Source organism: Castanea sativa, chromosome 4 (genome assembly GCF_040712315.1).
Source record: "Castanea sativa cultivar Marrone di Chiusa Pesio chromosome 4, ASM4071231v1".
Lineage (NCBI taxonomy): Eukaryota > Viridiplantae > Streptophyta > Magnoliopsida > Fagales > Fagaceae > Castanea > Castanea sativa.
Genome location: NC_134016.1, coordinates 3,473,591 through 3,761,948, shown reverse-complemented (window position 1 = coordinate 3,761,948; position 288,358 = coordinate 3,473,591). Strand labels below are relative to the sequence as shown.

General features: G+C 34.5%; 8 protein-coding genes, 6 long non-coding RNA genes, 1 other non-coding gene and 4 pseudogenes across 34 annotated transcripts; 6 read left to right on the top strand and 13 right to left on the bottom strand.

Moving 5' to 3' along the window:
• Window positions 1–11,327: 11,327 nt before the first annotated feature.
• On the top strand, window positions 11,328–32,612 carry LOC142631488 (uncharacterized; annotated as a pseudogene).
• On the bottom strand, window positions 29,338–30,501 carry LOC142631756 (uncharacterized). The gene is made up of 3 exons (XR_012843654.1): window positions 30,311–30,501; window positions 29,869–29,983; window positions 29,338–29,777 (listed from the first exon to the last, which is right to left on the bottom strand). It is a non-coding gene; the product is annotated as an uncharacterized LOC142631756 (long non-coding RNA).
• Window positions 32,613–34,256: 1,644 nt separating the features above from the next.
• LOC142631755 (putative disease resistance protein RGA1) lies at window positions 34,257–43,166 on the bottom strand (annotated as a pseudogene).
• A 7,918-nt stretch (window positions 43,167–51,084) lies between these two features.
• LOC142631753 (putative disease resistance protein RGA1) lies at window positions 51,085–55,459 on the bottom strand. 3 transcript variants are annotated; one of them, XM_075806055.1, is made up of 5 exons: window positions 52,168–55,459; window positions 51,954–52,045; window positions 51,716–51,868; window positions 51,263–51,434; window positions 51,085–51,142 (listed from the first exon to the last, which is right to left on the bottom strand). In XM_075806055.1, exons 1-2 carry the CDS (start codon window positions 55,422–55,424, stop codon window positions 52,039–52,041), a joined length of 3,264 nt encoding a protein of 1,087 aa, XP_075662170.1. In that variant the 5' UTR covers window positions 55,425–55,459; the 3' UTR covers window positions 51,085–51,142; window positions 51,263–51,434; window positions 51,716–51,868; window positions 51,954–52,038. The 3 variants fall into 3 exon arrangements, with proteins under 3 accessions (XP_075662170.1, XP_075662169.1, XP_075662171.1); XM_075806054.1 differs by having other exon boundaries at window positions 51,085–51,434; XM_075806056.1 differs by having other exon boundaries at window positions 51,085–51,434; window positions 51,803–51,868.
• On the bottom strand, window positions 51,085–55,846 carry LOC142631754 (putative disease resistance protein RGA3). Its single transcript, XM_075806057.1, has 2 exons — window positions 55,470–55,846; window positions 51,085–51,428 (listed from the first exon to the last, which is right to left on the bottom strand). Exons 1-2 carry the CDS (start codon window positions 55,782–55,784, stop codon window positions 51,336–51,338), a joined length of 408 nt encoding a protein of 135 aa, XP_075662172.1. The 5' UTR covers window positions 55,785–55,846; the 3' UTR covers window positions 51,085–51,335.
• Window positions 55,847–83,049: 27,203 nt separating this feature from the next.
• LOC142630377 (uncharacterized) lies at window positions 83,050–88,264 on the bottom strand. Its single transcript, XR_012843296.1, has 8 exons — window positions 88,004–88,264; window positions 87,779–87,880; window positions 86,187–86,470; window positions 85,754–85,869; window positions 85,512–85,671; window positions 85,292–85,381; window positions 84,588–84,860; window positions 83,050–84,399 (listed from the first exon to the last, which is right to left on the bottom strand). It is a non-coding gene; the product is annotated as an uncharacterized LOC142630377 (long non-coding RNA).
• Window positions 88,265–89,054: 790 nt separating this feature from the next.
• LOC142631487 (putative disease resistance RPP13-like protein 1) lies at window positions 89,055–92,365 on the bottom strand. The gene is made up of 3 exons (XM_075805658.1): window positions 90,780–92,365; window positions 89,565–89,622; window positions 89,055–89,108 (listed from the first exon to the last, which is right to left on the bottom strand). Exons 1-3 carry the CDS (start codon window positions 92,363–92,365, stop codon window positions 89,055–89,057), a joined length of 1,698 nt encoding a protein of 565 aa, XP_075661773.1.
• An 8,933-nt stretch (window positions 92,366–101,298) lies between these two features.
• LOC142631485 (uncharacterized) lies at window positions 101,299–102,432 on the bottom strand. The gene has a single exon (XM_075805656.1). It carries the CDS (start codon window positions 102,430–102,432, stop codon window positions 101,299–101,301), a length of 1,134 nt encoding a protein of 377 aa, XP_075661771.1.
• A 5,943-nt stretch (window positions 102,433–108,375) lies between these two features.
• On the bottom strand, window positions 108,376–120,652 carry LOC142630817 (disease resistance protein RGA2-like). Of its 5 annotated transcripts, none has more exons than XM_075804870.1 (13): window positions 117,005–120,652; window positions 114,452–114,813; window positions 113,463–114,088; window positions 113,243–113,332; window positions 113,096–113,161; window positions 112,851–112,948; window positions 111,801–111,886; window positions 110,629–111,382; window positions 110,419–110,505; window positions 110,183–110,296; window positions 109,951–110,057; window positions 109,164–109,454; window positions 108,376–108,952 (listed from the first exon to the last, which is right to left on the bottom strand). In XM_075804870.1, exon 1 carries the CDS (start codon window positions 120,620–120,622, stop codon window positions 117,026–117,028), a length of 3,597 nt encoding a protein of 1,198 aa, XP_075660985.1. In that variant the 5' UTR covers window positions 120,623–120,652; the 3' UTR covers window positions 108,376–108,952; window positions 109,164–109,454; window positions 109,951–110,057; window positions 110,183–110,296; window positions 110,419–110,505; window positions 110,629–111,382; window positions 111,801–111,886; window positions 112,851–112,948; window positions 113,096–113,161; window positions 113,243–113,332; window positions 113,463–114,088; window positions 114,452–114,813; window positions 117,005–117,025. The 5 variants fall into 5 exon arrangements, with proteins under 5 accessions (XP_075660985.1, XP_075660986.1, XP_075660984.1 ...); XM_075804871.1 differs by having other exon boundaries at window positions 110,419–111,382; window positions 114,452–114,546; window positions 114,686–114,813; XM_075804869.1 differs by having other exon boundaries at window positions 110,419–111,382.
• On the bottom strand, window positions 112,884–112,955 carry TRNAN-GUU (transfer RNA asparagine (anticodon GUU)). The gene has a single exon. It is a non-coding gene; the product is annotated as a tRNA-Asn (tRNA).
• LOC142630818 (uncharacterized) lies at window positions 114,860–142,142 on the top strand (annotated as a pseudogene).
• Window positions 142,143–144,183: 2,041 nt separating this feature from the next.
• On the top strand, window positions 144,184–145,151 carry LOC142631484 (serine/threonine-protein phosphatase 7 long form homolog). Its single transcript, XM_075805655.1, has 2 exons — window positions 144,184–144,273; window positions 144,381–145,151. The coding sequence occupies exons 1-2, from the start codon at window positions 144,184–144,186 to the stop codon at window positions 145,149–145,151; spliced, it is 861 nt and encodes a 286-aa protein (XP_075661770.1).
• A 13,061-nt stretch (window positions 145,152–158,212) lies between these two features.
• On the bottom strand, window positions 158,213–160,885 carry LOC142630516 (uncharacterized). Its single transcript, XR_012843329.1, has 4 exons — window positions 160,796–160,885; window positions 160,106–160,207; window positions 158,791–159,077; window positions 158,213–158,567 (listed from the first exon to the last, which is right to left on the bottom strand). It is a non-coding gene; the product is annotated as an uncharacterized LOC142630516 (long non-coding RNA).
• Window positions 160,886–164,875: 3,990 nt separating this feature from the next.
• Window positions 164,876–168,647, bottom strand: LOC142630404 (putative disease resistance RPP13-like protein 3; annotated as a pseudogene).
• A 21,748-nt stretch (window positions 168,648–190,395) lies between these two features.
• Window positions 190,396–191,546, bottom strand: LOC142631479 (uncharacterized). The gene is made up of 2 exons (XM_075805648.1): window positions 190,854–191,546; window positions 190,396–190,806 (listed from the first exon to the last, which is right to left on the bottom strand). Exons 1-2 carry the CDS (start codon window positions 191,544–191,546, stop codon window positions 190,396–190,398), a joined length of 1,104 nt encoding a protein of 367 aa, XP_075661763.1.
• Window positions 191,547–242,246: 50,700 nt separating this feature from the next.
• Window positions 242,247–253,617, top strand: LOC142631974 (putative disease resistance protein RGA4). 4 transcript variants are annotated; one of them, XM_075806377.1, is made up of 17 exons: window positions 242,247–245,893; window positions 246,020–246,111; window positions 246,197–246,349; window positions 246,637–246,812; window positions 246,897–247,021; window positions 247,198–247,283; window positions 249,820–250,081; window positions 250,215–250,642; window positions 250,771–250,847; window positions 250,941–251,007; window positions 251,123–251,279; window positions 251,701–252,019; window positions 252,248–252,333; window positions 252,897–253,087; window positions 253,206–253,252; window positions 253,389–253,416; window positions 253,525–253,617. In XM_075806377.1, exons 1-2 carry the CDS (start codon window positions 242,316–242,318, stop codon window positions 246,024–246,026), a joined length of 3,585 nt encoding a protein of 1,194 aa, XP_075662492.1. In that variant the 5' UTR covers window positions 242,247–242,315; the 3' UTR covers window positions 246,027–246,111; window positions 246,197–246,349; window positions 246,637–246,812; window positions 246,897–247,021; window positions 247,198–247,283; window positions 249,820–250,081; window positions 250,215–250,642; window positions 250,771–250,847; window positions 250,941–251,007; window positions 251,123–251,279; window positions 251,701–252,019; window positions 252,248–252,333; window positions 252,897–253,087; window positions 253,206–253,252; window positions 253,389–253,416; window positions 253,525–253,617. The 4 variants fall into 4 exon arrangements, with proteins under 4 accessions (XP_075662492.1, XP_075662493.1, XP_075662491.1 ...); XM_075806378.1 differs by lacking the exons at window positions 250,771–250,847; window positions 250,941–251,007; window positions 251,123–251,279; ... (4 more) ...; window positions 253,389–253,416; window positions 253,525–253,617 and having other exon boundaries at window positions 246,637–246,802; window positions 249,820–250,234; XM_075806376.1 differs by lacking the exons at window positions 250,771–250,847; window positions 250,941–251,007; window positions 251,123–251,279; ... (4 more) ...; window positions 253,389–253,416; window positions 253,525–253,617 and having other exon boundaries at window positions 249,820–250,234.
• Window positions 253,618–253,747: 130 nt separating this feature from the next.
• LOC142631975 (uncharacterized) lies at window positions 253,748–256,338 on the top strand. The gene is made up of 5 exons (XR_012843697.1): window positions 253,748–253,955; window positions 254,038–254,197; window positions 255,003–255,035; window positions 255,121–255,273; window positions 255,464–256,338. It is a non-coding gene; the product is annotated as an uncharacterized LOC142631975 (long non-coding RNA).
• A 984-nt stretch (window positions 256,339–257,322) lies between these two features.
• On the bottom strand, window positions 257,323–266,684 carry LOC142631976 (uncharacterized). Of its 6 annotated transcripts, XR_012843702.1 has the most exons (5): window positions 266,499–266,684; window positions 266,092–266,292; window positions 264,790–265,023; window positions 263,111–263,199; window positions 262,665–262,929 (listed from the first exon to the last, which is right to left on the bottom strand). It is a non-coding gene; the product is annotated as an uncharacterized LOC142631976 (long non-coding RNA). The 6 variants fall into 6 exon arrangements; XR_012843698.1 differs by lacking the exon at window positions 266,499–266,684 and having other exon boundaries at window positions 266,092–266,312; XR_012843703.1 differs by lacking the exons at window positions 263,111–263,199; window positions 266,499–266,684 and having other exon boundaries at window positions 266,092–266,312.
• A 15,758-nt stretch (window positions 266,685–282,442) lies between these two features.
• On the top strand, window positions 282,443–287,130 carry LOC142632134 (uncharacterized). 6 transcript variants are annotated; one of them, XR_012843734.1, is made up of 3 exons: window positions 282,443–282,600; window positions 283,016–283,143; window positions 283,422–283,747. It is a non-coding gene; the product is annotated as an uncharacterized LOC142632134 (long non-coding RNA). The 6 variants fall into 6 exon arrangements; XR_012843733.1 differs by having other exon boundaries at window positions 282,443–282,655; XR_012843735.1 differs by lacking the exon at window positions 282,443–282,600 and adding an exon at window positions 282,654–282,910.
• The last annotated feature ends 1,228 nt before the right edge of the window (window positions 287,131–288,358 follow it).

The window sequence follows — 288,358 nt, the reverse complement described above, 5'->3', positions numbered from 1 at the left end:
GGAGATCTGAGAATTGAAAGAACTTGCACCTTAGTGACAGCAAAAATGGCCAAATACCATATTTGACGGAAATATTTGACAGCAAAATAATTAGGGATCTACCACTTTTTTGAAACTCAATTTTGTGAAACTCGAGTTTGCTGTGTAAGTCGAATTCCAAGAACTCAAGTTCCATAAAAAATAACACAGCAAACTTAAAGGCTATTTTTTCAAGGAACTCGAGTTCTTACACAATAAACTCGAGTTTCAAAAGAGTTTTACATACATATATATTTCAAAACAGTGGTAGATTACCAAATTTTTTGGCCTATAGTGGTATTTGGCCATATTGGCACCTCAGTGACTGTTTTTTCAACCAATAGTTGGCTATTTTAAGTGTCCTCCAAAGACTTTGAAAAGTTTGTATCTCTACTGTAGTTTCTCAAGTTAAATTTTGGAGTAGAAGTTTATCTCTACTGTTTATTGGCAAAGTAGAAGATTATTTTCCATTTTGGAGTATTGGTGCTTCATGTATTTTGGCATCAGCAAATACATCTAGGGTTCTATCATCATCCCCATAGAATAGATGCTGTAAATGTTTGTAATATGTTCACACCACGGCATATGGATACAGTATCGCTACTGCCTTAAATTATTCCTTACATTCAATTTCCAAAAGTTTCTAAAAATACAAATAAGATTGCCTCATTAAAAGAAACCTAAAAAAGCCAAAATTCATATTTGCTTAGTCCGCTGGAAAAATACAGCATCATTTTCGTCTACATATTTAAATTCATCCATCCAGTTGCAAAAATTTCAGGACTAATGTTGGAACATTTTAATATTAAACAATTAAAATGAATAAATTTTATAACATAAATGTAAAGATGTGGGAGTGAATGTGAAAGATGAGGAGTTAGTGAAAATGTTTAATCCCACATTGAAAAGGAGACAGACTATTTTGTTCTTTTTAATTGTGGTGATTAATGGGCTAACATGAATTGTCTCAAATATTGGGTCAGATACGTGTGCAAGGGGGAGGTGAAGGGTGGAGGTCCAGAAGTATTATTCATTTACTCTTCGTGTTATCTCCATTATTATTGTGTTTGCACCATCAATTTTAAGGAGATTCAACACATGGAGTCTACACAAGAGAAACCAAATGAGCCTGTTGGAGATCTCAACAAGCCCTTTCGCTTTAAGGGAGCCCACTTCAAGAGGTGGAAAGGAAAGGTCCTCTTTTACTTGAGCCTTCTCAAAGTTGCCTACATCCTCACTGAGAAGAATCCGTCAAAGGTTCCTACCGATGAGATGAGTGACGAAGAATATATTCTTCATCAAGAAAAAATAGATAAGTATACAAAAGATGAATATAATTGTCGCTCTTATCTATTAAATTGTCTTGTCGATCATTTCTATGATTATTATGATACAACTTACAAGTCTGCTAAAAAAATTTGGAAAGCTTTACAAAGTAAGTATGATACCGAGGAGGCAGGTGCAAAGAAGTATGCTGCTAGTAGATTTTTCTGTTACCAAATGGTGGATGGAAAATCGGTGGTGGATCAAGCACAAGACTTCCAAATGATTGTAGCAGAATTGAGATCCGAAGGCATAAAGATCGGAGACAATTTGGTGGTAGCCGGCATAATTGACAAACTACCACAATCTTGGAGGGAGTTCCAAAAGACTTTGCGGCACAAACAAAAGGAGACATCCTTGGAGACCTTGATCACACGCATCCGTGTGGAGGAGGAAGCTAGAGGACAAGATGCACTCATGACACAAGAGAGCAATGGTAATTCCACCACAAAGGTAAACCTTATTTCATCCAATAATAATATGCCCAAAAATCATTTTCCTAGAAATAGTCAATTGAAGCCAAAAAAGAAAGTCTTTAAAAACAATAATAGATCACCTCAAGGAAGGGGAAACCCGAATAAAAATTACAATAAGAACCAAGGACCCCCTTCACAAGATCAATTTAATAGATCCTGTTTTGTCTGTGGCAAGAGTGGGCATATTGCTCGATTTTGCAAATTTCAGAAACGTGAATCTGTCCCGCAGGCTAACGTAACCGAAGAGCCTTTAGTGGCTATGATTACAGACATCAATATGGTGCAATATATTGAAGGGTGGTGGGCAGATTCTGGTGCTAATAGGCACGTCTACTATGACAAAAATTGGTTCAAATTGTACACTCCTTTTGAAGAAGAAAAAACTGTTATGCTTGGTGACTCTAGCAAAACCAAGGTTTTTGGGAGTGGTGAGGTTGAATTGAAATTCACTTCTGGACGTGTGCTAACATTGAAAGATGTACTTTACACTCTGTCCATGAGGAAGAATTTGATGTCAAGTTTTTTGCTTAACAAGGCTGGCTTCAAGCAAACTATGGAATCTGATAATTATGTAATCACTAAAAAGGGATTATTTGTGGGAAAGGGTTATGCTTGTGATGGAATGTTTAAATTAAATGTTGAGAATAATAAAGTATCTACCAGTTCAGTTTATATGTTTTCTTCTGTTAATTTTTGGCATGCTCGTTTGTGTCATATAAATAGTAGATACGTGGGAATCATGAGTAGTTTAGGATTAATTCCAAGACTGTCAAAAGATTTTGAAAAATGTGAAACTTGTAGTCAAGCTAAGATTACAAAAAGGCCTCATAAAAGTGTTGTAAGAAATACCGAATTGCTCGAGTTAATTCACTCCGATTTATGTGAATTTGAGGGAATTTTAACTCGTGGAGGAAATAGATATATTATCACTTTTATTGATGATTTCTCAAAATATAAAACTATTTATATGTTGAAAAATAAAAGTGATGCTTTTGAAAAATTTCAAGATTTTTTAAAAGAAGTTGAAAATCAATTCGGTAGAAAAATAAAAAGAATAAGAAGTGATAGAAGCCGTGAGTATGAATCAAGTGCATTCAACTCATTTGTTCAGTCTTTGGGAATTATCCATGAAACTACTGCACCATATTCACCTGCTTCTAATGGTGTGGCTGAAAGAAAAATAGAACTTTAATTGAGTTAACAAATGCCCTGTTACTTGAATCTGGTGCACCTTTACATTTTTGGGGTGAAGCTATTTTAACTGCATGTCATGTTTTAAATAGGGTGCCACATAAAAAGTCACACACCACACCTTTTGAGATGTGGAAAGGACATAAGCCAAATTTGGGATATTTGAGAGTATGGGGTTGTCTTGCTTATGTAAGGCTTACTGACCCTAAAATACCTAAATTAGGTATAAGAGCTACTACCTGTGCTTTTCTTAGTTATGCATTTAATAGTGCAGCCTATAGATTTTTTAATCTTGAAAACAAAATAATTTTTGAATCTGGTGATGCAATTTTTCATGAAGAAAAATTTCCTTTTAAATTGAAAAATAGTGGGGGTGAAGAAAATATTTTGTCACAACTTAGTTCTTCTACGTCACATCTACAAAATCAAGAAAATCTTGAAATGGAACCTAGAAGAAGTAAAAGAGGTAGAGTTGAAAAGGATTTTGGTCCTGATTATTATGTTTTTAATATTGAGGAAAATCCCCAAAATTTAAAAGAGGCTTTAACATCACCTGATGCTATATTTTGGAAAGAGGTTGTAAATGATGAGATGGAATCTCTAATTTCTAATAAAACTTGGAAATTAGTAGATCTTCCACCAGGTTGTAAGACCATAGGTTGTAAATGGGTCCTTAGAAAAAAGTTGAAACTGGATGGATCAATAGATAAGTTTAAAGCTAGACTTGTTGCAAAAGGTTTTAAACAAAAAGTTGATCTTGATTTCTTTGATACATTTTCTCCGGTAACAAGAATTACATCTATTAGATTGTTAATTGCTATTGCCGCAATTTTTGATTTGAAAATTCATCAAATGGATGTAAAAAATGCTTTTTTAAATGGGGACCTAGAGGAAGAGATTTATATGGATCAACCCGAAGGCTTTGTAGAGCCTGGACAAGAAAGCAAGGTATGTAAGCTAACTAAATCCTTATATGGCTTAAAACAAGCACCTAAACAGTGGCATGAAAAATTTGATTCCTGCATGATTGAGAATGGTTATAAATCAAATGAATGTGATAAATGTATTTATTCTAAATCATGGAATAATTTACATGTTATTATTAGCCTCTATGTGGATGATATGTTAATTTTTGGCTCAAATATGCATGTTATAAATGAGACAAAAAATATGCTTAAAAGCCATTTTGATATGAAAGATCTTGGTGAGGCTAATTTTATTTTGGGCATGAAAATTACAAAAACATGTGATGGAATATATCTTGATCAATCACATTATGTTGATAAAATATTGAGAAAATATAATTTTCATGATCACAAAAGTGTAGCTACTCCTTTTGATTCTAGTGTTCATTTATTTCCTGTGAATAATGATGATGAGATTTTTAATCAAAAGGATTATGCTAGCATCATTGGTAGTTTGCGTTATGCTACTGATTGTACTAGACCTGACATTGCATATGCAGTAGGAGTGTTAAGCAAATTTACTAGCAAACCTAGTAAAGATCATTGGCTAGCTATTGAGCGAGTCATGAGATATTTAATTTGTACCAAAAGTTATGGCTTGTTTTATAAAAAATACCCTGCTGTGATTGAAGGTTTTAGTGATGCCGATTGGAATACTTTGTCAGGTGATTCTCTCTCTACCACTGGTTATATTTTTACCTTAGGTAGTGGTGCCATTTGTTGGAAATCTAAAAAACAAACAATAATTGCTAATTCAATAATGGAAGCTGAATTAACAGCATTAGCTTCAGCTAGTGAAGAGGCAAATTGGCTTAGAGATTTGTTATATGAAATTCCACTTTGGGAAAAGCCAATTTCACCTATATTAATTCATTGTGATAGCACTGCTGCAATTGGTAGAGTTAAAAACCGTTATTACAATGGTAAATCCAGACCTATAAGAAGAAAGCACAGTACCGTGCGATCTTATTTGAGTAGTGGCATCATAACTGTAGATTATATTAAATCTAATGATAATCTTGCAGATCCATTTACCAAGGTCTTGGCAAAAGATAGAGTCTGGAATACATCGAGGGGGATGGGACTAAAGTCCATAGAATCATGAGTCATATATGAGGATACCCAACCCAAAGACCAGAGATCCAAAGAATTGGGTTCAATGGGAAAAACGAATCATATGATGGTCGTAAGAAATGCACAATTAATTTTGTTAATTATTTATTTTGTAAATAATTTTTTAATTGCTCATCCCTATGATGTAAGTGCATTTATCCTGTAATGTGGAGAGGTTGAGTAAAAAACTCTTAATGAAATTTGTAGCTCGTATGAGTGGGGTGTCAGAATTACAGGAGCACCCTTGACAAAATTTCACCTATGTGAGTGTGGGGGTGGGGCCGCTCCCTATGAGATTTGGACTCAATCTCAAATACACTCATGAAACCGGGATCAGCACATGGCCGTAAAGTGCTAGCTATAAAAACTCATGTCAACACTTGGGTTGTTATGTGTAAGCAGTGACGCTTAATTTCCCTAAAGCAGTCCTAGTTCAAGTCGGAGACCACTACAACTCTGAAGTTAAGATTGATGTTTTACTAAGTGAAGGTTCAATGCAGAGCACACCTTCATGATGCATAGTGACCCATCTTTGCTTGGTAATCTCTCTTTAACTAAAAATTTAATATTAAAATGAGTGGGGGATTGTTGGAACATTTTAATATTAAACAATTAAAATGAATAAATTTTATAACATAAATGTAAAGATGTGGGAGTGAATGTGGAAGATGAGAAGTTAGTGAAAATGTTTAATTCCACATTGAAAAGGAGAGAGACTATTTTGTTCTTTTTAATTGTGGTGATTAATGGGCTAACATGAATTGTCTCAAATATTGGGCCAAATACGTGCGCAAGGGGGAGGTGAAGGGTGGAGGTGCCAAATTTGGAAATGAATCAGCACCTTGGATCCTCCTACTTGACAGCCCATTTAGAGTAATTACCATATCTGTTGGTGAGTAAATGACCCGAATTAATATTCTATTTTTATTATGGAAAATAATGAGCCATTAACCCACTTAATGGACTATCCGTTTGGGCCTTTTCATTATTCAGAAAACTCCTTATCTCACCATTAAATTGTGTAACTCTAGCCCATCAGAATAATATCCAACAATTAATCTTGTAACACCCACTATATCATAATAATGGACCTAATTAATCAGATTTATTTGGGTAGTAATTTCGTGAGGCCCATTGAACCTATAAATAGACCCATTCAGACACAATCCAAGTGACTGCAATATACACTAAAAAAATAGAGAGATTCTTGGCAAGGAAGGGTGTTCTTTCTGGTGGAGATTTGGGTTTGAGCACTTTGTGCAGAGGTTGTTCTAGCCATACGACACTTGTTGGGCTGTTGTATCCTGGGGGAGACAAGTCAGAGACGGTCTGCACCGGTTACAAAGTTTAGCCAACCAAGGGCTTGAATCTCCTTAAAGAGAGCGAGTGCCGCGCCTCAGTCCAAATAGTGTTGTGTAATCTCTTTTTTTAAATTAATAAAAAATCCAGAAGTATTATTCATTTACTCTTCGTGTTATCTCCATTATTATTGTGTTTGCACCATCAACTAACATATTCAAGAACGGCCCCCTCAAACAAAAAAAAAAAAACATATTCAAGAACTGTACAAGCTAATCTATCCCCGTGGGCAGACTCTGAACAATTAAGTTTACCAAGAAGCAGCTATACAAAATGTTTGATTTTTTTGTATACAAAATTTTTCAGGAAGCAACTATACAAACTATACAAATCGTAAATAGTGAGGAGAACTAGGGTTTGACAAATGGTGGCCACTATCCAACCTCTGTACATCCTCTAAACTTAAGAAAAGGAAAACGCAAAGCCTAAGCTGTTTCGTAAGAGGAGAACTAGAAAAAGTCAACTCCAAAACTCAATTTTTTTACATAGCTAAGTCACCATTACAGCTCATCAAAAATTTCTTCTTTCACAAAACTTGTAAAAAAAATTGATTAAGTATATCTAGAGTCTGCTTGACAAGGATTAGTCCCACTCAACCCCCAATGCCACTAAAATCTAGCTTTGTTTGAACAATTCTCTCAAAGATCTGGAACATCAAAAAATAAATAAGATTGTTTCAGATTTGAGAAACAAAGTGAATCAATTCATCTTTATTGAAAAGATGCCAATACATTTCAGATTTGGCCAGTAGTCCCCAATGGTTAACAACTTGCAAGTATACATTCTTATCTAAATCAGCTGAGATTGACTCCCATTGGTAATTAGGTCCAGCCAGAATAGACCCGGCCAGATGGTGATATAATAACACAGACTCCAGCACATACGATTTTCTTGAGAACATAAGGATGTATCCCTCTATGTGATCCTATGTAGTTTAAACCCTGACCAATTGATGGAGCACATCATTCAGAATTGAATGATGGGATCTAGATGGTTATTAGGTTGTAACTAGAATACAAAATACATTGACTAGTGACAGCAAATTGTCTTCCCTTTTGCAGAATTGGTTTGCAGTTAGAAGAAAGCAATCACCTTCGAGGTTAACATGGCTCATTGAAGCCAGCCATATCTCCCTTGCTTTGGCTGTAGGTCCAAAATCTACTTCAGTGCCTAGAGATGGTGGCATAAGGATTAAAAAAATAATGAAGAACTATAAATTATAAAAGGAAGCTCTTGAATATAAAGTAAGGAAATACTGAACAATAACCCACATTAAACTGTAAGAGAAATACTCGATTGTGAGAATGGTGACGGTTATTGATTAGTTATTCTACAGATATAGCAAATCATTTCACAAATAACTATTGTGGGAAAAGACCTCTAGATAGCACTCCGACACAGGATTGATTGTGAATACTAGTAAGAGTTTTAGAACGGTCGCCAAACAAAAAATAGTAATAAAAAAAACAAGAAGAAAGTTAGACAACCACATGAACAAGGATTTACGTGGTTTAGCAATAGCCTACATCCACGGGTGATGGTGAGAAGAAAATTTCACTAACAAAATATGGAGATTAGCACAAAGTCACTCTCACAAAACCCCAAACCCCATATACACCCTAAAAACTCTCTCCCAAATACAAAGTTTAGGGCTTCACCTAAAACAAAGAGAAGTTTTTCTACTCTCTAATTGTTGCACAGCACTGCAGCCCTCTCTTTGGCTGAAAAAACATATATGTAAAAGTTGTCAGTCAGATAGAACTCCTTGTTATATTTAATTTCAAAATCGGGCACTTGATGAATCCCAAGTCTTCAATCAAACCTAGTTTCCAAATATCCTCCTTAATAGCTTCAATCATAGCTATGTATTCAGCCTCATTGGTTGACAATGCAATAGTCGTCTGTAGTGTCAACCTTCAACTCACTGGTGGTCGGCCCCTAGCTTCATAGTAGAATGAAGCTTATCTAGATCACCAACATAGTCAGAATCAAACATATCTAGCTACATGTCTTTCAACAAGTTCATATCTCTTAAACTTCAAACCCAAATCAGCGTTCACAAATATATCTCAAGATCCATTTAACAACTTGCCAATGACCTTTCCCAGAATTTTGCATATAACGACTATCCATATTGACAGCTTGAGCAATGCTGGGCCGAGGTGTAACAATGCACATATGAGTTTGCCAACCAAATTGGTATTAGAGCTTCTTATATCAAAACAATAACAGAACAAGGTACACAAAAACACACAAAAGACATTTCTTTATATTCTACAATGTCAATGGTTAAACTTAATGACAAAAGAAAGGACATTAAATAACACTAGTTATTCTTTTACAAGTAAAATATGACAATGAAAAAACTGTAACAACGACATAAGGTTTACCTTTAGCATCTAAGTCAGGTCTTAGAGAACTTATTCTATTGTCGCAGCAGATGAGGTCACCTACTTTCCAGATTGGAATCTTAAATACATGCAGCAATGATTTCTCAACTGACCACTGCACTTCACATCCAGATGAATCGCCATTAGCTTTTGATGTTTTCCAAGATACCAGCCCAAAGAATTAAACAGAACAAAATTAAAGAGTGAGTATCTACCCCTACAAGTGACACCAGCTTTCAACTACTCTCAGATGCAATTGACTTTAGCTTTCAACAAGTTAAAATTTACCTGAGATTGTAGCAAATCAGTCAACTTCAAGACCTGTATAAACAAATAGTCAACATAAATTTAACCATTGTAAGAATATAATTAAATGTGCTAGAGGGTGTTTTGGGTTACAAGATACAGTAACACAGTTAGCAATAGCAAAGCTTAAAGCTCAAAACTTTGACTAGGCATAAAGTCGTTCAGCCTTGATTAGCAATTAGCAGCTATTTCTGCTTTGTTTTTGGGTAGACTGCAAAATTAGTAATGTAAGCATTTTAGATTTAGCACTCATACTTGTATGTTCTATCTTTCCCCAAGAAAACTGCTACTGTATCTTGTTTCAACTTATCACTCACAGTGAGGCTTTTAACTTAGTCAAGGCTGACTTCCTTCATTGATGGAAGTTTTAAGTCATATTTCTGAGTAATACAATCAATTTCTAAACCAAATGGTACTAATTAAATAATTGCAAATAAAATTCAGCTTACAGGGACAAATGTTCATTGCCTTACCTAGGCAAATAAAACTCAATTGCCCTTATTGTATGGGTGTGAAAATTATGGGGGCAAAATCAGTGTCACCAAAATTTTTCCGTTTAAAAGCATCATATCTTTCTTCGTTTCTTTTTCTTGGCCGGGAGAGGAAAAAAAAAAAAAAACAATGGCTTCAGATTTCTTCAGACTTCTCACCTCCAATCTCGAATGGAGTAGAATTGAAATCTACCTTACAACACTTGATACAAAATTATAATAAAATTAGTTTAATCCTTTCTTGAACTTCCATCTTAATGATATTATAAACTAGTCATAATTTGAATTGTTCTCAAGACTCACCAATCAAATGCTATAAATAAATGAAGAAGATCTAGCATCACATTAAATCTTACCTAATTCATATATTTTTAAAGTATATGATTAGATTTATGAATGGCTAGTGATAAATTTATTAAATATGGAGAATGAAATCATACAATACTTTTAAGGGGGAAAATATTGATATTAATATTACCACTTTATATTTTTCAAATAACCTAAAAAAATCATTTAATATAAAATTCTTCTGAAAATTCATAATCTATTCTCTAAAGTATAGTAAAATTCTCATTGAAATTTATATTTGAGTTAACAATAATTTTAGTAAAAGTTTTTTTTTTTTTTTTTTTTAAATTCGACGGTAGAAATTTGCATTACTTCTCTTGACCAACTGAATTACAATAAGGTTATAACAAAATCACCCTGGAAACATGCTACCAGGTGATACATGCATACCCCTAATGCTAGAGCCGCTCGTAGGGCTCAAGCTGGGGTCAGAACATGAACGTAAACATAAATGTAACTTTGGACCATATAAGTTGTTGGACTCATTGTATGCTAAGCTTCTGTTCTCTGTGCTTCCATAAGCTATGAAGCACGGGTGCGTTTCGGGATTCGGGTGCGGGTGCGGGACTCGGCAATTTTTGAAAAAGTAGGGTGCGAGTGCGGCGGGGTGCGGCGATTAAAAAATTATTAAAAATATTTTTATTTATATTTTTAATATATTGCTAAATATACTATTTTTACATTATATAAATATATACCAAATTTAAGAGCAATAGTAAATAATAACTAGAATACAGAGAATGGGAGAGAGCCTAGCTGAAGAGAAATACTTTTTTTTTTTTTTGAATTTCGGCCAGTATCGGCCAATTTCGGCCAGTATTGGCCGATTTTGCCGGTATCGGTTTGCGCCCGATACGTACCGATTTGGGCCGAATTGGCGCGAATCGGCCCGATTTCTCGCGCGTCGGTCCGAATCGGCGCCGTATCGGCGCGAATCGCGCCGAAAAAAGTATTTTTTTAATGCCCGACGCGGCACGGACGCGCAGGCAGCGGCGTCGCCTGCGCGTCCCCGCGTCAGGCCGCGTCGGACGCGGGTGCGGCGGCCCAAACGCCGCACCTGTGCTTCCCAGTCCATAAGTCTTTGGTATTCTGTCAGCAAAGCTAAAGCCCCATCAGCAATGACCTTCGGCTGTAGCTTTTTTTTTTTTTTTTTCCAAAATAGAACTTGTTGCGAGCATTCCAAAGAGCCCACGCTGTAACAGCCCAGACCTCAATATCTTTTTGTTCAAGTCTCTCCCGAAGCCTCCTAAACAGCAAGAAAAAGTCTGAAGATTCGTTAGGACATTTCTGCAGTCTCCCCCTGACCAAGGCCCAAGTATTACGAGCAAAGGGGCATTCCCAGAGAACATGGCACACTGTCTCGGGGGTGTTGTCTGCAGAATTCGCACCATGGCTCCACCCTCACCTTCCTTCTCTGCAGGTTATCTCTCATTGGTAATATGTTTGAGCACGCTCTCCACACAAAGTTTCGGACTTTTGGGGGTACATTAATTGTCCAGATAGATATGCTTCCATGTTTTACCATTCCACTGAGTACGTGAACTTTCACCCCTAGGCTGCTGAGTAATCCTTAGGGCCACCTGGTACGCCAACTTTACAGAGAATTCTTGAGCTTTATTTTCCTTCCAAACTATCCTATCATCTGATTCCATACGGGTATCGCCAAAATTTCTTGGCGAGTAGATGGGGCAAACAAATGAGTCAATTTCCCACGGTCCCACTGCCTGGTTTGCTGGTTGATGAGGTCTTTCACACACATATTACCAGGTACCATACCAGTTAGGATCGGGGGATGAGATAGCCACTTATGAGTAAAAGTATTTTAAATTAAAAAGGGTTTGAAGTACTTCATAAATATAGTTTAAAATTGAAGAGAAACTCCGGCATAAAATTAGGGTAAAATTGAAGCTTATAAGAAATTTAACACATTAAAAAAAAAAAGAGAAATCCTCGAGTGAACTTTCATAAATAAATATTAATCTAACTGAAATTCTATATTAATTATATTTTAAAATTTAAATTAGTGGCAAATCAGTGGGATGCCAGAGATTTATGGGGAAAAAAAAATAGTGCAATTATTTATTATAGCACATAATCCGAATTTTTATCTAGACTCACCAATCGAATACTAAAACTAAATGGACAAGACCCAAGCATCACGTAGAATCTGAGAGCATCGAATGTTGAAACAGGAAAACAAATCAAGAAAATGACAAAACACTCCTTGTTTGTGAATTCATGTTGTCCTTCTCGGAGAGGGCCACCACTTGTTGTCAGTGGATCTGATAATGGAACTGCCAAACTGTGGGATATGCGTTAGCAGGGTGCCATTCAGACATTTCCAGAAAAATACCAAATCACAGCCGTCGGTTTCTCAATGAGTGTGTTTTCCATTCCAGTGAACCTATTGTTGGATCTTGCCGTAGTGATAAATATTTTTTTTTGGGGGGGGGGGGGGGGGGTCTTACAACTCAGTGACTGTATTTTCAGCTAATTGTTGGCTCTTTAAGTGCCCTTCAAAGACTTTGAAAACGTTGTATTCGTATCTCTTACTATAGTTCCCCAAGTTGAATTTTGGTATCTTTATTGGCAATGTTAGAAGATTATGTTCCATTTTGGAATATTGTTTCTACATGTATTTTGGCATCTGTGAATGCATCTAGGTTCTATGATCACCTCCTGCCAGGGCGGCTTGATGCATTTAAATGCCTAAGGCAAAGATTGATTATTTTAAACACTTGTTGATGCGACAAATTGATAGTGGCAAGTAAACGAGTGATGTTAGTGATAAACTTAGATGAGAACTAGTAAAAGTTTGCTAACTTAACTATTGTGAAAAATGTTGTGAATATTTTTGTGTATTGCTTTTTTTTTTTTTTTTAGAAGTGCTGTATTCACAATATTTTTCACAACAAATCCTAGATGTTAAGTTACTTCTTGTTTTCTTTTTGAATGCATCACTAAAATTATTTTTTTTGCTATTGATAACAGCATGTAACAACTTGCTACTTATGCTTTGTTATAAAAGTATTGTTGATGTAGCATTTCTCTCTCTTTTTTTGCTTGTTTTTCATTTGATAAAAAAATATTATTTTATTTATTGGTTAATATTTGGACTTAATTAATACTATTACAATGAAAAAAAATAATATTATTAGTTAAAATTTGAGGGCCTTTTTTTTGGCTTGGGGGCCTTAGGCACGGCATTAATTGCTTTTAGCATTGAGCCAGCACTGCCTCTCACATTCCTTTAGTCCAATCAAAACCTTATTGAGAGGGATTTTTGTAGAAAATCCTTGCCAATTTTAAGGGGAGTTGTGTCACTCACAAATTAAAGGTCATATTCTCATCATAGGTTTCAGTTAGCTTAACTGGTAAAATCTCTAATGGTCAAATAAAAGATCTAGGGTTCAATTCCGCTTACACCAAAAACTGACTAGTGTCTTGGTCTGATAATAAAGAGTTATTATCAAGAGTAGATGTTATAAATTGAAACTCTAAAAAAAAAAAAAAACCATAATCTCATCCAAAAAAAAAAAAAAAGGTAAAAGATCTTGCTCGGTATTTTTAATAGTTTCTTTCGGTGTATCAATGAAAAGATAGGATATATATATATATATATATATATATATTTTGTAAAGACACAATTTGAACCCGAACCCACAATCAGAATGGGATGGGCCTGAAAGACCTTTTACAATAAAATTTGTAGAGGGTGGGCTTGAACTCTAGGTTCTAGTCGTGTTAGATAACAAAGATGATGGGCTTTTCTCCCTATAATACACATAAGGAACTGTTTATATGAAAGAATCTTCTCATCGGACACAAGCCGATGATGATTTCTATTATTTCTTCTCAAGATAGGTTACAGTTATGGATACTGAGGTATACAGTGTTATTTCTCTGTGTCTCCCGATCCCCTTTGCTGAAGATCCTTTCTTCCTTTTATATCCCCTCCCTCTTCTCATCTTCATCCTCCACGTCAGGGTTAGATTGCTGGTTTAGATACTTGTTCCATCCATCTCTCCTGAAGTCTTTGGAGACAGGAGCCAAGTTTAACTCTGATGCTCATGTCTCACTTCCCCATTAATGCAGCTAGAATAGCAGTTGCAGAGCATTCAATGTGGGGGCGGTAGTAATAGCTTTATCTTAGATATTCCACCGCCCTTCTTCTTATCCTCCACGTTTTCCGTGTTTACCCTTACCTATAGGATTTTCTAGAACATTGTCCGTGGATGTTAACCAGCCATTCTCCTACCTCGAATTTACATAGCCGAGGACAAAATTTTCCTCGGACTATCTTCCTGGACATACTTGCTCAGACATTATCTCTTTATTATTTAGTATTACTTTATGAGTTGACATTCGTACATCCTCGGACCATTAGTGTCCTCGGATTGGGCCTTTAGCCCAAAAAATACTCTTAAGCCACCCCACACGTATTTCTGGGCCCAATGACCCTACAATAGCCCTTCGAGATTCTCATTTGCTATCTCGGGAGGAAAGGAGGATCTCGACATCTGTCATCGTTAGCTTGTGTACACCATACATTTTTGCTGACAGGGATGATGACTTTTGAACTGCCCATAGCGCATTCCTGACGTATCGACTTGCGGAACATCCCCAAATTAAATTCTGACATCTCTCTGTCCCCCACGCTTAGCGACGTGATGTGCATCCAACGGTTGAGGATGACATAGGGACATAGGCGGGAAGTTTCCCGCTTTATGACTTCCACTGATATAAAAACTAACAATTCAAACTATCTTACACACTACAACACTCATACAACGTATTTGCCAACTTTTCGCAATCTACATGCGCCCTCACATTTACCAAGAACTAGGCCGAGGTGACTTTGTCGTTTTTAAAGTAGGTTTTCCCAGACTCCATCTCTCATTATTTCTCTTATTCTCTCTCTCTTTGGTGTTTATTTCTCTGCGGCTCATCTATTTTCTTAGTTCTTCCATCATACCCACACCTTGCTCCCAAAAATGGGTAGATTTGCATCCCTAGTAGATTCAGATGAAAAAATGGAACAATTTAAGGTTAAGTACATAATTCCACTGGGTGTGTCTGTTACATACTGTACAGAAGAGGAGTGGTTAGAAAAAAGACAAACGGGGAAAGGTAGTAATCCCGATGATAGCATTCATCGAAGGGGGGATGAAAATCCCAATGGGGACCATTACCAGGGATTACCTTAGGGCTTTTAGACTAGCTCCTACCCAATGCGCCCCAAACATGTTTAGGATTTTGGGTTCCATAGATGCCCTAAATGAGAAGATGAACCTAGGACTCACCCATCATGATGTGAACTGGGTTTATAACCTCCACTTCCTAAAGAAACAAGGTGGATATTACCTAAAATCTAGGTATCCAGAAGTTAGGTTAATCCAATGCCTCCCTGAATCCAACAAGAGTCTGAAAAATGATATCCTAATCATATCAGGGGATTGGCACGACGGCGTTCCCTGTCTGACGAGGGAGAAGAAACCAGGTGAAGTTCTGGATCTAGTTGAACCATTCATAACCACTCTTTTAAACTTGGGTTTATACAAAAGCATTTACTTATTCTTATCTTGTTTTTCTTCTTAATGATTTGCAGACCCACATGCAACAGATCGTCATCCTTATCTTGTTGATTTCGCAAGATTAGACAAAATACTGCAGGCTGAAGTGTTTGTGCACACTGACGGCCAACTCCGAGCAGCTCACTTAATCCTCGGCTTCGATCTTGTATCCAAAGCTTTCCAGGCGCCGAAGTGCGTGATCAGAGCCAAGGACCCATGTTTACGCTGAATAAGCGTTGTTGTCGAGGGTTTTTTGCTACCTTAGGGAGCTTCTATTCCTCAAGACACATTTATCACACATCCCATACAACCCCTATAACCCATACCAGACGGTATTCCCTTAGTCCCTCTTCCAACTCAACATACATCTGGCGAAGCAACCTCTTCTCAACCCAGTATAAAGGAAGAAGAAGAGATTGTTGAAGTATCTGATTCCAAGGACGAGTTCGAGGTTTTTAATCAACCTCATTCCCCTGAAGACCAAGTTGCTGTCCTCGGCACATCCTCCTCAACCCTACAAGACACCACCCAACAATCTAATATCATGGGCATCCAACGCAAGCCAAAGCAAAGTCTCAAGGATGTACTGGAAGTTCAAGTGGGGACCCAAGAGCTTCCCAAGGTACCTCAAACCAAGACCAAAGATAAAGGTGCCGAGAAAGTCCCTGAATCCAAGCTCCCTCCTCCTCCTCCTGCCCAATCTCAACGCACTAACTAAGCTTATCACAAAAGAAAGAGGGATCAACAGAAAGGGAAAGAAGTGATTGAGGGAGGGAAAGACCCCCTTTCCAGGGAGCTTAAGCTTGAAAAAGGAGGAAAACAGGCCCGCACAGTGCCGACGAGGTCAGATAGATAGACCGAGTCTCACGCGGCTGTACATGCCCCAATCTGGGCTCCTGAGATGACCATGGACAACCATGCAGTCACTGTTGACGCATCCATCAGGAATTCTGATGAGGGAATAGCCGCCCGTGTAGCAGACGCATTGGAGCAAGCTTTACTGTTACTCGAAGACATGGGTGAGCTCAGAAGAATGAGAGATCGGAATGTCTTCATGACTTTGTAGAAGGAACCTGCTATGGTAAAGATCTCATCGAAGCTTTGCTTACCTCCATTTCTGTTACACTTGAAAATTTTAACTTTGCTTTATTACTTTGCTATCTTCTACGCATAGGCTGTTCAGTCTGCTCATAGGGTAGATAGATCATTATTAGTACGTACAAGTCCTTCAAGGCTGAAGAATTAAGGCGCAACAACGCCCAGAAGATCCTTGACCTACAGGAGAAGAAACTACAGGAGGTCTCGGCTAATCTGAGCAAAGCAGAGAGTGAGAAGTCTAGCTTGGATGCTGCTCTAAAAACAGCTGAGAAGCAAACCGAGAACCAAAGACTGCAACTTAGGCAAGCCAACGAGAACTTCGCTGCAGCAAAAAAGCTGATTGAGGATCTTAAGAGAGATTTAAAGGAGTCTGAGAAGGCAAAGGAGGAGGCCATCAAGGCCAAAGAGGAGGCTATCAAGACCAAAGAGGAGGCTGAGAAGGCAAATGATCAAGCTAAACAAGAGGGTTATGAGGTAGGAGTGGCCGAGACAATAGAAACTTTTAAAGCTCAAGTCCCAGAGGTATGTAGGCATTACTGTCTCCAAGTATGGAATGAGGCACTTTCCCAAGCTGGGGTTCATGCCTCTTCCAGACTTTGGAAGACAGAAAATATGTATTATCCTCCAGCCATTCGAGCCTCTGCCCCTCCCCAAACCAAGGATGGTGCTGCTACTCAAGGAGCAGAGGTTAAACAAGGTAATGTAGCTGAAGACCCAGTCTCCACTGAAAGTCAGCTTCAAAAACATGCTGAACCAATAGAAGGGGTGGCACCTGAGGATACATAGTCTCCCAGTGATCCCAAGGAACCTTCCAAGGACAAAAAGACTAACCAAACAATGGAGCTTGTCTTGGTGACAGTTCCAGTAACCTTGAAGGAAGATCTGAAAGGCAAAGGGATAGCTGCTGTCTCCTCGAAGCAACCTCAGCTTCCAAAAGATCCTAAAGGCCCCTTAAAGATAAAGCTGAATCCATGATTGCTCTCTTCTCTTCAGCTTTTCCTTTTACCTTTATCCAATGTAATTTTGACAACTTGCAAGTAATTGTACTTCCAAAGAATTTTGAATCAATGAAAGAGCAAGTTATTTCTTTTATTTGATGCTTGTTTTGTTATCTTGTTCATCTTACTTGATGCTTGTTAGTCACAATAGAACAATAGTCTATTTCCTTTTATAAATTAATTAACAATTCAATATACTTGCAAATGCTTTAAGTAATGCTCGTGAACTTCTATTTATTTATCACTATTTTTGGGAGTCTTCAAGATTTGCAAGCAGAATGGCAAACTTAGGTATGGATCCATGTTAAACATAAACAGAACGAGGATCAAACATAATCAAATTTTAACCAATGCCCAACAAAATATCAACTTACATAAGATATATAGATAACAAGAAGTGTTAATTTCCCTAGAAAGGATGATCCGAGGACCAAATGTAACCAAGGTTTTGTTCAATACTTAATAAAAATATCTATTTATACAAGTCATGTGGTCCAAGGAACCAGGCATGAACAAGTTTCAGTTTGATACTTAGAAAAATGAATTTAAGTGTTAATTTTCCCAAAGTAGATGATTCGAGGACCAGACATAACTAAGGTTCTATTTAACATTTAGTAAAATATCAATTTATACAAGGTATGTGGTCCGAGGATCCAAGCATAGCCAAGTTTCAGTTTGATACTTAGAAAAATGAATTGAAGTGTTAATTTCCCTAAAGTAGATGATCCAAGGACCAGACATAACCAAGGTTCTGTTTAACATTTAATAAAATATCAATTTATACAAGGTATGTGGTCCGAGGATTCAGGCATAACCAAGTTTCAGTTTGATACTTAGAAAAATGAACTGAGATGTTAATTTCCCCAAAGTAGATGATCCGAGGACCAGACATAACTAAGGTTCTGTTTAATATTTAATAAAATATCAATTTATATAAGGTATGTGGTCTGAGGAGTCAGACATGATCAAGTTTCAGTTTGATACTTAGAAAAATGAACTGAAATGTTAATTTTCCCAAAGTAAATGATCCGAGAACCAGACATAACTAAGGTTCTATTTAACATTTAATAAAAATATTAATTTATACAAGGTATGTGGTTTGAGAAACTAGGCATGACCAAGTTTCAGTTTGATACTTAGAAAAATGAATTGAGATGCTAATTTCCCCAAAGTAAATGATCCGAGGACCAGACATAGCTAAGGTTCTGTTTAACATTTAATAAAATATCAATTTATACAAGGTTTGTGGTTTGAGGAACCAGGCATGACCAAGTTTCAGTTTGATACTTAGAAAAATGAACTAAGATGTTAATTTCTCCAAAGTAGATGATCCGAGGACCAGACATAACTAAGGTTCTGTTTAACATTTAATAAAATATCAATTTATACAAGGTATGTGGTCCGAGGAGCCAAGCATGACCAAGTTTTAGTTTGATACTTAGAAAAATGAACTGAAATGTTAATTTCTCTAAAGTAGATGATCTGAGGACTAGACATAACTAAGGTTCTGTTTAACATTTAATAAAATATCAATTTATACAAAGTATGTGGTCCGAGAAGTCAGACATGACCAAGTTTCAGTTTGATATTTAGACAAATAGCGACCAACATAATAGAATGTAAATAGGAATAATATGGCAAAAAAGGTCCTTCCTAGTTAGGCCCCAACTTTCCCCATGCTGGGTTCTTTGCGGTACCCAAAACTTTCCTCAATACTAAATCTCCTGGTGCAAGTGGCTAGCTTCACATAGGAATCATACCCCTGTTTGAGTTTGTGTTAATAGTAAACATAGACATGTTGTTGAAACAGGTCTTGCTCTCCTTTATCAATCACATTTGCCTCTAAACTTCTGGTCCTATGCTTTCATAGCTGCAATCTACCTCATTAACAGGCTTCCTTCTTCTATATTGGGATTTCATTCTCCTTGGGAGAAATTGTTTTCTAAAAATCCTTCTATTCATGCTCTTAAAGCTTTTGGGTGTGCTTGCTACCCTTTCTTGAAACCCTATAACAAAAACAAATTACAACCTAGGTCTACCCCTTGTGTATTTCTTGGTTATCCTCCCATGTCCAAAGGTTATATTTGTCTTGACCCTACTTCAAACAGGATTTATATTGCTTGTCATGTTTGTTTAATGAAACCCTTTTTTTCCTTTTGCTACTAATCCTAATCTTACTAATCCTTATGTTCCTTTTTTTTCTTCCTTGTCTGCTTGGTTGTCTCTTCCTGTGTCTCCTCTTCCTACTTCTGCTCCTTCTCCATCTGTTGTTCCTTCTACCTCTTCTTCTCTTCCATTAGATACTAATTTAGTCTCTTCTTTACTTCCTTCTTTTCTTTCTTCTTCCAGTCCTATTCCTGTTGTTCTTGCTCCTATTGACACCCTTTCCTCAATGTCTCCTACACCTGTGCTTCCAGATTGTGTCCAACCTTCTTTATCCTCTTCCAATCCTATATCCACTAGTCTTGTTCCTTCTTCTGCTAATGCCCATCCTATGATCACAAGGTCTAAGCATGGAATTTATAAGCCTAGAGTTATGTAGGTCCAATGTGACTATACTAAGGCAAAACCTCATTCCTTCAACATTGCTTTCAAGCATCCTCAATGGGTGGCTGCCATGGATGCTGAATTTCACTCATTACAGAAGCAACACACTTGGTTTTTGGTTCCTCTTCCTCCACATAAGAATGTTGTGACTTGCAAATGGGTTTATAAACTTAAGAGGCATAGTGATGGTTCTATTGCAAGATATAAGGCAAGATTGGTGGCTAGGGGCTATCTACAACAGTATGGGTTGGATTATGATGAAACCTTTAGTCCAGTTGTCAAACCTGCTACTGTTAGACTTCTTCTTGCCTTGGCTATGCAACATGGTTGGGAATTGAGACAGTTAGATGTTTCAAATGCATTTCTACATGGTGTTCTTAAAGAGGAGGTCTTTATGGCTCAACCTCAAGGTTATGTTGATCATGCCTTTCCCAACCATGTGTATCTTCTTCACAAAGCTCTTTATGGTCTCAAACAAGCTCCTCGGGCTTGGTTTGAGAGATTTACTTCTCAGCTACTTCATGTGGGTTTCTCTGCTTCAGCTGCTGATGGTAATTTGTTCATCTTGAAGCATAACTCTTTCATTGTGTATATGTTGCTCTATGTAGATGATATTACCATCACTGGTAACAGCTCTTCATTTGTCTCTTCCATCATCAAGCTTTTGGGCATAAAACTTGACCTCAAGGATCTTGGACTGCTTCACTACTTTCTTGGTCTCCAAATTGATTATGCCTCTACTGGTTTGTTTGTGCATCAGTCCAAATATGCTTCTGATCTCCTTCAGAAATTTGGCATGACAGATTCCAAGCCTTGTAAGACTCCATGTTCTCCTAATCATCATCTCCTTCCTAATGACAGCCCACTGTTGTCTAATCCTAAGTCCTATAGGAGTCTGGTTGGGGCTTTACAATACCTCACCTTTACCAGACCAGATCTTTCTTTTGCTGTCCAACAAGCATGTCAACATATGTGTAATCCTACTCAAAATCACCTTCAAGCTGCTAAAAGGATCTTGAGATATCTTCAAGGTTCTCTTCATTTTGGAATTGCATTTACTCCAGGGCCTATTTGTTTATTTGCTTATAGTGATGTCGATTGGGCTGGGGATCTTGAGATATCTTCAAGGTTCTCTTCATTTTGGAATTGCATTTACTCCAGGGCCTATTTGTTTATTTGCTTATAGTGATGTCGATTGGGCTGGGGATCCAATGGACAGACGTTCTATCACTGGCATGGTTGTGTTCCTTGGTAATTCCCCTATTACTTGGTCTGCTAAGAAACAATGCATTGTTTCTCGTTCTTCCACAGAGGCTGAGTATTGAGCCCTAGGCTCCACTGCAGCTGAATTGTATTGGCTTCATATGTTTCTTCGAGATTTTGGTGTTTTTCTTCCTCATCCTCCTCTTCTCTGGTGTGACAATGTTAGTGCTTTGGACATTGCTTCCAATCTAGTTTTCCATGCTCGGACTAAGCACATAGAGGTGGTTTATCATTTTGTTCATGAGAAGGTTCTTAGACATGATTTGTTGATTAAATTCATTTCCACCCATGATCAGCTTGCTGATTTGTTTACCAAGGGTCTTTCTTCCCCTCGGTTTAATTGGCTTACTTCCAAACTCATGTGGAAATTCCCCATTCGTTTGAGGGGGGATGAAAGTGCACATTCGGATTCAAACATTAAAGAAGCAGCAACGGCTAGTTCTCAATCCTCCAAAACGGTGTCGTCTGCTAAAGTGCTCAAGTATAAAGCACGCCTAAAGTGTAACGGCTTTGTTTCTCATTAATACCCAACGGTGTCGTTCTCAGTTATTGGAGGATTGGAGACTCAATTACTTTATGCACATGTGAGAGTCTGTTATGACTCGTGCGAGGTGGTTACAAGTCTATTATACCAGATTCTCTGGGTCTCTCTCATCTTCTTCCTTTGGTGTATATATATATAGATATCTATTCACTTGATGTTTTGTATTGTACTCTCTCATATCAATAATAATAGAATTCTTCAATTCATTTCCCTTGTCTCTGTTTTTTGTTTCTAGTTATAGAGAGATTAGGAGAGGTTTGTTTGAGAGATTAAGAGTATTTTTTCAGATTAAACAAAAGAATTTTGAAAACTATAGAGGTATCAGTATGCTAAAGACTAACATCAATAACTATATAGAAAATGGGAACATCAGAACATCAACTTGTACGTATCTATTTTACACTAAATGGTCAAAGAAGTAATATATAGTACTACAGAAATAGCTGGCCACCATTTGCATTGCATGTGAATTGCGCATCAACATCTCTAACTTCTATATGTAATTTGTCTAAGGGAAACGGGAATGTATGGATTCACATTGTGACAGAATCAATGCTAAATATTCAATCAAGACGGCTGACATATATAATATAGAATAGCATACCACCATCTACCTGTGCATTTCCGCGTCAACATCAATATAACTTTTTTGTTTAATGGCCCATGCACAGATATATATATATATATATATATATATATATATATATATATATATATATATAAAGAGATAATATTGCTCACACAGTCATACACAAATTAACACTATATATATATATATATATATATATATATATATAGAGAGAGAGAGAGAGAGAGAGAGAGATAATATTGCTCACACAGTCATACACAAATTAACAATATATATATATATATATATATATATATATATATCTTTTTAATTTGTTTAATGGCCAAGATTATGCAAGTTGCACAAGATGTCAATTTGCACAACTTAATTAAGTTAGGCGGTTGTTCCCCAAAAAAAAAAAAAAAGTTAGTTGGTTTGTCTCTTTTTATGTACGTAGATGGATATCCTTTTCGAATATGGGCATTGCAGCAGGTATAGACTCATGTTTTCATGAACAAAGTAATATACTATTGAGAAATATATATATATACATATATATATATATGAGATGAGTTTAAGTTACACCTAGTATAACTTTGTAAGAGCTACAAATTTTATAAGCCATTGATTTAAAATAAATCAAACGGTAGAAACACTCTAATTGTCATGTCATCAACCTTCTACAAATAAATGATCTAATAGCGTTAATTATCTCCAACTATGTCCATAAATGTTTTGTACCCTTATAGAAAACTTATTATGGTTGAACGTTGAAGTTTATTATCTTTACTCTAATTTTTCACACCACAATATCCTCATTTTCCTATAATTCATTCTGCAAAAAAGAATCATATATCACCCACCTCACCTGATCTCCATAGCAATTGACAAACACCAAAAATTAGTCAAAAACTTATATGCTGGTATAGCATTCTCCCAAAATCCTAAGCTCTTTCCTAGGTTTTGTATCTTTGTATCTTTGAATCTAAATTCTTAAAAAACTAAGGACATTAGCAGGATTTAAAAAAAAAAAAAAACAATTAAATTGTTTGGTGGATCCCAAATCCTAAGCTCTCACCTGGGTTTGTATTATTTTTTTTTTTGGTAGACTCAGTAGCGGGATTCTATAGTGGGGAGATATATGTATATGTTGGCAAAAAGGGTCAAAATCAATTATACGAAGATATTATAATATAAAAGTTTGCCATAAAATATATCCTCAATTCAGAACAAATTATTCATGGTTTTAGACTTTAGCATCAATTAAAAGAAAAAAAAAACACAATATAAAAAATAGAAAACTTAATTGTTCATTGCATACTAAGAAAACTAATAATACTAATAAGTTAATGCAAATAAGTTACCATTCTACTCTTACAAAAATTCAAAAATTACAAAACTTTAAAAGAAAAAAAAAAGCTTTTTTTCCTATACCAGTCGGTAATGCCTGAAATCAGCCAGTATGGCCGGTACATGACTGGTACAGCCGGTATTTAAACTGGTACAAAATGTTAGCGTTTTGATACCAGTATATGTACCGGTATGGCCGATCCGGTACAGTATCAACCACCTTGAGAAATATGCTAATGATGAGAAACATGTATATATTAGTAGTGGGTCTAGATGAAAACTAATAAGAGATTGGCCACATCAATATTTTGTAAAAATATTATAAAATAGTTTGTAACTGTTTCATTACTCTTTAGCTTTTAATTTGTTCTCAATAACCTATTTGGTTCTACTGAAAGTCTTTTAGTTCAAATCTCTCTCCTCTAGCCATCATAATTATCAAATTTTAAAAAAAAAAAACCTATTTGATCTAGATACTTTGTAGGTATTTATTGCATGGATGTTGTAAAAATTTGAAATATTATTCATATATGTATCCTCAAGCCATATACGGTGATACAATTGCCTTCAATTATTTTTTATTTTCTAGTGGTTTTCATTTGCAAAATAAATTTAAAAAGAAAAAAAGAAAAAGAAAAAAGGAACAAAAGAAAGTGCCTGCAAAGTACAAACGCCCACTGTTGAAGGATGTTAAAGTAACCTCTAAGAGCATCTACAGTAGTGGAGTTAAAAAATTAGCTATTTGATATCACAAAAAGTTACTTTATCTATTTTATCTACACATATGCTGTAGCAGTGGATCTATTTTAACTTTCAATATAATAAAATAATATAAATATCACAATAAAATAAGATATCTACCACAATAAAATAAGATATCTACTACAATAAAATAATATATCCACTATAATAAAATAATACATTCACTGCACACAACCACCACAGCCACACACAACCACACCACCACCACAACCCACAACAAAGAAAAAAAAAATCAACCAAGCCCACACCCACACCCACCACCACAAAACCCACCCGAGCCACCACCACGAACGCACCGATCTACCCACAAACCCACTGATGCTGACGAACCCAGCCATCCACCGACGCCGATCTACCCATACAACCACAACCACCACCACACCACAGCCATAGCAGGAAAAAAAGAAAAAAGCAACCAAGTAAGGGCGAGATGGGTTGGTGGCGTGGATCGACGGAAAAGGAAAAAAGAAGAAAAAAAAAACAAATAAATAATATTTTAATAGGAAGTGAGAATAAAAAAACTATTTTTTTTAGCTCTTAGCTGCAATGCACATCTATTTATAGATGTGCACCGTAGCAATGAAGGTAAAAAATATACCTTTAACTCTATTGCTGCATGGCTGATTTTTATGTTTTGGTGGAGCTATAGCTAAAATAGCTATATAGCTCCACTGCTACAAGTGCTCTAATTAGTTCTAATTATGTTGTATTTTTTTTATGGGACTAATTATGTTGTGTTGCTATATTATCTCCACTATCTTTAAATGTTGCACTTTCAACTCTCTCGCTCTCTCAAATCAGTTCATAGGAAGAAGCCAGTTGCCAGTTGCCACTCCCCTTTTCCTTGGGGGGGGGGGGGGGAGTCAATTACGTGGAATGTACTTACCATTATCAAATTATTTACAAGTTTTAGGGGAGTTATTATGAAATTACATATTTTAGCTTTTTTAGGACTACTATATTATGAGTAATACTAGAAATACAAACTTTTTTACAAATCTTTTTTTTACAAATTGTTAATATGGTGAGTGGTTATTGATAAATAAAAAAGTGATATTAATGTTCGTGACAATTGTTGTTAATTTTATATTATTAATTTTACTTGAAAACTTTACAAATTTTTGTGACAATTAATATGATATGTGAATGTTAATAACCTATTAAATCCATTTTTGAATTACTTTTTGTGATTGGTGATATATCTTTGTAAGCCTCATGTTGTAAAATTTATAATATTCCTAATATCATTCATTTAAATACTTGTTTATTATCTTCTTTAAGTGTCACTAATCACATTAATTTCTACATCATTTGTAAGTTTTTTTTAGTAAAATTTGTTTTGTTCTTAGCATTTTTTCCACAAAAAAAAACATATTATAAAATAAAAATAACGGAATTTTGTTATAAAAATTATGATGTTAAATATTAGTTAAATATTATTTAAGTGATAACATAAATGCCCCATTTAACTATATCGCCTCCAAACTTGTTGGGCTGCACTTGATATACTATGAACATCAAAACTTTTCAAGAAGCAATTCCAACATTTTAATTTTAAATTGTTATTTTAATATTAACTGCCCCCTAATTTCAATTCCGGGCTATGTTCCTGTTGAGACTTGCTACGACACAAAATTATAGATGGAATATGAAAATTTCAATAACAAAATCAGTGTCTTTAGACTTTTCCTGTGAATGAGTAATGGAAATAAGCCATCCCAACGTAGTTTTAAAAGCAATCTTGTTTATGTTTTCTGTCATTATCACGTGATTACTCTCTATGGGTTTATTAGATAGGTTGTTTTTAAAACTTCATTTTATAAGAATAACGTTTTTAAAATTACATTTTGAATGCCACAATTAAACGTTTGGTAATACTTGTAAAAATTGCAATTTGAAAACTCTAAAATTTTTGAAAGCCACAATTAACTGTATTTTTCTAAAAAAGAAAAAAAGAAAAAGAGGCTAAACTTTTTTTTTTTTAAAGAAACAAACACGCACAATAGAAAGGCCAAATGGTCCAAACCGATGTTGTTTTGTGTTTTCTTCTGGAAACACATGTTTGCTTTGCACAAACATTGATCCAAACTGGCTCTATATATGCTAGGATGCAATTAAAATTAATTACAATTATATATGTGCTTGGGTTTCAAAAGTTTCTTCCTAAATGAAGTATTAATTCTGTTCATTTTTAAAAACTTTGCTAACTTTTATAGCAAAACCTTAGAAGGGTATATTAGTATGCAAAATATTTATTTGTAATTATTCCAATTTAATCATTTGGTTGTGATTTGTTGAACTACTAATATATTTAATTTTTAACTTTTTTTTTTCTTGCAATACAATGAATTTTGTTGGGGTTTATTTTTCAAATAAGCTAAAAAAATTATTATAAAAATCTACTGAAAATGCATAAGTATAGTAAAATTTTCATTGAAATTTATATTTGAGTTAACAATGAATTTTAGAAAAAATATTTTAAATTAGTTTGAAAGAGTCAAAGTACTTTTAAATATACTTATGACGATTGAAGAGAAACTCGGTAGAAAATTAGGGTAGAATTAAAGCCTAACTTATGACAATTGACACAAACGAAATTAGAATAAGTTAGCTTAATCCTTGAAGTTTCATGGAGTATTAATTATACTTTAAAATTTAAACTAGTCGCATGGGATGCACGAGAATCACCTATTATTGTACATAAACCCAATTTTATCAAGACCAACCGATCAAAAGCTAAAATAAAATGGACAAGACCCAAGCATCACATAAAATCTGAAGGCATGGGATGTTGAATCAAGAAAACATTTAAACAAATCAAGAAAAGGCAGAACACTCCTCATTGTGAATTCTTGCTGTCCTTCACGGAGAGGGCCACCAACACAATTTTGAGAACTTTTTGAAGTGTAGCTGGTCATCTGATGGAAGCAAAGTCACTGCCGGGAGTTCAGATTGGATGGTTTACATTTGGGATACAACTTGTTGGATCTTGTAGTAGTGATAAACAGATTTATTTGGGTTAGATCTGAGAATTGAAAGAACTTGCACCTTAGTGACTGCTTGTTCAACCAACAGTTGGCTCTTTCTAAGTGTCCTTCAAAGACTTCGAAAATTTTGTATCTCTACTGTAGTTCCCCAAGTTGAATTTTGGTATCTTTATTGGCAATGTAGAAGATTATTTCCCATTTTGGAGTATTGGTTCTCCATGTATTTTGGCATCAGTATGTACATCTAGGGTTCTATCATCACCCCCTCATATTTTTTTCCAATCAAAACCTGAAATTGAGAGGAATTTTGTAGAAAATCCTTGGTATTTACAAGGGGTTTTGTGTCACTCACTAATTAAATGACAGGATATTAGGATGACCATGCTTTTGAACTGAATCTTGAGGGTCTAAGTAACTATAATATCGTTTAAAAATTGGTAAAAAATCTTGCATGGTACATAATGTTTTCCTCCTGTGTGATCGGTGAAAACATAAGATCAATATTTGATGGCCTCATTTTATTTATTTTTATTCTTTGTGGTAGTTGATGCCTGATGGCCTCAGTTGGAGGACTGGAAATATTTCCCTATGTATGATAACTGCATATGGATTGTATTTGCTTTGATAACTATGCTCACTAGTCACACCAAGGCATATGGATACAATATCGTTACTGCCTTCAATTATTCCTTACATTCAAAAATATATTTAACAAGCCTTCAACTATTCTTTACATTCAAAAATATATTTAACAAGAAACTTTACCAGTTAAGTTAACTGGAACCTACATCAAATTCTAATTTAGTTGGGCTAGTTACCAAGGATGAAGAATGTGGTCTCAACTTTCATGTTTCAGCTCCTGCTGCTCTCTCTTTCCCCCTTCTTTTTCCCTCTCACTGAACAAATATAATATCTTCAATCTTAAATAGTGATTTCATAAAGTCGATTGATATTTGTGTCCTTCGATAGGATGTAATAAGGCACCGTATAAGATATTAAGATTGCCTAATTAAAAGAAACCTAAAAAAAGCCAAAATTCATATTTGCTTTGCTTAGTCTGCTGGAGCATCATGTTCATCTACAAGTTTAAGTTCATCCATCCAGTTGCAAAAATTTCAGGACTAACATATTCAGGAACTGTACAAGCCAATCTATCCCCGTGGGCAGACTCTGAAAAATTAAGCTTACCAAGAAGCAACTATACAAAAAGTTTGATTTTTTGTACACAATTTTTCAGGAAGCAACTATACAAACTATACAAATCTTAAATAGTGAGGAGAACTAGGGTTTTACAAATGGTGGCCACTAGCCAACCTCTGTACATCCTCTAAACTTAAGAAATGAAAAATACAAAGCCTAAATTAGTTGTTTCGTAAGAGGAGAACTAGGAAAAGTCAACTCCAGAACTCAATTTTTCTACGTAGCTAAGTCACCATTACAGCTCCTCAAGAACTTCTTCCTTTCACAACATTTGTAAACAAAATTGATTGAGTATATCTAGAGTCTGCATGACAAAGTTTAGTCCCACTTGACCCCCAATGTCACTAAAATCTAGCTTAATTTGCTAAAACAATTCTCTCAAAGATCTAGAATTAAAAAGCAAATAAGATTGTTTCTAATTGGAGAGACAAAGTGCACCAATCCATCTTTATTGAGAAGATGCCAATATATTTCAGATTTGACCAGTTCCCAAAGGTTAACAACTTGCAAGTATAAAATCTTATCTAGATCAGCTGAGATTGACTCCCATTGGTAATTAGGTCCAGCCATAATGGACCTGGCCCGATGGTGATATAATAACACTAACTCCAGCACATATGATTTTATCAAGAACATAAGGATGTATCCCTCTATGTGATCCTATGTAGTTTAAACCTTGACCAATTGATGGAGCACATCATCCAGAATTGAATGATGGGATCTAGATGGTTATTAGTTTGTAACTAGAATACAAAACACATTGACCATAGTGGCAACAAATTGTCTTCCCTTTTGCAGAATTGGTTTGCAGTTAGAACAAAGCAACCACCTTCGAGGTTAACATGGCTCATTGAAGCCTGCCATATCTCCCCTGCTTTGGCTGTAGGTCCAAAATCTACTTCAATGCCTACATATGGTGGCCTAAGGATTAAACAAAATGTTGAAGAACTAAGTAAAATATGACAATGAAAAAACTGTAACAATGACATAAGGTATACCTTTGGTATCTAAGCCAGGTCTTAGAGAACTCATTCTATTGTCGCAGCAGATGAGGTCACCTATTTTCCAGATTGAAGTCTTAAATATATGCACCAATGATTTCTCAACTGACCACTGCAGTTCACATCCAGATTGAAGTTTTAAGTCATATTTCTTAGTAATACAATCAATTTTTAAACCAAATGGTACTAATTGAATAATTGCAAATAAAATTCAGCTTACAGAGACAAATGTTCATTGCCTTACCCAGGCAAATAAAACTCAGTTGCCCTTATTGTATGGGTGTGAAAATTTTGGGGGCAAAATCAGTGTCCCCAAAATTTTTCCGTTTAAAAGCATTATCTCTTTCTTCATTTCTTTTTTCTTGGCCGCGAAAATAAATAAATAAATTAATTAATTAAAAAAAAAACCGATGGCTTCAGATTTCTTCAGACTTCTCACCTCCAATCTCGAAAATTATTGCTTCAGTAAAATCGACAATCCGTCGGGTTGTTTTCGTAATTATGAAACGTTTTGATTTCACTTTTCAATCGGAAGGAAAGAGATTTAGAAGCCAAATTTCTTCTCGACAGCGAGATGAGATGTGGCAAGAGATATGAAACTATTGGGGTTTCCTGCGAGCCAGGGCAAAAGATAGAATAAGAAAGAGTGTGAGATTTTTTAACGCCGTTATATTATTATTATTTGTCACTACACATGATATATTTTAATATAAAAAACTATACTTTGTTGAACTATTTATTTATTTATTTAATTTTTAATATAAAAAAAAGTCATTTATTATGAAAATCTACTGAAAATGCATAATCAATTTTCTAAAGTATTAAAATAATTTCTAATTAAATTTTATATTTGTGTTAACTATAAGTTTTGGAAAAAGAATTTAAATTAGTTTCAAATGAATTGGAAATAATCTTAAATGGTTTTGATGTACTTTTAAATAAACTTAAAATAGTTTTAGATTGAAGAGAAACTCAGCACAAATTTAGAGTAGAATTGAAATCTACCTTCGACACTTAATACAAAATTATAATAAAATTAGTTTAATCCTTTGTTGAACTCTCATCTTAAAAATAATATATATATATATATATATTTAAATTTTATGCTTTGAAATTTTGGAATTTGAATTTTATTTCATAAAGTTGTATTCCACCTATATTAGTAATCGTTTGTCACATCAGCTTGACATGCTCGTTTTGTTTGTTCAATAAAATGTTGCCACATCACTTTTGCAATATATAAAATTAAAAATAATTAAAAATGATATGACATAATAAAAATGACGTGGCATTATTTTATTAGATGAATTAAACATGTGTAACAAGCTTGTGTGACACTTAACGAAAAATATGAATGGAGGAGTTGCTGATGCAGATGAAATAAATTTTTTTTTTAAGGGTAAATTCTAAATTCTAAAATTTTAGGATGTTAAAATCTAAACACCTCAAAATTTTAGAGATATAATTTACAATTTAGCCAAAAAAAAAAATTACATATAGGTATAGTATAATTCGAAACCTATATCTGAGTAAGTTGGATTGAACCCATGTAGATGATACCATATTTTATTATTATTGGAGGTGTCATCATTTGGTGTAATTGGATAATGGACCCAATCCAAGAGCTTAGACTATATAGTATATAATGATTGATTTTTTAATATTATATCAAAACATGAATTAAACCTGGACGATGACTTGTATTCTTTATTCTAAGCATACCATTAAGAATCTCATAAAGTTTTATAGAGATGATACATCACATAGAATCTGAGGCACGATATGTTGAAAATGGCAAAACACTCCTCATTTGTGAATTCATGCTGTCCTTCTAGAAGAGGGCCACCACTTGTTGTCAGTGGATTTGATGATGGAACTGCCAAACTGTTGGATATGTGTCAAAGGGGCGCCATTTAGACATTTTCAGATAAAATACCAAATCACAGCAGTTAGTTTCTAGGATGCATCTGATAAGATCTTCACAGGCGGTATTGACAATGAAGTAAAGGTATGGGACTAGCACAAAGGTGAAGTTACAATGACACTTAAAAGGCCATCAAGATATGATAACAGGCATGCAGTTGAGTCCTGATGGCTCTTATCTCCTTACAAATGGTTTGGATTGTAAACTCTGCATATGGGATATGCGTCCATATGCACCACAAAAGCGGTGTGTAAAGGTAATGGAAGGGCACCAACACAACTTTGAAAAGAACTTGTTGAGGTGTAGCTGGTCACCTGATGGAAGCAAAGTCACTGCCGGGAGTTCAGATCGGATGGTTTACATTTGGGATACTACATCTAGACGCATCTTGTATAAGCTCCCTGGCCACACTGGTTCAATCAATGAGTGTGTCTTCCATCCCAGTGAACCTATTGTTGGATCTTGCAGTAGTGATAAACAGATTTATTTGGGGGAGATCTGGGAATCGCAACTTGAAGAACTTACACCTCAGTGACCGTTATTTCAGCTAATTGTTGGCTCTGTAAGGGCCCTTCAAAGACTTTCGAAAGGTTGTATTCGTATCTCTACTGTAGTTCCCCAAGTTGACTTTTGTTATCTTTATTGGCATTGTTGGAAGATTATGTTCCATTTTGGAAAATTGATTCTACATGTATTTTGGCATCTGTGAATACATCTAGGTTCTATGATCACCTCCCACATTCCTTTAGTCCAATCAAAACCTTATTGAGAGGAATTTTTGTAGAAAATCCTTGGCAATTTTAAGGGGAGTTGTCACTCACAAATTGAAGGCCATGAAAAAAAAAAAAAGCACCTGATAGTGAGGGTCTAACTATAATCTCATCCAAAAAAAGGTAAAAGATCTTGCATGGTACTCTCAATATTATCTTCTAGTGTGATCGGTGAAAAGATTATATTATATATATATATATATATATATAAAATTATTTATTGACAAAGTTTCTCCAAACTTGTTTGGAGCCCTATGCTTTAACCCCTAATAGGAAAATGATGTGTGTTATTGTCGACTTATTTAACAACACTCAATTCAACCAACCAAGTGAGTGTTCTTAAATTCTTTAATAGGGATGATACCACAGCTTGAAAGAATATATTGTGTTCTTGGCATCGTACACAATTTGGCCGGTTCATATTTATTAGTACAAGGCTATATGTAATGTATACAATGTTTTGTCTACATATTTAAGTTCATCACTCCAACTTCAAAAATTACACAATATTTAATTTTTATTGTTTTTATTATTTTTTTGGTTTGATTTCTTGCAATGTTTTTGACAAATTGTGGCCACTATCCGACCTTTGTACATCCTCTAAATTTTAGAAAATAAAATACGAAGCCTAAATTAGCTGTTTAGTAAGAAGACAACTAAGACGAGTAAATTCTAGAATTCAATTTATTTACACAGCTAATTCATCATTACAGCTCATCAAAAACTTGTGTTTTCACTACAATTGTAAACAAAATTGGATTGAGTATATTTAGAGTCTGCTTGACAAAGTTTAGTCCCACTTGATGCCCAATACCACTAAAATCTAGCTTTGCTCATACAATTCTCTTAAAGATCTGGAATATCAAAGAGTGAATAAGATTGTTTCAGTTTTGAGAGTCAACGTGGATCAATCCATCTTTCATGAAAAGATGCCTATACTTTTCAGATTTGGTCAATTCCCAACTGTTAACAATCATGCAAAGTATAAATTCTTACTTGGATAAGCTAAGATGGCCTCTCCTTAGTATTAGGTCTAGCTAGAATGGACATGGTCAGATGCTGATATATTAACACTACCTCCAGTGTATATGATGTTATCAAGAGCATAAAGGATGTACCACATCATTTAGAACTGAATGATGGATCTAGATGGTGATTAGTTTATAATTGAAATATAAAATACATTATAGTGACAATAGATAGTCTTCCCTTCCTATGCAGAATTGGTTTGCAATTAGAACAAAGCAGCCACCTTCGAGGTTAACATAGGTTATTAAAGTTTGCCATATCTCCCTTGCTTTGCCTGTAGGTCCGAAATATATTTCAATGCCAACATATGGTGGCATACTAAAGAACTATAATTATAACTTATAAGGAAGCTCTAGGATATTAAGGTAGGGAATACTATACAATAACCCACATTAGATCGTAGAGAAATTTGGATTGTGAAAATGGTGATAATTGATGATAAATTATTCTATAGATATAGCAAATTATTTTGCAAATAACTATTGTGGGAAACATCCTCTAAATAGCACTTCCATACAAGATCAATTGTGAAAACTAGTTTGGATTTTAGAAAGATCTCCAAACAAATAATAGAAATTAAAAATTTAAAAAAAAAAGACCTAAAAGAAAAATAAACATTCACAGAAACAAGGATTTACGTAGTTCAGCAATAGCATGGGTGATGGTGTGGAGAAAATTTCACTAATCAAATATGGAGATCACAAAATAGGCAAAAAGTCACTTTCACAAAACTCAAACCCCAAATACACACAAAAAACTCTCCAATATACAGGGTTTAAGGATTCAGCTAAAGAGAAGTTTTTCTACTCTGTAATCATTGCACAGCACTGCAGCCCTCTCTTTAGTTAAAGCAACATATATATAAAAGTTGACAAAGTCAAATAGAACTCCTAGCTATGTTGAATTTTCAAGATCATGCTCCAGATGATTCCCAAAGACTTCAATCAAACCGTGTGGCCAAATAACCTCCTAGATAGCTTCAATCATAGCCATGTATTCCACTTCACTGGTTAATAATACAATAGTTGACTGCAGTATCAACCTCCAACTCACTGGAGGTCAACCTCTAGCTTCAGAGTAGAACAAAGATTATCCAGATCTTCTCCAGCATAGTCTGAATCAACATATCCAGCTAAATGTCTTCCAACAGATTCATCTCTCAAACTTCAAACCCAAATCAGCATTCCCAAAATACATCTCAAGATCAATTAACTTGTGAATGACCATTGTCCTAATCTTGCACATAGCAACTAGGTTCGACATTGACAGCTTGAGAAATGTTGGGCCGAGACGATGAGTGCATACTACTGCATATGCAAGGCTGCCAACCAAGCCAACCAAATCTGTATTAGAGTTTCTGCTATCACAACAATAACATCACAAGGTACACAAAAACACACAAAAGACATTTCTTTATGTTCTACAATTCAATGGTTAAACCGAATGACAAAGGATAAGGCATTAAATAACACTAGTTATTCTTTTACAAGTAAAATATGACGTAAAAACAGTAACAATGACAGAAGGTATACCTTTAGTATCTAAGTCAGGTCTTAGAGAACTCATTCTGTTGTTGCGGCAGATGAGATTACCTATTTTTCAGATTGGAGGCTTATATACATGCAGCAACGATTCCTCTACTGACCAATACACTTCAAATTCAGATGCAATTGCCATTAGCTTTTGATGTTTTCCAAGATATCAGCCCAACGAATTGAAAAGCAGAACAGCACTAATGAATGAGTATCAGCAATTGACATCAGCTTTCGACAAGTGAAGTTTAAATTTAGTTGAGATTGTAGCAAATCAGACAACTTTGGGACCTGTATAAACAAATATTCAACATAAATTTAACCAGGAGAAGAATATAATAAAATGTGCTAGTGTATGCTTTGGGTTACAAGATACAGTAACACAGTTATTAATAGCAAAGCTAAAAGCTCAAAATGTTGACTAGGCATAAAGTTGTTCGGTCTTGTTTAGAAATTAGCAGCTATCACAGCTTCATTTTGGGGTAGACTGTAAAATTAGTAATGTAAGACATTTTAGATTTAGCATTCATGCTAGTATGTTCTATCTTTTTCCAAGAAAACTGCATATTGACTTGTAAAAAAAAAAATGAAAACTGTATACTGTATCATGTTTCAACTTATCACTGACAGTGAGGCTTTTAGTGTAGGAGCTACAACTGAAATTGGATTAAAACACAGCAAGATATTTTAGTCATGACTGACTTCATTGATGGAAATTTTAAGTCATATTTCTGAGTAATACAATCAATTCTAAACCTAATGGTACTAATTGAATAATTGCAAATAAGAGTCAGATTACAGAGATATATGTTCATTGCCTTACCCACGCAGTGTAGGCTAGTTATTTTAGAACTTTTGAATGAACTAGATCGCCCAAGCAGCATATCCTCTTAGTTAAGACAGCAAGACCGATGAGAAGAGAAGACTGTAACAGACAAGTGAAACTCAATTAAGAGAAGCTAGTATTATAAAATGTAATATGGCTTACCAAAAGTTGTGTGAACTTGATATCAGACATAAAATTAAATTTGCTAGTGGGTTGTTTAGGCTACAAGATAAAGTAACAGAGTTATTAATAGTAAAGCTTAAGTCTCAATATATTGACCAGCCATAAAGTTGTTCAGCCTTGATTAGCAATTAGCAACTATCACTGCAAAATCATTATGTAAGCAATTTAGATTTAGCTTTCATACATGTATTCTATCTTTTTCCAGGAAAACTACATATGGTATCTTGCTTCAACTATTCATTGACAATAAGGTTTTTAGGGTAGGAACTACAACTTTTTTTTTAAAAAAAAGTAATAAACTTTATTGAGACCAAAATAGAATCACTTGAAGTATACAGTTCGTTATTAAAATTATATAATAGCACAGTAAGATATTTTTGTCATGACTGACTTAATTAATAGAGGTTTTTAGCTCATATTTCTGAGTAATACAATTAATTAATTTTTTTTAAATGGTACTAATTGATTGCAAATAAGGGTCAACTTACAGAAACATATGTTCATTACCATATCCAGTCACTGTAGGCTAGTATCCTTCAAACTCTTGTATGAATTGGAGCACCCAAACAGGTTGGCCACTCAGTTAAGATAACAAGATTGACAAGAACAGAAGGCTGTAACAGACATGTAAAAATTCATAAATGAAGCTAGTATGTTAAATTTCTCTGGCAAAGATATGTAGAAGTGATTTTCTGTGGAACAATTTTGACAATCAATCAAGCTTGCAAGATGGCTAACCATCAAATTCATACCTTAGCAACCATTGAAGTGTTGTAGTCACTAGAACAAAGGGCTCTAAGTGAGGCCATAATAACAGAATAAGATTTGATAGGTAGATGGACTGTTAGGAATCTGTGTAGCTAATTTTGGTTAGCATTGTCCACAATCAATTTCAAGGAATCTAACCAACTTATTCACAAGGAACATAGCTTACCAAAATGCAGAAATTTAAAAAGCTTTTAAGAAGCCACCATAGTCATGAATATGTGTAGCTTCTCAAGTGGCAAGTTCATTGTAATTGTACCAGCCCAATTGAAACAAGAATATGCCATCCTGCCACACTGTTGGAGTATGTCATGGATCTTGCCCTCTTCTAATTGGTTAGGCGAGTCATCAAAATCTTTTGGGAGAGTGGCCATTCACTGTTTTTATATCCATAATCATACATGACTTAGTGTGTAAAACTTTCAGATAATTTCTGAGTAACAAAATGAAATTTTAAAGCACATGGTAATTTTTGAATAATAGCCAATAAAAGTTATATATGTCCATTACCTTATCTGCTTACTATTAAGAACTGTTCTTCCAACACGTTCATGAATTGAAGCATCCAAACTAATTGGCCCTTTTGTTAAGGAAAAGCTTACAAGAAGAGAAGAACAACACTGACATTAATTAAAGCTAGAAAGATATGAAGAAGAAATTATTTGGGCAGATATATACCTTAGAGTGCAGTAAAGTTCAGATTTTGATGAAAAAAGAGGTCCCTAGGTTAACCAACCAAAACCCAGAAAAAAATAAGATTCAATGGGTGGATGACATACTGGAATTCAGTTTATTAGAAAAGATCCACTGCTAAGTACATAGGAGATAGAAGAAACCATGGTGTAAAAGCTGGAAAACTTGGACTCACTTGATATTTTGTTGGTTGACAAAGGTAGTAGTGCTATCATGTATAGTAAACTTGTAAACATTTGCAGATATAGATGCAATATTAGTCCGATTGGCCAGCAACCAGAAATTTCACACAGGTTAAAACGAAGATGGCTTACCAAAAATTTGGAACTTGATATCAGACATAAAATGAAAAGATGCTCTCTTTTGACGTGAATCTCAAGTTGTTCCTCTTTCTTGGGGACATTAAACATGTCATTTACAGACAAGTCAAATGATAGAATTTCACAGCGCTTTGCTCAAATCCTTTGTCAACTGTTTGAAGTTTGAAGGGAATGAAATAGATTGAGAGCCTGTTGATCAAATGTGACCTTTTATTGGAACATTGAAAAATAACTGGCAACTTTAAATTAACGAGGCATTCCACCACAACCAGTGCTGGTAGAAATTCTGGCTTCTTGCAACTGTAAACAAACAGATGATGTATAAATGAAAGGTTCCCCAAATACAGAAGAAAAAAAATTCCATTCTTTCCAATTTGTGGTTATAGCTATTAATTATTATGCTGCTGTGTGTTAAAGTAGATGAGGCAGAGACTTGAGGTAAGCATAAAATCCCTAAGCATTTAGCCTTGTCCAACAGAAATCCTATGTTCATTCCAATGCATAGATGATGCATAAGAAGAAATAAAAATGAGCAGCGTAGAAAAAGATAGATTAATAAAACCTTCAAGAATCCAACTTCAATGACAATCATAACATGTGCAGGGTCCTCAAGCTCTAACTGCCATCAATTTGCCACAAAAATTGAACCTAACAAAGAAGAATGAATTTTAGGTGGGCTATTAGAAGATAAAGTATGGTGCCCGACTTATTAAGTTCAATTATCTTCACAAACAAAGCCATCTTTGGCAGACCTTCCACTTAGCTAACAACAGAGAGCATCTCTATTGACATGGATTGCACTTCTTCCATAATTTGCTCCAAAAATCAGCCATCTCGTTCCCCAAAATTCAGCTCTTCATGAAAGGAAGAGTTGCCCCACAAGTCCAGCAGAGCGTTAAGATCATCCGAATATGATACCTTCACCTAGGAATATTATTAGGTGTCAAAGTTTTAATCAATTTGAATATTATTAGGTCTCTGCAAGAAGAATAGAGAATGCAGAGTACCACCAATGGATATATATATATATACACACACACTACGCTTGCTGCTTTCACAAGGTTTAGCTAGAAAGATGTTGTCTTTAGCTTTCTTTTTCACTCAAAAATTTTTTTAACCGTCGCAGATGTTATAAATCTTGATTTTAAAGATTAGATATCATGTATAGAATGCAATAGAAACAAAGACACAGGAACAGGTTACCTATCAATAACGGTCAAAGCAGATGAATCAAATCTCCCCAAGTAGGATTCGAACCTACAACCAATCTGTTAATGGCGACCACTTTACCTGAACTTGTTTTTCACATTAACGCATTTCAGTTCTCTCCCCAGTTTATTAAAACCACGAAATAACCTACAAGCACATAAATTTATATCTGGTTCGTTAAAAAAAAATGTTTACTAGCAAAGAAGAGGAGATAAGGTTTAGATGGAATTACCCCATTAGTTCTGTATAATTGGAATACGGGCAATGTTGGGCCATTTTTCCTGTGATTAGGGATGCTGAAAACTTTAATCTCTTGATCATAGTCTATCTGGGAAAGTGAAAAGAGGAATAAAGAAATTAGGGTTGACTATGAATAATAATATATATAATTTGTTCATTCAAAGGAGAGTATATGAGAAGAGGATTTGAGGTATCAAAAAACTTACATGCCTATCTTTGGAATGTGGGCAATCTTCAACCACTCTTCCCCGCTCCCCTCTACACTTCTAATTTGATGAGGCATGTTGTGGTTGTGGGCAGATACATCAGGTTATTGCACTTCGAAATATGGAGTTTTTTAAGGGAAGAAAGGTTGCCCAACCACTCAGGTAAAGTTTCTATTCCATCAAAACCTTGGATAACCAGAGTTTCAAGGGCAGTGAATTGTTCAATTTCGCCCGGGAGAGAGTTGAGTTTAGCCCACCCTTTCAATTCTAGATATTGGAGCGTCGTATGAGAGTGTTGGATGAAATTATTGAGACTGGGAAAAACATCCAGCTCCTCACAATACCCACCAATCACCAAACCCTTCAAGCATTTTAATGACCCCTCTGGCAGACGCGTGATGTTGCGGCAATCATGAACTGCTAAAGTTGTAAGAAAGCACAACTCTCCTAGATCTGGAATTGATTTGAGATTATCACACCCGTAGATCACTAATTGTGCAAGAGAATGGAATTCTTGTAGATTTGGAAGTGATTTCAGATCAGGACAACCAACTATATACAATTCTGAGAGAGACGTACATAATTGTAGCTGAGTTCGAACTTCAAAACCACACTGGTATATATGCAAGCAGCGTAGACCTTGTATACGTGGAAAACACCTCAGCTTAGGACAATTAAATATGTTCAGCTCCTCGAGGGAAATGAGGGGTTGCGAGGTGTCCCATATATAACTTAGTTCCCCACAATCAGATATCCGGAGTGATTGGATAGAGGTACAGAAAAGTTGCCCTGGCGCAAAAGTATGTCCTGACACTCCAGAAATATAGGCGGACTTGAGCGTGGTAAGATTGCTGCTAATCCTTTCCAAAGCCGTGTTGTTGACTCTCTCAATATTTAATTTCTGTAGAAATGGAAAATGACATGGGGCACCCTTCATTTGTTCACAATATTCAATGGTCAACTCCTCAAGGCAAGGAAACACTACACGTGCTGATGTCACCTCCAGTGCATCCTTCCACTCCACTAGTTTACTCATACAACTAATTGTGAGTGTTCTTAATGCCGGGAACAATACATTACTGCGCATGCCGTAAAACTCAACTCCAATACATGTCACGTCACCCATTCCCTCTATTTTTAGAGACTTAAGGCAGGGTAGATGCCCGAGGGTGGGAACTTGTTCACATTTGTTGCACCAATTTAAATTTATCTGGATCAAATTGTCAAAAAGCGACATCCATGATGGGAATTTCTTTCCACCAAAGCCAGAAATTGTTATGGATTTCAAATTTTGATGAGGACGGAGGCCTTCCAACACTTCTTCTTCATTATGGTGGTTGGCTTCACTATCTGATCTGTCATTCCAGTGAAATCCTAACCGGTTTATTTTCGCCCTTATTGCTAAATGTGCGCTACTAGCTTCTTCTTGATCTCTCACATTCTCTAGATTATTGATGTCTAATTCTCCACTAAGCTGATTCAAGCGTCCCAATTCCTTGATTTTCTCACCTGCAGCTTTACCCACTCCGAAAAATGACAATGTTCGTAGACATTTCAAATTCCCCATATCTTTTAGTGGTCGGTATTCATTACAACGATCAACCTGCATATGCCTCAAGTTAACCAAATTTTTTAAATCTTTTGGAAGCTCGCTGAGATGATAGCAATCTTCAAGTCTTAAAGTTTGCAAATTGTAGAGCTTGGTGATGGAGTTTGGTAATGCTTTGATGTCAGCCCGTGAGATGTGGAGAAGCCTCAAGTGTACCAAGCAACCAATTGAGTTTGATAACTCTGTTATCTCCCCAGATAATTTTAGAACACGCAAACATTTAAAATTTGATAAAGACATAGAATTATTTGAAAAAAGTGTGCGTATTCTCCAAACATGGTCATTTGAAAGTGGAATTTTTGGCACTATTTCCCCATCATTTTGTATTAATAAACGCCGATTGATGTCATACTGTACATGATTGATAATATCCTATGGATCCTTCTCTAAAGTCAAAGTTTGAAATTTTGAAATTGAGAGGGCAAGATCATGTACCAAATCATGCATCTTACAACTTGTAATATTATCATATACATCCTTTTCCACATCCTGGAATAAGGAATTTGCTAACAAAATATCAAAATGCATGTTACCAATATCCTCCATCACCAAACTACTTCCTTGAGCTGGGTGAAGGAACCCTTCGGCCATCCAAAGCTGAATTAATTCTTCCTTTTTAATCTCATGATCTTTAGGAAAAATTGAACAATATGCAAAACATTGTTTAAGAGATGGTGATGGAAGATGATTGAAGCTCAATTTTAATATTTGTAACAGTTCATTGCTACCATGTGGAGAATTCAAAATTTCATTGTCTAGAAGTGTTAACCATTCACTTTTCTCTTTTTTACGACACATCATCCCTCCTAGGACTTTTGCAGCTAATGGAACCCCTCCACATTTTTTGGCAATATCCCTTCCAATAGTCTCCAAATCTAGAGTTAGTGGAACTCTTTCATTAAAAGATACTTTTTTCTTGATTATGGACCAACATTCATCGTCTAAAAGTTTTTCCAAGTGACATTGAGGAAGTGTCCCCGTGATATTTGCCACATTGTCTTTACGGGTTGTTACAATAATGCTGTTTCCAATATTTGAAGTAATTCCTAACAAACAACTTCTTAAAGTATCCCATTTAATTGACTCTTCATTCCATACATCATCAAGGACTAGAAGATATCTTCCTCCCTCCAACTTTGTTTGAAGTTTTCCAAGTATTGCATCGTTTGTTTCTAATGGACTTGAGTTACCTGTAACTGATTGTAGAATGCCTCCTAAAATTTTTTTTTCATCAAAACCATCGGACACACATACCCATATTTTCTTATCGAAATAACTCTTTACTAGCTCATGATTGTAGACCAGTTTTGCTAAAGTTGTTTTCCCCAAACCCGCCATTCCTACTATGGGAATGACTAAGAGTTTTTCACTAGTTGTATTTGTCACTAAGTCCACTATTTCTGAAACACGGTCTTTCCTTCCTACAACTTCTGAATTATCAATAAAGCTGTTTGTCTCTCGGTTTAGCATAGTATCAAGATTAGCATTTATTGATTCGGCTCTAATAAGTCGAATTTCATTTATTGCTCGATCATAAATCTCTTTTAGTGAATCAGCAATAGTCTTAACTTTGTTGGCCATCTTGAAATTGAATGCAATGGTTTGTGAAGAGAGGCATACCTTTCTCTTCCTTGGGTTTTGGATCTCTACCTTTCGCCGAAGAAGCTCGTAAGCATGCTCATCTAGCACGTCATCAGCATCATAAGCAACATCTTTAAGCCTCTGCATCCAAAGCCTCACGCTCTTTTCTTCCACTTGCCTTTTCTCTGCATCAGCCAGCAAAGCTTGAACCATCTCTACATTCTCGCAAAGCCGTGTCAGCCCATCGTTGAAGTCCCAAGCAAGGCCAATCTGGTCAGTAACCAGTGTTATCAGATTTCCTAGTATTCCCTTAGCAAATTCAGTAACGATAGCCTCAGCCATGTTTTCTTTGGTACTCAGGTAAGTCACAAATATGCTGGAAGTATTTGGGAAGCAGAGAAGAATTGTGACGATAAAGAATAGCAGTAACTATTTACAGAGTATTTATATTTATCCAAAAAGATAAAAAGCAACTACTATTATTTTTAGTGGCAACTTTTTTCTTTCTTATTTTTTAGTGGTGAACTTTTTTTTTTTTTTTTTTTCACACGTCTATCAGGTCCGTGTCTTTTTTCTAAAAGAATCTTTATGGGATGGGATATGACCATGTGCTGGACCTTGTACATCATCCTTGAAGATTGGGTTAAATCTTGACATATACTCATACATTTTTAAAATTATGTATTAAAATTTTTTCAAACTCAAAAGAAATATATATGTATTGAAAACACAAATTTGGGTTAAAATGTGAAATCAAGAAATTTGGGTTCTTGTTCATAAAAAAAAAAAAAAAATCAATAAATTTTAGATAAAATTGTGAAATTATCTTAAATCAAATCTTAAGGACACTTTCAAAAAAGTGAGTATGCAACATGTGCAACAGTAAATATGTGATAATTATTACTGTTAAGATTTGAGATAAATATAGATATTTGATTATATTTAAGTAGACTCAAAAAGGATCTCTAAGCTGGTTTTTGATATATATATAATTAATGGATGTTCTTAGGACATTTATTAATGGACTTTTTTTTTTTAATCCGAATTTGAGATTTATGTCTTAGTTCATTGAGATTTGTGTGTTTATTAATCACCAAAATAGCCAAGCATGAGATAAGACATAATTAAAAGAATGAACAACAAAATAGCATTGAAGTTATTAACCAGTGTGTGGGTGTTGGTTTATTCATTTTTTGGGCTAGGTCTTAGTTTAGCTTTTTTTTTAACCCTTATATTCCTTCATTCTCTCTTTCCAATCAAGAACAATTTGCAAAAAAAATTCTGCATTTGAGGCAATATACATTAATTTTGTGAAAATGCTCCAAAACTTTTTTTATTTTTTTTCCCTTTATCGTCATTTACTACACGAATGTAGAACAGAAATGGATAAACCGGAAGAACAAAGATGCAAATTAACAGTAAACGGATATGTAATTTTGTAAAACCAAAATCCCAGCTGAGCCTAAATAGAAAAAAATAAAATAAAATCCCACAATTGAAGCATTGATAGTGATTAGGGCCTCAAATTTTATATTTTAAGGATAAAAAGGATGATAGCATAAAGAGAACCAATATTGTGTTTGTAGAAAGTGTGATTTTTCTAGATAATGATGATTAACGTTTTGGATAGTTTTAACTTTTAAGAGTGACAAACTACTACAGAAGAGTAATGAAAAAAAAATAAAGAAAAAATTACACATCTTAAAAAATATAGTAAAAAACGAATGATGAGGATGATTTGAAGTGGGAATGTTTTGATTTGGAGGCTTACGTAAATAATGTTGTGACATTTGCTTTATAAAAAACACCTGCAAAATAATTATTTTTGGCTATTTAATATCACTTATTCATGTCTTTCTCTTGGATTTATTTATTAACAATTTAATGTGATTTTGTCTTAAAATAAATGAATTGCCTTTTCTTTTTTTTTCCTTGTAGCAGTAATAATAGAGACTAGGCTAATTGTGTGCATTATATGTGTTTAGAAGCTTTTTTTTGTCAAAAAATTCCATTCATCACAATTTGAAATTATGCCTTAATCCAAATAGTCTAGACTCCATAATGGGAACAGACAGTCCAAAAAATGAATAAATCTACACCCACGCATTGGATAATAACTTCTATTCTATTTTGTTGTCTATTTTTAAAATTATGTCTCATCTTAGGCTTGCCTATTTTGGTTATTAACAAAAACTTAATTCTCATTGAACTAAGGCATAAACCTCAAATTGGGGGTAAAAAAAAAATTTTGACATTAAAATAATAATTCTCTAAGATGGTTTTTGATAAAATCAGTATATATATATATATGTGTGTGTGTGTGTGTGTGTATTTATACGTGAATTTTCAAATTATGATTTCAAAGGAATGAGTAAAGCGAGTGAGTCCAAGTCTTTATCCAAGGGCGAAGTCAGAAATTTTTGTTTGAGGGGGCCGATTTGTGTTGCTAATTTATTAGTCTATACAAACTTTAATATGCATACACAAACACATGCATCTATACACATACACAAAAATTAGTATCTTTCATAATAAATCCTTAAAATTAAATGTTTTATAGAATTAATCTTTTACCGTCTTCCACAGTGAAATCCTTACAATTTTCATTTTCAATATAAGTTACCAAATTGCCTACAATTGTGAGTAAAAAAATTTCAATTGAATTAATGAAGAGTTTAAAGACATGAATGATCCAAAACTTTAAAAAATACGAAAACACATTTTACCATAAAAAATAAATTTGAAAAACAATACGTTCTCTATAACTACTAGACAAATTGGGCAATATATTCAAGAACATTATTGGACCAACTCAAATAATTGGAGGCCAAGTTCATTTTGGAGGGCTAATTATTAAAATATTAAATATTTAGGGGATAGGCCCCACCCTAACATGTAGCTCCGCACTTTATCAAGATCTACCTTTTAGAAAAAAGACACGTACGTGATAAACGTGTGAAAAAAGGTGTTCCCCATTGAAAAAAAGAAAGAAAGAAAATATTTGTTGCTTTTTATCTTTTTTTTTTTATATAAATAATAGTAGGATTTTGCTAATGTGTGCCCTAAAGATACATAATAATTAATTATTTTTTAAAACATTTTATCGGAAATTGAAAAAGTATTGACAATTTTTTTAATTTTCAAAAAAATATTTCTAAAAATCGATAGTTTAATATGTGCTCTAAGAGCATACATTAACCGGACCCATAATAATATAATTAATACTAGTAGTTGCCGCTTGGTAGTATTTCAAGGTAAACATAAATTTTTTTAAATACATTGTTTACAATGTAATATCTATAAATCTCACTTAATTTATCGGTAAGCTTTGAGATTTTATTTTTATTTTATTTATTTATCTCCTTTCATTTTTTTTTTTTACATTTATGCATTTGCACATTCAAATTCTAAACTTATCTCATCCCCTATATATATATGTGTGTGTGTGTGTGTGTGTATTTCTCCCAAAAAAAAAAATCTAAAACTAATCACAATTATTAAAAATTGAAAAGAAAAATTACATCTCACTTGGTCTAAACCATTGTTCACCATTCTTCATCAATGAATCTTCCATGAAATTTCTTGTTTGGCAGGCTCCTCCTCCTGGATGTCATTACTCTAAAGAAATCTAATATTCAAATTCCCTTCCATTATTGTAACAATTAAATTATTAAAATTATCTTCTCATATTTTTATGGTAATTGATTGAATCAATTGATCTAAACAGTTATAAATTGTATTATCTTGTGATTGTTAGACTAATGGTTAAGAGCCTGTTTGAATGAGTGGGTTTTTGGATCATATCACTCAGTTTTTATAACTGAGTTCTCAAAACATGTGGATCTTACAAAAAAATTTGTGTTTGGCTTAGTTTTCAACACTTGTTTCCATGACTCAAAACTCAAAAATTTGAGTTAAAGTGATGAAAACAAGAAACAACAAATAGATGTTTTCAAAAACTGAAAACTGAGTTATGAGTTTTGAAAATTAAGTTATGAAAACTGATATATGAAAACTGAGCTATCTCTAAACCAAACGGATCCTAAGTGATTAAATTTACTATTTCCTAAAAGTTTCAGAGCAAGAGATCCTATATTCGACCCCTGACTTTACTCTACCTCCTATTTAAAATGTTAAATTCTCACTTGTTAGAGCACTCACAGCAGTGGTGGTATATAGGTATATTGCTATTTTTTAACTTCTCAAACACAAAAACTGATGCTCCAGCAGTGGAGCTATAGAAAAAAAAATTTTACTTCCAGCTACAGTGCACATCTAAAGATAGATGTGCACTGTAGCTCAAAGGTTAAAAAAAAAAAAAAAAAAAAAAATTTTATTAAATTTCTCTCTCTCTCTTTCATTTAAAAAATATTTTCTCTTTCTTTCTTTCTTTTTCTCACTCTCTCCGGCTTCTCTTCCTTCTTCGTTTTTCCTTCTGTCTCTCTTTTTTTTTTTTCTTCTTCTTTTTTTTCTCTCCCTCATCTACTCTCTGCTTTGCTGGCCTGTTCTTCGCCGGTCCTCGCCGACCTGTTCTTCAACGGTCTTCGCCGACTTGTTCTTCACCGATCTTCGCCGACCTGTTCTTCGCCGGTCTTCGCCGACTTGTTCTTCGTCGATCTTCGCCGACCTGTTCTTCGCTTGTTCGTCGCCGGTCTTCACCGACCTGTTCTTCGCCGATCTTCGCCGACCTGTTCTTCGCCTGTTCTTCGCCGATCTTCGCTGACTTGTGGTGTTTTTTTGTTTTGTGGGTGTATTATTTTATTGTAATAGAAATATTATTTTATTGTGATATTTATATTATTTTATTGTGTTGAAAGCTAAAATAGATCCACTGCTGCAGCATGTTTTGTAAAATGTATAGGTAAAATAGATAAAGTAACTTTTTGTAGAGCTAAATTGCTAAAATTTTAGCTCCACTGCTGTGGATGCTCTTAAGCCCCTACTTATTAAGGGGAAGTTTAGGACCACAAGTGAGCAGAAGTGTTAGACTAATGGTTAAGTGATTAAATTCATCATTTTTTAAAAGTTTAAATTTTCAGGACAATTGATAATTTAACATTGATATCATATCTTAATTGATATATGGTTTTGTACATGGTTGATAGTTTTGTATTGATGTTCAATACTTGTGTGTATATAATACTAGTAGGAATCGTATTGAATTACTGTGTTAATATGTGTATTGTCTCGTATATCTGGTTTTATGGTAATTTGTTGAATTAATTGATTAAATAATTTGTAATATTTAGATTCATTTGGATACAACTGAAAATACTGTAGTATAATAATTTTTAAATGTATAAATAATACCGTGAGACCTATTTTTAATGAAAAGGTCGCTGAGAAGTGAGATTTGTAGGTCCTATAAATAATGCACAGGAATCTAGTGTGCACTATTCATACAGAAAAATCAAACTAAAAAAACGCAAACGCTGGATGTGGGAAGCGCGTCCAAACGCTTCCTTAGTTTTTTTTTTTAAAAGCTTAGTTTGGATAGTGCGTTTTGTGGCCACGTTTTGAGATTTTGCGTTTTTTTTTTTTTTTTTTCAACGTGCATGAACAGTAACCGGTACTGTTCATGCACGTTATTTTACTGTGCGGGAGACCAATTTCACTGTTCACGCACTGTAGCTGCACTGTTTACGCACTGTTCATGGGACCCACAAGCACTTTATTCAGAAAAAAAATATTAAAAATGGGTCCCACAACACTATTCACACATTAAAAATTATTTTGCTACAGTGTTTTCAGTTTTCAGTAATAAGCTCTATCCAAACGGACCCAAAGACTCCTATAGGTTAACCCGAACTTACTTTGATTTTTCATAGATCTAAAACAAACAGTAAATTCAAATATTTTTTATCCGAAACCGATCAGTTTCTCATGTTCACATTCATGCTTCAATAATTTTCACCTCAATTATTACAAATTTTTATCACTTTTTTCTTTTTAAGTCAAATATTACAAATTCTGATCACTTCTGAACATTTCAGGTTAGGTACTTTACAGTTCACATGCAATTGTCTTCAACCAATTTCAAAATCTCTTTTGATAGTACAAAGTGCATAGTCACTTTCTGCCTTATCTCTTCACATCTTCCGAGAAATCATGTTGTGCTCGTTTGGCGGGACTACTCTGAGTGCCGCTCCCTTGGCAACAATATTTGACCTTTCAACCATTATTATATAATATTAATTAAACCATTAGTTTACCTTCAATGTTTAAGAAAAAAAAACTTATAGGATGATTATTATGGGTGGTAAAATCTCACACAATTTATAAATTTGATATGACTAATTCATTTATAAATTCGTCATGAGTTGATATTAAATGAGTTTGGGCCATATTTGGGTTGACATGGCTAACCCGCTTGACTCATTTGACCCATTTAGCTTATAAAGTTATTAGTTATTTTGATATTATTGCTTAATTTATGATTATTTTTAAATGTTTATTACTATATTTATTGTTATAATTGTATTTTAATTTTTTTTAGAGCCAATTGTATTTTAATTTTACATATATGAGAATTGATACAAATTATATAGAATAGGTATGACCTATTAATCAAATAGATTATTAAACGGGTCATATGTATTGACTTTTACATGACTTGTTAATTAAATGAGTTAAACGTGTCGGGTTAGGTCAACCTGTTTAATAAACAGGTTGTATTCAAGTTGAAGATTTCTAACACGTTTACTAAACCCATATAATTCAACACTCATGGCTCGACATAACACAAACCCAACTCGTGAACTAGAATTGCCATCCTAATTTTGATCTTAACTAAACTCCTGTTTTCATTGTCTAAAAGTAGTTTGATTAGGGTAGATTCAATCCAATCTTGACCCTAATCAATTTTGGGTGAAACCCAAACTCAATCGTGTAGGGGGGAAAAAAAATCAAATCCTACCTGAGGTCTAAATTTTGGTCCTCTTTTTTGAGAATCGGGTCAAATCCAAACTCAGTATTAAAAAAAATAAATAAATAAAATCTCACCCCAAGTCAATTTTTTTTTTGGTTGAGTAACACCCCAAGTCAAATTTTAGTAGCTGCTCTTTGTGTAAGGTCTGGTTGTAGTTTTTTTTTCCTACACTTGGAGTAGTTGTTTTCCTTGGCTAACTGCCTGTAATTAAGCCTGGGATTTATACTTTTCTTTTTTTTGGGTTTCTTTGTTTTTTCTCTTTTGGTTCATTTTTAATGAAAGTTTCTAATCGGTTCTCAAAAAAAAAAAAAATTGGTCATCGTCGCCAACGCACCATCCACTTGAATAATTTTCACCCCTAGGGGTGAAAATTTGGCAACGATGACCAATATTTAGGTTTTTTTTTTTAAAAAAGACTCCAACATGTTCACCCGAACTTTCTTTGATTTTTCGTAGTTTTAAAACAAACAGCAAATTCATATACTTTTGATCCGAAACCGATCAGTTTCTCATGTTCACATTCACGCTTCAATAATTTTCACCTCAATTATTACAAATTCTGATAACTTTTGTCTTTTTAAGTCAATTATTACAAATTCTGATCATTTCTGAACACTTCTGGTTAGGTACCTCACACTTCACATGCAATTGTCTTCCACCAATTTCAAAAGCTCTTTTGATAGTACAAAGTGCATGAGTCACTTTTTGCCTTATCTCCTCACATCTCCCAAGAAATTATATTGTGCTTGTTTGACCATTCTTGCTATTATTCAATCAACCCTTTATACTTTACCTTTTTCTTTTTTTTGAATCAACTATACACTTTACCTTCTTCTTTTGAGGCACTTCACATATACTTGTCTACATTGGTTCTTTCTTTCCTTTTTTTCTTGGGTGTATGTATTGAATTGCTTTTTTTTTTTTTTTTTTTAAGAAACGCTAACTTTAGCCAACAATTTTATAATAAACCAAAATATTATTTTGTTTTCTACATTTTGAGTTATAATTAATTTAGTCTATGTTCATTCCAATGCATAGATGATGCATAAGAAGAAATAAAAATGAGCAGCGTAGAAAAAGATAGATTAATAAAACCTTCAAGAATCCAACTTCAATGACAATCATAACATGTGCAGGGTCCTCAAGCTCTAACTGCCATCAATTTGCCACAAAAATTGAACCTAACAAAGAAGAATGAATTTAAGGTGGGCTATTAGAAGATAAAGTATGGTGCCCGACTTATTAAGTTCAATTATCTTCACAAACAAAGCCATCTTGTTCTATTTCATTTGAATCACAGTTTTTATAAATTCAAGAAATCTAGTAAGCACACAAAATAGAGAAATCTGAAGGTTACCTTTACTTAATACAGACACCTCAGAAGAGAAGAATATGAGATTGGAGGAAACTCACAAATTTTAATTAACTTCAACAAGATAGGAATCAAATTAACATCCTGGCATTTCCAGCTATTTAACCACTCTGGCAGCAAACAGTACGAAATATTCAGCTTTTCTTGTAATGTGAGCATTAGATGGTAGTAAATTCTAATAAATTTCCACCCACTTTGGCAGACCTTCCACTTAACTAACAACAGAGAGCATCTCTATTGGCATGGATTGCACTTCTTCCATAATTTGCTCCAGAAATCAGCCATCTTGTTCCCTAAAATTCAGCTCTTCATGAAACGAAGAGTTGCCCCACGAGTCCAGCAAAGCGTTAAGATCGTCCGAATATGATACCTTCACCTAGGAATATTATTAGGTGTCAAAGTTTTAATCAATTTGAATATTATTAGGTCTCTGCAAGAAGAATAGAGAATGCAAAGTACCACCAATGGATATATATATATATACACACACACACTACGCTTGCTGCTTTCACAAGGTTTAGCTAGAAAGATGTTGTCTTTAGCTTTCTTTTTCACTCACAAATTTTTTTAACCGTCGCAGATGTTATAAATCTTGATTTTAAAGATTAGATATCATGTATAGAATGCAATAGAAGCAAAGACACAGGAACAGGTTACCTATCAATAACGGTCAAAGCAGATGAATCAAATCTCCCCAAGTAGGATTCGAACCTACAACCAATCTGTTAACGGCGACCACTTTACCTGAACTTGTTTCTCACATAAACGCATTTCAGTTCTCTCCCCAGTTTCTTAAAACCACGAAATAACCTACAGGCACATAAATTTATATCTCGTTCGTTAAAAAAACATGTTTACTAGAAAAGAAGAGGAGATAAGGTTTAGATGGAATTACCCCATTAGTTCTGTATAATTGGAATACGGGCAATGTTGGGCCATTTTTTCTGTGATTGGGGATGCTGAAAACTTTAATCTCTTGATCATCGTCTATTTGGGAAAGTGAAAAGAGGAATAAAGAAATTAGGGTTGACTATGAATAATAATATATATAATTTGTTCATTCAAAGGAGAGTATATGAGAAGAGGATTTGAGGTATCAGAAAACTTACATTTCTATCTTTGGAATGTGGGCAATCTTCAACCACTCAGCCCCGCTCCCCTCTACACATCTTTCCTTTAACTTGGAGCAATTCCAAATATATAGTTCTTCTAATTTGATGAGGCGTGTTGTGGTTGTGGGCAGATACATCAGGTTATTGCACTGCCAAATACCGATTGCTTTAAGGGAAGAAAGGTTGCCCAACCACTCAGGTAAAGTTTCTATTCCATCAAAACCTTCGATAAGCAGAGTTTCAAGGGCAGTGAACTGTTGAATTTCGCCCGGGAGAGAGTTGAGTTTAGCCCACCCTTTCAATTCTAGATATTGGAGCGTCGTATGAGAGTGTTGGATGAAATTATTGAGACTGGGAAAAACATCCAGCTCCTCACAATACCCACCAATCTCCAATCTCTTCAAGCATTTAAATGACCCCTCTGGCAGACGCGTGATGTTGCGGCAATTTTGAATTACTAAACGGGTAAGAAAGCACAACTCTCCTAGATCTGGAATTGATTTGAGATTATGACACCCGTCGATCACTAATTGTGCAAGAGAATGGAATTCTTGTAGATCTGGAAGTGATTTCAGATCAGGACAAGCACGTATATACAATTCTGAGAGAGACGTACATAATTGTAGCTGAGTTAGAACTTCAAAACCACACTCGTATATATGCAAGCAGCGTAGACCTTGTATACGTGGAAAACACCTCAGCTTAGGACAATTATATATTTTCAGCTCCTCGGGGGAAATGAGGGGTTGCAAGGTGTCCCATATATAACTCAGTTCCCCACAAGTAGATATGCAGAGTGATTGGATAGAGGTACAGAAAAGTTGCCCTGGCGCAAAAGTATGTCCTGACACTCTATAAATATAGGCGGACTTGAGCGTGGTAAGATTGCTGCTAATCCTTTCCAAAGCCGTGTTGTTGACGTCTATAATATTTAATTTCTGTAGAAATGGAAAATGACATGGGGCACCCTTCAGTTGTCCACAATATTGAATGGTCAACTCCTCAAGGCAAGGAAACACTACACGTGCTGATGTCACCTCCAGTGCATCCTTCCACTCCACTAGTTTCTTCATACCCCGAAAAGTGAGCGTTCTTAATGCCGGAAACAATACATTACTGTGCATGCCGTAAAACTCAACACCAATACATGTCACATCATCCATTCCCTTTATTTTAAGAGCCTTAAGGCAAGGTAGATGGCCGAGGGTGGGAACTTGTTCACAATTTTCGCACTGTTCTAAATTTATCTGGATCAAATAGTCAAAATGCGACGACATCCATGAGGGGAATTTCTTTCCACTAAAACCATCAATTTTTAAGGATTTCAAATTTTGATGAGGACAGAGGCCTTCCAACACTTCTTCGTCATTACAATGGTTGACCTTTCTATCTGCATAAAGACTCCAGTAAAATCTTACCTGGTTCATTTTTGCCTTTGTTGCTAAATTTGCACTTCTAGCTTCTTCTTGATCTCTCACATTCTCTAGACGCCTAATGTCTAATTCTCCACTAAGTTGATTCAAGCATCCCAATTCCTTGATCTGCTCACCTGCATCTTGACCCACAATGAAAAATGACAATGTTCGTAGACATTTCAAATTCCCCATATCTTTTGGTGATTGGTTGATACCACAAAACTTAATATAAATATGCCTCAAGTTAACCAATTTTGTTAGATCTTGTGGAAGCTCTTTGAGATTATCGCAGTCTTCAAGTCTTAAAGTTTGCAAATTGTAGAGCTTGGTGATGGAGTTTAATGCTATGATTTCAGTCTCTGAGATGTGGAGACGCCTCAAGTGTAACAAGCAACCAATTGAGTCTGATAACTCTCTTATCTGATTCCCAAATAATTTTAGAACACGCAAGCATTTAAAATCTGATAATATGTTTCCAGACATAGCATTTTCTGAAACAAGTGTGCGCATTCTCTGAACATGGTCATTTGAAAGTGAAATTTTTGGTACTATTCCCCCATCATATTGGATTGATAAACGGCGTTCATGATTAATGTTATCCTGTACATGATTGATATTATCTTGTGAATCCTTCTTCAAAATCAAAGTATCAAATTTTGAAATTGAGAGGGCAAGATCATGTACCAAATCATGCATCTTACAGCTTTTAACATTATCATAATTATCCTTTTCCACATCTTGGAATAAGGAATTTGTTAACAAGATATTAAAATATCTGTTACCAATATCCTCCATCACCGAACTATTTTCCTGAGATGGTTGAAGGAACCCTTCAGCCATCCAAAGCTGGATCAATTCTTCCTTTTTAATCTTATAATCTTTAGGAAAAATTGAACAATATGCAAAGCATTGTTTAATAGATGGTAATGGAAGATGATAGAAGCTCATTTTTAATATTGATAGCATTTGGCTACCCTCTACAGAATTCCAAATTTCATTTTTTTGAATTTCTATCCATTTACTTTTCTCTTTTTCACAATACATCATCCCTCCAAAGACTTTTGCAACTAATGGAACCCCTCCACATTTTTTGGCAATATCCCTTCCAATAGCCTCTAAATCTGGAGTTAGTGAAACTCCTTCATTAAAAGATACTTTTTTCTTGATTATGGACCAACATTCATCATCTGAAAGTTTTTTCAAATTACACTTGAAAAGTGTTGTCCCCATGAATGCTGCCACCATTTCCACCTTTTCACTACGGGTGGTTACAATAATGTTGTTTCCAATATTTGAAGTAATTCCCAACAAACAACTTCTTAAAGATTCCCATTTAAGTGAATCTTCACTCCATACATCATCAAGGACTAGAAGATATCTTCCACTCTCCAACTGTTCTTTAATTTTTTTAAGCAGTGCCTCATTTTTTTCTGATTGACATGAGTTACCTGTAAGTGATTCTAGAATGCCTCTTAAAATATTTTTTTCATCAAAATCATCGGAGACACATACCCATATTTTCTTATTGAAATGACTCTCTACTAGCTCATGATTGTAGACCAGTTTTGCTAAAGTTGTTTTCCCCAAACCCGCCATTCCTACTATGGGAATCACTGAGAGTTTTTCACTAGTTGAATTTGTCACTAACTCCACTATTTCTGAAACATGGTCTTCCCTTCCTACAACTTCTGAATTATCAATAAAGCTGTTTGTCTCTCGGTTTAGCATAGTATCAAGATTAGCATTTATTGATTCGGCTCTAATAAGTCGAATTTCATTTATTGCTGGATCATAAATCTCTTTTAGTGAATCAGCAATAGTCTTAACTTTGTTGGCCATCTTGAAATTGAATGCAATGGGTTCTGAAAGTGAAGAGAAGCATACCTTTCTCTTCCTTTGGTTTGGGATCTCTACCTTTCGCCGAAGAAGCTCGTAAGCATGCTCATCTAGCACGTCATCAGCATCATAAGCAACATCTTTAAGCCTCTGCAGCCAAAGCCTCACGCTCTCTTCTTCCACTTGCCTTTTCTCTGCATCAGCCAGCAAAGCTTGAACCATCTCTACATTCTCGCGAAGCCGTGTCAGCTCATCGTTGAAGTCCCAAGCAAGGCCAATCTGGTCAGTAACCAGTGTTATCAGATTTCCTAGTATTCCTTTAGCAAATTCAGTAACGATAGCCTCAGCCATGTTTTCTTTCATTCTTTGGTACTCAGGTAAGTCACAAATATGCTGGAAGTATTTGGGAAGTAGAGAAGAATTGTGACGATAAAGAATAGCAGTGAGTATTTATATTTATCCAAAAAGATAAAAAGCAACTACTATTATTTTTAGTGGACAACTTTTTTCTTTCTTATTTTTTAGTAGGGAAAATTTATTTTTTTTTCACACGTCTATCAGGTCCGTGTCTTTTTTCTAAAAGAATCTTTATGGGATGGGATATGACCATGTGCTGGACCTTGTACATCATCCTTAAAGATTGGGTTAAATCTTGACATATACTCATACATTTTTAAAATTATGTATTAAAATTTTCTCAAACTCAAAAGAAATATATACAAAATTGATTTTTACAAAAATGTAAGGACTGCCTTTATAGATATTTTTATAAACTATTGTAATGGTAAATTATTATTAGTTCTCGTTTAGGTCAGTATTAACATTTTTTTTTTTTTTACTTATCAATAATTATTCACTATGTTTGTAGTTTGTAAAATAATTTGTAACTCTAGTACCTTTTTTTTTTAATTTTTAGTAGCTTATTTGCAGAGTGTGAAGGAAAAAATTAGATAAATTAATACCGAGAAAATATATCATACTAACTATTAAACCAATATCAACACTCCACCAAAATATATAAGGAAAAATATCAAATTGTACCAACCTGTAATGTATTTTGAGTGTTTCGGCTGATACAATAAAATTTTTTTAAGAAAAATGTTACAAATTTGATTTTTTTAAAATTAAAAAACATGTTATTTTAAATTAATAAATTGGTTAATGTATTTAGGCTTATAAATATGTGGATTTTAAACTTTTTGTTGATAAACATAAAAAATAAAAAATTCATACTTATATAGATAAATACAAACACACAGTCCTCCACCCGCGTGCACACAAGCATATTAATCCGTATCAAAATATTTTGTTCTCCTAGTGAAACCGGAATGGCCTCTTTTACGAAATTGACTCTCTTGACAAAAATACTTTTGGTTCATTTTCCACTTTGATCCCCATATCTTTTGAGCTCATATTCTGGTCCATAAAATTTGAAGATCGTTTTCAATTTAGTCTTTATAAGATGAAATTTAGTCTTTATCGTCATCTTATCGACAGAAATAGAATATGTAACACACTGAATGCACAGCTAGTATGTTAGATGCTAATAATAATAATAAATGTCACGTCCACATCATTATATAATTAAAAATAATAATTTATCAATTTTTACAAAATAAAAAAATAAATTAAAAAACAAAACACACATGAATTAAGATCTTGGTTCATCTTGAACATCCACACACAAAAACACAAACCCACAAAATTCAACAAGAACCTCCAGAACACAACAAAAACATAACCCCAAAAACACAACAAAAACATAAACCCAAAAACACAACAAGAACCTCCAAAAAACATAATAATACCACCTTAGCATTTAAATGAAAAAGTTCAAATAACAAAAATAAATGAAAATTCAAAATATCATCTTCTTTTTCTTCTCTCACTTTCTGAGCAACCAACTACTAATAAACACAAAGAAAATACGAATACACTACAACAAACATCAACAAAATCCACATCCTGCTCCCATTTTCTATAACGTTTTTGACAACCCACCCCCTCCCTCTTCTATTCTTTATGTTTGTCCCCACTGAAGTGAGTATACAATGTGTACAATAGTAAATACGTGATAATTATTACTGTTAAGATTTGAGATAAATATAGATATTTGATTACATTTAGGTAGACTCAAAAAGAATCTCTAAGCTGGTTTTTGATATATATAATTAATGGATGTTCTTAGGACATTTATTAATGAATTTTTTTTTTTATCCCAATTTGAGAGTTATGTCTTAGTTCATTGAGATTGTGTGTTTGTTAATCACCAAAATAACCAAGCATGGGATAAGACATAATTAAAAAAATGAACAACAAAATTGCATTGATGTTATTAACCGATGTGTGGGTGTGGGTTTATTCATTTTTTGGGCTAGGTCTTAATTTAGTTGTTTTTTAACCCTTAAATTCCTTCATTCTCTCTTTCCAATCAAGAACAATTTGCAAAAATATTTCTGCATTTGAGGCAATATACATTAATTTTGTGAAAATGCTCCAAAACTTCTTCTTTTTTCCCTTTCTCATCGTTTACTACACGAATGTAGAACAAAAATGGATAAACCAAAAGAACAAAGATGCAAATTAAAAGTAAAATGATATGTAATTTTGTAAAACCAAAATCCCAGCTAAGCCTAAATAGAAAAAAAAAATCCCACGATTGCAGCATTGATAGTGATTAGTAGGGCTGTCCACGGGTCGGTCTGGGTCGGGTTTGTGCCCAACCCGAAACCGACCCGCCGAAATCGGGTGGCAAAAAAATGCACCCGTTGCCGACCGCCGGAATGAACGGATCGGGCGGATCAGAGCATCAGATGACGGCGGACGGGTCGGTCGGGGTCGAAAATCCTGAAAACGGAGAAAACCAGTGTGAGAATGGTGAAAAACGGCGTGAAAACGGCGAAAATCCAGCATGAAAATGGTGAAAATCCGGCAAAAATCTTTGAGGTTTCTCCAGATCCGGCCTAATTTAGACCATTTTCGGCAAGATCTTGGCCAGATCCAGTGAAATCTTGCCAAGATCTTGACGAAAATGGTTTAGATCTCACCGGATCTACCAAATATCGCCAGTAATCTCACAAATAGGTCGGATCGGTTTTGATCGGATTCTGGAGAAGGAAAACCGACGTCCGACCCGCCAAACTCGGGTTTTGAAGGAACAAACCCGTTTCCGACCGCCGAAGAAGTCGGATCGGTCAGCGGCGGGTTGGGTTCGGTCGGCGGCGGCGGGTGAGTCGGGTTGGCCGGGTCTCTGGACAGCCCTAGTGATTAGGGCCTCTAATTTTAAGGATAAAAAGGATGATAGCATAAAGAGAACCAATACCGTCTTTGTAGAAAGTGTGATTTTTCTAGATAATGATGATTAACATTTTGAATAGTTTTAACTTTTAAGAGTGACAAACTACTATAGAAGAGTAATGAAAAAAAAAAAACAAAATTACACATCTTAAAAAATTTAATAAAAAATGAAGGATGAGGATGATTTGAAGTGATAATATTTTGCTTTGGAGGCTTACATAAATAATTTTGTGACATTTTCTTTAAACAAAACACTTGCAAAATAATTATCTTTGGCTATTTAATTTTATCATTACGAGGAATATAAAAAAATAAAAGGAAATAAATAAAATAAAATCTCAAAGCTTACCGATAAATTAAGTGTGATTTATAGATAATACATTGTAAAAAATTTATTTTAAAAAAATTGATGTTTACCTTGAAATACTACCAGCAAGGCAGCAACTACTAGTATTAATTATACTATTATTTATCCAAAAAGATAAAAAGCAACAATTTTTTTTTCTTTCTTTCTTTCAATGGGGAACATCTTTTTCACACGTTTATCAAGTCCCTGTCTTTTTTCTTTAAGGAGCCTTATGGGATGGGACATTACCATGTGCTGGAGCTTGTCGTCATTAAGATTTGGTTAGATCTTATAAAGACTTGGAGTCACTCGCTTTACTCATTTCTTTGAAATCATAATTTGAAAATTCACGTATAAATAAATACATGATACATACATACATATATATATATATATATATATATACTGACTTTATCAAAAAGCATCTTAGAGAATTTTTATTTTAATGTCAAAATTTTTTATTTACCCCCAATTTGAGGTTTATGCCTTAGTTCAATGAGACTTATGTGTTTGTTAATAACCAAAATAGCCAAACATAAGATGAGACATAATTTAAAAAATAGACAACAAAATAGCATAGAAGTTATTATCCAATGCGTGGGTGTAGATTTATTCATTTTTTGGACTGTCTAATCCCATTATGGAGTCTAAACTATTTGGATTAAGGCATAATTTCAAATTGTGATGAATGGAATTTTGCAGCTAAAAAAAGCTCCTAAACACATACAGTGCACACAATTAGCTTAGTCTCTATTACTACTACTATAGGGGGGAAAAACAAGGCAATTCATTTATTTTAAGACAAATCACATTAAATTATTAATAAATAAATCCAAGAGAAATGCATAATAAGTGATCTTTTTTTTTAAAATTTTTTTTTTGCATTTGTACATTCAAATTCTAAAACTAATCACAATTATTAAAAATTGAAAAGAAAAGTTACATCTCACTTGGTCTAAACCATTGTTCTCCATTCTTCATCAATGAATTTTCAATCCAAAAAAGGGCCCTTCCTTCTCAAAAGTGAAAAATGCTGACCATAACACACCACTTCTTCTATATGTTCCTTGAGACACCAGGCAAGGCTGATTTAATCAGTAACAAGCAAGATTGTCAAAATCGGGATCCTACGTAGAATCGTGGAAGGTAGGTAGGATCATGAATTGTAAGATCGGATCGTGGATCATAAGATCCTACATATTTTCAGATTTTAAGCAAAAAACCTATTGATAGTGACACTATATGTTATATAATCACTTAAAATATGAATCCATCCATTAAAAAAAATTGCATCATAAAATGTAATTTGAACACACTGCATTGTTCATATGTCATTCTAACGAAATAAAATATATTTAACTTTTGACATAATGTATCTGAAAAGTTCAGTATATGTTTAATTAGCAACTAAGTACCAAAATATTATCTACACATATGTAAAATGTTTTCAAAATTCTAAGTTCCAAATCCAAAATAAGTTAGGCTAGTTAGCATATAAAAACTAGCAAACTACAAATTTACAATATGTAATCCAAAAGAGAATTCTCAATCTAAGGTAAACTAGCTAATTACAAATATGAAATAAGAATAGATTTTTTTTTTATCTTTATTTTAAAAAAAATGATATTGATATTGTGTTTATCCTTATAAGAATTTAAGCATAGATTGAATTTTCATTATTTTTGAAAATTTTTCTTTGATTTCTTTATAATTTATATATTGTGCTAGTTTTAATGAATTTTTTCTCAAGCTTTCAGAGGATGAACTTTAGATAAGATGTTCAACTTTTATATGCCAAGCATTGATTATAAGTCTCATACATGGAACAAATAGAGATAAGAAATTAACAAATGGAAAACTTTTGTGTTCCTACAACAAATGTTTTGGAGAGAAAATTGTTAGCCCCCTCATCCCATTGGGACCCTTCTATTTATACAAAGGAAAAATGGTCCAATATTCTTAAGTGTGACTTAGTTACATGGAATTTTTGTGCAAATGTGTCTAGATTTCTTTTAAAAATTTAGTTATAATTTTAAAGACTAATTTGGTGATTTTTATATGATTTCATATGTTTATAAATAATCTAAATGTTATTTCAGTTTGTGCAAATTATACAACATAGAATCGGTAATTTAGCAACATAGGCATAGAAGAAGGCATGTAGTGATTTAGGAAGAGTAGGCATTTAGTTATAAGGGAAAAGGAGTAGGCATAAACATAAGAAAACCTTAGGATGAAGGAATAAAGAAAACAAAGAGTTTTTGATGATTAACATCCCTCTATCTTATCCATTAGTCTTATTTATTACTAATTAAAATCTGTTGAGATAGTAAATAATTGATATGGCATCTAATAAGTGTAATAAATTAAAAATGATGTATTTTATTTCAAAAAAAAATTCAATTATCTTTTCAAATAGAGTGCCACTTGGCAAAATTTTGTGCTCTCCCACATGAGGTCTCTGCTTTTATATATATATACTCATTCCTTGAACTGAATAATTATAATGGTTATGTGTGTGCAATTTATAACTGTTGTTTCACTACATATTTATAGTCTTCTCAAGGTAAGATTAATTTTTCATCCTAAAAAAAGGTAAGATTAAGTTTTTTAAAAATCATGAAACAAAAAATAAATGCAAAAGAGTAACAGGACTGTGAAAATCAAATAATTTGTGTTGTGTTCACATATTTAATACTATGAAATAAAAGTATGTCCAACTCTCTCACTGTCTTCCACTCATTGATAGTGAAACATTAAAACATGGTGTGGGGTATGTATGTACGTGTCTTATAGATAATTTCAAACCATGGTAGAATATGGCTTTACATTGCGTACCAAATATTCTCTCTACTTATATACCCAAAACAAAAACTATCCAATCAAATTACCCAAACCTAAATCATATTTAATCTCCTAATTTAAAAAGAAAAAAAAATACATGTATAGATTTAAGGTCTCGATGGTGGTGGGAGGCGAATATGACGGAGGCGACGTCCCCTCAGATTTCTCTTTCTCTCTCTTTCAAATGTTTTGTCAGTCTTAGGTCTTTTATAGTGAAACAATGTGTTTTGATTTTATAGTGAAACAATGCGTTTTATTTAACAATCCACAACATTTTTATATCTCTCTATCTCTCTCCAAGGCCTTATTTGGTAAGTTATTACTATTAGTTCTTAACTATTATTTTTTTACTTTTTTAAAAAATATTAAAACGGTGGGGATGCTAAAAGACATGAGAAAGAGAGAAATGTATGATGTAAGCTTAGGCAATTAATGAGGGACTAATGAGATAACAGTAAAATAAATTAATGTAAACTTTTGGGTAATAGTAAAAAATACTTAATGAAAGAGGTAAAAAAAAAATGCTAAATGCAAAATTAGAGCGTTACTTGGCAAGACCTCACGCACTCCCACATGAGATCTCTACTTTTATATATATATTCATGATTATTCCTTTATAATTTCTAATCACTAATCATAATGAGTCTCAAAAAACTTTGTGATAGGACTTTATCATACGTACAAAATAAGTATAGATTTTTTTTTATCTTTATTTTTTTAAAAAAAAAGGATATTGCTATTGTGTTCATCCTTATAAGAATCTAAGCATAGATTAAATTTTTATTATTTTTGACAATTTTTCTTTGATTCCTTTATAATTTATATATTATGTTAGTTTAAATGAATTTTTTCTCAAGCTTTCAGAGGATGGACTTTAGATAAGATATTCAACTTTTATATGTCAAGCATTGACTATAAGTCTTGTACATGGAACAAATAGAGATAAGAAATTAAGAATATGGTCCATTTTGGTCGGCCTTAGCTTGATTTGTCTAGACATCAATTTTCTCTCTTGCCAAAAGTCCAACTTATTTTAGGTGGAAGTTTATTTTATTATTACTTGTATACAAAATTTCAGAAACATTAAATTGGAATAGGTCCCTTACTTACCTAACCAATTAGAATTGAATGAAATTTCTTCCCATTCACACTAAACGTTGTGTACACTCTAAATTTTTTCTGCATCTCATAATGATACGTTGTTGATAGGTATCATCCAAGTCCAACATGATTGAGAGTTGTAATTGAGACTAAGGCCCAGAAGCTTTACTATTCAATACTTTGCGAGAAAAAATTAAACACTCATTTGATGTAATAGGAGACTATGAAATTTGACATTGTATACACTGGAATTTGTTCTTGATGTTGTGAAATTGTTGTAGGTACTAAAAACTCTAGTTTGATTAGTTGGCAATTCATGTTCTTTAATCGTGAAAAGTCTACAATGGAAAACTTTTGTGTTCCTACAACAAATGTTTTGGAGAGATAATTGTTAGCCCCCTCATCCCATTGGGACCCTTCTATTTATACAAAGGAAAAATGGTCCAATATTCCTAAGTGTGACTTAGTTACTTGGAATTTTTTTGCAAATGTGCCTAAATTTCTTTTAAAAATTTAGTTATAATTTTAAACTCTAATTTGGTGATTTTTATATGATTTCATGTGTTTTTAAATAATCTAAATGCTATTTCAGTTTGTGCAAATTATAGAACATAGAATCGGTAATTTAGCAACATAGGCATAGGAGAAGGCATGTAGTGGTTTAGGAAGAGTAGGCATTCAGTTATAAGGGAAGATGAGTAGGCATAAACATAAGAAAACCTTAGGATGGAGGAATAAGGAAAACAAAGAGTTTTTGATGATTAACACCCATCTATCTTATCCATTAGTCTTATTTATTACTAATTAAAATCTGTTGAGTTATTAAATAACTGATGTGGCATCTAATAAGTGTAATAAATTAAAAATGATGTATTTTATTTCAAAAAAAAAAATTATCTTTTCAAAGAGAGTGCCACTTGGTAAAACTTCGTGCTCTCCCACATGAGGCCTCTGCTTTTATATATATATTGATTCTGATCACTTTTGTCTTTTTAAGTCAATTATTTCAAATTCTAATCACTTCTGGTTAGGTACTTCACATTTCACATGCAATTGTCTTCCACCGATTTCAAAGTCTCTTTCAATAATACAAAGTGCATGAGTCACTTTCTGCCTTATCTCTTCACATCTTCCAAGAAATTATATTGTGCTCGTTTGGTGGGACTCCTCTGAGTGCCACTCCTTGGGCAACAATAATTGACCTTTCGACCATATTATATAATATTAATTAAACGATTAGTTTATCTTTAGGTAACGTTTGGATCCACGTTTCTGCGTCCACGTTTGCGCGTTTTCTCCCTTTTTTTTTTTTTTTTCTTAAGCGCTTATGAATAGTAATCGGTACTGTTCATACATGTGATTACACTGTGCGGGAGACAAATTTACTGTTATGCACTGTTCATGGGATCCACAAGCACTTTATTCAGAAAAAATATTGAAAATGGGTCTCACGATACTATTCACACATTTAAAAATTATTTTGCTATAGTATTTTCAGTTTTTAACAATAAGTTTTATCCAGACAGACTCTTAATGTCTAAGGAAAAAAAAAACTTAGAGGTTGAAGTTGATTATACATGGCAAAATTTGACATGAACTGCGAATTTGATATGACTAATTCGTTTATAAATAGGTTAAGGGTTGATGTTAAATGATTTAGATCATATTCGGGTTGACATGGCTAACTCGTTTAATAAACGGGTTGTGTTTGTGTTCAATATGCGAACCTGTCTGACTCATTTAGCTTATAAAGTTATTAGTTATTTTGATATTATTGCTTAATTTATGATTATTTTTTATATGTTTATTACTATATTTATAATTATAATTGTATTTTAATTTTAGATATATGAGAATTGAAAAAAATTATATAGGATAGGTATGAACTATTAATCAAATAGATTATATATATATATATATATATATATATATATATATATATATACAAGATAGAATTTATACTCTTAACCTAATCTAAGTGTATATGTGTGTGAAGCTCCCTCCTAGAGATTTGAACTCCGGTCCTTACCCCCCACACCCCACAAGCATTTATACTTATGAAGTGACCACCGCACCAAGGGTTCACGCAGCGCGGTGGTTCAAATAGATTATTAAATGAGTCATATGTATTGACCTTTATATGACTTGTTAATTAAACGACTTAAATATGTCAGGTTAAGTCTACTTGTTTAATAAACATGTCGTGTTTGGGTTAAGGATTCCTAACAAGTTTACAAAATAGGTCGGGTTCGGGTTAACCCATATAATCGAATACTCATGGTTCGACACAACACGACACTAACCCGACCCACAAACTGGAATTGCCACCCCTAATGTTGATCTTGACTAAACTCCTGTTTCATTGTATAACTCATTGTCAAAAAGTAGTTTGATTAAGGTAGATTCAATCCAATCTTGACCCTAATCAATTTTGGTAAAACCCAAACTCAATCATGTAGGGAGGAAAAAAAAAAATCAAATCTTACCCGAGATTTAAATTTTGGTCCTCTTTTTCAAGAATCGTGTCAAACCCAAACTCAATCACGTTAAAAAAATAAAAAAGAAAATCTTACCCCAAGTCAAATTTTGTTCATGTCGCCAACTCACCATCCACTTGAATAATTTTCACCCCTGTATGATTATTGTAACTTTTGATCATTCTTGTTATTATTCTATCAACCCTTTATACCTTACCTTTTTCTTTTATCTTTTTTTGAATCAACTTTATACTTTTACCTTCTTCTTTTGAGGCACTTCACATATACTTGTCTACATCGGTTCTTTCTTTCTTTTTTTTTGGTGTACGTATTAAATTTTTTAAGTAATGCTAACTTCCGTGAACAATTTTATAATAAGCGAAAATACTATTTTGGTTTCTATATTTTGGAGTTACAGTTAATTTAGTCATTATATTTTTGTAATAATTAATTTGGTCTCTGTTATTTTCAACTTGTATTAATTTGGTCCATATTATTAACTCACATTTTCAACTTGTAATTAATTTGGTCCCTATCATTAATTCACTAATAGAAAATGCCTACGTGACAAATGGTGTGAGTAACTAGCATACCTGAGGCTGACGTGGCATTAGAATAGTAATAAAAGAAAATGCCCTGTCAGCATTTGAATAAACAAAAATTAAATTAACTATTTTAATGAAATAAAAAAAGAAAAAAATTAAAAACCAAAAACATGAACCCAGATGATTTTGAACGTGAACCTAGATTTGGAAATACACATCTCCGTAAACTAAACCCAGATCTTAATTAACCACAAAAAAATAAAAACCAAACTCAAAATATCTCTATTCGTTCCCTCGCAACTTTCGCTTCATTCCACGGAGCCCAAAACCATAGCCACAAAGCCAAAATCCCAAACTCACAATATCCCCGCTCACTTTCTCAATGCTACAGCAAAACTCTTCATCAACTTCAATTCATTACCGAAAATTTCATAAATGAAAAAATGCAAAAAAAAAAAAAAAAATCCCTTGAATATTTTCTATCACTTTCATTTTCATGTTCCTAACTTTGTCCCTGGAATCATTCACACATTGAGAAAAAATCGTACTAGAAAATTTTTGTTGGATTTTGTTTTTCTGTTAGTGATTTCTTTATAAGAAATTTATTCATGGTGCAAAATAATAAAGGGTAAACTATAAGTTCATTCAATATACCCAATTTAGGCATTTAACTGTTATATTAATCATATTCAATAAGGTATTCAGACATTACTTAATTTAGTGCATATGCATATGTATAAAATATATCACATAAATTCAACACATTCAGCTAAAGATTAAAATAAACACTAATAGACTAGTCATTGAAAATGCATGTCTTTTGAAACACAATTTAAAAATCACAATTTAGATGAAATCTCTTCCCTCGCAAATAGGAGAGCAATCAAGTCAGCAAGACTAGAAACAGTAGCATTATAAATATTTTAATGTAAAATTGATGGGTAATGGAGAAGTCAGTAGGTGGTTGGGATAGATAATGAAATGAATTGGACTTTATCACTTGATTTTATTTTGGCTCAAGGCACAAAGCACATCCATACATAATACACGGTTCAAGCGAGGATGAAGTTTGTCCTCTTGAAACAACAATTTTATTATTATTTTTTCAATTTGTATTAAATTTTTTGATATAAAAGTATTAAAAACCTCATAGATTCACTTCAAAAAAAAAAAAAAAAAATTGTTTGGTCACTTGATGTGATACTGATTACAAGTCTCTTGTAGTTTGTACTATAATTGTTGATACATTGTCAATAGCTTATTAGCATTATTTGAACAATAGGGACAAACTGGGATTCTTAAAACATTTTTCCTTCTTTCAATTATTACGCTCTGCATAGATATTAGAAGCATTATTGTCCCATCAAAAAAAAAGAAAAAAAAAAAGAGCAATACTTTGTCAAATGGATCCAAAACATTTTCTTAAAATAACCACAAAAAACAAAAGGGGTACTAACATTTGATTTGGGCTTTTGGGCTCAATTTGGACAATTTTTTAGAAGTGTTACGTTCTCAATATTTTCCCGACACTTTTATAACAAATCCTGGATGGGTAGTTTTTACTAGTTCTAATTTGAACCTACCATAGAATCGCTTTTTGTCCACTAATAACAGCCAGTAACAACTTACTATTTAAGATTTATTTGTGAAACTATTGTAAAAATGTTGTATAAATTGCATTTTTTGAAATTCTTTGGTTTAACCTTCAATGGACCAAAATTTTGGAAAGCTCAAATTTTATTTTGAATGGACTCAAAATTTTTATTTAGGGTATTCAAGTTTTTTTTCGGGGAGGTCAACAACCCATATTAATTTAAAATTAAAAAATTTTAAGGTATTAAAAAAAAAAATCAATTCAAGGTGGTCATCTGACCACCCTGAGTAACATGTAGAGCTGTCATTCTTACCACCTCAATCTATATCTCATATTATACTTTGTACCATCAACTATTTAAATGTATATTTTGCATCATAAATTATGACCCTTATTATACTTTGCATCCTAATGACAAGTTTGCTGTTAATTTGGACGAAAATTCAAAGTTTAGGATATAAAGTATAATTAGGAATATAATTTAGGGTAATAAATATAATTTTTTTTTATTATAAAAGATTGAGAAGAAGGATAATTGAGTTTTTTGCATGGTGTAATTTTTAATTTATTTTTCAACTGTTTTTATAGGAGAGAAAAAATCTTTAAGATATAGGGTATTGTACCTAATGTAATAAACGTAGTATTGGGTGCAATTAAAAGAAGTTAAAACAAATTTCACAAAAAAGCTAGAAAATTAGAATTAAAAAGTAGAAGTAGTAAGGGTCTTTTTAGTATATGTGTTTAAAAATTGAAAATTATTGTTTAAAAATATTTGTAAAAATACAAATAGATAAAAAAATGTATAAACATACATAAAATATTGTTTAAAAACTAAAAATAATTGTTTGAAATTTTTTTTAACAACCAAACACCCCTAAAAGTCTTGAGGGCAAACTGTGCCGGGTGCGATAACCTAGCAATTGCACACTATCCAAATTAGGGGTGTCCACGGGTCGGTCCGGGTCGGGTTTGTGCCCAACCCGAGACCGACCCGATAGAATCGGGTTGAACAAATACTGACCCACCGCCGACCGGCGAGGGAGTCGGATCGGTGTGGTCGGTTTTGCACCGGAAGCACGGTCGGTTCGGTCGGAACCGTCCATGGTGAAAAATCCTGCCATAATTGTTGATTTCAGGCGAAAAAACGTCAAATCTGACGGAGACTCACCGGATCTGGTGAGATCTCGCTAGAGCCAATGAGATCTCACTAGATTTGGACAAAATATCACTCGATCTACTTGATAAGTCATCGAAATATGAAAATCTGGTGCCAAAATCTGAAAATTTGAAGTCGGGATCTGGAAATTTGAGGCCGGAATCTGGAAAATACCACCGGATTCTGGAGAAAGTCACCAGAATCTGGAAATAATTGCCGGAATCTGGAATTTTTTTCTAGAAATACCTAGTACATCGGTCGGATCGGGTTTTTTCGGGTTCTGGAGAGGAAAACCGAGACCGATCCGCCATTATCGGTTTTTGGAACAAAAGACCCGTCGCCGACCGGTGACTTGATCGGGTCGGATGGTTTTCGGGTCGGATCCTTCGGGTGGGTCGGATCTCCGGATTGGATGGACAACCCTAATCCAAATCCAAAAATCTCACCTTCATTATTACAAATTCTGACCACTGTTGGTTTTCAATTTTACACTCCTTTTTAGGTACTTCACAGTTCATTTGCAATTGTATTCCACCGGTTTCAAAGTCTCATTGATGGTACACTGTGCATAAGTCACTTTCTGTTTCTCTTCTCGTCTTCTAGGAAATTGCTTGTTTGGCTAAGTTCTTTGAATACCACTTGGAACAATATTGATCTTTTAAAAATTTGTATATTATATTAATTAAACGATTAATTTATCTTTAATGTTTTAGAGAGGGAAAAAAGGATGTGGCGTAAAAATGCTTAAATATACACCTATGAACAGTAACTGTGTATATATACACGATTATTGTTCATGTGTAAATGATTTTTTTATTCTTTTTTTTTCTCTCCTCTATCAAACTACTTCTCTTCCCAAACTTTTACAACAACCTAGCGCGCCAGAATAAGAAGGAAGAAGAAAATAACCACCAACCACCAAATCTAGCGCCACCACCAAACTCCGCATCCTAGCATAGAAAATTAACCAAAAATCAACAGAAAATTAACCAAAAATCAACGGAAAAGCAATTAGAAAATCCAACTTAAAATCAATCAAAACTCACCGGTAAACCCAACCCAAAAACAGTTCAAACTCACTGGAAAACCTAGCCCAAACCATACTCAACGGAAAACTCACGTGAAATGCCCAACGAAGCTGGATCTGCCGCTCGATCTGCTGCCATTGCTGCTGCTCGATTTGCTGCCGTCGAGTCTTCCATTGCTGCTGCTGGATCTTCCATTGCTGTCATCAATTTGGGGTGGAAGGCGAAGGGTCGGTGGTGGAGGAGAGAGGGAGGGGCAAAGGAAAGAGGGAGGCTGAATGGGTGGAGGGCTAAGCCGGCGAAACGGATAAAGTATTAATAAATAATAATAATAATAATAATAATAATAATAATAATAATAATAATAATAATAATAATAATAATAATAATAAACAATAAATAATATTATTTAATTAGAATAGATGTGTAAAATAGATAAACTGATGTGGGTATTTTGGAATTATGATAGTGTAAAATAGAAAAAATAAGTTTTTAGTGTAAAATAGACGGAAATTTTCAAACGGACTGATGTGGTTGCTCTAATGGGTCGATGATGATCTAAACTAAATTCCTATCATATGTGTCTAAGAGTAATGACTTTTTTGATTAAGGTAATTCAATCCAATCTTGACCCTAATCAATTTTAGGCGGAAACCCAAATTCAATTGTGTAGGGAGAAAAAAAAAATCAAATCTTATCCGAGGTGTAGTTTATTTGCATAATGTGAAATACAAAGTTAAAAGCTAAATATAAAAAATCCAAAAAAAAGAGTTAAAAGCTAACTTATTTTTGAAATACTAAAACTTAAATTATTTGGAATAAAATTTGAGACAAAAAATAGTTTGAGATTTATAAACAATAAATAATTTTAACAAAAACTAGTTTTTAATCAGTTGCCAAATATACACACAATCTACATGGTTCTCATGCAGCTCTATTAATCATATTTTATCATTACCACCTTTAAGTAAAAGCCAACCAAATAATAGGATGTTGTATATTACGCACTCTTATATACAACCATATATACACCATTTTTGCACAAAAATTATGGTTTTTTAAGTTAAAAATAATGACTTCAAGTCATTCGAAAAGTGTATGTGTTAATGTGAGACTATCCTTTAAGTGTATTGATTTGAGGAGTTGTTTCAGTGTATGTTTTTGAGAGTTTGTGAGCATGGGTGTACTGTAATCCTTATAATTGATAATAGACTTTTTTGTGAACTTTGCCTAATGATGCAAGTATAGAGTTTGTTGAACTATACAATTTTCTATTTGGTGTAGCCTAGATTTTATTATTATGCGTGTTTGTCACCAAACTTGAAATAAGGAGTTTGTCACGTTAGGAAAAAAAAAAAAAACGAAAAGAAATAAATAATTGTAACAACCAAAACACATGCTACTAATATCTTTAATAACCAATGTTGGGTCTACAGTTTCCGTTGGCAAACTGTGAACAAATTGTTCAAGATTGAAGCAATATCAAGAATCAAGATCAGGGTGTTGAAGTTGCTTTCCAAAAGATCATAGTGTTACGTACTTAAAAGTTGTGGACAGGAGGAAGTTTGCATGTATCAGATTCCATAGCTGAAGAGTGTATGGATTAAAAGTTACATCGAATGGTTTACATAAATGATACAACTTCTAGACACATCTTGTATAAGCTCCTTGGCCACACTGGATTAGTCAATGAGTGTGTTTTTCATCCTAGTGAACTTAATGTTGGATCTTGCAATTAATAATGATAAACATATTTATTTTGGAGATATTTGAGAATCAAATTTGAAGAAATTACACCTTTAGTCACTACTTTTTTTTTCCCAGCAAATTGCTGGCCCTTCAAGTGCTCTTCAAAGACTTAAAAAAGCTGCATCTCTATTGAAGTTCTTCAAGTGGAATGTTGGCATCTTTACTGGCAGTATAGAAGATTATGTTCCATTTTGGAATATTGTCGTTACGTGTATTTTAGCATTTGTAAATGCATCTAGGGTTATATGCGCCCTCGATCCCCTTCCCAAATTCTCTCTCTATTTCTTTTTCCCAGTCAAATCCTGATATTAAGAGGAATTTTTGTAGAAAATTGTTGGTATCAATGACTGATATTGAGGGGAATTTTTGTAAAAAATTCTTGATATCTATAATGATAAGAGGATGTTAGAGCTTGTTTGGTTGGAGGTATGGAAAAGTGAAGAGGTTGAAGATATTTTAGTTTTTCCTTATGGTGTTTGTTTGGAAGTAGAAAAATGCAGGGATAGAAAACTCTTTTATTTGGTTGAGAAGATAAATATGATGATAGGAAACAAAGTTTGTGTAAATTTACTATTATGTCCTTATTAAATAAAGCAAAAAAGTACTACGTTATATTTTCATTAAAATTTTGTGTATGAAATTCTATGAATGCGCACATCATTTTTTTTGATAAAATTTTATAAAAGAAGAAAACACAAGAAATTCAAGACCCAAAACTGACAAGAAAAGTCACAAATGAGCACAGAAGAAGAGAGAAGAGAAAAAAAAAATGAGACAACATAAGAAAAAGACACAAAAAAGAAGGTAAAGAGTTAAAAAAAAAAAAAAAAAAAAAAAAAAAAAAAAAAAAAAAACCTGCTGGGGGTAATATTGTCAGGAATAACAAAGAGCTTTTGTTCATTGTTTTCCATCCTATTTTCTTTCCAAATTAGAGAGATAGAGTTTAGTTGGGATCGGAGAGAAAATTATTGGACCCCATCATTTTCTTTCTCCTTTTCCTCTCCAACCAAATACACATTTCATTTATTTTCTCTTCTCCATTTTCTATCCCTCCTTCACCCAAACCAAACACATTCTTAGTACCACTCACTAATTAAATGATGGCCATGCTTTCAAACCTGAATACTTAAAAAAAAGGTGAATGATCTTATGTGATCGATGGAAATATGAGGATTATGGTAATATATTATGCTCAATAGTTGATGGCATGAGTTGAGTACTTGAAGTATTGCCCTACGTAACCGAATATGGATTTTATTTCCTTTAATTCTTATGCTCGCTAGAAACAGATCGGTACACCAGTAGCAAATTGGTGCAATGCATGCAAACGTATCAATCTATATGTAAATATAAAGAATTTCTTTTAATTTTTTCTCAATAACCTATTTGGTCCTACCAAAAACCTTGTAGATCAAATCTCTTTCCTCTGTCATAATTATCAAATTATCAAAAAATAACCTATTGATCTAAATACTTTTGTACGTATTTATTGCATGGATGCTATAAAAATTTGAAATGTTATTCAAATATGTATTCTCAAGCCATACGGTGATACAACTGCCTTCAATTATTTCTTATTTTTCACTAGTTTTCAATTTTCATTTGCAAAATAAATTTATAAATAATAAAAAAAAGAAGGAAAGAAAGTGCCTACAAACATCTAGCATCGAATGATATTAAAGTACTTTCAATAACCATTAAACTTCTAATATATTGTATTGCTATATTTTCTTCACTTCCTTTAAAACGCTGCACTCGTAACCAACTATGAAAAATGGAATCACCGATTTTCTAGCTTCCAAAATTCTTAAAAGAATCTCAGCTAAATTAAAATAAATGATTACAAAATGATGCTTCAATTTTTAATTTGGATTGATGGATGTTAGTGGCAAATTTTCGGACAACAAATTCAACCTTAATAAGCCCATCACTCCAGCCCACTAGCCTTGAGAGTAATTAGGGGAAACTGTTTTGTCCGGGCTGACAAATTAACCCCTAAGGCCCATAAATTTTACTAGTTAAAAGAACCCAGGTTTGAGCACATACATATTCAGCCCAGGCTTATTACACCCACTTGTGGGTAAAATGGTTCTAGAAAACCAGCCCATGGAAAGCCACTGACGATGTCACGAGTTAGTTGAAGTGCACAAGAATGTGATAGCTAACATTAAATCCCAAGGAACCAGCTAGCGAGGCCGATGAACTTGGGCTTATTCAGTATACGGGAAAAGCCTCAGACAAGCCCTACGAATACTAAGTGCCAAAGCCCATCCAAATGGGCAGTAGGACCACAGGACACTGCTTAAGAGCCTCTCCAATGGATTAGCCGAAGTAAAAAAATCAGCTCCACTAGATTCTCTAAAAACAAAACTTTTTCAATTGTTTTTTGAAATTGCTACAGTAGTTCTCTTGATATAGAGAATACTGTGGCAACTTCAAACCATTTTTCTCACTTAAAATAATCATTTGGTTGAATTAAAAAAGATTTTTTTCCTCTTTCCTCACTTTCTCTTTCTTCCTCACTCTCTTTCTCTCTTCTTTATCTCAATGGCTACAAAATGCAGAACACAATCCAAACACGAAAACAATTTTTTCTCATAAACCAAATGAAATCAGAACAATGAAAAAAGAAAAAAGAAAAAGAGAGAGACCCATTTGGTTTTTCATATTATGAACTTTGGTCTATGATGATCCGTGGAGTTGTAAAATTATGCAAGAGTGAGAAATTAATTATGTACTGTCAAGAGTAAAAGAAGTAGAAAAACAAGAACAAAAGTGAAGATAAAGAGAGAGAAAGAGCTGGGTGTTCTGGAGTGAGGTAGAAAAACAAAAACATTAGTGAAAAAGGTGAACTTAAAGAGAGGAGTGGGTATACGTGTGCGGAGGAGAAAAGGCAAGAGAAAAAAAGAAAAAGAAATAAAGAAATAAAGAAGAGACGTATGGAAGAAAAAAAATAAAGAGAAAAAGGAAAAATAAAATTAAGAAATAAGAAATTAAAATTAAGAAATGCTGCCACAAAATTTTCGCAATAAATTTTAAGTGAAAAATTGTTATTAGATAATACTGGCAAGTAAAAAATAATTTCAGTGATAAATTCAAATTAAAATTAGTAACAACTTATCACATATGATTTTTTTGTGAAAATATTTAAAAAATGTTGTTAACGTAAAACTTCTTAATAAAATTAGATTAATCTTACAACTCACTTTATCGTTGTAACAACTGCTCAATAATATTTGTTAAAAAAAACATTATTGGAAAATTTAAAAATATTATCGTTGGAAGATTAAAAAATATAAATATTGAGAATTTGAAAAATATAACCATTATGAATGAATGAATGAAGATTAAAAAAAAAAAATAAAGAAATAATGAAGAAATAATATTTTAACAGGATAAAAAAAAGATAGAGAATCTATTTAAAAATGTATTTGTAAAAGTAAGTAAGTAAAAGGTAAAAGTTACTGTTCATTTTCTAAACCGAACAAAAATTTGAAAAATTTGCTGGAAATACTCTAAGACCCACAAACTGCTATTTTTGCAAGATTTCATGGTTGTTGCCCTTTCACCCTCGCTAGTGCTAATCTTTCGAACTTGACCTTTTTGCATGTGCCTCACTCTTCATTTCCACAAAGAGAAAAATACATGTTACTTGCAACCAAGATAAATTTTTATATATCTTACTCTCTTTATATATTATTACTACATATCTTATATAATATTGCTTAATCTCGCTAAATATATTTGTTTATCCTTGATAGGCTATCATTGTAGGCACAACACATTCATTGAAGCACCAATGTTCGAGCCACTTAACTCTTGCCAAATATCATGTGAAGTGATACGAGAACCCTTATCACACCAAGCCACCCCAACATGGTAAGCTCCTAATCAATATATTAATAGAGAAATAGTTAATAATCAATTAATCATGCATGAGATATGTATAACAGATTAACAGTGTATTGTACTACCAAATCTCTATGTTCTCTCTTAAAGTTATAACTTATAAGACTTGTACTCCTACCTACCATCCCCTCTTCTAAAGGAGAAATTATTAGCACCCCCGGAAGCCAGTTGAGTTGGTCCTCCCAAGTAGTCTCAACCAATAATAAAATGAGATCTGTTAAAACAATGCTAACTCAAATTATACTGTTTGAAGTTTAAACACTCAAATTCATTGTATTTTTGCCGCTCTATCCTTCTTCCCTCTTCTAAACCCTTTTTTTTAAAAAAAATTTTGTTTAGAGACCCAGTAACTCCTCTCTACCTTCTCACAATACAAATTCTTCTCAGCGGCATCTTCTAATTTGATCGTTTTGAACTAAAGTTTCACAAATACAAATCATTCTCATCACAAATCATCTCATTACTTGCTTTGTTGGACTGGTTGAGGTGGTTGTCCAGACTCCAAACACTACCATTGCAACTAAGCATGACTCATCAAGGTATGCTACAAAGGCTTTAAAATCTTTTTCTTCTTGTATTTTCTCTCTATCTAGTTATTCGTGTTATGTTTTTTCTCTATCTAGTTTATATGTTGGTGCCCTCTAGCTATTTGATAAAAGTCCATAATGAAAAATTAGTACAAGAAACTCTTAGATATATGTGGATAAAAATCCCAAATGTGAAAACAAAAGTAGAAAATGAAATTAACTCTTAGATAGTTAGATACGGCGTTTTTGCCTTGCCCCAATTGTTAGCTTAGTGTTCTATAACTTTTGTTTAATGCATAGATTGAACCAACAAGAAATTCACCATAATTAAGTGATCAATTAAAAAAGAAGAAGAAAGAGATGATAACCACGTTGTATTGACTGATCAAATTTACTCATAACCTGTTATGTAACTGAGCACCTAGCCAAAACAAAGTTAGAAGAGATGGTGGCCATTTAAAATCTATACAGCAAGAGCATTGAACTTGTGTACCATCTGTCATAGGTATGAGGTTTTTGACATGATAACTTCCAAGAGTAATATGCCATAAATGTTGAGATGGGAGATGATGTTTGAAATTTTAAACTAGTTACGTTCTGATTGCCACTAGCATGGCTACAAATGTTGATTTCTTGGACATGCAATTATATACTGGCTTTCTGAGTAAAGCACTAGCGTGGTATTTGTGGTCAGTTAGTGTAACAAAATCCCATAGCATTATAATAAAAGAGTAAATATATGAATGTTTAACCTTGGGTGTCGTTATGACCATGTTTGTAATGCGCTGTCCTTTGTTAAATTTGATCTTATTAAATCTGTGTCTAATCTCCCTCAAGGACTCGTCATTCTATATCCAATGGTGTATAGATAAGTGGATTGTTGAATCAGTCCTACATATGTAATGCTAGACTTTGGTATATTCTACCCCTTATGTTTTATTGTGTATCTCAAATCCCAAATTGCTATTTACTCTCAATTATTATTTTTTGTATGCATTTCTTCATTATTTTTGTTTGTTTATTTGTATCAATGGTTATTACTTTGTCAATAATAATTGAAAATGTCTTTCTAATTGTGCAGGAATCTAACTCAAATGGTTTTGGACAATTAAATCCTAAGCAAAAGTGATTCGATATCTGAAGATTTTTGAAAAGTATTCAAGTTAGAAGATTACTCAAGCATGGATTGATGATTGCCTTGAAAGTTACAAGGAATATTATTGTATTTGAAGGCAATGAAATGGAAGATTAATCAAGTTTGGATTGATGATTGGAGGAGTGCAAGTATTTTTGTATTTTGAATTGTATTTTGAAGGCAATGAAAATAGGTCTATTTAGAATTTTGTGAAAGGAAATATTAGAATGCATTCATTTTTCCACCTTTTATTTTGTTGTGTTTTCTCATACTCTTATAAGATATTGTATTCTTTGACATTTTTCTCATTCAATTGTATAAAACCAATACTAATGAAAAGTATTTTCTCTTCAAATAATGTTTGTAAACAATTTTTTGTGAACTTGTATTGTGGTAATTAATTGGGTAGGGTAAATTAATTTCTTTCTCGAGTATTTTAATTTGAATCATGCCCATTATATAACAGGTTAGTGAAGTGAGTGTAATATCTGTAATGCCAAATCAATTCACTAGCCTTATTCTTTATGTATGACTTTAATGCTATGGTGTTTTCTTTGCTATAATAGTGTTTTTGTTATAGTTATTTTTTAATATTTAAGATGAATGAGTACCTTATTCCATTGAATCCATCACAATAGGATAATTTACAGGAGCATATTCAGTTACAACACAAACTAGCTTTAATCCCTAGAACCCCTATTCAATACAATCCATTTTGAATATGGCTAAGCATATAACCAGGTACAACAAACTACCCTATTAAAAGCATTTTATAGGCAATACATACCATTGACAAACTTTTTCCTCTTTATTTGGATAAAGGAGAAATTTTATTATTAAAAAAAAAAAATTACAATGACATCCAAATTCCAAACACCAAAACAAAATCAACCCATAAAACACAAATCATTTGCAAATACTAACCTACTAAGTACTAACTTCCACAAATACCACCAACCTTCTGATAAACCAAAAACATTACAATTCCAAATTAAAACAAATATTCCAAACCATAGAACTACATCAAAATATCACATTAGAACCAATGTTCAAAGCTCACAGCAAACCCACAACCAAATATAACAATTAATAATCTTCGATTCAAAACTTTGACATCAATCTTTGCTATTAGACGATAGCTGATTCTACGTGCACATCAGTTAGCAGCCATTTCTTCAAAACCGTTAAAAGTAAATAAATTCAAAAGAAAGTCGGCAGATAAATAATTATTTGAAAAAAAAAAATCTATGGAATCAAATCTTCAAGGAGAAAGTACCCCACCCAACCATTTTGCTCTCAAAGAGTAGTCATTGTATGTGCTTCGTCAAAGAGTTCTGAAATGTAGCAGTGGAGCTTGTGGTGTTTCTCGTTGGAGAGCCTTTGACTCACGGTGTTGCTTCTTTGACATCATCTCGTAGAACATTTGAGACTGAGAAAACTAATCTAGAGTTTTGAGAGAGAACCTCTCTCTGCAGAGACAAATTTGGTCACTAAGCTTTTGGATTTCAAATTTATTTGTATAGGCTATTTAAAGTTTAAGCCTCAAATTTATTTCAAGTTTTGAATCTTGCTGGTTTAAATTTATTTGTGTTTTTCTGCTTAATTCTTTTTATCTAGAGCTAAATTTAGGTGGTTAAATCTAACATGAATTTGGTTTTTACTTTGCCATTTAGGAAGCTGAGTCAGCATTATTTTAAATAGGTGTCCTTTTATTATTGGTTGGGACTACATGGGAGGACTAGCTTAACTGTCCTCTTGGAGGTGCTAATAATTTTTCCTTCTAAAGGTCTTAGGTCCCCGTTCACTTCTTCTTCACATCTACGCTCAATTTTATATTTCTAACTTCCTCAGTGTCTCAGTCATATGCTTCTCAAGGTAATACTTCTATTTATATTTGTTAACGGTAATATAGCTTTGCTTTAATAATGTTTGGTCTTTTTTTCCCCCTCAACTTTTCCTTTCAACTTTCTTCAAGTACAAAGCATGTGATCACTTAATTCTTTGTTTCATCTATAATACGGGCCTGCTTTGAAATCCTTGCATGTCGGCGAGCAGTGGAGTTTGCGTAGGAGTGTGGCTTTAGGGAGATGGTGGTTGAAGGAGACAATCAATCGGTCATGTCCGCATTGGAGCTGAAGAGGAGCTTGTCATCTCGGGTAGGCCATATTATACAAGATGTGCTTTGTTTGCTTAATGGGTTCAGATGGTCACAAGTGCAATTTGCTAAAAGGAGTGCCAATACAGTAGCCCACTTATTAGCTAGGCATGCAAAAAATGAGTCACATGATGTAATCTGGATGGAGGAATATCCTCCACCTGTAGTGCAAGCTTTGTATCTTGATTCTATTTTTATTTAATGAATTATGAGGATGTCTTCCTCTTCAAAAAAAAAAAAAAAGGCCTGCTTTGCACGACCATGCCCAATAACATGAGCACATTAACATTTGGAAGAGCCTGTTACTTCTCTTTAGTTAGTAAAGTCTTATGTTGTAGTACGTGATGTTTATGATCGAATCTATATCTATATATTACTAAAAGCTGAAGCATAGCGTTTAATACTGCTATGCTTACATTGAGCCACGTCAGCGTCCACATCATTATTATTTTTCTTTCCATTTTCTTATAATTATTTTTTATTTCATATTTACACTTCTTCAACCTTTTTACCTCTCTTACCTTTTCATCTCCCCACTACTTTTCCAACTTTTCTCCTTCCCTCACCTTCTCATCTCCTCACTACCCTCTACATTAATATCATTCTTCATCATTCCTTTCATCTTCCTCTATTTTTGTCTCTTCTTATTCAGACCCTCTTACTATAAATTTGTCATTATCTCTTTCATTATATGCAAAGTTTTCCCTTACAAAAAAAAGGTTCTCTCTCTCTCTCACACACACACAAACAATTTTTGGGTAGATTTTTATTTTTTATTTTTCTTGCATCTTCGCTTTATGTTGATTATTTTTATATTCTTTAATCTACTTTAGGTTAATGAGATTCAGTTTTGTTTTTTTTAATTGTTGTGTTTTTTTTTCCCTCTATTTGATTGTTAAATGTTATCCTATTACGTTGTAAAAGATTAAATATAGCATATAAAAATATAATATTATTTTACTACATAGCATGATTTTAAAATTTTAATTTGGTAGTTATTATAATTTGATAGCATGAATTTTATAGTGCTTAATTTATATGTTAAAATATAAGACTTTAATCATTTTTGTTTATTTTTTAATTATTTGTGGTGGACAAAGTATCTTAATAATTGTATTAGAATCTATATCTATATATTACTAAAAGCTGAAGCGTAGCGTTTAATGCTGCTGCGCTTACGTTAAGCCACGTCAGCGTCCACGTTATTATCTTTTTTCTTTCCATTTTCTTATAATTATTTTTATTTCATATTAACACTTTTCTAACCTTTCTCTCTCCCTTACCTTTTCATCTCCCCACTACTTCTCCAACCTTTCTCCTTTCCTCACATTTTTATCTTCCTACTACCCTCTACATTAATATCATTCTTCATCTTTCCCTTCATATTCCTCTATTTTTGTCTCTTCTTATTCACACCATCTTACTATAAATTTGTCACTATCTCTTTCATTCTATGCATAGTTTTCCCTTAATAAAAAAAGGTTCTCTCTCTCTCTCTCTCTCTCTCTCTCTCTCTCACACACACACACACACACACATAATTTTTGGGTGGATTTTTATTTTTTATTTTTCTTACATCTTTGCTTTAGGTTGATAATTTTTATATTCTTTAATCTACTTTAGGTTAATGCGATTCAGTTTTTTTTTTCTTTTTTGATTGTTAAATGTTATCCTATTGCATTATAAAGGATTAAATATAGCATATTAAAATATAATATTATTTTACTACATAGCATGATTGGATAATTTAATTTGGTAGTTATTGTAATTTGATAGCATGATTTTAATAGTGCTCAATTTAAATGTTAAACTATGAGACTTTAATCATTTTTGTTTATTTTTTAATCATTTGTGGTGGACAAATTACTCTTAATAATTGTATTAATTAGAAGTACTCCATAATACCATTTATTTAGAGAAAAGCAAAGGTTGGCTAAACAAAAATTATTGGATGAGAAACAAATTTTATCTTTTGCAATTTTACTTTTATTATTATTATTATTATTATTATTATTATTATTATTTTATAACAATGCATATATAGAAATTTAATTTTTAAATTTTACTAATAATTGTTTATTTGATAATATGTTTAGGGTGGACGAAATTACAATTTCTGCAAAGAAAATAACCTTAGTAGATTATAAACAACAAATTGTTTTCCTAATTGGTCCAATTAATCATACTTTAGTTTTATTAAATTTTTTTAGTTACTTATTTCTTTGTTTTGGATTGTAGGCAGAAAAAATAAGTTTGAGAAAGTTTGTTTAAAACTAAAAGAATAATTTCCAAATTTTATATTCTTTTTAATGATTCACAAAATGTTATAAACAACTTTTATTAAAAAAATAAACATTTTCGTTACCTTGCCTCTTAAATTTCTGAGAAAAATTGTATTTTTTTCATTTTAGTACGACAAAAATTATTAAATTTATGATTTATAATTGTTTCTATATTACATTTATGATTATTCTTATAATAAATAAAAATATAATTATAAAATACATTACTCTTTATTAAATTAGTTTAAATTGTATAAAAAAATTTAATAAAACCACCATAAAAATAATTCTCATGCGCAACGCGTAGGTTCGCGGCTAGTTTTACTTAAACCAAAACATGTGGATGATAGGAAAGCAAATGGCTTCCTTCGATTTTTTCTATAATAGACAGAATCTCAAGCTCATCTTAAAAGGAGTATCCAATCTTCAAGGTAACAAAAGACATTCATAAAGTTACACCTCTTCTCACTACTTAGCTCTATATGATATATAGTTCATATTTAACATGAACATATCCTATAAATTATGAATTCATTAACATGTATCATAGTTTATATTATTTTTTATTTAGTTGTCTTATGATTTTGATGTCATGGATTATTCAAATCACTTCTACTCAAGGGAGAGGAGGGGAGGTTGTTTTAGTTGGTTCATATTTAAATTTAAGTAATGCTACGGTCACAAATAATTCAACAAACTATTTACAAATTGATAATATGGAATGGTAATACACGTATAAAAACTAAAATTTCACTACAGGTTTTATTTAAAAATAAAATAAAATAAACTCTCTCCCTTCATAAAATTTCTTCCAGAAACCAGTTTTCATTTTTATACAGACTTAAGGGATATCAGGTTCAACTTTATACCAATTATTGCAGCACTTCACAGAAACTCCCCAAGCCAAACGAAATCTGTCTCTAAGTTTCAAAGAAAATGGCCTCTAGCCGCCGGATAACTTCTGGGCCCACCGACCCAAAACACCACCGTAGTAGTACGGTCCATAGTCTCACAAACCCAAACCTCAACCTCTCCGAAAAACATGATGATGCTATTAGAAACACAAAAAGCGAACGAAAATTGCTGATGATGGGTTTGGGTGGTTAAGTCAACAAAAAAAAAAAAAAAAAAAATTGTGGAATATTTGATAGGCAGTTGAATTTATAAATTATTTTTATTTTTATTTTACTCGATTTATAACAATCTTTGTTTTCTTTTTCTTAAAAATCTCTTTGGATTTTGGTGGCGTAGCTCTGTGATTCAACGCTAGGATTCACCTTCTTGTAATGAAAGTTGCGAAAACAGACAAGTAAAATCACTTAAAATCTCTTTGGATTTTAGTTCTGTATCTTATGTGTGTTTCATTTTTTTATTTTTAAGCTTTCGTGGAACTTTCCATACCAGCAGATTGTAAAAAGTTTGTAGAATTGTTTGTGGCTGCAGTATTAAAAATGAGGAAATTGTAAACAAAATTGGATTTTTGGTATATTTGGAGTCTGCTTGGCATTCCACTGAAATCTAGCTTAGGTCGAACAATTCTCTAAAACATCTTGAACATCAAAGAGTGTCAAAGAAAAAAAGATTAAAAAAGAGGTGAACAAGATTGTTTAAGATTAGAAAGACAACGAGAGTAAATCCATCTTCATGAAAAGATGCAAGTGTTTTTCAGATTTGGCCAATTTCACATTGTTAATAATCATTTAAGGGCCTTGGTAATTAGGCCGAGCTAGAAAGGTCCTGGCAGACAGCGATATAACAACATTATCTCCAACAAATGATTTTAAGATCATAAAGGATGTGGCCCCCTATGTGATGCCTACTTAGTTCAAACCCTGACCAATTGACGAACCACAACATTCACAACTTAATGATGAGATCAAGATGGTGATTAGGTCACTTGAAATGCAAAATACATTTTGGTGACAACATATAGTCTTCCTTAGAGCAAAATTGGTTTCCAGAGATAGAACAAAGCAGCCATCTTCTAGGGCAATATGGGTATTGAAGCCTGCATATTTCATTGCCTACACATGGTGGGCATAAGGATTAAACAAAAGATTGAGGAACAATATAGTGTGTAAGGAAGCTCTGAAATAAAGGAAGGGAATGTTGAACAATAAATATAAGGACAAACACTTGATTCTGAAATGGTGATGATTGATGGTAAACTATTCTGTAGATATAGAAAATTATTTCACAAATAACTGATGTGGGAAAGGGCATATAGCACTTTCATACAAGATTATTAAAACTGTTATGGGCTTAAAATCTCTGAAAATGTAATAGGAATGAAAAAAACCTAGAAGAAAACTGAACACTGTCGAGTTCGAGCCTTGATGGACTTGAAGCCATGTCCCTATGACACAACAAATCTCTTGATCAAAGCTCACAAACAAAATTTCTTCGTTGTCTCCACCAAAGCCCCTAGTGATTGTTGCAAACTTCACACTAGGATTAAATCAAAGTAGTACTTGAACTTGTGCAAAGGTACTGGCTTAGTCATCATATTAGCTAAATTATCTGCAATCCTAATCTTCTGAAAAAGAATATCTTCCTTATCAACAACATGCTGAGTTCAAGAGTAACGGACTTGGTCTTTTTCTAAATGAATGGAACTTTGCTTATGATGAATTTTCAAGTCTTCAATCAAACCATGTAGCCAAAGACCCCCTTGTTGACTACAATCAAACCCATGTATTCAGCTGTAGTGGTTGCCAATGCAATACCCTACTGCAGTATCAACCTCTAACTCACCAATGCTTTAGCAAATGTAAGTAGCATGTACTAGAATGGTCCTTTATCTAGATCCTTGACATATTCTGAATCAAATATGAGGCTGCCAACCAAACTGGTATTAGAGCTTCAATTATCACAACAATAACAGCACAAGGGACACAAAAACACACAAAAGACATTTCTTTGTTTTCTACAATGTCAATGGTTAAATAGAATGACAAAAGAGAAGACATCAAATAACATGAGTTGTTCTTTTCTAAGAAACTATGACAATGAAAAAAGTAATACCTTTAATATCTAAGTCGGGATTTAGAGAACACATTCTACTATTGCAGCAGATTATGTCACCAATTTTCCACATTGGAGTGTTTTATTTAGGTAGCAATGATTTCTCCACTGACTACCACACTTTACACATCCAGATGCAATTAGCTTTTAATGTCCTGCAAGATACCAGCCTTAGGAATTGAAGAACAGAATGACACTAAAGAGTATCCAACTCTTTCAGCTAGTGAAGTTTACTTTTACCCAAGATTCTAGCAAATTTGTCAACTTCAGGACCTGCACAAACAAATATACAACATATATTTAGCCATGGGAAGAATAAAAGTAAATTTGCTAGTGGGTTGTTTAGGCTACAAGATTAAGTAACAGAGTAATAGTAAAGCTTAAAATACTGACTAGGCATATAATGGTGTACGAACTACCATGGAAAATATAGTTTTTGGTGTACGAACTACAACTTTTTTTTGATAAGTAATAAGCTATTGAGACAAAAATTGAATCACCCAAATTAGACAGAAAGTATACAGATGGGTACTAACATTATATAATGGCACAGTAAGATATCATGACTGAATTAATTAATAGAAGTTTTCAAGTCATATTTCTGAATAATACAATTAATTTAAAAACCAAATGGTACTAATTGAATAATTGCAAATAAAAGTCAACATAAAGAGAGGCATATGTTCATTGCTATATCCACTCACTGTAGGATAGTATCCTTCAAACTTCTTTATGAATTGGAGCACCCAAACTGGTTGGCCTCTTAGGACAACAAGATTGACAAGAGGAGAAGGCTGTAAGAGACATGTAAAAATATATTAACTGAAGCTAGTATTATTAAAGTTCTCTGGCAAAGATATGTTCTGCGAAACTATTTGACAATTAATAACAACTATGCAAGGAGGCTAACCATCAGATTCATACCTTAGCAAGCATTGAACTGTTGAAGTCACTGGAACAAAGGGCTCTAGCCTCTAGGTGAGCCCATGATAGCATATAAGATTTGATAGGTGGATGAACTGTTAGGAGTTCTGTTTAGTAAAAAGGTCCCTTGTTAAGTATATATATTGGGCATGGAAGAAACCTGTGTAGCTAATTTTGGTTAGCATCCTCCACAATCAATGTCAAGAAATCTAACCAACTTATTCACCAGAAATATATCTTACCAAAATGTAGAAATTCAAAAAGCTGCCATACTTGTGAATATATGTAGCTTCTCAAGTGGCAAGTTCATTGTAATTGTCCCTGCCCAATTGAAACAAGAATATGCCATCCTGCCACACTGTTGGATAGAGGAGTCATCAAAATCTCTTGGCAGAGTGGTCATTCACTATTTTTATATCTATAAAAATCATAAATGACTTAATGTGTATAACTTTCAAATCATTTCTATGAGACACAAAATAAAATTCTAAACCAAATGGTGGCTTAGAGCTTCAATTATCACAACAATAACAGCACAAGTTACAAAAAAACGCAGAAAAGACATTTCTTTGTATTCTACATTGTCAATGGTTAAATACAACGACAAAAAAGAAGACATTAAAAAACATGAGTTGTTCTTTTTTAAGTTACTATGACAGTGAAACAAAGGCATACCTTTAATATCTAAGTCGGGACTGAGAGAACACATTCTCTTGTTCCAACAGATGAGGTCACCAATTTTCCAGATTGGAGTCTTTTATGTAGGTAGCAATGATTTCTCCACTGACTACCACACTTCAAATTTAGATGCATTTAGCTTATAATGTTCTGTAAGATACAAGCTCAAGGATATGAAGACCAGAATGGCAATAAAGAGTATCCAACTCTTTCAACCACTCTTATCAGCTAGTGAAGTTTACATTTACCCGAGATTCTAGCAAGTTTGTTAACTTCAGGACCTGTATAAACAAATATTCGACACAAATTTAGCCATGGGAAGAATAAAATTAATTTTGCCAGTGGGTTGTTTAGGCTACAAGATTAAGTAACAGAGTTAGTAATAGTAAAGCTTAAAATATTGACTAGGCATAAAGTTGTTCAGCCTTGATTTGCAATAGGCAACTATCACTGCTACTTTCTGAGTAGACTGCAAAATTAATTTATGTAAACACTTTAGATTTAGCATTCGTACATATATGTTTCTCCCGGAAAACTACGTTAATATGGTTTTAGTGTATGAACTACCACTTTTTTTTTGAAGAGTAGTAAACTTGATTGAGACCAAAATAGAATCACCCAAACTCTAATGCAAGACCAAAATGAATTCAAATTAAATTCAAATTTGAATTTGAATTCAAAATTTATAATTAACTCTCAATAAGTATTGAGAGAAAATTCCAAATCAAAGACCATTGCGTTGCCTATAAATAGAGGCCTCTCATATGAGAAAAAGGGGACGGTGCCAAGATAGAGTCATATCTAAGTTCAAAAAAGTACTTCTTTTCTCATTCAAAACCAAGGCCAATTCCTACTTCTTCAAATCAAAGTAGGGATTTTCCTTCAACTTCCTTTTGATTTAGTTTGGGATTAAGCCAACAACCCTCAACATCAAATCAAATACATCCAATCACACATCCAACTTGGAGACATCAAGATCAAGCTTCATAGCCCTTCGAATCGTAAACCTACTTGGATATCGAATCAGAGGAGTTTATTGTATTCTTTCATTGTAAAGAGTCATACAAAAATTGTATCCATATATGTAAATCAATACAAATTGATCATTCGTTACACTATTTCATGACCATGTGATTTATCTTTACGAAATTTGTGTACAAAGGGTCAAAGTGAAACCCTTTCAAATCAAATCTCCCTGAGTAGAATCCGAAACTAGGACCAGTCAATTAACAGCTAACCACTGTACCACTGAGCTACTGAGGAAAAACAGGAAATTAGAAGCATCATGAATGGGTTCGAGATGGATAAGGGTACAAAGTAATGCTCTTGTTGGACCTGAGAATTCCATAATTGAATGCTAACTCTATGAATGTTAACAAGAGCTCTAAAGCTAGACTTTTAAAAACTTGAATGTTGGTTGAAGCTCTTCAATAATAGAATGCTAATATTAATCTTGTTCCAGTGAATTATTACTTTATTGTGATGCATTAGCATACATAGTTTTATTACCTATTGAGAAAGAATTTCCCTTGCCTTCTGTTATGTTGCAAAAGAAAAAAGAAACATTTTGGGGAGAGAAATTGATGTACCTGAACTTGTTTGCACATTAATGCATTTCAGTTCTTTCATAGCAGGACATGGTTGAATTCAGTATATTCTTTGATGTGCCAAAATTTGAGACTAAGTGGAACCTGTGTTGCTAATTTTGGTGAGCATCCTCAATAATAAATGTCATGGAATCTAACCAATTCATTCACAAGAAACAGAGCAACTAAAATTTACAAATTCAAAAAGCTTCAAGGAAGCCACCATACTCATGAATATTGTGTAGCTTCTCAAGTGGCAAGTTCCTTGTAATTGTAACGGCCCAATTGAAACAAGAATATGCCATCCTGCCACACTGTTGGAGTATGTCATGCATCTTTCCCTCTTCTAATTGGTTAGGGGAGTAATCAAAATCTCTTGGCAGAGTTGCCATTCATACAGTATAAAACTTTCAAATCATATCTATGAATAATAAAACCAAATTTTAAACCAAATGGTAATTTGAATAATAGCCAATAAATATTATATATGTCCACTACCTTATAATAAGGTAGTGCAGAAATTGCAGCATCCAAATCAATTGGCCTTTTTGTTAAAGCAAACCCTAAAAAAAAGAGAAGAATAAAGCTGACATTAAATGAAGCAAGGAAAATATGGAGAAGAACTTATTTCTGAAATTATTTTAACAATCAATCAACATTTAAGATGGCTTTTCACCTGATACACACCTTAGAGTTCAGTAAAGTTCAGATGTTGCTGAAACAAAGAGCTCTAGGTTAGCCAACCATAACAACAACAACAAAAAAGTTAAAGAGATTTAATAGGGGGATGACTGATTAGAATTTGGTTTATTAGAAAAAATCCATTGCTAAGAACATAGGAGATGGAAGAAACCATGATGTAAAAGCTGGAAAACTTAAACTCACCTGCTATTTTGTTGGTCAACAAAGGCAGTGCTACCATGTAGAGTAAACTTGTAAACATTTGCAGATATAGACGCAATATTATTCCAATTGGCCAGCAGCCAGAAATTTCACACAGGTTAAAAAGAAGAAGAAGAAGAAAAAGTAATATGGCTTACCAAAAACTGCGCAAACTTGATATCAGACGTAAAATGAATAGACCTATCTTTTGATTTGAATCTCGAGTTGCTCTTCTTTCTTGGGGACATTATAGACAAGTCAAATGAAGAAATATCAGTTTTTTTTGCTCAAACCCTTTGTTAGCGCTTGATGTTTGAAGGGAATGCAACAGGTTGAGAGCCTGTTGATCAAATGTGACCTTTTATTGGAACATTCAAAAATAACTAGCACCCGTAATTTAATGAGGCACTGCACCATATCCAGTATTGGTAGATATTCCAGCATCTTGCAACTGTTAACAGACAGATGATGTATAAATGAAAGAGTCCCCAACTACAGAAGAAAAAAATTCCATTCTTTCTAATTTTGTGGTTTTAGCAATTAAATATTATGGTGCTGTGTGTTGAAGTAGATGAGGCAGAGGCTTGATGTGTGCATAAAATCCCTATGCATTTAGCCTTGTCCAACAAAAAATGATCTTTGGTCCTAACACACTATGCATTATGCTATAATAGCGATGCTTGGGATTCACTGTCTAATGAAAACAACAATACAACTGCAAATAAACCAAAAGTAGAAATAAAGCATTCATTACAATTTACCAAATATCTATCATTGAGCTCATCTGTAGTCTTAAAGTGTGAAAGAGAAAATCTCAAAGGTGCATAATTTCATTCCAATACATTGAAAATACATAAGAACAAATAAAAGAAATGAGCAGCATAGAAAAAGATAGATTAATACTAACCTTCAAGAATCCAACTTCAATGACAATTATAACATTGCACAGGGTCCTCAACCTCTGACTGCCATCAATTTGCCACTAAATTTGAACCTAACAAAGAAGAATGAATTTAAGGTAGAATATTAGAAGATAAAGGATGGTGCCTGACATGTGAAACCAAGACCTACGACCTCACCTTTTATATTTTAGAAATCATGGAATTCGGTAAAAGAATAAAGAACCACCCTATTGCAGTTTGAGTTTGGTCAGCAGAGCTCTGACAAGCATAATTGTATATTTTTCAACATGATATATTATTCACTAAGATCACCCATTTTATTTTATATTTATTTTTCTTTCACAAAATGTTTGGCAGATGTTATAAATCTTGATTTTTTAGAATCAGATATAATGTGTGTTTTTGGTAAGATATCAATCATGAAGAAGGGGTTCAAGATGGAGCAGACTTTAAAGTACTAGATAATTGCATAATACAATGCTAAGACTGTGAATGTGAACCACGACTCTAAAAGCTAGACTATTAAAAACTTGAATGTTAACTGAAGCGCTTCAACTGCAGAATGCTAACTAATATTAATCTTATAAGTGTGAATTATACTTTTTCACAATGCATAGGCATACATAGTTTTATTTAACTATTGAGAGTGAATTTCCCTTGCATTCCGTTATGTTGGAAACAAAATATAAGAAATGCCTTGGGAGAGGAATTGAAGTACCTAAACTTTTTTGTTCATTAATGCATTTCAGTTCTTTTCCTTCTTGCATAGCACCCACGAGATAACCTTCACGCATAACATTTGTTATATGGTTCCTTAGAAAAAAGAAGAAGAAGGAAATATAGTTTACGGTAAAAGAAGAGGAGGAGATCAGGTTTAGATGGACTTACCGCATAATTTCTGTATAATTGGAATATGGAAAAATCGGCGTTGAATATTAATTGTTTGCAATTATCGAAAGAGATAACTCCATTTTTTTTCTTCTTCTAAAACAAAATAAAGAATAAATTAAAAAATTAAAAAGATTAGGGAAAAGTGAATAGAGGAACATTGAAATTAGGGGTAACATACCGCCCATCTGTCTTGGAATAATTTGCACAGCTACCGTTTGATATATTCATCATCGATAAAGAGACAAATGATGTCGGAAATTTTGGACCACTCTGCACCGCTCCCCTTTGCGCATCTTTCTTTTAATTTGGGGCAATCATTAATGTCTAACCTGAGGCGTTGCATAGCTTGCTTTGTTGGCAGATACACCAAGTTTTTGCAACGGTAAAGTTGCAACCATTGAAGAGAAGAAATGTTGCCCAACCATTCAGGCAAAGTTTCCATTCCATCAAATTCCTTTATGGACAGCTTATAAATAGCAGTGAAGTGTTGAATTTCGTCCGGGATAGAGTCGAGTTGAGTCCATCCATATAAACATAGCCGTTTAAGGGACGCATGGAGGGAAGTCAGGGAACTGAGAATGGAGAAAACATCCAGTTCTTCGCAAAACCCACCTATCGACAAACTATTCAAGCGGCAAGCCCATAACCACTGTGGTAGACGTGTCAACTTTTGGCATTTGAAAATATCTACTTGGGTAAGAGAACGCACTTCTCCTATATCTGGAATAATCTTCAGGTTGGGGCATCCGGAAATTTCTAATTGAGTAAGAGATCGAAACTCTCGTAGATCTGGAATCAATATCAGATTAGGACAATCATTTATGCTCAAATCTTGAACAGACGTACAGAATTGCAACCCAGTTGGGAGAACTTCATCCCCACATGATATCGCCAAGTGTCGAAGAAGGGATGCGGCAGCTTGTATACTTGGAAAAGACATCAACTTAGGACAACCCTTTACCTCCAACGTCTCAAGGGAACTGAGGTTGTGCAAGGCCTCCGGAATTTGACTCAGTTCCCCACATTTTTCTATCTTAAGTGAACGTAGAGAGGTACAAATAATCTGCTTTGGCAGAAAAGCAAGTTCTGACACTGAAGAAATATCAAGGGATGTGCGTGTTGTGAGCTTACTGCAAATCTTTTCAAATATTGTGCTGCAAACTCCACCAATCTTTAATTTATTAAGAGATTGAAAATGGCATGGAGCGCTCATCAGTTGAGGACAGTCTTTAATGGTCAACTCTTCAAGGCAAGGAAACACGACACGCGCTGCTGTCACTTCCATAACATCCTGCCACTCCACTAGGCAGTCCATGTTCTTCAATTTGAGTTTTCTTAATGCCGGCAACAATGCATTTCTGTAACTGTCATCACTGTACATGGTGTAAAACTTAACTCCTATGAAGGTCACTTTATCCATTCCCTCTATAACAAGAAACTTAAGGCAGGGTAGATGTCCGAGGGTGGGAACTTCCTCACATTCTGTGCAACCGGAAAAATTTATTTCAATCAAATTGTCAAAAAGCGACAAAGCATCCTTTGCATCACAACTTCTCAACATCCATGATGGGAATTTCTTTCCACCGAAGTTTCCAATACATAAGGATTTCAAATTTTGATGAGGCTGGAGGCCTTCCAACACGTCTTCTTTATTATGGTAATTGACTTCTTTTCTAGTTCTACTATAATCCCAGTAAAAACCTAACTCGTCTATTTTGGCCTTTTCAGCTAAATTTGCACCTCTAGCTTCTTCTTTATCTCTCACATTCTCTAGATCCATGATGCCCAATACTCCACGAAGTTGATTCAACTGCCCTAATTGTCCGATTCGATGACCTGCATCTTGTTTCACAAAGAAAGATGGAAACGTTTGTAGACATTTCAACAGCCCAATATCTTTCAGTAAACTCCACATGTCAACACAATAATTAACACAAATAGATCTCAAGTTAATCAAATTTTTTAGATCTTTTGGAAGCTCATTGACACTATAGCAATCTCTAATATTTAAAGTTTGCAAATTGTAGAGCTTGGTGATGGACTTTGGCAATGCTTTGATGTTAGGACATGAGATGTGGAGAAACCTCAAGTGTATTAACCAACCAATTGATTATGATAACTCTATTATGCTAAACCATGACAATTTCAGAACACGCAAGCATTTAAAATTTAATAACATGTTGCGAAACACATAAGTAAATTCTTGGTATCATTTCTCCTTCAGATTGGATAGATAAACGTCTGACATGACTAATATCATCTTCCGAATCTCCGTCCACAATCAAGGTTTCAAATTTTGAGACTAAGAGGGCAAGGTCTTGTACCAAATCATGCATCTTATAACTCACAATATTTTTATATGGATCTTTTTCCAAGTCTTTTTCCTCATCCTTAACATGAACATGTCCTATAAATTATGAATTCATTAACATGTATCATAGTTTATAATATTTTTTTATTTAGTAGAGTTTTTTTATCTTGATCTCATAGATTATTCAAATCACTTGTACCCAAGGGAGGGGAGGTTGTTTTAGATGGCTCATATTTAAATTTGAGTAATGCTACGGCCACAAATAATTCAATAAAATAGTAATACACATATCTATAATTATATTTATATATTACTAAAAGCTGAAGCGTAGCGTTTAATGCTGCTGTGCTCACATTGAGCCACGTTAGTGTCCACGTCATTATCTTTTTCTTTTTCTTTTTTTCCATTTTTTTATAGTTATTTTTGATATTTTTTATTTCATATTTACACTTCTCTAACTTTTCTCCCTCCCTTACCTTTTCATCTCCCCACTACTTCTCCAACCTTTCTCCTTCCCTTGCCTTCTCATCTTCCCACTACCCTCTACATTAATATCATTCTTCATCTTTTCCTTCATCTTCCTTTATTTTTGTCTCTTCTTATTCACACCCTCTTACTATAAACTTGCCACTATCTTTTTCATTTTATGCATAGTTTTCTCTTACAAAAAAAAAAGGTTCTCTCTCTTTCTCTCTCACACACACAATTTTTGGGTGGATTTTTATTTTTTATTTTTTATTTTTCTTGCATCTTCGCTTTAGGTTGATAATTTTTTATATTCTTTAATTTATTTTAGGTTAATGCGATTTAGTTTAGTTTTTTTTAATTGTTGTGTTTTTTTTTTTCTCTTTGATTGTTAAATGTTATCCTATATTGCATTATAAATGATTAAATATAAAAATAAAATATTGCGTTTAATGCTACTGCGCTCACGTCGAGCTACGTCAACGTCCACATCATTATTTTTTTTCTTTCCATTTTCTTATAATTATTTTTAATATTTTTTTAATTCATATTTACACTTGTTCAACCTTTCTCCCTCCCTTACTTTTTCATCTCCCCACTACTTCTCTAACCTTTCTCCTTCCCTCACCTTCTCATCTCCCCACTACCCTCTACATTAATATCATTCTTCATATTTTCCTTTATCTTCATTTATTTGTCTCTTTTTATTCATACCCTCTTACTATCAATTTGTCACTATCTCTTTCATTTTCTGCATAGTTTTCCCTTAAAAAAAATTTTCTCCCTCTCTCTCTCTCTCTCTCTCTCTCACACACACACACACGCACAAAATTTTTGGGTGGATTTTTATTTTTTATTTTTCTTGCATCTTCGCTTTAGGTTGATATTTTTTAATTTGCTTTAGGTTAATGCGATTCAATTTTTTTTTTAATTGTTGCGTTTTTTTCCTCTCTTTGATTGTTAAATATTATCTTATGTTGCATTATAAGGAATTAAATATAAAAATATAATATTATTCTACTACGTAGCAAATCATGCTATGCAGTAGAATAATATTATCTCATTCGCTCGCTGCCAAGCAAGCCACATCCACAAACCAGTTTTAAATTTTATAAAGACTAATGGATATCAGGTTCAACTTTATACCAATTGTTGCAACACTGCACAGAAACTCCCAAAGCCAAATGATATGTGTCTCTAAATTTCAAAGAAAATGGCCTCTAGCTGCCGTATAACTTCTGGGCCCACCAACCCAAAACACCACCGTAGCAGTACGGTCCAAAGTCTCACAAACCCAAACCTCAACCTCTCCGAAAAACATGATGATGCTATTAGAAACACAAAAAGCGAACGAAAATTGCCGATGATGGGTTTGGGTGGGTAAGTCACCGGAGATGCAGAGAGAGGGAAGGAGGAAGATGGGTGTGTAAGCCAGCAAAAAAAATTGTGGAATATTTGATAGGTAGTTCAATTTATAAATTATTTTTATTTTTATTTTACTCGATTTATAACAATCTTTGTTTTCTTTTTCTAAAAAATCTGTTTGGATTTTGGTGGCGTAGCTATATGATTCAACGTTAGGATTCACCTTCTTGTAATGAAAGATGCGAAAACAGACAAGTAAAATCACTTAAGAATAAGTTTTGGCTAAAATGATAGCACACAAGCCCAACGAATTCGTGGTGGGTGGGTGTATGGTTTTACAGATTTGATTTAAAAAAAAAAAAAACAGTTTGTGATGGAAATTCCATTTGAGTTTTTTAATATTATAATGTGTATCTCAGTTATCTCAACAACGAGCAAGTCACCGGAGATGCAAAGAAAGATGAGAGGGTGAGGGGGATGGAAGGAAGAGAGATATTTTATTTTATTTTTGAATAAGACTTATAATGAAATTTTTTTTTTTTGACCTCGAGACTTATAATGAAATTCTAGTTCTATCTTTGATGTGTATTTTATTTTTTTAAGCTTTCTTGAAACATTTCACGTCAATAATTTGTAAAAATTTGATAAAATTGTTTGTAACCGTAACATTGTAACATTACAAAGGAGGAAATTGTAAACAAAATTGGATTTTGGTATATCTGGAGTCTGCTTTGCATTCCACTAAGATATTCTTGGGTCGAACAATTCTTGCAAACATATTGAACATCGGAGTGTCAAAGAAAAAAGAAAAAAGGTGAACAAGATTGTTTAAGCGTGTAAGGAAGCTTTGATATAAAGGAAGGGAATGTTGAAAAATAAATATAATGACAAACACTCAGATTATGAAATGGTGATGATTGATGGTAAACTATTTTGTAGATATAGAAACTTATTTCACAAATATCTAATGTGGGAAAGGGCATAAAGCACTTTCATACAAGATTATAAAAACTATTATGGATTTAAAATCTCCGAACATATAATAGGTATGAAAAAAGAGTAAAAAACCTAGAAGAAAAATGAACATTGTTGAGTTCCAAGTCCTTCATGGAGTTGAAGCCATGCCCCTGCGACACAACAAATCTTTTGATCAAAGCTCAAACAAAATTTCCTCGTTGTCTCCACCAAAGCCTCCTAGTGATTGTTTCAAACTGCACACTAGAATTAAATCAAAGTACTACTTGAACTTGGGCAAAGGTACTGGCTTAGTCATCATGTTAGCTAAATTGTCTACGGTCCCAATCTTCCGAAAAAGAATATTTCCCTTATTAACAACATGCTGAGTTCAAGAGTAATGCACTTGGTATTTTTCTAAATGAATGGAACTCTGACTGTCACAAAATAAACAAATGTGCTTATGATGAATTTTCAAGTCTTCAAAGTTCAATCAAACCATGTAGCCAAAGAGCCCCTGATGATGCCGAAAAATCACCAGTAAGCTGCACGCACTCCTAGATCGAAACAACACCTACAGAAAGAAAAGACCTAACAGAGAGCACCGGTGTGGTGCTGGCCAATAACCCTCTGAAGGTCAAGTTAGAGCTTTTCACAACCCTAAAGTACCAGAGTTGAGTCAATTATGCGTACCTTGATTTATGAGGGTTTTTGGGTATTTATATTGGTGTAGGGTTATCATCCATGCCTTAGCCAGGAAACCCTTTCCTTTTAGGATAGCACCTCTTTGATTCTGCATACCTTATAGAGTTCTTTTCCTTATAGGAGTCTTTTGATTATGGTTAAATGTGTAACACAAGAACTCTCCTTATTCACGTTTGTGTGGAGATCAAGAAAAGCCATATCAGACTTATCGCGAGATGCAAGTTGATTTCGGTTAGGAATAATTAAACCTAATCAATACAAACAGAGGCCAGATGTTACAACCGTCCACTACGTGTCCTTGTAACATTGACCCGTCGACAATCCACATGTCAATACCATACTGTCATGCTTCAAGAAGAGAGATCCGTCTCCTATTTTATCCTCTACAGTTGCCCCCTCACTCCTTGAGTCCGTCACTACAAACTAGACGGACCCATGGAGTGGCAGTCTTCCTATCTCATGAAAACCTATCAATACAGACTGGCTAGGATTATTTATGACAAAGGACACGCGGCCTTCATCTATTAGATGTTCACCCTAAGCAAGGCGTCCCTTCGTATTTTGTGCCCTTTGCTCTATAAAAGCTTGTCTTCTCTTTCTTCATTCTCACCTTGTTATAGAAATTTTACAATCGGAGCACCACCGTCGTTTACTTTGTGCACTTGTACCATCCTGCTAATCTCTTCGTCGTTTCATACTGCTTGATTTCAATCTGGTATGTACTTCACTGAACTTTTTCTTTTTTAATCCATGCACTTTCTGTAGATCTGTCAGTTTTTTAGGTTTTACCGTCATATGTAGGTAATGTCTAGTGCGTCGAGTAATCATTCGTTTGTCCGCGACGGGATGGGCTATGATGAGGGATTCCTGTCAGGTCAAAAAGACCTTGACACTTCAAGTGAAGAAAGGAATCCGTCCGCTACTTCTCCTTCCCTAGATGACGAAGGTTTGGAGTTGAATAGTTCAGAGGAGGCTTCAAGTGATGGCCTAGACGACGTCGATCCCCCTGTTCACTCTGTAATTGGTCCTGACGGCCTTAGAGAGTTCGTAATGCTACCCCTGTGGACGGTTAATGATTTTAGGTCTATGGTCAAAGAATCTCATTTCAAAACTATTAGGGCTAAGTACCAAATTCCTGACAACATCCGTCTCCGTCTCCCCTATAAATCCGAGAAATGTTACTATAAGGGTGTTGAAGGTGTTGGGATTTATGAGCAAATGCTAAAGGCAGGGCTCAGATTTCCTCTGAGCTCTCTACACCGTCGACTCCTTCAGTATCTTGGTTTATCTGTCACACAAATCTCCCAAAACGCCTAGAGGGTTTTCATAGGCGTGGAGGTCTTGTACGGGGCCATGTTAGACGGTGCACGAAGGCTGACGGTGGAAGAATTTTTTCACTGTTACCGTCCCACTAAGATCACAAAGTCAAAGGGTATGTATTGTTTCGTAGCTAGGAGCCCATTGTTGAGGCTCGTGCGTGATACACCCGACTTTAATAAGGACTGGAAGAGTAGGTATTTTTTCATGGAAGGGGACGAGTGGATGTGTCATCCAGGGGATAACAAATATATGCCCGTCGACACAACATGGGGCATAATGTCTCCGTCGGGTATGCACTTAGTTTAGTTCCCATGTGTGCTCAAACCTCGCTTTTATTTTTTGTAAGTTACTCTAAACGTCTTCTTTTGCAGCTCGAGACTGTCCGCAAGTTTCATTGGAGCAGTGGAGCTTTTTGGAGAGGATTTTTAATAAGACCAAGCTTGAAGAGAGGATGTGGGCAAAATTAGTCACCTTCGACACACTCCATTGGTATTGTGAAAGCCCCGAACCAACTTCAGCCGCCCGTCGTTACGATAATAGAGTTTGCAAACGTAAGCCCGTCGTTAAACGCTTTCAGTTTCTTTTACTCATACTTTTCTAATGCTACACATCCATCTTTTCTTTGCAGAAATGGATGCTGCCAAAAGAAGAGCCTTCATCAAGCAGCAAGCAACTAAGAAGAAACAAGAGGCCAGTCAACAGATTAAGGGGACGGGTTCATCCATTCTGTCCAAATGGAAGCAATCGAAGAAAATGGACCGTTAATAAAAGAAGCAGAAAACAACCCTTGAGCCCGTCGTAGCGCTGGAAGCCGAGACCAAAAGAACGGTCACTTCAATGGGGCATGGAAAGGGTAAAGGTTTGATGAAAGGTCCGACTCCTGCTGGTGAGAAACCATCCGTCCTCTTGCGAGAAGATTCCGACTATGCCTTAGAAAAACTCTCGTCTATCATGACTGTTGACGATTATGAGGACCTTGGTAACCACGCTACAGAGGCGATGGGAGAGACGGGTCTTTTTACCATTGCTTAGGTATTTTAAACCCGTCCTCAGCCTTGAACCCGTCCTTCCCTATTCTTCATTTTTATCATATTCATTTTGACTTTGCTTTCAGGCCATGTTGATGATGAAGGGGCTGATGGGTCGTTGTATGAATCATGAGATAACCTTGGACCGTCTCAGGAAGAAGAATAAGTTGATGGAGGACGAGCTTTATGATCTGAAGGCCTGGAAGATCAATATGGAGAGAAAGCTCACTTGTTCTGAGCAGGTTAGAGGAGAGCTAGAGAGGCAGACGAAGTAGCTGACACAAATCTTGAAGGATAAAGAAAAGGAGGTGACGGACGTCAGGAATAAGCTCCGTGAAGCCAAAGAGGAGGCGATACGGGAGTATCGTGACTCCGACCTTCTTTTAACAGAACTTGGGAGCTCCTTTGCTGAAGGATTTGATGGTGCCCTCCGTCAGGTTAAGGCCTCATATTCAGATCTAGATGTGTCCCATGTCTCCATAGACGTCCAAGGGCAGACATTAGCCCACTCCGTCCATTCAAAGAGTACAGAAGACTTGTTTGTTGTTAATGCTCCTCTTGTCAACAAAGGCCAGACTCATGCTCAAGATTAACCAGACGACGAACAGAAGCTTGAAAGCACTCCCCACCAGCATCATCAATAGTTTTTTTTTTAAAATGTTAAGGACAGCTTTTAACTGTCGTATTTCGTTTGTGGACATAATTCCTCTTGTAGGATTTAACTAGCTTATTTGCTTGTTTTTATCCGTCGTGCATTTTTTAATTTATGGCTCATACAATAGGTAATCTAATCATGTTGCAGGGGTCCGTCCAAATGTGGACTTGTATATACGATTAAGTCATCGTTTACTTGTGAGGTCCGTCCATCTCACAATTTGACTCATACATTTCATCCTTGAGAGGATGATCCGTCCACTTTTTGGACTCCCATATTCATCCTTGAGAGGATGATCCGTCCATTTTGTGGACCTGTACATTGCGTTCTGAATGGGATGACCCGTCCACTGCGTGGTCTTGATAGGTTTTCATCCCTCTTGGGATGACCTATCCAAATCATGGACTCGATAAATTTTTATCCTTCCTGGGATGATCCGTCTACATCATGGACGTTGTGGACTTTCATCCTTCTAGGTTGTTCCGTCCACTGTGTGGACTTGTTAGATTTTCATCCTCCTTGGATGATCCGTCCACTGTGTGGACTTGGTAGGTTTTCATCTTTCTTGGATGATCCGTCTTTGTGGACTTAGTAGGTTTCATCCTTCTTGGATGATCCGTCCACTTTGTGGACTTCTTAAACTTTCATGTGTGGACTTGGTAGTTTTCATCCTTCTTGGATGATCTGTCCTTGTGGACTTGGTAGGTTTCATCCTTCTTGGATGATCCGTCCACTTTGTGGACTTGGTAGGTTTCATCCTTCTTGGATGATCCGTCCACTTTGTGGACTTCTTAGACTTTCATCCTTCTTGGATGATCCGTCCACTGTGTGGATTTGTTAGATTTTCATCCTTCTTGGACGATTCGTCCACTGTGTGGACTTGTTAAGCAAAATACCTTCCATATGCTCTGAATAAACTCCTCTTATTATAATGGATTGCTAGAATATTGTTCATAAAAAAGAAAAACGCCATTTGGCTCTAAAAGTGCTTGTAGGAAATAAAAACTAAAAGATAAACTGGAAATGAGGTAAATGATGTTGTCGTCTCTGTCCTTCACCTACTGGTAGTATTTTTTCAGGTGCTCCGTGTTCCATGGGTGACTCAGCTTTTTTCCGTCTAGTGTCTCTAAGTAGTACGTTCCCTTCCTATGTCATGAAATGATCTTGTATGGTCCTTCCCAGTTAGGTCCTAGCTTCCCTTGGGAGGCATCTTTTGTAACGACGAGTACTTTTCTCAAGACCAGATCTCCCACTTGGAAGTCCCTATGCCTGACCTTGGAGTTGTAATGTTTTGCCATCAGATCCTGGTATCGCGCTAATCTCTGTTCAGCTGCCGCTCTGACTTTGTCCACAAGGTCGAGCTGTAAACGCAAAGTTTCGTCATTCTTGCTCTTGTCGTAGTTCTCCACACGGTAGCTTGTTAATCCTACCTCTGCCGGTATGAGAGCCTCACTACCATACGCCAATCGAAACAGTGTTTCTCCTGTCGGTGTTCTCGCTGTTGTTCTGTACGCCCATAAAATACTTGGTAATTCGTCCGGCCATACGCCCTTTGCCCCCTCGAGTCGGGTCTTGATAATCTTAAGCAAGGACCGATTCGTGACTTCAACTTGTCCATTGGCCTGCAGGTGAGCAGGCGACGAGTAGTGATTCTTGATCCCAAGCTGGGTACAAAAGTCTTTGAATGTGTCGTTGTCGAATTGTTTCCTGTTGTCTGAAACCAGCACTCTCGAAATTCCATACCTGCAAATAATACTTCTCCATACAAAACTACAGATATTCTTCTCCGTGATAGTGGCCAGAGCCTCTGCTTCCACCCATTTGGTGAAGTAGTCAATACCAACCACTAAGAACTTTAGTTGCCTCACCACTGTCGGAAACAGACCCATGATGTCTAATCCCCATTGTGCAAACGGCCATGGGGCCGTCATAGGGGTAAGTTCTTCCATTGGTTGCCTTATGAAATTGCCAAATCATTGGCACTTGTCGCAAGCCCTAACATATGTGTGGGCATCCTTTTGCATTGTTGGCCAGTAGTATCCTACTCAGAGTAGCTTATGCACTAAAGACCTTGATCTAGAATACTTTCCACAAACTCCTTCATGGACCTCCCTCATCACGTAGTCCGCTTCTTCGCGGCTGAGGCATCTTAGGTATGGTCGGGAGAATCCTCTTTTGTACAGAACGTCTTTGATTAAAATGAACCGGGCAGCTTTAACCTTCAACTTCCTTGCGTCCACTTTGTTATCGGGTAGCTTGCCTTCCTTGAGATATGCCAATATTGGAGTCGTCCAACAATACTCATTGCTTACCTCCTGCATGCTAAGGTCATCTAATAATGATGAGGGCTGGACGAAGGACAAGACCTGCTTAGGGATGATCATAGGTTCGGCCGAAGCTGCCTTTGCGAGTCGATCGGCTTCTTGGTTTTCCTCCCTTGGGATTTGAATCATCTTGATTTGGAGGTTATTCATTCGACCCTTCACTTTCTCAAGATACCTTTTCGTCCTTTCATTCTTGCAGTCATAGCTCCCATTAACTTGGCTTGTCATGATTTGAGAATCAGAGTATATGACCACATTCTTAGCTCCTCCTGCTATTGCAAGGTCCAATCCTGCTATCAAGGCCTCGTATTCTACCTCGTTATTGGTAGTAGAGAAGTCCAGACGGATCATGCATTCGATCCTATCTCCCTCCGGGGTGTGGAGTACAACTCGAACACCTCTAGCATGTTTATTGGAAGATCCATCTGTATGGACTCTCCATATGGGCGTCTCTTCTGCCTCCTGATCTTTTATGACAGTGAATTCTGCGATGAAGTCTGCCAATATCTGTCCTTTCATGGCTGCCTGTGGCTGACATCTAATATTGAATTCACTCAGCTCGATTGCCCATAGTGCCATCCGTCCGGTAGCTTTGGGACTACTCATTGCTCTTTGTAAGGGTTTATCTGTCAGGACATTTATGGTATGCGCTTGAAAGTATGGTTTGAGTTTCCAAGTTGCGGTTATTAGAGCAAATGCGAGTTTTTCCATTTGAGGATACCTCTCTTCTGCTCCTCTCAGTGCCCGGCTTATAAAGTACACAGGCCTTTGTACCTTACCTTCTTCTCTAATGAGAGCTGCATTGACCGCTGTTGAGGAGACGACAAGGTATACGAATAATTCTTCCCCCAGCATAGATGGGCTGAGTAACGACGGAGCGGAGAGATACACCTTTAACTATTCAAATGCCTTTTGGCACTCGTATGTCCATTCAAATGATCTCTTCAGTGTACGGAAGGAAGGGGAGGCATTTGTCGGTCGCTCTTGATACGAATCTGTTCAAGGCTGCGATCTTGCCGGTCAAGCTTTGTACTTCCTTTACCGTCCTTGGAGGAGATAGTTCCATGATTGCCTTTACCTTCTCTAGGTTGATTTCAATGCCCTTCTGGGATACCATAAATCCCAAGAATTTTCTGGTGGTTACTCCGAACGCGCATTTGCTCGGATTCAGCTTCATTTTATATGACCGAAGAGTATCGAAAGTCTCCTGGAGGTCCCTCAGGTGATCGGACTCCCCCACGCTTTTTACCAACATATCATCTACGTAAACCTACACGTTTCTGCCAATTTGGTGCGTGAACATCTTGTTCATCAATCTCTGATATGTGGCTCCTGTGTTTTTAAGCCCGAAATGCATTACTTTGTAGTAGAAAAGCCCCTGACTCGTTACGAATGAGGTTTTCTCCTGATCAACCTTATCCAATTTAATTTCGTTGTAGCCGGAGAAGGCATCCATGAAACTCAAGAGTTCATGTCTTGCGGTGGAGTCTACCAGGGTGTCAATACGTGAGAGTGGGTAACTATCCTTGGGGCAGGCCCTATTCAGATCTGTGAAGTCAACATACATTCTCCACTTTCCATTGGCCTTCTTGACCATTACTACATTTGCCAACCAATCAGGGTAGTACACCTCGCGTATGAAGTCTGCTTCCTATAGCTTCCGTACTTCTTCTGCTATGGCTCGATCTCGTTCAAGGGTGAACACTCATTTCTTCTGTCGGACAGGGGAGAAAGAGGGTGACACGTTCAACCTGTGAACTATGACCGACGGGTCTATACCTGGCATGTCCTCGTGACTCCATGCAAAAACATCTTGGTTTTCCTTGAGGAATAATGCGAGCGCTTGGAAAACTGTTTGGCTAGCCAAGGTGACGATTCTTGTGGTTCGTTCGGGCCTAGAATCATCCAGGTGTACTTCTTCTTACTCTTCCACCGGTTCTGCCACCGTTCGCTGTTCCTCGATGCTCATTGCTTGTAGGTGGTCATCCATTTCCATCATGGCGATGTAGCATTCCCGTGCAGCCACCTGATTTCCACGCAGCTCTCCAACTCCGTATTCGGTGGGGAATTTGACCATTAGATGGTAGGTCGAGGTAACAGCCTTCTATGCATTGAGAGTGAGCCGTCCGAGGATGGCGTTATAAGCAGAAGAGCAGTCGACCACAAGAAAAGCTACATCCTTGGTTACTTGCTGTGGCTAATCCCTGACCGTCACAAACAACGTGATGACTCCCAAAGGGTAGACCCTTGTCCTTCCGAAGCCAACAAGGGGTGCATTCATTGGGACCAGTCATTCTCTACCAATCCCCATTTGCTGGAATGCGAGGTAGTAGAGGATATTCGCTGAGCTTCCATTGTCCACCAAAACTCGATGCATGTTGTAGTCCCCTGCTCGTATGCTAACGACGAGCATGTCGTCATGTGGGTGGTGAAGGCGTCGCGCATCTTCTTCCGAAAACCTGATGTTGGGGTTATCACGTCGCGTCACTTTCAGTGAGGAACCTGTCAACTGGACGCTTTGAACCATCTGCAAATAGGGTTTTCTGGCATTTTTGGACAACCCTGCAGAAGTAGTGCCCCCTACAATCATCTTTATGTTTTCTACAGGCGGTTTGGGACGCTCGTTCTCCCGTTGGGGATTTTGTTCCTAGAGTTGATCCGTTCTCTCCTTCCTCACAAACCTCTGCAACCTTCCTTGCCTAATGAGGGCTTCAATTTGCTGTTTTATGTCATAACAATCTGTCGTATCGTGGCCATGATTGCCATGAAAACGGCAGTATCTGTCTTTTGGCCTCTTGTTCGGATCTCCCTTCAGCTTGCCAAGAAACGTCAGGGTTCCTTCATCTTTGATATGCATTAACACTTGGTCGATTGGGGCTGTGAGAAGGGTGAAGTTTTTGAATCTTCCCGCGGGTGGTTTGGGTCGGCGATCTTCCCATTGCTCTCTGGTTCTAGCCAACTTCCGTCCCTTATCCGATCGTGTATCTTCCTGCCTTTCCCTTTTTCTAGGTTTTTCCTCTCGGGCCAGTAAGGCATCCTCTGCATTCATGTACTTCGTTGTCCTGTAAAACACTTCGAACATAGTCTTTGGGTCATTCTTATACAGAGAAAACAGGAACTTACCCTTCCACAGCCCGTTTGTGAACACTGCTACAAGTATCTTGTCATCCGCCTTGTCTATTAAGAAGGTTTCCTTGTTAAAGCAGGCTATGTATGATCTTAGAGTCTCATCTTCTCGTTGCCTAATATTCATCAGACACGCGATAGACTTCTTATGCCGGTGACTTCCGATAAAGTGTGATACGAACTGTGCGCCTAATTCCTTAAAAGTGCCGATGGAATTAGGCGTTAGCCTACTGTACCAATCCCTCGCAGGTCCTTTCAATGTGGTGGGAAAAGCCCTACACATAATTTCAACCGGTACACCCTGAAGATGCATTAAGGTCTTGAAAGATTCCAAGTGATCCAATGGGTCCTTGGATCCGTCGTAATTCTCCACCTTAGGCATGCGAAATTTTGGGGGAAGAGGGCATGAACTTACGAGCGCTGTGAAAGGCGAATCTGTTCTATGGACTAGGTAATCCAGGTCGCTGGAGATTCGACCTCTGAGGGCGATCATCATCACGTCCATCCGTTCCCTCATCTCTTGCATCTCAGCTGCTATGTGAGTTAGTAAGGTGTCCGAAATGGATGGTTGGTTGGTTTCTTGCCGCTCCGGTCTACTCGGAGCGTTGCTACCCTCAGGCCCTTCCGTGTTCCTCCCATCCGCGCTAGCACCTTCCTGGTCTTCCTCTGGTGCGCTTGGGTGTGCATTCCTTTGCCGAAGTTGCTTTTTTAAATCATGATTCTGCTTGGTTAGGCGCTCAATTGTCGCCGCAAGCGTTTGGACTTGCCTCTCTAGAGCTGTGGCGTGCAGTTTGTCGCCTTGATTGTTAGTTGTTGCCATCGATCAAGTGAGTACCATGCAACTTTTTGTCTCAGGGATAGAGCAAAGGCTAATTACCCTCCAGTGCTGATAATTATATCTTCCCACAGACGGCGCCAACTGATGCTGCCGAAAAATCACCAGTAAGTTGCACGCACTCCTAGATCGAAACAGCACCTGCAAAAAGAGAAAGAGAAGACCTAATAGAGAGCATCGGTGTGGTACCGGCCAATAACCCTCTGAAGGTCAAGTTAGAGCTTTTCACAACCCTAAAATACCAAAGTTGAGTCAATTGTGCGTACCTTGATTTATGAGAGTTTTAGGGTATTTATATTGGTGTAGGGTTATCATCCATGCCTTAGCTAGGAAACCCTTTCCTTTTAGGATAACACCTCTTCGATTCTGCATACCTTATAGAATTCTTTTCCTTATAGGAGTTTTTTGATTATGGTTAAACGTGTAACACAAGAACTCTCCTTATTCACGTTTGTGTGGAGATCAAGCAAAGCCATATTAAACTTATCGCGAGATGCAAGTTGATTCTAGTTAGGAATCCTTAAAGCCTAATCAATACAAACGGAGGCCAGATGTTACAACCGTCCACTATGTGTCCTTGTAACATTGACCCGTCGACAATCCACATGTCAATACCATACCTTCATGCTTCAAGAAGAGAGATCCGTCTCCTATTTTATCCTCTTCAGCCCGCTTGATGACTACAATCTAAACCCATGTATTCAGCTGTAGTGGTTGCCAAAACAATAGCCCACTGCAGTATCAACCTCCAACCGACCAATGCTTTAGCAAATGTAAGTAGCTCATAGTAGAATGGTGCTTATCTAGATCCTTGACATAGTCTGAATCAATGTGTCTTCTAAAAAATTCATCTCTCTCAAACTTCAAACCTAAATCATCTCGAGATCCATATAGCAGCTTGCAAATGACCCTTCCTTAGATCACGCATATAACAACTAACCATGCTAATAGCCCGAGAAATGTCAGGCATCGTACATACCATTGCAAATTTAAGGCTGCCAACCAAAACTGGTATTAGAGCTTCAGTTATCACAACAATAACAGCACAAGGTACCCAAAAAAAAAAACACAAAAAAGACATTTCTTTATATTCTACAATGTCAATGGTTAAATAGAATGACAAAAGAGAGACATTAAATAACAAGAGTTATTCTTCTCTAAGTAACTATGACAATGAAAAAAGGGATACCTTTAATATCTAAGTTGGTATTTAGAGAACACATTCTATTGTTGCAGCAGATTAGGTCACCAATTTTCCAGATTGGAGTCCTTTATTTAGGTAGCAATGTTTTCCAGGAAAACTACATACTGTATCTTGCTTCAACTTATCATGGACAATATAGTTTTTGGTGTATTTAGTATGAACTACGACTTTTTTTGATAATTAATAAGCTTGATTGAGACCAAAATAGAATCACCCAAATTAGATAGGAAGTATCAGATGGGTACTAAAATTATAAAATAGCACAGTAAGATATTTTTGTCATGGTTGAATTAATTAATAGAAGTTTTTAAGTCATATTTCTTAATAATACAATTAATTTAAAAACCAAATGGTACTAGCTAAATAATGCAAATAAAAATCAACATAGAGAAGTTCATTGCCTTATCCACTCACTGTAGGCTAGTATCCTTCAAACTTTTGCATGAATTGGAGCACCCAAACTGGTTGGCCTCTTAGTTAGGACAACAAGATTGACAAAAGGAGAAGGCTGTAACAGACGTGTAAAAATCTATTAACAGAAGCTAGCATTATTAAATTTCTCTGGCAGAGATATGTTGAGGCGATTTTTCTGTGAAACTATTTTGAGAGTCAATCAATTGTGCAAGATGGCTAACCATTAGATTCATACCTTATCAAGTATTGAAGTGTTGAAGTCATTGGAACAAAGGGCTCTAGCCTCTAGGTGAGGCCATGATACCAGATAAGATTTGACAGGTGGATGAACTGTTAGGAATTCTTATAACTTATAAGAAAGCTCTTGGATATAAAGGTAAGGAATACTAAACAATAACCCACATTAGATCTTAAGAGAAATCTGGATTGTGAGAAGGGTGATGATTGATGATAAATTATTCCTTAGATATAGAAAATTATTTTGCAAATAGCTGTGGTCGAAAACGACCTCTGAATAGCATTTCCATACAAGATTAATTGTGAAAACTAGTTTTGATTTTAGAAAAATTTCCAAACAAATAATAGAAATGAAAAAACTTAGAAGAAAAATAGACATTCACATAAACAACGAGGATTTACGTGGTTCAGCAATAGCCTACATCCACTGGTGATGGTGTGAAGAAAATTTCACTAACCAAATGTGGAGATTACAAAAGAGGCACAAAGTCACTTTCACAAAACCCAATCCCCAAATACACCCTAAAATCTCTCTCAAAAATACAAAGTTTAAGGCTTCACCTAAAAAGAAGTTTTTCTACTCTCTAATCATTTCACAACACTGCAGCCCTTTCTTTAGCTAAAGCAATATATATATATATATATATATATATATATATATATATATATATATATATATATATATATATATATATTTTGGTTGAGTTCAAGTTACACCAGGTGTAACTTTAAGTAATGTTACACCACCCAATAACTTGTTATTGAATTAATATTTTGAAAATCCAAACGTTAAATTACATGTCCTATATGTTCTTAACTTGCTTGCCAATTTTCATATCAATTGGATGTTATTTACCATTTGATCCATAAACTTATCTTTTATGCATTATTTTAAACTACAAAAACTTGAATTTTAACAATTGATCGATGACATAGTTATTAATCTTTGATTACCTTAAAATTTTGCAAGCATAGAGAATATATGAAAATAATGTAATCTAACAGTGGATTTGTTAATATTCGAATCCAATTAAAAAATATTGAGTGGTCTAACATTGCTTAAAGTTACATCAAGTGTAACTTGAACCCAACCCTCTTTATATATATATAAGTTGTCAAAGTCAAATAGAACTCCTAGTTATGTTGAATTTCAAGATCATGCTCCTGATGATTCCCAAAGTCTTCAATCAAACTGTGTGGCCAAACAACCTCCTTGATAGCTTCAATCATAGACACGTTTTCAACTTCATTGGTTAACAATGCAATAGTTGACTGCAGTATCGACCTCCAACTCACTGGAGGTTAACCTCTAGCTTTATAGTAGAACAAAGATTTTGTAGATCTCCAACATAGTCTGAATCAACATATCTAGCTAAGTGTCTTCCAACAAATTCATACCTCTCAAACTTAAAACCCAAATCAGCATTCCCAAAATACATCTCAAGATTCATTTAGCAACTTGTCAATGACCTTTATCCTAATCTTGCATATAATGACTAGGTTCCACATTGACAGCTTGAGAAATGTTGGGCTGAGTGCGCACTACTGCATATACGAGGCTGCCAACCAAGCCAACCATATTGGTATTAGAGCTTCTTCTATCACAACAATAACATCACAAGGTACACAAAAACACACAAAAGACATTTCTTTATGTTCTACATTGTCAATGGTTAAACTGAATGACAAAGGAGGAGACATTAAATAACACTAGTTTTTCTTTTACAAGTAAAATATGACAACGTAAAAACTGCAACAATGAAGGTATACCTTTACTATCTAAGTCAGGTCTTGGAGGACTCATTCTATTGTTGCAGCAGATGAGGTTACCACTTTTCCAGATTGGAGTCTTATATACATGCAGCAATGATTTCTGCACTGACCACCACACTTCACATTCAGATGTAATTGCCATTAGCTTTTGATGTTTTCCAAGATATCAGCCCAACAAAATGAAGAGCAGAACGGCACTAAGGAGTGAGTATCAGCAAGTGACATCAGCTTTCAACAAGTGAAGTTCATATTCAACTGAGATTATAGCAAATCAGAATACTTCGGGACCTGTATAAACAAATATTCAACATAAATTTAACCACGGGAAGAATATAATTAAATGTGCTAGTGGGTGTTTTGGGTTACAAGATAAAGTAACACACTTATTAATAGCAAAGCGTAATGCTCAAAATGTTGACTAGGTTTAAAGTTGTTCAGCCTTGTTTAGACACTAGCAGCTATCGCTGCTTCATTTTGGCATAGACTGCAAAATTAGTAATGTAAGACATTTTAGATTTAGCATTCATACTTGTATGTTCTATCTTTTTCCAAGAAAACTGCATAATGTATCTTGTTTCAACTTATCACTGACAGTGAGGCTTTTAGTGTAGGAGCTACAACTAAAATTGGATTTAAACACAGTAAGATATTTTTGTCATGGCTGACTTAATTAATATAAGTTTTTAACTGATATTTCTGAGTAATACAATTAATTTCAAAACCAAATGGTACTAATTGAATAATTGCAAATAAAAGTTAACTTACAGAGACATATGTTCATTACCTTATCCAGTCACTGTAGGCAAGTATCCTTCAAACTTTTGTATGAATTGGAGCACCCAAATGGGTTGGCCTTTTAGTTAAGACAACAAGAATGAAAAGAAGAGAAGGCTGTAACAGACATGTAAAAATCCATTAACTGAAGTTAGTATGTTAAATTGCTCTGGCAGAGATACGTAGAAGTGATTTTCTGTGAAACAATTTTGACAATTAATCAAGTGTGCAAGATGGCTAACCATCAGATTCATCCCTTGGCAAGCATTGAAGTGTTGAAGTCACTGTAACAAAGGGCTCTTGGTGAGGCCATAATAATGGAATAAGATTTGATAGGTAGATGAACTGTTAGGAATCTGTGTAGCTAATTTTGGTTAGCATCCTCCACAATCAATTTCAAGGAATGTAACCAAACAAAATTCTAAACCAAATGGTGATTTTTGAATAATAGGCAATAAAAGTTATATATGTCCAATACCTTATCTGCTTTCTATTAAGAACTGTTCTTCCAACATGTTCATGAATTGGAGCATCCAAACCAATTGGCCCTTTTGTTAAGGCAAAGCTTACAAGAAGAGAAGAACAAGATTGGCATTAATTGAAGCTAGAAAGATCTGATGAAGAAATTATTTGGGAAGTATTTCGGCAATCAATCAACATGCAAGATGGCTTTTGAACAGATGTATACCTTAAGAGTGCAGTAAAGTTCAGGTGTTGATGAAAAAAAGCCTCTAAATTAGCCAACCATAACCCAAAAAATAAATAAAAGATTCAATGGGTGGATGATGATATGAACTCCACTAACAATTGTGATGAAACCCGATAACAATGATGGTTTGGAACCCCAAGATCATGTAGACCTCCTTGATTTGCATCAAATGACATACTGGAATTCAGTATATTAGAGAAGATCCATTGCTAAGTACATAGGAGCCGGAAGAACCCATGATGTAAAAGCTGGAAAAGTTAGACTCACTTGATATTTTGTTGTTTGACAAAGGTAGTGCTACTACGTAGAGTAAACTTGTAAACATTTGCAGATATAGACGCGATATTAGTACAATTGGCCAGCAACCAGAAATTTCACACAGTTTAAAAAGAAGAAGAAGAAACTCAGAAAAAGTAATATGGCTTACCAAAAATTTGAGAACTTGATATCAGACATAAAATGAAAAGAGGCTCTCTTTTCATTTGAATCTCAAGTTGTTCCTCTTTCTTGGGGACATTAAACAGGTCATTTACAGACAAGTCAAATGAAAGAAATTCACAGCGCTTTGCTCAAATCCTTTTTCAGATGTTTGAAGTTTGGAGGGAATGAAACAAATTTGGAGCCCGTTGATCAAATGTGCCTTTTATCGGAACATTGAAAAATAACTAGCATCTTTAATTTAATGAGGCATTGCACCACATCCAGTGCTGGTAGAAATTCCGGCTTCTTGCAACTGTTAACAAACAGATGATGTATAAATGAAAGGTTCCCCAACTACAGAAGAAAAAAATTCCATTCTTTCTAATTTGTGGTTTTAACTTTTAAATATTATGGTGGTTTGTATTGAAGTAGATGAGGTTTGAGGTAAGCATAAAATCCCTAAGCATTTAGCCTTGTCCAACAGAAATCGATCTTTAGTCCTAACATATTAGGCATTAGACAACAATAGTGATGCTTGGGATTCACCGTCTATTGAAAACAACAATACGACTCCACATAAACCAAAAGTAGAAAAAAAACATTCATTATAGTTTACCAAATATCTATCATTGAGCTCATCTATAGTCTTAAACATGTGAAAGAAAATATCTCCAAGATGCATAAGGAAAAAAAAAATACGAGCAGCATAGAAAAAGATAGATTAATAAAACCTTCAAGCATCCAACTTCAATGACAATCAAAACATGAGCAGGGTCCTCAAGCTCTGACTGCTATCAATTTGCCACAAAATTTGAACCTAACAAAGAAGAATGAATTTAAGGAGAAATATTAGAAGATAAAGGATGGTGCCTGACTTATTAAAGTTCAATTATCTTCACAAACACTGCCATTTTTTTCAATTGCATTTTAATCACAGTTTTTATAAATTCAAGAAATCTAGTAAGCACAAGAAATAGAGATATCTGAAGGTTACGTTTGGTTAAGAGGGACACATCAGAAGAGAAGAACATGAGATTGGAGGAAACTCACAAATATTAATGAACTTCAACAAGATAGGAATCAAATTAATTCCCTGGCATTATAAAATTCTTGGATTTTCCTTGTCTGCTATTTAACCACTGGCAGCAAACAGTATGAAATATTCAGCTTTTTTTTTTTTGGTAAAGTAAGCATCAGATGGTATTGAATTCCAATAAATTTCCAACATCTTTGGCAGACATTCCACTTAGTTAACAACATAGAGCATCTCTATTGGCAAGGATTGCACTTCTTCCATAATTTGCTAAAGAAATTAGCAAATCTTGATCCCTAAAATTCAACTCTTCAGGAAAGGAAAAGTTGCCCCACCAGTCCAACAAGGCTTTAAGATCATCAAAATATGATACCTTCAACTAAGAATGTCATTAGGTGTCAAAGTTTGACCAATTTGAAAACTATAGCTCAGGTCACTGCAAGAAGAATAGAAAATGCAGACTACCACCCATGGATATATATTCTACACTTACTGCTTTTACAGGTTTAGCTAGAAAGATGTTTTCTTTGTTATCACTGTTTGTGTTTAGTAAATAAATCATAAATGTCTATTATTCAATATGACATAATTTTCACTAAAAAGATCACCCATTTTCTTTAGCTTTCTTTTTCTCTCACAATTTTTTTTTAACTGTGGCAGATGTTATAAATCTGGATTTTAAAGGTTAGTTATTATGGGTGTTGTTGGCATAGAACACAATAGAAATAAAGACAGAGGAATAGGTTACCTATCATTAACGGTCAAAGCAAATGAATCTAATCTCCCCAAGTAGGATTCGAACCTACAACCAATCAGTTAACAGCCAACCACTGTACCGTTGAGCTACTGAGGAACAATGACAGATTAGAAGCATGATGATGGTACAAAGTAAAAGATCCCATTGGACCTGATAATAGCATAATACAATGCTAAGACTGTGAATGTTATGTGAACTACAACTCGACAGCATTCTGTTATGTGAAATTGAGGTACCTGAACTTGTTTTGCACATTAATGCATTTCAGTTCTTTCCCCTGTTGATTAAAACCACGCAATAACCTACAAGCACATCATTTATATTTGCTTCCTTAATAATAAAAAAATGTTTACTAGAAGGAGATCAAGTTTAGATAAAATTACCACACAATTTCTGTATAATTGGAAAATGGGCAATGTTGGGCCATTTTTCTGTGACTGGGGATGCTGAAAATTCAGCGGCTTCTCTAATCTCTTGATTATCGTTTATTTCAGAAAGTGAAAAGAGGAATAAAGAAATTAGGGTTGACTATGAATATATATATAATTTGTTCATTCAAAGGAGAGTATATGAGAAGAGGATTTGAGGTATCAGAAAGCTTACACGCTTATCTCTGGAATGTGGGCAATCATCAAGGGAAGAAAGGTTATTGCAGTTCCAAATTCTGAGTTTTTTAAGGGAAGAAAGGTTGCCCAACCACTCAGGTAAAGTTTCTATTCCATCAAAACCATCGATACGCAGAGTTTCAAGGACAGTGAAGTGTTGAATTTCGTCTGGGAGAGAGTTGAGTTTAAGCCACCCTTTCAATTCTAGAAAGTCGAGTGTCGTATGAGAGTGTTGGATGAAATTGAGACTGGGGAAAACATCCAGCTCCTCAAGCATTTTAATGACCCCTCTGGCAGTCGCGTGATGTTGCTGCAATCTTCAATTCATAAAAGTTGTAAGAAAGCACAACTCTCCTAGACAATCATATATTGTCAACTCCTCGAGGGAAAAGAGGGGTTGCGAGGTGTCTAGTATATAACTCAGTTCCTCACAATCTTCTATCCGGAGTGATTGGAGAGAGGTACAGAAAAGTTGCTCTGGCACAGAAGTAAGTCTTGACACATTAGAAATATGGGCGGACTTGAGTGCGGTAAGATTGCTGCTAATCCTTTCCAAATGACTATGCATAAAGTGTTCAGCCTTGATTTGCAATAAGCAACTATCACTGCTACTTTTTGAGTAGACTGCAAAAATAGTTTATGTAAGCACTTTAGGTTTAGCATTCATACATGTATGTTTCTCCAGGAAAACTGCACTAATATGGCTTTTAGTGTATGAACTACAACTTTTTTTTGATGAGTAATAGTAATAAACTTGATTGAGACCAAAATAGAATCACCCAAACTATACAGGAAGTATACAGATGGGTACTAAAATTATATAATAGCACAGTAAGATATTTTTGACATGGCTGACTTAATCAATAGAACATTTTAAGTCATATTTCTGAATTATACAATTAATTTAAAAACCAAATGGTACTAATTGAATAATTGCAAATAAAAGTCAACTTATAGAGACATATGTTCATTGTCTTATCCACTCACTGTAGGCTAGTATCCTTCTAACTTTTGTATGAATTGGAGCACCCGAACTGGTTGGCCTCTTAGTTAAAGACAACAAGATTGACAAGAAGAGAAGGCTGTAACAGACATGTAAAAATCCATTAACTGAAGCTAGAATGTTAAATTGCTCTGGCAGAGATATGTAGAAGTGATTTTCTGTGAAACTCTTTTCAGAGTCAATCAAGTGTGCTAGATGGCTAACCATCAGATTCATACGTTAGAGAGCATTGAAGCGTTGAAGTCACTGGAACAAAGGGCTCTAGGTGAGGTCATGATAACAGAATAAGATTTGATAGGAAGAATGCTATGCTGTCCGTCTGTCCCATGTAGTGATCCTCAGGCACCTGGGCCAAATGGAAAACAACGGAGATCAGAGTCCAATATACAAAAATGAAGTTCAATCCTATGGGATCAATTCTTGCATCTGGGTCTCATGACAAAGAAATTTTCTGTGGAATGTGCATGAGAATTCCAAGAATTTCATGGTTTTGAAAAGGCACAAGAATGCAGTTTTGGATCTTCATTGGACTACTGAAGGATCATAGATAATATCAGCCAGCCCTGACAAAACACTGAGGGCATTGGATGTTGAAAATAACAGAAACAAATCAAGAAAACGCTAGAACACTCCTCATTTGTGAATTCATGCTGTCCTTCTTGGAGAGGGCCACCACCACAATTTTGAGAAGAACTTGTTGAAGTGTAGCTGGTCATCTGATGGAAGCGAAGTCACAGCTGGGAGTTCAGATCGGATGGTTTACATATGGGATACAAATTCTAGACGCATCTTGTATAAGCTCCCTGGCCACACTTTTTTCAGTCAATGAGTGTGTTTTTCATCCTAGTGAATGTTTGTTGGATCTTGTAGTAGTGATAAACATATTTATTTGGGGGAAGATCTTAAAATTGAAAGAACTTGCACCTTAGTGACTGTATTTTCAACCATTAGTTCGCTCTTTAAGTGTCCTTCAAAGACTTTTAAAAGGTTGTATCTCTAATGTAGTTCCTCAAGTATTTGGTATCTATATTGGCAATGAAGATTATTTTCCATTTTGGAGTATTGTAGCTCATGTATTTTGGTAAGTGAAGTTTACATTTACCCAAGATTCTAGTAAATTTGCAACTACAGGACCTGAATAAACAAATAATCAACATATATTGAGCCATGGGAAGAATTGAATTAAATTTACTAGGGGGTTCTTTAGGTTACAAGATAAAGTAACAGAGTCAGTAATAGTAAAGCTTAAAGCTGAAAATATTGACTAGGCATAATGTGATTCAGCCTTGATTATCAATTAATAACAATCACTGCTACTTTTTTGGGTGGACTGCAAAATTAGTTTATGTAAGCAATTTATATTTAGCATTCATACATGTATGTTCTATCTTTTTTCAAGAAAACTACATATTGTATCTTGCTTCAACTTATTATTGACAATGAGGATTTTAGTGTAGAGACTACAACTAAAATCAAATAATAGCACAGTAAGATATGTTTGTCATGGCTGACTTCATCTTCCTGAGTAATACATTAATTTCTAAACCAAATAGTACTGATTGAATAATTGCAAGTAAAAGTCAGCTTACAGAAACATATTTTCACTGCCTTATCCACTCACTGTAGGCTATTATTGTTCTAACTTTTGTATGGAGCACCCAAACAGGTTGGCCTCTTATTTAAGACAACAAGACTGACAAGAAGAGAGAGACTGTTAACAGACAACATGTAAAAATCCACAAACTGAAGATAGCATTATTAAATTTTCTGGCAGAGATAGGTAAAAGAGATTTCTGTGAAACAATTATGACAATCAATCAAGAGTGCAAGATGGGTAATCATCAGATCTTTAACTAAGCAAGCTGTAAAATGTTGAGGTCACTGGAACATAGGCACTGGGCGAGGCCATGATAACAGCCTAAGATTTGATAGGTAGATGAACTGTTAGGAATTCTGTTTAGTAGAAAAGATCTCTTTTTGTGAAACAATTATGACAAGAAGAGAAAAGCTGTTAACAGACAACATGTAAAAATCCACAAACTGAAGCTAGTATTATTAAATTTTCTGGCAGAGATAGGTAAAAGAGATTTTCTGTGAAACAATTATGACAATCAATCAAGAGTGCAAGATGGGTAATCATCAGAGCTTTAACTTAGCAAGCTGTAAAGTGTTGAGGTCACTGGAACATAGGCTGTGGGCGAGGCAATGATAACAGCCTAAGATTTGATAGGTAGACGAACTGTTAGGAATTCTGTTTAGTAGAAAAGATCTCTTTTTTAGTATATACATAGGACATGGAAGTAACTATGGTGTAAAAGCTGAAAAACTTACATCCCATCTGATACATTAATTCTCTAATTTGGTGATGTGTTTGCAATGAGCTGTTGAATATGTTTTGCAGCTCTTGAAGAGATAATTCCATTATCTTGAAGGGATAAAGGGAAAAAAATAGGGGAGAGTGAAAAGAGGAATTTAGAAATCAGAGTAAAATATAAATATATGACAAGAGGATGAGTTATGAGAAAACTTGGACCAACCTGTGCAGCTACACATTGACATCAGTCAGCTGGAATGAAGATATCTGGAATGTGGGAAATTTTGGACCACTCTGTGCCGCTCTCCTTTGCACATCTTTCCTTTAATTTGGGGCATTTATAAATCTCCAGTCTTTCTAATTTGGTGAGGCCTCGCATGGTTTGCGCTGTGGGCAGATACATCAGGTTCTTGCAGTCAACAAGATAGAGTTTTTGAAGAGAAGAAAGCTTGCCCAACCACTCAGGCAAAGCTTCCATTCCATGGAAGTTGAATATCCACAGATCTATAAGGGCAGTGAAGCTTAGAATTTCATCCGGAAGAGAGTTGAGTCTAGCCCACCCATACAAATATAGAATTTTGAGTGACTCGTGTGAGTGTTGGATGGAAGTGGAGCTGAGACTGGGGAAAGCATCTAGCTCCTCACTATACCCACCGATTGCCAAAGACATCAAGCTGTTGAGGCAATCTAATAACCCCTCTGGCAGAAGCATTAACTTTCGGCATTTGCTTATTCTTAATTGGCTAAGAGAATGCAATTCTCGTAGATTTGGAATTGATTTTAGATTAGGACATTCTGTTATCTTTAAATCTGAAAGTGATGAACAGGACTGTAGCCCGATGGATAGAACTTCAACACCACACTCTGATATCTCCAAGCGTCGAAGGGATGTAGCACCTTGCATTGTTGGAAAAGACTTTAGACTAGGACAACCATTTACCACCAACTCCTCAAGGGAAATGAGGGTGTGTACAGTGTCTGGCATATAACTCAGTTTCTCACAATCTTCTATCTGTAGTGATCGGAGAGAGGTACTAAAAAGTTGCTTTGGCAGAAAAGCAAGTTCTGACACATAAGAAATACATAGGGACGTGAGAGTGGTAAGCTTTCCACAAATCATTTCCAATGCTGTGCTGCCTATTTTGGAAATCTTTAATTTCTGTAGAGATGGAAAATGAAAAGGAGCACTTTTCAGTTGTGGACACACTCCAATGATCAACTCCTCAAGGCAAGGAAACACTACACATTTTGTTGTCACTTCCATAACATCCTTCCACTCCACTAGGCTGTTCATTTTCTCCAATTTGAGTCTTCTTAATGCCGGGAACAATACATTTCTATAATTGTCATCACTATATATGCTGTAAAACGAGATTCCTATACATGTCACCCTATCCATTTTCTTTATTTGAAGAACCTTAAGGCATGGTAGATGCCCGAGGATGGGAACTTCTTCACATTTGCTGCAGTTTAATAAATTTATCTCGATCAAATTGTCAAAAAGCAACAAAGCATCCATAGCACAACTTGTCAACATCCATGAAGGGAATTTCTTTCCTCCAAAACCATCAATCATTAAGCTTTTCAAATATTGATGAGGCCGGAGCCCTTCCAACACTTCTTCATCATTATGGTAGTTGACTTCTCTATATGAACTACCACTCCAGTGAAACCTCAACTGGTGGAGTTTGGCCTTCTCTGCTAAATTTGCACTTCTTGCTTCTTCTCTATCCTTCACATTCTCTAGACTTTTGATGATTAATTCTCCACTAAGTTCATTTAAGCATCCCAATTCTTCAATTCGATGACCTGCACCTTGACCCACATTGAAAATTTTCAAAGTTCGTAGGCAAGTCAACTGTCCCATATATATTGGTGGTTGCTGAATGTAAACAACATAATCAACATAAATATGTCTCAAATTAACCAATTTTTTCAGATCTTTTGGAAGCTTTTTGAAACGACGGCAATTTTCAATTCTTAGAGTTTGCAAATTGTAGAGCTTGGTGATTGTCTTTGGTAATTCTATGATGTTAGTCATTGAGATATGGAGAAGCCTCAAGTGTACTAACCGACCAATTGAATTTGAAAGCTCTATTATCTTAGGCCCGTATAACTTTAGAACACGTAAGCATTCAAAATTTGATAATAAGATTTCAAATGGAACATTTTCTGAAGTAAATGTGCGCAATCTTCTAACATGGTCTTTTGATAATGGAATTCTTGGCACCATTTCCCCATCAGATTGGATGCAAACACGTCGTACATGGTTAATGTCATCCACTGAATTGCCCTTCAAAATCAGGGTTTCAAATTTTGAAATTGAGAGGGCAAGATCATGCACCAAATCATGCATCTTACAATGCGTAATATTGCCATATAAATCCTTTTCCACATCATGGAATAAGGAATTTGCTAACAATATATCAAAATACATGTAACCAATATCCTCCATCACCAAACCATTTCCTTGAGATGGTTGAAGGAACCCTTCAGCCATCCAATGTTGAATTAATTCTTTTTGGTTCATATCATAACCTTTAGGAAAAATTGAACAATATACAAAGCATTGTTTTAAAGATGGTGATGGAAGATGATCAAAACTTAATTTTAATATTGGTAACATTTCATTGCTATCATGTAGGGAATTCCAAACTTCATTATTTTGAATTGCCAACCATTGACTTTTCTCCCTTTTATGCAACATTGTTCCCCCTAAAACTCTTGCAACTAATGGAACTCCTCCACATTTTTTAGCAATCTTCCTTCCAACAGCATCCAAATCTGGAGTTAATGGAATTCTTTCATTTGCTGATACTATTTTCTTGATTATGGACCAACATTCATCTTTTGATAATTTTTCCAAGTTGCATCGTGAAAGTGTCTCCATAATTTTTGCCACCTTGTCACTACGAGTTGTTACAATAATGTTATTTCCAAGATTTGAACAAATTTTCAACAAACAACTCTTAAATGTATTCCATTCCTGTGGATTTTCATTCCATACATCATCAAGTATTAGAAGATATCTTTTACTTTGCAACTGTTCTTGAAGACATTCAAGAATTGCATTCTTATTTTCCAGTGTACTTGATTCATGGGTAAGGGATTCAAGAATCTCTCTCAAAATCCTTTTATCGTCGAAATTATTGGAGACACATACCCATATTGTTGCATCAAAATGTCTTTTTACTTGCTCATGATTGTAAACTAGTTTTGCTAAAGTTGTCTTTCCCAAACCTGCCATTCCTACAATAGGAATGACCGAGAGTTGTTGATTGGATGCACCAAGCAGCAAGTCTACTATTTTTGAGACATGATCTTCCCTTCCAACAACCTCAGAATGATCAATAGAGGAGTCTGTCTCCCGGTTTGGAATCATCTCAGGATTTACATTTACTAAATCTGCTCTAGTAAGTCCAAATCCATTTGCTTCATCATTAATCTTTTTCAATGATTCATTAATAGTCTTAACTTTTCTGGCCATCTTCATACGGAATGCAATGGGATTTGATAATGAAAAGAAGAAGCATACCTTTCTCTTCATATGGTTTTGGATCTCTACCTTTCTCCGGAGAATCTCGTAAGCAAACTCGTCCAGCACGTCATCAGCATCATAAGCAACATCTTTCAGCCTCTGCAGCCAACGCCTCACAGGCTGGTCATTCACTTGCCTTCTCTCTGCATCAGCCAACACATCTTGAATCATCTCTAATGAGTCACGAAGTCGTGTCAGCTCCTCCGTGAAACCCCAAGCAAGGCTAATCTGCTCCGTAACAAGTGAAATTAGCTTGCTTAGTATTTCCTTAGCAACACTTTGAATAAACATAGTCTGAGGCATCTTTTGGTTGGTGCTCTGATAAGTCAGAATTAAGCCTCAAGAATTTGGAAACAATAGCAGAATTGTGATGTGAAAGACTTGCAGCAAGCAACTATTATTAGAAGAGGGGAATATCAACTTGTACACATCTATGGGGCCTTATTGGAAGGTGATATATAACTGTGTCATGTGGTAGGGCTTGCCAACCATCATTAATAAATAGTGCAACTGATATAAAGTCAACAAAGTAATGCAGTAATACCTGGCCACCATTCTGCGCATCAGTATTTAACTACGAACTGTGACCGAATCAATGAAAAATATTTAATCAAGATTACTAAAATGTAATATAGAAATATCAACTTTCCAGTATTACTTGTATATCACGCAGTAAAGCTAAGTCTATTGTAATTTGTTGAGCAAAACCAAATATATATATATATATATATATATGTATATGTGTGTGTAATACCGGTTTCACTTAAATTTAATTTAATTGCTTCTAGAGTGAAATTGATGAATTATTTAATTTATTTTAAAGGTGATATTATTTTATATTATGATCGCTACAAAAATAAATAAATAAATAAAAGAAAATGTAACGCAGAAAGTTATTTTGTGGATTGTTCATTTATAATTTTTAGTCTTCTTATCAATTAAGGAAAAGAATAAGAGATTAAAACCTATTTGGATTAGGAGTTTAAGTGTTATTGAAATCCTTTAGAGTTCTAGTCTATCTAAACAACCTTAATTTGAGTTTAATTAGGAATTAAAGTCTTGGAAGCTGCTTATTTAAGTTTTATGGGCTTCTTGAAGGCTAAAGAAATAAGTTTTAGTGGGTTTTAAATTCCAGCCCAAGTAGGAAATGTTAATTCCAACCCAATTAGGAAATGTATTTAACGTGTAAAGTAAAAGAGCACTCCTTTTTTCTCTCCTGAGCTTGTGAGTGGTGTGTGAAATTTTTTTAAACACTTGAGAGATTTTGAGCCAAAGAAAGGTGTTCTTTTGGTAGAGCTTTGGACTCATCCACTTTTGTCGAGTTGGTCAGGCCTATCCGACGAATTGTTTGAAAGATAAGTTTTGTTGCACCAATTTTTGGGCTTTCCAACTGCAGATGGCTTGAATCTCCTGAAAAAGAGAGAGATTTTCGTGTCTTAGTCCAACATTTTTTGATTAAAATTCCTAATTTTATTGTACCCAAAATATTATTCTATTGTAAATTTCTCCAACATAAGCTACTACAAATTTTATTACAAAAAATTTACAAATTGATATGATAATCATTGTAATAGGTGTTGCTTTAACAAAGATAATAAGTGTATAAATTACTTTTTGTGATTATTAATACATTAATTTATAAAACATATATAGTAAATATAAGAGTGATCACCAACTAGCATAGGCAAGAGATTATTTGTTCACGCATTTTGTATATGTATTTTTTCCTATTATGTGTTTTGCATGTCTTTAGCTTGAGATAGAAACTTTTCTTTCTTTACTAGGTAAGTTGCTATTCTTGACTATCAAAAAATAATTTGACTTGATCGTGTATGAAGGATCACTAGTTAGACCTTTTCTTTTGCTTTTAGGAGAAAGGATTTAGTTCCTGGTCTCATTTTGTTTGGTGCAAAGATTAGCTCCAAACCAGTTTGGAAGCAGAGACGGACCTAGCCTTGGGCTGGAAAAAAATTCTTAGTATGTGTGTACACAGAGAAAAATTTCAATTTGTCCCAAAAAAATGCAATCTTGGCCCCCTCCTTCCCAAAAAATTATAAACTGGTCCAGGAAATCCAAAACTTTATGTTCTATTCTGTCCCTTTTGCTCAATTGCCTAAAGAATAATTACAATAACCTTTGGATAATAACCAAAAAAAAAATTAAACCACAAATGTGGTCCAAAGAAACCCAATTGCCCAAAAAATTATATGAATCACCTGTAGACAAAAGAACCCAATTGCCCCCAAAAATAATATGAACCACCTGTAGACAAACTAATATTGACAACAAAAGTAAAGCACAAATTTAGCATTATCAAATGTATGATTTTTAGGTCACATAGTGTATGAAGTTTTTAATGTTATTTTTTTTTAAGTTACTTTGTGTTTACTGTAATAATAATGTTTATTTTTTCATTAAAAAAAATTATATAATGAGCTTTCTGTAAGAATTTGTTTGGTAGTGTTACTTTTTAAGAAATGAGAGAAATGTGTCAATCTTATGTCAAAATATTATTTAAATGGTTAGGTAGGTGTAGGATAAATTCCTTACAATTAGTTATTGTTGCCTTTTTTTTTTTTTTAAGATCATGGAAATATAATGTTCAATTTTTATTTTTATTTTATTAAGAAAAATTCAAAATAATTTAGAAGCTCGTATTGAAAAGGTAGTATTGTCAACATCTAGTTTGATGTCCCAATTTCTAAAATCCATCAAATAAATTTTTGAAAATTCACCGTATATAAAATTCTAATAGTTCATTATAGAATTATCAGGATTATATTATGATGTTAATTAACAAAATGCAATTGAACAAGCTTATGTTCAGTTTGGTCTATACCTTCTTCTTCTTCTTCTTTTTTTTTTTTTTTTTCTTTTTTACTTTGGCCCCCCTCATTTCTGAATCCTAGTTCCATCCCTATTTGGTAGTATCTCATTTAACCCACTATATGACAAATTATATTTCAATTCATGTATATTATTTAAACAAGACATATGGCTAATGAAAAATGCAATATGCCTAAAATACACATAAATGTTCTTTTTAACCGTCACATTTTGTCAAAATGGGTAAATATAATATTTTTATCTAAATTTGTTAGCAAATGAAGCCATTAATTTTTTCTTTTTCTTTTTGTAATTTTATAAAATAGCATTGCAAAACATTTTCTAGTAAATTTTTTAATAATATGTTTAAACAGTGTCATTTGCTAACATATTTGGATGGAAAGATCAAATTGATTTATTTTGAAAAAATAAGGAACTAAATTGACTAAAATACTTACCACACTACCCCATAAGCCTTATGGTGTCCGTTTTATAATAATTTTTTTTATCATCAAACCAATTAAGACAAATATTAGGTTTTGATATAGGTAGTAAAATTAGAACCTCAAGTCTATCGTTCGAGGACAAGATATTTTAAGAGCCAAGCAAACCCACCACTATCCCCTAAGTCAATATAAAAATCATAACAATAACAAAATAAAAAAATCTGTAACTTACCTGTCTTACCAAGCTGTAAATTAATGGTTTCTTTAATCCATTCAAGCGAGATAATAAAGCTTTGTAACCAAAAGTCTTACCAAGGACTTTGATAATTCATCCAAAAAAAAAACCAAGGACTTTGATAATCACACGAAACGTCCACTGAGGTGTTAGCTGAGCACGTAATTCAGGTGACAGGGAGATAATAGTCAACAGAGTTGTTAGTTTAGCACGTAATTCAGGTGACAGGGAGATAATAGAATCACCAACCTGTTTCAGGACCTTTAATCAGGGAAGAATGTGTCATATGTGTGTCCAAGGTTGTTTGGGAGGGGAAGGGAGAAGTATCTCATCTTTGTCACATGTGTCCTATACATGTATATAACCAACAAATATTGTGAGAGAAATGTCTTATATAACATTCTCATAAAATAATTTTTCATCGTGCATCAAGTTCCAATAAGTGACTCCTTACATGACTGTTGTGATCAATTCTCTTCTTTTTCTTAACGTTTGGGTAGTTGGGTATAACTCTTTTTTAATAGAAACAAACACAAAAGAGAGGAAATGTGTTTCTATACCAAAAATACACCAAAAATGCTCTTTAAAAGTTATAAGGTAGAGATAGTTGAATTTTAACTGTCGTTGAAAAAAAAAAAATTAGATTATTAGTTATGACTAACCGCGAACCTACGTATTGCGCATGATAATTATTTTTATGGTAGTTTTATTAAATTTTTTTATACAATTTAAACTAATTTAATAAAGAGTAATGTATTTTGTAATTATATCTTTATTTATTATAAGAATAATCATAAATGTAATATAGGAACAATCATAAATCATAAATTTAATAATTTTTGTCATACTAAAATGAAAAAAATACAATTTTTCTCCGAAATTCAAAAGGCAAGTTAAAGAAAATATTTATTTTTTAATAAAAATTATTTATAACATTTTCTGAATCATTAAAAAGAATATAAAATTTGAAAATTATTCTTTTAGTTTTAAACAAACTTTCTCAAACTTATTTTTTTTGCCTACAATCCAAAAATTAATAAAACTTAACTATGATTAATTGAACCAATTAGGAAAAAAATTTGTTATTTATAATCTACTAAGGTTATTTTCTTTGCAGAAATTGTAATTTCGTCCACCAAAAACATATTTTCAAATAAACAATTATTAGCAAAATCTAAGAATTAAATTTCTATATATGCATTGTTATAAAATAATAATAATAATAATAATTAAAGTAAAATTACGAAAGATAAAATTTGTCTCTCATCTAATAATTTTTGTTTAGCCAACATTTGTTTTTCTCTAAATAAATAGTATTATAGAGTACTTCTAATACAACTATTAAGAGTACTCTGTCCACCACCAAAGATTAAAAAATAATAAAAAATGATTAAAGTCTCATAGTTTATCATTTAAATTGCGCACTATAAAAATCATGCTATCAAATTACAATAACTACCAAATTAAATTATCCAAATCATGCTATGTAGTAGAATAATATTATATTTTTATATGCTATATTTAATTATTTATAACGCAATAGGATAACATTTAACAATCAAAGGGAGAGGAAAAAAAAAACACAACAATTAAAAAAAAAAAAACAAACTGAATTGCATTAACCTTGATAGGCTAAAAACATATTGACCCCTTGTGATGGATTAATTGATTAATTAGCCAAGTTTATTAATTAATCAAATTAACATGCAAAGCGTGGTAGCACAAACAAATCACCAATAAACTAAAGTATGCAGCGGAAAATAAATGACACGGTGATTTGTTTACGAATGAGGAAAACCTACACGGCAAAAACCCCACTAGGTGATTTTAAAGTCACCACTCCCGAAACTCCACTATTATCACAACAAGCGGTTACAAGTAAAGGAATTTCAAGTACCTTACCAACCTACAGTTGAACCCTTACCCCAATACCTAATTGGACTTGTTCTATAGTGACAGTTTCTCCTTTTGATGCACGACTCCCAAGTACGTGACTAACCAATTGCGCAGATCCCAGTACGCGACTTCAATCACCAACTAGAGAAGATTATTGGCTGCAAAGTTCTTCAATTCATCCACACGATAAAGATCAAGAAGATGCTCGGTTACAAAACCCAACGGTGCAAAAACACAGCAACTTCTTCACAAGAGAGATGAACTAGAGCAAGAACTTTGTCTCAAGTTACAATTTGCATGAATAAGGATTTCTCAATGCTTATGCAACTTTCCACATTTTGACGGCCCTTAAAATAATCATTTTATATGTCTAGGGTTAGGAGAAAGAAGGCCCAAAGACACATCCACGGATTAGAATTAAAATAGAACTCAGAATCTGTTTTTCTTAAATCTCGACAGCTAAAGGTGTCGAGGTGCTGTCGAGAAACTGTTGAACCTCGGGGCTAGAACAACTTCTTAAAACTCGATAGATGCAGCTGTCGAGCCAACTATCGAGCTTTAATGAAGAGCACTTCTAAGCTTGTTTCTTAGACAAACTTGCATGATTTTAACACTTGATCTTGAAACCTTGTTTCTTGAAGCATTAATCTCATCCTAAATTTATCCAATTACAAGTAAAGTGCGTTTTGACAAAGGATTAGCCAATTACATAAATAATGAATGACATATGTTCTAAACAAGTGAAACACATATGTCCTAACAATCTCCTCCTTTGGCAATCTGTGACAAAACCACAACCAACAAATGAACATATGAGAGAAGTCATAAATCACTCAACTCATATTCACTTGTTGAATACAATAAAATCTATTCTAACACAAACTCTTGAAAAATTTTGCAAGAAGAGAGTTTATGACAAGTAGATTTTGACAACTTGTATTTCTGAAACACTTTAAACAAAACTCATCAAGGCATCTTAGTGTGAAACAGAAATAATATATTGTATACAAATAAAGAAACATGTGTATAAAGAGAGAAAAGAAACAACACATGTAAAGATAGGTAAAATAAACATACATTATCACATATATAAAAAAGATGAGCACAATGTATGTAATAATGGTCACAAGACCTAGGTACAAGAAGAATATGTATCTAAAGTAAAGAAAAGAAAAAGATACAAATAATCCTCACTACATCCCTTAGCACTCAACACTCCCCCTATAAAAAAGATGTCCCTATACAAGCTCTCCCCCTAAGTATGACTACTCTTATAACCCAAAACTACTCCCCCTTTTTGTCACGAGTGACAAAGGGTAGAGTGTCAAGTAGACATCTCATCGGTAGAGCTAGCATCTCCACCATCATTATTCAAAGCATCATCGTTATCACCATCATCATCCCCAGATGTGGAAGCCACAGAAGGTGGTGGAGGAGAAATCTCGAGAGCAAAACCACCCATGGTCTCCTGTTGCCTAGCAATGCGACCAACATGAACATTCACCTGATACAACTCTGTAGAGAGCGTATCCAGGCGAACATCTATGCGTTGAAGCTGCGCCATGATGTCTCCTAATGACACATCGCTCGTAGAAGAGGAGGGAGCAGATGAGACACGAGCAAATCTGGATGGAGAGGAACGGGAGGAAGGAGTTGCTGAACTTGTCTGACGCGAGCTAAGCTATGCCTCACTACGTTTTACGGTAGCGGCATCTATGGCAACCATGACATGAAAATGGTCAGAGACAAGAAAAAGAATGGAAAAATGGCGTAAGATCCTCGTGATAGCGAAAGAAAAGATGAGCTTATCACGGGTAGCCGTATCCTTATACACATCTATGATAGAAAAGATGAAATGTGAAGGAAAGTCAATGGTAAGATCCTCAATAAGAGACAACAGAAAACAAGCACGAGGCTCTATGATAGAGTTGTAGTGAGAGAGAGGATGTAAGACAAAAGTCATCATCATGTTTAAGAAACGAGGACCTTTAGCAAAAGGTCAACATGACGTAAACTGGTGCTTATCCTAATCAGACTGGCACTTACAAAAAGCGGTAATCATCTCATCTTTGGACACAGTCCGCAGACGCTCACAACCAGGGTAGTCAGGATGCGCAACCTTCGAAACATGGAGCACATCGGATACTAACTCCGGTGTGAGAATTATACGCGTACCTCGAACGCGAGTGAGAAAGAGAGGTACTGAATAATCGAAGTCATGCATGTTAGAGTAAAACTCCTGGATCAGCACGGAAGGACAAGTGACCGGGACGTCACACAGTGACTCCCATTCCCGTTTTTGAAAGACATCGAGAAGGTCAGTGTCGGCAAAGTTTGCCAGAACAACTTGGCGTTCTGAATGAAAACCTTATTTAGAGAAGTTCTCCGAGAAGTCATGATGGGCTTTCTCATCACGGAAACGAATAGAAAGAGGAGTGGAATCAGAAGATGAAGAGGCATTAGAACGAAGAGGGTTCTAAGTCAGAATAGACTTACGTTTTGGTGCCATAGACACTACTAACGCAAACAGAAAGAGAGGGGGGAAAAAGATACACTCAGAAAAGTTTCAACACAATTCAAATATAATAAGTATATTGAAAAGATAGAACGTACGCATGGGGAATGCATGAACATGTGACATGCAATATGAAAGACATCATGGGCTCAACCCAATCCAATCCTACTAGCACACAAACATTTTGCACACATCTAAATGCATGAGAATACTGTGAGAATGCTAATGTGATGCAATGAATGGAGTTTTTAAGATCAAAACTACAAAACTTAACCCAAAAATTTCAACAATAACTCATCAATTTTGAAAAACCTCAAAATTTTTCAAAGACCCCAAAACCTAGGTTTCAAAAACATGAAATGCATGTAGAATGAGAGATAAGAAGCTTACCAAGTGAAGAAAAACTCGATGAAGCTTTGAGAAACCTTGAGAAATGGATTTGGAGTGAGAGAGAGAGATTTGGAAGATGAAAAGACGGTGCTATCGAGAGAGAGATCGAGAAAAATGAGAAACGGATCGCACAGAACCTTTAAATAGTAGATCAGTAAATCCCGACAGATACAGGTATTGAGAGGTGTCGAGACATCTGTCGAGGTAAGTGTCAAGAAATACAACTTCGATAGATACAGTTATCGAGATGGTGTCGAGGAACAAGACAGGACACGAGAACAGATGCTTAATCGATCCACTAGGTGTCGAGAAGCTATCGAGAAGACAGGAGGTTTCTCGATCGATCTAGAAGGTGTCAAGAAACTATCAAGATTGCGATAAGAAAAAGTTGAGAAGCTCGAGAGACAGCTAGGTATCGAGGAGGTGTCGAGGAGGTGTCTAGCCAACTTTTCAAAACAGTTTTTCAAGAATGGAAAAATACAAACATGAATGCAATCACGCATGCAACTTAACTAATAATCCAATCAGCATATTAGATTCTCAAAATCATCTCTCAACAACAATCTTAAGCACATGGATCTCAAAACACGCACTCACACACTAAACAAGTCTAATCGATTTTATATTTCAAAAACAAGTCAAGACAATTTAGTGAGTATACATCAACGTATGTAAACCTTATGATGGCCAAATCACATTGTATATGCACATGTATCAAAAGTAGCAAAGAATATTGCGTGTTGTGTGTGAAAACATCGCAAGATTGCATAAGTGTCTCTATGTTATGACGATTTGAGATATGAGAAAATCGCTTTAACTCACACACAATCATAACTGTTTGATGGGGACTATCACCTTTGAGGTACATCCTATAACTCTTACATCTCCTAGAAAACATGCTTGCAATCATATTTAAAGCATTTTGTTCTTTTTGCTTTTATTTTCTTTGCATATTTTCTTTTTATTAGGCAAATCATGCATGGGTATACAAAGGAGAGAAAAGAAATACCCAATTATGTTAAGCTTTTGACATTGCACTTTTGTTATGCTGAAGCATACAGATGTCATATCATGATTGGCGGGTAACAGTGGTGAGATGATTATTTATGCCTTTCTCTTAGGATTTTCTAGTCCTACCTGTCAAAAAAAGTGATATGAGTGTTAAGTTCAAGAGATCACTTAACCTTACTCATCACAAACAAAGAGCCACAAAGCTCACTTATTTAGTTGTGCATAGAGATGCTCATCTAAGCTACAAGAGATACAAAGTTTAGAAAACTCTGTTTCAATGGCCATTTTAAGGTTCACAAGAACCGATGTACATATACACACACTGTTTTTGTATTTTTTTTTATTTGAAAAACAAAATAAAACAAAACTAAAAACACACAAACAAAAACATGTTAAACAAGGTAAAATAATGCATAAAACTAGACTGACTCAAAACATTAAAGCAAAATACACAAGTAATGCAAAAACAAAAACAAGAAGGGGAGAGAGAGAAAAAGTGAATAAATCACTTGGAACTCTTTTCCTTTCACACCTTGGAAGAACCTTTCCTCTTAGCAAACCCTTGAACCGGTGATGAGGGGGAAGGATTGAAACTGTTCAAGTTCGAAAGGAACATGAGAGTTTTGAGAAGATCTCCAAGAGGAGCAAGAGAGGTTTGAAGCTAATTCTGGTTCCCAGATGCTATCATGCCATTGCTCTGTTAAGTGGCTAACTACTTATAGCAATTTGGTCGAGTATGACCAACAATACCATAATGATGACAGAAATGCTGCTTTTTCTGTTTAGGCTTTTGAGAGTTAGCCTTCTTAGTCCTAGGGTTTTTAGTGTCCTTCTTCTCAAGCTTAGGGTTGCTCCTAAAATAGATTTACCCTTGTCTAGGTTCTCATTTGCTAATTCAGTTTTAACATCATTGTTCTCAATTTTAATATTATTAGCAGGAGGAACAAAAACAGTGGTACTAGCAAAAGCAATATTAGAAAAAGAGAATTCATACCCTAATCCTGTTCGATCAGAAGTAGATTTTTGAATGCTGAGCATCTCATCCAGCTTCGCATTTGATGCCCTCTCCAATTGAGCTCTAACTTGAAACAGTTCCGCTTCAAGCTTCTTGATCTTCTCAGCCAAGAAATTATTCTCGAATCTCAGTGCCCCAATAGTTTGATTAGCTTCATCAAACTTTGTGGAAAGTTCCTCACGGTTAAGTTCCACATCACTGAGTTTCTTGGTGGCTAGCCTATAGAGTTTCTCATACTTCTCAGAGAGCTTGTACAGTTTCTCATAGGCTGTATGGATATCATCTTGATCATCTATCTTTTCAAACTTGGATTCCTCCAATTCTTCTTCTTCATCCATATCTTCAACAATCCCTTCAGTAGGATTGACAGTGGTAGTGAAGGCATTTAAAATTCTGTCATCCTCGTTGTCGGAATCGTCCTTAGGCTCAGTGTCGCTCAAAGTAGTAGCAATTGCCTTGCTTTTCCCAATGCTTTTGAGATATGTGGGACACTCCCGTTTCATGTGACCGAAGCCTTGACATTTGAAGCACTTGGGTCCTGCGGGAATAGTGTACTGACCGTCATCCCTAGCATCCTTCTTCCCTTTATCTTGGCTCTTGAACTGAGAAGAACTAGATTGCCTACGGTCCTTGTCGAAGCCTTTTCCATTGGAATTTTTCATGAATTTCTTGAATTGCCTAGTGATGTAGGACTTCATCTTAGAGTCTTCATCGTCTGATGACTCGTCTGTCTCATTGCTCTTGGCCTTTAGTGCCATGCTCTTGCCTTTTCCCGATTTGCCAATTCTTGTCAACCCTAACTTATAGGTTTGCAAATTATCAACTAGCTCAGTTAGAGGAATCTTATCAATATCCTTTGATTCCTCTATCGCCGTGATCTTGGCATGGAATCTCTCGGGCAGAGATCTGTGCACTTTTCTCACAATCTTGGGTTCAGGAATGGTTTCTCCAAGATTGAAAGTTCACTATGTCCTTGAGTTTGGCATAGAACTCATCAAATGACTCATCTTTCTCCATCTTAATTTCTTCGAAGCTTGTTGTGAGTCTTTGTAGCTTCAAATCTTTGACAGCCTTTGTTCCCTCATAGGTTGTCTAGAGGATGGTCCATGCTTCCTTAGCAGTTTTAGTGGAAGATATCTTCTTGAACTCCTCATTAGTGACCACAATAAATAAGGCATTCAAAGTTATGCTGTTGAAGTTTGCTGCCTTGATCTTGGCTTCATCCCAATCGGCCGGTGCTTCTTTAGGCTTGGTCCAGCCTATCTCCACAGCTTGCCACACCTTCTCATCTAGAGACTGCAAGAAAGCTCTCATGCGTACTTTCCAGTATGCATAGTTAGTACCATTAAACAATGGAGGTATAATAAGAGATTGATCTCTATCCATGAAAAATAGGGTCAATGGATCACACACAAAAATAAACCCTAATCAGAGTGTGCCTGCTCTAATACCACTTAATAGGCCAAAAACGTATTGACCCCTTGTGATGGATTAATTGATTAATTAGCCAAGTTTATTAATTAATCAAATTAACATGCAAAGCGTGGTAACACAAACAAACCACCAATAAACTAAAGTATACAGCGGAAAATAAATGACACGGTGATTTATTTACGAATGGAGAAAATCTACACGGCAAAAACCCCACCGGGTGATTTTAAGGTCACCACTCCTGAAACTCCACTATTATCACAACAAGTGGTTACAAGTAAAGAAATCCCAAGTACCTTACCAACGTACAGTTGAACCATTACCCCAATACCCAATTGAACTTGTTCTGTAGTGATAGTTTCTCCTTTTGATGCACGGCTCCCAAGTACGTGACTAACCAATTGTGCGGATCCCAGTACGCAACTTCAATCACCAACTAGAGAAGATTGTTGGTTGCAAAGTTCTTCAATTCATCCACATGATGAAGATCAAGAAGATGCTCGGTTACAAAACCCAACGGTGCAAAGACACAACAACTTCTTCACAAGAAAGATGAACTAGAGCAAGAACTTCGTCTCAAGTTACAATTCGCATAAATAAGGATTTCTCAATGCTTGTGCAACTTTCCACATTTTGACGGCCTTTAAAATAATTTTTTTATATGTCTAGGGTTAGAAGAAAAGAAGGCCCAAAAACACATCCACATATTAGAATTAAAACAGAACTCAGAATCTGTTTTTCTTAAATCTCAACAGCTAAAGGTGTCGAGGTGCTGTCGAGAACTTCTTAAAACTCAATAGATGCAGCTGTCGAGCCAGCTGTCAAGCTTTAATGAAGAGCAATTTTAATCTTGTTTCTTGGATAGACTTGCATGGCTTTAACACTTGATCTTGAAACCTTATTTCTTGAAGCATTAACCTCATCTTAAATCTACCCAATTACAAGTAAAGTACGTTTTGACAAAGGATTAGCCAATTACATAAATAATGAATGACATATGTTCTAAATAAGTGAAACACATATGTCTTAACACTAAAGTAGATTAAAGAATATAAAAAATTATCACCCTAAAGCGAAGATGCAAGAAAAATAAAAAAATAAAAATCCACCCAAAAATTGTGTGTGAGAGAGAGAGAGAGGGAGAGAAAAACTTTTTTTTTTTTTTGCAAGGGAAAACTATGCATAGAATGAAAGAGATAGTGACAAATTTATAGTAAGAGAGTGTGAATAAAAAGAGACAAAAATAGAAAAAGATGAAGGGAAAAATAAAGAACGATATTAATGTAGTGGGTAGTGGGGAGATGAGAATGTGAGTGAAGAAGAAAGGTTGGAGAAGTAGTAGGGAGATGAAAAGGTAAGGGACGGGGAAAGGTTTGAGAAGTATAAATATGAAATAAAAAAATATTAAAATTAAATAATTATAAGAAAATGGAAGAAAAAAGATAATAACGTAGACGCTGACATGGTTTAACATGAGCGTAATAGTATTAAATGCTACATTTCAGTTTTTAGTAATATATAGATTATAAGAAAATGGAAAGAAAAAAGATAATAGCGTAGACGCTGACGTGGCTCAACGTGAGCGCAGTAGTATTAAACGCTACGCTTCAGTTTTTAGTAATATATAAATATAGATATATAGATTATAAGAAAATGGAAAGAAAAAAGATAATAACGTAGACAATGACGTGGTTCAATGTGAGCGCAGTAATATTAAACGTTATGCTTTAGCTTTTAGTAATATATAAATATAGATATATAAATTATAAGAAAATGGAAAGAAAAAAGATAATAACGTAGACACTGACGTGGTTCAACGTGAACACAGTAGTATTAAACGCTACGCTTCAGCTTTTAGTAATAATATAGATATATAACATGTGGTTGAACTAAATTAGAGAACTTACGATAAAATATTTAAGGAACTATAATTAAGTTTTTCCATTTTCTAAATATTTTAATCCTAGAACTTTTAGCTTGATGTTATGAACAAGATGCAGGTAATTTTTACTGAATTTATACCATTTTTAAAAATATATATATTTTTATAAAATAGCAATAGTTGAAAGTTATTTTGAGAAAAATAATTTTATAAAAAAAAATCTTGGAATACTAACCTAAGGTGTGTTTGGCTCCAAATTAAAAAGTCAGCTTAATTTACTATTCAGCTTATTTTTGTATTATTTATGGGTCCCACTACACTTTTTGGTACTATTCATAAGTCTCACTATACTATTTCAGCTAACTTTTACCTTTATCTAAAGTACTTTCAGTAAAAAGTTTTTATTTTCAATAAACTAAATGGATCCCAAACAGACCCCTAGTCACATGAAGTATGCATTTGGCTTCAAATTAAAAAGCCAACTTATTTTTGCTAGTATTCATGAGCCCATTGCACTTTTTGGTATTATTTATGGGTCTCACTATACTATTTCAGCTAATTTTTACCTTTATTTACAATACTTTCCGCAAAAATTTTTTAGTTTCTACAAAATAAGCGGATCCTAAACAAAGACGAGCTTCATGTATTAAGTGTAACTTGTCTCTTCAAAAGACAAGTTTAATGTTGGAAAGACTATCTTAATATACTTTTAAAATTGTCTCAATTGATGCTTTTGTATGATGATAAAAAACAATCATCATAAGATGTTATAAATTTAAAATATTATTGTATTTATAAAAACATGTCCCTGTTAATAAAGCATGATTCAAAAAAAAAAAAAAACCCCTCTTGCTATACCGTGCTAATTTGCTAGCTAGCCATGATCCAATACTTCAGCGGGTGATATTAGATTGAAAAAGATAGATCTCACATTTTAAGCACTGTTCTACTAGAATTTAATAGCCTCTTGCACATGTATAATTAAAGTCAAAAACCCGATAAATAAATAAAAATAATAATTCAACCACAAGAAACCAATTGAATCAGAATCCAAATTCAGTGGACTTTTCTGGGCAAACAAGCATTGACCTTGGAAGCGATAGAGATGCCACGTTCATGCTCCAGGCGAAAAGAGTTTAAGAATTCCTAGAGTCATACTCCTTGGAATATAAGATTGCCACATTGAAAATTGGAACACTCGATTATAATCTTTGCCAACATATTGAAGTTCTTCTAATAACAAAAATTCTAGGACTAACATTTTCATAAACTGCTGATGATTGGTTTGGTGAACATCAAAAATTTCCAATAAGCAACTAACCTTCGTGCATCTTCTAAAAATTAAAAAAGAGAAATACAAAGCCTAAATTTAGCTGTTTGGCTAGAAGACAACTAGGAGAAGTTAATTCCAGAACTCAATTTTTCTGCACAGCTAAGTCACCTATACAGCTCATCAAGAACTTGCTTTCACAAAAGTTGTAAACAAAATTGGATTGGGTATATTTGGAGCCTGCTTGACAAAGTTGGTCCCACTCCACACCCAATTCCACTGATCTAGCTTTGCTCGAACAATTCTCATAAAGATCTGGTACATCAAAGAGTGAACATTATTTTTTCAGATTTGAAAGACTTTGGTCAATCCATCACTCATGAAAAGATGTCTATGATTTTCAAATTTGGCCAGTTCCAAATTGTTAACCCTCACGCAAGTATAAATTCATACCTAGATCAGCTGAGATGGACTCCCCTTGGTAATTAGGCCTAGCCAGATGGTGAAAACACTTTCCCCAGAACATATGCCCCTTCAATTGAAGGAGTGTTGGAAGGAAATATTGGCTGGCCTTCACACACCACTCAAAGAAAGTGACTCACAGAGTGGAGAGAGAAGATATAGAGACCTCTCAATGCGGACCGCATCATTTACAACTGAATGATGGGATCTAGATGGTGATTAAGTCACAACTGGTGGCAGCAGATAGTCTTCCCTTCTGCAGAATTGGTTTGCAGATTGAACAAAGCAGCTGCCTTCTATGGCAATATGGGTCATTGAAACCTGCCTACACATGGTGGCATATGGATTATATAAAATACTGAAGATCTATAGCTTTTTAGGTAGCTCTTGAATATAAAAGAAAGGAATGCTGAGACATAACCCAGTTTTGATCTTAAGAAAAATACCTGATTGTAAAAATGGTGATGATTGATCATAAATTATTCTATAGATACAGCAAATTATTTCCCAGAGAACAGCCAAAGGTACAAAAAAAATACAAAATACATTTCATTGTATTCAATAATGTCAATGGTTAAATTGAATGACAAAAGAGAAGACATTAAGTCACACTAGTTTTTTCATAAGTAACTATGACAATGAGAAAAGATATACCTTTCCTATCTAATTCAGGTCTTAGGGATTGCATTCTATTGCTGCAGCAGAGGAGAACAGTAATGCTTTCTCCACTGACCACTACACTTCACATTCAGATGCCATTGCCGTTAGCTTTTGATCTTTCCCAAGATACTGGCCCAAGGAATTAAAAAAGAGGACGACACAAAAGATTATCCAATTCTTTCAACTACTCTCATCAGCAAATGAGTTTATATTTACCCGAGATTCTAGCAGATCTGCCAATGTGAGGACCTATATAAACAAATATTCCACAAAATTTAGCCAAAGGAAGAATAAGATTAAATTTGCTAGTTAGTTTTTTGGGGTTACAAGATAATATAACATGGCAATAGTAAAGCTTAAAGCATGAAATATTGACTCATAATGTTGCTCAGCCTTGATTAACAATTAGCAACTATCACTGCTTCTTTTTTGGGTAGACTGCAAGATTAATTTCTGTATGCATTTCATATTTAGCATTCATACCTGTAAGTTCTATCTTTTCCCAAGAAAACTGCATACTGTATCTTGTTTCAAATTGTTACTGACAATGAGGCTTTAGTGTAGGAGCTACAACTGAAATTAGTCATGGCTAACCTCTTTATGGAAGTTTTAAGTCATATTTCTGAGTAATGCAATTAATTTCTAAACCAATTGGTACTAATTGAATAATTTCAAATAAAATTCAGCTTACAGAAGCACTTGTTCATTGCCTTATCTCCAATGAAGACTAGCATCCTTTAATCTTTTGTATGAACTGGAGCACCCAAATTGATTGACCTCTTATCATAGACTATAGACAACAAGACTGACAAGAAAGGACTGTAACAGACAACATGTGAAAATCCATTAATTGAAGTGATTATCTGTGAAAAAAGTTTGACAATAAGTCAAGTGTAAGATGGCTAATCACCCTAGCAAACAATAAACTGTTGAAGTCACTAGAGCAAAGGGCTCTAGGTGAAGCCATGCTAACGGCATAAGATTTGATAGGTGGATGAACTGGATGCAACCAAGTGTCATTTAATTGGGGAACCTAATGTATTGCACTGAAGGGATTGTACCAAAGTTTTATTTTATCAGAAAATGAACATGAATCAGACGCAATGAAACCAACACCTACAAACTCACCTTTTAACTATAGAAATCATGGAATTGGTTAAAAGGGAAACTTAAAAATAAAAATAACAATAAAAAGAAAAGGAATCGCTAGAAATATGTTGTATTTGTTATATCAGTTTGATTTTGGTCATGTAGAGCACTTTCTCACCATTGTTGATATATAATTGTCAATATGAAATATTATTCACAGACAAGGTCAGCCATTTTTCTTTACCTTCCTGTTTCTTTCACAAAAAGTTTGCGTGTGGAAAATCTTATAAATCTTGATTTTGAAGATTAGATATGCGTGTTGGTGGTAATGTCAAGATTCTGCAACAAAGGATAGAAATGATCATGACAGAAGCAAGGATCAAGTGAAGAAGAAGACTTTCAAGTCTACTGCTTAAACGACAAAATATATACTCTGTACACTGTGTTTGTTCTATTTTACTACGACATGTAGCTTTTGCATCTCTGTGTATAGGTTTTAGTAAGCACGTGGATAACACGTGTGTGGAAGTTAGTTTTGTTAATGAGGTTTGGAGGGAAATCTGGTAGATTAGTTAGTTAATCCGTTTTCCTTTTCCCCTGTTTTACCTTCTTGTATATATATATATATATATACTTAGCCTCTGTAATCACTCATTCAGTGCAATATACAGAAATTCTCCAACTCTAGAATCTTCTTTTCTCTGTTTTCCTAATAGATATCAAGCACGGTGCAGGCGTTTCAGACGGATCAGGGTACGAAGTAATGCTCCAATTGGATCTGATAATTGCATAATACAATGCTAAGACTGTGAGTGTGAACTATAACTCTAAAGCTAAACCATTAAAAACTTGAATATCGTTTGAAGCTCTTCAACAATAGAATGATAATATCAATCTTATGCAAGTGAATTATTACTTTTCCACCACACATATTACATAAGCATATAGAGTTTTATTTAACTATTGAGAAATAATTCCCTTGCATTCTTTTACGTTGGAAAGTAAAAAATAAAATTCCTTGGAGAAAGAGAAATTTAAGTACCTTGACTTGTTTGCACATGAACACATTTCAGTTCTTTCCCCTGTTGCATAACAACAATGAAATAAGCTATAGACACATCATTATTTGGTTCCTTACAAACCCTCCCCACCCCACCAAAAAAAGAAAAGAAAAGGAAAACGAGTTTACTAGAAAAGAAAAGGAGGAGATTTGGTTAAGATGGAATTACCACATTATTTTTGTATAATTGGAATATGGGCAATGTTGGGCCAGTTATTCTTTGCTTGCTGGGTCCTCTGGGCTAGTAGTTGAGGGAGATAATGTCAATGTTATGAGGGCAATTGCTTCCCCAACTCCTAATTTCTCTTTGCTTGGAAACTGTGGTTGAAGATATTCAGTGTCTTGTCCGTGGGCTACAATGGGTTTCTGTCAAATGTGTTAGGAGAAGTGGAAATAAAGTGGCAGTTGCCCTTGCTCGCCAGCCATGCTAGGAATATCATATAGATGAAATGTACTGGATGGAGGACACACCTCCACCAGCAGTGGAAGCTTTGTACGTTCCAGGATTCTCTTACTTTGCTTAATTGAATGAATCAATGTTTCAGTTTCAAAAAACAATTGGTCAATCCAAATGTAGAAAGGAAAAACGGGAGCGAGCTAGAGAGCGTGAAAGGCGGGAGGAAGCGTCACGGTATAAATCCAAATCTCCAGTGCAGAGGAAGCCTTTGAAAGATAGGAATTATAAAGCGGACCTTGAATCTCGGTTGGGAAAAACTCAGCTTGTTGTTACTCCAGTGGTGGCACCTGGATATTACTGTTCTGTTTGTGCGTGTGTGTGTAGTGAAGGATTCTGCAAATTACTTGGATCATATCAATGGAAAGAAACATCAAAGAGCGTTGGGTGTGTCTATGCAGGTAGAACGGGCATCTGTTGACCAGGTCAAAATTTTCTTTTGGTTAGTAAATGTTGTAGAAAAGGTGACAGAGAAGAGGCGATCTTTGGCATGAATAGTATATTTGTTGGATTTATATTGAACTCCATAAGACTAATCAATTCTTCTTCCAACTGAATACAATGGATATGTTGTCACTAGTGCCTGCACATCAAGACAATATATTAAAATAATAAATAAGAAATAGACTAAAATAAAGATCTAAGGAAACTAAACAAAGAAAGGAAAAAATTAGGGAAATTATGAACACAATTGGTTAATTTGAAGTAGAGTATCAGAAAAGAGAAGAGGATTAGTAGTGTTGACTTATAAATGTCTATTATTCACTATGGAAATGACATTTTATTCACTAGCAAAATCACCCATTTTCATTAACTTTATTTTTCATTCTCAAAATTTGTTGACTTTGAAGATTCCACATTGTTAATGTTGTAGGTAAACTATAAAGTACGAAGAAGGCGTTCAACTTCAATATGCTACAGGGTAACAAAAAAAATCCTCCAATTATTTATTCTTTTCTTTTATTTAGTTCCTAGCAATGAGCTGTTCATATTAAGTTTCTAATGCTAGACTATTAGAAAAGTATGCAATTATCAGGTCAACTGTGAAAAAGAACAGGGGAAACAAACTTGAATATTGGTTGAAGCACAACTCTAATATGAATCATGTACAAGTGTTTTTTTTTTATTTTTAAATGATACATAAGCATTGATTTTTATTGTTGAATGAGACATAAGCATACAAGTGTTGAAATTAAGTATTGGAAACAGAGAATTACACTTGTATTGTGTTATGTTGGAAAATGGGAAATAATTCTTTTGGAAAAAGAGAAAGTTAAATACCTGAACTTCTTTGCAGATAATACATTTGAATTCTTTCACTCCCCAATTGGATAACTACCATCATTTAAACCTACTCAACATAAAATTTGTGAATTACACTAGGAAAAGTATGTATATTCTGGTAAAGATATACCAGTCCGTTCGTCTCTTTTGTCTGGTAAAGAAATACAAATTCTGGTAAAATTTGTGATACAATGTTGTTGATGTTTATTATATTTTACAAATAAACGATAAAAAAGTCATTTATTAAGAAAATCTACTGAAAAATTTATAATCAAATTTCTAAAGTATTAAAAAAAATTCTAATTAAGATTTATATTTGTGTTAGCTATAAGTTTTGGAAAGAAAATTTAAATTTGTTTCAAATGAGTTGGAAATAATCTTAAATGGGTTTGATGTACTTTTAAATGGACTTAAAATAGTTTTAGATTGAAGAGAAACTCAACATAAATTTAGAGTAGAATTGAAGTCTACCTTTGACACTTAATACAAAATTATAATAAAATTAGTTTAAACCTTTGTTGAACTTCCATCTTAATGATATTATAAACTAGTAGTAAATCCGTACAATAAATGGAATTCAAGAAAAACAATAGTACAATCATTTGCCTGTAATTTGAATTGTTCTCAAGATTCACCAATCAAATGCAATAACTAAATGAAAAAAGATCTAGCATCACTTAAATCATACCTAATTCAAATATTTTTAAAGTACATGGTTAGATTTATGAATAGCTAGTGATAATTTATTAGATGTGGAGAATGAAATCATACAATACATTTAAGGGGGAAAATATTGATACAAATATAACCACTTTATATTTTTCAAATAACCTAAAAAAATCATTCATTATAAAATTCTTTGGAAAATTCATAGTCAGTTTTCTAAAGTATTGTAAATTTTTTATTGAAATTTATATTTATCTAACTGAACTTTCATATTAATTATATTTTAAAATTTAAACTAGTCACAACCCAATGGAATCCAGGAGATTCATGCAAGAAAAAAATAGTGCAATTATTTATTATAGCACGTAATCCAAATTTTTATCAGGACTCACCAATCAAAAAAAAAAAAAAAATGCTAAAACTAAATGGACAAGACCCAAGCATCACATAGAATCTGAGGGCATGGAATGTTGAAACAGGAAAACAAATCAAGAAAATGGAAGAACACTCATCGTTTGTGAATTCATGCTGTCCTTCTCAGAGAGGGCCACCACTTGTTGTCAGTGGATTTCATGATGGAACTGCCAAACTGTTGGATATGTGTCAGAGGGGCGCCATTCAAACATTTCCAGATAAATACCAAATCACAACAGTCAGTTTCTCGGATGCATCTGATAAGATCTTCACAGGTGGTATTGACAATGAAGTAACTGTATGGGACTAGCACAAAGGTGAAGTTACAATGACACTTCAAGGCCATCAAGATATGATAACAGGCATGCAGTTGAGTCCTCAGTCCTGATGGCTCATATCTTCTTACAAATGGTATGGATTGCAAACTCTGTATATGGGATACGCATCCATATGCACCACAAAATCGGTGTATGAAGGTAATGGAAGGGCACCAACACAACTTTGAGAAGAACTTGTTAAAGTGTAGCTGGTCACCTGATGGAAGCAAAGTCACTGCCGGGAGTTCAGATCGGATGGTTTACATTTGGGATACTACATCTAGACACATCTTATATAAGCTCCCTGGCCACACTGGTTCAGTCAATGAGTGTGTCTTCCATCCCAGTGAACCTATTGTTGGATCTTGCAGTAGTGATAAACAGATTTATTTGGGGAAGATCTGAGAATCGCAACTTGAAGAACTTACACCTTAGTGACCGTTATTTCAGCTAATTGTTGGCTCTGTAAGGGCCCTTCAAAGACTTTCGAAAGGTTGTATTCGTATCTCTACTCTTGTTCCCCAAGTTGACTTTTGGTATCTTTATTGGCAATGTTGGAAGATTATGTTCTATTTGGAAAATTGAGTCTACATGTATTTGGGCATTAAATAAAATAAATAAATAAATAAAAACACCTGATACTAAGTGTCTAACTATGATCTCATCCAAAAAAAGGTAAAAGGTCTTGCATAGTACTTTCAATATTTTCTTCTAGTGTGATTGGTGAAAAGATTACATATATATATATATATATATATATATATATATATATATATATATATATTGACAAAGTTTCTTCAAACTTGTTTGGAGCCCTGTGCTTTAACCCCCAATAGGAAGATGATGTGTGTTATTGTTGACTTATTTAACAACACTTAATCCAACCAACCAAGTGAGTGTTCTTTAATAGGGATAGTACCACAGCTTGAAAGAATATATTGTGTTCTTGGCATTGTACACAATTTGGCCGGTTCATATTTTTTAGTACAAGCTATATGTAAAGTATACAATGTTTTATCTACATATTTAAGTTCATCACTCCAATTTAAAACATTACACAATGTTTGATTTTTATTGTTTTTATTATTATTTTTGGTTATATTTCTTGCTATGTTTTTGACAAATTGTGGCCACTATTCAACCTCTATACATCCTCTAAACTTTAGAAAATAAAATACAAAGCCTAAATTAGCTGTTTAGTAAGAAGACAACCAGAGGCAAAATTTGGGAAACAGTACAGAATGGAAAAAATTTTAGGACGAAAGCATGCGTTCAAACTTAATTAGTAAGTTGGACTCTTTTTGGAAGTCGAGTTTAGGATACTCGACTTCCTACTAAAAATATTTCTGACGTGGATTAAAAAAAGAGGAAAAAAGCCAGGTTGGAATTCTATAAAAGCGAGTACAGTAAACTCGACTTATGAAGTCGAGTATAGTGTACTCGACTTCTAATGAATAAACAGTTAACCGTAGTAAAACTACTAAAATCGAGTACAACATACTCGACTTCCCTAAAAAGTCGAGTATCCTGTACTCGACTTCCACTGCGGTTAAATTTTGTTTTTTTGTCTTCTAATCCGAGTATCGTATACTCGATTTACCTAAGGCCTTCTCTCTACGCCGTTCCTCTCTCTCTTCGGCGTCTCTCTCTTTATACGCCGTAACTGTCTCTCTCTCCGGCGTCTCTCTCTTTCTACGCCGTAACTCTCTCTCTCTCCGGCGTCTCTCTCTTTATACGCCGTAACTGTCTCTCTCTCCGGTGTCTCTCTCTTCCTACGCCGTCGTTTTCTCCATCCATCATCAACCAGCAGGTTTGTTTTCTCTCTCTCTCTCTCTAATGTGATTTGTTTCTCTTTATTTATTGGCTGAAATGGGTTTTGATTTGGTTTTTAGGTTTAGTGATTTGGAGATTTGGGTTTAGTTTTTATTTGTTCTTGTTATGCATCTGAATCGTCTAATTATTTATTTTCTATGAGTTTAATCTGCCCAAATATAATCAACCAAATCATGATTTACCTATATAATCAACCAAATCATGTTTGTGTACATTGCTATCTGGAATGATTCAATTTTTGTAGCTTTCTCAAACAAACTAGAAGTTTTCAGACTTGTCAATTACTCAAAACAATAGAAGCACCGACTTAAAACTTCGATACATACTTGTTTTTATTTTATTTGTTCTTGTTATGCCTCTGAATCTTCTAATTATTTCTTTCTCCCTCTTCCACCTATATAATCTGCCCAAATCATGATTACTTTTCTATGAGTTTAATAGTATCTTAGTTACTTTGTGTAGATAGTGCTCTTGAATGTTAGTTGTTTCTTATGTGCTAATGGTTGACTGAAATATGTTAGGACTAATTCAATTTTTGTGTTGGTGGGCAGACGAATGTGGTAGTTCAAGCCAAGTCATTTGTATTGTTTCCCTTGATTAATATTGTTCTAGTAGAGCATAGCTCCTCTTTATCCATGTTATGCTTGAGCTTGACTTTTTTGATCTCCTTTTCTTGTTATGCCTTATGACACATAAACTTTTTGCAGTATGACGATAGATCCTGGACCTATTGATCGTAGTGTATTGACGGAACAAGTTAAACATCGATCTGTGTTACTGTGGAACCCTGGGGGACAGGTAATTGCATGAGTTTTATGTAACTATGCATTCATGTCACAACTCTAATTAGCCATAAATACTAAATATTTGCATACGTTTTTCATCTATTGTTATAATATTTGTAGGATCCTCCTGGCACACTGGATTGTCGAAGTCGCCATGAAGAATTGAGACTTCGAGATCCTATGGTAGATGATCGTGTCCTTGCCATTGTGAGGTTGCTTGGTCTAGAGGGTTTGCACTTGGTCCCATCCATACAGCTTGACCATGCACTGATCACTTCATTTGTAGAGCGATGGCGCCCAGAGACCCATACATTCCACCTACCACATGGTGAGATGACGATCACATTGCAAGATGTGGAAGTTATCATGGGGTTGCCCATTGAGGGTGAGGCAATGGTTGGGCCTTCTAAAAGAATTTGGGAAGACGTGTGTACTGAAATGCTTGGAATTCAAATTCCAAATGGCCCTCAAACTGTGCTAAAAGGTCAAAGGATTCTAATACCCGCACTTGTTGAAAGAATCAGACAACCACTGCCTCCAAATGCCAATGAGATTCAAGTTCATCAGTATGCTCGTTGTTATATACTAGCCCTACTAGGAGATATGGTTTTTCTTGACAAGTCCGGAGATAGGGTCCATCTCATGTGGTTAGAGTTCATGCAGAACCTTCGTAATCCACGCAAGTATAGTTGGGGTAGTGCAGCCTTATCATGGTTGTATAGACAGCTATGCAATGCAACCGACAAGAAGGCAAAGCAGATTGGCGGACCACTGATTTTGGTCCAATTGTGGATATATGTTAGGTTCCCACATATGTCCCCTCAGATGGTGCCCCAACCCGAGGGTGTTTATGGTCCACCACTACCACCAATTCCTCTTGCTATGAAGTAAGTATCTATTGCATAATTAGTAAAACTCATGTATTATGCCACATTTTTATACGTAAACAGATGATGCTAATGACCATGCAATGTTACTTGCTTGTAGGTGGGCAGGGGCGATGTGTACAAAGAATGCTCCCACGCATGTGCTTTCCGCATATCGCAATCAAATTGCCACGACACGGCCTGACCAGGTATAATATTTATACGTCCATAACATCTTATGTCCTTCAAAAAGTTTTTCATTGCCAACTATTGTGGTACTTGTTATGCAAATTATGGGAATAGATTGAATGTGGTTGCTTTACTTGGTGGCTTTTGTAGGTTAAGTGGGAGCCATACGGAAATGACTTGAGCCACCTTCCTCCTAGTTTTAGCATTGAGGGAAGTAACGTGTGGAGGTCGACCGTTCCACTTATATGTTTTTGGCTTGTAGAGTTCCACCTACCTGATCGTGTCCTGCGACAGTTTGGGCTAAAGCAGGAACAACCCACAGATGCTAATACCAATCGTGCTTTGCACAAAATAGATGCGAGGGGCAAGGTAGAGAAAAATTGGTTGGTGGAACATGCAGTCCATATTCAGAAGTGGAATGATCATGACGAGTACGTTTGTAATGCACTCAAGATGGAGGAGGTGATGTCACGTCATCATCCATATATGGTGTGGTATCGTAGAATCACTCGACTGTATATCGACCGCGCTAGTGCTAAGATGGACATTTTGGTAATGTGTATTAATTACTTTTTCACTTATATGTTATGTTTGATGTTATGTATGTGTTGTACTTAATATATGCCCGTGATTTAATGACAGCTTGCAACCCAACTGGCTATCCTCAACTGGTTCAATGAAGAATCTTATGAATATAAGTTCATTAAGAAGGCCCTTGAGGATGTGGATGAGGTTGATCGTATCGAGGTGCCAGCCAATGATGAAGCAGCAAACCAGACTGAAATACCAGATGTAGGGCCCAGTACAAGCTTAGCTGCTCCAATGACACGTTATCGACCTGCCCCTACCCCTCCTTTGGCCACTGTGACCCCTGTTCCACCTGTGTCCACCCCTGAGGACACAACCAGCCCTCCCATGCCACCCATCCCTCCCATTGACACTGGATCTCACTCGCTATTTACCCATGCTGAATTTGAGTCCTCCCCACACACCACCACCGTTGACCACCACTCACCCACGGCCCCGTCCTATAGCTCCCCCCAGATAGTTATACCCACCCCTAGCCTTCAAACACCCCACGTTGAACTTATGTCTACCAGCCCAAGTCAGACACAATCACCTCCTACCTCCTCTACCTTGATACATGTTCCACAAGCCACGCATCCACATGAAAGTGACGTTGAGCAGGGGCAAGGTGACCAAGCTGAGCAGCCACAGGATGCAAACGCTGACGCTCCACCCAAACGGAAATCGACTCACGCCATCCAACCAAGGAGATGCGGCACAGGTTCCCACCTGGTATTCCAAGTGCTTTACTCTGTTTTTAATTCCATATATTTTTTGGGTTTCTTTGTGCATGAATTTGTTTGTTTGTGACAGCTTAAAATATAACATTATGAGCAGGTAACAGAGCATGTTCCGGCCAAACAATACACCAGACGCAACCAGAAAAGAAGTAAACGAGGGGAGGGTGCATCATGACTATTGGAATCCTATAAGGGCTGCTGCAGTCTTGAGATTGTTATTGTAAGTATGAACTAATTTCCTTTTTCTTTAATGGAAATTTATATTTTTTGGGCTAAACTTTAAAATGCAGCTAACCCTTTGTGACTTCTGATTTTATAGCCAATTTGTTTTTTCTTCTTAGCTAGACTTCTTATGGTTATAAGTCTGAGTTTTGCTTGATTTTTTGCTTTACAAAGTTTGGTCTTTTGTTGGGTATATCTGATATGTAACCAGGGTATCTCTATGCATTTGAGTATCACACCCAGAAACTTGACCAATTCACACTTCCAACTGTGGTCCAGAAAAAGTATATAAATACTGAACAAATGTCCAAAGTCCAAATGAAAACTACCTTCCTTGGAGTCTTTGTCTTCCATATTGCTTTCCAATGAAAATACATTCCACAGATTCTCAATGTCCGTTGATAAAGTGTTGCACTCAGCGGTAGAAATTCCTTTCTTGTCTTTCTGCCTTTGGTTGTAAGCTAATGAGTATAGCTTATTCTATATTAGTAATGATGCTAGTTATGTTTATAGAGAGAGAAAACAGCAAACCTTAGGTATTTTTTCTGTCATTTTGATTATTTATTACTTATTTAACTTTATTATCTGCTATCTATAATTCTGTAAATTTTCAGAACAAATGAGTATAGAATTACTCCTAGGCATGAATACTGTTAAGTAAACAACACTGGAATGTACAGGTGTTAGCACATACTTTTATTAACTTAACATCAAATTTTAACTACATTACAAGAGGCTAGATAATCAATCCCATCTTTTTTGTTGGCAGAGATATGGTTTATCCCATACTTGGCCGATTGTTGAATGATTTTTTTGCATACAATGCTTATATTTACCTTTTCTTTTGTTTGGTAAATTACACATGCACCTGATGGGTCTTGAAGTTGAGGTAGAGCTCATTGTCTTTGTATTTACTTTTTGCTGCTCCTCTATCTTTTCATCTTCACCTAGAGCTCTCTCTCTCTCTAGTTTTGGAGAGGGGGGGGGGGGGATGCTATAAATCATCTTCACATCATTGGAAACAACTACATCAACCCTGAAATTTAGGCTTTTTAAATATGTGAGTAGTAAGTCATGGCTAAAACAAGTGCTTGGGCATCTACTCCATTGAATGAAGTGACGGGCCATTATAAATAGCAGAAGTAGATACAAGTACAAAAGTGTATTTTACTTGGATTTTGCTGTGCAGTTTACCATCTCTATCCTTAGTCAGCTTCATAGGGTTCTGGTTTGTCATGTGCAATTTTATCCAGAAAAGTTCAGCATTTTAGACATCAAAGATGTTTGTTGTCTCTGGAAGAGTTGCAAAGGTTCTCTTTAAATCTGTTTAAAACATACTATGGAGGTTTTATTTATTTAGAAATCTTTCATAAGTCACCCTGCAAAGGTTTTTTTATAAGAATTATAGTCTCCAAGCTGCAAATCCTTCTGGGGGATCATAGGTCTGTTCCAATTAATTCAGCTGCAAAATTAACTGCTATGGGTTATGTTCTAGAGACGTATGTAAAGACATTGTTGCAACAGGTAATGCATTTATGGATGTAATTGGCATGATAGGTGAGCTTTGCCATCAAGTTATCACTTTCTAAGTTGATCTCTGAAATTGTTTTAGCACAATCGTTGATGCAGTAGATGACACCACAGTTTTGAAACCCAGAGCATTCAAAGAACTAAAAAAGATAGAGGTTCAAGGTTTTTGGACTGGTGGATTATTGAGTTTGCTACGACTGTTTGTTACTTTCTCTGCTTGCTAAGAAAAATTCTGTTAGTTAATTGGATTACTAAACATGGAAATGAATTCTTAATAGAAATTATTTAACTTCTGTCTCTCCGAGTTGCTTTGTCTTTCATAATTCTTCCTTTTATTCACTGTAGCACAAATTTTTAATTTTCTACTCTGTCAGTTTCCACTTGTCGTTCCTGTACTTGAGATGGTTCTGTTTGCTCTGTTGAAGGCTGCTGTTTCAGCATAATGAGTCATGCTTTTCTCTGGATGGATCTATTTTGAATCTCAGCTTATTTTCATGCATGGCATTTTCAATTATTTTATCATTCTGTTCATTGCATGTCATACCGATTTTTTTACTTCTCTGATCTACTTTCTCATGTAAAATCTTGTTTGGACTTCTGAAAGGATTTTAGCTTGAGATATGTTCATTTGTTCACCATGACATCTTAAATATATATACATAGTGAGGGAATTTTTGCTTGGGAAACTGGAGGAGAGAATGTGTCAAGAGAAAAGTTTTTGTTAGTGAATGAGTTTGAAATAAGTAAATGGTATCACTTTTGAGGGGCTGATAGTTTGAGATATGTGTGTTAATATCACCATGACATCTTAAACATCCATTTCTTTAAATATAGTGAGTGAAACTTTGCTCGAAAAATTGGAGGGAGACAATATGTAAAGGAGAAAGATTGTCATTAATAAATGACTTAAAAAAAAGGTAAACGGTATGACTTTTGAGAGGCAGCTGAGTAGTGTATTTTACTTGAGAAATTGGAGGGAGAGAATGTGTAAAGGAGAAAGATTTCCATCAATGAATGAGTTTAAACAATGTAAATGGTATGAACAGAGGTTTCCAATATCAATTAGTAATGAAAACTGTAAACTATCTCAATCAAATTCATTTTGTAAACTGTAAACAGCAAAAATTATGTAGTTTATCAAAAATTATTTTATAATATGAGCAGTGTTGTGGTTGTGTGAGATAAAAGATTTGTGAGAACTTGAAAGAGTAGGGAACTTGAAAGATTTGTGAAGCTGAGTAGTTTGGTGAAGCTGAGTAGGGAAAGATTTGTGACAATCCCAGCTCACAGGCCAGCTGAGTAGTTTGGTGAAGCTGAATTTTACTGCTAAAAAGCTATCTAGTTTGGTTCCATTAAGTTTAGGGAACTTGAAAGAGCTGACCCACTTAGATTTGAGGTCTAATGAGCTCAATGGTGAACTTCCTGCATCTTTGTCGCAAAGGCTGAACCAAAATTATTTTTATGTTCAGCAGAACAAGCTTTCTGGTCAGGTTGATGGGATGCTCTCCAATTCCATGTCCTGGAAGATTGAAACTATGAACTTCAATACTAATTTCAATCTCAAAGCTAACACCTTTACTACATTAGCAGCTTTTCAGCTATAGGCACTAACTCAAATATTCCCAATGGTGGTTTGTTCAATGCATTTGTTTTCTCTTACCTAGTTTGTGTGTGTATATATACAAGATGCTATATCGTACTAATCTGTCTATGCTGTATATTGTGTTTGATGCAGGCCGCACTGCAATGATAGGCCGCACTGTTGATGATAGCTTGACTGGGGTGGGCTTGGTTGACCAAATGGGCATCTTCTTTTGTAAAACTGTACTGTTCAATCAGCAACCTTCTTTGCTTATCAAAAAATAGCATGTTCTTGTCTATTTCATGTTATTGTAGTTACTCTGTTTTAGTGAAGAATGTTGAATTTAAATTCACATCCTTGTAATTTAGTCTTTTCATTTATTAGTTCTTGTGCCTTTCCAGTTACAAGTTTCTACTTTTCTAAAATTCTCTGAACATGTTTTCTTTTGAATTGAGTCTGAAAAGATCATGGTGGCACTGTGTAATCATCTAAACAAGGATACATACAGCTAAGTAAATAAGGGAAACTTAGTTCTTGCATTACAAATAGGTTTCTTCATCATCACACAGGTCTGAGCCAAACTTATGTTTCTAATAAAGTATTGTTTTTTTTTTTATAAAAAGCAAAGGGTCTGAGCCTAAGTTATTTATCTAGTATTTTCTATAAAATCAAGAAAGAGTGCCTTTTTCCATTAAAAAGCTGCTGCCACTTAACCAATCAGTCATTGAAGATGACAAAGACCCTCTAATATCTCTAGCCTAAACATCCATTTTTGGAACAACTTCATAATCAAAAATTAAAAATTAAATACTGTATTTGAAATTCAGTCTAGAGGTTACCTACAGTCTAATTCCAGAATTTAAACAAACAAAACACTTAATAACAGTGCTCTTGCTGGTCATCCATTTTTTTGCTGGTCATGCTGATTCAGTGCTCTTGCAGTCTTCATTTGTCTGGACTAGTAAATATTGACTCTCCATTGTTAAAGAGACTAGGGTGTGCAAGATCAGCAGTAGTCAAAATTTCGGCTTCGATGAGAAATGTTTACCTCCATTGCCGCACCTTTATAAACCAATCAAAAGAAATCAGATAAAGACAAGTCACATAAGCTTCAAAGGTAATAGGATATGAAAAACAACCAAGAATATTTTGATCTTGCAAAGCCAACAATCTAATTTATAGTGCATTTCCAGCTATGGAAAGAAACAGTTGAGTATATTTTGCTCCTTCACAGTTTGAGGCTGGATTTACAAGCTTGGCACATACTCCTACAGATATCCAGAAAACAATAGCAGCTACTGAGAAGGTTTTACAGCAGATTTAGAGTGGCAATTCCTGTATCTATAGTCTATGATTTACCTTCCCATTTTTTCCCCTCTAGCATAATTACTGTTTTGCATGAGGATTGAGAGTGTTGTAGTTAATTTTCTTTAATGAGAACATGCATTTCTACTTATTAATGTAATCTAATATATATAAAAATTGAAGTAGTTTTTGAGCTGTTGACCTCTTCATATTGTGGAACATCAGCTTTGGAGGCCTCACAATTTTACATATCATTATTATGGTTTAATTTGATTAATTATTTTCTAAAATTTGTTTTTGGGCTTGACAAGCCCTGAAAGAATAGAAACCAACCAATGAAAACAGCCTGCTGCTGGTTTCGGCAAATGATGAACATGCTGGCTTCCATGGGCACAACAAGTTTTGTTATAGCTTATATTATGTTTTTTAAACCAGCGAAATTTTTTTTTTCTGTTTCAAGTTGGCTAAAGATGAATTTGTTTTATGGTAAGTAACAAATAACAACACAGTGCTACTTTATGAGGATATATGTGCAAAGATGTGAATGAAAAGCTTTTGTAAGTTAAAACACAATATTAAAAAACCTCCACAAAAGCCCTTATCACCAGTAACCAGGATAGCTTAAGGTTCAACGGTACAAGGAAATGGCATCAGGAGAAAATCTTTTTTTTTTTTTATAGTTAATTGTAATTTATTAAAAATCAAAAAGTGTACAAATAAGAAAAACAGCAAAGCAAAACAAGAAAGAAAAGGAAAAACATGAGGCCAGCCGTAAATCAAGAGAAAATCATGGATACATAAACATTAGAAACCGAAAGCGATAGCTACTATATAGGAGTATGTGATGGAGGAAGCACAAGGAAAGATTTATTTTAATTTAGTTTAAATAATTTGTAAAGTCAAGGGAGTTATTGTAATTCTAATAAGTATATCCCAAAAATAGAAAAAATTGCATGCGTTGCTTACCTAGTTTGGAACATGGCTGCTTGTTGATGCGCGAATCACATTCGGACATCTCCTGCGGTTATGGCCCTCTTCGTGACACATTCCACATTTCGGCTTGGGTTGACTCTCCCTCCAATCCATCTCATTTCTTATTCTTGTTGACATAGGTCGACCTTTGTCTCGCAACATTTCAGGGTCAGGGTACAACTTTGGGCCGGCAACCTCTCGCCATAATGACTTATCCTTGGGCACACAAAACTCATGTGAATAGGTGGCAAGTCACTTTTGTAAAGTATAACATGGGTCAATATACCTCATTGCATTGACATGTTCCCTGATACAAACTGCAATCACATGTGAACAAGGGATCTTATAGATTTCCCATTTGCCACAAGTACATGTGTTCTCCAGCAATCTTACTTCATGACTATGGTCTCCCCCATTAGAGCTGTGTGGATTATGTGTTGTGCAAACCTAATATACACCGTTCTGCTGGTTAAATGGCCTCACATAGTGTCTTGTCCCTTTTTCGTAATTTGCTTCATATTTCTCCATGGCATGCTTGCTGAACTTCTGACCATGTTCAATATCACCCAATATTTTAGTGCGCCGATCATTGAAATAGGCCACAAGTTTGCACCAAATGTAGTCAACCAATGCAGATATGGGTAATCCACGTGCACCTTTTAGAACTCCATTGAAACACTCAGACATATTGGTAGTCATTGCCCCATAGCGGTGTCCACCATCATGTGACAGTGTCCACTTATCTAGACCCTCCTTCGTTAGATAGGAGTACGGCTTCTTTTTTGCTATATTGGGATTGGGATCCTTACTGAATTTGAGTTCAACTTCCTTAAGGCAATCCAATATTTTTTCAAGTTTGCGATCTTGATGCTCGTATCCTGCTTTCAAGGCCAAAGACTTTAAGAACTTGTCATTAAATTGGGTGTTGAAGTTGCTGGCCACATGTCTAATGCAATATCTATGATATACCGGAACATAATTATTGGGCCACTGGGCAATGGATGATATTATACCTTTATGTCGGTCTGATATTATGCAAATGCCAGAATTGGGTACCACATCCCGTATTGCAGTCTGCAAGCATTCTAAAAACCATCCCCAACTGGCCCCCGTCTCATCATCCACAACCGCAAAGGCAAACGGAAAAATCTCATTATTAGCATCGGTAGCCATTGCAATCAACAACTTTCCTTTATATTTTCCATAAAGATGAGTTCCATCAATACTAATCACTGGCCTACAATGTGCGAATCCAGCAATGGAAGGAGCAAAAGCCCAGAACACATACTTGAATATAATAGTACCCGGTATGTCCCCGTTGATCGACCGAAACTTTACTTGTGTACCTGGATCGCTATCCTTATATGCCAACAACAACTTCTGCAACTTTTGGTACGACTCTTCCCAATTCCCGTGTATGTTTGCAATAGCCTTTTGTTTCGCATCCCATATCTTGTAGTATGATATATCGTGGTTAAACCTTTCCTTCATCAGATTTTGGAGACCCTTTATTTTGCTGGTGTGATCGTCAAGTATATATTTATGCAGTTCTTTGGCAAGAAAATTCGAATCCATCATTCTGCCATCTTTGTTCACCCCAACTGATGGACAAGTGTGAGGACCGCCAAATACTTTGACAGCCCATAATCCGTTAAGCTTCGGTTGCGAGAATGCTCGGACTTTCCATGCACATGACTCATTTGCGCACTTCACACACAATCTTTTCTGGTTGGACCACTCAGTTATATAATTCTTGTTGTTATCCAGAGAGTAAACTATTAATGCTTGTTTCACAGCCTCTTTATTAGGGAAAATCAACCCTTTGCTAAAATTCATTCCCCGCCCCCAACTTGATGAAAATGGTATCTCAACACTTGAAGGATCAATAACATTATCCCAAGTGTTTGCATAGAATGACAGGCCATGAGCTTCATATGTAGGGACTGTAGCATGATCACCATCGCCTATATCATCTTGAAACTCTATAGCATCATCATCATGATCATCCACGACATCATCACAGACATTGTCAACATTTTCATAGTTTATAGTATTCTCGTGAAAGTCATCTCTCCCAATCATCTCTTCATACTCATCTCTACCATGATCAACATCATCTTCGTCTTCGTCTTCGTCTTCACCTTCCCCCCCTAGAGATTGAATATATTCTTGTTGATAACTAGATCCGCAAGCCTCCATTGGAGTTGGTCTCTCTTGACATGGTAGTGTATAACCCCCAACTATAGTGGACGGGGTAAGAGTCGGATGACTATCTGCATGTAATGATTGGAATTCTTCCCCGCCACCACCCTCCAAAGTTGTTTGTTGCACATCTGCACCGCCAACTTCTATACGAGGCTCCACACTTATATACAACTCAGCAGCTTTTAATTGGGGCATAGAGTTTATCCTGTCAAACATAATCTTAACATGCTTGTCTCCTTTTATTTCAATAGGTGTGAAGACAATACGGTCACTGAACATTGCAAGAGGAGCACGATATGTAATTTTTATGTCTTGCAACCGACGGTCCAAATTCAGCTCTTTCATAATTTTCTTTTTCAACTTCTTCAAATTGATCTCCCGCCGTTTTTTTAGCTGAATAATTTCTAACTTTGTACCAGGCCCTTCATATGCCACTCCATAAGTAACATCATTGCAGAGCTCCCCACCATAATATAAATATAAATCAATCGAACTCATTACAAGCCTACAAGTCAAATAAGTTTACTGAAAGTTAGTGACAAATATAACACATTTATTCGATATGAACTACAAATATTGCCTCAAGGAAAATATAAAGATAACATGGTTGCTAACCTTAAAAAAAATTTTAAACAACTATAAACAAATTTTTAAACTCAAACAAATTTCTACATGGTCGCTAACCTTAAAAAATTAATACGTTACACCTTACAACTAACAAGAGAAGTTCATGTTTCTTGAATCCTGCCACTATAATTTACAATATTTATTAAGAGAGCTGAAACTTTTCTTTGCTGGGATCAAAAAAAAAAAACAGCACATCATAATAATATAACAGCCCATCAAGTTCATGTTTCTTGAATCACTATAATTTACAATGTTTTATTAAGAGAGCTGAAAGTTTTCTTTGCTGGGATCAAAAAAAAAAAAAAAACAGCACATCATAATAATATAACAGCCCATCAAGTTCATGTTTCTTGAATCACTATAATTTACAATGTTTTATTAAGAGAGCTGAAAGTTTTCTTTGCTGGGATAAAAAAAAAAAAAAAAAAAACAGCACATCATTATAATATAACAGCCCATCAAGTTCATGTTTCTTGAATCACTATAATTTACAATGTTTTATTAAGAGAGCTGAAACTTTTCTTTGCTGGGATCAAAAAAAAAAAAAAAAAAAAAAAAAAAAACAGCACATCATAAAAAAAACAGCACATCATAATGATAATAAACTACCATTACAAACAACACACATATATATATATATATATATATATACAGCACATAAACTACCATTACTACGATTATAATAAAAAAAAAATTCAAGAACGTTGAATAACCAAGTATTGAAGAAGAAAAGTTTAAAATGTTTGAATAATTTACCTCCCTTATTGAAGAAGAAGAAACAACCTTTTTAATTTGTAGAATGTGATGTGTGGTGAAAGGGAGAATTTTGGACGTGGGAGAGAGCTGGGAGAAGTGAGAGTTGTGAGAGTTGTGAGAGTAAGGGATTAAGAGTCATCAGAGTAATAATCTGAGGCAGTTGAGGTGGTTGCAGAATTAATTGGAAATCGAGTACAAGAAACTCGATTTCCATTCAAAATTCTTTTACCGTGAAGGGGTGAATACCCAGAAGTCGAGTAAGCTGTACTCGACTTTAACTGAAAGTCGAGTACATTAAACTCAATTTTATGTGAGTTCATACACCTTCTTATATTGGAGTTCACTGTTGACTTCTAAAAGTCGAGTTTAGTGAACTCGACTTCTACATGAGTTTTTGACACTGTGGCGACCTTGAAGTCCAGTTTAGGGTAATCGACTTATGAAAGTCGAGTTCAAAAAACTCGACTTCTACGGGGTTTTTTTTTTCCCTTTTTTTAATCCACGTCAGACAGAGAAATATGCGGTGGTGTGGACTGAAGTTACCCGGAAGTCGAGTATAGTAAACTCGACTTTCAAAAAGAGTCCAACTTACTAATTAAGTTTGAACGCATGCTTTCGTCCTAAAATTTTTCCCATCCTGTACTGTTTCCCAAATTTTGCCTAAATTCTAGAACTCAATTTTTCTACATAGATAATTCATCATGACAGCTCATCAAGAACTTCTTCTTTCACTGCAATTGTAAACAAAATTAAATTGGGTATATTTAGAGTTTGCTTGACAAAGTTTAGTCCCACTCGATGCCCAATACCGCTAAAATCTAGCTTTGCTCGAACAATTCTCTTAAAGATCAAGAACATTAAAGAATGAATAAGATTGTTTCAGTTTTGAAAGATAATGTGGAACAATCCATCTTTCATGAAAAGATGCCTATACTTTTCAGATTTGGTCAATTCCCAAATATTAACAATCATGCAAGTATAAATTCTTACCTTGATAAGCTAAGGCTGCTAAGATGGACTCCCCTTGGTATTAGGTCTAGCTAGAATGGAACTGGCCGGATGGTGATATAATAACACTACCTCTAGTGAATATGATGTTATCAAGAGCATAAATGATGTACCCTTCTATATGATCCTACGTAGTTCAAACCTTGACCAATTGATGGACCGCATCATTTAGAACTGAATGATGGATCTAGATGGTGATTAGTTTATAATTGAAATACCAAATACATTTTAGTGGCAGCAGATTGTCTTCCCTTCCTATGTAGAATTGGTTTGCAGTTAGAACAAAGTAGCCACCATATGGTGGCATATTAGGAAATGGTGAATTTAATCGCTTAACTATAAGTCTAACGCTCTCCCTCACTTGTGGACCTAAAATTTCCCTTTATAAGTGGGAGCCCAACAAGTGGGAATTTAACTTTTTAAATGAGAGGTAGAGTAAAACCAGAGATCGAACTTAGGATCTCCTGCTCTAATACTATATTAAATTACCAATTGTCCCAAAAGCTTAAGCTATTAGGAAATGGTGAATTTAATCGCTTAACCATAAGTCTAACGCTCTCCCTCACTTGTGGACCTAAAATTTCCCTTTATAAGTGGAGGGCCAACAAGTGGGAATTTAACATTTTAAATGGGAGGTAGAGTAAAATCAGGGATTGAACTCAGGATCTCCTGCTCTGATATTATGTTAAATTACCGATTGTCCCAAAAACTTAAGCTTTTGAGACAATTGGTAATTTAACATAAAGAACTATAATTACCTTATAAGGAAGCTCTTGGATATTAAGGTAGGGAATACTATACAATTACCCACATTAGAACATGGAGAAATCTAGATTGTGAGAATGGTGATAATTGATGATAAATTATTTTATAGATATAGCAAATTGTTTCGCAAATAAATAGTGGGAAACATCCTCTGGATAGCACTTCCATACAAGATTAATTGTGAAAACTAGTTTGGATTTTAGAAAAATCTCCAAACAGATAATAGAAATTAAAAATACCTAGAAGAAAAAAAAAATTCACAAAAGCAACAAGGATTTTCGTGGTTCAGTAATAGCCTACATCCACGGGTGATGGTGTGGAGAAAATTTCACTAATCAAATATGTACATTACAGAAGAGGCAAAAAGTCACTTTCACAAAACTCATACCCCAAATACACCCTAAAAAATCTCTAAAAAATACAAAGTTTAAGGCTTCACCTGAAGAGAAGTTTTTCTACTCTCTAATCGTTGCACAGCACTGCAGCCCTCTCTTTAGTTAAAGCAACATATATATAAAAGTTGTCAAAGTCAAATAGAACTCCTAGTTATGTTGAATTTTCAAGATCATGCTCCTGATGATTCGCAAAGTCTTTAATGAAACTGCGTGGACAGATAACCTCCTTGACAGCTTCAATCATAGCCATGTATTCCACTTCACTGGTTAATAATACAATAGTTGACTATAGTATCGACCTCCAACTCACCGGAGGTCAACCTCTAGCTTCAGAGTAGAACAAAGATTATCCAGATCTTCTCCAGCATAGTCTGAATCAACATATCCAGCTAAATGTCTTCCAACAGATTCATCTCTCAAACTTCAAACCCAAATCAGCGTTCCCAAAATACATCTCAAGATCCATTAACTTGTGACTGACCATTATCCTAATCTTGCACATAGCGACTAGGTTCCACATTGACAGCTTGAGAAATGTTGGGCCGAGATGACGAGTGCATATTACTGCATATGCAAGGCTGCCAACCAAGCCAACCAAATCTGTATTAGAGCTTCTGCTATCACAACAATTACATCACAAGGTACACAAAAACACACAAAAGACATTCCTTTTTGTTCTACAATGTCAATAATTAAACCGAATGACAAAGGATAAGGCATTAAATAAGTAAATAACACTAATTATTCTTTTACAAGTAAAATATGACTATGTAAAAACTGTAACAATGACAGAAGGTAAACCTTTAGTATCTAAGTCAGGTCTTAGAGAACTCTATTGTTGCAGCAGATGAGGTCACCTATTTTCCAGATTGGAGTCTTATATACATGCAGCAATGATTCCTCTACTGACCACCACACTTCAAATTCAGATGCAATTGCCATTAGCTTTTGATATTTTCCAAGATATCAGCCCAACGAATTGAAGAGCAGAACAGCACTAAGGAGTGAGTACCAGCAATTGACATCAGCTTTCGACAAGTGAAGCTTAAATTTAGTTGAGATTGTAGCAAATCAGACAACTTCGGGACCTGCATAAACAAATATTCAACATAAATTTAAGCAGGAGAAGAATAATAGAAAATGTGCTAGTGGGTGTTTTGGGTTACAAGATAAAGTAACACAGTTATTAATAGCAAAGCTTAAAGCTCAAAATGTTGACTAGGCATAAAGTTTTTCGGCCTTGTCTAGAAATTAGCAGCTATCCCAGCTTCATTTTGGGGTAGACAGTAAAATTAGTAATGTAAGACATTTTAGATTTAGCATTCATACTGGTATGTGAAGAAAAATCAATATTCTGTGAAAAACAATGAAGATTTTAGAAGAACTCAACAAGGAAGAAGAAGGCAGAGATAGAGGAAGAGAGAGAGAGAAACGAGAGGTTGACGAAGATTGTTATTAACAACAAGACTGAATTACAAGCTCAATAATACATCTGAGTGAGAACTTTCCTATTTATATAATTACAATCTAGCACTAAAAGACATAGATTAAGATCCAAACTATGCGGATCAATTCCCGTGATTCCAGGAACTATAACGGCCTCTCCAACTAACATTCCCGCCAACACTAACTGATACTTGAACTCACTGCTAGATGACACCGTTTGTGTATTCTGAAATAAACTCCTCAGCTTAAGTCAAAACGGTGCGCATCATTTAAGACATAAATGAAACAATGCGCATAGACTATTAGTGAAACGGTGCATGTTGGGTTATCTTCATCACTGTATTAAAGCCTGACCAGAAACAGAGTTGGAAGGTTCTTCAACAGTATGTTCTATCTTTTTCCAAGAAAACTGCATATTGACTTATAAAAAAAAACGTAAACTGCATACTGTATCATGTTTCAACTTATCACTGACAGTGAGGCTTTTAGTGTAGGAGCTATAACTAAAATTGGATTAAAACACAGTAAGATATTTTAGTCATGGCTGATTTCATTGATGGAAATTTTAAGTCATATTTCTGAGTAATAAAATCAATTCTAAGCCTAATGGTACTAATTGAATAATTGTAAATAAGAGTTAGATTACAGAGACATATGTTCATTGCCTTACCCACGCAGTGTAGGCTAGGTCTTTTAGAACTTTTGAATGAACTAGATCGCCCAAGCAGCATATCCTCTTAGTTAAGACAGCAAGACTGATGAGAAGAGAAGACTGTAACAGACAAGCAAAACTCAATTAAGAGAAGCTAGTATTATAAAATGTAATATGGCTTGCCGAAAATTGTGTGAACTTGATATCAGACATAAAATCAAATTTGCTAGTGGGTTGTTGAGGCTACAAGATAAAGTAACAAAGTTATTAATAGTAAGGCTTAAGTCTCAATATATTGACCAGGCATAAAGTTTGTCAGCCTTGGTTAGCAATGAGCAACTATCACTGCAAAATTAGTTTATGTAAGCAATTTAGATTTAGGTTTCATACATGTATGTTCTATCTTTTTCCAGGAAAACTACATACTGTATCTTGCTTCAACTATTCATTGACAATAAGGTTTTTAGTGTAGGAACTACAATTTTTTTTTATAAGTAATAAACTTTATTGAGACCAAAATAGAATCACCTGAAGTATACAGTTGGTTATTAAAATTATATAATAGCACATCAAGATATTTTTGCCATGATTGACTTAATTAATAGAGGTTTTTAGCTCATATTTCTGAGTAATACAATTAATTTTTTTTAAAAATGGAACTAATTGATTGCAAATAAAAGTCAACTTACAGAGACATATGTTTATTACCTTATCCAGTCACTGTAGGCTAGTATGAATTGGAGCACCCAAACGGGTTGGCCTCTTAGTTAAGACAAGAAGATTGACAAGAACAGAAGGCTGTAACAGACATGTAAAAATCCATAAATGAAGCTAGTATGTTAAATTTCTCTGGCAAAGATATGTAGAAGTGATTTTATGTGTAACAATTTTGATAATCAATCAAGCGTGCAAGATTTCTAACCATCAAATTCATACCTTAGCAAGCATTGAAGTGTAGAAGTCACTATAACAATGGGCTTTAGGTGAGGTCACAATAACAAAATAAGATTTGATAGGTGGATGAACTATTAGGAATCTGTGCAGCTAATTTTGGTTAGCATCTTCCACAATCAATTTCAAGGAATCTAACCAACTTATTCACAAGAAACATAGCTTACCAAAATGCAGAAATTCAAAAAGCTTTTAAGAAGCCACCATACTTGTGAATATGAGTAGCTTCTCAAGTGGCAAGTTCATTGTAATTGTAGTATTGTACCAGCCCAATTGAAACAAGAACATGCCATCCTGCCACACTGTCGGAGTATGTCATGGATCTTGCCCTCTTCTAATTGGTTAGGGGAGTCATCAAAATCTTTTGGGAGAGTCGCCATTCACTGTTTTTATATCCATACTCAAACATGACTTAATGTGTAAAACTTTCAAATAATTTCTGAGTAACAAAATGAAATTTTAAACTAAAATGGTAATTTTTGAATAATAGCCAATAAAAGTTATATATGTCCATTACCTTATCTGCTTACTATTAAGAACTGTTCTTCCAACATGTTCATGAATTGGAGCATCCAAACCAATTGGCCCTTTCGTTAAGGAAAAGCTTACAAGAAGAGAAGAACAAAACTGACATTAATTGAGGCTATAAAGATATGAAGAAGAAATTATTTGGGAATTATTTGGGCAGATATATACCTTAGAGTGCAGTAAAGTTCAGATGTTGATGAAAAAAGAGGTCCCTAGGTTAGCCAACCATAACCCAGAAAAAAAATAAGATTCAATAAGTGGATGACACACTGGAATTTAGTTTATTAGAAAAGATCCACTGCTGAGTACATAGGAGATGGAAGAAACCATGATGTAAAAGCCGGAAAACTTGGACTCACTTGATATTTTATTGGTTGACAAAGTTAGTAGTGCTATCATGCGGAGTAAAATTGTAAACATTTGCAGATATAGACGCAATAATAGTCCAATTGGCCAGCAACCAGAAATTTCACACAGGTTAAATGAAGATGGCTTACCAAAAATTTGGAACTTGATATCAGACATAAAATGAAAAGATGCTCTCTTTTGACTTGAATCTCAAGTTGCTCCTCTTTCTTGGGGACATTAAACATATCATTTACAGACAAGTCAAATGATAGAATTTCACAGCGCTTTGCTCAAATCCTTTGTCAGCTGTTTGAAGTTTGAAGGGAATAAAATAGATTGAGAGCCTGTTGATCAAATGTGACCTTTTATTGGAACATTGAAAAATAATTGGCATCTTTAAATTAACGAGGCATTCCGCCACATCTAGTGCTGGTAGAAGTTCTGGCTTCTTGCAACTGTTAACAGATAGATGATGTATAAATGAAAGGTTCCCCAACGACAGAGACTTGAGGTAAGCATAAAATCCCTAAGCATTTAGCCTTGTCCAACAGAAATTGATCTTTAGTCGTAATGAAAACAAAAATACAATTGCACATAAACCAAAAGTAGATATAATAAAACATTCATTACAGTTTTCCAAATTCTATCATTGAGCTCATCTATAGTCTTAAACGTGTGAAAGAGAAAATCTCTAGGATGCATGATTTCATTCCAATGCATAGAAGATGCATAAGAAAAAAAATGAGCAGCATAGAAAAAGATAGATTAATATATAAAAACCTTCAATAATCCAACTTCAATGAAAATCATAACATGTGCAGGGTCCTCAAGCTTTGACTGACATCAATTTGCCACAAATTTTGAACATAACAAAGAAGAATGAAATATTAGAAGATAAAGGGTTGTGCCTGACTTATTAAGTTCAATAATCTTCACGAACACAGTCATTTTGTTCTATTGCATTGTAATGAACTCACAAATTTTAATGAACTTCAACAAGATAGGAATCATATCAAAACCCTGGCATTACAAATTCCTAGATTGCCTATGTCCATCGTTTAACCACTCTAACAACAGAGAGCATCTCTATTGGCATGGATTACGCTTCTTCCATAATTTTCTCCAGAAATTAGCTCTTCAGGAAAGGAGAAGTTGTCCCACCAGTCCAGCAAAGCTTCAAGATCATCAAAATATGATACCTTTAACTAACAATTTGAAAACTATAGCTCAGGTCACTGCAAGAAGAATAGAAAATGTAGAGTATATATCCAACGCTTACTGGTTTCACAAGTTTTAGCTAGAAAGATGATGTTTTTGTTATCCCTGTTTGCATTTAGTATATAACTGTCTATTCTTCAACATGACATAATTTCCACTAAAAAAGCATCCATTTTTTTTAGCTTTCTTTTTCTCTCACAAATTTTTTAACCGTGGTAGATGTTATAAATCTTGATTTTAAAGATTAGATATTATGAGTGTTGCTGGTATAGAATGCAATAGAAACAGGTTACCTAGGAATAGGTTACCTATCATTAACGGCCAAAGCAAATGAATCAAATCTCCCCAAGTAGGATTCAAACCTCCAACCAATCAGTTAACGGCAACCACTGTACCATCGAGCAACTTTGGAACAACGATAGATTAGAAGCATGATGATGGTACAAAGTAATGCTCCCATTGGACCTAATAATAGCATAATACAATGCTAAGACTGTGAATGTTATGTGAACTACAACTTTTCAGCATTCTGTTATGTTGGAAAAGAAAAAAGAAAATGTCTCGGGAAAAAGAGAAATTGAGGTACCTGAACTTGTTTTGCACATTAATAAATTTTAGTTCTTTCCCTAGTGGATTAAAACTAAGGGTGGCAAGATAAGCCCAAATCCATTTGCCCACCTAAACCCACCCACTCACTCTAATTTAACCTAAACCCACCCAATTATTAGTTGGGTTAAATGGATATCAACCCAATTAAACCTAGTGATTATTGTGTTTTAACTAAAAATCTGTTGAACCCCATTTAACCCAAAAACAATATACCCAAATTCAACCCAGCCCTTTCCCAAAAAAAAAAAAAAAAAAATTTCTCAATTTTAAAATCCATTCATTTTCTTGTCCTTTCTTGCCTTTCTCGGAAACCACAAAGAAAATTTTTGTCATTTCCCTTTCTCTCACTTTCTTGGCAACCAAACAACAACACACAAATACTCTTTCTGAAAATCCAGAAAAATTCGAGCAAAACAGAGTAAGTGTCTCAGAAAATCTTGATACATCTTTTTAAATATTATGGAGCTCTCTGAGCTTGCCATCAGAGCTGCCATGGCGAGACTCAATCGAGTCCTTCAAATCGTCGACAGAATTCTCGATGCGGTGCGTTCGATTCTCAAATACGGAGTTCATAGACAAGCAAATCATCGAATTGTCTCGATCTCATTCCCAAGATTTCTCCCTATTCTCAAACCCTCACCACCACCACCACAACCACCACCACCACAACGATGACGACGACGATGACGAGCTCTCTCAGTTCAGCCCGAAGGTCTCCCCTCTCGCTCGAATCTCTTCATTTCTTCTTCGCTTCGAACTCGTGGTTTCTTTTTTCAGATCCAAAATCCGTTTGGTTGCTGAGAAAGTTGAGGAATTGATAGTTTTTATTTTTCATTGTCTTTTTTTTTTTTTGAATTTGGTGCATGTAATAGAGCCATTTGGTTATATTTGGTTCGATTGAGTCGAAGTTGCTTCATTTGGCTTTTTTTTTTTTTTTTTTTTTTTTTTTGTGTTGGTTTTTAGTTCGTAAATAATTGAAATCCAATTTTCAAACTTCATTTCCTTATTTTTCTAAATTTTCTCGGTAACCAAACGACGAACCACTTAGTTTCTATCTTATTCCTCTATTTTCCTAGTGCTGAGTTGTTACTGTGTTTATGGACATTTTGGTAATTTTAATAATTGGGTAATTGGGTGGGTTGGAGTTTACCCATTATAATTGGGTTGGGTTGAGTTTGGATTATAATCAATTAGTTAAGTGGGTTTTAATGGGTGAATGGGTTTTAAATACCCAACCCAATTATGCCCAACCCAAACCCATCCATTTGGCACCCCTAATCATTTAAAACCACGGATTGTCTATGTCCATCATTTTATATTTGGTTCCTTAAAAAAAAGTTCACAAGAAAAGAAGAGGAGGAGATCAGGTTTAGATGAAATTACCTCATTATTTCTGTGTAATTGGAATACGGCCAATGTTGGGCCATTTTCTATGACTGGGGATGCTGAAAATTCAGCGGCTTCAATCGGAAGGACATCGTTTATTTGGGAAAGGGAAAAGAGGAATAAAGAAATTAGGGTTGAGTATGAATAATATATATAATTTGTTCATTCAAAGGAGAGTATATGAGAAGAGGATTTGAGGTATCAGAAAACTTACATGCTTATCTTTGGAATGTGGACAATCTTCAACCACTCAGCCCCGCTTCCCTTTGCACATCTTTCCTTTAACTTGGAGCAGTACATAATATCTAGTTCTTCTAATTTGATGAGGCGTGTTGTGGTTGTGGGCAGATACATCAGGTTATTGCACTTCCAAATATTGAGTTTTTTAAGGGAAGAAAGGTTGCCCAACCACTCAGGTAAAGTTTCTATTCCACCAAAACTATCGATACTCAGAGTTTCAAGGGCAGTGAAATGTTGAATTTCGTCTGGGAGAGAGTTGAGTTTAGAACACCCTTTCAAGTGTAGACGTTCGAGGGTCGTATGAGAGTGTTGGATGAAATTGAGACTGGGAAAAACATCCAGCTCCCTGCAATACCCACCAATCGCCAAACTCTTCAAGCATTTTAATGACCCCTCTGGCAGACGCATGATGTTGCTGCAATCTGTAATTGCTAAACAGGTAAGAAAGCACAACTCTCCTAGATCTGGAATTGATTTGAGATTAGGACACCCGTAGATCTCTAATTGGGCAAGAGAATGGCATTCTTGTATATCTGGAATTGATTTGAGATTACGACACCTGTAGATATCTAGTTGGGCAAGAGAATGGCATTCTTGTAGATCTGGAATTGATTTGAGATTACGACACCTGTAGATATCTAGTTGGGCAAGAGAATGGCATTCTTGTAGATCTGGAAGTGATTTCAAGTCATGACAACAAATTATGTGCAATTGTGAGAGAGACGTACATAATTGTAGCTTAGTTAGAACTTCAAAACCACAATTTTCAATATGCAAGCGGCGTAGACCTTGTATACATGGAAAACACTTCAGCTTAGGACAATATTTTATTGTCAACTCGAGGGAAATGAGGGGTTGCGAGGTGTCCACAATAGAACTCAGTTGCAGACAACATTCTATTTGGAGTGATTGGAGAGAGGTACAGAAAAGTTGCTCTGGCACAAAAGTAGGTCCTGATATATTAGAAATACGGGCGGACTTGAGTGTGGTAAGATTGCTGCTAATCCTTTGCAAAGCCGTGTTGTAGACTTTATCAATCTTTAATTTCTGTAGAAACGGAAAATGACATGGGGCACTCCTCAGTTGTGAACAATTTTTAATGGTCAACACCTCAAGGCAAGGAAACACTACACGTGCTAATGTCACCTCCAGTGCATCCTTCCACTCCACTAGTTTGTGCATATCTTCAATTCTGAGTGTTCTTAATGTCGGAAACAATACATTACTGCAAATGCCGTAAAACTCAACTCCAATACATGTCACGTTATGCATTCCCGCTATTTCTAGAGCCTTAAGGCAGGGTAGGTGCCCGAGGGTGGGAACTTGTTCACATCTGTTGCAGCCTTCAAGTCTTAAAGTCTGCAAATTGTAGAGCTTGGTGATGGAGTTTGGTAATGCTCTGATGCTAGTCTTTGAGATGTGGAGAAGCCTCAAGTGTACCAAGCAACCAATTGAGTTTGATAACTTTGTTATCTGATTTCCAGATAATTTTAGAACACGCAAGCATTTAAAATTTGATAATTTGTTTCCAGACATAGCATTTTTTGAAACAAGTGTACGCATTCTCCGAACATGGTCATTTGAAAGTGGAATTTTTGGTACTATTTCCCCATCATATTGGATTAATAAACGCCGTACATGATTGATATTATCCTGTACATGATTGATATTATCTTGTGATTCTTCCTCCAAAATCAAAGTTTCAAATTTTTAAATTGAGAGGGCAAGATCATGTACCAAATCATGCATCTTACAACTCTTAATATTATCACAATCGTCCTTTTCCACATCCTGGAATAAGGAATTTGCTAACAATATATCAAAATGCATGTTACCAATATCTTCCATCACTAAACTACTTCCTTGAGACGGTTGAAGAAACCCTTCGGCCATCCAAAGCTGAATTAATTCTTCCTTGTTAATCTCATAATCTTTAGGAAAAATTGAACAATATGCAAAGCATTGTTTAAGAGATGGCAATGGAAGATGATTGAAGCTCAATTTTAATATTGGTAGAATTTCATTCCTGCCATGTATGTTCCAAATTTCATTGTTTAGAATTGCTAACCATTCACTTTTCTCTTTTTTACCACACATCATTCCTCCTAGGACTTTTGCAGCTAATGGAACCCCTCCACATTTTTTAGCAATATCCCTTCCAATTTCCTCCAAATCTAGAGTTAATGGAACTCTTTCACTAAGAGATACTTTCTTCTTGATTATGGACCAACACTCATCATCTGGAAGTTTTTCCAAGTGACATCGGGGAAGTGTCCCCATGATTGCTGCCACATTGTCATTACGGGTTGTAACAATAATGTAGTTTCCAATATTTGAAGTAATTCCCAACAAACAACTTCTTAAAGTTTCCCATTTAAGTGACTCTTCATTCCACACATCATCAAGGACTAGAAGATATCTTCCAACCTCCAACTCTTCTTGAAGTTTTTCAAGTATTTTATCCTTTGTATTTAATGGACTTGGGTTATCGATAAGGAAATCTAGAATCCCTCCTAGAATCCTTTTATCGTCAAAATCATTAGAGACACATACCCATATTTTCTTATTAAAATGACTCTTCACTAGCTCATGATTGTAGAGCATTTTTGCTAAAGTTGTTTTTCCCAAACCTGCCATTCCTACTATGGGAATGACTGAGAGTTTTTCGCTGGTTTTACTAGTCATTAATTTCACTATTTCTGAAACACGATCTCCCCTTCCTACAACTTCTGAATTATCAAGAAAGCGATCTGTCTCTCGCTGGCCTAGGACATTCTTAGGATTGACATTTACTGATTCAACTCGCTGGCCTAGGACATTCTCAAGATTGACATTTTCTGATTCGACTTTAGTAAGTCTAAATTGATTTGCTTCATCATTAATTCTCTTCAGCGATTCAGCAATTGCCTTAACTTTGTTGGCCATCTTGAAACGGAATGCAATGGGATTTGAAAATGAAAAGAAGAAGCATACCTTTCTCTTCATTTGGTTTCGGATCTCTACCTTTCGCCGAAGAATCTCGTAAGCAAGCTCATCTAGCACGTCATCAGCATCATAAGCAACATCTTTAAGCCTCCGCAGCCAAAGCCTCACTAGCTCTTCTCTCACTTGCCTTCTCTCGGCATCAGCCAGCACAGCTTGAATTGTCATTAATGAGTCACAAAGTCGTGTCAGCGCCTCCTTGAAACCCCAAGCAAGGCTGATCTGGTCAGTAACAAGTGGAATCAGCTTGTTCAGTATTCCCTTAGCAACATCAGCAACAATAGCCTCAGCCATGTTTTCTTTGGTACTCAGGTAGAAGTCAGAATTCAGAAATAAGCTGGAAGTATTTGGAAACTATAGAGGTATCAGTATGCTGAAGACTAACAGCAATAACAATATAGAAGATGGGAACATTAGAACATCAACTTGTACATATCTATTTGTTCCATCTGGGGACATAACCATGTGCTGGAGCTTGGCCATCATCATTAAATAATTGCCCAAGGGCCAAAGCAGATAAACCTTCACAATTTGGCAGAGTAAAAACTCATATTATATGATCAACAAAGTAATATAATACAGATACAGCTGGCCACCATTTGCATTGTGAACTGCGCATCAACGTCTTATAGCACCATCTACTTGTGCAATTCTGCATCAACTTCAATTTAACATTTTTGTTTAATGGCCTATGCAGAGATATAAAGAAATAATATTATATAGAAAACTCATCAACTTGCACAAGTCTAAAGTAATTTAGTCCGTTCGTCACTTCTACCAAGAAGGAGGCTTATGGAATGGGGACACAAGCCATGTGACGGAACTAGCACATCATCATTATATATTTGTCTAAGTGGCCAATGCTGCATGTATGTACATTTTGATAAACTCACATTCAGTCAACAAATTAATATAGTATACAAAAATATAGCTGGCACCATGTGCGCAACAATAACTTTGATGAATAAATCAATGGTATCTTTTTAATTTATGGAATGGTACTGGGAGCTAGATACTGAGCTGAGGCTGAGGGAAGCCCTAGTCACTGAAAAGATGCAGGAGGGCTTTTGACCAACACTACTACGTACTAAGGGCAGTTTTTCACCGAAAATTCATAAATTCTCTCACAAACTCACTTAACTGCGACTTGCTACAATACAAAAATTATTGTATGTGTGTGAAAATTTTGGTGGTAAAATCGTTGTTACCAAATTTTCCTTGAACGACTAATGGAAATATCAAATAAACTATCCCGAACCCAAAGTAGCTTGACAGCAATCTGGGTTATGTTATTTGTCACTACACGTGATTACTCTCCATATATGTTAGGATCGATGCAACAAAAATTAACTACAGTCATATGTGTGTGTGTGAGAGAGAGAAATGTTTCTACCTAGATTAAATATTATTCTGTTCATTTTTAAAGTTTTTCTTACTTTTAGAAAAGCCTAATTATTATTGTGCAAATTATTTAATCTTAATTATTCCATTTTAATTTAAAAAATTATACTTTTTTTATAAGAAAAAAATATTATACTCTGTTGAACTATTTATATATTTAATTTTTAACGGAAATATTTTAATGAGATACAATTAATGTTGTAGATGTTTATTATATTTTTCAAATAAATTAAAAAAAAAAAGTCATTTTTTATGAAAATCTATTGAAAATGCATAATTAGTTTTCTAAAGTATAGTAAAAAATTTAATTGGAATTTATATTTGAGTTAACTATAAGTATACGGGGCAAAAACAAACACAAAGGCCCAAAAGTTGAATGTCTAGGCTTTGGAAGCAAGCCCACTACAACAATTTTAGAGATGAGTGTAGTAGACCAACACATGGGTTCCTAAACCAAAGGGTTAAGGTCAAAGAAAAAGATCTCGACAAAAGAAATAAGAACTGAAGTAAAAAAAAAAAAAAAAAAGGTGAAAACGTATATTAATGTCTCCTTGGTCAGCTGAGGGAGTACGTTATACTTTGAAGATTACAAGTTTGGATAACTTCTTCCTAACATTTGGGTTCCGGTCCCCGTTCAGTGGGATCTTCCCCCCCCCCCCCCTCCTTCTTTTATAGTAGCTAGCTTATCATTGATTTCCCATAGAGACTTGTCCCATCCTACCTTTGGAGGGAGTGCTGAGTGAGATACAGGCTGTCATGACACTGTTTAGCTATCAGTTAGCCATTAATGCAGCTGATTTAGTTGGTGCAGCACATTAAATGCGAAGATGATGTGTGCTTTCTTGACAAGTCTCTCATTCTCTTTCCTCCCACACTTTCAAACCAGGGGCGATACTCCCCTCTGTTACCAAGAGACAGGGCTTCTCTCTCCTTCCTCAGGTCGTTTAAAGGCCCTCATTCAAACCCTTTCTTTAGGTTATACTAGTTCTTTCCACCATAGTATCTACCGGTTGGGCTCATACGCTCCCTAAGCATCGTCCAGCAGAGGCGTTATCCTCGGACCCCCCACAATAAGTTTTGGAAAAAGAATTTAAATTAGTTTCAAATGAGTTGGAAGTAAGCTTAAATGGGTTTGAAGTAGAATGGACTTAAAATAGTTTTAGATTGAAAAGAAACTTGACATAAAATTGGAGTAGAATTGAAGTCTAATTAACTTACGACACTTGATACAAAATTAGAATAAATTAGTTTAATCCTTTGCTAAACTTCCACGTTAATGATATTATAAACTAGTCATAAATCCATGCAATACATGAAATTCAAGAAAAATAATAATACAATCATCTATTATTAACATAATCTGAACTGTTATCAAAACTTACCATCCAAATGCTACAACTAAATGAAGAAGATCTAGCATCACATTAAATCTGATTGAAATCAAATATGTTTGAAGTATATGGTTATATTTATGGATGGATAGTGATAAATTTATTAAATTCGGAGAATGAAATCATACAATGCTTTAAGTAGACATGGTAAAATGGGCCAAAATTTGCTGACCTGACCCAAAGTCGCCTATGTTTGACTGGCTGTAGACATCGCATTTTGTACCCCTTACGACTTGGGCCCCCGTTCCCTAATGATGCTCGAACTCTAAGGCTTAAGGCCAGTTTAGAGCCCAATTAGATTTAAATTGACTTAAGAAGTGTTAAAATGGAAGATAAAACCTTTTAAATGAGCAAAATCTATTTTTGGAAATAAAATGACTTAAGTGGCCCTCGGCTTGCGTACGTGAGCCAATGCATGCGTAAGCAGGCATATTCTTGCATACGCAACTAGGGTTTCAAAAGCATAAGAAAGACAAATTTTCTACAATAATGGCTAAGGTTGAATCCCACATTGTCTAGGAGCCATTCCAAAGCCCATTTTTTCAACTATAAAAAGCTTTACATGGTACATTTTCAAAAGACACAGAAAACCTACGGGAAAAACCTAAGATTCACTAGAAAATAGTGAATCAAAAGGGAGTTTTTCACAAAACACCCTCAAGTCAATTTTATTTGATTGAGACATTTTCTGGCCCCAATCCTTTTAGTTTAACGTTGCTAATCACTTTCTTATTGGTTTGTGAATAGATTTGACTGAAGGGAACGGTCAAAATCAAGCTTGGAAAGCTTTTGGGTGAGGTATCTAGTCTAAACCTTTCTTTTTCCTTTTCTTTTATTTTCTGCTTTTAAATCCTTCTGCTTGCTTTCTTGTTTGCTATAATATGTTTTAATATGCCTTTTTAGGTTAGGTTTAAGTTTTTGTATGCTTAAAATGCATGTTAGGTTGTTAGAATTGTTGTCTTAAAGTTTTGCTATGTTTTTGCATTTTTAGGTTTTCTAGGCAAGGATCTGCATACGTCTAATCTAGCCTGCGTACATAGGCTTGATTATGCGTACGTAGGCCTATTCTAGTGTGCGTGATGCCGTTGCCCAGAAACCTTAGTTTTTTTTTTGGTTGTTTTGTTTCTACTTTCACATGTTTGTTTGTTTAGCCTCATTTTCCATGCTTTTATGCTTTCAATGCCTATGTTTCACGTGTTTAATTGCTTGGTTTGCTATCACATGTTAGAGTTAGGGTTTGTTTAGTGTTTTCCTTGTTTTGATGACATGAACATACATTCACATGCCCACGCATTGATGCCATAGGTGTTGTGTTGCTGAAAGGTAAGTGAAAGGTAAGTCCTGCATTGGAAATGTTCATGCATTTGTGATGTAATCTTGTGTTGATGTTATAGATGAATGTGAATGCTTAAATCTTTCCTAATGCTTATGTTTCTGCCTTGATTTGTTTGTATATGTTGCTGCCTTGAATATGCTTTGATGCCATGATAGATGTATACTAGGGTTTTGTGATGGATGCCATGATTAGATGTATGGTTAGGTTTGGGATGAGCGATGCTATGTTGTATGCTAATGTGTGTGTGAGTTAGCGTACCTAAACTCCGAACCCATATCTCTGGTAGTAAGATCAAAAGGTCATTCCCTGAGAGGACGCAATATATATGGTTCCTAGACCATTGCAAAAACTAGGTAGTGGCTGTTGTGTCCACACCGGTCCAAACCCAAATTTCTTGGCATAAGTAAAGAACAAACCAACTCGTGGCCAACCCATTTTTTTGTAGGCCAATCTATGACCTGACCCATTTTTTTTCCTAAAAAATATTTAGACTACATGTCAAGGTGCTAGGTGCATAGACATAAAAGAACAATGCACTGACACCACCTAATTATTTAGTAGCCATCAGTATCAGTGGTTATGCCCTCATTTATTAAAAAAAAGGATAATCAAAGGAAAAAAAATACAAAAGGAAAAGCATTTACAGCTACACGTCTTCTCTTAAAAAAAAAAAAAAAAAAACTACACGTCTACACTATTGAATGTTTAACACTAAGTTAAATACTAACACTAAGTTGCTAACACTAAGTCTAACTAACACAAAACAAAACTAAAGTAAAAGAAAAAAGTTCAAAAGTCCATATCATTTGTGAATTTTGAATTTGAAATGTGTAAACTTAAAATATATACTTTTTTGTACTCTTTAGAATCTATTTCTCTCTCAAGTTGTAAATTTGTAATTGATGAGGAATGGAGAAAAATAAAGTACTCCAGACCGTCCATGGTCATCCACACCAGCAGTTGTCCAAAAGAAAGCACCAGGACGAGGCTAATGTCCATGGTCGTCCATAGACGAAAACACACCCGCAGTCAAATTTGGCACAACTACATCTACTCTTCGTAGGAAAGCTATCAACCCTGTCCTGAAGGGGTTTGTCCATAAGAGGAACAACCTCCTTTAGAAGCAAGGTATATAGAACAAAAGGACCCCTGGACGAGCCCTTTACACTTCGAAAAATTCTTGAGTATATGTCACCACTCCGTAACATACGCATAACTTCCAGTGACCGTTATATGAGAAAATATAACTCCTAAACGGTTGTGAAAGTTATCCTTGAACCCTTGCACCTCCTCAAATCCAGGGGAGGCTACAAGCCCAATAACTGTTCATAGGACACTATATAAACACTCATTCAAACCAGAAAAAGGTACGCTTTATATTTCCCAAAAAGTTGGAACTCCGAAAATATAAAGAGAAAACTAACTTTGCCATCGAAGGGTTCTTGGCCGGCAACCCCGGTCACCTTTGATCGCTTTTCTTTCTTTTCCAGGCCATCGAAAGAGCAAGTAGTCCTTTCAAGTCTGAAGCATCCAGCCTATTGATTTTCTTCGCATTATCAGTTGGCGTCGTCTGTGGGAAATCACTGTTCTTTTCGTTCGATTATCTGTTTTGTTTTCAACGATTAGCCTTTCTCAAACAAAAGGCTGAATGGTTCGAACAAGATCAAGGGCTACTAGCCCAGGCCACCAAGAGAGTAAGGATGCTTCTAGTAATCCCCTTCGCGATCGTTAGTCAGCGCCTGTCATGCAACCTTCTTCTGTTTAACATATAAAATCCATGGCTGCCACTATGGCAGAACTGACCCGTCAGAATCAGGAGTTGAACAGGGAGATCAACCTTAGGAGGCAGCGCCATGATGGGCACACGAAAGGACAAGCCCAGAATCAGGAAGGTGGAGGAGAAAATGTTGAGTCCAAAAATCAGACAAGGGGTACTGCTTCAAGAAGAGTGCCACACTTGGAAAGAGAGATGGACCAGATGAGAAAAGCCATGGATGAGATGAGGGAGAACATGAGGCGAGCAAATCTAGTGGATGATTTAGTTCACCGAACGGACTCCCCTTTCACGGCTTCCATCAACAGTCATCCTCTACCTCCGAAATTTAAAATGTCTTCTTTGGATTCGTATGATGGAAATCGTGACCCATGTGATCACATTGCTACTTTCAAGATGACCATGCACCTTCAAGGGGTCTCGGACGAGATTATGTGCAGAGCTTTCCTTACCACACTTAAGGGACCAGCGCGGGTGTGGTTCAGCAAAATACCCCCAAACTCAGTGGGATCATTTGAAGAGTTGAGTAAGTTGTTTGTCAATAATTTCATTGGAGGACAACGCCACAAGCGTTCCTCTTCTAGTTTGCTAACTATAGAGCAAGGGAAAAATGAGAGTTTGCAATCCTTCATAACCCGGTTTAATAGGGAAGCCTTGATGGTGGACGAAATGGATGACAAGTTATTGTTGGCCGCTTTTCACAATGGGGTCAATTCTGACTTGTTCATCCATAAGCTCTACGAGTAGGAACCACAGACTATGGCCGAACTCGTCCATTCGGCCCAGAATTTCATGAATGCTGAGGACGCTATCATAGCCAAGAAGAGAAAGAGAGCAGAGCGCTCGGAAGCGGGCCACCAACGTTACTCAGATCAGGGACCTCGTCCAAAGAAGGCTCGGGTAGATGAGAGAAAAGACAAGGATGGTAAGAAGGCAGGTTCTTCAGCGAGAAATCAGCAATACACACCCCTGAGTATGCCACTAGAGCAGGTTCTTATGCAGATCAAGGATGATCCGTCCTTGAAGTGGCCGGATAAGATGAAGGGAGATCCTAACAAGCGTAATAGGAGCAAGTATTGCCGCTTTCATAAAGACCACGGGCATGACACGAACGAGTGCTTTGATTTGAAGCAGCAGATAGAGAACCTCATTAAACAAGGAAAGCTAAGGAACTTCCTTGGACGAGACCAGAGAGATGAGAAACTGAAGGCTAAGGTGGAAGAGTCATCACGACCCCCACTAGGAGAGATAAGAGTAATTATCGGAGGAAACTTGACAGGGCAGTCATCCAAGTCAAGGAAGACATACCTGAAGGTGGTGTAGAACATCCAGCTATCTAGACGACCTCCTAAGACGAGGGAAGTAGACGAGCAGGCCATTATGTTCACAGACGAGGACGCAGGACGACTTCACCACCCACACGATGACGCGATAGTCATCACCCTACTCATTGCTGACTACATGACTAGGAGGGTGTTGATAGACAATGGTAGTTCTGCGGACATTTTGTATTACCCCACCTTCCAGCAAATGAGGTTAGGACGAGATCAGCTTCGACCAGTGAATTCGCTATTGGTAGGATTCGGAGGAATGAAGGTGCAACTAGTGGGCACCATCACATTACTAGTGGTCGTTAGAGCGTATCCACAGCAGATAACCAAAGAGGTAAATTTCCTTATTGTTGATTGTGCATCGTCATATAATGCAATGATTGGAAGACCGACTCTGAATAGTTGGAAGGCGGTAACCTCTACCTACCACTTGTCCATCAAATTCCCGACCGAGCACGGAGTGGGCCAAGTACAAGGAGATCAGTTGGCCACTAGAGAGTGCTGCCTAGCCATGCTGGCGATGGACGAGCATATACAGGCAATGAGTATAGACGAGAGAAGGATTGCAGCGGAACCCACTGAGGTGTTAGAAGGCGTCCCTTTGGACGAGAACAGGCTTGAGAAGTTCATTAGAATTGGGGAGAGCATGGAAGAAGAGGTAAAGCATGCTTTGGTCCAGTTTTTAAAGAAAAGTCTCGATATCTTTGCATGGAGTCATGAAGACATGCCTGGTATTGATCCAAGTGTTATTACTCACAGCCTGAACGTGTGTCCCTATTCCAAACTAGTGCGTCAGAAGAAGAGGGTTTTTGCTCCTGAGCGAGACAATGCCATCAAGGAAGAAGTCTAGAAGTTGGTTACCGCAGAGTTCATTCGAGAAGTTTATTATCCAGATTGGTTGGCAAACGTAGTCATGGTGAAGAAAGCTAATGGCAAGTGGCGAATGTCCATGGACTTTACTGACTTAAACAAAGCTTGCCCCAAGGATAGTTACCCATTACCACGCATTGACCAGCTGGTGGACTCAATGGCAGGTCACAGGTTGCTGAGTTTCATGGACGCCTTCTCAAGCTACAACCAGATAAAGATGGACGAGGTGGATCAAGAAAAGACCTCATTCATTACAAGCCAAGGGTTGTATTGCTACAAAGTAATGCCCTTCGGTTTGAAGAACGCAGGGGCGACTTACCAAAGACTGGTTAACCACATGTTCTGTCCTCAAATCGGGCAAAATGTGGAGGTTTATGTAGATGATATGCTGGTAAAGAGCCTGGACGAGGGAAATCATCTGGACGACCTTCAAGAGACTTTTAATACACTTCAGTGGTATAACTTGAAATTAAATCCAAGCAAGTGTGCTTTAGGAGTTTCGTTGGGGAAGTTTTTGGGGTTCATGGTTTCGCACAGGAATTGAAGCGAATCCGGAAAAAATCCAGGCGATACTGAATATGGAACCACCGAAAAATATCAAGGAAGTCCAGTCTCTTACCGGACGAGTTGTTGCCCTTAACAGGTTTGTGTCGAAAGCTACTGACAAGTGTTTGTCATTCTTTAAAGTCCTCAGGAAGGCATTTGAGTGGACAGACGAGTGTTAAAAGGCCTTCCAAGACTTGAAGACATATCTCATGACAGCGCCGTTGTTGAGTTCGTCTGTACCTGGAGAAGAGCTGTATTTGTATTTGGTGGTGTCCCCACACGCAGTAAGCTTGGCGTTGGTCAGAGAAGAATGGAAAATCCAGAAACCAGTTTATTACACAAGCCATACGATGAGAGGAGCGGAAGGACGATACCCGATGATGGAGAAGCTAGCTTTTGCCTTGATTACGGCTTCTAGGAAGCTGAGGCATTATTTCCAAGCTCATATTATCAACATCCTAACAGATCATCCCATAAAGAAGGCAATGAACAAGTTGAAAGCCGCTGGACGATTAATACAGTGGGCTGTGGAACTTAGCGAGTTTGACATCAGATACCTTCCAAGGAGCACGATAAAGGCACAGGCATTAATAGATTTCATTGCAGAGTTCACCCCCAGCCAGAATGAGCTGGACAAAGACGAAGGAGTTGAAAGGTGGGTTATTAATGTAGACGGATCGTCCACACTATATGCAGGAGGGATTGGAGTCATACTAAAGTCCCCAGAGGGTGATAAGCTGGAGTACACGGCCCGTCTATAGTATCAAACCACCAACAACGAGACTGAGTATGAAACTCTACTCAAAGGACTGGAATTGGCTAAGTCCTTAGGGGCAGAGTCGATAATAGTCAAAGGAGATTCTCAGCTAGTCATCAACCAAGTAAATGGAATGTGTGATGCCAAGGAAGATCGGATGAAGAAATACCTCAGCAAAGTGAAACGACTTGCACGAAAGTTTTCAGCAATAAGTTTTGTTCAACTCCCCAAGGAGGAAAATATGGAAGCAGATGCCTTGGCGAAAGCAGCTTCGACAGGAGGAGTTACGGACGAGTACGACAACGTCCAATATATGCCAAGCATAGACTTTTCGGACATACAACAGATAGAAGAGGGAGAAAATTGGATGAGTCCAATAGTAATCTATCTTAAAGATGGAAGGCTTCCAGAAGACAAGGACAAAGCTAGGAAGTTGAGGGTCAGGGTAGCCAAATACGTCCTCATAAACGAAGTGCTGTACAAGCAAGGTTTTTCCCAACCTTACCTAAGGTGCTTGGCTCCGGATGAGTCAAACTATGTTTTGAGGAAAGTTCATGAAGGAGCATGTGGGAATCATTCAGGAGCGAGATCACTAGTCCATAAGGTCGTCCATGCAGGCTACTATTGGCCTACAATGCAGGTAGATGCTAAGGCCTATGTCAAGGTATGTGACCAGTGTCAGCGCTATAGCAATGTCCCTAGACAGCCGTCAGAGTATCAAACCCCAATGATGGCTCATGGCCCTTAAAGCACAATGGGGACTGGATATCCTAGGTCCCTTCCCCATGGGAACTAGACAAATGAAGTTTTTGGTAGTAGGGATCAATTACTTTACCAAGTGGGTATAGGCCGAACCTATTGCAACAATCACTCAGCAAAATGTTAAAAATTTTGTTTGGAAGAATATTCTATGTAGGTTCGGAGTACCCAGGGTACTAATATCAGATAACGGACGTCAGTTTGACAACGCATCCTTGAGGGACTTTTACAAACATTTTGGAATCAAGAATTACTATTCCTCACCCTCCCATCCACAGGCGAATGGACAAGCAGAAGTAGCGAACCGATCCCTGCTGAAAATCATCAAGACTCGGCTCGAGGGGGCAAAAGGGATATGGCCAGACGAGTTACCAGGTGTTCTTTGGGCCTACAGGAAACCTGTACAAACTCTGACAGGAGAGACCCCCTTTAAGCTAGCCTATGGAAGTGAAGTCGTCATACTGACAGAAGTTCATATGGCTAATCATCGAGTGATGAAGTATCAGGAGAGAGAGAATGGGGAACAACTTCGTCTTGACCTCGATCTTATTGACGAGGTAAGAATGGATGCGGAGTAAAGGAAAGCAAGATACAAGAATCTTATGGCTAGGCAGCATGATGCCATGGTAAAACCTAGATGATTCAATATTGGGGACCTTGTTCTCAAAAGAGTCTCCTTAGCAACTAGGAATCAAGCTCATGGAAAATTGGGACCCAATTGGGAGGGACCTTACAGGGTAATCAATTGCAAGAGGCAGGGGTCATACTACCTGGAGGCCCTGGACAGACGAAAGTTAGAGCACTCCTAGAACGCGGAACACCTAAGGAGGTACTATTAGTGATGAACTTGGACGAAATAGTCCAGGGACGAGGTTGATACTATGGACAGCTACAACTACGGTCTATGTGTTTACTTATACCTACTGTTGTGTTCTTATTACTACTATGGTGTGTATTAAGAATAAAAAGTGCACTAGTTCTTAAACTTTTGCACCGTCTACGGACCAGTTTGTGAAAGACGAGGTTATGTATTTTCTTAAGTATTCTAATAAGGCACCAGCTTCTAAGCGTGCCATATTTGTGGACAATGTTCATGCAATAATATGGTTTGGATTTCTAATATATTTAATATATAAATCTAGTTTCCATAATGATACCCACAAGAGGGGCAAAAGCCTAAGACGAATGAAAATCTCTGGACGCATGGATGTAACGTTCATAAGCTTTCCTTGAAATGAGGATATATATAAAAAAAAATAATAAGCTAAGGCATACTTGTCTAAGCTTTCCTCGAAATGAGGATAAAGTAAAAAAAAAAGCTAAGGCATACTCGTCTAAAAAGTAGATAGACAAGAAAAAGGCATACGTTAAAGCATAAAGTTCCAAAGACGAGCATCTAGCCAAGATGCCTCAATGTCTTAGGATGAGTGAAACATTATAAGCGTCTTGCAAGAAGACGAGTGATAATTGCCCAAAGGACGAGGTAAAAGACTGGCGAAGTCATCATTGTCGTCCTAAGACGAGTTACACTTGTAAAGATTTGACTGGCTAACAAAGACATCCATGCTTAGGTGGGTCGTCCATAAGAAAATCACATGGACGACCATTTAACACTTAGAACACAGACTGTTTAAAAACCAATGACATTAATGGTGAAAATAGTGGATAAACTCGTCCATACAATAAATAATGGATAAAAGTAAATATTCATTAAAGTCTAAAGAGGGTAGATGACCACCGTCCAAAAACCCTTACAAAATAAGCCTTAAAAGACAATTGTTAATAAACTCGTCCAGAACACTCTGGACGAGATAATTGTACTCAAATACATCTTAATAAGGGTCCAAAAAACAATGGACCAAACCAAAAGAAAAACAAAACAACAATAGCATTCTAAGTTAAAAATTTCGTCTTCAAGAAGGAAGGGCATCAACATTGGGGTCATCCTGAGATGGCTTTGTAGTGGCATCATCCTCAATATTAACATCGTCTCAGCCTGTTTGGAGGAGAGAACTTGTAGCAGTGCCAATGTTGAGTTTAATAGTGCCAAAGTCAACTCCAGGAAAGTTTTCTATAGCATCCATTCTGAAATCTTCAAACCCTGCTGCATAGTTGGTGTCCAGTAGGTTGGTAAACTCCTTGGACGCTTTGAACTCCTCCACTGCATCATCTTTAGCCTTCTTGAGAAGGGAACTCAGCTCGTCGTTCTTCTTTTAAAAAAAGTCAAGACGATCATCCTTCTTAGCAGCATTAGATTTCAGCTCTCCTACTAAAGTGTTCAACCCTTTAACCTCGTCCTTGGCCTTATTCGCCACCTCAGCCTAAGTTTTGCAGTCGTCTTTAATCTCCTCTATTCTTTTTTCGAGAAGGATCCTCATCTTGTCCACCTTTGTGGCCTGCCTGGACGTAGCAATGAACTTCGACATTGCCTACATAGAAGACAAAAAGGTTCAAGAGATAAAAATGACAATAGATAATATTGCTAAAGCAAGACAAGACAAAGATGCTCACCTTAAAAAGATCGTGGACACCGGAATGCTCAAACTCCTTCAAAGACATATCGTAGCACGCAGCCACGTCCTCACTTGTTACAGCCTCTTGAAATCGTTCCCAGGCTAAATCCTTATTCTCCAGTAAGTTCATAGAAATCCTTTGAGGAGGCTCGGACGAAGTGGGAGCATGGGTTTTGGACAGAGTAACGCCAACGGGCGTAGACAAGTCAACATCAACGACTGTGATGGACGGCAAAGAGGAAGGAGTGTCAGACTTAGCAGTTTCAGGCCTAGACGACCCATGCTTGGTCTTCTTCCCCCGACGACTGGGTAAGCTTCCCAAGTCCAAGTTTTTGGACAAGCTTTTCCTTTTGTCTCCAGCGATAGGATGAGGCTGAGATTAAACTTCAAGCCTGGTCGTCTCGTCAATCACTTCCTTCCCTTTGTTTTCTTTCATGGTTGTCATTCCTGAAAAATACATGTACATATGTGTATATATATATATTTAAAAAAAATTCAAAATTCAAGTAAGAAAAACACTCACGTCTACGGACAGTTTGCTCGTGCGCAAGGGCTTCAGCAGATGGATTAGGGCCAAGTCCCCACTTGTGCAAGCGTCGAAGAGTCACCAACGAGTGAAAATTTCTCTCGAAGTGTAGACGAGCTCTGTGGACGCGGTCACGGTGAAAATTACTTAGAGAAGGACGTCTAACAGCTGAGAAAAGAGAGGAAAATTAAGGTTAGACAACTGTCTAAAGATAAAATATAACAAAACAAATAAAAAGAGAATGAAGGAAAAACATAACATACCTTCTTGACGAAGGTTCCCTAACTCTCCAGTATAAGGGGCAAATGCATCTCTACCAACCTCGATAGGATGCCTCGCCCAAAAACTAGAGACAAAGAAAAATTATGTCTTCCAGTTTTTGTCAAACGAAGGCAAAGACTTAATCAACCTACAGTCATTGCCCTTAGTTGTGAATTGATAAAAACCTAAAGATTGACTTATCTCAGAGGATTTATAACAGTACAGAAACTCGTCCACGGTGATAGGACGGTTCCCATTAAATACCTCCCTCCATAAGACCTGTATAGAGGCAATAAGTCTCCACGCGTTGGGGTTAAACTGACAAACTCCCAAGCCCAGCCTAGTGAGTAATTCTCTAGCGAAGGCATTTAAAGGTAATCTAAGCCTCCCTAGCAAATAAGCTTCGTAAATACCTATTCCTAAACGGGGTTGGCAACACCATTCCCCTTGGACGGCTAACCTAGGATTCAGATCGTCTGGGATTTGGAACCAACTCCTAAGAGCGTCTAACCTCTTCTCGTCCGTCTTAGAAGGAATTTCTATAGCACAACTATACACAGTTTCTTCTTCGTCCAAAGGGGAGGACGGCGGGACGCTCGTCGAGGTACCAGCTCCAAAGGCTGCCCTTATCCTAAGATTTTCTTGTAAGGTTTCAGCAGGAATTCCAGGAACACTAAAGGTATATTCCTCCGTTGTGTGGCCACTACTACTACTACTATCGTTACCGGAAGTGCTACAGCTAGAAGAATCACGATAGCCATTTCAGACGTCCTAAAGCTTAAAAAGGAAAGCCTGAGAGTGAGAGTAAGGGGAATACCTGGCTCTAGAAGAAAGATACTAAGGACGCTGAGAACACTCCTAGACGAGGCGACAGACGAGAAGTGTCAAAATAGAAAATCTGAAAAAATGAGAGGGGCACGAGAGGGAAACCACTATTTATAGGTAGAGAAGTCTCGGTATTCATAATGACGAGACCAATGAGAAAGCGACACGTGGCATCTACCTCGAGGAGGTAAATCGATGTGACCAATCACCTATGAAAGCATGACACATGGTACGCTGTCTGAAAAACAAATAAAATAGAAAATAAAATAATAATAATAACAATGTTCTTGGAAAACTCGTCCTGAAGTTTAGTGATATGCTGAATGACCCCTGGATGAAGGGGCAACTGATGAGGAATGAAGAAAAATAAAGTACTTAAGACCGTCCATGGTCATCCACACCAGCAGTCGTCCAAAAGAAAGCACTAGGACGAGGCTAACGTCCATGGTCATCCATAGACGAAAACACACCCGCAGTCAAATTTGGCACAACTGCATCTACTCTTCCTAGGAAAGCTATCAACCCTGTCCTGAAGGGGTTCGTCCATAAGAGGAACAACCTCCTTTAGAAGCAAGGTATATACAACAAAAGGACCCCTGGACGAGCCCTTTACACTTCGAAAAATTCTTGAGTACATGTCACCACTCCGTAATATACGCATAACTTCCGGTGACCGTTATATGAGAAAATATAACTCCTAAACGGTTGTGGAAGTTATCCTTGAACCCTCGCACCTCCTCAAATCCAGGGGAGGTTACAAGCCCAATAACTGTTCCTAGGACACTATATAAACACCCATTCAAACCAGAAAAAGGTATGTTTTATATTTCCTAAAAAGTTGGAACTCCGAAAATATAGAGAGAAAACTAACTTTGCCATCGGAGGGTTCTTGGCCGGCAACCCCGGTCACCTTTGATCGCTTTTCTTTCTTTTCCAGGCCATCGAAAGAGCAAGTAGTCCTTTCAAGTCCGAAGCATCCAGCCTACTGATTTTCTTCGTATTATCAGTAATTATAAGCATTCTGGTTGCGAGTTATTAACGTGGAAAATTTTGTTATCATGACTATAAACAATTTTAGTCATGTTCAAAACTATTAGAATTAGAAGGATATGGAAAGTTTTATGTTTTTTTTCCCTACACATGTATAATAGTAACACAAATAGTCTAATAATAGTAGGTGCCCACTTAACGGGAAAAAAAGGGTATTATGCACAATTTGTTTCCTTGATTGATTTTGAAAGCTCACTTAGTGTGTAAAACACTAGTGAATGTTTAGACCCCCAATTACAAAATTACCAACACAAGCTTATACTTAAACAATATATGTGCAGAATGATAAATATAAGCTATACCCAAACATGCAAACTACTCTAAGCCATAATTTAATCACAACACAGTAGTAATCAATAGCAAAGAGTAAGGGATAGAGAGAAGCAAACGCAAGATAACACTGGCACGTGTTATTGAAGAGGAAACTAAAGAACTCGACGAAAAGCCTCTTCACCGCCCTCCAAATGGTAAAATGATTCACAAGAAAATCAATTGGGATACATAAATAGCAATAGACCTTCCAAGCCTAATCTACCCAATGCACCTAAGCCCTCCAAGCTTCTTACTTCAACAAGGTTACGCCTAACCTTGTCTTTTCTAACTTACTAGATCCTGCAATAAGCCCATTGCATGAACCAAAATGAATTGGTTCTCTCTTGAACTGCTTCCCAAACACCAAAAACCTTCTCAATGATATGAATATGGTGAGATAAGGATTTGGCTAAAGATCCTCTTAAGAGTATGAAATGGAAAGGGCGAGAGTAGAGGAATTTGGAGAATCAAATGTATAAGATTGTGGATGAATCAATCTTGTTATTCTTTAGGTTTTATCTTTCAAAATTCTCTCTGGAAGCTCTCTACATTTCGTGGGTATAAGGGTATTTATAGTAGGGTATGAGAAGGAATGTGAAAAGTTATTTTTCTACAAAACAGGGTGTACTGGCGAGTCACTCGCGACTAGGACAAGTCATGAGTTCCAGTCGCCAGTTAACAGAATGGTCAAACTGTACTTTTTGTCCTGTAGTGATTTAGCTGTCCTGACCCTTCAACTTCCTACATGCTCCACACGTGTGACAAATTTTGGCGAGTCACTACTTGCGAGTCAGTCGCGAGTTGCCTCTTGATTACACACACTTAATCAATTCTTCACACTCTCTCACACAGAATCCTTACATCATTCCCACCTAAATATAGAGTTTCGAAATGCTGAATTACAAGAAAATTTGGCATAGAATAAAGCGAACACATAGTTGAATAAGTTCAACTTTACAATCTCCCCCTTTGGCTATTCTGTGACAAAATCCTAAAACAGACTCTAGACTTAAAAATGTGAGTTAGGAACAGTTGTCAAAACTCACTCACACCTAACTCTAGAACTATGAAGCTCTTGAACCATATGAATAAGTTTTCTGAAAACAATATCACAAAATGCACTCATTAAGTTCATTGTAAGCAGAAATCTGAGAAAGCATATAGAGCAAGCACAATACAATCAAGCAAGTATGAATATGACAATAGAGCATAACTTGACCATACAAGAACAATCACTATAAATAGTTGTGGGCACCCAAAGTACAATTAACAAGCTTAATCTATACTTGGGCTCACAACTTATTTGTATTATAGGCTTTGGATTTTCTATATTAGGTAGTCCTTAGCTTGGAGACCTAGCTATGCTCTCTTGATTTTACAACCTCTCTCTCTCTTTCTCTCCTTTGTTCTTTTCTTCACCTTGCCAACCCCTTATTTCTTACTCTACTTTCCTAATTATAGTTGGAGATAAGTGGAGGTGTTATGATTACCTTCTGATGGTGGTCCAATTCCATCGTTTCTAAGTGGGTGCTCTGTCAAGGACGATGGTAATGGCATTGGAACTGGTTCCCATCTCTAAAAGACTATTCGGCAGTGATATTCCCTAAAGCAATACCAGGAAGTAGAGACATCATACTGCCAAGCAACCACGCACCCTGGTCAAGTTAAGATTGATTAGGAGGGGCTCACTTTTGACTTTCAAGGCAAAATGGTCCCGTTACCATTTTTGGGCTCATATTGGGTCTCAAGAGGTGTCCGGATCAAGGTCATAAGTCCAAAGGGGAGAGGGCCAAGTGTCGTATCTGAAGGCTAGTGCCCAAGGCCCAATAGGCCTGGGGCCCTGCCCCGTATGGTGCCATAAGGCTAGGGTCCAAGGCCCAATGACCCCAGGGCCTAGCCTCGTACAATAGTGATCACAATGAACATTCACACGGTGAATGAACATCCGGATATGTAAGCTAATAAGCTCAATGCAAAGTATATTTGCATGTCCAACACTCAACCGATGCAAGAACACTAAAGCAATTGCATCAAGGATACAGGATCCAACAAGAGCACAAGAGTACTTAAGAAAATGCAACACATTAACTATAAATACTAAGCTACATAAACAAAGGTACAAAATAAATATTGTTAAGTAACAACATAAGCTTAAACTATGAAATATGAACATGGACTAGTAGTAGCATTAAAAGAAGAAAATGGAAAGGCTTGTTGTTGTAGTTTGATTTTCTTGCTTTTGCATTGCATTGCTCCCCCTTTTTGATTTAGCTCTCTCTCCCCCTATCATTGCTCTCCCCTATCATGAACACCCTTTCTCCCCCTTTTTGTCATGGAGCTAGTCATCACCTTCTTCTAGCTTCCTTTGAATTTGATCCAATTGAGTTTGGAGAGAGGTAAACTTTAAGTCAAAGCGGATGTGCTGAGAGTGCATGATAAATGTGAGGCCAAAAAATTTTGTGCCGATGTCTTGCACGGAAGCCATGATGTTGTCCAACTTCTCATCATAGAAGTGTGAGCTAGAGCTTGTATCACCTTGAGGAGCATTACTCTCTTGCTTAGGATTCTTTCGACTATGGCCTATTATAGCATTGAGAGTGCTGATGTTGATTGGTCTTTGCTTGGGATGAGGATACTCATCTTCCAATGTTAGTACTCCTTTTAGCTTCAATATCTTTGCGATGAGGTAACAAAATGGAAGACAATTCCTAGAGGCCATATGAGATGAGAGCAAACATCAATTTCTTTATCGGTAATCAAGTCATGAAGAAATAGAGCCCGACCAAGATTCATGTGTTCGGTGCTTGAGAGAGGATAAAGATTATGAAACATTATTGTAGTGAGCAACCTCAATTCGGGAGACAACGATGACAGACTGATTGCTTTCCCATTTAAGGATGCCTCCAAGTTTTTTTCCGAAAGCATCTTGAAGAATGTCAAGATCTAGTTCCAACTCATTATACACCGGTGTTTTGACAAGCACTGGTCGGTTGATGTTCAGAATGATAGCAAGATAGGAAGGCGTTACAGTGAAGTCCTTTCCTCTTACCCAACATCTTAGCTCATCCCCATCAAAGAGGGCATTTCCATAAAATTCTTTAACAAGCTCTTCATAAGGATCTTCAACATTTGATAGAAGGTAGTTCTAATCCTTAGAGGCAAACCATTTGGGAATGTTCGTATCGAGAAGAGAAGCTTGCTCAACAACCCGTTCAATCACCATGGGAGCATCTTTAGCAGTTTAAATATGCTTGATATGCGACATATGATCTGAATCGAGTGTCATTGAAAACTCCAGCCGAAGATAAAGTTTTCTTCGACTTAGGGGAGAAGCTACTGAGATCAATTACTGGTTCCTTTCCTTTACTGTTGCTTCCTTTCATAGCTGAATTTTTGAAAGGAGACATCTTCAAGCAAAGATCATGAAATAGCAAAGAGCAAGATGAAAAACAAATGGCAACAAACTTGATTAGCAACAAGTTAGTACCCAAAACATACACTACGAATCAAACCCTAAAAACTAGAATTTAAAGAGTAATTCAAAAAACATTTACATGTGAAGATGCTAAATATCAAAGCATGATTTAATCATGGCACTAAACACTCAACATGTCAAAGATTTTGTGTGTGTGCATCATATGAAAAAGTGTGCAAATAGGGCATGAAAACATGCAAGGGACAAAGTGTGAAAACTCATAATTATTTGATGTTTCAAAGCAAGGAAAGAAGATTATCCCCAAAATTTTTGTACTCAATAGAGTCCAAAAATACACACAAAAACATCTAAATAGACATTTTATCAACAACATGATATGCACAACACAACACAAAACATAGTATAATGTATGAGCATGTAATGAAAACATGAAAAACATGTAAACTAAGCATTATACTATCAATCTCAACAAAACCTATATATCGATCTCAGCAAAAACATCAAAAACCCATGTTCATCAACCATATTTCAATATCTCAACACAAACAACAAATCCATGAAAAATAAGGCTATAAACTTGAAATAGAGTGAAAATAAGTGAAAACCCATACCTTCTATTGGAGTTTGAGTGAAGATTGAAGATGAAAATGGAGGTTTATGGAGTGAAAATGACGGTTCTGAGGGAGGGAGAGGCAGAGAAGACAAAGAGGTATGCACGTGATGCAAGGGAAATTGAAAAGTTTTTGAAAAACTATCTGAGTTTTAACCCTATTTGTACAAAACATACGTTTTTCGCTACTCAACTGACTCAGGAGTGAGTTGCCAAACTGAGTCACCAAATCTCTTGAACAAGATTTTGAAAAACTTCTCTAAGTCTTTTTCACTGGGACTTCCACTCGCCAGTGAGTCACGTACGCCTCTGGATGAACTCGCGACTCGCGAATGAGTTGCAAAAATGAGTAGCCAAAAAATCAAAAACCTAGATTTTTGAAAAATTTTCTAAGCGTTTTTCGCAACTTGAAGTCATACTCACCAGAGAGTCGCGAATCATTCTGAGTAAGCTTGCGACTGAGCCTTGAAAACTCGCGACTTACGAGTGAGTGACCAAAAGGCAAAGATGAAATTTTTTTGGATTTTTTGAAAATTTTCAAAACAAAACACTTTTCAAAAACAACTAAAATACTCAAAAATCTTTTTGGGTTTGATCAACATATGCTTGAGTATGTACAACACATTTAATCAAATACAATCACTCAAATGAACATGTGTGATGTGGGTGGGTATCAAATGTGAGATAGTCCTTAGTCTAATGTGAAGCTTCAATGATCAATTCAACAAAGACATACACAGTTAGCACTAAGTAAAGTGACCAATCTCAATTATAGAAATGAGTATATATGACCTCACACATAAACTTGATTACATAACTTTGAAGTTTTTCATTTGGCTTCTTACTTTTGATCTTTACATCTCTTTTAGAGATCGATGCCTGAAATTTTTGATATTTCAATTTGATGAGTAAGCCTTTGGCTTTTGGGCACTATACATTCCAATACAAGTCGCTTTCCGTTTTTCCTAGTCTAATACTAGTATGTGTGATGGCTTTTCAACTCATTGTCTCTTTTCGAGATTTGACATTGGTTGAGCTCTTAAGCAAAAAAATAAATGAATGGGAAGAGATATAGGCACAAGTCTATGCATGTCTCAAGATCAACAAAACTATTGACTAATTATTTATGACAAGTTTGAAGATCTATTTACAACAATTACATAGATGTCAAGATGTTTCCCACAAAGATACAAGTGCATAAATAACAAGCTAAGCTCATTAATGCACAAAGCCATAAGTACAGAGGTACAAGGCCAAACATGCATGTGACAATACACAATAACGCCGATCAAATTTTTTGGATTTTATACTTTTTATGTGTTTTTGGATTTTTGACACAAAGTAAGTAAAGAATGATAAAAAACAACTAACAACCAGAACTTGTAAACAGTAAAAAACAATAAAAAAAATGCTAGAATGTAAAATAAGCAAACACAATAATGTTGTGTTTGAGGACCTCTTTGTGCCTTAGGAAGAGACTTTCCATTTGCCTTGGGCTTAGCCACAATTGGATTTGGAGACTTCGTCACAACCTTTTGAATCACCACGTTTGGCTTCTTTTCAACTTTTATATTTTCAATAAGAGGATTGGGTACTTGAGCCACGATTCTCAAACCTTAGGGTGAAATTGGCCAGCATGAAGTGATGGTGTCAATCATCTTCATCACATCACTCATAACGGGTTCTACTTCTTGCCCTTTTGATTACTTGGGGTTCCCATTTCCCTTTCCTTGTCTTCTTGGATTTTGAAGACTCGCATTCTTCAATGCTTGAAGATTGTGGCAATTTGGCCTAGTATGTCCTTAGATTCCACAATGATGACAATAATGTTGTGTTTGAGGACCTCTTTGTGCCTTAGGAAGAGACTTTCCATTTGCCTTGGGCTTAGCCACAATTGAATTTGGAGACTTCGTCACAACCTTTTGAATCACCACATTTGGCTTCTTTTCAACTTTTATATTTTCAATAAGAAGAGTTGATATCAATGGTTCTTTGGCCTTGACAAACTTCATCTCTTTAGACACTTGAAAGCTTGAGCTATTTTCTCCTGTATACCATAAGCCACTTCTATCCGAAGAGGGCTTTTGATTGGCAAGCACCTTATCAAGTTTCTTGGAAGCAACACGCTCCACTTTGGCATTAGCTTGAATAACCTCAAGCTCAAGAAACTTTATCCTAGAATAGGCATTCGTTAGCTCTTCATTTAGCCCTTCAACTTCACATTTAGTCTCTTTGTACCGCACGAGAATGCTTTTGTTATCCTGTTCAGCTTTCTTCATCTTTCTAATGGATGCCTTAGCCACTCTCGCATATTCTCCACTCTTCTCAAAAAGGGCATTATAGAATTCTTACAAGCTGTTGGTTCCTTCATAGACGCATTCTTCTTCTTCATCATCAGATTCATCTCCAACACTTATAGACTCCACTTCGGTATGTTCACTAAGCTCTTCCACTAGATTGCTTAAATCTTTTGAAGAGTCTACGGGTGCAATGGTCATAAAAACGGAGTAGTTTCCTTCCCCATCATAGCTTTCTTCCAAATTGGAGTTGTAGCTATCAGAATCACTAAGGGTTGTAATAAATACTTTACCCTTTGCCTTCAAATAGGTGGGGCATTCTTTCTTCACATGACCATGTCCTTTACACTCATAACAAGTGACTGCTTGAGAAGAAGAAGAGTCTTTGGAATCCTTCTTCTTGAGGTCCTTCTTGTCTTTCTTGAAATTTGAGAACTTACCTTTCTCAAAGAACTTCCCATCCTTTTTGAATTTTAAGAACTTGCGAAGTTCTTTGCAAGGTATGCCACCTTTTCAACCTCGTCCTCATCCAAGGAATCTTGAGCTTCAATTCTCTCACTAATCGTCTTAAGAGCAAGGGATTTGCTCTTCCTTTGAGATGGTAGAGATAGCTCATATGTTTGAAGAGAACCGATAAGTTTTTGGACCTTTATCTCATCAAGATCCTTGCTCTCTTCAATGGCGGTCACCTTGGCAAGGAAGCTCTCCGGCAATGATCTAAGGATCTTTCTAACAACTTTAGAGTCTTCCGTCTTCTCACTCATGTTGAATTTGCCGATTACCACTTCATCCAACTTTCCATATAATGAGTCGAATGATTCATCTTTGCTCATCTTCAATTCTTCAAATCGAGTGGTAAGCATTTGAAGCTTGGTATCCTTCACCTTCTTGGTGCCTTCATAGGTGGTCTCCAAAATTTGCCATGCCTCCTTGGCAATTGACATAGGAGAAATCCTATGAAATTCATCTAGTGAAACACCACAAAATATAGCATTAAGAGCTATACTATTAGCATTAGCCACAACGAGGGTTGCCTTATCCCAAGTAGATTTGGTAGCCTCCGTCCTTGTCCAACCAACTTCAACAGCATCCCACACACTCTTATCAATAGAGCACAAAAATGCACGCATACGCGCTTTCCAAAATGCGTAATTACTCCCATTAAAGAAGGGAGGTGCATTGGGGGATTGAGACCTATCCATCCTAGGGGTCAAGGATCACACTAAGGATATAGAAATTCGTCAAAGTGTATCCACTCTTATACTAATTGAAAGCTCACTTAGTGTGTAAAACACTAGTGAATGTTAAGACCCCCAATTACGAAATTACCAACACAAGCTTATACTCAAACAATATATGTGCAGAATGATAAATATAAGTTATACCCGAAAATGCAAACTACTCTAAGCCATAATTTAATCATAACACAACAATAATCAAAAGCAATGAGTAAGGGATAGAGAGAAGCAAACACAAGATAACACTGGCACGTGTTATCTAAGAGGAAACCGAAGAACTCGACGAAAAACCTCTCCACCGCCCTCCAAACGGTAAAATGATCCACTAGAAAATCAATTGGGATACATAAATAGCAATAGACCCTCCAAGCCTAATCTACCTGATGCACCTAAGCCCTCCAAGCTTCTTGCTCTAACAGTTTTACGCCTAGCCTTGTCTTCTCTAGCTTACCAGATCCCGCAATAAGCTCATTGCATCAACCAAAATGAATTAGTTATCTCTTGAACTGCTTCCCAAACACCAAGAACCTTCTCACTGATATAAATATGGTGAGGTAAGAATTTGGCTAAAGATCCTCTCAGGGGTATGACAATGGAGAGGGTGAAAGTAGAGGAATTTGGAAAATCAAATGTATAAGATTATGGATGAATTAATCTTGTTGCTTTCTAGGGATTATCTCTCCAAATTCTCTCTGGGAGCTCTCTACATTTCGTGGGTATAAGGATATTTATAGTAGAGTATGAGAAGGAATGTGAAAAGTCATTTTTCTGCAAAACAGGGTGCACTAGCGAGTCACTCATGACTGGGACAATCGCGAGTTCCAGTCACCAGTTAACAAAATGGCTAGACTGTACTTTTTTTCCTGTAGTGATCCAGCTGTCCTGACCCTTTAACTTCCTACATGCTCTACACGTGTGACAAATTCTGGCAAGTCACCACTCGCGAGTCAGTCGCGAGTTGCCTCTTGATTGCACACACTTGATCAATTCTTCACACTCTCTTACACACAACCCTTACATTAGTCCCACCTAAATACAGGATTTTTAAATGCTGAATTACAAACAAATTTTGCATGGAATAAAGCCAACACATAGTTGAATAAGTTTAACTTTACAATTTAATTCATTCTCTATAAAAAATTGGCATTTTTTTTGTTTTTAATTTTTTTTATGTGAAAATTAGATTGGCCCGACCTGACCTTACCAGCCCGCAACTCGATTGGCCTGACCCATTTTCTACTCGTTTAAAATAATTTAATTTTTTTTAACTTGGCCCGTTTTGACTCACAACCCAATTGTCCTGACTTGACCGTTTGCCATGTCTAGCTTTAAGATTGAAGAGATTGATATTAATATTCTATAAAACTAACATGATTCAAAGATTTGGCCAATTGCTTAAATTATTTTCATTAAATAAATTGTAGGTAAATAAATCCCACACCTTTTTCTCTAAGTATTGTTGGCATTGACATTTTACCCATTTATCTAAGTCAACTATGATCCATTCAAATTGAAAGAAATTTTAGTGAATAAAAATCAAAATAAGGGAGATATTATATATTTTGCTCTTGTTCAAAATAAGGAAGAATTTTTTGTGTGGTATGTGCATGGGGACTGCAAGAACTTCACGGTTTTAAAAGGGCACAAGAATGAAGTTTTGGATCTTCAGTGGACCACTAATGGATGACAGATAATATTAGCCAACCCTGACAAAACACGTATTGAAGGCATGGGATGTTGAAAAAATTTCAAGTTGAGAGTAACAGGAAAACAAGTCAAGAAAATGGTTGGACACTCCTCGTTTGTGAATTCACGATGTCCTTCACGGGGAGGGCCACCAACAAAATTTTGTGAAGAACTTGTTGAAGTGTAGCTAGTCATCTGATGGAAGAAAATTCATAGCTGGGACTTCAAAATAGATGGTTTATGATAAGCCAAAAACGTATTGACCCCTTGTGATAAATCAATTGATTAATTAGTCAAGTTTATTAATTAATCAAATTAACATGCACACGAATGGTAGCACAAAAAAATCACCAATAAACTAAAGTGCAGAGGAAAATAAATTGACATGGTGATTTGTTTACGAATGAGGAAAACCAACACTGCAAAAACCCCACCTGGTGATTTTAAGGTCACCACTCCCTAGATTCCACTATTATCAAAACAAGCGGTTAGAAGTAAAGGAATCCTAGTACCTTATACCAACCTACAGTTGAACCCTTACCTCAATACCCAATTGGACTTGTTCTGTAGTGGCAATCTCTCCTTGTATTGCATAGCTTACAGTACGTGACTAACCAATTGCGCGGATCCCAGTACGCGACTTCAATCACCAACTAAAAAAGGATTTGTTGGCTGCAAAGTTCTTCAATTCATCACACGATGAAGATTGAGAAGCTCCTTAGTTACAAAACCCTACGGTGCATAAACATAGCAGCTTCTTCACAAGAAAGATGAACTAGGGCAAACTAGGTCTCCGGTTACAATTTGCTCTTGTGCAATTGTGCTCTTAGCTGTGCCCAAACATACAATCACGGATTGGATAAAAAACAGACTCGAAAATCTGAGTTTCATAAATCTCGACAGATACCCTATCTGTCGAGCTACTGTCGAGCCACCAGCTAGAACAGCTCTTCAAGTCTCGATAGATGCTAGCTGTCGAGCTTTAATGAACAACACTTTTCACACTTGAATCTTGGACAGACTTGCACGGCTTCAATACTTGAACTTGAAACAAGGTTCCTTGAAGTATTAAACACATCCTAGATCTACCCAAATACAAGTAAAGTGCGTTTTGTCAAAGGATTAGTTAATTACATAAAATAGTGACATATGTTCCTAACATGTGAAACACATATGTCCTAATAGTTTACATATGGGATACAACTTCTAGTTCTAGATGCATCTTGTATAAACTCCCTGGCCACACTGCTTCAGTTAATGAGTGTGTTTTTCATCCTAGTGAACCTATTGTTAGATCTTGAAGAAGTAGTGATAAACATATTTATTTGGGGGGATTTGAGAATTGAAAGAACGTACACCTTAGCAACTGTTTTTTCAACCAATAGTTGGCTCTTTTTAAGTGTCCTTCAGAGACTTTGAAAAGTTTGTATCTCTACTGTAGTTTCCCAAGTTGAATTTTGGTATCTTTATTGGCAATGTAGAAGATTATTTCCCATTTTGGAGTATTGTTGCTGCATGTATTTTGGCATCAGTAAATACATCTAGGGTTCTATCATCACCCCCACATCCTTTTTTTCCAAACAAAACCTGAAATCGAGAGGAATTTTGTAGATAATTTGTGGAATTTATAAGGGGTTTCATATCACTCACTAATTAAATGATAGGATATGAGGATGCCCATGCTTTAGACCTGAATATTGAGGGTCTAAGTAGCTATAATTTCGATTTAAAAAAGGGTGAAAAATCTTGCTTGGTATATAATGTTTTCCTCCTGTGTGATCGGTGAAAAGATAAGATCAATATTTGATGGCCTCATTTTATTTATTTTTATTTTTTGTGGTAGTTGATGACCTCAGTTGGGGAACTAGAAGTATTTCCCTATGATTACAAGTGATAACAACATATAGATTGTATTTGCTTTGATAATTATGCTCACTAGTCACTAGTAGCAAATCGTTACAACGCACAGAAGATATCTGCTAGATTCTAAAGATTTAGGATTAAATGTTTAGAGTCCCAATTTGTGTATGTTGGCAAACTGAGAACAAAAACATGTCTAGAATAGGTTTCAGACATTTCTCAAAGTGTTTCAAGTCAAGTCTCAAGAGTATTCAAGCTGTAGGAAAATGAATTAATTTTCAGTGAAGCTCGATCGATCGAAGATCAGGCTCGACTGATCGAAAATCACAAAAAAAATAATTTCTGTAGAATTTAAATTAGACCAAAGCTCGCGAAAACATTTAGGGTTTTAGTCCAACATTCTTAAGTATAAAAGGAAAATCGTAACTATGTTTTGAAGACTCTTGGAAGACTTGTGAGTTGCTCCTGTGAGATTTGAGAGATTTTGTACCTTCTAACTCTACAAGTGTCTACCGGAACAAGATCTATAATCAAGTGCTGGTGGAATCTAGTTGCTGCAAGATCAACAAGTGGTGATCGAAAACCTTTGAAAGAGATCTCAAAGTCATAAGCATGGGAGCTTGTGTGCTCCAAATCCAAGAAAGAAGAGTCCGTGGATTCGGAACTTGCACGTGGTCGTGTCAGTGAGTTACTACTGGAGATAGCAATAGATTTAAGGTTAAATCTTATTGTAATAATTTCAATTCTCTATTAGTGGATTTGTTTATCTTGAAGATAGTTAGGTTAAATCCTCCCCAAGTTTTTATCTTGATGCGGTTGGTTTCATTGGTTTTCTTGAATAATCATATCGTTGTCTTATTTATTTTTCGCACTACATGATATGAATTATTACTGTCTAACCTAGATCTAAATAATAAACCTAAATATCTATTTGGTTAATTAATTATGTTAAACAATCTGTTTTAAATGGTCTAAACAAACAAACAATATCAATTTATGTGTACATAACTATTTATAAATAATTCGTTTAGAATCTAAACTTTTAGAATTTAATTGTAGTAATTTTATTGATTTCTTCAATGAATATAAGATGAGGAATAAGGTAATATATTATCTTGTTTCTCAAAAAAAAGAAGGTAATATATTATCATTAATTTTTTCATTTGGACATATTTATTGCATAGATGCTGTAAATGTTTGTCATATGCTCACACTAAGGCATATGGATACAGGATCGCTACGGCCTTAAATTATTCCTTACATCCAACTTCCAAAAGTTGTCCCCCCCAACACCCCCCCCCCCAAAAAAAGCTCCTACTGCTCTCTCTTTTCCCCTTCCTTTTATCTCTCAGGCTCTCACTGAACAAATATGATATCTTCAATCTTAAATAGTGATTTAATCAAGTCGATTCATCTACAAGTTTAAGTTCATCCATCCAGTTGCAAAAATTTCAGGAGTAACATATTCACGAACTGTACAAGCCAATCTATCCCCATGGGCAGACTCTGAACAATTAAGTTTTCCAAGAAGCAACTATACAAAATGTTTGATTTTTTGTACACAAAGAAGCAACTATACAAACTATACAAATCTTAAATAGTGAGGAGAACTAGAGTTTGACAAATGGTCGCCACTATCCAACCTCTATACATACTCTAAACTTAAAAAAGAAAAATGCAAAAGCCTAAATGAGCTGTTTGGTAAGAGGAGAACTAGGAAAAGTCCACTCCAGAACTCAATTTTTCTACAAAGCTAAGTCACCATAATAGCTCCTCAAGAACTTCTGCTTTCACAACAATTGTAAACAAAATTGATTGAGTATATCTAGAGTTTGCTTGACAAGGTTTAGTCCCACTCGACCCCCAATGCCACTAAAATCTAGCTTTGCCCGAACAATTCTCTCAAAGATCTGCAACATCAAAAACTAAACAAGATTGTTTCAAATTTAAGAGACAAAGTGGATCAATCCATCTTTAATGAAAAGATGCCAATACATTTCAGATTTGGCCAGTTCCCAATGGTTAACAACTTGCAAGTATAAATTCTTATCTAGATCAGCTGAGATTGACTCCCATTGGTAATTAGGTCTAGCCAAAATGGACCTAGCGGGATGGTGATATAATAACACTTAACTCCAGCACATATGATTTTATCGAGAACATAGGGATGTATCCCTCTATGTGGTCCTATGTAGTTTAAACCTTGACCAATTGATGGAGCACATCATTCAGAATTGAATGATGGGATCTAGATGGTTATTAGGTTGTAACTAGAATACAAAATACATTGACTAGTGACAACAAATTGTCTTCCCTTTTGCAGAATTGGTTTGCATTTAGAACAAAGCAACCAGCTTCGAGGTTAACATGGCTCATTGAAGCCTGCCATATCTCCCTTGCTTTGGCTGTAGGTCCAAAATCTACTTCAATGCCTACATATGGTGGCATGAGGATTGAACAAAATATCGAAGAACCATAAATTATAAGTAGGCTCTTGAATATAAAGTAAGGGAATACTGAACAGTAACCCACATTCGACTCTAGGAGAAATACTCGATTGTGAGAATGGTGATGGCTGCTGATTAATTTTTCTACAAATATAGAAAATTATTTCACAATTAACCGTTGCAGGAAACGACCTCTAGATAGCACTCCCATATAGGATTGATTGTGAATACTAGTATGAGTTTTAGAATGGTCGCCAAACAAAAAATAGTAATGAAAAAAACAAGAAGAAAGTTAGACAATCATATCAGCAATAGTCTACATCCACGGGTGACGGTTAGGAGAAAAATTCACTAATCAAATATGGAGATTAGCACAAAGTTACTCTCACAAAACCCCAAACCCCATATACACCCTAAAACTCTCTCACATATACAAAGTTTAGGGCTTCACCTAAAACAGAGAAGTTTTTCTACTCTCTGATTGTTGCCCAGCACTGCAGCCCTCTCTCTCTTTGGCTGAAAAAATATATATGTAAAAGTTGTCAAAGTCATATAGAGAATTCCTTGCTATATTTAATTTCAAAATCGGGCTCCTGATGACTCCCAAGTCTTCAATCAAACCCGGTGTCCAAATAGTCTCTTTAATAGCTTCAATCATAGCCATGTATTCAGCCTCATTGGTTGACAATGCAATAGTTGACTGTAGTGTCGACCCTCAACTCACTGGAGGTGGGCCCCTAGCCTCAAAATAGAATGAAGCTTATCTAGATCACCAACATAGTCAGAATCAACATATATAGCTACGTGTCTTTCAACAAATTTCTCTCAAACTTTGAACTCAAATCAGCATTCCCAAATATATCTCAAGATCCATTTAACAACTTGCCAAGGACCTTTCCTAGAATTTTGCATATAATGACTAGCCATATTGGCAGTTTTTAAAATGCTGGGCCGAGTGCGTACCATTGCATATATGAGGCTGCCAACCAAATTGGTATTAGAGCTTCTTCTGTCACAACAATAACAGCACAAGGTACACAAAATACATTTCTTTATATTCTACAATGTCAATGGTTAGCCTAAATGACAAAAGAAAGGACATTAAATAACACTAGTTATTCTTTTACAAGTAAAATATGACAATGAAAAAACTGTAACAATGACAGAAGGTATGCCTTTAGTATCTAAGTCAGGTCTTAAGAGAACCCATTATATTGTCGCAGCAGATGAGGTCACCTATTTTCCAGATTGGAGTCTTAAATACATGCAGCAATGATTTCTCAACTGACCACTGCACTTCACATCCAGATGAATTGCCATTAGCTTTTGATGTTTTCCAAGATACCAGCCCAAAGAATTGAACATAACAAAATTAAAGAGTGAGTATCTACAAGTGACACTAGCTTTCAACTACTCTCAGGTGCAATTGACTTTAGCTTTCAACAAGTTAAAATTTACCTGAGATTGTAGCAAATCAGTGGACTTCAGGACCTGTATAAACAAATAGTCAACATAAATTTAACCATTGTAAGAATATAATTAAATGTGCTAGAGGGTGTTTTGGGTTACAAGATACAGTAACACAGCTAGCAATAGCAAAGCTTAAAGCTCAAAACTTTGACTAGGCATAAAGTTGTTCAGCCTTGATTAGCAATTAGCAGCTATTAATTCATTACCATGTATTAATGGGCAGATGCATTTATGATTCTCTCTCTCTCTCTCTCTCTCTCTCTCTTAGAGAAGGGACAGGAATGGGGCGGGCAGGGCTGAAAAGTGATGTTTTTACCCATGCTCTCTTGGTTTTTTTTACCCCATCCCCGCTCCGCCTTATAAAATTTTTTGTCCTGTTAATATGTCAAATTCTGCTGCGTATCTATTATATAATTTTTATAAATTTTTTTCATTAATACAAATATATTTAAAATTACAATTAAATTTATTTCATTATATCAAACTAATTTTTTAGTAAAGGCTGAATAATATTATTCAAAGTATTTAACAAGATAATATCACAATAAAACAAAAAGTTTTAATATTCATGTATTTAAATATTTAATAATACAAATTAAGTTTGTAATACTAATAGCGTAGGGTGGGGTGGTGGGGAGAATAAGCCTAAACTCATCCTCAAAAATCTTGCTCCTTGCTCCTTGCTCCTTGCTTGCCTCACTATCTTTGTGGTCTGGGGAAAACCTTCACGAGGCAAAGCAGGGTGGGGTGGGAGAAATTTCCATCCCTAAGAGAGAGAGAGAAAATAGCTCTGTTATGACTTATGTCCCTATTAGATAGAACAAAAAGTAATTACATTATATTTTTATTAAAAATTTGTATATGAAATTATATGAATGGGCACTTCATTTATAAAAAAAAATAAAAAAAACTATACTATTATGCATCTTTTTTACGGTTTTAAAATAGTAATTACTTCTTCACTCTTGACCAAAACAGGAATATAACTTCCACGTTGAAAGAAACCCACGAAAGGCCAAAATCCAAAAAGTTGAAAGCTAGAAAAATAGAGTAGCATTTTAGTCTATATATGAAAGTTAATTCCTCCATTTGCAAAAATTTCAGGACTGACATATTCATAAACTGTACAAGCTAATCTATCCCATGGACTGACATACTATGAACATCAAAACTTTCAAAGAAGCAATTGTTGGAGCATTTTAATTTTAAATTATTATTTTAATATTTTAATGAATATTAAGTTGGAAAATTTAGTGGAAAAAAATATGGGAGTTTAATGTGGTAAATGAGGTGTCAGACTGTCAGTGTATTATCATATTTAGAATCCCACAATAGCCTTATTAATTTATAATTGTGGAGTTTAAACAAAAGAATTTTTAATACTATAGAGATATCAGTATGCTAAAGACTAACATCAATAATTATATAGAAGTGGGTTTTAGTTAGCTCAACTGGTAAAGTCTCTGATAGTTGAATAAGAGATCTGGGGTTCAATCCCCGCTTACATCAAAAACTGATTGGTGTCTTGGTCTGATAATAAATAGCTATTATCAGGAGCAGATACCATAGGTTGAAACTCTCTCAAAAAAAAAAAAAATTATATAGAAAATGGTAACATCAGAACATCAACTTGTACGTATCTATTTTACACTAAATGGTCAAAGAAGTAATATATAATACAGAAATAATTGGCCACCATTTGCATTGCATGTGAATTGCGCATCAACATCTCTAACTTCTATATGTAATTTGTCTAAGGGCAACAGGAATATATGGATTCACATTGTGACAGAATCAATGCTAAATATTCAATCAGGACGGCTGACATATGTAATATAGAATAGCATACCACCATCTACCTGTGCACTTCTCCGTCAACATCAATGTAACTTTTTTGTTTAATGGCCCGTGCACAAATATATATAAAGAGATAATATTGCTCACACAGTCATACACAAACATTATATATAGCTAATAGCTTTTTAATTTGTTTAAAGGCCACCATTATGCAAGTAGCACGAGATGTCAATTTGCACAACTTAATTAAGTTAGTCGGTTTGTCTTTTTTATGTAGATGGATATCCTTTTCGAATATGGGCATTGCAGCCGGTGGGCATTGCAGCAGGTATACGTTTCACATTTTTTATAGACTCATGTTCTCATGAACAAAATAATATGCTATTGAGATATATATATATATATATATATATATATATATATATATATATATATAGCTGGCACCATTCAACAATACTTATCTTCTTAATTTATGTGAATTGTCCAAGGCTGATTCAAATAAACATTCATTAATTTGTATTTAATTTGACAGCAGAATCAATAGTTGATGAACAACCAAAAAGTACTGCAGACACCAAGTGTTTTCACATAAATATTCTCAGACTAGCTCACTTCACTGAGATTCAAGGACGGAGGCATATATGGACTTGTGGTGGCAAGCCACCCCCAATTTTTAATTTATTTTTTAATATTAGTATATAAATAGGAACTAATTTTAGCAATTTTGTTCTATAAAAGTATACTTTGCCCCTCTTAAAAATATCACTGATTTTTTTAAGAGTAATACTATATAGTTAATTACAAACTTTTCTACAATATTTTTACAAATTTTTAAGGTAGTAAATTCTTATTTGTTCGCATCTAGGCTCATCACTTATATAACTTTTTTACTCACCAATAACTACTAATCAGATCCGCAACTTGTAAAAAAAAATTTGTAACCCTAGCATTTTCCTCATTTTAAAGGCCATAAAAAAATTTATAAATCTAAAATCTAAAACAAAATATACAAGTCTAAAAAAATTATCCCAATTAAAAAAATTACCCATAGTAAAGTTAAAAAGAATTACGCTAATCAACCCATTTTACCAAAAACAAACAAACCGGCCCTTTAAAAAAATTTAAACAAAATAATTTTGTCCTTATCTAGCAGTAGACGCATGCAACAAAGACACAAAAAAAACTTTCAAAGGTTAAGTAGCAAAGTCAGAGGCTAGAGCCATTGCAATTACTAGCAGCAGAACTGCCCCCTAATTTCAACTCACTACAACAACATGTATTTTTAGTGACGAAAAAATTCGTCACTAAAAGTCCAGTTTTTCGTCACTAAGAATTTTTCGCGACGAAATCGGACGTTTAGTGACGAAACTCATTTCGTCACTGAAACCCCGTCACTAAAATTCTTGGCGACGAAAAATTTCGTCACTAAAAGTCCGATTTGTTTTTTTTTTTTTTTTTTTTAACTTTTAGCGACGAAAACGTTTCGCCGCTAAATGTTTTCCTAGCTAAAAATACTATTCAGTGACGAAAATATTTCGTCACTAAAAACACATAAATTTATTAAATCATATTTAGTGATGAATAATTTCGTCACTAAAACTATGTTGAGGTACATATAGTGACGAAAAAGTTCGTCACTAGAACTATTTTCAAGAAAATTCAGACACATATAGTGACGAAAATTTTCGTCACTAAAACTATTTCTTACAAATTTTTGCTACATTTTACAAAAATTTTGTTGCTATATTTGTGACGAAAAAATTCGTCACTAAAACTTATTTTCTGTTTTTATTTTTTTCATGGCTTTGATATTAACCTGTAACCTGTCATTACATTATTAAAACCTCACATTTGAATAACACATTTATAAAAAAAAAAAAAAAAAGATCCATACATTCCACAAGTAAAAAATAAAACAAGTATCCAATTCAAACTCCTTCCATACAATAATTGTTTGAAACATATACAATAAGTTGAGATGTTTTATAACAATACAAAAAGTGTAGCATAATATAATTAGAACTAATGGAAGATGTCCTCATATGTCTTCAAGTAATGCCAAAAGTAAATTCCTAAAAGCCACCAATAAGAAATCTGCACAAATATAAAAACAATACTACATTAAAATCGTAAAGTAAAAACATTAACTATGTTATAGAAACATTTCTAACAAGTAGATTTTGGACCTACAGCCAAAGCAGGGGAGATATGGCAGGCTTCAATGAGCCATGTTAACCTCGAAGGTGGTTGCTTTGTTCTAACTGCAAACCAATTCTGCAAAAGGGAAGACAATTTGTTGCCACTATGGTCAATGTGTTTTGTATTCTAGTTACAACCTAATAACCATCTAGATCCCATCATTCAATTCTGGATGATGTGCTCCATCAATTGGTCAAGGTTTAAACTACATAGGATCACATAGAGGGATACATCCTTATGTTCTTGATAAAATCATATGTGCTGGAGTTAGTGTTATTATATCACCATCCGGCCAGGTCCATTATGGCTGGACCTAATTACCAATGGGAGTCAATCTCAGCTGATCTAGATAAGATTTTATACTTGCAAGTTGTTAACCTTTGGGAACTGGTCAAATCTGAAATATATTGGCATCTTTTCATTAAAGATGGATTGATGTACTTTGTCTCTCCAATCAGAAACAATCTTATTTGCTTTTTAATTTTCTAGATCTTTGAGAGAATTGTTTTAGCAAATTAAGCTAGATTTTAGTGACATTGGAGGTCAACTGGGACTAAACTTTGTCACGCAGACTCTAGATATACTCAATCAATTTTGTTTACAAATGTTGTGAAAGGAAGAAGTTCTTGAGGAGCTGTAATGGTGACTTAGCTACGTAGAAAAATTGAGTTCTGGAGTTGACTTTTCCTAGTTCTCCTCTTACGAAACAACTAATTTAGGCTTTGTATTTTTCATTTCTTAAGTTTAGAGGATGTACAGAGGTTGGCTAGTGGCCACCATTTGTAAAACCCTAGTTCTCCTCACTATTTAAGATTTGTATAGTTTGTATAGTTGCTTCCTGAAAAATTGTGTACAAAAAATCAAACTTTTTGTATAGTTGCTTCTTGGTAAGCTTAATTTTTCAGAGTACGCACGGGGATAGATTGGCTTGTACAGTTCCTGAATATGTTAGTCCTGAAATTTTTGCAACTGGATGGATGAACTTAAACTTGTAGATGAACATGATGCTCCAGCAGACTAAGCAAAGCAAATATGAATTTTGGCTTTTTTTAGGTTTCTTTTAATTAGGCAATCTTAATATCTTATACGGTGCCTTATTACATCCTATCGAAGGACACAAATATCAATCGACTTTATGAAATCACTATTTAAGATTGAAGATATTATATTTGTTCAGTGAGAGGGAAAAAGAAGGGGGAAAGAGAGAGCAGCAGGAGCTGAAACATGAAAGTTGAGACCACATTCTTCATCCTTGGTAACTAGCCCAACTAAATTAGAATTTGATGTAGGTTCCAGTTAACTTAACTAGTAAAGTTTCTTGTTAAATATATTTTTGAATGTAAGGAATAATTGAAGGCTTGTTAAATATATTTTTGAATGTAAGGAATAATTGAAGGCAGTAACGATATTGTATCCATATGCCTTGGTGTGACTAGTGAGCATAGTTATCAAAACAAATACAATCCATATGCAGTTATCATACGTAGGGAAATATTTCCAGTCCTCCAACTGAGGCCATCAGGCATCAACTACCACAAAGAATAAAAATAAATAAAATGAGGCCATCAAATATTGATCTTATGTTTTCACCGATCACACAGGAGGAAAACATTATGTACCATGCAAGATTTTTTACCAATTTTTAAACGATATTATAGTTACTTAGACCCTCAAGATTCAGTTCAAAAGCATGGTCATCCTAATATCCTGTCATTTAATTAGTGAGTGACACAAAACCCCTTGTAAATACCAAGGATTTTCTACAAAATTCCTCTCAATTTCAGGTTTTGATTGGAAAAAAGTATGAGGGGGTGATGATAGAACCCTAGATGTACATACTGATGCCAAAATACATGGAGAACCAATACTCCAAAATGGGAAACAATCTTCTACATTGCCAATAAAGATACCAAAATTCAACTTGGGGAACTACAGTAGAGATACAAAATTTTCGAAGTCTTTGAAGGACACTTAGAAAGAGCCAACTGTTGGTTGAACAAGCAGTCACTAAGGTGCAAGTTCTTTCAATTCTCAGATCTAACCCAAATAAATCTGTTTATCACTACTACAAGATCCAACAAGTTGTATCCCAAATGTAAACCATCCAATCTGAACTCCCGGCAGTGACTTTGCTTCCATCAGATGACCAGCTACACTTCAAAAAGTTCTCAAAATTGTGTTGGTGGCCCTCTCCGTGAAGGACAGCAAGAATTCACAATGAGGAGTGTTCTGCCTTTTCTTGATTTGTTTAAATGTTTTCTTGATTCAACATCCCATGCCTTCAGATTTTATGTGATGCTTGGGTCTTGTCCATTTTTTTATTTTAGCTTTTGATCGGTTGGTCTTGATAAAATTGGGTTTATGTACAATAATAGGTGATTCTCGTGCATCCCATGCGACTAGTTTAAATTTTAAAGTATAATTAATACTCCATGAAACTTCAAGGATTAAGCTAACTTATTTTAATTTCGTTTGTGTCAATTGTCATAAGTTAGGCTTTAATTCTACCCTAATTTTCTACCGAGTTTCTCTTCAATCGTCATAAGTATATTTAAAAGTACTTTGACTCTTTCAAACTAATTTAAAATATTTTTTCTAAAATTCATTGTTAACTCAAATATAAATTTCAATGAAAATTTTACTATACTTATGCATTTTCAGTAGATTTTTATAATAATTTTTTTAGCTTATTTGAAAAATAAACCCTAACAAAATTCATTGTATTGCAAGAAAAAAAAAGTTAAAAATTAAATATATTAGTAGTTCAACAAATCACAACCAAATGATTAAATTGGAATAATTACAAATAAATATTTTGCATACTAATATACCCTTCTAAGGTTTTGCTATAAAAGTTAGCAAAGTTTTTAAAAATGAACAGAATTAATACTTCATTTAGGAAGAAACTTTTGAAACCCAAGCACATATATAATTGTAATTAATTTTAATTGCATCCTAGCATATATAGAGCCAGTTTGGATCAATGTTTGTGCAAAGCAAACATGTGTTTCCAGAAGAAAACACAAAACAACATCGGTTTGGACCATTTGGCCTTTCTATTGTGCGTGTTTGTTTCTTAAAAAAAAAAAAAAAAGGTTTAGCCTCTTTTTCTTTTTTTCTTTTTTAGAAAAATACAGTTAATTGTGGCTTTCAAAAATTTTAGAGTTTTCAAATTGCAATTTTTACAAGTATTACCAAACGTTTAATTGTGGCATTCAAAATGTAATTTTAAAAACGTTATTCTTATAAAATGAAGTTTTAAAAACAACCTATCTAATAAACCCATAGAGAGTAATCACGTAATAATGACAGAAAACATAAACAAGATTGCTTTTAAAACTACGTTGGGATGGCTTATTTCCATTACTCATTCACAGGAAAAGTCTAAAGACACTGATTTTGTTATTGAAATTTTCATATTCCATCTATAATTTTGTGTCGTAGCAAGTCTCAACAGGAACATAGCCCGGAATTGAAATTAGGGGGCAGTTAATATTAAAATAACAATTTAAAATTAAAATGTTGGAATTGCTTCTTGAAAAGTTTTGATGTTCATAGTATATCAAGTGCAGCCCAACAAGTTTGGAGGCCTAAGGCGATATAGTTAAATGGGGCATTTATGTTATCACTTAAATAATATTTAACTAATATTTAATATCATAATTTTTATAACAAAATTCCGTTATTTTTATTTTATAATATGTTTTTTTTTGTGGAAAAAATGCTAAGAACAAAACAAATTTTACTAAAAAAAACTTACAAATGATGTAGAAATTAATGTGATTAGTGACACTTAAAGAAGATAATAAACAAGTATTTAAATGAATGATATTAGGAATATTATAAATTTTACAACATGAGGCTTACAAAGATATATCACCAATCACAAAAAGTAATTCAAAAATGCATTTAATAGGTTATTAACATTCACATATCATATTAATTGTCACAAAAATTTGTAAAGTTTTCAAGTAAAATTAATAATATAAAATTAACAACAATTGTCACGAACATTAATATCACTTTTTTATTTATCAATAACCACTCACCATATTAACAATTTGTAAAAAAAAAAGATTTGTAAAAAAGTTTGTATTTCTAGTATTACTCATAATATAGTAGTCCTAATAAAGCTAAAATATGTAATTTCATAATAACTCCCCTAAAACTTGTAAATAATTTGATAATGGTAAGTACATTCCACGTAATTGACTCCCCCCCCCCCCCCAAGGAAAAGGGGAGTGGCAACTGGCAACTGGCTTCTTCCTATGAACTGAGAGAGAGAGAGAGAGAGAGAGAGAGAGAGAGAGAGAGAGAGAGAGAGAGAGAGAGAGAGAGAGAGAGAGAGAGAGAGTTGAAAGTGCAACATTTAAAGATAGTGGAGATAATATAGCAACACAACATAATTAGTCCCATAAAAAAAATACAACATAATTAGAACTAAATAGCTCTCCTAACTTAGAGCACTTGTAGCAGTGGAGCTATATAGCTATTTTAGCTATAGCTCTACCAAAACACAAAAATCAGCCATGCAGCAATAGAGTTAAAGGTATATTTTTTACCTTCATTGCTATGGTGCACATCTATAAATAGATGTGCATTGTAGCTAAGAGCTAAAAAAAAATAGTTTTTTTATTCTCACTTCCTATTAAAATATTATTTATTTGTTTTTTTTTTCTTTTTTTTTCCTTTTCCGCCGATCCACGCCACCAACCCATCTCGCCCTTACTTGGTTGCTTTTTTTCTTTTTTTCCTACTATGGCTGTGGTGTGGTGGTGGTTGTGGTTGTATGGGTAGATCGGCGTCGGTGGATGGCTGGGTTCGTCAGCATCAGTGGGTTTGTGGGTAGATCGGTGCGTTCGTGGTGGTGGCTCGGGTGGGTTTTGTGGTGGTGGGTGTGGGTGTTGCCTGGTGGGTGTGGGCTTGGTTGATTTTTTTTTTCTTTGTTGTGGGTTGTGGTGGTGGTGTGGTTGTGTGTGGCTGTGGTGGTTGTGTGCAATGGTTGTGTGCAGTGAATGTATTATTTTATTATAGTGGATATATTATTTTATTGTAGTAGATATCTTATTTTATTGTGGTAGATATCTTATTTTATTGTGATATTTATATTATTTTATTATATTGAAAGTTAAAATAGATCCACTGCTACAGCATATATGTAGATAAAATAGATAAAGTAACTTTTTGTGATGTCAAATAGCTAATTTTTTAACTCCACTACTGTGGATGCTCTTAGAGGTTACTTTAACATCCTTCAACAGTGGGCGTTTGTACTTTGCAGGCACTTTCTTTTGTTCCTTTTTTTTTCTTTTTTTCTTTTTAAATTTATTTTGCAAATGAAAACCACTAGAAAATAAAAAATAATTGAAGGCAATTGTATCACCGTATATGGCTTGAGGATACATATATGAATAATATTTCAAATTTTTACAACATCCATGCAATAAATACCTACAAAGTATCTAGATCAAATAGGTTTTTTTTAAAAAAATTTGATAATTATGATGGCTAGAGGAGAGAGATTTGAACTAAAAGACTTTCAGTAGAACCAAATAGGTTATTGAGAACAAATTAAAAGCTAAAGAGTAATGAAACAGTTACAAACTATTTTACAATATTTTTACAAAATATTGATGTGGCCAATCTTTTATTAGTTTTCATCTAGACCCACTACTAATATATACATGTTTCTCATCATTAGCATATTTCTCAAGGTGGCTGATACTGTACCGGATCGGCCATACCAGTACATATACTGGTATCAAAACGCTAACATTTTGTACCAGTTTAAATACCGGCTGTACCAATCATGTACCGGCCATACTGGCCGATTTCAGGCATTACCGACTGGTATAGGAAAAAAAGCTTTTTTTTTTCTTTTAAAGTTTTGTAATTTTTGAATTTTTGTAAGAGTAGAATGGTAACTTATTTGTATTAACTTATTAGTATTATTAGTTTTCTTAGTATGCAATGAACAATTAAGTTTTCTATTTTTTATATTGTGTTTTTTTTTTCTTTTAATTGATGCTAAAGTCTAAAACCATGAATAATTTGTTCTGAATTGAGGATATATTTCATGGCAAACTTTTATATTATAATATCTTCGTATAATTGATTTTGACCCTTTTTGCCAACATATACATATATCTCCCCACTATAAAATCCCGCTATTGAGTCTACCAAAAAAAAAAAAAAAAATACAAACCCAGGTGAGAGCTTAGGATTTGGGATCCACCAAACAATTTATTTGTTTTTTTTTTAAAAAAAATCCTGCTAATGTCCTTAGTTTTTTAAGAATTTAGATTCAAAGATACAAAGATACAAAACCTAGGAAAGAGCTTAGGATTTTGGGAGAATGCTATACCAGTATATAAGGGTATATTTGGTAACTGTTTTTTCTCCTTATTTTATGTTTTCAAAAACAATTTTCTATTTTTGAGACTGAAAAACTTGTTTGGCAACTCAAAATGGGCAAAAAACAAAAATTGTTTTCAAAACTCAATTTGTGAAGGAAACTGAAAACATGCAAAAGGCTGTTTTCAGTTTCTAATTTTCAAAAGTTAATGAAAACAAACATTTAATTTAATGAATCTATCTTATTTAATGAGTTAATATTAAAGTTCAAATCCTAATAAAACATATTTTAGTATTTTCTATTATTTTCTTAAAAAAACTATCTTTTTAATTTTAACTAACCAAACATGTTTCTGATTTCAAAAATACAAGAAAATTGTTTTTTCTTTATATTTCCAAAAACAAGTTTTTGAAAATAGAAAACAAAAACTGTTACCAAACATACTCTAAGTTTTTGACTAATTTTTGGTGTTTGTCAATTGCTATGGAGATCAGGTGAGGTGGGTGATATATGATTCTTTTTTGCAGAATGAATTATAGGAAAATGAGGATATTGTGGTGTGAAAAATTAGAGTAAAGATAATAAACTTCAACGTTCAACCATAATAAGTTTTCTATAAGGGTACAAAATATTTATGGACATAGTTGGAGATAATTAACGCTATTAGATCACTTATTTGTAGAAGGTTGATGACATGGCAATTAGAGTGTTTCTACCGTTTGATTTATTATAAATCAATGGCTTATAAAATTTGTAACTCTTACAAAGTTATACTAGGTGTAACTTAAACTCATCTCATATATATATTTCTCAATAGTATATTACTTTGTTCATGAAAACATGAGTCTATACCTGCTGCAATGCCCATATTCGAAAAGGATATCCATCTACGTACATAAAAAGAGACAAACCAACTAACTTTTTTTTTTTTTTGGGGAACAACCGCCTAACTTAATTAAGTTGTGCAAATTGACATCTTGTGCAACTTGCATAATCTTGGCCATTAAACAAATTAAAAAGATATATATATATATATATATATATATATATATATATATATATATATTGTTAATTTGTGTATGACTGTGTGAGCAATATTATCTCTCTCTCTCTCTCTCTATATATATATATATACAAATTAAAAAGATATATATATATATATATATATATATATATATATTTGTGCATGGGCCATTAAACAAAAAAGTTATATTGATGTTGACGCAGAAATGCACAGGTAGATGGTGGTATGCTATTCTATATTATATATGTCAGCCGTCTTGATTGAATATTTAGCATTGATTCTGTCACAATGTGAATCCATACATTCCCGTTTCCCTTAGACAAATTACATATAGAAGTTAGAGATGTTGATGCGCAATTCACATGCAATGCAAATGGTGGCCAGCTATTTCTGTAGTACTATATATTACTTCTTTGACCATTTAGTGTAAAATAGATACGTACAAGTTGATGTTCTGATGTTCCCATTTTCTATATAGTTATTGATGTTAGTCTTTAGCATACTGATACCTCTATAGTTTTCAAAATTCTTTTGTTTAATCTGAAAAAACACTCTTAATCTCTCAAACAAACCTCTCCTAATCTCTCTATAACTAGAAACAAAAAACAGAGACAAGGGAAATGAATTGAAGAATTCTATTATTATTGATATGAGAGAGTACAATACAAAACATCAAGTGAATAGATATCTATATATATATATACACCAAAGGAAGAAGATGAGAGAGACCCAGAGAATCTGGTATAATAGACTTGTAACCACCTCGCACGAGTCATAACAGACTCTCACATGTGCATAAAGTAATTGAGTCTCCAATCCTCCAATAACTGAGAACGACACCGTTGGGTATTAATGAGAAACAAAGCCGTTACACTTTAGGCGTGCTTTATACTTGAGCACTTTAGCAGACGACACCGTTTTGGAGGATTGAGAACTAGCCGTTGCTGCTTCTTTAATGTTTGAATCCGAATGTGCACTTTCATCCCCCCTCAAACGAATGGGGAATTTCCATATGAGTTTGGAAGTAACCCAATTAAACCGAGGGGAAGAAAGACCCTTGGTAAACAAATCAGCAAGCTAATCATGGGTGGAAATGAATTTAATCAACAAATCATGTCTAAGAACCTTCTCATGAACAAAATGATAAACCACCTCTATGTGCTTAGTCCGAGCATGGAAAACTAGATTGGAAGCAATGTCCAAAGCACTAACATTGTCACACCAGAGAAGAGGAGGATGAGGAAGAAAAACACCAAAATCTCGAAGAAACATATGAAGCCAATACAATTCAGCTGCAGTGGAGGCTAGGGCTCAATACTCAGCCTCTGTGGAAGAACGAGAAACAATGCATTGTTTCTTAGCAGACCAAGTAATAGGGGAATTACCAAGGAACACAACCATGCCAGTGATAGAACGTCTGTCCATTGGATCCCCAGCCCAATCGACATCACTATAAGCAAATAAACAAATAGGCCCTGGAGTAAATGCAATTCCAAAATGAAGAGAACCTTGAAGATATCTCAAGATCCTTTTAGCAGCTTGAAGGTGATTTTGAGTAGGATTACACATATGTTGACATGCTTGTTGGACAGCAAAAGAAAGATCTGGTCTGGTAAAGGTGAGGTATTGTAAAGCCCCAACCAGACTCCTATAGGACTTAGGATTAGACAACAGTGGGCTGTCATTAGGAAGGAGATGATGATTAGGAGAACATGGAGTCTTACAAGGCTTGGAATCTGTCATGCCAAATTTCTGAAGGAGATCAGAAGCATATTTGGACTGATGCACAAACAAACCAGTAGAGGCATAATCAATTTGGAGACCAAGAAAGTAGTGAAGCAGTCCAAGATCCTTGAGGTCAAGTTTTATGCCCAAAAGCTTGATGATGGAAGAGACAAATGAAGAGCTGTTACCAGTGATGGTAATATCATCTACATAGAGCAACATATACACAATGAAAGAGTTATGCTTCAAGATGAACAAATTACCATCAGCAGCTGAAGCAGAGAAACCCACATGAAGTAGCTGAGAAGTAAATCTCTCAAACCAAGCCCGAGGAGCTTGTTTGAGACCATAAAGAGCTTTGTGAAGAAGATACACATGGTTGGGAAAGGCATGATCAACATAATCTTGAGGTTGAGCCATAAAGACCTCCTCTTTAAGAACACCATGTAGAAATGCATTTGAAACATCTAACTGTCTCAATTCCCAACCATGTTGCATAGCCAAGGCAAGAAGAAGTCTAACAGTAGCAGGTTTGACAACTGGACTAAAGGTTTCATCATAATCCAACCCATACTGTTGTAGATAGCCCCTAGCCACCAATCTTGCCTTATATCTTGCAATAGAACCATCACTATGCCTCTTAAGTTTATAAACCCATTTGCAAGTCACAACATTCTTATGTGGAGGAAGAGGAACCAAAAACCAAGTGTGTTGCTTCTATAATGAGTGAAATTCAGCATCCATGGCAGCCACCCATTGAGGATGCTTGAAAGCAATGTTGAAGGAAGGAGGTTTTGCCTTAGTATAGTCACATTGGACCTACATAACTCTAGGCTTATAAATTCCATGCTTAGACCTTGTGATCATAGGATGGGCATTAGCAGAAGAAGGAACAAGACTAGTGGATATAGGATTGGAAGAGGATAAAGAAGGTTGGACACAATCTGGAAGCACAGGTGTAGGAGACATTGAGGAAAGGGTGTCAATAGGAGCAAGAACAACAGGAATAGGACTGGAAGAAGAAAGAAAAGAAGGAAGTAAAGAAGAGACTAAATTAGTATCTAATGGAAGAGAAGAAGAGGTAGAAGGAACAACAGATGGAGAAGGAGCAGAAGTAGGAAGAGGAGACACAGGAAGAGACAACCAAGCAGACAAGGAAGAAAAAAAAGGAACATAAGGATTAGTAAGATTAGGATTAGTAGCAAAAGGAAAAAAAGGGTTTCATTAAACAAAACATGACAAGCAATATAAATCCTGTTTGAAGTAGGGTCAAGACAAATATAACCTTTGGACATGGGAGGATAACCAAGAAATACACAAGGGGTAGACCTAGGTTGTAATTTGTTTTTGTTATAGGGTTTCAAGAAAGGGTAGCAAGCACACCCAAAAGCTTTAAGAGCATGAATAGAAGGATTTTTAGAAAACAATTTCTCCCAAGGAGAATGAAATCCCAATATAGAAGAAGGAAGCCTGTTAATGAGGTAGATTGCAGCTATGAAAGCATAGGACCAGAAGTTTAGAGGCAAATGTGATTGATAAAGGAGAGCAAGACCTGTTTCAACAACATGTCTATGTTTACTATTAACACAAACTCAAACAGGGGTATGATTCCTATGTGAAGCTAGCCACTTGCACCAGGAGATTTAGTATTGAGGAAAGTTTTGGGTACCGCAAAGAACCCAGCATGGGGAAAGTTGGGGCCTAACTAGGAAGGACCTTTTTTGCCATATTATTCCTATTTACATTCTATTATGTTGGTCACTATTTGTCTAAATATCAAACTGAAACTTGGTCATGTCTGACTTCTCAGACCACATACTTTGTATAAATTGATATTTTATTAAATGTTAAACAGAACCTTAGTTATGTCTAGTCCTCAGATCATCTACTTTAGAGAAATTAACATTTCAGTTCATTTTTCTAAGTATCAAACTGAAACTTGGTCATGCTTGGCTCCTCGGACCACATACCTTGTATAAATTGATATTTTATTAAATGTTAAACAGAACCTTAGTTATGTCTGGTCCTCGGATCATCTACTTTGGGAAAATTAACATCTTAGTTCATTTTTCTAAGTATCAAACTGAAACTTGGTCATGCCAGGTTCCTCAAACCACAAACCTTGTATAAATTGATATTTTATTAAATGTTAAACAGAACCTTAGCTATGTCTGGTCCTCGGATCATTTACTTTGGGGAAATTAGCATCTCAATTCATTTTTCTAAGTATCAAACTGAAACTTGGTCATGCCTAGTTTCTCAGACCACATACCTTGTATAAATTAATATTTTTATTAAATGTTAAATAGAACCTTAGTTATGTCTGGTTCTCGGATCATTTACTTTGGGAAAATTAACATTTCAGTTCATTTTTCTAAGTATCAAACTGAAACTTGGTCATGTCTGACTCCTCAGACCACATACCTTATATAAATTGATATTTTATTAAATATTAAACAGAACCTTAGTTATGTCTGGTCCTCGGATCATCTACTTTGGGGAAATTAACATCTCAGTTCATTTTTCTAAGTATCAAACTGAAACTTGGTTATGCCTGAATCCTCGGACCACATACCTTGTATAAATTGATATTTTATTAAATGTTAAACAGAACCTTGGTTATGTCTGGTCCTTGGATCATCTACTTTAGGGAAATTAACACTTCAATTCATTTTTCTAAGTATCAAACTGAAACTTGGCTATGCTTGGATCCTCGGACCACATACCTTGTATAAATTGATATTTTACTAAATGTTAAATAGAACCTTAGTTATGTCTGGTCCTCGAATCATCTACTTTGGGAAAATTAACACTTAAATTCATTTTTCTAAGTATCAAACTGAAACTTGTTCATGCCTGGTTCCTTGGACCACATGACTTGTATAAATAGATATTTTTATTAAGTATTGAACAAAACCTTGGTTACATTTGGTCCTCGGATCATCCTTTCTAGGGAAATTAACACTTCTTGTTATCTATATATCTTATGTAAGTTGATATTTTGTTGGGCATTGGTTAAAATTTGATTATGTTTGATCCTCGTTCTGTTTATGTTTAACATGGATCCATACCTAAGTTTGCCATTCTGCTTGCAAATCTTGAAGACTCCCAAAAATAGTGATAAATAAATAGAAGTTCACGAGCATTACTTAAAGCATTTGCAAGTATATTGAATTGTTAATTAATTTATAAAAGGAAATAGACTATTGTTCTATTGTGACTAACAAGCATCAAGTAAGATGAACAAGATAACAAAACAAGCATCAAATAAAAGAAATAACTTGCTCTTTCATTGATTCAAAATTCTTTGGAAGTACAATTACTTGCAAGTTGTCAAAATTACATTGGATAAAGGTAAAAGGAAAAGCTGAAGAGAAGAGAGCAATCATGGATTTAGCTTTATCTTTAAGGGGCCTTTAGGATCTTTTGGAAGCTGAGGTTGCTTCGAGGAGACAGCAGCTATCCCTTTGCCTTTCAGATCTTCCTTCAAGGTTACTGGAACTGTCACCAAGACAAGCTCCATTGTTTGGTTAGTCTTTTTGTCCTTGGAAGGTTCCTTGGGATCACTGGGAGACTATGTATCCTCAGGTGCCACCCCTTCTATTGGTTCAGCATGTTTTTGAAGCTGACTTTCAGTGGAGACTGGGTCTTCAGCTACATTACCTTGTTTAACCTCTGCTCCTTGAGTAGCAGCACCATCCTTGGTTTGGGGAGGGGCAGAGGCTCGAATGGCTAGAGGATAATACATATTTTCTGTCTTCCAAAGTCTGGAAGAGGCATCAACCCCAGCTTGGGAAAGTGCCTCATTCCATACTTGGAGACAGTAATGCCTACATACCTCTGGGACTTGAGCTTTAAAAGTTTCTATTGTCTCGGCCACTCCTACCTCATAACCCTCTTGTTTAGCTTGATCATTTGCCTTCTCAGCCTCCTCTTTGGTCTTGATAGCCTCCTCTTTGGCCTTGATGGCCTCCTCCTTTGCCTTCTCAGACTCCTTTAAATCTCTCTTAAGATCCTCAATCAGCTTTTTTGCTGCAACGAAGTTCTCGTTGGCTTGCCTAAGTTGCAGTCTTTGGTTCTCGGTCTGCTTGTCAGCTGTTTTTAGAGCAGCATCCAAGCTAGACTTCTCACTCTCTGCTTTGCTCAGATTAGCCGAGACCTCCTGTAGTTTCTTCTCCTGTAGGTAAAGGATCTTCTGGGCGTTGTTGCGCCTTAATTCTTCAGCCTTGAAGGACTTGTACGTACTAATGATGATCTCATCTACCCTATGAGCAGACTGAACAGCCTATGCGTAGAAGACAGCAAAGTAATAAAGCAAAGTTAAAATTTTCAAGTGTAACAGAAATAGAGGTAAGCAAAGCTTCGATGAGATCTTTACCATAGCAAGTTCCTTCTACAAAGTCATGAAGACATTCCGATCTCTCATTCTTCTGAGCTCACCCATGTCTTCGAGTAACAGTAAAGCTTGCTCCAGTGCGTCTACTACACGGGCGGCTATTCCCTCATCAGAATTCCTGATGGATGCGTCAACAGTGACTGCATGGTCGTCCATGGTCATCTCAGGAGCCCAGATTGGGGCATGTACAGCCGCGTGAGACTCGGTCTATCTATCTGACCTCGTCGGCACTGTGCGGGCCTGTTTTCCTCCTTTTTCAAGCTTAAGCTCCCTGGAAAGGGGGTCTTTCCCTCCCTCAATCACTTCTTTCCCTTTCTGTTGATCCCTCTTTCTTTTGTGATCAGCTTAGTTAGTGCGTTGAGATTGGGCAGGAGGAGGAGGAGGAGGGAGCTTGGATTCAGGGACTTTCTCGGCACCTTTATCTTTGGTCTTGGTTTGAGGTACCTTGGGAAGCTCTTGGGTCCCCACTTGAACTTCCAGTACATCCTTGAGACTTTGCTTTGGCTTGCGTTGGATGCCCATGATATTAGATTGTTGGGTGGTGTCTTGTAGGGTTGAGGAGGATGTGCCGAGGACAGCAACTTGGTCTTCAGGGGAATGAGGTTGATTGAAAACCTCGAACTCGTCCTTGGAATCAGATACTTCAACAATCTCTTCTTCTTCCTTTATACTGGGTCGAGAAGAGGTTGCTTCGCCAGATGTATGTTGAGTTGGAAGAGGGACTAAGGGAATACCGACTGGTATGGGTTGTAGGGGTTGTATGGGATGTGTGATAAATGTGTCTTGAGGAATAGAAGCTCCCTAAGGTAGCAAAAAACCCTCGACAACAACGCTTATTCAGCGTAAACATGGGTCCTTGGCTCTGATCACGCACTTCGGCGCCTGGAAAGCTTTGGATACAAGATCGAAGCCGAGGATTAAGTGAGCTGCTCGGAGTTGGCCGTCAGTGTGCACAAACACTTCAGCCTGCAGTATTTTGTCTAATCTTGCGAAATCAACAAGATAAGGATGACGATCTGTTGCATGTGGGTCTGCAAATCATTGAGAAGAAAAACAAGATAAGAATAAGTAAATGCTTTTGTATAAACCCAAGTTTAAAAAGAGTGGTTATGAATGGTTCAACTAGATCCAGAACTTCACCTGGTTTCCCCTCCCTCGTCAGACAGGGAACGCCGTCGTGCCAATCCCCTGATATGATTAGGATATCATTTTTCAGACTCTTGTTCGATTCAGGGAGGCATTGGATTAACCTAACTTCTGGATACCTAGATTTTAGGTAATATCCACCTTATTTCTTCAGGAAGTGGAGGTTATAAACCCAGTTCACATCATGATGGGTGAGTCCTAGGTTCATCTTCTCATTTAGGGCATCTATGGAACCCAAAATCCTAAACATGTTTGGGGCGCATTGGGTAGGAGCTAGTCTAAAAGCCCTAAGGTAATCCCTGGTAATGGTCCCCATTGGGATTTTCATCCCCCCTTCGATGAATGCTATCATCGGGATTACTACCTTTCCCCGTTTGTCTTTTTTCTAACCACTCCTCTTCTGTACAGTATGTAACAGACACACCCAGTGGAATTATGTACTTAACCTTAAATTGTTCCATTTTTTCATCTGAATCTACTAGGGATGCAAATCTACCCATTTTTGGGAGCAAGGTGTGGGTATGATGGAAGAACTAAGAAAATAGATGAGTCGCAGAGAAATAAACACCAAAGAGAGAGAGAATAAGAGAAATAATGAGAGATGGAGTCTGGGAAAACTTACTTTAAAAACGACAAAGTCACCTCGGCCTAGTTCTTGGTAAATGTGAGGGCGCATGTAGATTGCGAAAAGTTGGCAAATACATTGTATGAGTGTTGTAGTGTGTAAGATAGTTTGAATTGTTAGTTTTTATATCAGTGGAAGTCATAAAGCGGGAAACTTCCCGCCTATGTCCCTATGTCATCCTCAACCGTTGGATGCACATCACGTCGCTAAGCGTGGGGGACAGAGAGATGTCAGAATTTAATTTGGGGATGTTCCGCAAGTCGATACGTCAGGAATGCGCTATGGGCAGTTCAAAAGTCATCATCCCTGTCAGTAAAAATGTATGGTGTACACAAGCTAACGATGACAGATGTCGAGATCCTCCTTTCCTCCTGAGATAGCAAATGAGAATCTCGAAGGGCTATTGTAGGGTCATTGGGCCCAGAAATACGTGTGGGGTGGCTTAAGAGTATTTTTTGGGCTAAAGGCCCAATCCGAGGACACTAATGGTCCGAGGATGTACGAATGTCAACTCATAAAGTAATACTAAATAATAAAGAGATAATGTCTGAGCAAGTATGTCCAGGAAGATAGTCCGAGGAAGATTTTGTCCTCGGCTATGTAAATTCGAGGTAGGAGAATGGCTGGTTAACATCCACGGACAATGTTCTAGAAAATCCTATAGGTAAGGGTAAACACGGAAAACGTGGAGGATAAGAAGAAGGGCGGTGGAATATCTAAGATAAAGCTATTACTACCGCCCCCACATTGAATGCTCTGCAACTGCTATTCTAGCCGCATTAATGGGGAAGTGAGACATGAGCATCAGAGTTAAACTTGGCTCCTGTCTCCAAAGACTTCAGGAGAGATGGATGGAACAAGTATCTAAACCAGCAATCTAACCCTGACGTGGAGGATGAAGATGAGAAGAAGGAGGGGATATAAAAGGAAGAAAGGATCTTCAGCAAAGGGGATCGGGAGACACAGAGAAATAACACTGTATACCTCAGTATCTATAACTGTAACCTATCTTGAGAAGAAATAATAGAAATCATCATCGGCTTGTGTCCGATGAGAAGATTCTTTCATATAAACAGTTCCTTATGTGTATTATAGGGAGAAAAGCTCATCATCTTTGTTATCTAACACGACTAGAACCTAGAGTTCAAGCCCACCCTCTACAAATTTTATTGTAAAAGGTCTTTCAGGCCCATCCCATTCTGATTGTGGGTTCGGGCTCAAATTGTGTCCTTACAAAATATATATATATATATATATATATATATATATATATATATATATATATATATATATATATATATATCCTATCTTTTCATTGATACACCGAAAGAAACTATTAAAAATACCGAGCAAGATCTTTTACCTTTTTTTTTTTTTTGGATGAGATTATGGTTTTTTTTTTTTTTAGAGTTTCAATTTATAACATCTACTCTTGATAATAACTCTTTATTATCAGACCAAGACACTAGTCAGTTTTTGGTGTAAGCGGAATTGAACCCTAGATCTTTTATTTGACCATTAGAGATTTTACCAGTTAAGCTAACTGAAACCTATGATGAGAATATGACCTTTAATTTGTGAGTGACACAACTCCCCTTAAAATTGGCAAGGATTTTCTACAAAAATCCCTCTCAATAAGGTTTTGATTGGACTAAAGGAATGTGAGAGGCAGTGCTGGCTCAATGCTAAAAGCAATTAATGCCGTGCCTAAGGCCCCCAAGCCAAAAAAAAGGCCCTCAAATTTTAACTAATAATATTATTTTTTTCATTGTAATAGTATTAATTAAGTCCAAATATTAACCAATAAATAAAATAATATTTTTTTATCAAATGAAAAACAAGCAAAAAAAGATAGAGAAATGCTACATCAACAATACTTTTATAACAAAGCATAAGTAGCAAGTTGTTACATGCTGTTATCAATAGCAAAAAAAATAATTTTAGTGATGCATTCAAAAAGAAAACAAGAAGTAACTTAACATCTAGGATTTGTTGTGAAAAATATTGTGAATACAGCACTTCTAAAAAAAAAAAAAAAGCAATACACAAAAATATTCACAACATTTTTCACAATAGTTAAGTTAGCAAACTTTTACTAGTTCTCATCTAAGTTTATCACTAACATCACTCGTTTACTTACCACTATCAATTTGTCGCATCAACAAGTGTTTAAAATAATCAATCTTTGCCTTAGGCATTTAAATGCATCAAGCCGCCCTGGCAGGAGGTGATCATAGAACCTAGATGCATTCACAGATGCCAAAATACATGTAGAAACAATATTCCAAAATGGAACATAATCTTCTAACATTGCCAATAAAGATACCAAAATTCAACTTGGGGAACTATAGTAAGAGATACGAATACAACGTTTTCAAATTCTTTGAAGGGCACTTAAAGAGCCAACAATTAACTGAAAATACAGTCACTGAGTTGTAAGACCCCCCCCCCCCCCCAAAAAAAATATTTATCACTACGGCAAGATCCAACAATAGGTTCACTGGAATGGAAAACACACTCATTGAGAAACCGACGGCTGTGATTTGGTATTTTTCTGGAAATGTCTGAATGGCACCCTGCTAACGCATATCCCACAGTTTGGCAGTTCCATTATCAGATCCACTGACAACAAGTGGTGGCCCTCTCCGAGAAGGACAACATGAATTCACAAACAAGGAGTGTTTTGTCATTTTCTTGATTTGTTTTCCTGTTTCAACATTCGATGCTCTCAGATTCTACGTGATGCTTGGGTCTTGTCCATTTAGTTTTAGTATTCGATTGGTGAGTCTAGATAAAAATTCGGATTATGTGCTATAATAAATAATTGCACTATTTTTTTTTTTCCCCATAAATCTCTGGCATCCCACTGATTTGCCACTAATTTAAATTTTAACATATAATTAATATAGAATTTCAGTTAGATTAATATTTATTTATGAAAGTTCACTCGAGGATTTCTCTTTTTTTTTGAATGTGTTAAATTTCTTATAAGCTTCAATTTTACCCTAATTTTATGCCGGAGTTTCTCTTCAATTTTAAACTATATTTATGAAGTACTTCAAACCCTTTTTAATTTAAAATACTTTTACTCATAAGCTATCTCATCCCCCGATCCTAACTGGTATGGTACCTGGTAATATGTGTGTGAAAGACCTCATCAACCAGCAAACCAGGCAGTGGGACCGTGGGAAATTGACTCATTTGTTTGCCCCATCTACTCGCCAAGAAATTTTGGCGATACCCGTATGGAATCAGATGATAGGATAGTTTGGAAGGAAAATAAAGCTCAAGAATTCTCTGTAAAGTTGGCGTACCAGGTGGCCCTAAGGATTACTCAGCAGCCTAGGGGTGAAAGTTCACGTACTCAGTGGAATGGTAAAACATGGAAGCATATCTGGACAATTAATGTACCCCCAAAATTCCGAAACTTTGTGTGGAGAGCGTGCTCAAACATATTACCAATGAGAGATAACCTGCAGAGAAGGAAGGTGAGGGTGGAGCCATGGTACGAATTCTGCAGACAACACCCCGAGACAGTGTGCCATGTTCTCTGGGAATGCCCCTTTGCTCGTAATACTTGGGCCTTGGTCAGGGGGAGACTGCAGAAATGTCCTAACGAATCTTCAGACTTTTTCTTGCTGTTTAGGAGGCTTCGGGAGAGACTTGAACAAAAAGATATTGAGGTCTGGGCTGTTACAGCGTGGGCTCTTTGGAATGCTCACAACAAGTTCTACATTGGAAAAAAAAAAAAAAAAAAGCTACAGCCGAAGGTCATTGCTGATGGGGCTTTAGCTTTGCTGACAGAATACCAAAGACATATGGACTGGGAAGCACAGGTGCGGCGTTTGGGCCGCCGCACCCGCGTCCGACGCGGCCTGACACGGGGACGCGCAGGCGATGCCGCTGCCTGCGCGTCCGTGCCGCGTCGGGCATTAAAAAAATACTTTTTTCGGCGCGATTCGCGCCGATACGGCGCCGATTCGGACCGACGCATGCGAAATCGGGCAGATTCGCGCCGATTCGGCCCGAATCGGTACGTATCGAGTGCAAACCGGTACCGGCAAAATCGGCCGATACTGGCCGAAATCTGCCGATACCGGCCGAAATTCAAAAAAAAAAAGTATTTCTCTTCAGCTAGGCTCTCTCCCATTCTCTGTATTCTAGTTATTATTTACTATTGCTCTTAAATTTGGTATATATTTATATAATGTGAAAATAGTATGTTTAGCAATATATTAAAAATATAAATAAAAATATTTTTAATAATTTTTTAATCGCCGCACTCGCACCCTACTTTTTCAAAAATTGCCGAGTCCCGCACCCGCACCCGCACCCGAATCCCGAAACGCACCCGTGCTTCATAGCTTATGGAAGCACAGAGAACAGAAGCTTAGCATACAATGAGTCCAACAACTTATATGGTCCAAAGTTACATTTATGTTTACTTTCATGTTCTGACCCCAGCTTGAGCCCTACGGGCGGCTCTAGCATTAGGGGTATGCATGTATCACCTGGTAGCATGTTTCCAGGGTGATTTTGTTATAACCTTATTGTAATTCAGTTGGTCAAGAGAAGTAATGCAAATTTCTACCGTCGAATTTTCAAAAAAAAAAAAAAAACTTTTACAAAAATTATTGTTAACTCAAATATAAATTTCAATGAGAATTTTACTATACTTTAGAGAACAGATTATGAATTTTCAGAAGAATTTTATATTAAATGATTTTTTTAGGTTATTTGAAAAATATAAAGTGGTAATATTAATATCAATATTTTCCCCCTTAAAAGTATTGTATGATTTCATTCTCCATATTTAATAAATTTATCACTAGCCATTCATAAATCTAATCATATACTTTAAAAATATTTGAATTAGGTAAGATTTAATGTGATGCTAGATCTTCTTCATTTATTTATAGCATTTGATTGGTGAGTCTTGAGAACAATTCAAATTATGACTAGTTTATAATATCATTAAGATGGAAGTTCAAGAAAGGATTAAACTAATTTTATTATAATTTTGTATCAAGTGTTGTAAGGTAGATTTCAATTCTACTCCATTCGAGATTGGAGGTGAGAAGTCTGAAGAAATCTGAAGCCATCGTTTTTTTTTTTTTTCCTCTCCCGGCCAAGAAAAAGAAACGAAGAAAGATATGATGCTTTTAAACGGAAAAATTTTGGTGACACTGATTTTGCCCCCAAAATTTTCACACCCATACAATAAGGACAATTGAGTTTTATTTGCCTGGGTAAGGCAATGAACATTTGTCCCTGTAAGCTGAATTTTATTTGCAATTATTTAATTAGTACCATTTGGTTTAGAAATTGATTGTATTACTCAGAAATATGACTTAAAACTTCCATCAATGAAGGAAGTCAGCCTTGACTAAGTTAAAAGCCTCACTGTGAGTGATAAGTTGAAACAAGATACAGTAGCAGTTTTCTTGGGGAAAGATAGAACATACAAGTATGAGTGCTAAATCTAAAATGCTTACATTACTAATTTTGCAGTCTACCCAAAAACAAAGCAGAAATAGCTGCTAATTGCTAATCAAGGCTGAACGACTTTATGCCTAGTCAAAGTTTTGAGCTTTAAGCTTTGCTATTGCTAACTGTGTTACTGTATCTTGTAACCCAAAACACCCTCTAGCACATTTAATTATATTCTTACAATGGTTAAATTTATGTTGACTATTTGTTTATACAGGTCTTGAAGTTGACTGATTTGCTACAATCTCAGGTAAATTTTAACTTGTTGAAAGCTAAAGTCAATTGCATCTGAGAGTAGTTGAAAGCTGGTGTCACTTGTAGGGGTAGATACTCACTCTTTAATTTTGTTCTGTTTAATTCTTTGGGCTGGTATCTTGGAAAACATCAAAAGCTAATGGCGATTCATCTGGATGTGAAGTGCAGTGGTCAGTTGAGAAATCATTGCTGCATGTATTTAAGATTCCAATCTGGAAAGTAGGTGACCTCATCTGCTGCGACAATAGAATAAGTTCTCTAAGACCTGACTTAGATGCTAAAGGTAAACCTTATGTCGTTGTTACAGTTTTTTCATTGTCATATTTTACTTGTAAAAGAATGACTAGTGTTATTTAATGTCCTTTCTTTTGTCATTAAGTTTAACCATTGACATTGTAGAATATAAAGAAATGTCTTTTGTGTGTTTTTGTGTACCTTGTTCTGTTATTGTTTTGATATAAGAAGCTCTAATACCAATTTGGTTGGCAAACTCATATGTGCATTGTTACACCTCGGCCCAGCATTGCTCAAGCTGTCAATATGGATAGTCGTTATATGCAAAATTCTGGGAAAGGTCATTGGCAAGTTGTTAAATGGATCTTGAGATATATTTGTGAACGCTGATTTGGGTTTGAAGTTTAAGAGATATGAACTTGTTGAAAGACATGTAGCTAGATATGTTTGATTCTGACTATGTTGGTGATCTAGATAAGCTTCATTCTACTATGAAGCTAGGGGCCGACCACCAGTGAGTTGAAGGTTGACACTACAGACGACTATTGCATTGTCAACCAATGAGGCTGAATACATAGCTATGATTGAAGCTATTAAGGAGGATATTTGGAAACTAGGTTTGATTCAAGACTTGGGATTCATCAAGTGCCCGATTTTGAAATTAAATATAACAAGGAGTTCTATCTGACTGACAACTTTTACATATATGTTTTTTCAGCCAAAGAGAGGGCTGCAGTGCTGTGCAACAATTAGAGAGTAGAAAAACTTCTCTTTGTTTTAGGTGAAGCCCTAAACTTTGTATTTGGGAGAGAGTTTTTAGGGTGTATATGGGGTTTGGGGTTTTGTGAGAGTGACTTTGTGCTAATCTCCATATTTTGTTAGTGAAATTTTCTTCTCACCATCACCTGTGGATGTAGGCTATTGCTAAACCACGTAAATCCTTGTTCATGTGGTTGTCTAACTTTCTTCTTGTTTTTTTTATTGCTATTTTTTGTTTGGCGACCGTTCTAAAACTCTTACTAGTATTCACAATCAATCCTGTGATGGAGTGCGATCTAGAGGTCTTTTCCCACAATAGTTATTTGTGAAATAATTTGCTATATCTGTAGAATAACTAATCAACAACCATCACCATTCTCACAATCGAGTATTTCTCTTACAGTTTAATGTGGGTTATTGTTCAGTATTTCCTTACTTTATATTCAAGAGCTTCCTTTTATAATTTATAGTTCTTCATTATTTTTTTAATCCTTATGCCACCATCTGTAGGCACTGAAGTAGATTTTGGACCTACAGCCAAAGCAAGGGAGATATGGCTGGCTTCAATGAGCCATGTTAACCTCGAAGGTGATTGCTTTCTTCTAACTGCAAACCAATTCTGCAAAAGGGAAGACAATTTGCTGTCACTAGTCAATGTATTTTGTATTCTAGTTACAACCTAATAACCATCTAGATCCCATCATTCAATTCTGAATGATGTGCTCCATCAATTGGTCAGGGTTTAAACTACATAGGATCACATAGAGGGATACATCCTTATGTTCTCAAGAAAATCGTATGTGCTGGAGTCAGTGTTATTATATCACCATCTGGCCGGGTCTATTCTGGCTGGACCTAATTACCAATGGGAGTCAATCTCAGCTGATTTAGTTAAGAATGTATACTTGCAAGTTGTTAACCATTGGGGACTACTGGCCAAATCTGAAATATATTGGCATCTTTTCATTAAAGATGAATTGATTCACTTTGTCTCTCAAATCTGAAACAATCTTATTTATTTTTTGATGTTCCAGATCTTTGAGAGAATTGTTCAAACAAAGCTAGATTTTAGTGGCATTGGGGGTTGAGTGGGACTAAACCTTGTCAAGCAGACTCTAGATATACTAAATCAATTTTTTTTACAATTTTTGTGAAAGCAGAAATTTTTGATGAGCTGTAATGGTGACTTAGGTATGTAAAAAAATTGAGTTTTGGAGTTGACTTTTTCTAGTTCTCCTCTTACGAAACAGCTTAGGCTTTGCGTTTTCCTTTTCTTAAGTTTAGAGGATGTACAGAGGTTGGATAGTGGCCACCATTTGTCAAACCCTAGTTCTCCTCACTATTTACGATTTGTATAGTTTGTATAGTTGCTTCCTGAAAAATTTTGTATACAAAAAAATCAAACATTTTGTATAGCTGCTTCTTGGTAAACTTAATTGTTCAGAGTCTGCCCACGGGGATAGATTAGCTTGTACAGTTCTTGAATATGTTTTTTTTTTGTTTGAGGGGGCCGTTCTTGAATATGTTAGTCCTGAAATTTTTGCAACTGGATGGATGAATTTAAATATGTAGACGAAAATGATGCTGTATTTTTCCAGCGGACTAAGCAAATATGAATTTTGGCTTTTTTAGGTTTCTTTTAATGAGGCAATCTTATTTGTATTTTTAGAAACTTTTGGAAATTGAATGTAAGGAATAATTTAAGGCAGTAGCGATACTGTATCCATATGCCTTGGTGTGAGCATATTACAAACATTTACAGCATCTATTCTATGGGGATGATGATAGAACCCTAGATGTATTTGCTGATGCCAAAATACATGAAGCACCAATACTCCAAAATGGAAAATAATCTTCTACTTTGCCAATAAACAGTAGAGATAATCTTCTACTCCAAAATTTAACTTGAGAAACTACAGTAGAGATACAAACTTTTCAAAGTCTTTGGAGGACACTTAAAATAGCCAACTATTGGTTGAAAAAACAGTCACTGAGGGGCCAATATGGCCAGATACCACTATAGGCCAAAAAATTTGGTAATCTACCACTGTTTTGAAATATATATGTATGTAAAACTCTTTTGAAACTCGAGTTTATTGTGTAAGAACTCGAGTTCCTTGAAAAAATAGCTTTTAAGTTTGCCGTGTTATTTTTTATGGAACTTGAGTTCTTGGAATTCGACTTACACAACAAACTCGAGTTTCACAAAATTGAGTTTCAAAAAAGTGGTAGATTCCTAATTATTTTGCTGTCAAATATTTCCGTCAAATATGGTATTTGGCCATTTTTGCTGTCACTAAGGTGCAAGTTCTTTCAATTTTCAGATCTCCCCCAAATAAATCTGTTTAACACTACTGCATGATCCAACAATAGGTTAACTAGGATGAAAAAGACACTCATTGATTGAACCAATGTGACCAGAGGATCTTATACAAGATGCTCTAGAAGTTGTATCCCAAATGTAAACCATCCAATCTGAACTCCCGGCAGTGACTTTGCTTCCATCAGATGACCAGCTACACTTCAAAATGTTCTTCTCAAAATTGTGTTGGTGGTCCTCTCCGTGAAGGACAGCAAAAATTCACAAATGAGGAGTGTTCTACCTTTTTCGTGATTAGTTTAAATGTTTTCTTGATTCAACATCCCATGCCTTCAGATTTTATGTGTAGCTTGGGTCTTGTCCATTTAATTTTAGCTTTTCATTGGTTAGTCTTGATAAAATTGGGTTTATGTGCAATAATAGGTGATTCTCGTGCGTCCCATGCGACTAGTTTAAATTTTAAAGTATAATTAATACTCCATGAAAGTTCACCTAAGGATTAAGCTAATTTATTCTAATTTTGTATGTGTCAATTGTCATAAGTTAGACTTCAACTCTTCCCTAATTTTCTACCGAGTTTCTCTTCAATTTTAAACTATAAGTATATTTAAAAGAACTTTGACTCTTTCAAACTAATTTTTAAATTTTTTTTCTAAAATTCGTTGTTAACTCAAATATAAATTTCAATAAAAATTTTACTATACTTATGCATTTTCAGTAGATTTTTATAATAATTTTTTAAGCGTATTTGAAAAATACAATAAACATTAACAAAATTCATTGTATTGCAATAAAAAAGAAAGTTAAAAATTAAATATATTAGTAGTTCAACAAATCACAATTAAATAATTAAAATGGAATAATTACAAATAAATAATTTGCATACTAATTTGCAAATAATAACAACAAAATTAATACTAAATTTAGTAAGAAACTTTTGAAACCCACACACATATATAATTGTAATTAATTTTAATTGCATCCTGGCATATATAGAGCCAGATTGGATCAACGTTTGTGTGAAGCAAACACGTGTTTCCAGAAGAAAACACAAAACAACATGGGTTTGGCCTCTCTTTGTTTTTTTTAGAAAGATACAGTTAATTGTGGCTTTCAAAAATTTTAGAGTTTTCAAATTGCTATTTTTACATTTATTACCAAACGTTTAATTGTGGTTTTCAAAACGCAATTTGAAAAAAGTTATTTTTATAAAACGCAGTTTTCAAAACAACCTATCCAAACAAACCCATAGAAAGTAATCATGTGATAATGACATGAAACATAAACAAGATTGCTTTTAAAACTACGCTAGGATGGCTTATTTTCATTACTCATTCATAGGAAAAGTCTAGTGACACTAATTTTGTATTTGAAATTTTCACATTTGTTCTATAATTTTGTGTCATATCAAGTCTCAGTAGGGACAAAGGCAGGAGTTGAAATCAGGGGGCGGTTCTGCTGCTAGTAAGTGCAACGGCTTTGGCCTCCAACTTTTGCTACTTAACCATTGAATTTTTTTTTTTTTTCCATGCATCTATTGTTAGATAAAGACAAAATTATTTTGTTTAAAATTATTTAAAGATGCAAGTTGTTTGTTTTGGGTAAAATAGGTTGATTGAGCCCCCTCCAAAACAAAAGGTTGATTGAGCGTAATTCTTTTTAACTTTGCTATGGATAATTTTTGTTATTGGGCTAATTCATTTGGGCTTGTATATTTTGCTTTAGATTTTAGATCTATAAATTTTTTTATGACCTTTAAAATGAGAAAAACGATAGGATTACAAATTTTTTTACAAATTACAGATCTAATTAGTGGTTATTGGTGAGTAAAAAAGTTATATAAGTCATAAGCATAGATACGAACAAATAAGAATTTAATACCTCAAAAATTTGCAAAAATGTTGTAGAAACATTTTTAACTATAATATTATGCTTAAAAGAATCAATGATAATATTAAGGGGAGCAAAGTATACTTTTATATACAAAAAAATTTGCTAAAATTAGTGCCTATTTATATACTAATTAAAAAAAAAATGGGGGTGGCTTGCCACCCTAAGTCCATATATGCCTCCGTCCCTGGGTCTCAGTGAAGTGAGCTAGTCTAAGAATATTTATGTGAAAGGGCAAAGCTTAGATAAAGTTACTTATATACAGTTCCTTAAGTTCCCCTCTTAAAAATCTGTCATTTGTCTAAATGTATAACTAAACAAACATTGTTAAAAGTACCGTAACTTTCGGTTGTTGTATTTTTTTCCCCTTGTCTGTGAGAAAAGAAAACCCATTGGCTTCAGATCTAATTTCTCACACACAATCACTTGGGTCTAACCAGGGGAGAATGATGACACAAAGGAGATTATAGAGGTGGTTGCAGCATGTAGAGGATTGGGTTTGGGTAGAGTTGTAGCAAAGTAGGTTTTGATGGGAAGGGTACCCCCCCCCCCTCCCCCGCCTCTTTTTTTCTCTAATTTGTGTTTATTGGGAATGAATGGATGGATCTGCTATTACTGTTCTAATGGCTATTTGTTCCAAACTTATGAGAATTAGATTTATCCAAGTAGTACATTGCTATGGCGGTCTTCATCTTCTTTTTTTTCTTTCTTTCTTTTTCATTATTTAAAAAACCATTTGTCTAGCATATAAAGCATGAACAAATTAATTATCTTCTAATAAAAATAATGGGATTAATGGAGAAGATCATTCCAGGCTTGTCCTTCTGAAGCCAGTTTTTATTTTCTAATATTGTTTGGGAGAAGTTTGAGAGATTTGTAGTTGGGTTTTCTCACACACTCAAGTGAAAAAAAGGAAGAGAGAGAGAGAGAACGGCGTTAAAACTGTGTTAGTTTGGTTGTTCAATTAGACAGATGACAGATTTTTAAGAGGAGAACTTAAAGAACAATATATAAGGAACTGTATCTAAGTTTTGCCCTATGTGAAAACACTCGGTGTCTGTAGTGGTTTTGGTTGTTCACCAACTATTGATTCTGCTGTCAAATTAAATACAAATTAATGAATGCTTATTTGAATCAGCCTTGGACAATCCACATAAATTAAGAAGATAAGTATTGTTGAATGGTGCCAGCTATATATATATATATATATATATATATATATATATATATATATATATATATTTCTCAATAGCATATTATTTTGTTCATGAGTACATGAGTCTAACAAAAATGTGAACGTATGCCTACTGCAATGCCCATATTCGAAAAGGATATCCATCTACATAAAAAGAGACAAACCGATCGACTAACTTAATTAAGTTGTGCAAATTGACATCTCTTGCAACTTGCATTATTAATGGTGGCCATTAAACAAATTAAAAAGCTATATAAGATGTTTGTGTATGACTGTATGAGCAATATTATCTCTTTATTATATTTGTGCATGGGCCATTAAACAAAAAAGTTATATTGATGATGTTGACGCAGAAGGGCACAGGTAGATGGTGGAATGTTATTCTATATATTCCCGTTTCCCTTGGACAAATTACATATAGAAGTTAAGAGATGTTGATGCGCAATTCACATGACAATGGTGGCCAGCTATTTCTATATTATATATTGTTTCATTGACCATATAGTTATTGATGTTAGTCTTTAGCATACTGATACCTCTATAGTTTCCAAATCTTTTGTTTAATCTCCACGAAATTATAAATTAATAAGGCTATTGTGGGATTCTAAATCTAAATATGATAACACAATGTCTCCTCGTTTACCACATTAAACTCCAATATCTCTTTTCACTAAATTTTCCAACTTATTATTCATTAAAAATATTAAAATAACAATTTAAAATTAAAATGCTCCAACAATTGCTTCTTGGAAAGTTTTGATGTTCATAGTATGTCCATGGGATAGATTAGCTTGTACAGTTTATGAATATGTTAGTAATTAATGAAATTTTTGCAAATGGAGCGATTAACTTTCATATATAGACTAAAATGCTACTGCATTTTCTAGCTTTCAGCTTTTTGGATTTTGGCCTTTCGTAGGTTTCATTTAACGCAGAAGTCTTATGTTCCTGTTTTGGTCAAGAGTGAAGAAGTGATTACTATTTTAAAACTGTAAAGAAGATGTATAATTGTATTGGAGTAATGTTACGGCTATAAACTATTTTACAATATTTTTATGGCTAACTTTTTAATAGTTTTCATTAAGGCTTATTATTAACATCACTTTTTTATTTACCAATAACCACTCGCTACATTAATAATTTGTAAAAAAATTTGTATCTCAAACATTACTCATAATATAGTAGTCCTTTTTTTTTTATTTGAGATAATAGATAGACATAATATAGTAGTCCTAAAAAGGCTAAAATCTGTAATTTCATAATAACTCCACTGCAGCTTGTAAATAATTTGATAATGGTTGTACATTCCACGTAATTGCCTTTTATTTTTCCTAAGGAAAAGGGGAGTGGCAATTGGCTTCTTCCTGTGAACTGATTTGTTTAGAGAGAGAGAGAGAGAGAGAGATGAAAGTTAAAACCACTTTCTGGCTTCAATTTTAGGTTTTGATTGGAAAAAAGGATGTGGGGGTGATGATAGAACCCTAGATGTATTTAATAATGCCAAAATACATGCAGCACCAATACTCCAAAATGGAAAATAATCTTCTACTTGGCAATAAACATACCAAAATTCAACTTGAGAAACAACAGTAGAGATACAAACTTTTCAAAGTCTTTGGAGGACACTTAAAAGAGCCAACTATTGGTTGAAAAAACAGTCCATAAGGGGGCAATATAGCCAAATATATACCACTATTGGCCGAAATATTTGGTGATCTATCATTGTTTTGAAATATATATGGATGTACCACTCTTTTGGAACTCGAGTTTGATGTGTAACTCGAGTTTTAGGAACTCAAGTTCTTTAAAAAATAACCTTCAAGTTTGTCGTGTTATTTTTTATGGAACTCGAGTTACACGGTAAACTTGAGTTTCACAAATTTGAGTTTCAAAAAAGTGATAGATTGCTAATTATTTCGCAAACAGTGGTAGATCGCCAAACATTTCCATCAAAGATAGTATTTGGCCATTTTTGCCATCACTGAGGTGCAAGTTCTTTCGATTCTCAGATCTTCCCCAAATAAATCTGTTTATCACTACTACAAGATCCAACATTAGGCTCACTGGGATGAAAAAGACACTCATTGATTGAACCAATGTGACCAGGGATCTTATACAAGATGCGTCTAGAACTAGAAGTTGTATCCCAAATGTAAACCATCCAATCTGAACTCCCGACAGTGACTTTGCTTCCATCAGATGATCAGCTACACTTCAAAATGTTCTTCTCAAAATTGTGTTGGTGGCCCTCTCCGTGAAGGACAGCAAGAATTCACAAATGAGGAGTGTTCTGCCTTCTTCTTGATTTTTTTAAAATGTTTTCTTGATTCAACATCCCATGCCTTCAGATTTTATGTGATGCTTGGGTCTTGTCCATTTAATTTTAGCTTTTCATTGGTTAGTCTTGATAAAATTGGGTTTATGTGCAATAATAGGTGATTCTCGAGCATCCCATGCGACTAGTTTAAATTTTAAAGTATAATTAATACTCCATGAAAGTTCACCTAAGGATTAAGCTAATTTATTCTAATTTTGTATAAGGAGATGAGCTCAAGTTACACATTTTTTTTATTATTAGATTTAAGTAGATCTAACGGTAAAAAATATGAACCCATTAATGTTAATTATCATATCATTTATTATTTATTATTTTTTGAATTTTCATATTTGTTTTTACTCCTAAAAATTTTCACATTATCTCTCTTCTCTCATCCTCCGAGTAATATTACAATCACAAACTATTTTACAATATTTTTACAACCTGCTGATGTGACCAACTTTTTATTGGTTTTCATCTAAGCTCATCATTAATATCATTTTTTCATTTACCAATAATCATTCACCACATCAACAGTTTGTAAAAAAATTTGTAAAATAGTTTGTATCTCTAACATTATTTCTCATCCTCTTAGTCATTATAGTCATCACGAAAAGACGTAATTGAGTTTATATTTTGATTTATAAAGATTTGTGTTGGAGCATTATTGTTTGTTTCAACAATTGCACGAATGATACCATTATACAAAGAATCATTATCTTGGAGTATTATAAAGATTTGTTTCGACAATTGCACCAACAATTTGTTTTATTTGTACAAGTCACAAAATAAATTTAAAGTCCAGGACTTTGAGATCGCAAAAGAAGCCTTTGAATTGGTTTCAAATCTTTGTATAACTTGGAGTAGAGGTGGTGTTTTCCTCTTTGAGGATGCAGTGACGCTGAATTTTTTAATGTAGATTTGAAGTGAACTGGTACTAAAGTTTTTATCTAAGATTCTAAATTCCTTTTTAAAATTATGGAAATTCAAAAAAAATATATGAAAATAGAGACAGATATATGAAAATAAAAAGTTTCAGATATTTTGGTTGAGATGAATGTAAGTACATTATGGGAATAGAGACAAATATGAAAATTCAAAGAATAAGGGATAATAAATGATATGGTAATCAAAATTAATGAGTTCATATTTTTGACCATTAGATCTACTTAAATCTAATGGTGTAGAAAGTATAACTTGAACTCATCTCTTGTATGTGTCAATTGTCATAAGTTAGACTTCAATTCTACCCTAATTTTCTACTGAGTTTCTTTTCAATTTTAAAATGTAAATATATTTAAATGTACTTTGACTCTTTCAAACTAATTTAAAATATTTTTTTGAAAAATCATTGTTAACTCAAATATGAATTTTTATGAAAATTATACTATACTTATGCATTTTCAGTAGATTTTTATAATAAAACTTTTTTAGCTTATTTAAAAAATATAATAAACATTAACAAAACTCATGGTATATATTGCAATAAAAAAGAAAGTTAAAAATTAAATATATTAGTAGTTCAACAAGTCACAATTAAATGATTAAAATGGAATAATTACAAATAAATAATTTGCATACTAATATACCCTTCTAATGTTTTGTTTTTTTAAAAGTTAGCAAAGTTTTTTAAAAACGAATAGAATTAATACGAAATTTAGGAAGAAACTTTTGAAACACACACATATATAATTGTAATTAATTTTAATTGCATCCTGGCATATATAAAGCTAGTTTGATCAACATTTGTGCAAAGCAAACACATGTTTCCAGAAGAAAACACAAAGCAATGGGTTTGGCCTCTCTCTTTTTTTTTCTTTTTTTTTTTTAAATATAGTTAATTGTGGTTTTAAAAATTTTTAGAGTTTTTAAACTACAATTTTAACGAGTATTACCAAACATTTAATTGTGGCTTTCAAAATGCAATTTTAAAAGCATTATTTTTATAAAACGCAATTTTCAAAACAACCTATCCGAACAAACCCATAGAGAGTAATCATGTGATAATGACCGAAAACAAAAACAAGACTGCTTTTTAAACTACACTGAGATGGCTTCTTTCCACTACTCATTCATTGGAAAAGTCTAGTGACACTAATTTTGTCACCGAAATTTTCACATTCATTCTATAATTTTGTGTCGTAGTTGGTCTCAACAGGGACAAAGCCAGGACTTGGAGTTAGGGGGCATCTTTGTTGCTGGTAACTGCAGTGGCTCTGGCCTTCGACTTTGCTGCTTAACCATTGAAATTTTTTTTTTGTGTCTTTGTTGCGTACGTCTACTGCTAGACAAGGACAAAATAATTTTGTTTAAAATTTTTTAAAGGGCCGGGTTGTTTGTTTTGGGTAAAATAGGTAAATTGGGCATAACTCTTTTAACTTTAGTATGGGTAATTTTTGTTATTGAGCTAATTTTTTTGGGCTTGTATATTTTTTTTAGATTTTAGATCTATAAATTTTTTTATGGCCTTTCAAATGAGAAAAATGCTAGGGTTACAAACTTTTTTTACAACTTTTTGATCTGATTAGTAGTTATTAGTGAGTAAAAAAGTAATATAAGTGATGAGCCCAAATACAAACAAATAAGAATTTACTACCTCAAAAATTTGTAAAAATGTTGTAGAAATGTTTGTAACTATAATATTACTCTTAAAAAAATCAATAATATTTTTAAGGGGAACAAAGTATACTTTTATAGAACAAAATTTCTAAAATTAGTACCTATTTATATATTAATATTAAAAAAAAAAAATTGTGGGTGGCTTGCCACCCTAAGTCCATATATGCCTCCATCCCTGGGACTCAGTGAAGTGAGCTAGTCTGAGAAAATTTATGTGAAAACACTCTTCGATGTCTGTAGTAGTTTTTGGTTGTTCACCAACTATTAATTCTGCTGTCAAATTAAATACAAATTAATGAATATTTATTTGAATCAGTCTTGGACGAGTCTTTTGGCTCAATATTGTAAAAATTACAGTTTATTGGATTTATGTGTACTGTGCAAAGTTTTTTAGCAAAATGAGGAGAGATGCAAATTTCGGTATTGGTGTTGCCGAAATACAAGTAAAAGAAGAGAGAGAAATTGACAAATTTTGGTATTTTGGCATAAGTATTGCCGAAATTCAACAAAAAGTGGAGACAAAAACTGACATCAATTTCGTCAATTTGATTGCCGAAATTCAATGGTTATTTTGCTTCTGTTAGTTCTTCATAGTTTATTTTTGTTTAAAAAATAAAGATAAGCAACCCAGGGGGATTGAACCCTTGAACAAGGGATACTCCGCATCAGAAACTGACATCAATTTTGTCAATTTGATTGCCGAAAGTCAATGGTCATTTTGCTTCTGTTAGTTCTTCATAGTTTATTTTTGTTTAAAAAATAAAGATAAGCAACCCAGGGGAATTGAACCCTTGAATAAGGGATACTCTGCATTAGAAGCCGCCAATAGACTACCCTACAACATGGTTATTCTATATGGAAACTAAATTAACTTATTCCAAAACTGATAGATATTTCAAGTTTTCAAAAAAAAAAAAAACACACACACACATTTTATTTATATATTTTCCAAAAATTGATAGTTATGATAACAAGAATGGTAAATTCAAATTATAGGTCATCCACAATGATGCCAAAATTAATTAATATTACCTAAATAAAAATAACAATTTTGTAAAAACTAGTAACCTTAATTAAAAATGACAAAATTTAGTTACAAAATGGGTTGCAGACTAAGACTATAACCCTACTCAATAAATTTTTATTGGAGGTGAATTTTGACATGTGTATTAAAAACATAAAGGACATATAATTCAATGATTAGATTATCAAAATATGTAGTAATATTTATTTTATTAAATAAGGTTACAACCAATTTTGTAACTAAACTTTGTCCAATTAAAAAATTGTCGAAGTTTTTTGAATATTTTACAAACATATTACATGAATTAAAAAAGAAGATGATATTGTTAATATTTTTTCAATTTAAGATAAATTTTGTTATTTATTTTAATAGTATATCATAAGAATATTTTTAGTAATCAAAGTTGGCAATACAAGTCATACTTGCATGATGTGTCTTGAGTTGTATAGCATAATTTTTCCATGAATTTTTTTTTTCTTTTGAAAATTCATATGGCTCGTTATAAATAGATTAAAATAGGTAATATAGTTTAAATTTTTGGAAAATAATATTTTATTTCAAGAGTAAAAATTAAAGAAATACATATTTTTTAATATGTATTAATTTACATCCATTATAATTTAGGATTACTATTGTAGGGACACGATTTGTACCTAAACCCAAAATAGTGAGAAAATAGATCCAAAGTGCCCAATACAATGAATTTGTAGATAGTGGATTTGAAATTTAGGTTCTAATGAGTTTGTATACCAATTATGATGGGTCAAGATCACAATAGAAATAAGTTTATAAAAGGTAAATCGTCTTCAGACTCAATCCGAGGAGGCTAACTCCTCCTTATATATCTTTCTCCTAGATATTTCATAGCATTTTTCTGTTCTATGCTCTTACGATGTATATCCTTACCTACAGGATCTCCTAAAACGTCGCTTCTAAGTGGCAGACCGTATCTTCCGACCTCGGCTTTACTCATCCAAGGAAGTATTCCTCCTCAGACCACTTTCTTGGTCGATCATGATCAGACTATTTCTTAACTTACCAATACGGATTTTTAAAAAGATATTTGTTCGTCCTCAGACTACTTAATGCCCTCGGATTGGGCCTCTAGCCCAATATATACTCCTGGACCTATCACCCCCACATCTATATTTTCCAATCACAAAAAATACCTAGGGGTATGATGAGTGTTATGTGTTTGTGGTTGAAATAATGTTTTTTTTTATCACACCCCTAAGTATTTTTGTGATTGAAAAATGTAATAATTTTAAATTATAATGGATATAAATTATTAATATTTACCAAAAAAAATAGAAAAACTCTGAGCACAAGTACGAGCGCGTGCTCAAAGGCTAGTATTCCATAATTATCACGCACTTCTCAGAGGCTTTCTAGTTTTTTTTTTAAGATATTACTACAATTTGTAATCATAAAATACATATGATGAATATTATGCGTTTGTGGATGAAGTAATTTTTTAATCACATCTCTAGGTAATTTTACAGTGCTATCCTCAAGTTTTGTATGGTTGGAATTATTAATACTTATCACACGCATACTTAGAGACCCTTCTATTTTTTTTTTCCTGAAGGCTAATAATTTACATTCATTATAATTTGGAATTTCTACATTTTCCAATCACAAAAATAACTAGGGTGTGATAAGAATTATGCAAAAAAAATTATTTCACCCATAAACACCTAAATCTCATCACACCCTAAGTATTTTTGTAATTGAAAAATGTAGAAATTACGAATTATGATGAATGTAAATCATTAACCTTCAGGAAAAAAAAAAATCAGTTTCAATTGTTATTTTTTATTTAGTGAATTTTAATTAATTTTGACATCATGGTGGATGAACTATAATTTGAATTTACCATTCTTGTTATCATAACTATCAATTTTTGGAAAGTATATTAAAAAAATGTGTGAGTTTTTTGTGTTTTTGAAAATTTGAAATATCTAACAATTTTAGAATAAGTTAATTTAGTTTCCAAATATATTAAACATGTTCTGCGGTAGCCTACTGGCTGCATCTTATCTGGAATAACCCTTCCTCAATGGCTGCATCTTATCTGGAATAACCCTTCCTCAAGGGTTCAATCCCCCTGGGTTGCAAATCTTTATTTTTTAAACAAAAATAAACTATGAAGAAACCAACCACAAATAGAAAACTAACGAAAAAAAGAACGTAACAGAAGCAAAATGTCAGATTTGTCAGTTTCTCTCTCTCCTTTTTCTTGTATTTCGGCAACATCAATACCAAAATTTGCATTTTTTCTCATTTTCCTAATAAACTTTGCACAATATACATAAATCTAATAAACTCTAATTTTTACAATACTGAGCCAAAAGACTCAGCCTTGGACAATTCACATAAATTAAGAAGATAAGTATTGTTTAATGGTGCCAGCTATATATATATATATATATATATATATATATATATATATATATATATATATATTTCTCAATAGTATATTATTTTGTTCTTGAGAACATTAGTCTATAAAAAATGTGAAACGTATACCTGCTGCAATGCCCATATTCGAAAAGGATATCCATCTACATAAAAAGAGACAAACCGACTAACTTAATAAAGTTGTGCAAATTGACATCTCGTGCTACTTGCATAATGGTGGCCATTAAACAAATTAAAAAGCTATATATAATGTTTGTGTATGACTGTGTCAGTGTGAGCAATAATATTATCTTTTTATATGTATTTGTGCATGGGCCATTAAACAAAAAAGTTACATTGATGTTGACGCAGAAGCGCACAGGTAGATGGTGGTATGCTATTCTATATTATATGTCAGCCGTCTTGATTGAATATTTAGCATTGATTCTGTCACAATGTGAATCCATATATTCCCGTTGCCCTTAGACAAATTACACATAGAAGTTGGAGATGTTGATGCGCGATTCATATGAAAATGGTGGCCAGCTATTTCTGTATTATATATTACTTCATTGACCATATAGTCAGTGGCAGAGCCTGAAAAGTTTTCCAGCCGAGCTAAGCTAAATATAAAAAAAAAAAAAAAAATTGTTTAGGAGTTATCCAAAACTCAAACAACTACACAATGTATAAAACTTGTGTTCAGAACTAATTCAAAAGGATTGAGGACTTAAAGGCCTAAATTCTAACATTTTTGGGTGCTAATAACTACATTTTTCTACAATTTGTGTTTTTTTATTTTTTTTATTTGAATACTATATATATATATATATATATATATAGTTGAAAATTGCAAAAAGCTAGGAGGACATGACTAAGGCCGGAGCCAGGACTTGGAGTTAGAGGGGTGGCTTTGCTGCTAGCTATATGCAACAGCTCCAATCTTTGACTCTACTATTTTATCACTAAGAATTTTTGTTTAAAACCTTTTAAATGGCAAAGTTGTTTATTTTGGGTAAAATAGATTGATTGAGCTTAATTTTTTTTAACTTTATTATTGGTAATTTTTGTTGTTGGGCTAATTTTTCTGGACTTGTATATTTTTTTTTTCAATTTAATCCAATCATTTTTATGGCCTTTAAAAGGTGGAAAATGCTAAAATTACAAATTTTTTTACAAATTGCTAATATAGTGAGGGATTATTGATAAGTAAAAAAGCGATGCAAGTGTGCGAACCAATAAAAATTTGCTACCTCAATAGTTTGTAAAAATATTGTAAAAAATTGTATAACTATAACATTACTCTTAAAAGAATTGGTAGCATTATTAAAAGTGGACAAAATGTAATTTTATTGAACAAAATTGTTAAAATTAGTACCTATTAATATACTAATATTTTTTTAAAAAAAAATTTAGTCAATATATAAATCCGTCCCTGGCCATGCCCCCCGCCCCCCTAGCTTCGCCTATGCATATAGTTATTGATGTTAGTCTTTAGCATACTAATACCTCTATAGTTTCCAAATCTTTTGTTTAATCTCCACGATATTATAAATTAATAAGGCTATCGTGGAATTTTAAATATGATAACAGACTGACTCCTTATTTACCACATTAAACTCCCATATCTTTTTTTACTAAATTTTCCAATTTATTATTCATTAAAATATTAAAATAACAATTTAAAATTAAAATGTTGGAATTGCTTCTTGAAAAGTTTTGATGTTCATAGTATATCAAGTGCGGCCCAACAAGTTTGGAGGTCTAAGGCGATGTAGTTAAATGGGGCATTTATGTTATCACTTAAATAATATTTAACTCCCTATCAAAAATATATATATTTAACTAATATTTAATATCATAATTTTTATAAAAAAATTCTGTTATTTTTATTTTATAATATGTTTTTTATTTTTGGAAAAAATGCTAAGAACAAAACAAATTTTACTAAAAAAACTTACAAATGATGTAGAAATTAATGTGATTAGTGACACTTAAAGAAGATAACAAACAAGTATTTAAATGAATGATATTAGGAATATTATAAATTTTACAACATGAGACTTGCAAAGATATATCACCAATCGCAAAAAGTAATTCAAAAATACATTTAATAGGTTATTGACATTCACATATCATATTAATTGTCATAAAAATTTGTAAAGTTTTCAAGTAAAATTAATAATATAAAATTAACAACAATTGTCACAACCATTAACATCACTTTTTTATTTACCAACAACCACTCACCACATTAACAATTTGTAAAAAAGTTTGTATTTTTAGCATTACTCATAATATAGTAGTCCTAGAGAAGCTACAATATGTAATTTCATAATAACTCCACTACAACTTGTAAATAATTTGATAATGGTAGTACATTCCACGTAATTCACTTCCCCCCCCCCCCCCCGGGGCAGGAAAAGGGGAGTGGCAACTGGCTTTCTTCCTGTGAACTGATTTGTTAGAGAGAGAGAGAGAGAGAGAGAGAGAGTTGAAAGTGCAACATTTAAAGACAATGGAGATAATATAGCAACACAACATAATTACTCCCATAAAAAATAAAAAATAAAACAACATAATTAGAACTAAATAGCTCTCTTAACTTAGAGCACTGCAGTGGACTAAGACATAAATCTCAAATTGGGATTAAAAAAAAATAGTCCATTAATAAATTTCCTAAGAACATTAATTAATTATATATATATATATATATAACCAGCTTAGAGATTCTTTTTGAGTCTACCTAAATATAATCAAATATCTATATTTATCACAAATCTTAACAGTAATAACTATTACATATTTGCTGTTGCACACATTGCATACTCACTTTTTTAAAAGTGTCCTTAAAATATGATCTCAGATAATTTCACAATTTTATCTAAAATTTCTTGATTTCACATTTTAAACTGAATTTGTGTTTTCAAAACATACATACATACATACATATATATATATATATTTCTTTAGAAAAAATTTTAATACATAATTTTAAAAAAGTCCGGTTAATGTATACCCTTAAGGTATACATTAACAAATCTGTTTTTGAAAATTTTTTATCAATAATTGAAAAAGTTGCCAAAATTTTTTCAATTTTTAATAAAAAATTTTTAAAAAATAATATACTATTGCGTGCCTTTAAACATGCATAAGTATAATCCATTAAAAAAAAAAATGTATGAGTGCATATTAAGATTTAACCAAATCTTTAAAGATGATGTACAAGCCCCAGCACATGGTTATGTCCCATCCCATAAAGATCCTTTTAGAAAAAAGACACGGACTTGAAAGACGTGTGAAAAAAAAAAGTTCCCCACTAAAAAAATAAGAAAGAAAAAAGTTGCCTGCTAAAAATAATAGTAGTTGCTTTTCATCTTTTTGGATAAATATAAATACTCCGTAAATAGTTACTGCTATTCTTTATCGTCACAATTCTTCTCTACTTCCCAAATACTTCCAGCATATTTGTGACTTATTACCTGAGTACCAAAGAAAACATGGCTGAGGCTGTCGTTACTGAATTTGCTAAGGGAATACTAGGAAATCTGATAACACTGGTTACTGACCAGATTGGCCTTGCTTGGGGCTTCGAGGATGAGCTGACACGGCTTCGTGACTCAGTAGGGATGGTTCAAGCTGTGCTAGCTGATGCAGAGAAAAGGCAAGTGGAAGAAGAGAGCGTGAGGCTTTGGCTGCAGAGGCTTAAAGATGTTGCTTATGATGCTGATGACGTGCTAGATGAGCTTGCTTACGAGCTTCTTTGGCGAAAGGTAGAGATCCGAAACCAAATGAAGAGAAAGGTATGCTTCTTCTTTTCATTTTCAGATCCCATTGCATTCCGTTTCAAGACGGCCAACAAAGTTAAGACTATTGCTGATTCACTAAAAAGGATTAATGGTGAAGCAATTGAATTTGGACTTCGTAGAGCCGAATCAATAAATGCTAATCTTGATACTATACCAAACCGAGAGACAAACAGCTTTATTGATAATTCAGAAGTTGTAGGAAGGGAAGACCGTGTTTTAGAAATTGTGAAGTTAGTGACAAATACAACTAGTGAAAAACTCTCAGTCATTCCCATATTTGGAATGGCAGGTTTGGGAAAAACAACTTTAGCAAAACTGGTCTACAATCATGAGCTAGTAAAGAGTCATTTCAATAAGAAAATATGGGTATGTGTCTCTGATGATTTTGATGAAAAAAAAATTTTAAGAGGCATTCTAGAATCACTTACAGGTAACTCAAGTCTATTAGAGACAAACAATGCAATACTTGAAAAACTTAAAAAAGAGTTGGAGGAAGGAAGATATCTTCTAGTCCTTGATGATGTATGGAATGACGAGTCACTTAAATGGGATACTTTAATAAGTTGTTTGTTGGGAATTACTTCAAATATTGGAAACAACGTTATTGTAACGACTCGTAAAGACAATGTGGCAAATATCACGGGGACACTTCCCCAATGTCACTTGGAAAAACTTTCAGATAATGAATGTTGGTCCATAATAAAGAAAAAAGTATCTCCTAATGAAAGAGTTCCACTAACTCTAGATTTGGAGGCTATTGGAAGGGATATTGCCAAAAAATGTGGAGGGGTTCCATTAGCTGCAAAAGTCTTAGGAGGGATAATGTGTTGCAAAAAAGAGAAAAGTGAATGGTTAGCCATTCGAGATAATGAAATTTGGAATTCCGAACATGGTAGCAATGAAATGCTACAAATATTAAAATTGAGCTTCAATCATCTTCCATCACCATCTCTTAAACAATGTTTTGCATATTGTTCAATTTTTCCTAAAGATCATGAGATTAAAAAGGAAGAATTAATTCAGCTTTGGATGGCCGAAGGGTTCCTTCAACCATCTCAAGGAAGTAGTTTGGTGATGGAGGATATTGGTAACATGCATTTTGATATTTTGTTAGCAAACTCCTTATTCCAGGATGCGGAAAAAGATGTGTATGATAGTATTATAAGTTGTAAGATGCATGATTTGGTACATGATCTTGCTCTCTCAATTTCAAAATTCGAAACTTTGATTTTGAAGGAGGATTCACGAGATGAAATCAATCATGTACGACGTTTATCAATCCAATATGATAATGAAACAGTATCAAAAATTCCACTTTCAAATGATTGTGTTCGGAGATTGCGCACACTTGTTTCAAAAAATGCTATGTGTGGAAATATATTATCAGATTTTAAATGTTTGCGTGTTCTAAAATTACATGGGTATAGCATAACAATGTTATCAGCTTCAATTGGTTGCTTGGTACACTTGAGGCTTCTCCACATCTCAGCGACTTCAATCACAGCATTACCAAAATCCATCACCAAGCTCTACAATTTGCAAACTTTAAGACTTGAAGATTGCTATGTTCTCAGAGAGCTTCCAAAAGATTTAAAAAATTTGGTTAACTTGAGGCATATGCATGTCAATTGTTATAATGATTACCGACCACTAAAAGATATGGGGAATTTGAAATGTCTACGAACATTGTCATTTTTCATTGTGGGTCAAGATGCAGGTGAGCAGATCAAGGAATTGGGATGCTTGAATCAACTTAGTGGAGAATTAGACATTAGGCATCTAGAGAATGTGAGAGATCAAGAAGAAGCTAGAAGTGCAAATTTAGCAATAAAGGCGAAAATGAACCAGGTAAGATTTTACTGGAGTCTTTATCTATATAGAACGGTCAACCATTGTAATGACGAAGAAGTGTTGGAAGGCCTCTGTCCTCATCAAAATTTGAAATCCTTAAAAATTGATGGTTTTAGTGGAAAGAAATTCCCCTCATGGATGTCGTCGCATTTTGACTATTTGATCCAGATAAATTTAGAACACTGCAAAAATTGTGAACAAGTTCCCACCCTCGGCCATCTACCTTGCCTTAAGGCTCTTGAAATAACGGGAATGGATGACGTGAGATGGATTGGAGTTGAGTTTTACGGCATGCGCAGTAATGTATTGTTTCCGGCATTAAGAACGCTCACTTTTCGGGGTATGAAGAAACTAGTGGAGTGGAAGGATGCACTGGAGGTGACATCAGCACGTGTAGTGTTTCCTTGCCTTGAGGAGTTGACCATTGAAGATTGTGAACAACTGAAGGGTGCCCCATGTCATTTTCCATTTCTACAGAAATTAAATATTAAAGACGTCAACAACACCGCTTTGGAAAGCATTAGCAGCAATCTTACCACGCTCAAGTCCGCCGATATTTATAGAGTGTCAGGACATACTTTTGCGCCAGGGCAACTTTTCTGTACCTCTATCCAATCACTCTGGATATCTCATTGTGGGGAACTGAGTTATATATGGGACACCTCGCAACCCCTCATTTCCGTCGAGGAGCTGACAATACGTAATTGTCCTAAGCTGAGGTGTTTTCCACGTATACAAGGTCTACGTTGCTTGCATATAGACGAGTGTGGTTTTGAAGTTCTAACTAAGCTACAATTATGTACGTCTCTCTCAGAATTGTATATAGGTTTTTGTCCTGATCTGAAATCACTTCCAGATCTACAAGAATTCCATTCTCTTGCCCAATTAGAGATCTGCCGGTGTCAAAATCTCAAATCAATTCCAGATCTAGGAGAGTTGTGCTTTCTTACCCATTTAGCAATTCAAAATTGCAGCAACATCACGCGTCTGCCTGAGGGGTCATTAAAATGCTTGAAGAGTTTGGTGATTGGTGGGTATTGTAAGGAGCTGGATGTTTTTCCCAGTCTCAATAATTTCATCCAACACTCTCATACGACGCTCCAATATCTACACTTGATAGGGTGGGCTAAACTCAACTCTCTCCCGGGAGAAATTCAACAGTTCACTGCCCTTGAAACTCTGCTTATCGAAGGTTTTGTTGGAATAGAAACTTTACCTGAGTGGTTGGGCAACCTTTCTTCCCTTAAAAAACTCGAAATTTGGAGGTGCAGTAACCTGATGTATCTGCCCACAACCACAACACGCCTCATCAAATTAGAAGAACTACGTATTTGGTGGTGCTCCAAGTTAAAGGAAAGATGTGTAGAGGGGAGCGGGGCTGAGTGGTTGAAGATTGCCCACATTCCAAAGATATACATGTAAGTTTTCTGATACCTCAAATCCTCTTCTCATATACTCTCCTTTGAACGAACAAATTATATATATTATTATTCATAGTCAACCAACCCTAATTTCTTTATTCCTCTTTTCACTTTCCCAAATAGACCATGATCAAGAGATTAAAGTTTTCAGCATCCTCAATCACAGAAAAAATGGCCCAACATTGCCCGTATTCCAATTATACAGAACTAATGGGGTAATTCCATCTAAACCTTATCTCCTCTTCTTTTCTAGTAAACATTTTTTTTTAACGAACCAAATATAAATTTATGTGCTTGTAGGTTATTTCATGGTTTTAATCAACTGGGGAGAGAACTGAAATGCGTTAATGTGAAAAACAAGTTCAGGTAAAGTGGTCGCCGTTAACAGATTGGTTGTAGGTTCGAATCCTACTTGGGGAGATTTGATTCATCTGCTTTGACCGTTATTGATAGGTAACCTGTTCCTGTGTCTTTGTTTCTATTGCATTCTATACATGATATCTAATCTTTAAAATCAAGATTTATAACATCTGCGACGGTTAAAAAAATTTGTGGGTGAAAAAGAAAGCTAAAGACAACATCTTTCTAGCTAAACCTTGTGAAAGCAGCAAGCGTAGTGTGTGTCTATATATATATATATATCCATTGGTGGTACTCTGCATTCTCTATTCTTCTTGCAGAGACCTAATAATATTCAAATTGATTAAAACTTTGACACCTAATAATATTCTTTGGTCAAGGTATCATATTCGGACGATCTTAACGCTTTGCTGGACTTGTGGGGCAACTCTTCCTTTCATGAAGAGCTGAATTTTAGGGAACAAGATGGCTGATTTCTGGAGCAAATTATGGAAGAAGTGCAATCCATGCCAATAGAGATGCTCTCTGTTGTTAGCTAAGTGGAAGGTCTGCCAAAGTGGGTGGAAATTTATTAGAATTTACTACCATCTAATGCTCACTTTACAAGAAAAGCTGAATATTTCGTACTGTTTGCTGCCAGAGTGGTTAAATAGCTGGAAATGCCAGGGTGTTAATTTGGTTCCTATCTTGTTGAAGTTAATTAAAATTTGTGAGTTTCCTCCAATCTCATATTCTTCTCTTATGAGGTGTCCGTATTAACTAAAGGTAACCTTCAGATTTCTCTATTTTGTGTGCTTACTAGATTTCTTGAATTTATAAAAACTGTGATTCAAATGAAGTAGAACAAGATGGCTTTGTTTGTGAAGATAATTGAACTTAATAAGTCGGGCACCGTACTTTATCTTCTAATAGCCCACCTTAAATTCATTCTTCTTTGTTAGGTTCAATTTTTGTGGCAAATTGATGGCAGTTAGAGCTTGAGGACGCTGCACATGTTATGATTGTCATTGAAGTTGGATTCTTGAAGGTTTTATTAATCTATCTTTTTCTATGCTGCTCATTTTTATTTTTTCTTATGCCTCTTCTATGTATTGGAATGAACATCCTGGAAAATTTTCTCTTTTACAAGTTTAAGACTATAGATCAGCTTAATGATAGATATTTGGCAAACTGTGATGAATGTTTTATATCTACTTTTGGTTTATGTGCAGCTGTTTTGTTGTTTTCATAAGATGGTGAATCCACCTCACTGTTGTAATATAATGCCTAGTCTGTTAGGACCATAGGATTTCTGTTGGACAAGGCTAAATGCTTAGGCCTTGTTTGGATTTTGCAAAAGTCAGTTAACAAAACTGAGTTTTGTTAACTCATATCCCAAAATCCATGGGCCCCACATGTATAATGTTTGTTTGGCTGATTTTTGGGTGTGTTAACTCAGTTAACAAAACTGAATTTGGGTTGGTCCAAGTTAACGGAAAGATGTGCAAAGGGAAGCGGGGCTGAGTGGTTGAAGATTGCCCACATTCCAAAGATAAGAATGTAAATTTTCTGATACCTCAAATCCTTCTCATATACTCTCCTTTGAATGAACAAATTATATATATTACTATTCATATATATAAATTTTCTTTATTCCTCTTTTCACTTTTCCAAATAAACGATAATCAAGATATTAGAGAAGCCGCTGAATTTGGTAAACTGTGATGAATGTTTTAATCTACTTTTGGTTTACGTGCAGCTGTTTTGTTGTTTTCATAAGATGGTGAATCCGCCTCACTGTTGTAATATAATGCCTTGTCTTTTAGGACCATAGGATTTCTGTTGGACAAGGCTAAATGCTTAGGGATTTACGCTTACCTCAAGTCTCTGCCTCATCTAATTGTGGGGAACTGAGTTATATATGGGACACCTCGCAACCCCTCATTTCCCTCGAGGAGCTGACAATACATGACTGTCCTAAGCTGAAGTGTTTTCCACTTATACAAGGTCTACGCTGCTTGAGTATATCAAGGTGTGGTATTGAAGTTCTAACTACTGAGCTACAATTATATACGTCTCTCTCAGAATTGTATATAGGTGGTTGTCCTGATCTGAAATCACTTCCAGATCTACAAGAATTCCATTCTCTTGCACAATTAGCGATCTTCGGGTGTCATAATCTCAAATCAATTCCAGATCTAGGAGAGTTGTGCTTTCTTACCCGTTTAGCAATTCAAAATTGCAGCAACATCACACGTCTGCCAGAGGGGTCATTAAAATGCTTGAAGAGTTTGGAGATTGGTGGGTATTGTGAGGAGCTGGATGTTTTTCCCAGTCTCAATTTCATCCAACACTCTCATACGATGCTCGAAGATCTAGAATTGAAAGGGTGGGCTAAACTCAACTCTCTCCCGAGTGAAATTCAGCCTTTCACTGCTCTTGAAACTCTGCTTATCAGTTGTTTTGATGGAATAGAAACTTTACCTGAGTGGTTGAGCAACCTTTCTTCCCTTAAAAAACTCAAAATTTGGTTGTGCAGTAACCTGATGTATCTGCCCACAACCACAACACGCCTCATCAAATTAGAAGAACTAGATATTTGGGATTGCTCCAAGTTAAAGGAAAGATGTGCAATGGGAAGCGGGGCTGAGTGGTTGAAGATTGCCCACATTCCAAAGATAATCATGTAAGTTTTCTGATACCTCAAATCTTCTTCTCATATACTCTCCTTTGAATGAGCAAATTATACATTTTAAATCCTCTATTCACTTTCCCAAATAGACGATGAAGAGATTAGAGAAGCGACTGAATTTTCAGCATCTTCAGTCACAGAAAAATGGCCCAACATTGCCTGTATTCCAATTATACAGAAATAATGTGGTAATTCCATCTAAACCCGATCTCTTTCTCTTCTTTTCTATTAAACATAACCTTATATAAATATAGGTTATTCCGTGGTACTTCAATTTCTTTTTTTCCATTTTCTTTTTTCTTTTCCACATAACAGAATGCTGTAGAGTTGTAGTTCACATAACATTCACGATCTTAGCATTGTATCATGCTATTATCAGGTCCAATGGGAGCATTACTTTGTGCCATCATCATGCTCCTAATCTATCGTTGTTCCAAAGTAGCTCAATGGTACGGTGGTTGCCGTTAACTAATTGGTTGTAGGTTTGAATCCTACTTGGGTAGATTTGATTCATTTGCTTTAACCGTTATTGATAGGTAACCTGTTCCTATGTCTTTGTTTCTATTTCATTCTATACCAGCAACACTCATAATATCTAATCTTTAAAATCAAGATTTATAACATCTGCCACGGTTTAAAAAATTTGTGAGAGAAAAAGAAAGCTAAAGAAAATGGGTGATTTTTTTGGTGGAAATTATGTCATATTGAATAATAGACATTTATATACTAAATGCAAACAGGGATAACAAAAACATCATCTTTCTAGCTAAACCTTGTGAAGCAGTAAGCGTTGGAGATATATATATATATATATATATATATATCCATGGGTGGTACTCTGCATTTTCTATTCTTCTTGCAGTGACCTGAGCTATAATTTTCAATTTCTTAGTTGAAGGTATCATATTTTGATGATCTTAAAGCTTTGCTGGACTGGTGGGACAACTTTTCCTTTCCTGAAGAGCTACTTTCTGGAGCAAATTATGGAAGAAGTGCAATCCATGCCAATAGAGATGCTCACTTTACAAAAAATAACTGAATATTTTGTACTGTTTGCTGCCAGAGTGGTTAAATGATGGACATAGACGATCCAGGAATTTTGTAATGCCAGGGTTTTGATTTGATTCCTATCTTGTTGAAGTTCATTAAAATTTGTGAGTTTCCTCCAATCTCATGTTCTTCTCTTCTGATGTATTCCTCTTAACTAAACATAACCTTCAGATTTCTCTATTTTGTGTGCTTACTAGATTTCTTGAATTTATAAAAACTGTGATTACAATGCAATAGAACAAAAGGACTGTGTTCGTGAAGATTATTGAACTTAATAAGTCAGGCACCATCCTTTATCTTCTAATATTTCATTCTTCCCGGTCTCAATAATTTCATCCAACACTCTCATACGACGCTCCAATATCTAGAATTGAAAAGGTGGGCTAAACTCAACTCTCTCCCGGGCGAAATTCAACAGTTCACTGCCCTTGAAACTCTGGTTATGATGGAATAGAAACTTTACCTGAGTGGTTGGGCAACCTTTCTTCCCTTAAAAAGCTCTATATTTGGAAGTGCAATAGCCTGATGTATCTGCCCACAACCACAACACGCCTCATCAAATTAGAAGAACTACATATTTGGGGTTGCTCCAAGTTAAAGGAAAGATGTGTAGAGGGGAGCGGGGCTGAGTGGTTGAAGATTGCCCACATTCCAAAGATAGACATGTAAGTTTTCTGATACCTCAAATCCTCTTCTCATATACTCTCCTTTGAACGAACAAATTATATATATTCATGGTCAATCCTAATTTCTTTATTCCTCTTTTCACTTTCCCAAATAAACAATAATCAAGGGATGATAACAGATGAAGACGGTGAATTTTCAGCATCCCCAATCACAGAAACCCAACCTTGCCCGTATTCCAATGAAGTAATTCCATCTAAACCTGATCTCTTTCTCTTCTGTTCTAGTAAACCGTTTTTATTTTTTTAAGGAACCAAATATAAAATGATGTGCTTGTAGGTTATTCCATGGTTGTTATGCAAATGGGGAAAGAACTGAAATGCATTAATGTGCAAAACAAGGTCAGGTTCTTTAATTTCTTTTTTTTCCATTTTTTTTTTCTTTTCCAACATAACATAATGCTGTAGAGTTGTAGTTCACATAACATTCACAGTCTTAGCATTGTATTATGCTCTTATCAGGTCCAATGGGAGCATTACTTTGTACCATCATCACGCTTTGAATCTATCGTTGTTCCACAGTAGCTCAATGGTAAAGTGGTCGCCGTTAACTGATTGGTTGTAGGTTTGAATCCTACTTGGGGAGATTTGATTCATTCGCTTTGACTGTTAATGATAGGTAACCTGTTCCTATGTCTTTATTTCTATTGCATTCTATACCAGCAACACTCATAATATCTAATCTTTAAAATCCAAATTTATAACATCTGCCGCAGATAAAAAAGTTTGAGAGAGAAAAAGGGATAACAAAGGCATTTATATGCATGGGTGATCCTTTAGTGAAAATTATGTCGTATTGAATAATAGACATTTATATACTAAACACAAACAGGGATAACAAAGACAACATCTTTCTAGCTAAACCTTGTGAAAGCAGTATGTGTAGGATATATATATATATATATATATATATATATATATATATATATATATATATATCCATGGGTGGTACTCTGCATTTTCTATTCTTCTTGCAGTGACCTGAGCTATAGTTTTCAAATTGGTCAGACTTTGACACCTAATAACATTCTGAGTTGAAGGTTTCATATTTTGATGATCTTAAAGCTTTGCTGGAGTGGTGGGGCAACTTTTCCTTTGCTGAAGAGCTGAATTTTAGGGAACAAGATTGCTAATTTCTAGAGCAAATTATGGAAGAAGTGCAATCCATGCCAATAGAGATACTCCTTGTTGTTGGCTAAGTGGAAGGTCTGCCAAAGTGGTTGAAAATTTATTAGAATTTACTACCATCTGATGCTCGCATTACAAAAAAAGCTGAATATTACGTACTGTTTGCTGCCAGAGTGGTTAAATAGCAGACATAGACAATCCAAGATTTTTGTAATGCCAGGGTGTTAATTTGTGAGTTTTCTCCAATCTCATGTTCTTCTCTTCTGATGCATCCCTCTTAACTAAACATAACCTTTAGATTTCTCTATTTCGTGTGCTTACTAGATTTCTTGAATTTTAAAAACTGTGATTAAAATACAATAGAACAAAATGACTGTTGTGAAGATAATTGAACTTAATAAGTCAGGTACCATCCTTTATCTTCTAATATTCCACCTTAAATTCATTCTTCTTTGTTAGGTTCAAATTTTGAGGCAAATTGATGTCAGTCAGAGGTTGAGGACACTGCACATATCATGATTGTCATTGAAGTTAGATTCTTGAAGGTTTCATTAGTCTATCTTTTTCTATGCTCCTCTTTTTTTTTTTTTCTTATGCATTTTCTATGTATTGGAATGAAATTATGCACCTTGGGTATTTTCTCTTTCACATTTTAAGACTGTAGATGAGCTCAATGATAGATAGTGGGTAAACTGTAATGAATGTTTAATATCTACTTTTTGTTTTATGTGCAGTTGTATTGTTGCTTTCATTAGACAGTGAATCCCCAGCATCACTATTGTAGTGTAATGCCTAGTATGTTAGGACTAAAGGTCAATTTTTGTTGGACAAGGCTAAATGCGTATGGATTTTATACTTACCTCAAGCCTCTGCCTCATCAACTTCAACACACAGCGCCATAATATTTGAAAGTTAAAACCACAAAATTAGAAAGAATGGATTTTTTTTTCTTCTATAGTTGTGGAACATTTTATTTATACATCATCTCTATTAACAGTTGCAAGAAGCCAGAACATATACTAGCACTGGATGTGGTGCAGTGCATTGTTAAATTACGGATGCCAGTTATATTTCAATGTTCCAATAAAAGGTCACATTTGATCTACAGGCACTCAACCTGTTTCGTTCCCTTCAAAGTTCAACCAGCTGACAAAGGGTTTGAGCAAAACGCTGTGAAATTTTTGACTTATCTGTAAATGACCTGTCTAACGTCCCCAAGAAAGAAGAGCAACATGAGATTCAAATCAAAAGAGAGCCTCTTCTCATTTTATATCTGATATCAAATTCACACAATTTTTTGTAAGTCATATTAATTTTTCTAGGTTTCTTCTCCTTCTTCTTCTTTTTAACCTGCATGAAATTTCTGGTTGCTGGCCAATTGGAATAATATTGTGTCTATATCTGCATTGTTTACAAGTTTACTCTACATGGTAGCACTACCTTTATCAACCAACAAAATATCAGGTGAGTCTTAGTTTTCCAGCTTTTACATCACGGTTTCTGCTATCTCTTATGTACTTAGCAATGGATCTTTTTGACAAAATATTTGATCTTTTTTTTTTTTGGTTATGGTTAGCTAACCTAGAAACCTTTGTTTCAGCAACATCTGAACTTTACTGCACTCTAAGGTATCTGGTGAAAAGCCATCTTACATGTTGATTAATTGCCAAAATAATTTCTTCTTCATATCTTTCTAGCTTCAATTAATGTCAGTTTTGTTCTTCTCTTCTTATAAGCTATTCCTTAACAAAAAGCCCATTTGGTTTGGATGCTACAACTCATGCACATGTTGGAAGAACGGTTCTTTATAATAAGCAGATAAGGAAATGAACATATATAACTTTTATTGGCTATTATTCAAATTACCCTTTGGTTTAGAATTTCATTTTGTTTCTCATAGAAATGATTTGAAAGTTTTACACATTAAGTCATTTATGAGTTTTATGGATATAAAAACAGTGAATGGCCACTCTGCTGAGAGATTTTGATGACTCCTCTAACCAATTAGAAGAGGGAAAGACCCATGACATACTCCAACAATGTGGCAGGATGGCATATTCTTGTTTCAATTGGACCATGACAATTACAATGAACTTGCCACTTGAGAAAATACATATATTCACGAGAATTGTGGCTTCTTAGAAGTTTTTTGAATTTCTACGTTTTGGTAAGATATGTTTCTTGTGAATAAGTTGGTTGGATTTCTTGACATTGATTGTGGAGGATGCTAATTAAAGTTAGCTACACAGGTTTCTTCCATGCCCTATATATATACTAAACAAGGGATCTTTTTACTAAACAGAACTCCTGACAGTTCATCCACCTATCAAATCTTATCTGGTATCATGGCCTCACCTAGAGGCTAGAGCCCTTTGTTCCAGTGACTTCAACACTTCAATGATTGCTAAGGTATAAATCTGATGGTTAGCCATCTTGCACACTTGATTGATTGTCAAATAGCTTCACAGAAAAATCGCTTCAACGTATCTCTGCCAGAGCAATTTAATAATACTAGCTTCAGTTAATAGATTTTTACATGTCTGTTACAGCCTTCACCTATTGTCAATCTTGTTGTCCTAAGAGGCCAACCAGTTTGGGTACTCCAATTCATACAAAAGTTTGAAGGATACTAGCCTACAGTGAGTGGATAGGGCAATGAACATATGCCTCTCTCTATGTTGACTTTTATTTGCAATTATTCAATTAGTACCATTTGTTTTTTAAATTAATTTTATTATTCAGATATATGACTTAAAAACTTCTATTAATTAATTGAGCCATGACAAAAATATCTTACCACGCTATTATATAATTTTAGTACCCATCTGTATACTTCCTGAATAATTTGGGCGATTCCATTTTGGTCTCAATCAAGCTTGTTACTTATCAAAAAAAAGTTGTAGTTCGTACACCAAAAACAATATTGTCCATGATAAGTTGAAGCAAGATACAGTATGTAGTTTTCCTGGAAAAACATACATGTATGAATGCTAAATCTAAATTGCTTACATAAACTAATTTTGCAGTCTACTCAAAAAGCAGCAGTGATAATTGCTAATTGCTAATCTAGGCTGAACAACTTTACGCCTAGTCAATATTTTAAGCTTTACCATTACTAACTCTGTTACTTAATCTTGTAGCCTAAACAACCCACTAGCAAATTTACTTTTATTCTTCCCATGGCTAAATTTATGTTGTAAATTTGTTTGTGCAGGACCTGAAGTTGACAAATTTGCTAGAATCTCAGGTAAATGTAAACTTCACTAGCTGAAAGAGTTGTATACTGTTTAGTGTCATTCTGTTCTTCAATTCCTTAGGCTGGTATCTTGCAGGACGTTAAAAGCTAATTGCATCTGGATGTGAGGTGTGGTAGTCAGTGGAGAAATCATTGCTACCTAAATAAAAGACCCCAATCTGGAAAATTGGTGACCTAATCTGCTACAACAATAGAATGTGCTCTCTAAATCCCGACTTAGATATTAAAGGTATACCTTTTTTCATTGTCATAGTTACCTAGAAATGAAAAACTCATGTTATTTAATGTCTTCTCTTTTGTCATTCTATTTTACCATAGACATTGTAGAATACAAAGAAAGGTCTTTTTTGTATTTTTTTTTTTACCTTGTGCTATTATTGTTGTGATAATTGAAGCTCTAATACCAGTTTGGTTGGCAGCCTTATATTTGCAATGGTATGTATGCGGCCTGACATTTCTCGGGCTATTAGCATGGTTAGTTGTTATATGCATGACCTAAGGAAGGGTCATTGGCAAGCTGCTATATGGATCTTGAGATGATTTGGGTTTGAAGTTTGAGAGAGATGAATCTTTTCGAAGACACATTGATTCAGACTATGTCAAGGATCTAGATAAGCACCATTCTACTATGAGCTACTTACATTTGCTAAAGCATTGGTGAGTTGGAGGTTGATACTGCAGTAGGATATTGCATTGGCAACCACTACAGCTGCATACATGGGTTTGATTGTAGTCAAAAGGGGGCTCTTTGGCTACATGGTTTGATTAAAGACTTGAAAATTCATCATAAGCACATTTGTCTATTTTGTGACGGTCAGAGTTCCATTCATTTAGAAAAAGACCAAGTCCGTCACTCTTGAACTCAGCATGTTGTCGATAAGGAAGATATTCTTTTTCAGAAGATTAGGATTGCAGATAATTTAGCTAATATGATGACTAAGCCAGTACCTTTGCACAAGTTCAAGTACTACTTTGATTTAATCCTAGTGTGAAGTTTGCAACAATCACTAGGGGCTTTGGTGGAGAAAACGAAGAAATTTTGTTTGTGAGCTTTGATCAAAAGATTTTTGTGTCACAGGGACATAGCTTCAAGTCCATCAAGACTCGAACTCAACAGTGTTCAGTTTTCTTCTAGGTTTTTTTCATTCCTATTACATGTTCGGAGATTTTAAGCCCATAACAGTTTTTATAATCTTGTATGAAAGTGCTATATGCCCTTTCCCACATCAGTTATTTGTGAAATAATTTTCTATATCTACAGAATAGTTTACCATCAATCATCACCATTTCAGAATCAAGTGTTTGTCTTTATATTTATTGTTCAACATTCCCTTCCTTTATATCAGAGCTTCCTTACACACTATATTGTTCCTCAATCTTTTGTTTAATCCTTATGCCCACCATGTGTAGGCAATGAAATATGCAGGCTTCAATTCCCATATTGCCCTAGAAGATGGCTGCTTTGTTCTATCTCTGGAAACCAATTTTGCTATAAGGAAGACTATATGTTGTCACCAAAATGTATTTTGCATTTCAAGTGACCTAATCACCATCTTGATCTCATCATTAAGTTGTGAATGTTGTGGTTCGTCAATTGGTCAGGGTTTGAACTAAGTAGGCATCACATAGGGGGCCACATCCTTTATGCTCTTAAAATCATTTGTTGGAGATAATGTCGTTATATCGCTGTCTGCCAGGACCTTTTTTTTTTTTTTTTTGGTAAACGTCTGCCAGGACCTTTCTAGTTCAGCCTAATTACCAAGGCCCTTAAATGATTATTAACAATGTGGAATTGGCCAAATCTGAAAAACATTTGCATCTTTTCATGAAGATGGATTTACTCTCGTTGTCTTTCTAATCTTAAACAATCTTGTTCACCTATTTTTTAATCTTTTTGACACTCTTTGATGTTCAAGATGTTTTAGAGAATTGTTCGACCTAAGCTAGATTTTAGTGGAATGCCAAGCAGACTCCAAATATACCAAAAATCCAATCTTGTTCACAATTTCCTCATTTTTAATACTGCAGCCACAAACAATTCTACAAACTTTTTACAATCTGCTGGTATGGAAAGTTCCACGAAAGCTTAAAAAAAAAAAAAATGAAACACACATCAGATACAAAACTAAAATCCAAAGAGATTTTAAGTGATTTTACTTGTCTGTTTTCGCAACTTTCATTACAAGAAGGTGAATCCTAACGTTGAATCACAGAGCTACGCCACCAAAATCCAAAGAGATTTTTAAGAAAAAGAAAACAAAGATTGTTATAAATCGAGTAAAATAAAAATAAAAATAATTTATAAATTCAACTGCCTATCAAATATTCCACAATTTTTTTTTTGTTGGCTTACACACCCATCTTCCCCTTCCCTCTCTCTGCATCTCCGGTGACTTAACCACCCAAACCCATCATCAGCAATTTTCGTTCGCTTTTTGTGTTTCTAATAGCATCATCATGTTTTTCGGAGAGGTTGAGGTTTGGGTTTGTGAGACTATGGAGCGTACTACTACGGTGGTGTTTTGGGTCGGTGGGCCCAGAAGTTATCCGGCGGCTAGAGGCCTTTTTCTTTGAAACTTAGAGACAGATTTCGTTTGGCTTTGGGAGTTTCTGTGAAGTGCTGCAATAATTGGTATAGAGTTGAACCTGATATCCCTTAAGTCTATATAAAAATGAAAACTGGTTTGTGGAAGAAATTTTATGAAGGGAGAGAGTTTTTTTTTTTTTTTTTTAAATAAAACATGCAGTGAAATTTTAGTTTTTATACGTGTATTATCATTCCATATTATCAATTTGTGAATAGTTTGTTAAATTATTTGTGACTGTAGCATTACTTAAATTTAAATATGAACCAACTAAAACAACCTCCCCTCCTCTACCTTGATTTTAAGTGATTTGAATAATCTATGACATCAAAATCAGACGACTTTACTAAATAAAAAATAATATAAACTATGATACATGTTAATGAATTCATAATTTATAGGACATGTTCATGTTAAATATGAACTATATGTCATATAGAGCTAAGTAGTGAGAAGGGGTGTAACTTTATAAATATCTTTTGTTACCTTGAAGATTGAATACTTCTTTTAAAATGAGCTTGAGATTTTGTCTATTATAGAAAACACCAAAGGAAGCCATTTGCTTTCCTATCATCCACATGCTTTGGTTTAAGTAAAACTAACCGCGAACTTACGCGTTGCGTATGAGAATTATTTTTATGGTGGTTTTATTAAATTTTTTTATACAATTTAAACTAATTTAATAAAGAGTAATGTATTTTGTAATTATATTTTATTATAAGAATAATCATAAATGTAATATAGGAATAATCATAAATTTAATAATTTTTGTCGTACTAAAATGAAAAAAAATGCAATTTTCTCAGAAATTCAAAAGGCAAGTTAATGAAAATGTTTATTTTTTAATAAAATTTATTTATAACATTTTGTGAATTATTAAAAAGAATATAAAATTTGGAAATTATTCTTTTAGTTTTAAAAAAACTTTCTCAAACTTATTTTTTCTACCTACAATCCAAAACATTGAAAAAAGTAACTAAAAAAATTAATAAAACTTAACTATGATTAATTGGACCAATTTAGAAAAACAATTTGTTTATAATCTACTAAGGTTATTTTCTTTGTAGAAATTGTAATTTCGTCCACCCAAAACATATTATTAAAGAAACAATTATGAGCAAAATCTAAGAATTAAATTTCTATATATGGATTGTTATAAAATAATAATAATAATAATATTTAAAGTAAAATTGCGAAAGATAAAATTTGTCTCTCATCCAATAATTTTTGTTTAGCCAACTTTTGATTTTCTCTAAATAAATGACATTATAAAGTACTTCTAATACAATTACTAAAAGTACTTTGTCCACCACAAAGGATTAAAAAATAAACAAAAATGATTAAAGTCTCATAGTTTAATATCTAAATTGAGCATTATAAAAATCATGCTATCAAATCACAATAACTACCAAATTAAATTATCCAAACCATGCTATGTAGTAGAATAATATTATATTTTTATATTTAATCTTTTATAACGCGATATAGGATAATATTTAACAATCAAAGAGAGAGAAAATAAACACAAAAATTAAATAAAAAAAACTGAATCGCATTAACCTAAAGTAGATTAAAGAATATAAAAAATTATTAACCTAAAACGAAGATGCAAGAAAAATAAAAAAATAAAAATCCACCCAAAAATTGTGTGTATGTGTGTGTGTGTGAGAGAGAGAGAGAGAGAGAGAGAAAACCTTTTTTTGTAAGGGAAAACTATGCATAGAATGAAAGAAATAGTGACAAATTTATAATAAGAGGGTGTGAATAAGAAAAGATAAAAATAGAGAAAGATGAAGGGAAAGATGAAAAATGATATTAATGTAGGGGGTAGTGGGGAGATGAGAAGGTGAGGGAATGAGAAAGGTTGGAAAAGTAGCAAGGAGATGAAAAGGTAAGAGAGGGAGAAAAGTTGAAAAAGTGTAAATATGAAATAAAAAAATATTAAAAATAATTACAAGAAAATGGAAAGAAAAAAGATAATGATGTGGACGCTGATGTGGCTCAACGTGAGCGCAGTAGCATTAAACGCTACGCTTCAGTTTTTAGTAATATATAGATTCGATCCTAAACATTATGTACTACAACATAAGACTTTACTAACTAAAGAGAAGTAATATGCTCTTCCAAATGTTAATGTGCTTATGTTATTGGGCATGGTCGTGCAAAGCCGGCCTCTATTTTTTTTTTTTTTTTTGAAGAGGTAGATATCCTCATAATTCATTAAATAAAAATAGAATCAAGATACAAAGATATGATACATGTTAATGAATTCATAATTTATAGGACATGTTCATGTTAAATATGAATTATATATCATATAGAGCTAAGTAGTGAGAAGAGGTGTAACTTTATGAATGTCTTTTGTTACCTTGAAGATTGGATACTCCTTTTAAGATGAGCTTGAGATTCTGTCTATTATAGAAAAAACTGAAGGAAGCCATTTGCTTTCCTATCATCCACATGCTTTGGTTTAAGTAAAACTAGCCGCGAACCAGCGCGTTGCGCATGATAATCATTTTTATGGTAATTTTATTAAATTTTATTATACAATTTAAACTAATTTAATAAAGAGTAATATATTTTGTAATTATATTTTTATTTATTATAAGAATAATCATAAATGTAATATAGGAACAATTATAAATCATAAATTTAATAATTTTTGTTGTACTAAAATGAAAAAAATACAATTTTTCTCAAAAATTTAAAAGGCAAGGTAACAAAAATGTTTATTTTTTAATAAAATTTATTTATAACATTTTGTGAGTCATTAAAAAGAATATAAAATTTGGAAATTATTCTTTTAGTTTTAAACAAACTTTCTCAAACTTATTTTTTCTGCCTACAATCCAAAACATAGAAAAAAGTAACTAAAAAAATTTAATAAAACTAAAGTATGATTAATTGGACCAATTAGGAAAACAATTTGTTGTTTATAATCTATTAAGGTTATTTTCTTTGCAGAAATTGTAATTTTGTCCACCCTAAACATATTATCAAATAAACAATTATTAGTAAAATTTAAGAATTAAATTTCTATATATGCATAGTTATAAAATAATAATAATAATAATAATAATAATTAAAGTAAAATTGTAAAAGATAAAATTTGTTTCTCATCCAATAATTTTTGTTTGGCCAACCTTTGCTTTTCTCTAAATAAATGGTATTATAGAGTACTTCTAATACAATTATTAAGAGTACTTTGTCCACCACAAATGATTAAAAAATAAATAAAAATGATTAAAGTCTCATAGTTTAACATTTAAATTGAGCACTATTAAAATCATATTATCAAATTACAATAACTACCAAATTAAATTATCCAATCATGAAAGTAGTAGAATAATATTATATTTTAATATGCTACATTTAATCCTTTATAATGCAATAGGATAACATTTAACAATAAAAAAAAACAAAAAAAAAACACAACAATTAAAAAAAAAAAACGGAATCGCATTAACCTAAAGTAGATTAAAGAATATAAAAATTATCAACCTAAAGCAAAGATGTAAGAAAAATAAAAAATAAAAATCCACCCAAAAAGTGTGTGTGTGTGTGTGTGTGTGTGTGTGAGAGAGAGAGAGAGAGAGAGAGAGAACATTTTTTTATTAAGGGAAAACTATGCATAGAATGAATGAGATAGTGACAAATTTATAGTAAGGTGGTGTGAATAAGAAGAGACAAAAATAGAGGAATATGAAGAGAAAGATAAAGAATGATATTAATGTAAATGCTAGTAGGAAGATGAAAAGGTGAGGGAAGGAGAAAGGTTGGAGAAGTAGTGGGGAGATGAAAAGGTAAGGGAGAGAGAAAGGCTGGAGAAGTGTTAACATGAAATAAAAATAATTATAAAAAAATGGAAAGAAAAAAGATAAAGACGTGAGCGCTGACGTGGCTTAACGTAAACGCAGCAACATTAAATGCTACGCTTCAGCTTTTAGTAATATATAGATATAGATTCTAATACAATTATTAAGATACTTTGTCCACCACAAATGATTAAAAAATAAACAAAAATGATCAAAGTCTCATAGTTTAACATCTAAATTAAGCACTATAAAACTCATGCTATCAAATCATAATAACTACCAAATTAAAATTTTAAAATCATGCTATGTAGTAAAATAATATTATATTTTTATATGCTATATTTAATCCTTTACAACGTAATAGAATAACATTTAACAATCAAATAGAGAAAGAAAAAAAACACAACAATTGAAAAAAACAAAACTAAATCTCATTAACCTAAAGTAGATTAAAGAATATAAAAATAATCAACATAAAGCGAAGATGCAAGAAAAATAAAAAATAAAAATCTTTGTGTGTGTGAGAGAGGAGCCGGTATATGGTGTACCCGGCATATATGCCGGGTCACTCACATAGGGGCGGGTCCCACACACTGTGGGGCCCGCCCCTGTGTGAGACACCCGGCATATATGCCGGGTATAGGATATAATTTTCGGTGAGAGAGAGAGAACCTTTTTTTTGAAGGGAAAATTTTGCATAGAATGAAAAAGATAGTGACAAATTTATAGTAGGAATGTCTTAATAAAAAGAGACAAAAATAGAGGAAGATGAAGAATGATATTAATGTAGAAGGTAGTGGGGAGATGAGAAAGTGAGGGAAGGAGAAAAGTTGGAGAAGTAGTGGGGAGATGAAAAGGTAAGGAAGGTATAAAGGTTGGAGAAGTGTAAATATGAAATAAAAAATAATTATAAGAAAATGGAAAAAATAATAATAATAATGATGTGAACGCTGACATAGCTCAATGTGAACATAGTAGCATTAAACGCTACGCTTCAACTTTTAGTAATATATAGATATAGATTCGATCCTAAACATCATGTACTACAACATAAGACTTTACTAACTAAAGAGAAGTAACATGCTCTTCCAAATGTTAATGTGCTCATGTTATTGGGCATGGTCATGCAAAGCAGGCCTTTTTTTCTTTTCTTTTTTTGAAGAGGAAGACATCCTCATAATCCATTAAATAAAAATAGAATCAAGATACAAAGCTTGCACTACAGGTGGAGGATATTCTCCATCCAGATTACATCATGTGACTCATTTTTTGCATGCCTAACCAATAAGTGGGTTACTGTATTGGCACTCCTTTTAGCAAATTGCACTTGTGACCATCTGAACCCATTAAGCAAACAAAGCACATCTTGTATAATATGGCCTACCCGAGATGACAGGCTCCTCTTCAGCTCCAATGCGGACATGACCGATTGATTGTCTCCTTCAACCACCATCTCCCTAAAGCCACACTCCCACGCAAACTCCACTGCTCGCCGACATGCAAGGATTTCAAAGCAGGCCCGTATTATAGATGAAACAAAGAATTAAGTGATCACATGCTTTGTACTTGAAGAAAGTTGAAAGGAAAAGTTAAGGGGGGAAAAAAAGACCGAACATTATTAAAGCAAAGCTATATTACCATTAACAAATATAAATAGAAGTATTACCTTGAGAAGCATATGACTGAGACACTGAGGAAGTTAGAAATATAAAATTGAGCGTAGATGTGAAGAAGAAGTGAACGGGGACCTAAGACCTTTAGAAGGAGAAATTATTAGCACCTCCAAGAGGACAGTTAAGCTAGTCCTCCCATGTAGTCCCAACCAATAATAAAAGGACACCTATTTAAAATAATGCTGACTCAGCTTCCTAAATGGCAAAGTAAAAACCAAATTCATGTTAGATTTAACCACCTAAATTTAGCTCTAGATAAAAAGAATTAAGCAGAAAAACACAAATAAATTTAAACCAGCACGATTCAAAACTTGAAATAAATTTGAGGCTTAAACTTTAAATAGCCTATACAAATAAATTTGAAATCCAAAAGCTTAGTGACCAAATTTGTCTCTGCAGAGAGAGGTTCTCTCTCAAAACTCTAGATTAGTTTTCTCAGTCTCAAATGTTCTACGAGATGATGTCAAAGAAGCAACGCCATGAGTCAAAGGCTCTCCAACGAGAAACACTACAAGCTCCACAGCTACATTTCAGAACTCTTTGACGAAGCACATACAATGACTACTCTTTGAGAGCAAAATGGTTGGGTGGGGTACTTTCTCCTTCAAGATTTGATTTCATAGTTTTTTTTTTCAAATAATTATTTTTCTGCTGACTTTCTTTTGAATTTATTTACTTTTAACGGTTTTGAAGAAATGGCTACTAGCTGATGTGCGTGTAGAATCAACTATCGTCTAATAGCAAAGATTGTTGTCAAAGTTTTGAATCGAAGATTGTTAATTGTTATATTTGGTTGTGGGTTTGCTGTGAGCTTTGAACATTGGTTCTAATGTGATATTGTGATGTAGTTCTATGGTTTGGAATATTTGTTTTAATTTGGAATTGTAATGTTTTTGGTTTATCAGAAGGTTGGTGGTATTTGTGGAAGTTAGTACTTAGTAGGTTAGTATTTGCAAATGATTTGTGTTTTGGGGGTTGATTTTGTTTTGGTGTTTGGAATTTGGATGTCATTGTAATTTTTCTTTTTAATAATAAAACTTCTCCTTTATCCAAATAAATAGGAAAAAGTTTGTCAATGGTATGTGTTCCCTATAAAATGCTTTTAATAGGGTAGTTTGTTGTGCCTGGTTATATGCTTAGCCATATTCAAAATGGATTGTATTGAATAGGGGTTCTAGGGATTAAAGCTAGTTTGTGTTATAACTGAATATGCTCCTGTAAATTATCCTATTGTGATGGATTCAATGGAATAAGGTGCTCATTCATCTTAAATATTAAAAAATAACTATAATAAAAATACTATTATAGCAAAGAAAACACCATAGCATTAAAGTCATACATAAAGAATAAGGCTAGTGAATTGATTTGGCATTACAGATATTACACTCACTTCACTAACCTGTTATATAATGGGCATGATTCAAATTAAAATACTCGTGAAAGAAATTAATTTACCCTACCCAATTAACCACCACAATACAAGTTCACAAAAAATTGTTTACAAGCATTATTTGAAGAGAAAATACTTCTCATTAGTATTGGTTTTATACAATTGAAAGAGAAAAATGTCAAAGAATACAATATCGTATAAGAAAATGAGAAAACATAACAAAATAAAAGGTGGAAAAATGAATGTATTCTAATATTTCCTTTCACAAAATTCTAAATTGACCTATTTTCATTGCCTTCAAAATACAGAAAGACTTTCACTCCTCCAATCATCAATCCAAACTTGATTAATCTTCCATTTCATTGCCTTCAAATACAATAATATTCCTTGTAACTTTCAAGGCAATCATCAATCCATGCTTGAGTAATCTTCTAACTTGAATACTTTTCAAAAATCCTCAGAATCGAATCACTTTTGCTTAGGATTTAATTGTCCAAAACCATTTGAGTTAGAATCCTGCACAATTAGAAAGACATTTTCAATTATTATTGACAAAGTAATAACCATTGATACAAATAAACAAACAAAAATAATGAAGAAAGGCATACAAAAAATAATAATTGAGAGTAAATAGCAATTTGGGATTTGAGATACACAATAAAACATAAGGGGTAGAATATACCAAAGTCTAGCATTACATATGTAGGACTGATTCAACAATCCACTTATCTATACACCATTGGATATAGAATGACGAGTCCTTGAGGGAGATTAGACACAGATTTAATAAGATCAAATTTAACAAAGGACAGAACATTACAAACATGGTCATAACGACACCCAAGGTTAAACATTCATATATTTACTCTTTTATTATAATGCTATGGGATTTTGTTACACTAACTGACCACAAATACCACGCTAGTGCTTTACTCAGAAAGCCAGTATATAATTGCATGTCCAAGAAATCAACATTTGTAGCCATGCTAGTGGCAATCACAACGTAACTAGTTTAAAATTTCAAACATCATCTCCCATCTCAACATTTATGGCATATTACCCTTGGAAGTTATCATGTCAAAAACCTCATACCTATGACAGATGGTGCACAAGTTCAATGCTCTTGCTGTATAGATTTTAAATGGCCACCATCTCTTCTAACTTTGTTTTGGCTAGGTGCTCAGTTACATAACAGGTTATGAGTAAATTTGATCAGTCAATACAACGTGGTTATCATCTCTTTTTTCTTTTCTTTTTAATTGATCACTTAATTATGGTGAATTTCTTGTTGGTTCAATATGCATTAAACAAAAGTTATAGAACACTAAGCTAACAATTGGGGCAAGGCAAAAACGCCGTATATAACTATCTAAGAGTTTATTTCATTTTCTACTTTTGTTTTCACATTTGGGATTTTTATCCACATATATCTAAGAGTTTCTTGTACTAATTTTTCATTATGGACTTTTATCAAATAGCTAGAGGGCACCAACATATAAACTAGATAGAGAAAAAACATAACACGAATAACTAGATAGAGGGAAAATACAAGAAGAAAAAGATTTTAAAGCCTTTGTAGCATACCTTGATGAGTCATGCTTAGTTGCAATGGTAGCGTTTGGAGTCTGGACAACCACCTCAACCAGTCCAACAAAGCAAGTAATGAGATGATTTGTGATGAGAATGATTTGTATTTGTGAAACTTTAGTTCAAAACGATCAAAATTAGAAGATGCCGCTGAGAAGAATTTGTATTGTGAGAAGGTAGAGAGGAGTTCCTGGGTCTCTAAAAAATTAAAAAAAAAAAAAGGGGTTAGAAGAGGGAAGAAGGATAGAGCGGCAAAAATACAAAGAATTTGAGTGTTCAAACTTCAAACAGTATAATTTGAGTTAGCATTGTTAATCTGTTAGTACAATACACTTACTCATATCTCATGTATGATTAATTGATTATTAACTATTTCTCTATTAATATATTGATTAGGAGCTTACCATCTTGGGGTGGCTTGGTGTGATAAGAGTTCTTATATCACTTCACATGATATTTGGCAAAAGTTGAGTGGTTCGAACATTGGTGCTTCAACGAATGTGTTGTGCCTACAATGATAGCCTATCAAGGATAAACAAATATATTTAGCGAGATTAAGCAATATTATATAAGATATGTAGTAAAAATATATAAAGAGAGTAAGATATATAAAATTTTATCTTGGTTGCAAGCAACATGTATTTCTCTCTTTGTGGAAATAAACGTGAGGCACATGCAAACAGGTCAAGTTTGAAAGATTAGCACTAGTGAGGGTGAAAGGGCAACAACCATGAAATCTTGCAAAAATAGCCGTTTGTGGGTCTTAGAGCATTTTCAGCAAATTTTTCAAATTTTTGTTCTGTTTAGAAAATAAACAGTAATTTTTACCTTTTACTTACTTACTTTTTCCAATACATTTTCTAATAGATTTTCTATCTTTTTTTATCCCATTAAAATATTATTTATTCATTATTTCTTTATTATTTTTTTAATCTTCATTCATTCATTCATAATGGTTATATTTTTTAAATTCTCAATATTTATAATTTTTAATCTTCCAACGATAATATTTTTAAATTTTCCAATAATGTTTTTTTTAACAAATATTATTGAGCAGTTGTTACAACAATAAAGTGAGTTGTAAGATTAATCTAGTTTTATTAAGAAGTTTTACGTTAACAACATTTTTTAAATATTTTCACAAAAAAATCATATGTGATAAGTTGTTACTAATTTTAATTTAAATATATCACTGAAATTATTTTTTACTTGCCAATATTAGCTAATAACAATTTTTTACTTAAAATTTATTGCAAAAATTTTGTGACAACATTTCTTAATTTTAATTTCTTATTTCTTTATTTTATTTTTCCTTTTTCTCTTTATTTTTTTCTTTCATACGTCTCTTCTTTCTTTCTCCTCCACACACATATAACCACTCCTCTCTTTATGTTCACTTTTTTCACTTATGTTTTTGTTTTTCTACCTCACTCCAGAACACCCAGCTCTTTCTCTCTCTTTCTCCTCCCTCTATCTACACTTTTGTTCTTGTTTTTCTACTTCTTTTACTCTTGACAGTACATAATTAATTTCTCACTCTTGCATAATTTTACAACTCCACGGATTATCATAGACCAAAGTTCATAATATGAAAAACTAAATGGGTCTCTCTCTTTTTCTTTTTTCTTTTTTCATTGTTCTGATTTCATTTGGTTTACGAGAAAAAATTGTTTTCGTGTTTGGATTTTGTTCTGCATTTTGTAGCCGTTGAGATAAAGAAGAGAGAAAGAGAGTGAGGAAGAAAGAGAAAGTGAGGAAAGAGGAAAAAATCTTTTTTAATTCAACCAAATGATTATTTTAAGTGAGAAAAATGGTTTGGAATTGCCACAGTGTTATCTATATCAAGAGAACTACTGTAGCAATTTCAAAAAACAATTGAAAAAGTTTTGCTTTTAGAGAATCTATTAGAGTTGATTTTTTGGGTTTGGTCTCCAAAAAATGACTTGAGCTAATCCATTGGAGAGGCTCTTAGCAGTGTCCTGTGGTCCTACTGCCCATTTGGATGGGCTTTGGCACTTAGCATTCGTAGGGCTTGTCTGAGGCTTTTCCCGTATACTGAATAAGCCCAAGTTCATCGGCCTCGCTAGCTGGTTCCTTGGGATTTAATTTTAGCTATCACATTCTTGTGCACTTCAACTAACTCGTGACATCGTCAGTGGCTTTCCATGGGCTGGTTTTCTAGACAAGTGGGTGTAATAAGCCTGGGCTGAATATGTATGTGCTCAAACCTGGGTTCTTTTAACTAGTAAAATTTATGGGCCTTAGGAGTTAATTTGTCAGTCCGGACAAAACAGTTTCCCCTAATTACTCTCAAGGCTAGTGGGCTGGAGTGATGGGCTTATTAAGGTTGAATTTGTTGTCCGAAAATTTGCCACTAACATCCATCAATCCAAATTAAAATTGAAGCATCATTTTGTAATCATTTATTTTAATTTAGCTAAGATTCTTTTAAGAATTTTGGAAGCTAGAAAATCGGTGATTCCATTTTTCATAGTTGGTTACTAGTGAAGCGTTTTAAAGGAAGTGAAGAAAATATAGCAATACAATATATTAGAAGTTTAATGGTTATTGAAAGTACTTTAATATCATTCGATGCTAGATGTTTGTAGGCACTTTCTTTTCTTCTTTTTTTTATTATTTACAAATTTATTTTGCAAATGAAAATTGAAAACTAGTGAAAAATAAGAAATAATTGAAGGCAGTTGTATCACCGTATGGCTTGAGAATACATATTTGAATAACATTTCAAATTTTTATAGCATCCATGCAATAAATACGTACAAAGTATTTAGATCAATAGGTTATTTTTTGATAATTTGATAATTATGACAGAGGAAAGAGATTTGATCTACAAGGTTTTTGGTAGGACCAAATAGGTTATTGAGAACAAATTAAAAGAAATTCTTTATATATACATATAGATTGATACGTTTGCATGCATTGCACCAATTTGCTACTGGTGTACCGATTTGTTTCCAGCGAGCATAAGAATTAAAGGAAATAAAATCCATATTTGGTTACGTAGGGCAATACTTCAAGTACTCAACTCATGCCATCAACTATTGAGCATAATATATTACCATAATCCTCATATTTCCATCGATCACATAAGATCATTCACCTTTTTTTTAAGTATTCAGGTTTGAAAGCATGGCCATCATTTAATTAGTGAGTGGTACTAAGAATGTGTTTGGTTTGGGTGAAGGAGGGATAGAAAATGGAGAAGAGAATATAAATGAAATGTGTATTTGGTTGGAGAGGAAAAGGAGAAAGAAAATGATGGGGCCCAATAATTTTCTCTCCAATCCCAACTAAACTCTATCTCTCTAATTTGGAAAGAAAATAGGATGAAAAACAATGAACAGAAGCTCTTTGTTATTCCTGACAATATTACCCCAGCATGTTCATTTTTTTTTTTTTTTAACTCTTTACCTTCTTCTCTTTCGTGTCTTTTTCTTATGTTGTCTCATTTTTTTTTTTTTTCTCTCTTCTCTCTTCTTCTGTGCTCATTTGTGACTTTTCTTGTCAGTTTTGGGTCTTGAATTTCTTGTGTTTTCTTTATAAAATTTTATCAAAAAAAATATAATGTAGTTACTTTTTTGTTTTATCTAATAAGGACATAATAGTAAATTTACACAAACTTTGTTTCCTATCATCATATTTATCTTCTCAACCAAATAAAAGAGTTTTCTACCCTCAAACAAACACCATAAGGAAAAACTAAAATATCTTCAATCCCTTCACTTTTCTATACCTCCAACCAAACAGACCCTAACATCCTCTTATCATTATAGATATCAAGAATTTTCTATAAAATTCCCCTCAATATCAGTCATAGATACCAACAATTTTCTACAAAAATTCCTCTCAATATCAGGATTTGACTGGAAAAAAAAAATAGAGAGAGAATTTGGTGAGGGGATCGAGGGCGCATATAACCCTAGATGCATTTACAAATGCTAAAATACATGTAACAACAATATTCCAAAATGGAACATAATCTTCTATACTGCCAGTAAAGATGCCAACATTCCACTTGAAGAACTTCAATAGAGATATAGCTTTTTTAAGTCTTTGAAGAGCACTTGAAAGGCCAGCAATTTGCTGGAAAAAAAAAATGTGACTAAAGGTGTAATTTCTTCAAATTTGATTCTCAAATATCTCCAAAATAAATATGTTTATCATTATTAATTGCAAGATCCAACATTAGGTTCACTAGGATGAAAAACACACTCGTTGACTGATCCAGTGTGGCCAAGGAGCTTATACAAGATGTGTCTAGAAGTTGTATCATTTATGTAAACCATTCGATGTAACTTTTAATCCATACACTCTTCAGCTATGGAATCTCATACATGCAAAATTCCTCCTGTCCACAACTTTTAAGTACGTAACACTATGATCTTTTGGAAAGCAACTTCAACACCCTGATCTTGATTCTTGATATTGCTTCAATCTTGAACAATTTGTTCACAGTTTGCCAACGGAAACTGTAGACCCAACATTGGTTATTAAAGATATTGGTAGCATGTGTTTTGGTTGATCCAATTATTTATTTCTTTTCGTTTTTTTTTTTTTTTTTTTCTAACGTGACAAACTCCTTATTTCAAGTTTGGTGACAAACACGCATAATAATAAAATCTAGGCTACACCAAATAGAAAATTGTATAGTTCAACAAACTCTATACTTGCATCATTAGGCAAAGTTCACAAAAAAGTCTATTATCAATAATAAGGATTACAGTACACCCATGCTCACAAACTCTCAAAAACATACACTAAAACAACTCCTCAAATCAATACGCTTAAAGGATAGTCTCACATTAACACATACACTTTTTGAATGACTTGAAGTCATTATTTTTAACTTAAAAAACCATAATTTTTGTGCAAAAATGGTGTATATATGGTTGTGTATAAGAGTGCGTAATATACAACATCCTATTATTTGGTTGGCTTTTACTTAAAGGTGGTAATGATAAAATATGATTAATAAAGCTGCATGACAACCATGTAGATTGTGTGTATATTTGGCAACCAATTAAAAACTAGTTTTTGTTAAAATTATTTATTGTTTATAAATCTCAAACTATTTTTTGTCTCAAATTTTATTCCAAATAATTTAAGTTTTAGTATTTCAAAAATAAGTTAGCTTTTAACTTCTTCTTTTTTTTGGGGGGTTTTTTATATTTAGCTTTTAACTTTGTATTTCACATTATGCAAATAAATTACTGAAAATAAGTAATTTTGAAATTTTTGGATTATGCAAATAAACTACACCTCGGACAAGATTTGATTTTTTTTTTCTCCCAACACAATTGAATTTGGGTTTCCGCCTAAAATTGATTAGGGTCAAGATTGGATTGAATTACCTTGATCAAAAAAGTCATTACTCTTAGACACATATGATAGGAATTTAGTTTAGATCATCATCGACCCATTAGAGCAACCACATCAGTCCGTTTGAAAATTTCCGTCTATTTTACACTAAAAACCTACTTTTTCTATTTTACACTATCACAATTTCAAAACACCCACATCAGTTTATCTATTTTACACATCTATTCTAATTAAATAATATTATTTATTGTTTTTTATTATTATTATTTATTAATACTTTATCCGTTTCGCCGGCTCAGCCCTCCACCGATTCGGCCTCCCTCTTTCCTTTGCCCCTTCCTCTCTCCTCCACCACCAACCCTTCGCCTTCCACCCCCAACTGACGACAGCAATGGAAGATCTAGCGGCAGCAAATCGGGCGGCAGCAGTGGCAGCAGATCGAGCGGCAGATCTAGCTCTGTTAGGCATTTCACGTGAGTTTTCCGTTGAGTATGGTTTGGGCTAGGTTTTTTAGTGGGTTTGAACTGTTTTTGGGTTGGGTTTACCGGTGAGTTTTGAATGATTTTGAGTTGGATTTGTCTTGATTTTGAGTTGGATTTTCTAATTGTTTTTCCGTTGATTTTGGGTTAATTTTTTGTTAATTTTTGGTTAATTTTCTGTTGATTTTTGGTTAATTTTCTGTGCTAGGATGCGGAGTTTGGTGGTGGCGCTAGATTTGGTGGTTGGTGGTTATTTTCTTCTTCCTTCTTATTCTGGTGCGCTAGGTTGTTGTAAAGGTTTGGGAAGAAAAGTAGTTTGATAGAGGAGAGAAAAAAAAAAGAAAAAAAAAATCTTTTACACATGAACAATAACCGTATATATATACACAGTTACTGTTCATAGGTGTATATTTACGCATTTTTACGCCACATCGTTTTTTTGCATTTTAGAAGATTTTAGGAGCACTGGCTTGATGCTCTAAAGGCTTTTTTTTTCCCTCTCTAAAACATTAAAGATAAATTAATCGTTTAATTAATATAATATACAAATTTTTAAAAGATCAATATTGTTCCAAGTGGTATTCAAAGAACTTAGCCAAACAAGCAATTTCCTAGAAGACGAGAAGAGAAACAGAAAGTGACTTATGCACAGTGTACCATCAATGAGACTTTGAAACCGGTGGAATACAATTGCAAATGAACTGTGAAATACCTAAAAAGGAGTGTAAAACTGAAAACCAACAGTGGTCAGAATTTGTAATAATGAAGGTGAGATTTTTGGATTTGGATAGTGTGCAATTGCTAGGTCATCGCACCTGGCACAGTTTGCCCTCGAGACTTTTAGGGGTGTTTGGTTGGTCATTTCAAACAACTATTTTCAGTTTTTAAACAATATTTTACGTATTTTTATATATTTTTTTTATCTATTTGTATTTTCACAAATATTTTTAAATAACAATTTTTAGTTTTTAAACACATGTACTAAACGGACCATTACTACTTCTACTTTTTAATTCTAATTTTTTAGCTTTTTTTGTGAAATTTGTTTTAACTTCTTTTAATTGCACCCAATACTACGTTTATTACATTAGGTACAATGCCCTATATCTTAAAGATTTTTTCTCTCCTATAAAAACAGTTGAAAAATAAATTAAAAATTACACCACGCAAAAAACTCAATTGTCCTTCTTCTCAATTTTTTATAATAAAAAAAAATTATATTTTACTACCTTAAATTATATTCCTAATTATACTTTATATCCTAAATTTTGGATTTTCGTCCAAATTAACATCAAACTTGTTATTAGGGTGCAAAGTATAATAAGGGTCATAATTTATGATGCAAAATATACATTTAACTAGTTGATGGTACAAAGTATAATATGAGATATAGATTGAGGTGGTAAGAATGACAACTTTACATGTTACTCAAGGTGGTCACATGACAACCTTGAATTGATTTTTTTTTTTAATACCTTAAAAAATTTTAATTTTAAATTAATATGGGTTGTTGACCTACCTGAAAAAAACTTGAATACCCTAAATAAAAATTTTGAGTCCATTCAAAATAAAATTTGAGCTTTCCAAAATTTTGGTCCATTGAAGGTTGAACCAAAGAATTTCAAAAAATGCAATTTATACAACATTTTCACAATAGTTTCACAAATAAATCTTAAGTAGTAAGTTGTTACTAGCTGTTATTGGTAGACAAAAAAGCGATTTCTATGGTAGGTTCAAATTAGAACTAGTAAAAACTACTCATCTAGGATTTATTATAAAAGTATCGTGAAAATATTGAGAACGTAATACTTCTAAAAAATTACCCAAATTGAGCCCAAAAGCCCAAATCAAATGTTAGTACCCCTTTTGTTTTTTGTGGTTATTTTAAGAAAATGTTTTGGATCCATTTGACAAAGTATCGCTTTTTTTTTTTGTTTCTTTTTTTTTTTTTATGGGAAAGTAATGCTTCTAACATCTATGCAGAGCGTAATAATTGAAAGAAGGAAAAATGTTTTAAGAATCCCAGTTTGTCCCTATTGTTCAAATAATGCTAATAAGCTATTGACAATGTATCAATAATTATAGTACAAACTACAAGAGACTTGTAATCAGTATCACATCAAGTGACCAAACAATTTTTTTTTTTTTTTTTTGAAGTGAATCTATGAGGTTTTTAATACTTTTATATCAAAAAATTTAATACAAATTGAAAAAATAATAATAAAATTGTTGTTTCAAGAGGACAAACTTCATCCTCGCTTGAACCATGTATTATGGATGGATATGCTTTGTGCCTTGAGCCAAAATAAAATCAAGTGATAAAGTCCAATTCATTTCATTATCTATCCCAACCACCCACTGACTTCTCAATTACCCATCAATTTTACATTGAAATATTTATAATGCTACTGTTTCTAGTCTTGCTGACTTGATTGCTCTCCTATTTGCGAGAGAAGAGATTTCATCTAAATTGTGATTTTTAAATTGTGTTTCAAAAGACATGCATTTTCAATGACTAGTCTATTAGTGTTTATTTTATTCTTTAGCTGAATTTGTTGAATTTATATGATATATTTTGTACATATGCATATACACTAAATTAAGTAATGTCTAAATATCTTATTGAATATGATTTATATAACAGTTGAATGCCTAAATTGGGTATATTGAATGAACTTATAGTTTACCCTTTATTATTTTGCACCATGAATAAATTTCTTATAAAGAAATCACTTTTATTGCAATATTAATATTCTAAGCAAAACTGTGTTGACTTTAATAATTTTCTTTCAGATCATAGGCTATGAGAAAATGTCTCATTTTTTTATCCTAATGATTAGGTTGAAATAAGAAGAGCATATTTACAAAGAAGTTTTTGTCAACTTCTTGGCCATGATTTTCCTAAAAAAGAAATTAACGGAGCATTGTGTTGATTTAATACTAATTAGTTTAAAGAATACAAAAATTGGTTGGAATAGATCATAAAAAAAGATGATGTACTCTGTTGATATTGTTACTTATTAGGCAAGATGTTTGTAATTGAATGGAATATTAGTAGTTTAATGTTTGTTTGATTGTATACATTGAAAATGATACAGTTGATAGAATTGATAACGAAATTATCATACATCAATTTCAAAATATGAAAACTCGTAGAATAAAATTTTAAAGATTTATGTATTTGTGCTTGTTTGTGATATCGGTATAATCAAATTTTATTTTATTAAATTTTGTTTAATTTAAGTTTTAATGACTACCCTAAAACAAATTCCTGTAGCCGTCACTGGGCGGTAAAGTGTAATTTATTTTTAAAAAAAAAAATGTAAACTTATAACAATGGTTGTTGGCTTGTTGCTACTAGACTATAAAGCATCACAATTCTTTCTCTACTTTCCAAATACTTAACAGCATCACGGTAAACATCGCTAATTTTGGATTATATTGATTATTAGAGCTTCATAAGAACCTGCTTATTTTTATCCTCTCAACCATTAAGCTAAATAAGAACTGTTGGGATGAGCTGATGAGCTGATTATTTGCTTATTTTGAGCTACTGTTTGTGGGCGTCCTTACTATTTAGGGGTCCCAAGTTTTTTAGCAGAAGAGAGAACTTATTTTAGCATGCCACACAACTCAATTCCTTCAAGCTTTACATGATTCCCACTCAAACTGGAATTTTATTATAATGAACAAAAAATAAATTACATATTTTGAGAGAATATGTTTTAAAAATAAAGAGTTTTCTTCAATTCAGGTAACATACTACCCAACACCTTGAATATATATATGTTTTGATGAACACAAAAGCTTGAACATATTTTGCTAACAGATAGACATGTTTATTTCCATTCCTATGGATGTGGGTGAGACCTCAAACCTACAAATAGGGAGGTTATTTGCTTTTTGCTCTTAAAAAAAATGGTTTACATGGTCCTGCTATAAAACGTTTCATTTAACTTATTTCAATTCACTAGTCCCCATGGGTCCCACCTTATACAGTATTCCAACTTTTCTAACGTATTTTAAGTAAATAAATAAATATATATATATATATATATAATTGACTTATTTTATTTAGTTTTTAATTTTTATCTATAATAATTTTAAAAATAAAATAAAATAAATTATTCCCAATCAGACACATTCATGCGTATCTGGCAACTAATTGAAAGTTAGCTTTTTACTTTAATTATCTTTATAAATCTCACACTACTTTTTGTCTAAATTTTATTTCAAGAGCTTAGGCCATAAACACAAAACAACGCAAAAATAAAGGAGAGAAAATAAAGTAGCAATCCAAGCAACCTAAGCGATCTCTAGCAGTGGGGTTAGAAGATGGACCTAGCAGCCTTGATCCTATTTCTAATAGTGGACCCGATTTCTTCATCTTCTTTCTTTTGTGGGAGGAAGCTCTTTGAGCTCATTCGTGGAGGGTACGAAGAGAGAGAAGGTGAAATGAGAGAAAGAGACGTTTCAGTGGGGACAAACGTAAAGAATAGAAGAGGGAGGGGGTGGGGGTGGGTTGTCAAAAACTTTATAGAAAATGGGAGCAGGATGTGGATTTTGTTGATGTTTGTTGTAGTGTATTCATATTTTCTTTGTGTTTATTAGTGGTTGGTTGCTCAGGAAAAAAAAAAAAAAAAAAGATGATATTTTGAATTTGAATTTATTTTTGTTATTTGAAATTTTTCATTTAAATGCTAAGGTGGTAATATTATGGTGGAGTTTGGATAGTGCGTTTCTGCGTCCGCGTTTTGTTTTGTTTTTTTTTTTTTTTTTTTTTTTTCCTCCAGCCGCAAGTGTTGACCCAATCTTCTGTGAACAGTGCATTCGTGCACTGTTTACGGACCCACAAATTTTACTTTTCAGCAACTTTTTCATTAAAAATAGGTCCCACGGTACTATTCACACATTTTAAAATTATTTTGCTACAGTGTTTTCAGTTTTCAGTTTTCAGCAATAAGTTCTATCCAAACGGACCCTATGTGTTCTGGAGTTTCTTCTTGTGTTTTTGGGTTTATGTTTTTGTTGTGTTTTTGGGGTTATGATTTTGTTGCGTTGTGGAGGTTCTTGTTGAATTTTGTGGGTTCGTGTTCTTGTGTGTTGATGTTCAAGATGAACCAAGATCTTAATTCATATGTGTGTGTGTTTTTTTTCGTAAAAATTGAAAAATTACTTTTTAATTAAATAATGAGGTTGACATGACATTTATTATTATTATTATTATTATTAGCATCTAACATGCCTGTTGTGCACTCTTTGTGTTACATATACTATTTCTATCGGTAAGATGACGATAAAGACTAGATTGAAAACGATTTTCAAATATTATGATCTAGTATATGAGCTCAAAAGATATGGAGATCAAAGTGGAAATTGACCCAAAAGTATTTTTTTTCGAGGGAGTCAATTTCGTACAAGAGGCCGTTTCGGTTTCATTAGAAGAACAAAATATTTTGATACCAATTAATAATTTAATGTGTGTGTGCACGCGTGTGCGGAGTGTGTGTTTGTATTTATCTATGTAAGTATGAATTCATTACTTTTTATGTTTATCAACAAAAAGTTTAAAATCCACATATTTTATAAGCCTAAATACATTAACCAATATATTAATTTAAAATAACATGCTTTTTTAATATAAAAAAATAAAATTTGTAACATTTTTTTTTAAAAAAATTTATTGTATCAGCGGAAACAATCAAAATATGCACAGTACAGGTTGGTACAATCTAATATTTTTCCTTGTACATTTTATCGGAGTATCGATATTGGTTTAATGGTTAGTATGATATATTTTCTTAGTACAATATTGATTTATTAGACTTTTTCCTTTACATTATGCAAATAAGCTACTAAAAAATAAAAAAATACTAGAGATACAAATTATTTTACAAATTACAAACATGATGAATGATTATTGGTAAATAAAAAGAAATGATGTTAATAGTGACCTAAACGAGAACTAATAATAATTAACTATTACAATAGTTTATAAAAATATCTATAAAGGCAAAACATTATTTTGGTCCCTATATTTTGGAGTCACAATCAATTTAGTCCCTACATATTTATAGCAATCAATTTAATCTCTATTATTTTCAACTTGCATAGAAAATGGTGTGAACAGTTGGTATACTTGACGCTAATGTGTCATTAAAATAATACTAAAAATGCTCCATCAGCATTTGAATAAACAAAAATTAATTTATCAATTTTAATGAAATAAAAAAAAATTTTAAAAACCAAAAACTAAAAACATGAACCCAGATTATTTTGAACGTGAACCTAGATATAGACCTATTCAAATCTCAACCATCCACAAAACCCCTCTGAAATTCAATGAAAACAATTCAAATACATAGAACATTTGAGATTTTCTCATGAAACTAACAGAAAAACAAAATCCAACAAAAATTTTCTAGTACGATTTTTTCTCAATGTGTAAATGATTCCAGGGACAAAGTTAGGAACATGAAAAGGAAAGTGATAGAAAATATTCAAGGGATTTTTTTTTTTTTTTTTTGCATTTTTTCATTTATGAAATTTTTGGTAATGAATTGAAGTTGATGAAGAGTTTTGCTGTAGCATTGAGAAAGTGAGCGGGGATATTGTGAGTTTGGGATTTTGGCTTTGTGGCTATGGTTTTGGGCTCCGTGGAATGAAGCGAAAGTTGCGAGGGAACGAATAGAGATATTTTGAGTTTGATTTTTATTTTTTTGTGGTTAATTAAGATCTAGGTTTAGTTTACGGAGATGTGTATTTCCAGATCTAGGTTCACGTTCAAAATCATCTGGGTTCATGTTTTTGGTTTTTAATTTTTTAATTTTTTTATTTCGTTAAAATAGTTAATTTAATTTTTGTTTATTCAAATGCTGATAGGGCATTTTTTATTATTACTATTTTAATGTCACATCAGCCACAGGTATGCCAGTTACTCACACCATTTGTCACGTAAGCATTTTCTATTAGTGAGTTAATGATAGGGCCCAAATTAATTACAAGTTGAAAATGTGAGTTAATAATACGGACCAAATTAATACAAGTTGAAAATAACAGAGACCAAATTAATTATTGCAAAAATATAATGACTAAATTAACTGTAACTCCAAAATATAGATATCAAAATAGTATATTCGCTTATTATAAAATTGTTCACGGAAGTTAGCATTACTTAAAAAATTCAATACGTACACCAAAAAAAAAAAAGAAAAAAAAAAAAAAGAAAGAACCGATGTAGACAAGTATATGTGAAGTGCCTCAAAAGAAGAAGGTAAAGTATAAAGTTGATTCAAAAAAAGAAAAAAGAAAAAGGTAAGGTATAAAGGGTTGATAGAATAATAACAAGAATGATCAAAAGTTACAATAATCATACAGGGGTGAAAATTATTCAAGTGGATGGTGAGTTGGCAACATGAACAAAATTTGACTTGGGGTAAGATTTATTTTTATTTTTATTTTATTTTTTTAACATGACTGAGTTTGGGTTTGACACGATTCTTGAAAAAGAGGACCAAAATTTAAATCTCGGGTAAGATTTGATTTTTTTTTTCCTCCCTATATGATTGAGTTTGGGTTTCACCAAAATTGATTAGGGTCAAGATTGGATTGAATCTACCTTAATTAAACTACTTTTAGACAATGAGTTATACAATGAAAACAGGAATTTGGTTAAGATCAACATTGGGGGTGGCAATTCCAGTTTGTGGGTCGGGTTAGTGTCGTGTTGTGTCGAGCCATGAGTATTCAGTTATATGGGTTAACCCGAACCCGACCTATTTAGTAAACTTGTTAGGAATCCTTAACCCAAACACGACCTGTTTATTAAACAAGTAGACCTAACCCGACATGTTTAACTCGTTTAATTAACAAGTCATATAAAGGTCAATACATATGACCCGTTTAATAATCTATTTGAACCACCGCGCTGCGCGCACCCTTGGTGCGGTAATCACTTCATAAGTATAAATGCTTGTGGGGTGTGGCGGGTAAGGACCGGAGTTCAAATCTCTAGAAGAGAGCTTCACACACATATACACTTAGATTAGGCTAAAAGTATAAATTCTATCTTGCATATATATATATATATATATATATATATAAATCTATTTAATTAATAGTTCATACCTATCCTATATAATTTTTTTCAATTCTCATATATCTAAAATTAAAATACAATTATAATTATAAATATAGTAATAAACATATAAAAAATAATCATAAATTAAGCAATAATATCAAAATAATTAATAACTTTATAAGCTAAATGAGTCAAATGAGTCAGACGGGTTCGCATGTTGAACACGAACACAACTCGTTTATTAAACGAGTTAGCCATGCCAATCCGAATATGACCCGAATCATTTAACATCAACCCATAACCTATTTATAAACGAATTAGTCATATCAAATTCGCAGTTCGTGTCAAATTTTGCCATCCATAATCAACTTCAACCTCTAAGTTTTTTTTTTTCCTTAGACATTAAGGGTCTATCTGGATAAAACTTATTGTTGAAAGCTGAAAATACTATAGCAATTTTTTTTTTAAAATGTGTGAATAGTATTGTGAGACCAATTTTTAATTTTTTTTTTGAATAAAGTGCTTGTGGATCTCATGAACAGTGCGTAACAGTAAATTTGTCTCCCGCATAGTGTAATCACGTGTATGAACAATACCGGTTACTATTCATAAGCGCTGAAGAAAAAAAGGAGGAGGAGAAAACGCGCAAACGTAGACGAAAAACGTGAATCCAAACGTTACCTAAAGATAAACTAATTGTTTAATTATTATTATATAGTATGGTCGAAAGGTCAAATATTGTTGCCCAAGGAGTGGCACTCAGAGGAGTCCCGCCAAACGAGCACAATATAATTTCTTGGAAGATGCAAAGAGATAAGGCAGAAAGTGACTCATGCACTTTGTATTATCGAAAGAAACTTTGAAATCGGTAGAAGACAATTGCATGTGAAATGTGAAGTACCTAACCAGAAGTGATTAGAATTTGAAATAATTGACTTAAAAAGACAAAAGTGATCAGAATTTGTAATAATTGAGGTGAAAATTATTGAAGTGTGAATGTGAACATGAGAAACTGATCTGTTTCAGATCAAATGTATCTCAATATACTGTTTGTTTTAGATGTATGAAAAATCAAAGTATACAGTAATTCAATACGATTCCTACTAGTACTATATACACACAAGTATTGAACACCAATACAAAACAATCAACCATGCACAAAACTAGGGCTGTCCAGAGACCCGCAGGAACCGACCCACCTGATGCCGCCGACCGAATCGACTGCTCCGGCGATCGGCAACAGATTTGATTCTCTAAAATCCGAGATTAACGGGTAGGAGATCGGATCTCCTCCTCTCAAATCTGTGAAACCCGATCCGACCGACCCACCATTTTTCCAGCAAGTTTTAAGATTATTTTTTTTTGGGTAGATCCGGCGAGTTTTGAGATTTCTTGGGAAGATTTAAGCTTGATCCAGTGAGATTTCGCTAGATCTAGCCAAGATCTTGCCAAAAATGGCCAAGATCTCGCTGGATCTGGCGAGATCTTGTCGGATTTCTAACGTTTTTCAAAATTTTCTCGCCGGATTCTACCTTTTTCATGTTTTCTTGGCCGGATTCTCGTCGATTTGCAAATAATCAACCCCGACCAAGACCCGACCACTTTCTGGCAAGATCCATCCAATCCGATCCGATTTTCTAACTGGTCGGCGGTGGGTCTGAAAATTTAGAACCCGACTTGGTCGGGTCCGAGTTAGGCACAAACCCGACCCGGACCGACCCGTGGACACCCCTACACAAAACCATATCTCAAGTAACATATGATATCACAAGATGATACAATTTATAACTATTTAAATCAATTGATTCAATCAATTACCATAAAAATATGAGAAGATAATTTTAATTGTTACAATAATGGAAGGGATTTGAATATTAGATTTCTTCAGAGTAATGGCATCCAAGAGGAGCCTGCCAAAAAAGAAATTTCATGGAAGATTAGAAGAAATAGAGCAGAAAGTATCGCATACAAGCATGCGCATTGTACTATCAAGACAATGAAATCGGTGGAAGATAATTGCATGTGAACTATTAAGTACTTGAAAAGGTTGGATTGAGATTTGGCTAGCTATTGTACCATGCAATACCTTCTTAATGGTTCAGATTAAAATTTTAAAAAAAATAATTTTTAATACTAACCATTGAATCAAGAAAGTTAAAAAGTTAAAAAAGTTGAGAGTTTAAAAAAAGTTAAAATTTTTGAAAATGTGAAAATGATGTAAGAAGTATTACATGATGCAATAGCCCTAACTATTGCACCAAATCCTAATCCTGTGGTGTAACAGTGTTCAAATCAATATATATATAAAAGCAGAGACCTCATGCGAGAGTGCATGAGGTTCTGCCATGTGGCGCTCTATATGAGTTCTTTGCAATCCTCTTTATTATGAAATGATGTTTTCCAACTTCAAAAATTAAAACAATGCAGCTTTTATGTTTAGCACTTATTGCTTCATCAAAAATCAATTCACTTCTTCCTCTCTCCTAATTCTTCACTTCTTTCCATCCACAAAAAAAAAAAAAGACTATTCACTTCTTCCGGAAAAAAAAAAAAACTTCACTTCCCCGTTCAAATTTAAATGCACACTATGGATAAGCACCTGGCAAAGTGAGACCAAGCTTTGCACTATATTACACCTTTACAATAATATTATACTTTCCAAGTAATTTCTGTTGAGATCAAACCTATCTTAAATTTTTTAAATTTCATTCATTCTCTTTCTTAACTCTTCAGTTCTTTCTACGTCTCTTAAGTCTTAACTCTTCACTTCTTCTAGCAAAAACACAAACAAAAAACTCTTTCACTTCCCCTTTCAATTAAACGCACACTATTGTACCTATTTCTTTTGAAAATTATATATTTATGGATCAATGATTCCTCTTTGAGTTCATGGACAAAAGCTCCTTTCTTAGTGTCTGTAAATAAATAAATATTGCCAACTCTCTCTCTTTGTTTCTTTCTTTCAATTTTTTTTTTCAAAATTTTATTTGGGATACTAAGTTTGCGGTTTGCAATGTTTAAGGGAAGATAGACTCGGGTAGATTGAAGCTTCAACTTTACCATGTTTTGGCCGGGGACTAAAGTCACTAAACACAAGGAGAAAATGCCACCAGCCCCTAATTTATCAAACCCTTCTTCAGTATCTAAGAGGTACAAAATACTAATACTCAATTTGTTCATTCTTTGTTGTTGTTTGGTAATGGGTTTTTGATAATCGAACTAGATGGTGGTTTGTTTCTTTTCATTTGAACTGTTTACTGGTTGAGATTTTTACTAAGCCACACTATTTTTGTAATTTATGATTTGGCTTTTGGTGAGTGATTTAAATATGTTATATGAGGATGTGATTAAGAAAATTAGTTGAATTGGGTAATATTTAGACCCTAAGGCAAAGACAGGTTGAGTAACTAATCTGGTTTGTTGGGCAGGTAGAAAGATCAATGAGGAAGAAGCTTAATCAATAAATCAAGCTCCTCCAAGCCACATGTAGTCGGAGCACAAATACATGTATCTCTATGGATAGGGTCACATTCAAAGCGCCAATGGAGGCAAAACTTTTGTGGGATTCAAAGTGCAAAGAGCCCAAGAGTAATCATATATTTTATTTTGAATCCATAGTATTTGATAAAATGCTTGGCAGAAAATTTATAATTTTTATTTGGTTGTATGATGTAGCAGCTTATATAATTGACATAAGTGAAACAAATTAAATTAGCTACGGGTAAGAAAGAAGTTATTATTTTTAGGTGAATAATTTTCTTTTACCTATTGAGGGGTTAAGTATTATTTGGTAGCAAATTTTTTAAATAATCACCACAATCTACAAATATTCTATGTCCTACTAAATGATAGAAACTCAATTGTTAAAAATAAGAACAAAGAAAGAAACAATAGAACCCCAAAGGTACAAATTAAGAACTAAGTGGGCAGAAAAAAATTATGTGGTGTCTCCATTATTTGAAGGTTAGCCTAGAATCTATATAAACTCAAAATGGTATTAAAAAATTGTTAAATATATTATACTGGTACACCTTTGTTAAAAAATTGTTTATTTTTTTATTTTTATTTTTATAGAAGATAGAATTTCTATTCTAGCCTAATCTAAGTGTATATGCGTGTGAAGGTCCCTCCTGGAGACTTGAACCCCGACCCTTACCTCCCAAACCCCATAAGTACTTATACTTATGGAGTGAGCATCGCACCAAGGGTGTACGGTGGTTAAAAAATTGTTAAATATGTTGAATCATGTCTACCTCAACCATCATTGAAACTACTTGCTTTATTTATTTATTGGTCAAGTATCATGTACGACTGTCCGCAAGAGCCTTGACAATATCAAAGTGTGTTTGTTGCTTGGCCTAGACATGAATCACTATGCAACCTTAGCACTGCTATAGTTAAAATATTATTGAAGATGCTTCTTAGGGTCAATGCCTTAGTTAGACATTTCGTATGACAAGGGACAGGTTCAAGGAGTTTGATATGCATAATGTATGCTTGCAAGTAATTGGTTTACGATCAACTGAAGATGCTTCATAGGGTCAACGCCTTAGTTAGACATTTCGTATGACAAGGGACAGGTTCAAGGAGTTTGATATGCATAATGTATGCTTGCAATTAATTGGTAGACAACTGATGGTAGACAAAAAAATATGCCTACATGCTCTGAAATTTCTACTATAATTGTAGGTGATTTTAGCAATGAAAATATCCACCATTTATGTTATAATATATGTACGAAAATTTCAAAAACCATTTTACATAAAAGCTTATAGCATTATCCGCGCAACGCGCGGGCAACCTTCTAGTTTGTAATAATGAAGGTAAAGTTTTTTTTTCTGTCTCCAAAAAATAATACTAATATTGAAAAAATTTCAATGCATGAATATGAACATAAAACACTATAAACTAGAAAGCATTTCCCTATCCGTTAACATAATTTAAATTTCCAAAAAAGCTAAAATTTATTCCATCACAACATGAAAAAATAAAAACTCTTAAAACTTGGTCAAATCTAAAAATTTATCTCATAAAAAAAAAACAAAAAAATTATGTTTTCGTAGGAATGGTAAGATCGGTAGGATCCCATATAATCCTACGGTCATATACAATTTTACGTACTATCCTAGTATTTTTATGATCCTAGTGTGATCCTAAATATTTTGGTGAGGGGATCGTAAAATCATGTAATCTTACAATTCAGATAGTGATTTTGACAATTATGATGGTGACGATTGACATTGACCAAAATTTAGACTTCGAGTAAGATTCTTTATTTTGGTTTTGTTTTTTTGTTTTATTTATTTATTTATTTATTTATTTTTACATGATTAAGTTTGGGTTTGACATGGTGAAGAGGACCAAAATTTAGACAATGGTAAGATTTGATTTTTTTTTTCTTCCTACGTGATTGAATTTGTGTTTCACCTAAAATTGATTAGGGCCAAGATTGTATTGAATTAAAACTACCTCAATCAAAAGAAGTCACTACTTTTAAACATGAATGATACAAGTTTAGTTTAGATCAACATTAACCCATAAGTTGTATTTTTCTCTTAAACATTAATGATAAATGAATCAAATTTCTAAAAATAATTCATAAATCAATATTTTTAGAGAATTCATTAAATTTTTTTTTTCCATTCAAAAATGTTTAAAGGGGTGAAATACTATTCCAAAGTGTGGCATTGCCATTCAAAGGAGTTCCCAAAGAACAATTTATTTGAAGATGAGAAGAGATAAAGCAGAACGTGAATCATGCGTAGTGTACTATCTAAGAGACTTTGAAATCGGTGAAGACAATTTGTAATAAGGAAGGTGACATTTTTCTGTCTCAAAAAAAAAAAAAAAAAAAGTAAAGAATTTTTAAGCATGAATGTGAACATGAAAAATTAAAGAAGATAGTGACGATGGCTTGGGTCCTACAAGGCTCCATTTAGATTTTTTTTAAAAATATTTAACATCATAATTCTTCTCTACTTTCCAAATACTTACCATATCTGTGTCTTATTAGAGAAACAAAGTAAAAATGGCTGAGACTATCCTTAATGTTGTTGTTGAGGAAATACTAGGCAAGCTAATATTACCTGTTATCATGGTTGTCAAAATCGCGATCCGGATCGTAAAATCGCACGATTTTACGATCCTACCTCACCAAAAGGTTTAAAATCGTAGTAGGATCGCAAAAATGGTAGGATCGTATAGGATCGTAGAGGATCCTACCGATCCTACCATTTGGCTTGATTTTTTTTTTTTTTTTTAAAGTGGGATCCATTTGGGTAAGATAATCCACCTAAACCCACAAACCCAACGGGTTATCAGAAACCCAATAATGAATTGAAGTCCCAAATTTACCCCTATGTCAATATAAAATCTCAAAAAAAACTTATAGTACTTAAGTTTAACGTTTTGGATGTTGATACTAGGAAGGATATAGATGATGAAATGGAATATGACAATGATAGTGATTAGATTAAAAGAACCTTAGAATGAGAATTCTCTTTTGGATTTCATATTTGTAATTAGCTAGTTTACCTTAGATTGAAAATTCTCTTTTGGATTACATATTGTAAATTTGTAATTTGCTAGTTTTTATATGCTAACTAGCCTAACTTATTTTGGATTTGGAACTTAGAATTTTGAAAACATTTTACATATGTGTAGATAATATTTTGGTATTTAGTTGCTAATTAAACATATACTGAACTTTTTAGATACATTATGTCAAAAGTTAAATATATTTTGTTATGTTAGAATGACATAAAAACAATGTAGTGTGTGCAAATGACATTTTATGATGCAATTTTTTTTAATGGATGGATTCATATTTTAAGTGATTATATAATATACAAAGTCACTATCAATAGGTTTTTTGCTTAAAATCTGAAAATATGTAGGATCTTACGATTCACGATCCGATCTTACAATTCACAATTCTACCTACCTTCTACGATTCTACGTAGGATCCCGATTTTGACAATCTTGCTTGTTACTGATTAAATCAGCCTTGCCTGGTGTCTCAAGGAACATATAGAAGAAGTGGTGTGTTATGGTCATCATTTTTCACTTTTGAGAAGGAAGGGCCCTTTTTTGGATTGAAAATTCTTTGATGAAGAATGGAGAACAATGGTTTAGACCAAGTGAGATGTAACTTTTCTTTTCAATTTTTAATAATTGTGATTAGTTTTAGAATTTGAATGTACAAATGCATAATTTTTTTTTTTTTTAAAAAGATCACTTATTATGTATTTCCCTTGGATTTATTTATTAACAATTTAATGTGATTTTGTCTTAAAATAAATGAATTGCCTTGTTTTTCCCCCTATAGTAGTAGTAATAGAGACTAAGCTAATTGTGTGCACTGTATGTGTTTAGGAGCTTTTTTTAGCTGCAAAATTCCATTCATCACAATTTGAAATTAGGCCTTAATCCAAATAGTTTAGACTCCATAATGGGATCAGACAGTCCAAAAAATGAATAAATCTACACCCACGCATTGGATAATAACTTCTATGCTATTTTGTTGTCTATTTTTTAAATTATGTCTCATCTTACGTTTGGCTATTTTGGTTATTAACAAACACATAAATCTCATTGAACTAAGGCATAAACCTCAAATTGGGGGTAAATAAAAAATTTTGACATTAAAATAAAAATTCTCTAAGATGGTTTTTGATAAAGTCAGTATATATATATATATATATATATATATATATATATATATGTAAATATCATGTATTTATTTATACGTGAATTTTCAATTATGATTTCAAAGGAATGAGTAAAGCGAGTGTCTCCAAGTCTTTATCAAGATCTAACCAAATCTTAATGACGACCTAGTATCTACAAGACTACAAGCTCCAGCACATGGTAATGTCCCATCCCATAAGGCTCCTTTTAGAAAAAAGACACGCACCTGATAAACGTGTGAAAAAGATGTTCCCCATTGAAAAAAAGAAAGAAAAAAAAAATTGTTGCTTTTTATCTTTTTGGATAAATAATAGTATAATTAATACTAGTAGTTGCTGCCTTGCTGGTAGTATTTCAAGGTAAACATCAATTTTTTTAAAATAAATTTTTTACAATGTATTATCTATAAATCACACTTAATTTATCGGTAAGCTTTGAGATTTTATTTTATTTATTTCCTTTTATTTTTTTATATTCCTCGTAATGATTAAATTAAATAGCCAAAGATAATTATTTTGCAAGTGTTTTGTTTAAAGCAAATGTCACAACATTATTTATGTAAGCCTCCAAAGCAAAATATTATCACTTCAAATCATCCTCGTCCTTCATTTTTTATTATATTTTTTAAGATGTGTAATTTTGTTTTTTTTTCATTACTCTTCTATAGTAGTTTGTC

Excerpts from the sequence above, each read along its gene's own strand:
- LOC142631487 (XM_075805658.1), bottom strand. The coding sequence starts at position 92,365 with ATGTGGAGTTTACTGAAAGATATTGGGCTGTTGAAATGTCTACAAACG. Across the intron at positions 89,623-90,779 it reads CAAGCTATGCAACGCCTCAG|TCAGAGGTTGAGGACCCTGT; the intron begins GTTAGACATTAA and ends AATTGATGGCAG. Across the intron at positions 89,109-89,564 it reads TTGAAGTTGGATTCTTGAAG|TTGCAAGATGCTGGAATATC; the intron begins GTTAGTATTAAT and ends GTCTGTTAACAG.
- LOC142631479 (XM_075805648.1), bottom strand. The coding sequence starts at position 191,546 with ATGGATAGGTCTCAATCCCCCAATGCACCTCCCTTCTTTAATGGGAGT. Across the intron at positions 190,807-190,853 it reads ATGAGGACGAGGTTGAAAAG|GATGGGAAGTTCTTTGAGAA; the intron begins GTGGCATACCTT and ends AAATTCAAAAAG.
- LOC142631485 (XM_075805656.1), bottom strand. The coding sequence starts at position 102,432 with ATGCTGGGGGAAGAATTATTCGTATACCTTGTCGTCTCCTCAACAGCG.
- LOC142631754 (XM_075806057.1), bottom strand. The coding sequence starts at position 55,784 with ATGAAAGAAAACATGGCTGAGGCTATCGTTACTGAATTTGCTAAAGGA. Across the intron at positions 51,429-55,469 it reads CAAACCAAAGGAAGAGAAAG|GTATCATATTCGGACGATCT; the intron begins GTATGCTTCTCT and ends TCCTAGGTGAAG.
- LOC142631753 (XM_075806054.1), bottom strand. The coding sequence starts at position 55,424 with ATGGCCAACAAAGTTAAGACTATTGCTGATTCACTAAAAGAGATTTAT.
- LOC142631974 (XM_075806377.1), top strand. The coding sequence starts at position 242,316 with ATGGCTGAGGCTGTCGTTACTGAATTTGCTAAGGGAATACTAGGAAAT.
- LOC142631484 (XM_075805655.1), top strand. The coding sequence starts at position 144,184 with ATGACGATAGATCCTGGACCTATTGATCGTAGTGTATTGACGGAACAA. Across the intron at positions 144,274-144,380 it reads TGTGGAACCCTGGGGGACAG|GATCCTCCTGGCACACTGGA; the intron begins GTAATTGCATGA and ends TAATATTTGTAG.
- LOC142630817 (XM_075804869.1), bottom strand. The coding sequence starts at position 120,622 with ATGCCTCAGACTATGTTTATTCAAAGTGTTGCTAAGGAAATACTAAGC.